Source organism: Oncorhynchus tshawytscha, linkage group LG25, assembly GCF_018296145.1.
Source record: "Oncorhynchus tshawytscha isolate Ot180627B linkage group LG25, Otsh_v2.0, whole genome shotgun sequence".
In the NCBI taxonomy this organism is placed as follows: domain Eukaryota; kingdom Metazoa; phylum Chordata; class Actinopteri; order Salmoniformes; family Salmonidae; genus Oncorhynchus; species Oncorhynchus tshawytscha.
The window spans coordinates 18,595,071-18,845,070 of record NC_056453.1 but is presented as its reverse complement, the minus strand read 5'-3'; the positions used below and the strand labels follow the sequence as shown (position 1 = coordinate 18,845,070).

Here is a 250,000-nt window from a genome sequence, read left to right as displayed (position 1 = left end):
ATGCTCTCTTGAAATGTGTGGAGAAGTCGGCACCACCACTGATTGATGGAACTGTTACAGGGTCTACCTAACAATCTAACAATTGTCTAAATTTAGATCTGATTCCGTATTGCTGTTCTCCCCCCTGTCGGTCTATGTGGCCCAGGACCCAGTTATTACATCAGTTTTAGCTGTTTTGAGTGAGTGCGCTCAAGGACTGGGCTGAGAACACAATGTCATCCAACCGTAACAGAAACTGTTGGTATGTTGAACCTGACCCAGCATGGGGTGTAATGACAAAACAAGCACGATTATTCACTTCCAGATATATTATACTCTACCCAGTGCAAACTGAAAACATGCTCATATTAGTGCCTGTCTCTTCACACATGGTGGTATGGAAGGACTGAGAGCCCAGAGATCTGGGTTGCCTCAAAGCCCCATTTAAAGTCCTAAAATCTTTATTAACAAATGATTATATACATTCCTATCACTCTGGATGAAAATCATTTTTTTGTGTACAGGTGGCATAGGTTGATTTCAGTAAAAAGATGAAAGTGTAAAATAATGGCATCTACTGACAAACTCCTATACAAAGTCTTTGGCTTGCTAAATGATCCATGGGGAATTGTCACATTCTGACCTTAGTTCTTTTGTTATGTCTTTGTTTTAGTATGGTCAGGGCGTGAGTTGGGTGGGTAGTATATGTTCTTTTTTCTATGTTGTAGTTTTGTCCTTGGCCCGGTATGGTTCTCAATCAGAGGCAGGTGTCGTTCGTTGTCTCTGATTGAGAATCATACTTAGGTAGCCTTTTCCCACCTGTGTGGTGTGTTTTGCTTCACCGTTCAGGACTGTTCATTTAGTCGTTTTATTGTTTTTGTTCAGTGTTCAGTATTCTTATTAAAACAATATGGACACTTACCACGCTGCGCATTGGTCCTCCTCTCCTTCTCACGACGAATATCACTACAGGAATCAAATTGTCAAACGTTTGAAAGTACCGTACTTCAGAAAACATTTTCATCTAAACACATAGTTACATTTATCTGTAATCTGATATACTTGATTAAATAAGGCTTTCAACAGCAACCAGCAATGGTGGCCAAATGTCTGTGTTCTCCAAGCCTGGATGCTTAGGTGAAAGCCCTTAGATGTGCATTGATCATACATGTCTTGGTGGGCTGCAAGTAGGTAAGCTGAACTATAGACGATTTGAGGAAAGGGAAAAGAGGTATTGCAAAGCATGCTATTCAATATATTATTAGAACCATTCAGAGGGACTCTGTGGGTTTGGAACCCTGTAAGTATCACTTTCCTCCAACTGTGACTGGACCACACTGCCTCCCACAGACTACAGGCCCAGTAACTACATACAGATGCTAGGATGTTGCTTCACTGAGTGGTGATACCTATCAGAGGGCTAAGACTATTCTAGAAATATTGGCACAAACAGTTGAGAAGATGCCGGAGAAGTCCCGTTCATTCCATATCAGCATGATAGACATCAAAGAATTTGAAGGGGGGCGGGCTAAATGATCTGTCCTGTTTGGTGCAGTCTTGTTTTCTGTGTCTGTCTCCCATTGAAATGCAATTGAACTTGTTACCCCCCTTAAGGAACAAGGCAATGGATCCAAAATGCTGCTATGATGGTCATTACTGAAGCTATATTAGGCCTGTATTGGATTACCCCAGTTAGAAACCACCTGACTCCCCCACAATGTGCATGTTTATAATGTGATGAAGGCACATAACAACTATCTTATGTCAGGGAGTAATGCATTCAAACTGTTCAATAGCAAATGCCTTTCATGCACACTGGATTTATGACTTGGTCGCACAGGCGGTTTATTTAATATATCAAAAGCGTGTATCAATGGTTTGGAAAGTGTTCACACGCCAAGCCACGAAATTAGATTTATGAACTTCATAATCAACATCCTTTCAACGTCTCTAGTTGTTAAACATGTACGCCATTGGTTCTGCTACACGTTACTGTTGTTTTTCCCCCCCACACAGTTCGTCAGTGCGGTGATTACCAGATTTCACACTGCAAATCGCATGTAGGAATACAACGTTAACATTTTTGCTGACATCATATTTATATATTGAACATATTTTTGTTCTATAATGTGTGTATGTTAGCTTTATTAGGGTGCATTGGTTTGGGAGGCTGAAAACAGATGGTTTCGGAGCAAAAGGGAATCATTTGAGAACTGTTGAACGGTACATTTTATAACAAACAGTTTTTCATAACTTTTAAACTTTTGCCGCAACTAACTTTGAAAGCCTTGATAGAGTGAGTCTAAGGCCATAACTTAACAGGCGTGTGTATACATGTATTTAAAAGCTTATGACAAACAGTGACAAATAAAATTGACATTTTTCTCTCTGCTTTCTCCCGGGGTGTCTAAACATCATGTAGCCAGTGACTTTAATATGTCAAAGGAGTATGAAACATATCCTTTCCTAGCCAACATAAACACACCACTGTTGTTTCTAAATCTACTGGGACATCTCCACACAGTCAAGCTAGGTTGCACAGCTTACAGAAGAATCAATTTATGATTTGTCTTCAGTCCGCTACAAAGGTCTTCACTTCAGTAGTTTCATAGCTGTTGGACCATGGAAACAATGCAGCAGGAATAATGGATGTCTCTCTAACACGATCCAGGGTTATAGGAGTTATAGGTTATAGGTTATAGGTTATAGGAGTTGTAACATAGCTAAGGCTTTTGACATTTGACATTGTGCTTGTTGGTGGAGTACGCATATAGAAGTTTACATTTTTAAAATTCACATTTTTCATACTTCTTTGAATAACATGTCTATTTTCTCAGACTTTTATGATATCATTTTACGATTAAGAGGAATACAATGTATTAGTCATACTAACAATACATTAATATTAGACTAAAATGTATTCTCGGTCACTTAACATGTTTAAATGATATACCATAACTCTTATCGAGCTATTTCTTCTCCATTTTAGATCATACAGACTTTATGACTGACTAAATATGTTTGATTGAGGGACTATTTGAGTCGATAGCCATAATGCGCATATACAGTACCTGCTGTATTGGTACTTAAAGGCCCAGTGTGGTCAAAATTCAGTTGATCTGTATTTTGTGTCATATTTGTACAACAGCTTATAAAACTAACATTGTAAAAGTGTGAACAAATGTGATCAGTGTTCTTTCCTGATAGTTGCTGGTTGAAAATACAATCGACACAGGAACTTCTAATCAGCAGGTTTTGCATAGGTGGAGTTATGGCCTGCCTAGTGACATCACCAGGCGATATGTTAATAGACCAATAACAATGAGCATTCCAAACCTCTCTGCCAATAACCGCTAGTCTTCAGGTTACATATCCCTCCCCTTAGGCCCCTCTAATTAAGTCCCTCACTCTGGGTGCTCCCAGACAGTCCTACAATGGTTCCTCCTTTAAAAGTTGCGATCTTGCACTGCGGGACGTAGAGGTACCAAGCGTCATATCGAGTGGTTCCAATGACGAATTTTAACGCGAGCCACCCTTGCCTTGTGGAGTTCTTCAACAAAGATGGCTGACAAAACATTACGGTGGAACCAGATGTATGTTGTTATAACGTCATAACGAGTCAAGCAAAACATGTACAATTGAGAGGAATATGTTTGTTATTGTAGAGACAAAAGTTTGTGTATATTTTTTGGTCATAAAGTTAATTTACAAAAATCGCTATTTAGCAAGTAATCTGACTAGCTAACATTAGCCAGCTAGCTAGTGTCAGGAGAATGAATTTGTAATTTGTGTTGTTTAATGTTTTAGGGACTCCTGAGAAAACAAACAAATGAGGCTGTCATCTTGGGAAACAATGGATGTAAAGAATTTTCTTTAAAAGTTATGTCATACTGCGTCACACCCTGCGTGCTGCTGCAGCATTCTGTGGCACGTCATTTAATTCTCAACCAGTTCTTCTGTTACTGCAAGTTATTGCTAGTTGGACCACCAGGAGGCATCTTTGAGAAGCATTTGATAGTATTCTGTATTGGCATTATCAGAGACTTTAAAACCTTTTTTGTAATAACATAGTATATGGGATTGATTTTAGAATTCTTTGTTGGGAAATTTTTGTTTCTTTTTGACAATTTTAATAGAATCCTTAAGATTATATTGATGCCCAAATGAATCAATCTAAGCAACATAAAAATAAAAAAAATATCAAAAGCTAGAGATTTCTGTGAATGTCGGCCTTCAACGTCAGCGGTAGAAGGTGGCACGAGCTTCAACCATGGTTGTCAAACCACAAAGACGTCTGTAGCGTCCGAATGGTTTGGCCTACAAACTATTATGACCACTCAATGGAAAGATGAGACTCTCACGAACATGATGGTGTTCTCTTCAGACGAGCCCCATGCAACTCGTCTGAAGTTGGTGCCGCTGATGTGCCAACTTCTGTCTGTAGTGTTCTGAACAGTTTGGGCTACAAATCCAATCAAATTTGAACTGTTACATGTTTTGTAAACAACAGGTGTAGACTAACAGTGAAATGGTTACATACGGGCCTTTCCTAACAGAATACAGAACAGAATACAATAAAAAATGTAATAATAATAATAATATATATATTTAAATTGTAACATGAGGAATAAATACATAATGAGCAATGATAGCTTGGCTATATACATATGGTATCAGTACCTAGTCGTTGTGCAAGGGTACAAGGAAATTGAGGTAGATATGTACATATAGGTACTGTAGGGGTAAAGTGACGAGGCAACAGGGTAGCTCATAGACAGTAGCAGCAGTGTATGTGATGAGTGTGGAAATGTGTGTGTGTGGCAAATGTGTGCCTGTGTGTACATGTTATGTGAGTGAGTGTGTGTACAGTATGTGTTGTAATGTCAGTGTAAGCATGTGTGAGTGTGTGGGTAGAATCCAGTGTGTGTGTGCATACAGTCAAAAAGAGTCAATGCAGATTGTCCGAGTAGCTCTTTAGCAGTCTTATGACTTGGGGGTACAAGCTGTTCAGGAGCCTTTTGGTCCCAGACTTAGGGCTCCGATACCATTTGCCGTGCGGTAGCAGAGAGAACAGTCTATGACTTGGGTGGCTGGAGTCTTTGACCATTTTTAGAGCCTTCCTCTGACACCATCTGATATGGAGTTCCTGGATGGCAAGGAGTTCAACCCCAGTGATGTACTGGGCTGTACGCACTACCCTCTGTAGCACCTTGCGGATGCTGAGCAGTTGCCATACCAAGCGGTGATGCAGCCAGTCAAGATGCTCTCAATGGTGCAGCTGTAGAACTTTTTGAGGATCTGAGGGCCCATGCCAACTCTTTTCACCCTCCTCAGGGGGAAGAGGCATTGTTGTGCCCTCTTCACGACTGTGTTGGTGTGTTTGGACCACGATAGGTCCTTAGCGATGTGGATACTTGAAGCTCTCGACCCACTCAACTACAGCCCCGTCAATGTGAATGGTGGCCCTCCATTTCCTGTGGTCCATAAGCTCCTTTGTATTGCCCATGTTAAGGGAGAGGTTGTTGTCCTGGCCTTCTCCCTATAGGCTGTCTCATCATTGTTGGTGATCAGGCCCACCACCGTCATGTCATCGACAAACTTGATGATTGTGTTTGAGTAGTGGGCTGCCACAAGTCGTGGGTGAACAGGGAGTACAGGAGGGGACAAAGCACGCATCCCCAAGGAACCCCGTGTTGAGGGTCAGCATAGCGGTTGTGATGTTGCACACCCTCACCACCTGGGGGTAGCCCGTCAGGAAGTCCAGGATTCAGTTGCTTAGGGAGGTGTTCAGTCCCAGCGACCTTAGCGTAGTGATGAGCTTGGAGGGCACTATGGTGTTGAATGCTGAGCTGCAGTCAATGAACAGCATTCTCAGGTAGGCGGTGTGGAGTGCAATAAAGGTGGTGTCATCTGTGGATCTGTTTGGGTGGTATGCAAATTGGAGTGGGTCCAGGGTTTCTGCGATCATGGTGTTGATATGAGCCATGACCAGCCTTTTTGTAGAATTTCATTGCTAAAGAAGTGAGTGCTTCGGCATGTTAGTCATTTGGACAGGCTACCTTGGCATTCTTGAGCACAGGGACAATGGTGGTCTGCTTGAAACATGTAGGTATTACAGACTGGGTCAGTGAGAGTTTGTAAAGTGAAGCCACTTGCCAGCTGGTCACCGCATGCTCTGAGTACGCGTCCTGGTAATTCGTCTGGCCCTACGTCCTTGTGAATGTTAAAATGTTTAAGTTCTTGCGTCGAGCCATCCCGGATCCGGGATCGTGAATACAGCCTCAAGCTCATTACCATAACGCAACGTTAACTATTCATGAAAATCGCAAATTAAATGAAATTAATATGCTAGCTCTCAAGCTTAGCCTTTTGTTAACAACACTGTCATCTCAGATTTTCAAAATATGCTTCTCAACCATAGCAAAACAAGCATTTGTGTAACAGCTAGCGCAGCTAGTATAGCATTTAGTGTAGCATTTAGCGTTAGCATCAGCAGGCAACATTTTCACAAAAAACAGAAAATCATTCAAATAAAATCATTACCTTTGAAGAACTTCAGATGTTTTCAATGAGGACACTCTCAGTTAGATAGCAAATGCTCAGTTTTTCCTGAAAGATTATTTGTTTAGGAGAAATTGCTCCGTTTGGTGCGTCACGTTTGGCTACCAGAAAAACCCGAAAATTCAGTCTTCAAAACGCCGAACTTTTTTCCAAATTAACTCCATAATATCGACTGAAACATCGTAAACGTTGTTTAGAATCGATCCTCAAGGTGTTTTTCACATATCTCTTCATGATATATCGTTCGTTGAAAGCCTCCTCTCTCCTCTCAATCACTGGATGACTGCGTGCAGCTTGTAGATTACGCACCAATTTAGACAAAGGACACCGGGCGGACCCCTGGTAAATGTAGTCTCTTATGGCCAATCTTCCAATGATATGCCTACAAATACGTCACAATGCTGCAGACACCTTGGAGAAACGATAGAAAGGGCAGGCTCATTCCCGGCGCATTCACAGCCATATAAGGAGACAATGGGAAACAGAGCTTCAAAAATTCTGCCCATTTCCTGGTTGAAGTTTCATCTTGGTTTCGCCTGTAGCATGAGTTCTGTGGCACTCACAGATAATATCTTTGCAGTTTTGGAAACCTTAGAGTGTTTTCTTTCCAAAGCTGCCAATTATATGCATAGTCGAGCATCTTTTCGTGACAAAATATTGCGCTTAAAACGGGCACGTTTTTTTTATCCATAAATTAAAAGAGCGCCCCCTATATCCAAGAAGTTAAAGGTCTTACTTACCTTACAAACGGAGATCGTGATCACACAGTTGTCCGGAACAGCTGGTGCTCTCACGCATGTTTCAGTGTTGCTTGCCTTGAAGCGAGTAAAAAAGGCATTTAGCATCATTGGGTAGCTCTCAGCTGGGTTTCCCTTTGTAATCCATGATAGTTTGCAAGCCATGCCACATCCGTCGAATGTCAGAACCGGTGTAGTAGGATTCAATCTTAGTCCTGTATTGACACTTTGCCTGTTTGATGGTTTGTCTGAGGATTTCTTATAAGCATCCAGATTACTGTCCTGCTCCTTGAAAGCGGCAGCTCTAGCCTTTAGCTCAGTGCAGATGGCTTCTGGTTGGGATATGTATGCACTGTCACTGTGGGCACGTCGTCAGCAATGCACTTATTAATTAGGCCGGTGACTGGTAAACTCCATAATGCCATCGGATGAATCCCGAAACATATTCCAGTCTGTGCTACTGAAACAGTCCTGTATTTTAGCATCCACTTCATGAGACAACTTCAGTACTGACTGCGTCACTGGTACTTCCTGTTTGAATTTTTGCTTGTAAGCCCAAATGATGAGAACAGTAATGGCCAGATTTGCCAAATGGAGGGCAAGGAAGAGCTTTATATGTGTCTCTGTGTGTGGAGTAAAAGTGATCTAGAATTTTTTTCCCTCTAGTTGCTCAGGTGACATGCTGGTAAAAATAAGGCAAAACGGATTTCAGTTTTCCTGCATTAAAATCACCTGCCACTAGGAGTGCTACCTTTGGATGAGTATTCTCATGTTTGCTTATGGCCCTATACAGCTCGTTGAGTGTGGTCTTAGTATGGTCATCATTTTGTGGTGCTAAATCCAGTAGACAGCTATATAGATGAAAACTCTCATGGTAAAGAATATAGACGCTGCTGTTCTGTCCTGCCAATGCATAGAAAACCCAGCTAACTATATATTATCCATGTCCTTGTTTAGATATGACTCTGAAAACAATAGTATATTACAGTTGTTAATGTCCCATTGAGAGGATCGTCTCGAACGGAGCTCGTCCAGTCTGTTCTCCAGCGATTGCACTTTCGTCAACAGAACAGAGGGTAGGGGCGGTTCCGAATGTCAGGGATTAGGGCCTGGTCCGAAGTAAGTAGTATGTCCTGTGGCGAAAACTCATTGAAGTCTTCTATGTCAATCGGCTGAATTGGGACTTTAAACATAACAGACATGTTTGAATCTGACATGTTTTCCATATTCCACACACATCCCACACACGTTTTCAGTGAGCAGAGAGAGAGAGAGAGAGAGAGAGAGATAAGGAGAGAGATAGAGAGAGAGAGATGGAGATGGAGAGAGAGAGAGAGAGAGAGAGAGAGATAAGGAGAGAGATAGAGAGAGAGAGATGGAGATGGAGAGAGAGAGAGAGAGAGAGAGAGAGAGAGAGATAAGGAGAGAGATAGAGAGAGAGAGATGGAGATGGAGAGAGAGGAAGATGGAGATGGAGAGAGAGGGAGAGGGAGATGTAGAGAGAGGAAGATGGAGATGGAGAGAGATAGAGAGAGAAGGGGTGAAGGAAATGATCCATCACCCGAGATAAACTGTAAACAACCTAATGACACGTGGCAATATAAAATGGAAAATTCAAATAAACACCAGTGGGCCTGTTTGGAGGCTGCCCTGGTACAATAGCCCAAACAATTGGGCATTTGAGTAATCATTACCAACCATAACTCAGAGCAGTGGCCATGTTAAATAAACAGTACACTTCTGGAAGGCATATACAACTAGGCCCACATTTACTTTAGGCGGATTACAGGAATCTGTGTGGTATGGGACACTGGACAGCCCTGGGGTCCTTGGCATCCCTGAAATGTCATATCAGTATCTTATGAGTTTTAACCAAAGGAAGACCCACTACCGTTACAAAATAGGCAAGAGAAACTTACGGCTAGTTGAAGACCGTCTACTGCATGCTAACCTGGTCCAGCTCTGTACGTGCTTTAGCCAACTCTGTCCATCATTATAGTGTATGAATACACATACTGTATTGCATACTCAATTTATACACACAAAAGTGGATACACACAGCACGTTTGCATAGCACAGCACTCGCACTTCCCATACGAACACCGCTGTATAAGTATAAGTCTGTTTCACCTTAAATCTGGACCTTGTTGTAGGCTAACTTGTGAGATGGTAAAAAGAGAGAATGCACCTCTCCCTCCCCCTTTCTCTCTCCTTTCTCTCCCTCTACCCCTCCCTTGCCTTTGCCTCCGCCTTTCAAGTCTGAAAGACTTTGTTATAGATCCAGAATTGATTTATAAAAGCGTAAACTGGTGTGTGTCCAGGAACATTCTCCACGCTGACCTCATGGGTGAATTCCTGAGCTCTAATTGACTCCTAATTGGGGCCTGATTACATGGCCATTAGACCGAGTTCAGCAGAAACAACATGGCCGACCCCTCGGCGGGCTTAACTCTAGCTCTCACTGCTGCCAATTACCTTTATACAGCCCAGGTAAGGTGTCATTGTGGGGCTAAAGCCCGCTGCTATCTCTAATGGTCAGTGGAGAGGAGGAATAACGGCACGTACCGTACTGGAGTATGGATGGAGAACATGTTGAAAGGTGTTGGTCGCTTTTAGAGGACTCCAATAATATCTCAGTTTGATGTTGGCCATGTGTTGCTGTTGGGCGAGTTTTGTGTAATGTAGTGTTTTTGTGACTGGCTGAAATTGAAAAATTGGAAAGTCATACATTGAATTTAAGACTTAATTCACTTTTTAGTCAACTCATTACCTCAACTATGTGTTTCAGTCTTCAGTAGCTGAACAACATGACAGATTTTTGAAAGGTGTTCTGTAGTCCATGGCCCTGGTTGTCAAACGAACTCTAACCCTCCCTAACTGGTTCCACTTTCATACTTCACAACATTTGAAATGAAAGCCATCACGGCCATCAGTGATTTTTCCCTAGATTTGAGTTGTATGCCACATGTCCATTCAAACAGCAGGTCAAAGCCAAGTCGTTGTCTGAAGATCATAGGCCTGTCTATTTAACAGCAGGGTCTAACACGCATAACAACTGGACTGGCCTCTATGAAGTTTCTGTGTACAATGTGTGAAAAAGGTTTCATATTGATGTTATTCTGCAGGTCCCCGGGCGGCCATTACTAACCCAATATTCTGTTGCAGAGTGAGAGAGCCTCCAGTCTGTTGCTCTTGGCCACTTACCAAAACATGAAAGCATGAAAATGATCCATCCAGTCATGGAGCCCCACAGCACCATCAGTGTTCCCTACTTACACAGACGTGTGTGTGTGTGTGTGTGTGTGTGTGTGTGTGTGTGTGTGTGTGTGTGTGTGTGTGTGTGTGTGTGTGTGTGTGTGTGTGTGTGTGTGTGTGTGTGTGTGTGTGTGTGTGTGTGTGTGTGTGTGGACATGGTTGAAACTAGCCCCCTCCCACACCCACCACCACCTCAACCATATTTCCCCAGAAAAGTGTAACAGGGCTATTTGCAGCTATTTGTAATGCCACATATTTGAATGACCACAAGGTCCAGCGTTTATAGCTGTGCGGAGAGCATAGATAAACAGTGTTGACTTCCTCTAGGCTTGTTATCAGCTTTCTCATACACTCACTGCCCTGCTCTGTAACCCTGCGGCTCTCAATGTGTCATATCCCACTGGAGCACTGGAGGATGGGGCCCAAAAATAGCCTATGTGTGTATGTGTGTATGTGTGTATGTGTGTGTGTGTGTGTGTGTGTGTGTGTGTGTGTGTGTGACAGCCATGGGAGAAGCCTTCGCACTGCTCTGATGACATGTTGACCTTAGCATTGTTGTCAATAAAACTACGTTGAAACCTTAACTTCCAAATGGTGTATCAAAGATGGCTGCCAATCCACCCACCAGGGAATTTAGGCTTGAATGGGAATGTGATGAGGAATTGAGATGGTATGTGAGGGGAATAAGGTTTGGGTTGAGGGCTGGGTTTAGGAGTGTAAGGGAACAAGGCTTGGATGAGAGCTGGGATGAAGAGTTGAAATCAAGCTTGAGTTGACCCTGCACTGTGGGGTCTGTGTGGTCTGTGGGTTTGTGTTGCATGTATGCTTCACAGAAACAGATGTTTGTGCTGATGGAGAGTGGCATGTCTTCAGCAACGCTAGACTTTGCGTCATGTTGCTCGATTACACAACTTTGCCAAGAATGGCTTGGAACTATACAAATGTGAATCACTATTTCGCTCACATATGTGTGCACGTTTTAGGTGTGCCATGTACACGTCTCAATGCCAGTGTAGCACAGCCAGTGAATTGAAGGAAAATTGATTCTAGCAGAAAATAAATCAAATGGAGAGAGAGAGAGAGAGCGAGAGCGAGAGAGAGCGAGAGCGAGAGCGAGAGAGAGCGAGAGAGAGAGTGAGAGAGAGCGAGAGAGAGAGAGAGAGAGTGAGAGCGAGAAAGAGCGAGAGAGAGAGAGAGAGAGAGAGAGAGAGTGAGAAAGAGCGAGAGAGAGAGAGAGTGAGAGAGAGTAAGAGCGAGAGAGAGCGAGAAAGAGCGAGAGAGAGAGTGAGAAAGAGCGCGAGAGAGAGAGTGAGAGAGAGTGAGAGCAAGAAAGAGCGAGAGAGAGAGAGAGCGAGAAAGAGCGCGAGAGAGAGAGATAGAGAGAGTGAGAGAGAAAGAGCGAGAGAAAGAGCGAGAGAGAGAGAGAGAGAGAGCTAAAGTTCTCAGTGAGTTATACTTGAACCCCCTCCTATGGTTACTCATAGTACTGATTGGGCAGGAAACTGTCTCTGTGTGTACCACTTCTGTGTACAGCCAACCATGGAAGAAGGAAAGAAATCATGCCAGAAACCTGTTGTGATGAGTATGTATGTTTGGTGATGTTGCTGACATTAAACATGACAGGCTTTTAGACAAATATTAAAGATGTAATTTACCTGTTGAGAAGCAGCAGACTGGGATGATTTATGTGAACATGGTCTCTACTGATTGATCTATTTAGAAACAAAAACCATTACACTATAAAAACACACTGTGGTTTCCTCAAAATGGTACCTGAATAAGGAAGCATGTCATGAGAAGGCTTGCCAGGTCACCTGATAAACAAACCTACATCCTTGGGGAAGGCCCTTTCCTGTTTCAGCATGACAATGCCTCTGTGCACAAAGCGAGCAAGGCCTAATCGCCCAACATCCGTGCCCTCACTAATACTCTTGTGGATGAATGGAAGCAAGTCCCTGCAGCAATGTTCCAACATCTAGTGGAAAGCCTTCCCAGAAGAGTGGAGGCTGTTATTGTCACGTTCTGACCATAGTTATTTTGTGTTTTCTTTGTTTTAGTGTTGGTCAGGACGTGAGCTGAGTGGGAATTCTATGTTTTGTGTTTCTATGTTGGGTTTGTTGTTTGGCCTGATATGGTTCTCAATCAGGCAGGTGTTTGTCATTGTCTCTGATTGGGAACCATATTTAGGTAGCCTGTTTTGTGTTGGGTTTGGTGGGTGGTTGTCTTCTGTCTATGCTCCAGATAGGACTGTTTCGGTTTTCACATTTGTTATTTTGTAGTGTTCTCATTTATCGTCTATATTAAACATGTTGAACACGGAAGAAAACCGTTATAGCAGCAAACGGGGGACCAACTTCATATTAATGGCTTTGGAATGAGATGTTCAACGAGCAGGTCATGTAGTGTACAGTACAACTGTTTCCCCGGGGAACCAGGGCTATCGCTCAATGCAAGCCATTTAGATCTATGGTGTTATTCCAGGCTGATGTACATGTACACTATAAACAGGGTCCAGAGTTTTCCTGGTCAGGCCATGCGATCAGGAAAACCTCAAAGGACCTTTCACCCAAAAGTCACTGTGAAGTCTTCAAGGACTGCACACCGATGGCTGACAATGGTGTATTCATGAATATAACAATATATACACTGGAGATTATACTGCTGATGAAGAACAGTGATATGACACACACAAATGTTACACAAATGATCGACAGCACAAGCACATACACATCCAACTGATTGTAATCAAACACTGTGCATAAAGAAAAACAATGTGCTTGTAATTTGGTCATTTAGTTTCTGTAGGTTTAATGAAACATTGGTGTTACAGGATACTGTTATTATTGTTTTCTATACTGAATAAAAATATAAACACAACATGTAAAGTGTTGGTCAAATGTTTCATAAGCTGAAATAAAAGATTGTAGAAATGTTCCATTTGGACAAAAAGCTTATTTCTCAAAAATGCTTGGCACAAATTTGCGAGCATTTCTCCTTTGCCAAGATAATCCATCCACCTGACAGGTGTGGCCTATCAAGATGCTGATTAAACAGCATGATCATTACACAGGTGCACCTTGTGCTGAGGACAATAAAAGGCCCCTCTAAAATGTGCAGTTTTGTCACAACACAATGCCACAGATCTCTCAAGTTTTGAGGGAGCGTGCAAATGGCATGCTGACTGCAGGAAAGTCCACCAAAGCGGTTGCCAGATAATTTAATGTTAATTTCTCTACCATAAGCCACCTCCAACGTCGTTTTAGAAAATTTGGCAGTGCGTCCAACCAGCCTCACAACCGACTACCATGTGTATGGCATCATGTGGGTGAGTGATTTGCTGATATCAATGTTTTGAACAGAGTGCCACATGGTGGAGGTGTGGTTATGGTATGAGCAGGCAGAAGCTACGGACAACGAACACGATTGCATGTTATCGACGGCAATTTGAATGCCCAAAAACACTGTGACAAGATCCTGAGGCCCATTGTGAGGCCCGTTTATTTTTAAAGGTATCTGTGACCAACAAATGTATATCTGTATTCCCAGTTGTGAAATCCATAGATTAGGGTCTAATGAATTTTTTTAAATTGACAGATTTTCCCATATAAACTGTAACTCTTTGAAATTGTTGCATCTTGCGTTTATATTCTTGTTCAGGATAGATTGTTGCACCTGCATGGGTGAGAACAATGAAGTGTGCATGAATGTTATACAATGTGTTAGAGTTGAAGACCACCCCTTCAAATACACAGGTGAGTTCATTTTGAGTGGTATAAAATCCCCTGGGACATATGTGACATGTTTTAGTGACTTTTTTTAGTTTTTAATGTTGCCAGAGCCCTCCAAAGATGGAAGAAATTACAACCTCAACGGGGGCTGTGCCTCAGCTGACACATGCCGCTTGTCTGCTAAACTCCCCTTTGCTACTAACTACAGCCGTTGTAAAGGGAGTCTGTGTAACAAAGTCATGGGGATGAGTCTGAGTTCTCTCCCTCTTCTGCTGGGTCTCCTCCTTAAGTACTACTTAAGTCATTTTTGGGGGGTATCTGTACTTGTAACGAACCTCGTCCTCCTCTTCTGAGGAGGAGTAGCGAGAAGGATCGGAGGACCAATCTGCAGCGTGGTAAGTGTCCATCATGTTTATTAGAATACATAAACTGAACACTACGACATACAAAACAATAAACGTGAAATGAACGAAACAGTCCCGTGTGGTACGAACACCCACAACCCAAAAGTGAAACCCAGGCTACCTAAGTATGATTCTCAATCAGGGACAACAATTGACAGCTGCCTCTGGTTGAGAACCATACTAGGCCGAACTCAAAAAGCAACATAGAAAAACAAACATAGACTGCCCACCCAACTCACGTCTTGACCATACTAAAACAAAGATAAAATAACAGAACTAAGGTCAGAACGTGACAGTACTTTACTTTACTATTCATATTCTGGACGAATAAAAGTATGTACTTTTTACTCCATACATTTTCCCTGACACCCAAAATACTTGTCATATTTTGAATGCTTAGCAGGACAGAAAAATGGTCAAATTCACACACTTATCAAGATAACATCCCTGGTCATCCCTACTGCCTCTGATCTGGCGGACTCACTAAACACAAATGCTTGGTTTGTAAATGATGTTTGACTGTGCCCCTGGCTATCCATAAATTTTAAAAACTAGAAAATCATGCTGTCTGGTTTGTTTAATACAAGGAATTTGAAATGATTTATACTTTTACTTTTGACACTTTTACTTTTGACCAAATATTTTCAGACTTTTACTCAAGTAGTATTTTACTGGGTGACTTTCACTTGTACTTTTTTTAATCTTTATTTTTTTATCTTTAATTTTATTCAAGTATGACACCTCGGTACTTTTTCCACCACTGGCCACAATAGATGATGTCACCATAGTCTAAGACCGGTGTCACGACTCCGACCGAAGGACACTCCCCTTCCCGTTCGGGTGGCGCTCGGCGGTCGTCGTCGCCGGCCTACTAGCTGCTACTGATTATTTTCCTCCCCCTCCTTATGTGTTGATTGAGTGCACCTGTTTTGAATTAGGTAGTAGGCTTTATTAAATTAGGTGTTCTGCTTGTGCCGATAGATTCTCCCTTTCCCGTGCACTCCCTAGATAGCCGGCCATTAGGGTCAGGGGTGGTCAGGGAGACCACGATCCCACTGGACATGGTAACGCAGGGGAATCATAGGGAGCGTATCAGTCTCTATATTATTGATTCGCCTGCGTTTCCAGTGGTGTTAGGGATTCCCTGGCTGGCCCGGCACAATCCAAAAATTTTGTGGAAACAGGGGGTTCTCCAGGGGTGGTCAGAGGAGTGTTCTGGAAGGTGCCTGGGAGTTTCCGTCGGTGCCACCTCGGTGGAAAGTCCAGACCAGGGTCCCACAGTGCATTCCCCGAGTATGCCGATTTGGCAATCGCTTTTAGTAAAAAGAAGGCGACTAAATTACCACCACATCGACCGGGAAGGGATTGTGCGATAGATCTCCAGGGTAACGCTGCGCTTCCCAAGAGTCACGTGTACCCATTGTCCCAAGAGGAGACGTTGGCTATGGAGACATAAATCACGGAGTCTCTGGGACAGGGGTACATTCGGTCCTCCATTTCACCCGTCTCCTCGAGTTTCTTTTTTGTGAAGAAGAAGGAGGGAGGATTGCGTCCGTGTATTGATTATAGAGGTCTAAATGCCATCACATTGGGGTTCAGCTACCCACTACCTCTCATTGCTACGGCAGTGGAATCCTTTCAGGGAGCGCAGTTCTTCACAAAATTGGATCTCAGGAGCGCGTATAGCCTGGTGCGTATTCGGAAGGGAGACGAGTGGAAAACCGCATTTAGTACCACATCGGGCCACTACGAGTACTGCGTCATGCCGTATGGGTTAAAAAATGCTCCAGCCATTTTTCAATCCTTTGTAGACGATATTCTCAGGGACCTGCACGGGCAGGGAGTGGTTGTTTATATCGATGACATTCTGATCTACTCAGCCACTCACGCCGCGCATGTGTCTCTGGTACGCAAGGTGCTTGGTAGACTGCTGGAGCATGACCTATACGTCAAGGCTGAGAGGTGTGTGATCTCCAAACGAGCCGTCTCCTTTCTGGGTTATCGCATTTCCACCTCAGGGGTGGAGATGGAGGGTGACCGCAGTAAGGCCGTGCGTAATTGGCCGACTCCAACCACGGTAAAGGAGGTGCAGCGGTTTTTGGGTTTTGCCAACTACTACCGGAGGTTTATCCGGGGTTTTGGCCAGGTAGCGGCTCCAATTACCTCACTGCTAAAGGGGGGCCCGGTGCGGTTGCGATGGTCAGCAGAGGCGGACAGAGCTTTCAATAGGTTGAGGGCGCTGTTCACGGATGCACCCGTGTTGGCGCATCCGGACCCCTCTCTAGCATTCATAGTGGAGGTGGACACGTCCGAGGCTGGGGTGGGTGCCGTGCTATCACAGCGCTCGGGTACGCCCCAAAACTCCGCCCTGCGCTTTCTTCTCGAGTAAGCTCAGCCCAGCGGAGCGTAACTATGATGTGGGGACCGGGAGTTGTTAGCGGTGGTCAGGGCTCTGAAGGTGTGGAGACACTGGCTTGAGGGGGCTAAGCACCCCTTTCTCATCTGGACCGACCACCAAAATCTGGAGTATATTCGGGCAGCTAGGAGACTGAACCCGCGGCAGGCAAGGTGGGCCATGTTTTTCACTCGATTCCGGTTCACTTTATCATATAGACCGGGCTCCCAGAACGTGAAGGCGGAGGCACTGTCCCGCCTTTACGACACAGAGGATAGGTCCGCCGAACCTACTCCCATCCTTCCGGCCTCAAAGCTGATGGCACCGGGCTGAACCCGCGCCTCCTCAGTGTCCTGTGGGGCGGAGGTATGTGCCGCTTGGTGTTCGGGACCAACTGATTCGGTGGGCTCACGTCCTACCCTCCTCGGGTCACCCTGGGGTGAGGAGGACAGTGGGGAGCCTTCGGGGGAGGTATTGGTGGCCTACCTTGGCTAGGGACGTTAAGGTTTATGTCTCCTCCTGTTCGGTATGCGCCCAGAGTAAGGCTCCTAGGCACCTTCCTAGAGGGAAGTTACAACCCCTCCCCGTTCCACAACGGCCATGGTCACATCTATCCGTAGATTTCCTGACCGACCTTCCCCCGTCTCAGGGCAACACCACGGTTCTGGTGATTGTGGATCGGTTCTCTAAGTCCTGCCGTCTCCTCCCGTTGCCCGGTATCCCAACGGCCCTACAGACTGCGGAGCCATTATTCACCCACATCTTCCGGCACTACGGGGTGCCGGAGGACCTCGTTTCTGATCGGGGCCCCCAGTTCACGTCCCGAGTATGGAGGGCGTTCATGAAGCGTCTGGGGGTCTCGGTCAGCCTGACCTCCGGTTATCACCCCGAAAGTAATGGGCAGGTGGAGAGAGTAAACCAGGAGGTGGGTAGGTTTCTGCGGTCGTACTGCCAGGACCGGCCAGGGGAGTGGGCGAGATACATCCCCTGGGCGGAAATGGCCCAGAACTCACTACGCCACTCCTCTACTAATGTGTCCCCCTTTCAGTGTGTGTTGGGGTACCAGCCGGTCCTGGCACCGTGGCATCCGAGCCAGACCGAGGCTCCTGCGGTGGAGGAATGGGTGCAGCGCTCCAAAGAGACCTGGAGGGCCGTCCAGGAATCCCTTCAACAGGCTAGTGGACGGCAGAAAAGGAGTGCTGACCGCCACCGCAGTGAGGCCCCCGTGTTTGTACCAGGGGACAGGGTCTGGCTCTCGACCCGAAACCTACCCCTCCGCGTGCCCTGCCGGAAGCTTGTGCCGCAGTGTGTAGGGCCGTTCAAAGTCCTGAGGAGAATAAACGAGGTGTGTTATCGATTACAACTCCCTTCCTATTATCGTATTAACCCCTTGTTTCATGTGTCTCTCCTCAGGCCGGTGGTAGCTGGTCCCCTACAGGACGGTGAGGTACTGGAGGTCCCTCCTCCCCCTCTGGACATCGAGGGGTCCCCGGCGTATACGATACGGGCCATTCTGGACTCGAGACGCCGGGTGAGGGGCCTGCAGTCCCTCGTGGACTGGGAGGGGTACGGTCTGGAGGAGAGGTGCTGGGTACCCACCAGGGACATTTTGGATCCGTCAATGTTGAGGGATTTCCATCGCCTCCATCCGGATCGCCCTGCGCCTCGTCCTCCGGGTCGACCTCGAGGCCGGTGTTGGCGCGCTGCGGGTGCCGCACGTCAGGGGGGGGGTACTGTCACGACTCCGACTGAAGGACACTCCCCTTCCCGTTCGGGTGGCACTCGGCGGTCGTCGTCGCCGGCCTACTAGCTGCTACTGATTATTTTCCTCCCCCTCCTTATGTGTTGATTGAGTGCACCTGTTTTGAATTAGGTAGTAGGCTTTATTAGTCAGTCGGCCCGCAGAGTTCCTTGTGCGGGATTAATTATTGTGACCATCTGTTTAGTGTACTTGTGTGCACGTCTATGGGTTTTGTGTTTTTCCCATTTTGAGGGTTTTCCCTGGACCGTTTTAAGTCCCCCTGTTTGGGGGCATTTGTTTGTTCATTACGCCCTGTGTGTTCGTGAGGGTTGGCTTATGTTCGCCGTTTGTCGGTGCATTAAAATAGCACTCACCTGAACTCTCTGCTTTCTGCGCTTGACTCCTCACCCACTACACTCAGATCGTTACAACCGGTAGGAACTTTGACAGAAGGATCTGCTTTCTACTATTAAGCAATAGTATTTCTACACAAGAAGCCCATTTGTATTATCAGCTTCTTAGGTAACTCATCGACTGAATGTGCTTTTCGTTAAAGACAACTTGTCGTCTATCCAAATTCAGAGATATTTATGAGCAGGGGTACGATCAATGTGGCCACCATCCAAGCTATAAGATGCCGAAACATTTGAGTCATTATGGTGCGCTCTCGAAAACAAATGAGGAAGCATGTTATGAGAGGGCTTGCCTGGTCGCACAAGAAACCTATCAGCACCCTTTAAAACTTTAAGTCACAATACTTGCCAACTATCTGATATGAGATTAAATTAAAAGATCATTGAATCTCATCAAATAGTTGAACACTGGCTTATTTACATGTGTTTTACTTGAAACTCAGGAATGGGAGTGCATTGCATAGGAAGATAGATGTAGGAATTGTACTGTATGTTCTTTGATTTATGATACATGTATTTTGACTTTGTAACCTTTACTGTGTATGACCTTTGAGTGTTGTTTAAAAACTGTTAGGAGGAGGGTGCAGAGATCGAGCTGCAAGATTTCATGCAAAAAGGAAGTCACGTTTCCTTTCTCTTGCTTGTTTAACAATAAGTGGACCTTTATCCCGTGAGGCCTGGAGTTTACATCAGTGAGAACAGTTTCACAAGGGTAAGCCTATAGTATTATAATGATTTGTAGTAGTTAATAAAAATATTTTATTAATATGGACGTAGGGTCTAAGGACTGTAAGATAGATGGTGGAAAGTGAGTACATTTTTGTTTGAATTTCATACAGTACTCTGCGTGTTTGTCACTCACTTCTACTCACATTTGAGTTCTTGAACAGAACCACTTCCATCTTCCAGTTATTTTTTTACTGCATAGCTATCCAAGATGAAGCTAATCCTGAAAATCTCCTTCACCTTCACACTGTTCTACACAGGTAACCTTTCAAATGGTGTTGTTTGGTTCCAATCTGTTATTGGAGCCAAAATGTCAATATGTTCACCTTATTTCCACATACGGTAGCAGTTGGTATACAAGTTTAGTCTGTTAATTGTTAGTTAGTGCGTTTGATCAATATTTAGATGTTTTGTGACTTTATTCCTGCGATCTGGTGTATTCTTCAGTAGCAGACACACTACAGTGCTACACTTGCGAGTCTGATGAGTGCAGCGAAGCAGCGTTGGAGATGTGTTCTGGGGGAGAGGTGTGTTCCACTAGGACAACTGTATTTGGTGGTTTAGGTAAGTCTGGTTTGGAGTTGAGTCTGTTCTTGTAATGAATGGTTGCAATAAATTCCAGGCTGGTGACATAAATATGGTCCTGATTTCCCCCCTGGACAGAAGAAACTCGGGGCCCTTTCACTTTAAAGTCACTGTGAAGTCATTTTTACACCCCGTCAGGCACCAGAGTCTCTAAGGATTGCACAACGAGAGAGGAAACCTGTGTATTCATGGACGCAACAACAAGAACATCAATCAGTGGTGGATACACACACACCTCCAACGCCGCGTACTGCTGCAGCACGGACGGCTGCAACAAGAATACTCTCCCAGGTAAGCTCATACATCATAACGTTTCTCATTTCTTCAATTCTCTCAGAATCACACTGGTGACATGGTTTCAGTATTTCATAGAAACACTACGGGCAACATTTTCTTAGTTTAACATTGTGCATAGTGAAAAACTTACCATGAACATCATTATAATCTAGCAGCCTGATTTAATTGGATTATTTTCTTCAACAATGCATTATAAAGAGATCACTAAACTCACCTCCTTATGACACACATTGAAGAAAGAAAAGTTTTAAGCAAGATCACACTGTGAGTATACAGTGTGGTTTATGGCTCTTTTGCATTAGGAAAATGTTTCCCCTATGCATTGTCAGTGCCTGATAAGTGGAGACTACTACTGATATAGAGCTGCAGGTAACCTAGGAGTGTTGGCAGGAAGTGGGCTGGCAACCGGAGGGTTGCTGGTATCAAATCCAAGCTCCACCACTGTGGCAGCCCCCCGCACCTCTCCAAAACATGTACGTGTATTTTCACTATGTGTTTCGGAGGGATTTGTTTATAAATGGACGTCACATGTCGGTTGGACCACTCGATTTGACCAATAAAGTCATCTTGTTTTAATAAAGGACAGAACAGTGACATGACATCTGAAGCATGTATAAGGCTACACATCTGAGAGACAACACAAGCACAGCCATTATGTCAAACACTCCAACTGATTGTAATCAAATAATTGATCAATCAAGTTCTTGATATTTAGTTTAAAATATGTAGGTTTAATTAAGGACTTGCTTTACAGGATACTGACATTTTTATTTTTCACCTGTGGTACAGTGCTCAGTGACAAGCCCAATAAACTACAATGTTACACCTGCAAGAGTAAAGAGGATCAAGTCTGCAACACAGTTGTACAATGTGTTGGAGTTGAAGACCACTGCTTCAAATATACAGGTAGTTAATTGTCAGTGGCATGAAATCCCTCAAAATATTTAACATTTGCTTTAATGATTTGTTTTTGTTTTTCATGTTGCCAGTGCCCGTTGGTGATGGAAGTAATGATGGACGACACCTGGGCTGTGCCTCTGCTGATGTATGCCGCTGGTCCGAGACATCCCCCTCTACGCCTAACTTCAACTGTTGTGAAGGGAGTCTCTGTAACAAAGCCACGGGGATTGGACAGAGCTCTCTCCCTCTTCTGCTGGGTCTCCTCCTCATCTCACTGGTCTAGTTAGTGGGAGGATTCATGGTAATCCCAACCGTTAAGAGTGATGTGTGTCCACAAGATCAGGAAACGTTGGAGGTTAATTTGTTAGTAGAAATTAGGAAGTTTGATGATTTGTATAAGGCTTTTAAAATAAATAGTAAAAAGTAGGCCGTTTTAATATCTTTAATTTGGCACTCTACTCTGTAGTGGGATATGATTTTAACATCACTGTATTTTATAAATGCTTATTATCACTATACCACTGCAGTGTATGTTACATAATGTATAGTACAAAGCTCAAGGTTGCACCCTTCCTCTCTCATAGGGTCCGATCAGGCCTTTCCTATGCACTTCTCAGTAGTTGGTATTCAGACTTACCTTATGAAGGTGCATAACGGGCCTTGCAGGTATGGTTTCCTTGTGCTCACAGAGTTTTCATTCAGTAGGGTTTTCAGTACATTTATCTTCAGCAATTCCGTTAAAACCACAATATGTAACTTTTTGGGTGACTCGACCAAATTCACATAGACATGTGAGTTATAGATCTTTCATTCCCATTGAAAGCAAGTCTAAGAAGCAGTAGATCTGTTCTATGTGTACTATTTCTATGCTTCCCATTCTGAAGTTCCATTTTTGCATAATTTATTTTTGGTTTTGTACACCACTTTCAAACAGCTGAATATGCAATATCTTTGGTTATGGAAAGTATATTTCACAGCGGTTTAGATTGTCCAATGATTATCTACACAATGACTGCTTGTTATGTCACATTAACTGAAATTCCGAGAACTATTTGATTTTTTGCAAACAGCAAATGGCGGAGTGATTTCTGCACAGGGTGTCTTTACGGTGTACCTTTAAGTAGAATTTTGTGGACAGACTAGAGTGCATTGAGAGAATGGGTTCAGAAAATAAGAATCAATGAGGGAAAGCCATCTAAATATATGCATATTCATTACTATTACAACACCAACTGGTAAATGTAAAAATACTCTGATCTTGTAGATTATGAATCATAACAAAACAGGTTTGGAGAGCCTTTATGCACAAAAGACACAATGTATAAAACATTAAGAACACCTGCTCTTTCCATGACATAGACTGACCAGGTGAATCCAGGGGGAAGCTATGATCCCTTATTGATGTCACCTGTTAAATCCACTTCAATCAGTGTAGATGAAGGGGAAGAGACAGGTTACAGAAGGATTTTTAAAACTTGAGACAATTGAGACATCGATTGCTTATGTGTGTCATTCAGAGGGTGAATGGGGAAGATAAAATATTTTCAGTGCCTTTGAATGAGGTATGGTAGTAGCTGCCAGGAGCACTGATTTGAGTGTGTCAAGAACTGCAACACTGCTGGATTTTTTATGCTCAACAGTGTGTATTTTTATTTTATTTAATCTTCATTTAACTAGGCAAGTCAGTTAAGAACAAATTCTTATTTTTTAATTTAACTAGGCAAGTCAGTTTAGAACAAATTCTTATTTTCAATGACAGCCTAGGAACAGTGGGTTAACTGCCTTGTTCAGAGGCAGAACGACACATTTTTACCTTGTCAGCTAAGGGGATTTGATCTTGCAACCTTTCGGTTACTAGTCCAACACTCTAACCACTAGAATACCTGCCACCCCTCACGGCCTACCCGGGCCAAACCCTAACCCGGATGACGCTGGGCCAATTGTGCGCCGCCCTATGGGACTCCCAATCACAGCCGGTTGTGATACAGCCTGGAATCGAACCAAGGTCTGTAGTGATGCCTTTAGGACTGAGATGCAGTGCCTTAGACCACTGCACCACTTGGGAGCCCAAGAATGATCCACCACTCAAAGGACATCCAGACAACTTGAGACAACTGTGGGAAGCATTGGAGTCAACATGGGCCAGCATCCTTATGGATTGCTTTCGACACCTTGTAGAATCCATGCCCAGACAAATTGAGACTGTTCTGAGGGCAAAGGGGGTGCAACTCAATATTAGGAAGGTGTTCCTATTGTTTTGTACACTCAGGGTATGTTGATGAATCAAAAATACAGTGGTTTGATTCATTTTGAAAATTGCCACATTCAAATCTTTAACCCATGGTAATGTTGGAAGATTAGTGTATATGCAATGATAGTAGGGAGAATAGTGTACAATAGTAGGCTATTGACTCGTCTATTGCCTGCACTAACCATGGAACTGTGTGATGACACAAACTGTTATGGCTTGGTCTGCACTCGGCTCCATAGCGATTCAATTAGACTACAAGTCCTTTTGGTAACACTTTACTTGACACCCAGTGTCATAACACGTTATAACCATGTCATAATATGTCATACCAGCTGACATTACGTGTCATAACCTGTCATAATATGGTTAGAACCCTGTCGTGACACATATATTTTGACTTGTTGTGACAAATTGCGTTATTTTATGGCTGGTTATGACACCTGCTTAAAGAGTGTCAAAACCTATAAAACCTCCCACACAAGGCGAAACATTCCATGATACCGTAGCCTACGTGTCAACAGTATGTTTATGTTATATAACATTTTCTGAAATGTATCATATTAAATTATCATTGTAATTGCGTACACATTGATGTCAGGCATGCACATACCCCAATGCTCTGTTGCTGACGACTGGGATGAATGCAGGAGCAGATTTTAGGATCAGGATAAAAACGCCCTCTTTTTGACTGATGGCTGACATAAGGGCATGTACGTGATAGGCCTATCGGGCTTATATGATTATGATGGTCATAATGCTTCATGGCAGTGTCATTAAGGGCATTTTCCACGTTATTTAAAATGTGATGGAAAAAAAAAACGACTGTAAAGATTTTATTACAACAACAGCAAAGGATTTTTAGAAACAAACTTTCAAACGAAAGGAAACTGAATAAATGTGGGTTTTGACACGCTTATGTAGGTGTTATAACCAGCCACAAAATAACACATATCACAACAGGTGTAAACATATGGGTCATGAGAGTGTTATGACCATATTATGGCAGGTTATGACACGTTAAATCAGCTGTTATGACATATTATGACATGGTTATGACTGTGTCATAAGATGTTATGACTCTGGGTGTCAAGTATAGGGTTACATGTCTTTTTTGAATATTATCAAATGTTACTAATGATCCTCAGCAACAACCACATGTCCGTGACGATGTTTCCAGAGGAAGCAAATGAAGGTAAATGAAACAATCCAATGAAATGAAATGATAATGTAGACTATACCAACTGAAGGGAACTAACAGTAAATTGTCAGTTGAATATATGTGGTTATTAGATATATATGTGGTTACACAGTTTCTGTACAGCACTTTGAGATATCAGCTGATGTACGAAGGGCTATATAAATAAATTTGATTTGATTTGATTAGGCCTACTGATGGTCGATACTGATAGTGGTATGTAAAATGATTAGAAATAGGGAACAGAGAAAGTCGGGGATAGCCTATAATTAAGACATTTAAGAGTGCCCATCCTTGCAAGTTAAAAGGCCGTACAATTTAAATTCTGCATAATGGGTCCGCATTTCATAAACTACTGTGGGATATGTTGATATGCTTCAGTGTGCTGCCATATGGCTGGTTTCAGCGATTATAAGGTCAAATACATCTATATCTAAAACACGTGTCATTTATATTTACAATTCCCTTATCCAAACTGATTACTCATTTAACTAGTTCTTATCAATAGCTCTTATCAAGTTGCAAATCACTGTGCATAGAAAACGGTATTACTTCTTTCGGAGAAAAATGAAGTAGATGTTTTTTTCTCACTTGGAACCGGCAGGTTTGCTACACCTTATTCATGGTTTCCTTGTGCATAAAGGTGGTGGAAATATTGGGAAATGAAGTCAAGGTCAGAATATGGCGTATCTGTAGACACCTCCGCCACACCTTCATTTATCTGATCTCCACCCCAAACGAATAGCGGGTGAATAGCACCCTATCCTCATGCTTAAGTTCAAAGTCAGAATACATACTGTATAGAGAGAAAAGTGCATACAAAGGGAATAGAGTTCCATTTACGCGCTTAACTCAGGTCGGAACTGGGACCATAGTGATGGGGGTAATCCACGTTATGTACATTTAATAACAATGTGGGATTCCAAAATATGAGTTTATGTTTGTTTGACATTTTCTGTACGTTTTCTACTTTTTAAAGTACTCTCGGCAGACTAGCCATTGGTGGGCTAAGAGAGGTCCTAATAATAAATAAACGATAAAAAAAAAATTTAAAACGGGTTTTATTCGTACCTGAATGAGGGAGTGTGTCCTGAGAGGGCTTGACTCCACAGGTGTGTCTGTCTGGAGTCTGGAGCAGCGTCCTGGGCAAACTGTACACTGAGTCTACAAAACATTACAAACACCTTCTCTTTCCGTGACATAGACTGACCAGGTGAATCCAGGGAAAGCTGTGCTCCTTTACTGATGTCACTTTGATGAAGAGGAGGAGACAGGTTTAAAGGGAGGATTTTTAAGCCTTGAGAAAATTGAGACATCGATTGTGTATGTGTGTCATTCAGCGGGTGAATGGGCAAGGCAAAATATTGAAGTGCTCTTGAACCTGGGTATGGTAGTAGTCACGTTCAATAGTTTTCCATGTGTATCAAGAATGGTCCACCACCCAAAGGACATCCAGCCAACTGGACACAACTGTGGGAAGAATTGGAGTCAACATGGGCCGGCATCCCTGTAGAATGCTTTCGACACCTTGTAGAGTCCATATCTGATGAATTTAGGCTTTTCTGAGGGAAAAAAGGGGTGCAACTTAATAATAGGAAGGTGTTCCTAATGTTTTGTACACTTAGTACACTCAGTGTGGATCAAGTAATTGACCATTATGAAAATAGAGTCTATATGAATGATAAAAAAACATGATTTGTTCCAGTTTGACCTTACTGTGAGCATGATTTGTTCCAGTTTGACCTTACTGTGAGCATGATTTGTTCCAGTTTGACCTTACTGTGAGCATGATTTGTTCCAGTTTGACCTTACCGTGAGCATGATTTGTTCCAGTTTGACCTTACTGTGAGCAATGATTTGTTCCAGTTGACCTTACTGTGAGCATGATTTGTTCCAGTTCGACCTTACTGTGAGCAATGATTTGTTCCAGTTTGACCTTACTGTGAGCATGATTTGTTCCAGTTTGACCTTACTGTGAGCATGATTTGTTCCAGTTTGACCTTACTGTGAGCATGATTTGTTCCAGTTTGACCTTACTGTGAGCACATAAAGGAATGCAAAGGTGACATTCACACAAAAAGGACGCAGTGTCAGCAGCAAATGTGTTGAGCAAATGTTGTATATTTTGTTTGGCAGACCTTTGTGTCTGCTATGATAAACCAACCACTCTACAGCCCTTGGAAATATGGAGATAAATGTCACATTTAACAATGCTGTACCTGATACATTTGGGGGATTTGGGAAATTAATGATTAACTTATGTGGATAAGAAACAGTTTGAATAGGCTGAACGATCAGTAAATGATGTGAAACGGTTGAAAGACAGCTGTATTTGTAAGGAGCTCAGTTCATTTGTACCTCGTAGCGGTCTATCTATCCACGATGAAGCTCATCCTGACAATCTCCTGCGCCTTCACACTGTTCTACACAGGTGACTTACTGAATCCATGTAGATTGGTTCTTACATACACCTTATTTTGACATACAGCCGTTATGTTTAATTTGATGTATAATAACACGATGACGATCGCAATTGATGAGTTTAGTTAATTGTTTGTTTAACGATGGACCACTATTGATATATACATGTTTCTTTTTTTCATAATCTTGGATGCTTTGGTTTCTAGCTGACATGCTCAATTGCTACACCTGTGAGCCTGAGGATGAAAAATGTCGGACAACAGTATTAAAGAACTGTGTGAAAGCAGTATGTTCCACCTTAACAAGCATAGAATATCCTTCAGGTAAGTATGGAGTTGAGTCTGTTCTTGTAATAATGGGTTGTAATACATTTCAGACTCATTACACATTGAAGTATTTTTCCCCCAATATGTTTCTATTTTATATTTCAAATGTACAATTGCACCATTGTTACAGTTTGCATTGTGAATGATTTTGAACCTTTCCTCTCTCCATCATATTCAGATTCCATCAGAGTATCTAAGGGTTGTACGTATGTAGCCAAAAACTGTTATTTCATGGATAAAGTAACAGAACTGTCAATGAACAACGGATACTCACAAGCCTCCCAATCCTCGTTTTGCTGCAACACGACAGGCTGCAACATAGACACCCTCCCTGGTAAGAACACCCATCTTGTCAAATTTACAAGCTCTCCATTGATGGTCTAGTTTGAGAAAAGCAACGCTTGATATTTATTAGTTTGCGTAGGTTGTTATTTAATGACATGGTTGTTAATCTGTGGTCTGGGCAGCCCTCAGTGACAAGCCCAATAAACTACAATGTCACACCTGGGTGAATGGTACTTATGAAGTTTTGCAATGCATTGGAATTGAAGACCACTGCTTCAAATATAAACGTGAGTTCATTTTCACTGGCATGAAACCCCATGAGACGTGACACGTTTGAATTATTTTAATACTTCATTTCTAGAGTTCCAAAGAGACATTGACAACAGAGATGTTTTACAGTCCTTTTTTTTTGTTTTGCATGTTGCCAGAGCTCACTCCTGATGGGGGCAAAGTCACCATTTATGGAGGCTGTGCCTCCAGTGACTCATGCCTCTGGTCTGAGATGCCCAACCAGACGAACCTCAACTGCTGCAAGGGGAGTCTGTGTAACAAAGCCATGGGGATGAGTCTGAGTTCTCTCCCTCTTCTGCTGGGTCTCCTCCTCATCTCACTGGTCTAGTTAGTGGGAGGATTCATGGTAATCCCAGCCGTTGGTGTGATATCCACAATAAATCTATGTGTCAATATATTGGTACATCTAAGAAATTTGAAACATAAGTAATATTATTGTGTTTGGATGTTCATTTATTCGCAAAAGAAATGGAAATTGTAGAATTATTTTAAAATCTGTAGTCACTCATGTCACTCTTTACTCTTTACTTGTACATTACGTTACTGTATATTATAAACTGGGTGGTACGAGTCCTGAATGCTGATTGGCTGACAGCCGTGGTATGTCAGACTGTATACCACGTGTATGACAAAACATGTATTTTTACTGCTCTAATTACTTTGGTAACCCGATTATATTATGCCTTTATATTATTAAGCAATAAGGCCCAAGGGGTTTGTGGTATATGACCAATATACCACGGATAAGGCCTGTAACCAGGCACTCTGTGTTGCATCGTGCTTAAGAACAGCCATTAGCCAATTTATATTGGCCATATACTACACCCCCGTGGGCCTTATTGCTTAAGTATATAATGGCATAATATCACCACAAAACTATGTTACATACGGTACAGTGCAAAGATCAAGGTTGCTCCCTCTCTCTCATCAACTTCAATTGTACTCTCTTCCTAAACAAAGGTCTTACACACATCTGAAAGCAGGAAAGGAAAAGGAAATAGAGAGAAGGACCACCAAACATCTGATGCTAAACCAAAGAATGTTAACGAGGCCATAAATATATTTTTATACCTTTTTACTATGTTTGATATGATGCCATTATCGGGTGAATGTAGCAGGGTAAAGTCAGGTCTGATGGGGCAGAGTAAACAGATTTAGGAGATGGGTTTATTCTCAGGTATAGGATCATACCCATATATTTTCACTTCTCTTAGTTTTTTTCTGTACTGCTTTTTAGTTGAGGCTTGTAGCTAGCTGAGGGTTGTAACATGGCAGTGTGTACCCATTTATATCAACAGTTATTATCAATCAGTTATTATATGCTTAATGTGCTTTGGGACTAATAAAATAAAAGTAAAGAATCCTATATGTGGATGCCTGTCATCTTTATTTGTTTATTTTGTGAAGATGAATAATCCCACAGTGGCTCAGACACAATGGCATCTGTGGTAGTGTACATAACCATGCGAACAGATAGCCACCCGGCTAGCTGTTAACAACAGCCCTCTTGTATCAGTGACGAAGACCCTCTTTGATTGTGGAATGGAAAGCCGGACCCTGGGCTGGTCTGGTTGTTGCCTTTGGTCTGTCATGCTAATCTTCAAAGAGGGAGACGAACTGAGACTCCTTGGTCGATGGGTTCCGGGCACTCACATACACTGGGTTCCCGGCACACAAACACATACACACACTCGCTCAGACACACTCACCCACACTTACGCAGACACACACACACAGACACACGGACATTCTCTCTCCCTCCCCCTTTCTCTCCTATGGAGGTCTACGCTGTTTACTCAGAGTTCACTTATCCCTTTGAAAGTGGACAAAAGAGGACAAAGACAAATATTTTATATTATGCTGCTGATAATGCCTTTATTTCATCCCCACATCAGAACCCTGAATGATAATAAACACTTTCTGTTTTCCTTTGCCAGATTTGACATATGTATCATCATGATGTTAGGATTGCTGATATTTACTGTACGTGACAGAAAGATGGAAAAACACAAACTGTTCATTGGTGGTTGGATCTTTTTAATCAGGAACAGAGAAAGTACATCTCAGATACTGTATAATGAATGAAGTAGTAGTGCAATATTTAGTGTTTATGGCCAATGCTTTTATGTCCCATTTGCTTTTAGATTTATCAGTCTTTTAAGCTTCAAAATGTTATGTTCATAGTATTTTCACAAGGAGATAGGATTGCTTGATGTGCTTTATATGTCAAAGTAAATAGAAACGTAAAACCTCAATAAAGTTCCCAAAAAAGGTCATGCTTTATTAGGGTCAGTTATTGGTTAGGACCAGCCCTTACCCTTAAATAGAGGTCACTGGAGTGGTTGGATGAGGTTGACTAGGGTAGCTGTTTGTACTGCACTGGTGCCACTTTGTGGCAGGTATTGGCAATTGCATGTTTCTGTATTTGGGATAAGATAAATGGTCCGTCTATGGCGTCTTGCTCAACATTATACGCAAAAATGTGGGATAGCCTAATACAAGGCCTACGATTTGAGACTGAAATTATTTTCCTTGAAATGGTGTGGTGGTAGGCTACCCTGCATGTTTCCTTTTGCGCACAACGTTTTACCAAAGCGTATCACCTGTTGTAGTGCTTCTCATGTAGACTAAAGTTAATATTCTCCTCTGTCTTGAGAAGTCGGCACACAAACTGAAAGCGCGACTAGTTACCTAGTTAACCTATCTGGAAGAATGACATGGGTCAGAGCCAGGGGGTAGCTTTTGTTCCCCAAGCAACGGATGGTTCATTAATGCAAACACAGCGTTACTATGGAGGCCAGGACACAATCACTTTATACACAAACCCCCTCACGCCACCGGGTCACTGTGGCAGTGGGCTGAAAAGCCGAGGAGGATAGTAGAACAGGGCAAGAATGGAAGATTCTCCGGCGGGGGACAGGAGATTCGAATTCATAGAGAAATACGTGTTAAAAACTCTAAAACTGAAGCAAGACCGGTGGCAAAAATGTATTTCCACCGATGACAACAAGCAAGTTATTCAAGAGTTCTTGGACAAACCCGACCAAATGACACTAGTCGTGTCTCTGAATGCAGCTGGCCACTTGCTGCCCACTGTCGGGTTTCCAGCGACCGTTAAAAACAAGGGTGTTTACTTCGTCAAAAGAAGCAAAACAGCTCTAACCCCTGACTCAATGAAAAGTCATTTGTTATATGGAGACTTGTCCTACGCGCCGCTTGACCAGTTTTCTGCACTAGTGGAGGAGGTAAGAATTAAAGCAATGCTCACTGCGCAGGACAGCTCACCTATAACAGGTGTGTGTGTCTGTATGTTACAAACTATTGAACTATAATCAACGACAATACTTTACATAGGCATCTCATATTATTTTTAGGTAATGAGTTGAGCAGTGGTGGAATAAGTACCCAATTGTCATACTTGAGTAAAGGTAAAGATAACTTCATAGAACATATCTCAAGTAAAAATGAAAGTCACCCAGAAAAATACTTACGTATGAAAAGTAAATGTAATTGCCAAAATATACTTATGTATCAAAAGTATAAATCATTTCAAATTGCTTATATATATTATAATAATCAAATCGTACAGCACAATTAACTTGTTTTTTATTATTATTTACCAGCGGATAGCCAGGGCACACTACAACACTCAGACATCATTTACAAACGAAGCATTTGTGTTTAGTGAGTCCTCCAGGTCAGAGGCAGTAGGGATGACCAGGGATGTTCTCTGAGTGAACTGGACCATTTTCTTGTCCTACTAAGCATTCAGAATGTAACGGGTGTCAGGGAAAATGTATGGAGTAAAAAGTACATTATTTTCTTTAGGAATGTAGTGAAGTAAAAGTAAAAGTAGTCCAACATATAAATAGTCAAGTAAAGTACAGATACCTAAAAAAACGACTTAAGTAGTACTTTAAAGTATTTTTACTTAAGTACTTTACACAACTGGAAATGAGTGAATAATAGCTATTATTATTATACATTATTTTGTAATACTCTTTACTGTGATAAAGTTGATGTTATACTTATTCTCCCCCTTATGCCTTTCAGGTTGTGGTCCCATTGCTGTCCAACGGTAGGAACCACAGTGAATGGCCTCAGGTGGTATCCCAGGACATTCAGCGCCATGTGCATTCCCTGAAGACCAATGTGTTTGTGGTGTCTGGCCAAGTGAAAGGCAAGACTCTGCTGCCTTTACCACCTGGGGCAGAGAGAGTAGAGCAGGCTGCCTTGGAGCGGGACAAGAGGTAACCTAAATGACCGGCTGTCTCATATTATAACAGGACATTACAACACAGTAGGGTTATGCATTATAACATGTAATAACATTAGTGTTCAAATACACTGCTCAAAAAAATAAAGGGAACACTTAAACAACACAATATAACTCCAAGTCAATCACACTTCTGTGAAATCAAACTGTCCACATAGGAAGCAACACTGATTGACAATACATTTCACATGCTGTTGTGCAAATGGAATAGACAACAGGTGAAAATTAAAGGCAATTAGCAAGACACCACCAATAAAGGAGTGGTTCTGCAGGTGGTAACCACAGACCACTTCTCAGTTCCTATGCTTCCTGGCTGATGTTTTGGTCACTTTTGTATGCTGGCGGTGCTTTCACTCTAGTGGTAGTATGAGACGGAGTCTACAACCCACACAAGTGGCTCAGGTAGTGCAGCTCATCCAGGATGGCACATCAATGTGAGCTGTAGCAAGAAGGTTTGCTGTGTCTGTCAGCGTAGTGTCCAGAGCATGGAGGCACTACCAGGAGACAGGTCAGTACATCAGGAGACGTGGAGGAGGCCGTAGGAGGGCAACAACCCAGCAGCAGGACTGCTACCCCCGCCTTTGTGCAAGGAGGAGCACTGCCAGAGCCCTGCAAAATGACCTCCAGCAGGCCACAAATGTGCATGTGTCTACTGAAATGGTCAGAAACAGACTCCATGAGGGTGGTATGAGGGCCCGACGTCCACAGGTGGGGGTTGTGCTTACAGCCCAACACCGTGCAGGACGTTTGGCATTTGCCAGAGAACACCAAGATTGGCAAATTTGCCACTGGCGCCCTGTGCTCTTCACAGATGAAATCAGGTTCACACTGAGCATGTGACAGACGTGACAGTCTGGAGACGCCGTGGAGAATGTTCTGCTGCCTGCAACATCCTCCAGCATGACCGGTTTGGCGGTGGGTCAGTCATGGTGTGGGGTGGCATTTCTTTGGGGGGCCGCACAGCCCTCCATGTGCTCGCCAGAGGTAGCCTGATCGCTATTAGGTACCGAGATGAGATCCTCAGACCCCTTGTGAAACCATATGCTGGTGCGGTTGGCCCCAGGTTCCTCCTAATGCAAGACAATGCTAGACCTCATGTGGCTGGAGTGTGTCAGCAGTTCCTGCAAGAGGAAGGCATTGATGCTATGGACTGGCCCGCCTGTTCCCCAGACCTGAATCCAATTGAGCACATCTGGGACATCATGTCTCGCTCCATCCACCAACGCCACGTTGCACCACAGACTGTCCAGGAGTTGGCGAATACTTTAGTCCAGGTCTGGGAGGAGATCCCCCAGGAGACCATCCGCCACCTCATCAGGAGCATGCCCAGGCGTTATAGGGAGGTCATACAGGCACGTGGAGGCCACACACACTACTGAGCCTCATTTTGACTTGTTTTAAGGACATTACATCAAAGTTGGATCAGCCTGTAGTGTGGTTTTCCACTTTAATTTTGACTGTGACTCCAAATCCAGACCTCCATGGGTTGATAAATTTGATTTCCATTGATAATTTTTGTGTGATTTTGTTGTCAGCACATTCAGCTATGTAAAGAAAAAAGTATTTAATAAGAATATTTCATTTATTCAGATCTAGGGTGTTTTATTTTAGTGTTCCCTTTATTTTTTTGAGCAGTGTATTTAGGCGTGTTATAACATATACACCTGTATTTCCCCAGACTTGATAGATATCAACATGTTTTATGATTCAGCTGGAGTCACCAGATCTTTAGGCTACCCTAACCCTAACCCAGACCTAACCCCTAACCCCAGTCTCAAACCCCTATCTAACCCATGTTATCGCCACCTACAGGGGAGATGTAGTGGACAAGAGCATCATCCATGCCATTGAGTCAGTGGTGATAGAATGGAGCCACCAGATTCGTGGGGTCCTGAAGAAGGACTCATCTGAGCCTCTGCTGGAGGGAAAGACTCCCACACCACACACTGAGATCAACTTCTGGAGGAGCAGGTCAGTACTGTAGTGGGCCTACACTATATGCCAGGGCCCTGCGTTGTGCTCAGTAGGCAGGAAACAGTAGCATGTTTTTTTTAAACAGTGACCCATATATAAACAAATGTTTGTTTTTTCTCGATATGTATGCATATAAAAACGAATGTATATGGCACTACTCCAATTAACTTCTCTGTGTAGATATGCAGACCTGGAGTGCATCCACTCTCAGTTCAAGTCCTCCAAGGTGACCAAGATGGCAGAGCTGCTGGATGCCATGGAGAGCAGCTACTACCCTGCCTTTAAAGACATGCTACAGGACGTTCTAGCAGGTAAACTAAAGCCCCGTTTTAACAAATTGGCGATAAAGTAAAACCGCACTGTGGGTTCAACTAATGTTAATGCTGTATCGGAGGTGTTGATTAGGTGCTACTAAAACTAAGACTCCATTGCAAGCTTTCTACTATCTTTGTGTCTGAAGGGACTGGGGACCCCGGATTGTCCTATTGTGTTAGAACGTAGTGAACTTGAACCTGTGTGTGTCTGATTCTGTATCTGCCTGTGTGTGTGTTTGTGTGTGTGCCCCAGCCCTAGAGGAAGCTAAGGACATTTGTATGTACCTTCGTCCGCTGCAGCGTCTCTTTGAGGACCTGGAGAATGTGGAGTTCCCTGAGGTCAAGGGTCAGATCGGGCCTCTGATGCACATTGTGTGTCTGGTGTGGTCCAACTCACGCTACTACAACACCCCAGCACGCCTTATCGTCCTGCTACAGGAGACATGCAATCTACTCATACAACAGGTACACGAATATACAGTCAATCATGTAATACTGGTGGTAGTAATAACTCTATGAAGTACTTTTCCTCCATTTTGCAGTAATGCAACATATTCTCCAGTTGCATTGAAAAACAATGTTTGTTTTTAAATGACGTTCATGTTTTGATGTGCTTTACTTACACGACTTACGGGACTGTGACCATGACCACATTCATACAGTCTCATGAATATACATGAATGTTGTGGATTTGTCTGCTAACTGCTGTTTTGATTGTTGTATATGTATAGGAAGGTGAATATATGTATATCTATGGATATGGGTCTTCATTTGACATCACATACTCTGATTTGTCCTCCACCTCAGGCGCGGGTGTATCTGAGCCCAGAGGAGGTGCTAAAGGGAGACGTGTCTGAGAGCCTGCGGAAGGTCCAGACCTCACTGGACATTCTAAACACCTTCAGACTGACCTATGAGGAGAAGAGGGCCAGCCTGGGCCAGTACCAGAGGAAGGGCAGGGAAATCCAACCGTGGGACTTCCACCCACTCATGGTCTTCTCTGGCCTCGACCGCTTCATCGACCGTGTCAAAACCATTGAGGTGAGGATCAATTAATAAAAACAGGGTTGACTTTTTAAAAATATATTTTTAAATTTCCTTTAGAAACATTTATGGAATATTGAAACACATTAACTTATTGAACACATCAAAAGTAGTGAAAATACACCCTACAGACATCAATATTGTACAGATATCAGGATTCATATCTATTCAGTCCAAACACACACTAATAAGCCAAACATACTGTGTACTAGGGTTGGGCTGTATTAAGAGTTTCATACCATCATACAGTTCCTGTACCATACCAGGATATACGGTATTACCGGCAGTGTACACAAGGGGCACTATTTCTTTCCAAATCCCCCAAAAATAGCAAAGAAAAGTATTGATCCAAGCTAGCCACTTAACTAGCAAGTTAGCAAACCAAATGCATAGCTGGAGCCCTGAGCTGGAGATAATTTATTAATCACATATTAGACCCCCCTCCCGGATTTTGAAAATCATACAGTGGTAATTTCAAAATACCCTGTTATACGGTATATACTGTATACTGCCCCAGCCTACTGTTTACCATAAACACCATAACCGCAGCCAATACACTACATTAAATGCTTGATGTTTAACAGGGTCTCCTCTGTGTTTGTCCCTCTCTGTCCCTGTCTGTAGGATGTCCTCCTGACAGCAGTGGACCTGTTAAAGCTGGAGAAGGTGGAGTTTGGAGGCATCCGAGGCAGAGCTCTAAGCCAGCAGGTCCTGTGGCTCCACCAGGAGTTCCTGGACACATATAAAGTCCTCACTGAGAAGCCCTACGACTGCCTCGACGTCAACAATACGGTACAGCAGGGTTCCTAAACTGGCAGCCCGCGGACCGAACTACGGCGCATGGATGATTTTATTTGGCCCCCGAAGTTTTCTGAGCAACAAAAAAAATAAAATATATATATCATATATGTCTTTTTTTGTGAATTGTTGGACATAAAAGACTGTAAAAATACCAGAAATAAATTTGTTCCAATTGATTGTTCCAAAGTATTCCCACGCAGAGATATATGTGATTGTATACAAGACTAAGCAAGGTTTGAAATGATGATGTTTTAGTCAAATATTATATCTGTTTGGGCTTCTTGCTGTCATTTTGCAAATGATTTGTTTTTATGTTCCGGCCCCCTGACCATCCACTGAGGAAGAAATCGGCCCGTGGCTGAATCTAGTTAATGATCCCTGCGTTACTCTATAATGAAGAAAGAATATGGGAACAAGGGGCAGTTGTATGGACCCAGATTAAGTTAATAATAATCTACTGTAACAGCAGATATGGTTAATTTTGGCCAAACACATTTGAAGTGAAGCAATTTATTTGTGGGCTGTCTAAAAGCGCTGTCAAAAAGGGCTTGAAAGGGCTGTCTAACTACCTGACTGTGTGTATGTGTCTCCATGTAGGAGTTTGAGGCAGACGTGTGTGAGTTCAGATGTAAGGTGGAGGATACAGACCGTCGTCTGGGAGCAGTTTTCTGTCAGGCCTTCGATGATGCCTCTGGACTGGAGCACGCATTCAAGGTAAGGAGAGGCACACCACACACACACACACACACACTGATACCCTACTGTCCTCCCTGCAGGTGCTGGATATGTTTGGCAGCCTGTTAGAGCGCCCCCTCGTGGCAGCGGATGCTCTGGACAGATATCCTCTCCTTATCAGCCTGTTTGACAGAGAGCTAGACTGCTGCAAACTGCTCTTCAACAAACACACACACACACAGGAGGAACTGGGTAAAATGCCTTGCTTTTAACTCACACCATTTTATATCATAATTTCGTACCAAAGTAATACATGTAAAGAAATCATCAACACTCTTGCTATGATGAACGTTTGACCGTTTACTAGTTTGCCTGCCACTGTTATCACTGCTGCCACATGATACTGTTTCTCCAGAACCTTTACCTCTCTAGTTCGTTCTTCAATCTGTGTGTTTCCATCACTCCAGGTTATACTCCTGTGAATAGGAACATGCCAGCTGTAGCAGGAGGTATGAGGTGGGCTCAGCAACTACAGGAGAGAATCCAGACCCCCTTCTCCATGTTCAGATACATCACCCACCCGTGAGTCTCCTCTCACCCCGCATCGCTACTTTACCCCTTAGATTTTGCTGCTGGTGGTTGTACCAGTGTTAGCTTAGCAGAAGTTCAGCCTTTGGGTGTGGTGGTTTCTTCTCAGGTGTCTGGAGTCTACAGCAGGAGAAAGAGCCGTACAGAAGTATGAGGAGATGATGCAGTTACTGGATAGGTATTTTAACTCAATTTTATCTATGTAACCCCCCGAGATCTTTTCTGCTACCACTTTCAGTCTGAACTTTCTGAACAACTCTATTGAAATGCGTTTAAAATGAAAATCCTGTAAGCTTTATAGAAATGCAGCATTTTTTTCTAGTGTAAATCAGTGTAGTGGATTACGTGTATGGAAGGCAGGGCCACAGCGTAATATAGCATGGAGGCATGGAGCTCCTGTCGTGATTTATGTTTCCATTGTGGCAGTGTGGTTCACGGAGCTCTCATAATCTCATATGCTCTGTCATCATACTAATACCCTGTGTACAATGGCCCTACACAACACGTCCAACATAGGAACCTGCAAGACAAAGCATTCTATTGTGTTTCAATGATGTTCTCTCTGTGTGTGTGTGTGTGTGTGTGTGTGTGTGCATATTATTGTTATTTTATTGTGTTGCTATTTTCTTTTTGTATCTATTTGTTCATTTCCTTACTTTTTAACGGCATTGTCGGGAAAGGGCTCGTAAGTACGCCTTTCACTGTAAAGTCAACACTTTTTGTATTCGCCGCATGTGACAAATACCATTTGATTTGATATACGCACGTACACACATAACCACTCACATTACCTGTAACGGTTTTCTAGTGGTGATGGAGAGTCGGACCAAACTGCAGCGTGTCGATTGCGATCCATGTTTAATACAACAAAGAAAACACGAACACTACACAAAACAATAAACGAAACCGAAACAGCCTATCTGGTGCAAACTAACAGAGCGTACACATAGGACACCCACGACAAACTCAAAGAATATGGCTGCCTAAATATGGTTCCCAATCAGAGACAACGATAAGCACCTGCCTCTGATTGAGAACCACTCCAGACAGCCATAGACCTTGCTAGACAACCCACTAAGCTACAATCCCAATACCACCACCAAAACCCCAAGACAAACACACCACAATTACAAAAACCCCATGCCACACCCTGGCCTGACCAAATACATAAAGATAAACACAAAATACTTTGACCAGGGCGTGACAGAACCCCCCCCCCTAAGGTGCGGACTCCCGAACGCACCTCAAAACAATAGGGAGGGTCCGGGTGGGCGTCTGTCCATGGTGGCGGCTTCGGCGCGGGACGTGGACCCCACTCCTTTAATGTCTTAGTCCCCTCTCCCTTCGTCCCTGGCTAGTCCACCCTCGCCGCCGACCATGGCCTAGTAGTCCTCACCCAGAACCCCACTGGACTGAGGAGCAGATCGGGACTGAAGGACAGCTCGGGACCGAGGCAGCTCGGGACTGAGGGGAAGCTCGGGAGTGAGAGAAAGCTCAGGAGTGAGAGAAAGCTCAGGAGTGAGAGAAAGCTCAGGAGTGAGAGAAAGCTCAGGAGTGAGAGGAAGCTCAGGAGTGAGAGGAAGCTCAGGAGTGAGAGAAAGCTCAGGAGTGAGAGGAAGCTCAGGAGTGAGAGGAAGCTCAGGAGTGAGAGGAAGCTCAGGCAGGTAGATATATCTACCAGCTCCTGGCTGGCTGGTGGTTTCAGCAGATCCTGGCTGACTGGCAGATCCTGGCTGACTGGCAGATCTGGAAGAGTCTGGCTGACTGGCAGATCTGGAAGAGTCTGGCTGACTGGCAGATCTGGAAGAGTCTGGCTGACTGGCAGATCTGGCGGCGCTGGGCAGACTGGCGGCGCTGGGCAGACTGGCGGCGCTGGGCAGACTGGCGGCGCTGGGCAGACTGGCGGCGCTGGGCAGACTGGCGACGCTGGGCAGACTGGCGACGCTGGGCAGACACGACGCTGGGCAGACTGGCGCTGGGCAGACTGGCGGCGCTGGGCAGACTGGCGGCGCTGGGCAGACTGACGACGCTGGGCAGACTGACGACGCTGGGCAGACTGATGACGCTGGGCAGACTGACGACGCTGGGCAGACTGGCGGTGCTGGGCAGACTGGCGGCGCTGGGCAGACTGGCAGCGCTGGGCAGACTGGCGGCACTAGCTGCTCCATATAGGCTGACAGCTCTGGCGGCTTCTTACAGACTGACCGCTCTGGCGGCTCCGTGCTGACTGGCAGCTCCTTGCAGACTGGCAGCTCCTCACAGACTGACAGCTCCGTGCAGACTGACAGCTCCGTGCAGACTGGCAGCTCCTTGCAGACTGGCAGCTCCATGCAGACTGGCAGCTCCATGCAGACTGGCTGCTCTATGCAGACTGACAGCTCTGGCTGCTTCATGCAGACTGACAGCTCTGGCTGCTCCATGTAGACTGGCTGCTTCATGCAGACTGGCCGCTCGGGCTGCTTCATGTAGACTGACAGCTCTGGCTGCTCCATGCGGACTGACAGCTCTGGCTGCTCCATGTAGACTGACTGCTTCATGCAGACTGGCAGCTCGGGCTGCTTCATGTAGACTGACAGCTCTGGCTGCTCCATGCAGACTGACAGCTCTGACTGCTCCATGCAGACTGACAGCTCTGGCTGCTTCATGCAGACTGGCAGCTCTGGCTGCTCCATGTAGACTGGCTGCTTCATGCAGACTGGCAGCTCGGGCTGCTTCATGTAGACTGACAGCTCTGGCTGCTCCATGCGGACTGACAGCTCTGGCTGCTCCATGCAGACTGACAGCTCTGGCTGCTCCATGTAGACTGGCTGCTTCATGCAGACTGGCAGCTCGGGCTGCTTCATGTAGACTGACAGCTCTGGCTGCTCCATGCAGACTGACATCTCTGGCTGCTCCATGCAGACTGACAGCTCTGACTGCTCCATGCAGACTGACAGCTCTGGCTGCGCTGAACAGGCGGGAGACTCCTGCAGCGCTGTGTCGGAGGAAGGCTCTGGCTGCGCTAAACAGGCGGGAGACTCCGGCAGCGCTGGAGAGGAGAAAGGCTCTGGCTGCGCTAAACAGGCGGGAGGCTCCGGCAGCGCTGTAGAGGAGGAAGGCTCTGGCTGCGCTGAACAGGCGGGAGGCTCCGGCAGCGCTGTAGAGGAGAAAGGCTCTGGCTGCGCTAAACAGGCGGGAGACTCCAGCAGCGCAGGAGAGGAGAAAAGCGCTGGCTGCGCTGAACAGGCGAGGCACACTGAAGGCCTGGTGCATGGTGCTGGAACTGGATCGAGGACACGCACAGGAAGCCTGGTGCGGGGAGCTGCTACCGGAGGGCTGGGGTGTGGAGGTGGTACTGGATAGACCGGACCGTGCAGGCGCACTGGAGCTCTTGAGCACCGAGCCTGCCCAACCTTACCTGGCTCGATGCCCACTCTAGCCCGGCCGATACGAGGAGCTGGAATATACCGAACCGGGCTGTGCACCCGCACTGGAGACACCGTGCGCTCCACAGCATAACACGGTGCCTGCCCGGTCTCTCCAGCCCCCCGGTAAGCACAGGGAGTTTGCGCAGGTCTCCTACCTGGCATAGCCATACTCCCTGTGAACCCCCCCCAAGACATTTTTGGGGCTGACTCTCGGGCTTCCATCCGCTCTGCCGTGCTAGCTCCTCATAATGCCGCCTCTCTGCTTTTGCTGCCTCCAGCTCGGCTTTGGGGCGACAATAATCTCCAGGCTCATTCCAGGGTCCTTTACCGTCCAATTCCTCCTCCCATGTCCATATCTCCAGGTGGTGCAACCTCTCCCACTGTAGCTGCTGCTGCTCCTGCTGCTGCTGCCTCTGTTGCCTCTTCTCCTGTTGCTCCTTTGGGCGGCTACACTCCCCTGGTTTAGCCCAGGGTCCTCTCCCGTCGAAGATCTCCTCCCATGACCAGAAATCCTTGTTGAGCATCTCCTTTTCGGCTGCTCCTGCCTGTTGACACGCCGCTTGGTCCGTTGGTGGTGGGTGATTCTGTAACGGTTTTCTAGTGGTGATGAAGGAGAGTCGGACCAAACTGCAGCGGGTCGATTGCGATCCATATTTATTAAACAAAACGTAAACACGACTAAACACTAAACACTACAAAACAATAAACGTAATGAAAACCGAAAACAGCCTATCTAGTGCAAACTAACAGAGAGTACAAGTAAGACACTAAGGACAATCACCCACGACAAACTCAAAGAATATGGCTGCCTAAATATGGTTCCCAATCAGAGACAACGATAAGCACCTGCCTCTGATTGAGAACCACTCCAGACAGCCATAGACCTTGCTAGACAACCCACTAAGCTACAATCCCAATACCACCACCAAAACCCCAAGACAAACACACCACAATTACAAAAACCCCATGCCACACCCTGGCCTGACCAAATACATAAAGATAAACACAAAATACTTTGACCAGGGCGTGACATTACCACTCACATAATCACACACATAACCACTCACATTACCACTCACATAATCACACACATAACCACTCACATTACCACTCACATAACCACTCACATTACCACTCACATAACCACTCACATAACCACTCACATAACCACTCACATTACCACTCACATAACCACTCACATAACCACTCACATTACCACTCACATAATCACTCACATTACCACTCACATAACCATTACCACTCACATAACCACTCACATTACCACTTAACCACTCACATAACCACTCACATTACCACTCACATAATCACTCACATTACCACTCACATAACCACTCACATTACCACCCGCATAACCACTAACATTACCACTCGCATTACCACTCGCATAACCACTCGCACAATACCACTCACATTAACCACTCACATAACCACTCACATTACCACTCACATTACCACTCACATTACCACTCGCATAACCACTCACATTACCACTCACATAACCACTCACATTACCACTCACATAACCACTCACCTTACCACTCACATTACCACTCACATAACCACTCACATAACCACTCACATAACCACACACATTACCACGCACATAACCACTCACATTACCACGCACATAACCACTCACATAACCACTCACATTACCACTCACATAACCACTCACCTTACCACTCACATTACCACCCACTCACATAACCACTCACATAACCACTCACATAACCACACACATTACCACGCACATAACCACTCACATTACCACGCACATAACCACTCACATAACCACTCACATAACCACTCACATTACCACTCACATAACCACTCACATAACCACACACATTACCACGCACATAACCACTCACATTACCACGCACATAACCACTCACATAACCACTCACATAACCACTCACATTACCACTCACATAACCACTCACATAACCACTCACATTACCACTCACATAACCGCTCACATTACCGCTCACATAACCGCTCACATTACCACTCACATAACCACTCACATTACCACTCACATAACCACTCACCTTACCACTCACATAACCACTCACATAACCACTCACATTACCGCTCACATAACCACACACATTACCACGCACATAACCACTCACATTACCACGCACATAACCACTCACATAACCACTCACATAACCACTCACATTACCACTCACATAACCACTCACATAACCACACACATTACCACGCACATAACCACTCACATTACCACGCACATAACCACTCACATAACCACTCACATAACCACTCACATTACCACTCACATAACCACTCACATAACCACTCACATAACCACTCACATAACCACTCACATTACCAATCACATAACCACTCACATTACCACTCACATTACCACTCACATAACCACTCACATAACCACTCACATTACCACTCACATAACCACTCACATTACCACTCACATAACCACTCACATTACCACTCACATAACCACTCACATTACCAATCACATAACCACTCACATTACCACTCACATAACCACTCACATAACCACTCACATTACCACTCACATTACCAATCACATTACCAATCACATAACCACTCACATTCCGTTGCATCAAATGTACAATATCACCCGTTCCATTGTTGTCCCTGCACCCAATCTAAAATACCACGATGAACAACATGTGTCCCCTGCACCCTGCTCACTCCAGTCAGACTTTAGGGACCTTGTTATACAGTTGTAATCAGCAGTGCTGCTTACATATTCCAGTCAGCTATTAAAGGCATTCAAACACACACACACACACGCATGCACACACACACACACACACACACACACACACACACACACAGGTCATTATGCTAACACTAAACACTTTGATTTATAGTTTTAGCCCAGGCGTTTGATTGCCTCAGCGTCTGCTGTGCCTAACTCGGGAGATGAACCATCAGCAGGAATCCAATAAGGACCTCAGTGCTCTGAAGCCCTCATCATAAACAGTCTCTTTACAGATTGGTACAGCCGTCCAGGAGCCTGACATATTGTCTGTTCTCTGTAGTGAATGAATCCGTTTAGTTGTCCCCTACTGTATGTTCCTCCTCCTTTACTAGACTCCCTGTGTAGGTGAGAGATTCAATAAATGAAATCAGCCACCCGAACCTGTTCACCCCGCTATGATCTACAAGGCGGAGACAGTACAGGTGCATCAAAGCCGGGACCGACAGACTGAGATACAGCTTTTTCCTCCAGGCCATCAGACTGTTAAATAGTCACCTCTAGCCTCATTCACTGTTCTCTCTACCCTGCACCTTAGAGACTGCTGCCCGATGTATATAGAGAACACTGGTCACTTTAATAGTGTTTACATACTTTTTTACTCACTTTATACTGTAGTCAAGTCATTGGACACTGGTCAATATAATACTGTTTACATACAAAACACACCATTATATGTCTAAATATATGCAGTACCAGTCATAAGTTTGGACACACCTACTCATTCAAGGGTTTTTCTTTATTTTTTACTATTTTCTACATTGTAGAATAATAGTGAAGACATCAAAACTATGAAATAACACATAAGGGATCATGTAGTAACCAAAAAAGGCTTAACAAATCAAAATATATTTTAGATTTTAGATTCTTCAAAGTATCCACCCTTTTCCTTGATGACAGCTTTGCACACTCTTGGTATTCTCTCAACCAACTTCATGAGGTAGTCACCTGGAATGCATTTTAATTAACAGGTGTGCCTTGTTAAAAGGTCATTTGTGGAATGGGTGGCTACTTTGAAGAATGTTGATTTGTTGATTTTTTTTTGGGTAACTACATGTGTTATTTCATAGTTTTGATTTCTTCACTACTATTCTACAATGTAAATGTAGTTAAAAAATAAAAAATAGTTAAAAAATAAAGAAAAACCCTTGAATGAGTAGGTGTGTCCAAACATTTGACTGGTACTGTATATTTAAGCAATAAGGCCCGAGGAGGTGTGTTATATTGTCCATATACCACAAACCCCAGAGGTCCCTTATTGCTATTATAAACTGGGTACCAGCAGTAAAAATAAATGTTTTGTCATACCCATGGTATATGGTCTGATATACCACGGCTGTCAGCCAATCAGCATTAAGGGCTTGAACCACCCAGTTTATAAATATATATATTCCGGTCTCTGACAATGCTCGTTCTGATATTTCTTATTTTTATTTTTTTTCTGGATAATGTGTATATTGTTTATTTTACTTTTTAAAAAATTGTTAGGTATTACTGTGCTGTTGGAGCTAAAAACACAAGCATTTTCGCTGCACCTGCGATAACATCTGCAAATTCATGTACGCGACCAATACATTTAGATTTGATATGTCTGTGTTGTTCTCACTCCTCACTTTGGTTTAGTCGCTTTCGCTGCATGTTTCTATTTGTTACTGAAGAGCATTCTTTTTTTTAATACAGTGGCTCATTAGAGAAACACATGTCTGTTATTACAGTTTATTGAAATCTGCAGTAGCTTGTTTAGCATTAACGGTGTAATAGGAATGTGTTACTTGTTCTGTTAATTGATCAACTAACTTACTCTCTAAACCAGTGTTTCCCAAGTCCGGTCCTTGAGTACTCCCAACAGTACACATTTTTTATTGTGGACAAGCACACCTGATTCTACTTGCCAACTAATCATCAAGCCCTTGACAAGTTGAATCAGGTGTTTTTGTCCAGGGCTACAATAACATGTATGCTGTTTGGGGTAGTCGAGGACCGGAGTTGGGAAACACTCTCAACCAACTAATTCTCTAAACCAGTTTTCTGTTCTACTTGATCATTCGTTGCCTTCACCCGGTGTCCCAGGTCTAAATCAGTCCCTGATTAGATGAGGAACAATGAAAAAAAAGCAGTGGGAACTGGTTTCGAGGTCCAGAGTTGAGTTAAACTAACTAGCTTTGATAACCAACTACCTCCCCCAGTTACTCCCGTCAGCTGTTTGATGTATGGACTGAGACAGTGGGAGAGAAGTCCCAGTACAATCTCAACCTCCCCCTCATCAGCCGAGATCCAGCTACCCGCCTCATCTCTGTCAATTTCAACCCACAGGTACTATAAACGTAACTCCGTCAGTTTCAACCCACAGGTACAACTAGGGGGAAATGATCTTGTATTCAACATTACTGTAAATTACATTGTTGCTACAGTGAACTTGTTATTTTTCATCTCCCCCTCCACCTCTCTCTCTTTCCCTTCCTCCTATCTCCTCCCCCTGAAACCCCACCTCGCCCCTCTCCCCTCCCCCCCCAGTTGGTCTCAGTCCTGAGAGAGGTGAAGTACCTGAAGGCCAGGCAGACAGAGTCCATCCCGGACACTGCAGAGCAGGTGTACACTAGCAGGGGTCAGCTGTGGCAGTACATAGCCAACCTGGAGCTCACTGTGAGGAGATACAACAAGGTTATGAGCACGGTTCTGGAGGTGGAGCACCCACTGGTCCAGGGTCAGCTCAGAGACATCGACACGCATCTCAGAGAGGCAGAGGAGGACATCAACTGGAACAGCCAAGGTCAGAGGTCAAAACTACAGGGGGAAGTGGGGCATTACGGGTGCCCTAATGTTTCAACTTGGGCAAAAACCATCCACAATTTCCTTCTCACTTGGGCTTGGCTACATTACTCTACTGTTCTACTGTAACTACTGTATATTCTCCTCACATGCCTATTTCATGATGTTCCCTCCACCTTTGTCAGTTCCGGGACAGGACTGACTGCGATGTCATGACATGAGACCCCAGGAGAGAAGATGTGTTTGGAACAGATGACTAAGCCACAGTTCTTCAATCATTGATTGATACAGTGTGATTCAATCAGTGTTGTTTGGGAGAGTTACTGTAGGTGCCTACTGTAGGACCCACAGCTTCCTGAAGGACAGGGTAGAGAAGCCTGTGTGGCTCAGTTGGTAGAGCATGGCACTTGCAACAGCAGGGAAGTTGGACGATTCCCACAGGAGACCAGTACAAAAAAGACGAACAAATATGTATCCACTCACTACTATAACTCGGTATGGATAAGAGCTTCTGCTAAATGACTAAAATGTTTAATACAGTACATACATACATTATGACTACAGTCTCAACGTCAACAGTGAAGAGGCGACTCAGGGATGCTGGCCTTCTAGGCAGAGTTGCAATAAAAGATTAAGATTGGCAAAAGAACACAGACACTGGAACTCTGCCTAGAAGGCCAGCATCCCAGAGTTGCCTCTTTACTGTTGATGTTGAGATTGGTGTTTTGCGGGTACTATTTAATAAAGCTGCCAGTTGAGGACTTGTGAGGCGTCTGTTTCTCAGATTATACACTCTAATGTACTTGTCCTCATGCTCAGTTGTGCACCAGAGCCTCCCACTCCTCTTTCTATTCTGGTTAGAGCCAGTTTGCGCTGTTCTGTGAAGGGAGTAGTACCCAGCATTGTGCGAGATCTTCAGTTTCTTGGCAATTTCTCGCATGGAGTAGCCTTCATTTCTCAGAACAAGAATAGACTGACGCGTTTCAGAAGAAAGTTATTTGTTTCTAGCTAGGAGAGATCAAAAAAGGACCTTATAGTTTAAGATTTTTTTTTGTCCCATTAAAGTACATTGAAATGACTTAGGAAGTGTTCACACTTTGGATAGGTGTGTGGCCAGATGGAGACAAAAACAATATGTTACTTCTGGTGCTGCTTACTGTGTTATGGAGAATAATTAAAGGGGACAAGGTGTTATATAGAGCCTGCTTTATGGTAGATGTATGTGGAGCCAGTTCCCTATCATTTCACTTTGAGGTTTTAGTAGAAGATGAAGGAGTTGGATAGCCTGGGTGCAAGTCTATTTAGCTAACTTTCCACTCCGTTTCATATGGTAAAGATTGTTTAGCATGGCAGGAGTGGAATGATAGCTAAACAGGCTGGTAACCAGACTAGGAGTTGGGTTGGCAGCACCGGATGCCTCAGTGCCCTGCTTAAGAATAGATCAGTGGAAACACTGTAACAACCTTGACCACCTTTCCTTAGAGGGACATTACACTTCAACATTTGTCAGACGTTTTTTCAGGGATTGAGGCGAGTAGCTGGATCCTACACAAGTTGTGGGACATGGTTTCATCTTCACTTTACTTTCAAGGTCTGAAAACTTTCTGACAAACATAGATTTGAAACTGTGATGGCCCTTTTAACACGTGTCCATTTCCTTCCCCTGTTTGTGACCAGGTATCTGGGAGTACATCCAGGAAGTGCGTGAGTGTGTGTGTGACCTGGAGAAGAGGCTCCAGAGAACCAAGGACCACGTGGAGGAGATCCAGGGCTGTATGAGGGCCTTGGCCAGCCCCCTCTATGAACGAAGGGAGGGCAAGAGAGACACCCTTCTCAGCCTGGACGACCGGGCTGACAGGCTGGAAAGGTGTTACGCCCAAATACGCTCTTCCGGAGAGAAGATACACTTCCTGCTGAAGGTGACTATACCAAATAACATGAAGGTCATAAACACTTCTGGCTTTGCAGGGAACTTTATTGACCATATTAGGAGTTATGTGTTAGTCATCATTGCAGAAGTTGCGAATTTGGCAACTTTTGCAAATGTTTTGTTGTCTGAGTGAGGAAAATGCTGTGAATTAAGAGGACTCAATTTATGTTGAAAGATGAGACGTTGTGGATTATAATAAATACGGCTTTGATGTCAGACAAGCAATCCAAACCCCCGCGAGTCCAAATGTGCACTTCACATTTCCATATCATAAAACCAGATCATGTCATATGCAGTGTCACCTTTTATGGTCATTATGTTTGATGTACAGTTACAAGATGACATGGGGTCATACCCTGGGTTGTTCTGAACAGAGTGAGCCTACGTCTGCCTATTGTGAAGAAAGATCCCAGCGGAACACGCACGTGTGTGCACCCTTGGCACCTTTCTCTGCTCACCAAAATTACCATCTGTTTCTCTGAATTGCCTTGTGAAAGCAGAGCACTGTAAGATCGTATTTTATAACTTAACCAGTCATATTGGCAATAGAACAGGCTTTCAAATGATGCCCACCTGACCCAGATAGTGATATATAATGGTCCGTTTCTGCGTAAACAACAACAGGGATGCAGAGTTGTGTTCCAAACAAAACAACTACAAGTGTGCTTGCTGTAGTTCCTCGTCGGCACAGCTAGGAGAGATCAAAAACGCACCGTATAGTTGAAGACTATTTTTTTGACCCATCGAAGTGCATTGAAATTGCTTAGGAACTGTGCACAATTTGGAGAGGTGTGTGTCCACTTGGAGACACCAGTCAGTCATCTCACTCAAACCCTTGTTGTTTTTTTTGTCTTATGGTGCACCTACCCTACATCTTCCAGGAATATTGTCATCGTGTTACTGAATGTTTCCAGAGTATTTTCAGATGTTGTTATCTGTGAAAATACTGTGAAAAGTACAGTAAATTTAAAATGCACAGAAAATCAAGTGTAATGTTTGGATTTAGTCTTGAGTCTGGTGAAATGTTTTTTTGTTCTCAACTTTGATCTAATGATATTCCCATAAACTCCACTCTATTCCCTTTCAATTGGTACTATGATTATGCTTTACATATATATGTCTTATGTCAGAAACATTTCAATGTAACCATATCCGTATAGGCCAATCCCCACGGATGTAAAGGGTTAAAAGGCATTATTCATTTCTTTATACAAATAAAAGGTGCATGTTCCGTGTACATGTTACTCTTTGATTTTGAGTGTGGGTGTCTTCGTTCTGTGACAGAGTAACCTGGAGTTGTTCAGAGCAGACCCAGGTTCTGAGGAGTGGAAAGCCTATGTGGAGTACATAGACGAGATGGTCATAGACGGCTTCTTCAACGGCATCGAATGCTCCCTCAAGTTTTTCCTCGACAACACCGGTGAGCAATGATCCGTTCCACTTGAATGATCAGTACATTTGTTTGTGTATCCACCTCAGGTTGGACTAACATGCTGGCGAGCCCTCCTGAGTGTAAGACGAGCACTTTGTACTAGACTCACACATTTTTGTGAAACAGCCCCCTTCTTCCCTCCCTCAGACCAGCGTGGTGGTGTGGCACCTCTGTTTGAGGCCCAGCTGGACCTGAGGGTTCCTGACATGGTGTTTAACCCTTCGCTGGAGTACGGAGTTGCTGATGGCTTCTATGACCTGGTGGAGAGCCTGGTCAATGACATCTACAGGACCTCTTCTCTGGTGGCACGCCTGGCCGCGCACAGCAGCGTCCCACACTACCAGGTACTACAACACTACCATGGTTGCAGAATGCAGATAACTTTCCCCCAAATTCCCCGGTTTTCCAGAAATCCCTGTTGAAAGGTTCCCGGAATCAGGATGACATAACCAGGATTTCTGGAAAACCTGGGAATTTGGGGGGAAGATGTTATATGTCAAGTTTGTCATATAATATATGTCAAGTTTGCCACCCTAAAAGGGATACTGTGAGATTCTGGCATTTTTTACCATGTTTATGTCTCTGCCTGCAGTATCAAGGAAGTTAGCGGTAGCTTCGCAAGCCAATGCTTACTAGCGTTAGCGCAGTTACTGTTAGTCTACAGGTATGCACACAGAGTCATAAAAATGGTATGCACGAGTTCATCTGACGCTTAATTGCCAGAATCTCCCAGTATCCCTTTCACCCATCATCTAGAATGTGTATTGTATCTATAATCTATCATCTATAAAATAATTCTAATCTGCCGACTATCAGGCTGTTATGGAAGACATGGCTGATTTGGCGGACATGCGCCAGCTGCTGATGGAACGTGTGCAGGGCGTCATGGCGACGTGTTGTGAGTTCCGTAACTCTTTGGAGCGCTATGCATACCTGTACGTTGACGACAGGAAGGAGTTTATGCGCCAGTTCCTGCTGTACGGCCACTTGCTGACCAGTCAGGAGATAGAGGCTCATGCAGAGGATGGAGTCCCAGAGAACCCACCTACACTGGAGCAGTTTAGAGAGCAGGTGGATGGGTAAGGGAGATAAATAGAGTGTGTTTTTGAGTGTGTGTGTGCAAGTGTGTATGTAATGATGACTCTGTGTGTGTGTGTGTGTGTGTGTGTGTGTGTGTGTGTGTGTGTGTGTGTGTGTGTGTGTGTGTGTGTGTGTGTGTGTGTGTGTGTGTGTGTGTGTGTGTGTGTGTGTGTGTGTGTGTGTGTGTAACCCCAGATACGAGCGTATCCATGAAGAGGTGCAGGGTCTGGAGCCAGTGTGTGTGTTCCAGGGGTGGATGAGGGTCGACGGACGGGCCTTTAAGAGTGCCCTGCTCAACATCGTCAGGAAGTGGAGTCTCATGTTCAAACAACACCTCATAGACCACGTCACGAACAGGTCGGCAGACTCTAACTCTACCAATATCCCACACAGGTTGTTAGGCAGATACCAGAGGATTCCGGGGAGAAAAAGAACTCTGTCAAAGTACCCTTCTACTTCATGTTGTCTCTCTTGTTTTTAAACTTTTAAACATTCTCTCTCTCCCTCTCCCTCTCTCTCTCTCTCTCTCTCTCTCTCTCTCTCTCTCTCTCTCTCTCCCTCTCTAGCCTGTTAGACCTGGAGGAGTTTATCAGTCTAGCAGAGCAGGGGCTGGGTCACAGGGTGGAGCAGGGCGACTATGGTGGCCTGGTGGGGGTCATGGGTCACCTGCTGGCCGTGAAGGAGAGGCAGGGTGTGACGGACGCCATGTTTGAGCCGCTCCAACACACCATTACCCTGCTCAAGACATATGAACAGGAGCTACCTGACGTGGTCTACAAACAGCTAGAGGTGACCCTTGTCCAAAGTCAATCGATCAATCTCCTACCTCTCTCTCCTTCCTCCTCCTCTCATTCCTCTGTCCCCTTCTGTGCTTCCTTTTGGCACTCATCACTCTGTTTTGTCCCACTCCCTCTTTGCTCCTTCTGGTGGTACTCATCCTCCTCCCGATACTCATCCCTCTCTTCCTCCTTTCTCTCTGTCCAGGAGCTATCAGAAAAGTTACTAATGTCTCTGTCCCTCCTTCCTCCTTAACACACATTGTCCCCCTCTCCCTCCTTCCTCTGCCTTACACTCGTCTATTTCTCCCTCCCCCTAGGAGCTTCCAGAGAAGTGGACCAACGTGAAGAAGCAGGCGGTGATGGTGAAACAGCAGGTGGCTCCTCTCCAGGCCAGCGAGGTGGCCGGACTACGCAGGAAGTGTGCCTCCTTCGACGTGGAGCAACACGCCTTCAGAGAGAGCTTCAGGAAGAATGGGCCCTTCAGGTGACGCGCGCTCCCACACACAGGCTGAATTACGTTGACGGAAAGTTGTCCTCTCCCTTGTGTCCTCATTCAATCCTCAGTCCTAAACAGTCCCTTAGCTCCTACCCCAGGACATGTGTCCTATTTGATCTAAAAGGGCTGGATACTGTAGGTGTAAGCAATGTGGTTATGGCTCCACATCCCCAACTAGAAGGCTAGGTAAAAACATTGCTTACACCGTTCTGCAAGCAAGACAGGCTTCTCTCTGTCATGGGCCACCATTGTTGTTCCCTCCTGTCACACCTCTACATCGACCAGTCTATAATTGTGCAGTGAACAGTTAACGACACAACGCTTACACATTAGGCAAGCATAATTTAATCTTTACATATGCTAATTACCCACACAGGTAGTGGTGCTCCATCATGCTGTCTAATTACTTAATTAATTATGCGCATAATCGTTCCTCTGTAGTGACATGATCTTCTCATTAATGTCATGGATGTCCGGGTTGATAATTGACTATGTGCCTATGGTCCTGGGTAGCCAACCTCCATTCAAACATGACTTGACAAAGTAGTCAGCTGAAACGGTGACAGACTGGTGCTCAGGCTGGTGTGATGTAGGTTTGTCAGTAAGACCCTCTACACGAGGGGCTTTCAAATCTATTTTCTCCCTGGTAGTTAATACATTTATAATGTCAGGTTAACTTAGTATCAATGTGAAACCATATCAGATGCTGAGAGAGTAACCTTGCTGTGTGGTTCCTCTGTGTGTTATTGTAGGTTTGACAGTGAGAACCCGTATGCCATGCTGAATGCATCCCACAAACAGATCCAGGAGAAGGAGGCTGTGATGGCTGGGCTGGTGGAGTCTGCCGGCCTGTTTGAGGTGACAGTCTCTGACTACAGACAACTACGACAGTGCAGGTGAGACAGGACTTTCCCCACAAGGTTTCTTCCTTCGAGAGAGTTTGTCCTTCTACGGTTTTCCCTTAGAAGATCCAGGCCGGGTTACTGTAAAGCACTCGTGTGTCAAATGTTTTTTTTGTGAAAAGTACTATATTAACACAATTGTTTGATTGATGTACTGTCTGACTGACTGACTTATTGTTATATCCTGTGGGTCCCCAGGCGTGAGGTGGGGCTGCTGAAGGAGCTGTGGGACATGATAGCTGTAGTAGACAGTACTATGTTTGCCTGGAGGACCACACCATGGAGAGACATCAACGTCGAGGACATGGAACTGGAGTGCAAACGCTTCAATAAAGACATCCGTGCATTGGATAAAGAGGTGAGAGGGAGAGATGAGGAGGTGGAGATGAGGAGGTGGAGGAGAAGGAAGTGCAGAGGGGAGAAGAGGAGAGGGAGAGAAAGTGAGATATTACATTGGCCACAATCAAAAAGGAAAAACCCATTTGTAAAAGAACGTGTACATTTCCAAATACATTTCTCACACCTTGCCTCTCCCTTACTTTCTCTTGACACTCACCAGTGTTTTTGGTGGTTAATGCTGAATTGTATCATAAAAACCCTTCTTCCCCCTAGGTGCGATCGTGGGAGGCGTTCTCAGGTCTGGACAGCAGGGTAAAGAACCTCCTGACCTCCCTCAGGGCCGTAGCAGAGCTCCAGAACCCTGCCATACGGGCCAGACACTGGCACCAGCTAATGGCTGCCACCGGGGTGCGCTTCACCATGGACCAGGAGACAACACTGGCAGACCTGCTGCAGCTCAACCTGCACAACTTTGAGGAGGAGGTGAGGGGCATCGTGGACAAGGCTGTCAAAGAGATGGGAATGGAGAAGGTGCTCTCTGAACTCAACTCTACATGGACCGGTACAGTACAGAATACCCTTAAACTGAACTTAATTAGGACTTTTATCAGATGCCTGTACTTTTCATGTTTAATCTGTGATTGGTTTGGTTGATTGACTGACTGATTGGTTTGGTTGACTGACTGACTGATTGGTTTGGTTGATTGACTGACTGACTGATTGGTTTGATTGATTGACTGACTGACTGGTTCGGGTTGATTGACTGACTGATTGGTTTGGTTCATTGACTGACTGATTGGTTTGGTTGATTGACTGACTTATTGGTTTGGTTGATTGACTGACTGATTGCTCCAGGTATGCAGTTCCAGTACGAGCCTCACCACCGTACCCAGGTGCCCTTGCTGCGCTCGGACGAGGACCTGATTGAAACCCTGGAGGACAATCAGGTCCAGCTGCAGAACCTCATGTCCTCCAAGTACATCGCCCACTTCCTGGAGGAGGTGTCACTGTGGCAACGGAAGTTATCAGTGGCGGACGGAGTGATATCCATCTGGTTCGAGGTGCAGCGTACCTGGACCCATCTGGAGAGCATCTTCATAGGCTCTGAGGACATCCGCTCACAGCTGCCCGAGGTCAGACACACACACACACACACACACTCGCATGCACACATGCACTCCCATTTCACAAGTTTGTTTTTATCCTTCATAAGGGCTCTGCCTATACCACTTTCATGCATGTTAATTAATAAATCGTTAGTTGTCTAAACACCAGCCTACTTTTGTAAATCAGAATTACACATTTCCTTAATTACCTTGATAGCGTTGCTGTTCCTCTGGTTCCAGTGGTAGTCTTAAAGCCAGATGTTTGTAGTTAATATCTCTCTGTGTGATTGTCCTCTGGGAACTCCTATCCCCTGGCCGGGCTCCCACAATGCAACTCTCCCCAGGACTCCAAACGCTTTGAAGGGATTGATGCCGATTTCAAAGAGCTGGCGAACGCAGCCCATAAAACGCCCAACGTGGTGGAGGCCACCAATAAAGCAGGCCTGTTCGGCAAACTGGAGGACATTCAGAGCAGGTGGGGGAAGGAGAGGGAGTCTGTGGTGGTGTGATGGGATTCTCTGTCTCACGGTGCACTGAAATTTGTGTTAGAGCAAAGAGAATGATTGTGTTATCGATAGAAAAAGGCAACACATACAAAATGTAAGAACTGACCCATGGATGTATTTATACACGTGCACATATTCACACAATTCACTGATAATGGGTGTGTGTAACCTTGTGTAGACTGTCTCTGTGTGAGAAGGCCTTGGCTGAGTATCTGGACACCAAGCGTCTGGCCTTCCCCAGATTCTACTTCATCTCCTCTGCTGACATGCTGGACATACTGTCCAATGGAACCAACCCACTCCAGGTAGGAACCTATACCCATTAGGTGGATCCACAAAGCCTCTCAGATTAGGCGTGCTTATTTAGGATCAGTTTAGCCTTTTAGATCATATTGAATACAATAATATTGACAGATTGAGACCTGATCCTAGATCAGTACTCTTACTCTGAGACAAGTTTTTTTGCTCATACCTGTAGGACTCTGAGTCTCCACAAGGGTGCAGTGTTGGTCATAGTTTGCCAGAGTCTTTACACCTCATCCTGGGAATAAAAAGTGCTAAATTATTATCTTCAATATTGTAGGATAGTTGAACAACGACTTTTGTTGAAACCTGCCAATAACGCGTGGTCCTGACTTTTCCTGACATTAGTCCCTACTCTTCCCGCTCTGTCCCTAGGTCCAGAGACATCTATCCAAGCTGTTTGACAACACAGCTAAGATGCAGTTTGAGACTGACACGGAGGGGAACCCTACTAAGACAGGTCTGGGCATGTTCAGTAGGGAGGAGGAGTATGTCCCCTTTAATCAGCCCTGCGACTGCACAGGACAGGTAACACTATGATGGGGGACAGGGATTGAAAGATGTTATAGCATTTGTCAGATGTTCTCTGTCCAATCTGTGAAATCTCAAAGCCTGTAAATCACATGTATTAGTTCCCTATTAGACACCTTCGTTTGAATGAAAAGCCAGTTGTGTTTATTCATGTTGTCTGATGCCCCTCAAATCTAAAATGACAAACACATTCATAGTATGGCTGTGTTCTATGTCATCATTATCTGTGTGGTTGTCTTCAGGTGGAGATGTGGTTGAATCGGGTTCTGGAAACCATGCGGTCAACAGTGCGTCATGAGATGACAGAGGCAGTGATGGCCTATGAGGACAAACCCAGAGAGCAGTGGCTGTTTGACTACCCCGCTCAGGTACATTAGAATTAGAAGGTGTGTTAGAGCAGGGCTGTCACAAAAGCCTGCACACCAAATAGCTCTCCAGGAGGAGGGTTGACCACTCCTGCCATGACCTGTGTCTTTTTATCGATCTGTGTAGTGCACTCAGCTCCCTAACTCAAACCTCTGTCTTCCTCTGACCTCTAACTTCTAATGTGTATATCGAACTCTAGGTGGCCCTGACGTGTACTCAGATCTGGTGGACGTCAGACGTGGGCATGGCCTTCTCCCGTCTGGAGGAGGGATATGAGAACGCCATGAAGGAATATAACAGGAAGCAGGTCGCCCAGCTCAACACACTAATCTCCATGCTGATTGGACAGCTGTCGCCGGGCGACCGCCAGAAGGTCATGACCATCTGCACCATAGACGTCCATGCGAGGGACGTGGTCGCTAAGATCATCGCTCAGAAGGTATCAGTTTCAGTTTGTTTTCAACCTTTTCTCAATTATGAAATTAACATAATGATAAAGGATTTTTTAAAGTTTTGCAACTTTAACGAAGACAGAAAGTGTTATGGATGTTTTTTTTTTTTACTCATCCCTGTTTTTCGTCTTCTTCCAATTCCCCCCTCTCTCTCTCTCTCCATTCCCTCATTCCCCCATCGCCAGGTGGAGAACTCTCAGGCATTCCTATGGTTGTCTCAGCTACGTCATCGCTGGGATGAGAAGGAGAGACACTGCTTCGCCAACATCTGTGATGCCCAGTTCCTCTATTCATACGAGTACCTGGGCAACACACCACGACTTGTCATAACCCCTCTGACTGACAGGTACACTGACCAATAAAAACAATGTTGGCACAGGGTATCACATTCTGATTGGTTTTCATCTCACTCACAGGTAAGTACCACTATGGTTGTTTACTTTTTTGATAGACAAGTTAGGGCGAGCCTAATCTCTCGTGAACAGATTCTGAGCGAAAACCAAATAATCTGTCAGGGCGTGATGGAATTGGTAGGATAACAAGCAGCAGTAGTTCTGGTGTTTGGATTTTCGTCACTGATTTATTGGATGTATCAGGATTGGGCGAAGGCAGTGCTTAAACTTTGACTGCTTTGCACATGTAGCCCTCAACTCGGCACATGGAATGGGGCGGGGGCGGTTGTGGGTCAGGTCGGCTGTGGGCAGGGTGGCTACTTTGATGAATCTAAAATCTAAAATAAGTTTTGATTTTGTTTAACACTTTTTTGGTTACTACATGATTCCATACGTGTTATTTCATAGTTTTGATGTCTTCACTATTATTCTACAATGTAGAAAATAGTCAAAATAAAAACTCTTGAATGAGTACAGTTGTGTCCAAACTTTTGACTGGTACTGTACATGTAAGAGATTAGCTAGCTAGCCACTCTAGCTAGCTAGTTAGCTGGCTAACATTATAGGTTTAGAGTCACGACTAACAATAATTGATTTTTGGGTTCATCATTTCTGTAAATACTTTTTATGCATGCTTATTTTTATTTTTAATCTTTATTTAACTAGGCAAGTCAGTTAAGAACAAATTCTTATTTTCAATGATGACCTAGGAAGAGTGGGGGGGGCAGAACAACAGATTTGTACCTTGTCAGCTCAGGGATTTGAACTTGCAACCTTTTGGTTACTAGTCCACCACTCTAACCACTAGAAGTATGCTCTCAATGCAGTTATGCAGTCTAATACACCTATAGTGGAATGCCAAACTTGTTTAGCATGATCTAGTCCAAATATGGCACGATTCCACTGTTTTTATCCATTAGCATCACTTTCAATGAGAAACTTTTATTTTGAAGGTGAACTGCAAATTCACTATTGTGGCTAATTGTTTTTTTAGGCAAGTCAGTTAAGAACAAATTCTTATTTACAATGATGACCTACCAAAAGGCAAAAGGACTCCTGCGGGGACGGGGGCCTGGGATTGTTATTGTGGTTAGCTTCTCATATGTAGGAATAAGCGGGTACCAGGGCCAGAGGACTGACACATTGGCCAACATTCCGATAGAAATGTATTATGCAGAACGAACACGCCTTTCTGATTCTAAGGAATCATGTCAGTTCTATTCATGCCATTTCTATCTGCAACGTATTCTCTTGGATTAATAAAACGAACCATAAGGAACATGTTTTGTTGTTTAGCACCTTTCATACAAGCAATTGCAGCTTGAACCGGGTTCCTACATTATTGTGGGAAATTATCACAGATAAAGTCTGAATATAAAAAGTGGATTTATGACCTGTTTCTGTAGTCCTCTGGCAAACTGTGCTGTGGCTGTGGAACTGACCATTAGCCTATTCCCTTTGAAGCCAGAACAAAGCACCACAAAGACAATGGTGTTTGAAGGCTGGATCACTGATCAGCGGCCATGTGCTCGTAGAGGCAGCATATGGCCAGAGACGGTGCTCTATCTCGTTATCTCTGCCTGTCAAACTTTTGACCACTGACCCTCTGTCATTCAGCCATACTGGAGTCAGGCAAAGTTTGATATAAAGTTGTCATTCATTCACAGGTGGCTACTGGCCAACTTAAACAGTTTGATTTCAGGTTTCAGATGTGTTTCGATTTCAATCACATAATTCTGGAAGCTGTGTTTTTAAGGATTATGATGGTAGACAAACAATGATGTAATCATACATACACAATACTTCTCAGTTAAAGTGTTTCAGCCCCTTCTGAGAACTGTGTTTAGGCATTCAGAACAAGCAGGTTTGTAGCCACCCAGACAGTTGATTGTGAGATATATGGCCATATTTCCAAAATGACTATTAAAAACGTTGGCAACAGTCTCTGGATGACACAAATTGGATCGTTTGTCTTCCGGTAGCTTGCATATCTCTTTAACACACACTCTCTCTCTCTCTCACAATATATTGTCTATTTAGCCTCTGCTTGCTGAAACGATTACCACATTGATTTCAGAGGCGAAACAACGCATTTACATTGATGATGAATTTCAGTTTTGATCGTCTCCATCAGTCCTCCTCAACACCTTAGTGTGCTATTGAAACATGCAGATTGTTGTTGCATTTCAATGCCTGCTTGTTATTTGACTTAAGTTAATCAGCCTATGAAGTGAAGTTGTTATTACTAAGAATGTGTGTGTGTTTCCCAGGTGCTACATCACTCTTACCCAGTCCCTCCACCTGACTATGAGTGGTGCTCCAGCAGGCCCAGCAGGCACTGGCAAGACAGAGACCACCAAGGATCTGGGCCGAGCCCTTGGCATCATGGTCTATGTATTCAACTGCTCCGAGCAGATGGACTACAAGGTGGGCTCCCACTCCTTCTGCAGACAGGCTATGAATCATCTAAGTCAGGGTTGGGCAACTTTTGATGGGGGTGGGGGACACAACAAAACAACTCATCATGAGGGCCCGCAGTTGCTCACGAGTCTGCGTACCCACATCATACCTCCCACGTTGTGGGCAAAACATCTTAGTGGCCCCACTCTTGACAGCAGAGAACATTTAAAACACTCTTTTAGATTTCATTTCGTGCAATTCTACACATTTTGCCACGGAGTGTAGAGCAAATGTTGCCATTTAAAGTAAGTTTGCTGCAATTCTACACACATTTTCCCATGAGGCGGTGAGGAAAACTGTCTGTCTTACAGCTAGTTTCCTGCAATTCTACACATCTTGCCATAGGGTGGAGAGAAATGTTTGCAGTTTTTAATACACTGCTCAAAGAAATAAAGGGAACACTAAAATAACACATCCTAGATCTGAATGAAATATTCTTATTAAATACTTTTTTCTTTACATAGTTGAATGTGCTGACAACAAAATCACGCAAAAATTATCAATGGAAATCAAATGTATCAACCCATGGAGGTCTGGATTTTTGAGTCACACTCAAAATTAAAAGTGGAAAACCACACTACAGGCTGATCCAACTTTGATGTAATGTCCTTAAAACAAGTCAAAATGAGGCTCAGTAGTGTGTGTGGCCTCCACGTGCCTGTATGACCTCCCTACAACGCCTGGGCATGCTCCTGATGAGGTGGCGGATGGTCTCCTGAGGGATCTCCTCCCAGACCTGGACTAAAGCATCCGCCAACTCCTGGACAGTCTGTGGTGCAACGTGGCGTTGGTGGATGGAGCGAGACATGATGTCCCAGATGTCCTCAATTGGATTCAGGTCTGGGGAATGGGCGGGCCAGTCCATAGCATCAATGCCTTCCTCTTGCAGGAACTGCTGACACACTCCAGCCACATGAGGTCTAGCATTGTTTTGCATTAGGAGGAACCCAGGGCCAACCGCACCAGCATATGGTCTCACAAGGGGTCTGAGGATCTCATCTCGGTACCTAATGGCAGTCAGGCTACCTCTGGCGAGCACATGGAGGGCTGTGCGGCCACCCAAAGAAATGCCACCCCGCACCATGACTGACCCACCGCCAAACCGGTCATGCTGGAGGATGTTGCAGGCAGCAGAACGTTCTCCACGGCGTCTCCAGACTCTGTCACGTCTGTCACGTGCTCAGTGTGAACCTGCTTTCATTTGTGAAGAGCACAGGGCGCCAGTGGCGAATTTGCCAATCTTGGTGTTCTCTGGCAAATGCCAAACGTCCTGCACGGTGTTGGGCTGTAAGCACAACCCCCACCTGTGGATGTCGGGCCCTCATACCACCCTCATGGAGTCTGTTTCTGACCGTTTGAGCAGACACATGCACATTTGTGGCCTGCTGGAGGTCCTTTTGCAGGGCTCTGGCAGTGCTCCTCCTTGCACAAAGGCGGAGGTAGCGGTCCTGCTGCTGGGTTGTTGCCCTCCTATGGCCTCCTCCACATCCCCTGATGTACTGACCTGTCTCCTGGTAGTGCCTCCATGCTCTGGAGACTACGCTGACAGACACAGCAAACCTTCTTGCCACAGCTCGCATTGATGTTCCATCCTGGATGAGCTGCACTACCTGAGCCTCTTGTGTGGGTTGTAGACTCCGTCTCATGCTACCACTAGAGTGAAAGCACCGACAGCATTCAAAAGTGACCAAAACATCAGCCAGGAAGCATAGGAACTGAAAAGTGGTATGTGGTTACCACCTGTAGAACCACTCCTTTATTGGGGGTGTCTTGCTAATTTCCTATAATTTCCACCTGTTGTCTATTCCCATTTGCACAACAGCATGTAAAATGTATTGTCAATCAGTGTTGCTTCTTAAGTGGACAGTTTGATTTCACAGAAGTGTGATTGACTTGGAATTACATTGGGTTGTTTAAGTGTTCCCTTTATTTTTTTGAGCAGTGTATATCTGAGTGAGACTGAATTACAAAATCAATGGGTGCCCCCTGGATAATTCGACCATGATAACAAGTTTGGATAGCTGGCCACTGAACTAATTTAGCAATCTAAAAAAAGTTAACTGACACGGTCTAATTGACTGACTATCAGTGACTGACATAACAAGAGTAAAACATCTGATGCACAACCTATTTTCGAAATTGCACCTTGTGTAGTCTACTATTCTAACTCGCAGTAAGTTGAGACCCAGACTGAGTTTTTTTGGGAGGGTGGGGTTGCAGGGGTGGATGGGGAGGGGGTTTAATCCGAGGGCCTTCAAAAGGGAGGGCGGGCCGCCTGTTACCCTGATCTAAGTCCTGCTTCTCCAAATCTACTCGGTGTGGATATCTGACACAGAGATGGAGGGGAGAGGAGGGTAAAGAGAGCTCCCTGTCGGTCTTCTCCTCTCTCTTTCGCTCTTTCCCTCTGTCCTTGAAGGAAGAGCATAACAGTTCAACCTGATGGATGCATTTATTTTGCTGTTAAGTGGTGTCAGACGCCCTTCTCAGTGTTCCTGCTTCAACACACACACACACACACACACACACACACACACACACACACACACACACACTGCATATAGAGTGGTCAATAGAGACGCAGGCACAATCTCTTCATACAGCTTGTTGCTGCCTGCCTAGACAGGAGAATTATTATTGCCCTTCCCACTCTACACACACACACACACACACACACACCACACTGTGTCAGAGAGAAGCGCTAATATGCACCAGGAGATGCAGCGATGGTGTAAAGTCATACAACCAAGCGGCACACACCTTCAGGCTTGGTTAGTATCAGGACTCTGCCCTATAATAGAGAGGAGAGACTTGGATCCTACCTCTCTCCTGTCTAGTGAATCTCCAGAGGCTGTTTCTGTGTCTGTGGAGAAAGCTGATGGTGTGAGTTGGCATTTAACCTTTTTCATATTGGGGTAGACAGACGGCAACAAAATGTCACCCGTTTAGGCAAGAAAGTTTAGGCCCTTGCCTTTGTGGTAAATCTCAAAAGTCTGTTGTCATTCTTACTTTCAATTTTACTCTGTATAGAACACATCTCCCTCTCTCTTCTCTCTCTCTGACCCTTCCTGCAGTCGTGTGGCAACATCTATAAAGGCCTGGCCCAGACAGGAGCGTGGGGCTGCTTTGATGAGTTTAACAGGATCTCTGTGGAGGTGCTGTCTGTGGTCGCTGTGCAGGTAAGCATGTCCCTGGGCTAATCATACAGTGTGCTCCAAAGGTATTGGCACAGTGACCATTTTTATTTAGTCTCTGTACTGTAAAGAATAATATCATATGTTACTATTAAATGAATCGTGAATAAGGATGAGCGAGAAGGTTAGACGCAAAAATATCATACCCCCATCCAAAAGCTAACCTCCCCTTTTCTTGTAATTGTGAGAGGTTAGCATGTCTTGGGGGTATGATATTTGTGTGTCTGTAATTCCCACTCATTATTCACGATTCATTCAGGACTATCCATAATCATAGTAGCATCCACATGAATGTAGATGTGTTTAGAAACATTTTACTCTTCCTTAAAAGTGACTCCCAAATTACATAATACATTATTTACCATTCATTTCTATTGGGCACAATACTTTTGGAACTCACTGTATACAGCACTAATAAGCAATAATTGCATTGAGTTAGCACAGTACCCATTCATATTTTGTCATCATTGTAATGTGTATTGTTGCAAAACTCATAACTAGCCTACGGATATTGTTGTACTCACTTTGTCTAGGTGTCCTAGGCCTAGTTACATGACCTGTAACCTAAATGAATGTATGCATTTATCTGACAAATCAGCATTTGAGGACGTGATGGATACATGCTTCCAGGGAGACAGCAATCTCACCTAGGTGGAGAAAAAAACCCTCTTAAAACCAACAAACCCCCAGTAGCATCACTGCAAACTGGGACACTCACCGACGATCACCTTAATTGGTAGCACCTGATGTGCTTATCAACCAGACTCAGCATTTGGAGAAGGTTGCTGCTGCCCCCTGGGGGATGGAGTATGAAAGTGTATCCCAGATAGTGTGTTTGTCTATGTCCTAACACTTACCTTAACCCATATCATAACATTATGTGCAGTAGATGATGCTGATAGGGTTTCATCATCAGACTGGTAGTATAGCACAGCACAGCCAGTTTCTCTGCCCTCTCCCCGGCAGCTAGCTATGAAAGGAAACATTCTCAATAAGTCAGTGAGAGAGAGAACTTTGAAATTGTAAAGTGGCAGAACGGAGCAATAGCTGGGCGTTAGCAGGCGTATTGAATAATAAATCAAGCTATGCTTGGAAAGGATGAAAGGAAGAAGACCTTGGATAAGACCGGGCAGAAAACAATCAAATGGTTCTGAAGGGCACTCTCCTACCCGCTCCAGTACCCTCTGTCACGCTCGTGAAAAAGGTCGGACCAAGGCACAGCGTGTGTCAGGTTCCACATATTTTATTTGGGTGAAACTTCTATACCAAAAAAAAAAAAATCAAGCAATGCCACATACGTGGTGCAACTTGCACACACAAACAATATCCCACAAAGCAGGTGGGGGAAAAGGGCTTCCTAAATATGATCCCCAATTAGAGGCAACGATTACCAGCTGCCTCTAATTGGGAACCATACAAAACCAGCAACATAGAAATACACATTCTAGAACACCCCCCTAGTCATACCCTGACCAAATCACTATAGAGAATCCAAGGGGTCTCAATGGTCAGGGCGTGACACTCTTCTCCTTCCTCTGCGCTTCACCCAGGTTGTGTTCATACAACGCTACAGAAAACATTTTAAACTGTTTTTCAACGGAACAACAAAATTAGCGTTTCTCATTGGACAAGTCCTGGTAGTGCCTCCCACCCTTTTTCTCAGTCTGTTTTTCTTCTGTTCTTTGCCTAATGAATACGACCCACCCGTCTTCTCCATAAGCGAATGTCAGAGGAAGGTGTACGATAATCCATTCTGTTTAAGGGGAGAGCAGGCGCCATAACGTAGCTGCAGTTTGTGAGTGCGTTCGCAGGTGGCAGGATCAATTCTCCATTAGGTAAAGGGCAGGGAAACAGAAGGCAGCACAGACACAGCTGAATGGAGACAAATTAGCTAAATTCAGCCCCTCTCTTATCCTCAACACAACTGTCTGTTGGTGAAATTGTCTGCAAAATACCAGACTGGATGATGAATAATGACTAATGGGTGTATAATTATCAGAGTGCTGTTTCATATACACAGAGTAAACACATCATTTTCTAAACTAATCTATTTTACCACACCCTGTACAGTCGAGATCTTGGGTTCAGCCAAGGACACGGAAAAGTTAATCTCATTCTTACTGTACACATCCTAGACACACACACACATAGATGTAGGATATGTGAAATGATGAGGATGAACTAGTGTTGCCGTTTCATCATTTCAGTAAACGCTAGCTTATAGCTTATAGCAAATAGCATTGCCTTGGCTATTTTTTAGAGTGTGAATACCTTTCCATTTTGTGTTTGTTGGTGATTGAATGCGAGTGGTAGTATCTTACAAGATCACCTACCTATGGGGATATCCGCAGAACCCTTTTGGAACCATTTTTTTCTAAACTCAGCAAAAAAATAAACATCCTCTTACTGTCAACTGCGTTTATTTTCAGCAAATAAATAAATATTTGTATGAACAACAACTGAAACATAAACTGAACAAGCTCCACAGACATGTGACTAACAGAAATGAAATAATGTGTCCCTGAACAAAGGGGGGGGGTCAAAATCAAAAGTGGTGTGGCCACCAGCTGCATTAAGAGCTGCAGTGCATCTCCTCATGGAATGCAGATTTGCCAGTCCTTGCTGTGAGATTTTACCCCACTCTTCCACCAAGGCACCTGCGAGTTCCCAGAGATTTCTGGGGGGAATGGCCCTAGCCCTCACCCTCCGATCCAATAGGTCCCAGACATGCTCAATGGGATTGAGATCCAGAGTCTTCGCTGCCCTTGGCAGAACACTGACATTCCTGTCTTGCAGGAAATCATGCACAGAACGAGCAGTATGGCTGGTGGCATTGTCATGCTGCAGGATCATGTCAGGATGAGCCTGCAGGAAGGCTACCACATGTGGGAGAAGGATGTCTTCCCTGTAACACACAGCATTGAGATTGCCTGCAATGACAACAAGCTCAGTCCGATGATGCTGTGACACACCTCCACCTCCGAATCGATCCCGCTCCAGAGTACAGGCCTCAGTGTCATTCCTTCGACGATGAACGTGAATCAGACGATCACCCCTGGTGAGACAAAACCGTGACTCGTCAGTGAAGAGCACTATTTGCCAGTCCTGTCTGGTTCAGCGACGGTGGGTTTGTGCCCATAGGCGACGTTGTTTCCAGTGATGTCTGGTGAGGACCTGCCTTACAACAGGCCTACAGGCCCTCAGTCTAGCCTCTCTCAGCCTATTGCGGACAGTCTGAGCAATGATGGAGGGATTGTGCGTTCCTGGTGTAACTCGGGCAGTTGCTGTTGTCATCCTGTACCTGTCCCGTAGGTGTGATATTTGTTTGTACCGATCCTGTGCAGGTGTTGTTCCACATGGTCTGCCACTGCGAGGACGATCAGCTGTCCGTCCTGTCTCCCTGTAGCACTGTCTTAGGCATCTCACAGTATGGACATTGCAATTTATTGCCCTGGCTACATCTGTAGTCCTCATGCCTCCTTGCAGCATGCCTAAGGCACATTCACGCAGATGAGCAGGGACCCCAGGCATCTTTCTTTTGGTGTTTTTCAGAGTCAGTAGAAAGGCCTCTTTAGTGTCCTAAGTTTTCATAACTCTGACCTTAATTGCCTACCATCTGTAAGCTGTTAGTGTTTTAATGACCGTTCCACAGGTGCATGTTCATTAATTGTTTATGGTTCATTGAACAAGCATGGGAAACAGTGTTTAAACCCTTTACAATGTGAAGTTATTTGGATTTTTATGAATTATCTTTGAAAGACAGGGTCCTGAAAAAGGGACGTTTCTTTTTTTGCTGAGTTTATTCCCTGACTGTCTTATATTTCTATATATCTCTGTATATCTATATATCTGTCCTGTCCAGGTGAAGAGCATCCAGGACGCCATCCGAGACAAGAAGCAGAGGTTTAACTTCATGGGCGAGGAGGTGAATCTTTTCCCCTCTGTAGGTATCTTCATCACCATGAACCCAGGCTACGCTGGCAGGACAGAACTACCTGAGAATCTCAAGGCCCTGTTTAGGTAACACACGGAACACGCACAAAAGTGTTTCCTTGTTTTTAAAATGCTATAATGTACGTTTTTTAACAGTGAAATGATGAGACTGATGGAAAAACAAAGATGAGTTACCTCTTTCAAGGCATTCACCGTGGGATGTTTATGATAATGTTGACAGAAGAAAAGCTGACAAATGACAATGAATATATTTCAGTCCCACAGTTACATGTAGTACTCTTGGTGAACTAAATGTCCCCGACGGGATTTGTACCAGGATTGACTAGAAGCCACATGACTGTGTCAGCCCTCTGAACTAAATCTTACTCTCTATTTCTCTCTCCTTCCTTCTCTCTTTCCCTCTCTACCTCCCTCCCTCTCTGTAGGCCTTGTGCCATGGTAGTACCAGACTTTGAATTGATCTGTGAGATCATGTTGGTGGCTGAAGGTTTCCTCGATGCCAGAGTCCTGGCAAGGAAGTTCATCACCCTCTACACACTCTGCAAAGAGCTGCTTTCCAAACAGGTACAGTATGCTTCAGATCCCTGATCTTATGAACTAGCTCCATTATAGCCTGGTCCCTTGTCTGTTTGTGCTGGCTTGGCAACTCACATGGTCATTGTGGCAAGACAATGACCATACAGTAGGATTTGGCAAGACAGCACAAACAGATCTGGGACTAGGCTAGGCTAGCTCCATTATGTCCATATTGGTTATTACACAAAAATAGCTCGATATAGAGAAGAACTGAGTCATGACCGCAGTAAAATTCAATGTGACTGCTGAGTCATGGTAATCTCCTGTTATGCACTCTGGACATGCATTAGTAGTACGATCATCAGGTAACTAATGGCCTGGTACTTAGGGCTCTATTTAAGCAATAAGGCATGGGGGGGGTGTGGTATATTGCCAATATACCACGGCTAAAGGATGTTATTTTGCATGACGCAATGGGGAGTGCCTGGATACAGCCCTTAGCTATGGCATATTAGTCATATACCACAAACCCCCGAGGTGCCTTATTGCTATTTTAAACTGGTTATCAATGTAATTGGAGCAGCACAAATACATGTTTTGTCATACCCGTGGTATACGGCTGTCAGCCAATCAGCATTCAGGGCTCGAACCACCCAGTTTATAATATGAAATAACTTGCTTTGTGCAAACTTGTTTGTAAAAAGATATATGTATAGATTAACGTGTTAGAATATCTTGTTTGGGCCTCCCGAGAGGCGCAGTGGTCTAAGGCATCACTACAGACCCTGGTTCGTTCCCAGGCTGTGTCGCAACCGGCCGTGACTGGGAGACCCATGAGGTGATGCACAATTGGCCCAGCGTCGTTTCGGGTTAGGGGACAGTCTGGCCGGCCTGGACGTCCTTGTTCCATTGCGCTCTAGCGACTCCTTGTGGCGGGCTGGGCGCATGCACACTGTATGGTGTTTCCTCCGACACATTGGTGCAGCTGGCTTCTGGGTTAAGCGAGCAGTGTGTCAAGTAGCAGTGCGGCTTGGCAGGGTCGTGTTTCGGAGGATTCATGGCTCTCGACCTTCACCTCTCCTGAGTCCGTACGAGAGTTGCAGCAATGGGACAAGATTGTAACTACCAATTGGATATCACGAAAAAGGGGTAAAAAATATGTTTAAAATATGTTTGACCATTTGTCCTTGTCTTACTTTCAAAATCTGTTCAGCTGAAACCAGAAAAAAGGACACAATCATGTTTGGCATTTCAAAACAACAAAGACTATGCTTTGTCTGTCTAGTAAACAAGCGCTTTCGGAAACTTTTGGTACATCCATTTCTATCCCTTCCATTACATTTCTATCCCTTCCATTACATTTCTATCCCTTCCATTACATTTCTATCCCTTCCATTACATTTCTATCCCTTCCATTACACATCTTTGTCATTCTTGGAAAAGGAAAATGTGCCTTAAATATTAATGTTCCGTCTCTCCCTGGTCTCCAGGACCACTATGACTGGGGGTTGAGGGCCATCAAGTCTGTCCTGGTGGTGGCTGGCTCCCTGAAGCGGGGTGACCCAGATCGGCCTGAGGACCAGGTCCTCATGCGGGCTCTGAGAGACTTCAACATCCCTAAGATCGTGACAGATGACATGCCAGTGTTCATGGGGCTTATCGGAGACCTGTTCCCTGCTCTGGACGTCCCCAGGAAGAGAGACCTGGAGTTTGAGAAGCATGTCAAGCAGTCTGTGCTGGACCTCAAATTACAGGCTGAGGATAACTTTGTACTGAAGGTGAGTTGTAATTACCGGTTGACCAGGGTGGGCTGTTTCAGCCTTTAGAGAGTGTTGGTTAAAAGTTATGTTTTCATGTTGATGAATGACTTAATGAATGAAACAATTCATATATAACAAGTGACCCAGGCCTAGAATCATCCAAAAATACATGAAAAGACACCGTTTTTTGACGGTAGTTGATAGCCCTGTAAGAGCACAGCCCATAATACTGTAATGTCCCTGACCTTCAATAACACTGCCAGGGAAAAAAAGCCACACTTCAATCTTGGTAATTAACAATAAAACAACAAATTCAGCTTTTGCGTTCCTCTGCTACTAGTTCCCTTTTCTCCAAAAGCCATGTACCTGGTGTTACACTGTACTGTATCAGTGGTAAGTACACATTAGTGTCAGAGCAGTCTGGGTTGTGGATGAATCGGCCAAATATACCCAACCCAAACCCTCCGGTTATACTGTAATAACGTCCCAGGTGGAAAGGTCCACCGTCCTTATTCTAGCCATTATGCTGCGTTCACACACACACACACACACGCACACATATACAATGTCAGAGACAGAGGAAAGCGGGGCCAGGGGAAATGAGTGCAATCTGCAGCAGGTCAAAGCGGTATGGTAGCAACGTAATGACACTCCATCACGCCGCTGTACCGCAAGAGCAGCTCTTAACCCTGCCACTGTCACAGACACCACACATGGATATAAACAGGGAGAGAACAGACTGATGAGACAACGGCAGGTCAATAATGATCCATTTGTATCGTCTGAACCTTACACTCTCCGTCTCTGTCGGACACTCTATTCCCTGAAGCCATGTTAAACTATATTATAGTGCACGACTTTTGGCCACATTCTGTTGGTCAGTAAGATTAGAGTGAAAGGAGGAAGTCCAGAGGGGAATGGGTTTATTTGACTTTAGTGTTAGCCTCTCATAATGTTAGCCTGTTGTAGTGTTAGCCTCTCATAATGTTAGCCTGTTGTGGTGTTAGCCTCTCATAATGTTAGCCTGTTGTAGTGTTAGCCTCTCATTTTTGCCTGTTGTAGTGTTAGCCTCTCATAATGTTAGCCTGTTGTAGTGTTAGCCTCTCATAATATTAGCCTGTTGTACTGTTAGCCTCTCATAATGTTAGCCTGTTGTAGTGTTAGCCGCTTGTAGCGCTAGCATTAGCACCTGTCAGCTGCCCACATCTCAAATCTAATATCAATGTGGGTCTTTCGGATGCTAACACTATGGTGAGGGTGAATAGCTTGAGTCAATTGCATTGATTGAGAATGCCGTCAGTGAGTTTCACTGTGAAAGGAAATATGATTTTCTCTTGCACTCTCGCTCTCTCTCGTTTTCTAACCGTTACAGAGACTTTGATATTTGCCATAATGTACTTTAATCTGTTATTTTCTCATGTTCCTGTCACATCCACAATTCAAGTTGTTCATATTTTGTGTATCAAAGTGTTGCTGATATTAATGAGGTGAATTTGATACTTTACATAACACAGATGAGTCTGTTTTAGAGGTAGCATAATTTGTTCTTTTCACACTGTTTGCTGTTTGCTTTATGCAGTAAATACTGCTCTTTCACAGAGCTGTAACGTGAGTGACACACTGTATGGTACTGATCTACTCTGCTGCATTGCAGTGTACCATACCATTCTGTATTGCAATACCATACTATTTGTCTCTACCTTTCTCTCCCTGGCTCTCGCTCTCTCCTTCCTTCCCCCAGGTGGTACAGTTGGAAGAGTTGCTGGCGGTGCGCCACTCTGTGTTTGTGGTGGGTAATGCAGGCACAGGGAAGAGCCAGGTGATGAGGTCTCTCCAACGGACTTACCAGAACATGAAGCGGAGGCCCGTGTGGGCGGACCTCAACCCCAAAGCTGTGACCAATGATGAGCTGTTTGGCATCATCAACCCTGCAACCAGGGAGTGGAGGGATGGTGAGGGGAGGGCATGATGATGATGGTCGTGATGGTGATGGTGATGATGATTGTCATGATGGTGATGATGATATGACCAACAAATAGACCTTTGATACATGTCTGTTTTCCAGGTCTGTTCTCTAACATCATGCGTGAGCTGGCTAACCTCAGCCACACTGGGCCTAAATGGATCGTACTGGATGGAGACATAGACCCCATGTGGATTGAGTCTCTCAACACTGTCATGGACGACAACAAGGTGTGTGTCTGTCTTCCTGTCTGTGGTTCTCTGTCCGTCTGTGTAATAACTCTCTGTACCTTTCCCTGCATTAGGTGTTAACCCTGGCGAGTAATGAACGTATCCCTCTCAACCCGACCATGAGGTTGGTGTTTGAGATCAGCCACCTCCGGACTGCTACTCCTGCTACTGTATCTAGAGCTGGTATGCTAGTCATTCGCCTCCTCCATTACCTCTTCTCCTCGTCTCCTTATCCTATCCCTGTCCCCCTGCTCTCCTCTTCTTTTGTTGTTATCCTAGACCACATATTTCACAGTTAGATCACATTTGACATGTATTTGTACGTACTGTGTAGTTACCTGTTTACATGTGACTACAGAGTAACAAGCTCTGCTTGTCCCTCCAGGCATTTTGTATATCAACCCAGCAGATCTGGGCTGGAACCCACCTGTATCCAGCTGGATTGACAGGAGGGAGGTCCAATCGGAGAAGGCCAACCTGACAATCCTGTTTGACAAGTACCTCCCCTCATGTCTAGACACCCTCAGGTCCAGGTAACACATCAGCTGTCAGTATGGAATGGTTCATAGTGATCTAGATGGTTCCTCTGGACTGAGGGGGAGAGACTGTAGACATGGAAGAAGGTGAGAGGGTGAGAGGGAGTAAGAAAGGTTAGAGAGAGAGAAGACAGAGAGGGCGAGTGACAGAGAACAATAGGCCTAAATAGTGTAAGACATAAAACAAATATATATACTGTATATTTATTTCACTGATGGTCTTACCCCTATGTCTGTAATGTGTGTGTGGTCAGGTTTAAGAAGATCATCCCAGTCCCGGAGCAGAGTATGGTCCAGATGCTGTGCCATCTGTTGGAGTGTCTGTTAACCCCAGAACACACCCCTCCAGACTGCCCTAAGGAACTCTACGAACTCTACTTTGTCTTCGGTGCTGTCTGGGCCTTCGGAGGTGCCATGTTCCAGGACCAGGTAGGATGGTTGAATGATTCCTATGATTGTGGTTGGTCCTCTGTAGCTCAGTGGGGCTTGCAACACCAGGATAGTGGGTTAGATTCCTAGGACCACCCGTACTTAAAATGTAAGTTGCTTTGGATAAAAGTGTCTCCTAAATGGCAAATATTATTATGAAGTATTTTTGTGAGACACATTCCTACGTAGTGGATAAGTGCTTTCCCTCAGAGTCAAAGAATAAAATAGATTGCTTCAGAAAAAGTGGTATACTTTTATCACGGGTGCAAACGCTTTAGTAAATCGTCATCTAATTCGCTCTCCAACTCCCCTCAAAGCTTCAGATGATGAGAATTGCTTCACATATATTTCAGTAAAGTATGGTGGCTTTCAATGCGAGGACTCCGTACTGTATTGCAGCTTCATCTTCAGAACTAAGTGTATTCCACTCACAGTCCTAAACACTATAGCCGGCTGAATTTTTAACCAGAGGCGAACAAAGTGACGAGCGGTTGCTAAGCAACCCAGACAGCTCCGTACAGTAACCATGTCCATTTATGTTACGGGATAAAACAGTCTCTCCTAGCATACCAATGTACTCCACTATATTTCCTTATCTACACTGCATTTATATGCTAAGTGGGTTTATTGACTGTAGAGCAGGGCCTGAACACAGTAGACAGCCTGGAGAGAGGGAAAGGAGAGAGGAGAGAGAGGAAATAACAGCTCAGGGATTTTAATTTTTTACTGATGGGTACCCACTGGCCACAGACGTCATTTCAACATCAAGTTCAACATCAACTCAACATTAAGGTTGAGTTGTTAACTAATGTGAATTCAACGTGAAATCAACAAAAATGTCCCCAAGTCATTGGATTTAGGTTCAAATTTACAATGATGACTTTTTTGAAAATCCAATCGCTTTTCCACGTTGAATCATCGTCATCACATTGACTTTTCTTGTTGAAATGACATGGAAACAATGTTAACCAGTTTCCACTAGTGGGTAGTTGTTCCACCGGTGGGTAGTTGGATAGGAGTGTCTTTGTTTCATTTGATTGTTTTTTAATGCAGACCGAAAGTGTGATCGCAACGCAATTAACCATGGCTTCCTCTCCCAGAAGTATCTCAAGACTATTGAGATTGACCCAATGTTTGTCTCTCCATGTGTGTGTGTGTGTGTGTGTGTGTGTGTGTGTGTGTGTGTAGTTGGTGGACTACCGTGTGGAGTTCAGTAAGTGGTGGGTGACAGAGTTTAAGACCATCAAGTTCCCCTCCCAGGGGACCGTGTTTGACTACTACATTGACACCGACACCAAGAAGTTTGAACCCTGGTCCAAGATGGTGCCCAGGTTCGAGATGGATGCTGATATTCCTCTACAGGTACGGTAAAGTCTTGTGTTACTGGTGTCACTTCATGTCACTTCTATAGTGACAATATACCATGCATTAGCTGCTTCAAAGCTCTTCTATGTAGTCATCGACGGTCTACAGTAAAATATCTTCTCATTACATATTCTTTACAATTTATCAGATGCTCTTTTACCAGATGCTCGTCTCCAGAGCAATTTACAATAAGTGAACATCAGTGGCGTAAATATTGCACAACATCCGGCTTGAAGGACCACAATAAGTAATGGTTTAGGTTGTAATTGGAGTTGAGTAATCTGATCCTAGATCTGTGGGGAAACACCAACCTGTAGAGTATCTACAGTCTATCTGAACTCTGTCCCCTATCACCCCTCTCCCAAGGCATGTCTGGTCCACACCACAGAGACTATCCGCGTCCGTTACTTCATGGACCGCCTCTTGGAACGCCGCCGGCCCGTCATGCTGGTCGGGAATGCCGGTACTGGGAAGTCTGTTCTGGTCGGAGACAAACTGGGATCACTGGACCAGGAGAAATACATGATCAAAAACGTCCCCTTCAATTATTACACCACCTCTGCCATGCTACAGGGTAGGGAATGGTCTGCTACTACTAGTGTACAACTGCAAATAAATATACTGTAGCCTAGCTGGTTCTCTCCATTCCCTCTTTCTACACTCATCCTCCATCCATCTCTTTCTACACTCATCCTCCATCCATCTCTTTCTACACTCATCCTCCATCCATCTTTCTACACTCATCCTGCATTGATCTTTCTACACTCATCCTCCATCCATCTTTCTACACTCATCCTGCATTGATCTTTCTACACTCATCCTGCATTGATCTTTCTACACATCCCCCATTGATCTTTCTACACTCATCCTCCATTGATCTTTCTACACTCATCCTCCTTCCATCTCTTTCTGCACTCATCCTCCATCCATCTCTTTCTGCACTCATCCTCCATTCATCTCTTTTTACATTCCCATTCCTCTCTCTTTCCACTCTCATCCTCTCCCTCTTCCCTCTCTCCTGCAGCGGTGTTGGAGAAGCCCCTGGAGAAGAAGGCAGGCCGTAACTATGGTCCTCCAGGCAGCAGGAGGCTGGTCTACTTCATAGACGATATGAACATGCCAGAGGTGGACGCCTACGGCACCGTGCAGCCACACACACTCATACGCCAACACCTGGACTACAACCACTGGTGAGAGGACGTGCACACACAGACCCTGCAGTCACACACACTCATACGCCAACACCTGGACTACAACCACTGGTGAGAGGACGTGCACACACAGACCCTGCAGTCACACACACTCATACGCCAATGTAACAGTGCTCTTGCGTCTGTTCTTGCGTTGTGTACAACCATCGACACAGACTCCAACTTGTAGCACCAATCATGGAGATTTATTCTGATAAATACAGCACAAAATTGCACATAATGAAATGCACGGCTCACCATCCAACAATGCACTCACGCACTGTACAAAATATATGAAACCCCCCCACTAGACACAGTAAGTTGCTAGCTAGTATTGGCGGGAATTCTTTACAACAAAATGCACAACAAATATGCACCGAAAACGCTGCATCTTATGTGTGATGTTCTAATAATATTTACAAACAAATTGATATAAATTGTACTTTAAAATCATCACTTGGGAGTATAAAAATCACTTTTCAACCAACAAATTACCGCTGGTTTGGTGCTTGTTCACTGGGACGATTCTAATTTAAACATCCGCCTTCGTAAGCAAGCCACGCAAACCAGCCAATAAGATGCCATGTTGAGTAGGTGAAGACAAGACAAAACTAAAAACAAAAGCCCATTGGCTTAACAATAAAGTGGCAATGTGAATCACCAATATAACCCTGTTACACCAAACACCTGGATTGTGAGGCACAGCTGAGTGAGCATAATCATTCGCTTTTTAAAAATTTTGCTGAACTGATGGTCTGCATCTGATGGTCAGTCTGAGGGGATGGAGAGTGCAGTGGTGAGGCTGCCTCTCACACGACTCACCATCCCTCTCTCCCTCCCTCCACTGAGAAAAGTGGACAGTCTTCAAGCTGATGGTGAAACTCAAGTCGCAGTGCATTGTTTCTGCCTCATGCACCAATTAATGTTGTTAATTCGATGTCCAGATAAAGTGAAATATGACTTGATATAAAAAAAAGAGTCAAGCCGCTAATAATAACAACGCAGGCTTACGGAAACACTTTGCTGTAGTCGTTCATTACAGCTGCAGTGCTGGTTGTAGCGCGAGTGGAAGTAGGGAGAACGTGCATTTTATGGCTTATAAAAGTTTTGAACAAAGTGTTGACATTGCTGAATAACTTAAACATGGATTTACTCATAAAAACAGCAGCGCTTTGCTGTATTCGTTGAATCTCTCACTAGTCATGCTTTTAAAAGTTTTGAAATCTCAGTTTCAGCTTTGCTGTGTGCTCAAGGCTTCTTTTTACAGTCTATGGCTCAAGGAGACTGCAGACGCTGTGATCTAAGCTATCTGATTTGCCAGCAGTAGGCCAATAGGTGCACTTGATTTGCTTTCTGGGTTCTACCTTCAGACACATGAAATGGTTTAAAATGGGAAACTTTGCCTTCCCAGCGCTAGGGCTTCTGAATCAAGTGCCCCTACTGCCAACAGCATGAAACAAATAACAAAAATAGGAACGCAAGGCTTTATCATATTTTTTTTAGCAGAAATGTTTGGTGATCGACTAGGAATGCTTTGGAGATCAACCAGTTGATCAACCGGTTGGTGACCACTGCAGTAGATGTATACCTTTTGTCCCATGTATTGTTATCACAGGTGACCGTGATGTGTTATGGAAAAGAACTATGTTCCACTTCATAATTTAAGAACCCCATAAATGTTGGACAATTACAGTAAAGGCACATTTATTCAGAGTTACTGTACTACAGCTCTTTTAAAGAGGGTACTGGCTGGTTAACCCTGCTATAGCAAACCTACTGCAGTGGGTTAGTCCAATAATTGATCTGTTATTCAGCTTACTACAGCAGAGCATGTCTTCAGTTTACTATTCAAAGGGACACTCACTGCAGTTGCTGTTACTAAAATATGCTACAACTTAAATGATGTCCAATGTGAGAGCTTGGGCATGTGATTTTCCTTAAAAGGATTGTGTAGTTGGGGCATCAGGCATAGTAAGCGTATTGTAGACACAGCCACAGTGTGTGTGTGTGTGTGTGTGTGTGTGTGTGTGTTTTACACACGGTCAGCCAGTAGAGTTATGGAGAGTATCTCAGGTATGAAATTGAGAGGGAAAAGGGTGTTACTAAACTATGCTGGCTTAAGGCAGAATTGAGGCGTGCATATTGACAGGAGCACATGAAGAGTGTGTTTCTGTATTTCATTGCAATGTGTATGTGCCTGTGGACGTGTTTAACTATACTTATGGGGACCAGAAGTCCCCACAAGAATAGTAAACGAACAAAACATTGACATTTTGTTAGTCCCCATACGGTCAAATGCTATATTGAACAAAAATATAGACGCAACATGTAAAGTGTTTCTTGAGCTGAAATAAAAGATCGTAGAAATGTTTCGTACACACACAAAAACGTATTGTGCACAAATTTGTTTACATCGCTGTTAGTGAGCATTTCTCATTTGCCAAGATAATCCATCCACCTGACAGGTGTGGAATATCAAGAAGCTGATTAAACAGTATCACGTTCTTTAAGGATCGTAGACAGGTGCAGGAATGCGTAATAGGGGGTTTTATGACTCCACCCAAAATACATGAACATGATACGGGGACGAAGCCCAAAACAAACAAGTATATAAAATACACACGGATGTAACCCAAACAAAAGAGTGAGGTTTAAACCTCTAAAGATTACACGGGGCGAGACCCGTAATAACACTACACAGGACGAGACCCGAAATGACAAGTGCACCAGCAGCGGGACGTAACCGGCCTCGGGGACGACCACAGGGGCACGGTGCACCAGCAGGGGGACGACACCGGCCTCGGAGACGACCACAGGGGCGCGGTGTGGGTCGGGCAGTGCACCAATGGTGAAAATCACTGCGGTGGCGGTCGGCCTGTTCCTTGTGCCGACGCACGGCCCACCAGTTCCTTGTGCCGACGCACGGCCCGCTGGTGACGAGTGTGCGCAGCGTTCCAGGTCTCCTCAGCGCACCCAAACCACTCGTCCACCGCAGGGGCCTCAGTCTGGCTCGAATGCCAAGGTGCCAAGGCCGGCTGATACCCCAACACGCACTGAAAAGGAGTGAGGTTAGTGGAGGAGTTGCGGAGGGAATTCTGCGAGTACCCCCCCAAGGTAGAAAATCCGTCCACTCCCCCGGCCGGTCCTGACAGTAACACCTTAGGTACCTGCCCACTTCCTGATTGACCCTCTCCACCTGCCCATTAGCTTGAGGATGGTACCTGGATGTGAGACTGACCGTGACCCCAAGGCATTCCATGAACGCTTTCCATACGCGTGAGGTGAACTAAGGACAATGATCTGACACAATGTCCTCTGGGATCCCGTAGTGCCGGAAGACGTGTGTAAAAAGAGCCTCCATGGTTTGCATGACCGACGGGAGCCCACGCAGAGGAATGAGGCGACAAGCTTTGGAAAACCAGTCCACAACGACAAGATCGGTGGTGTTCCCCTGGGAGGGGGGAAGGTCGATGACAAAGTCCACCGAGAGGTGAGACCAGGGAACCGGCAGGGGAAGGAGCTTTCCATAAGGGAGGTGTCTGAGTGTCTTTGACTGAGCCCAGATGGAGCAGGAAGAGACGTCCTAGCCAAGGTGGGCCACCAGTACTTCTCAGACAGGCAGGCGATGGTACGGCTTTTCCCAGGATGACCCGATACAGGCGCCATGTGTGCCAGTTAAGGAGGCAGTCCTGTACACCTGTGGGCATGTAGGCGCGGTTTTCTGGGCACTGTGCAGGTGCGGGTTCCGTGCGCAGGGCCTGCCGTATGTCGGCATCCACGTCCCACACCACTGGCACGATGATATGGAACGGAGGGATGATGGGGGTCTCCTCTCCCTGCTTCTCCTCTTTATCATAGAGGTGAGACAGGACGTCCACCTTCACGTTCTTCGAGCCTGGCCTATAGGAAAGCATGAATTGGATCCTGGCGAAGAGTAGAGCCCATCTGGCCTGTCTCGGGTTTAGCCTCTTCGCTGCCCTGATGTACTCCAGGTTGCGGTGGTCCGTCCACACCCGGAAAGGGTGTTTGGACCACTCCAGCCAGTGTCTCCATGCCTTCAGAGTCTTCTTGACCTTCTTAAGTCTTCCCGACTCCTACTTCAGAGGCTTCCAACTCAACGTGGAAGGGGAGTGATGGGTTGGGATGTGCCAGCACGGGAGCAATGGTGAAGCGTGCCTTCAGTGTCTCTGCCTCTGCCATCCAACGAAGCCGCTGGGAACCTGCTCTCAGCAGGGAGGTAAGAGGCGCGACCACCGTGCTGAAGACCCGGAAGCCCCGGATGAACCTCCGGAAATAGTTGGCGAACCCCAGGAATCGCTGGACTGCTTTCACAGAGTTGGGGATGGGCCATAACCTGACGCGTTGCTCCTCCATTTCCACTCCCTCCGTGGACATGAGGTAGTACAAAAATGACAACGACCGCTTCCCAGCACAGACTTGACTAACGAGACATGCTGGGCGCGGTCAGCAGAATAGATCAAATTGTTGTCTATATAAACCACCACGCCCCAAAACACTTTGTCCTGGAAGACTGAAGGAGTATTAGACAGACCAAAAGGCATTCTGAGATACTTGTAATGGCCCGTGGTCATGGAAAAGGCTGTCGCCTGCACGAATGCGCACCAGATTGTAGGCGCTCCTCAAGTCCAGTTTCGTGAAGCACTGCGCCCTGTGCATTTGTTCGATGATGGTTGGGATAAGGGGTAAAGAGTAGCTGAGCTTTACGGTGCCTTTATCCAGAGATAATCAATGCAGGGGCACCGTCCCCCATCTTTCTTTTTAACAAAAAAGAAGCTCGAGGAGGCTGGTGACGTAGAGGGGTGGATAAAACCCTGCTGGAGGCTCTCCTGCCCAGTCATGTGAAATCAATAGATTAGGGATTCATTTCATTGACTGATTTTCTTATATGAACTATAACTCAGTAAAATCATTGAAATGTTTGTTTAGTATATTTATTGGGTTTTAGGGTTAAGGTGGAATTAGTGTTATGGTTAGAATTAGGTTTGGGGTTAGGAGTTAGGTTTAGGGTTTGGGGTTAGGTTTTCGGGTTAAGTTAGGGATTTTGAATGGTTATAAATTGTGTCCCCCCACAAGGTTAGTTAAACAAGACTGTGTGTGTGTGTGTGTGTGTGTGTGTGTGTGTGTGTCCAGGTATGACAGGAGTAAGCTGCTGCTGAAAGAGGTCCACAGTGTGCAATACGTGTCCTGCATGAACCCTACAGCAGGCAGCTTCACTATTAACCCACGACTACAGGTACACACACAGACACGCTTACAAACAAGCACAGACAAACACGCATGCACTCACACACATGCATGCATATCTGATGATGTTCCGTTGTCTCTATTGCAACGTTTCATTAGCACAATTATGAACCCCTATACATATACACATCATTTTCTAATTTTGTCCATTTCTCTTTGTAGCGTCACTTCTCAGTGTTTGCCTTGTCCTTCCCTGGAGCGGAGGCTCTTAGCACCATCTACAGTTCCATCCTCTCTCAGCACCTCAGGGGAGAGGGCTTCAGTGCTGCCCTGCAGAAGAGCTGTCCTACCCTGGTCCAGCTAGCTCTGGCCCTCCATCAGAGACTCACCTCCACCTTCCTGCCCACCGCTGTCAAGTTCCACTACATCTTTAACCTCCGAGACCTCTCCAACATATTCCAGGTGATGAATGCAAATGAATGAATGGATTGACGGGTGCACACACACACACACACACACACACATTTACAATTTACTATCCCTGGTGACATTTTTTACATTGATGCAAATGTTCAGTTACTGAAGCTGGTACTGTACACTCAAAACTAAGACCTAGGGCATTTTCTCCTTCATTCATGAATTGTTCCATTAAAACAGCACTAGTTAAATGATTTGGCATGTGCACTCAAAACCCATCTCTTTAACTTTTTTAATATACTGTATCAAAGTTTGGATTGGTAGAGTTTTATTGCACCCCAGGCGGTAAAAGTTAAAGTACTGTAACTAATTTCTCATCTAAATGATTATTGATTTAGTAAGGTGTGCCTAGTGTAGAGAAATAAGGCTGAAATTTGCAGAAAAAGAGAGAAGAATGGATTTGCTCTCAGGGGTGTTTGTAACGATTTAATGTATTTAAATGAATATTATATTATACTGTAACCTCTAAAGCTGTCATGAGAGAGAAGCTTATGCGCAATATTTTTCTGTCACGATCCTCAGCGATTCCGGGGGGGGCAAAGACTCTCATTTAATACAAGCACCAATACATAATTAATACTCTAAGCCATTCAAGCATAGTACTTTAGTTTTCATAATTCCTTCCCTGAGACCTCCAAGCCTTGGAACTGTTTCGAGTCACACCCTTATCCTCTTATAAAATGTGCATACAGAACGTCAGAATGTACAGTAAGTCATACTTCAAAAGAACAGGTTCTCAGTTATTCATCATTATTAGCCTTAAATCTAAGAGTTCAGGTTTAGCAATTATAATGAGTTGAGGTTGAGCTATTATAATTATTCTAACCTCACCTTTAACGATGAGGGACCATAGATTCAACACTAGAGAGTTTATTATCTATAATTACAGACCATGGACTCCAGCCCTGCTGACCCCTTTGTGTTACCTTTTAGACCTTCAATCAACGTTGACGACAGTACAGCATTGATTTCAATAGCAGTGGCCTGATGGGGGTAGAGCTCATTAAACTTAGCTTTTGAACTTTGAAGAGTCTCAGTGCGGTGCGTTTTGGTGAATCCTGCGTTCTAAAGGGTCTGTGTAGTGTCACTGGTGTCAAGCGGGTAGAGGGTGTGGGAGAAAGGTGGGAGAAAGAGAGAGAGAGCGCAGGATGAATCCTTGTTGTTTTTTCAGCTGGGGTAATAAGGAGAAAGTGAGATGGGGCTCAGACACAGCCCATAGTTCTCTTTTGAACTTGTCTCTCCATATGTCTTCACTATTCAGCTGCTAACTAGCTCCAGGGCCTGAGGATAGCTAGCTACACAGGGTTGAAGAGACACAGCCTGCTCACACACTCTAGTCCACATTCCACCTTGTCTGCTTGTCCTCACTGTTTTTAAGAATGGAAAGTTCTTTCATTTACAAATAAAGCTCCTGAAAAGTTTACAAATCATCTTAGTGTCTTCAGACATTGTCTCTGCCCCAAACTTGTTCTTTGAAATAGCTAGTCAGGCGAAGTGAGGACTAGTAAGTATTTTGGCGCAATAGCCACGCAGGTCCTATTGTGTTGGTGCTTACCATTACGTCATAGTATTTCTGCTATCGCAATTTTGCTGTCCTCTTGTGTTCATTAAAGTTAGCGAAATGTGGATTATTTCTGAAGAGCTTTACCTAAGGAACATTAGTTTGGTGACTTTTAATGAAGCAGCAGTTAGTTTAGTTTCTTTGTAAACACTGGAACACTGGTACAATCAGCCCAAGGCGACTACTGCCTCATTATCATCAGCTCTAATGAGGGAAACCAAGCTGACGAACCTAACGGGGGAAAACACTTTGTTACAGCATTTCCAAGAGAAGTTTTCAGACAACATTCAAGGTAGTGTCTAAGCCTTTCTTCTCTTCAGCAGAAATCCTCAGATTTTCCAATAGTTACACTCCTCAAGGTGGTTGTCACAAGGTTGTATTGATGTCACAAGAAGTGATCAGTTCTTTTCTCCGGTATTCCTCTCTCCTCTTTCTGTCACTCTTTGGTTTTCCTCCGTCCCTTATTGATTGAAATACAACCACAAGGCTATCACTAAACACTTTTGTAGTGTTTGTCAAGTTTTCATAGTTACTTTACTGACAACAACTCAAAGCCAGATCCAGCTTAATATGATGACAGAAACACACCATCATCCTATGGGGACATGTTGATGTTTGATAGTTAACTAGATGCCAGTAGCCAAATCCCTGCTAATAGGACAAGAAAAACACTCTATGTTCCTATAGGGATGTGTTGTGAGAGAACTGCATTCCACAGCACCAGACCGTCAGGAACACTGTCTATCGTTTGTTTTTCTGCCGTACACGGCCAGCGGGCATAACAGGGATCTGTCTGGCGAACATCACCCTAAATGAGCTCTGGTAGAACAGAAGGAGAGTGGGAATGAGGGAAAGTGAGAACAAGGGAGAAGAAGAGCGATGGGTAGGGGAGGGAAGGATGGAAGAGAGCAGGAGAGATGAGAGAAAGTTATGTCAGCATGGTTAGGAGAGAGAACTCCATCTACTCTATTGTACTTAGGGTTGCAAAGGGTCAGAAACTTTCCAGGATATTTCCAGAATTTTTCCATCATTTTTAACTTGTTAACAATTTCTGCTAGTTAGTTTTTGCTGCCATGTGGGTTTTAGCTTGCCTGAGCCTCCTAACTGAGGAGTGTTAATTCACCTGTTTCCGTACATTTCATTTTAAAACGTTTATCTTACAAAGGAGTTGTTTAATCTAACTTTTCTAACCTTTACAGGAAAACGCCACAAAAAATCTGATGTGTGGAGACATTTTACTGCAGCTAATGTAGAAGGAAAAGCTGTGTACATTTGCAAATACTGTGCCAAATCATATGTGAAGAATGCAACAAAGATGCAGAATCATCTGGCCAAGTGCAAAAAGTTCCCTCAAGCTCACGACAAGCAACCTCTGACAAAAGTCCCTCTACTTCTATTCGAGGTGAAAATGTTGAATCAGACACCTTATCGATGGCAACAGCTCATGGTCCTCCTGGAATCAGACACCTTATCGATAGCAACAGCTCATGGTCCTCCTGGAATCAGACACCTTATCGATAGCAACAGCTCATGGTCCTCCTGGAATCAGACACCTTACCGATAGCAACAGCTCATGGTCCTCCTGGAATCAGACACCTTATCGATGGCAACAGCTCATGGTCCTCCTGGAATCAGAAGCCTTATCGATGGCAACAGCTCATGGTCCTCCTGGAATCAGACACCTTATCGATGGCAACAGCTCATGGTCCTCCTGGAATCAGACACCTTATTGATAGCAACAGCTCATGGTCCTCCTGGAATCAGACACCTTATCGATAGCAACAGCTCATGGTCCTCCTGGAATCATATGTTTGACTCAATGGAGGAACGTCAGATAAATGCTGATGAATGTCTTGCTCGAGCAGTGCATGCAACTGGTTCACCTCTGATGTTCACAGGCAATGCATATTGGAAGAGATTTCTGAATGTTCTTCTCCCAGCATACACCCCTCCAACCAGACATGCTTTATCTACTCATTTGCTGTATGCAGAGTTCAACAGAGTTCAAGTGAAGGTCAAGCAAATCATAGAGAAAGAAGACTGTATTGCAATCATCTCTGATGGGTGGGCGAATATTTGTGGGCAAGGAATAATTAACTACATAATCTCCACCCCTCAACCAGTATTCTACAAGAGCACAGACACAAGGGACAACAGACACACAGGTCTCTACATTGCAAATGACCTGAAGGCAGTCATCAATGACCTTAGACCACAGACAGTACTTGCACTGGTGACAGACAATGCTGCGAAACATGAATGCTGCTTGGTCTAAAGTGGAGGAGTCCTACCCCTCACATCACACCCATTGGCTGTGCTACTCATGCATTGAATCTGCTCCTCAAGGACATCATGGTACTGAAAACAATGGATACCCTCTAAAAAGGAGCTAAGGAAATGGTTAGGTATGTGAAGGGTCATCAAGTTATAGCAGCAATCTACCTCACCAAGCAAAGTGAGAAGAATAAGAGCACCACATTGAAGCTGCCCAGCAGCACTCGTTGGGGTGGTGTTGTCATCATGTTTGACAGTTTCCTGGAGTGGAAGGAGTCTCTTCAAGAAATGGCCATATCACAGTCAGCCGTATGAACAGCCCCATCAAGAGGATCCTCCTGAATTATGTATTGTGGGAGAGAGTGGTAAGCAGCCTGAAACTCTTTAAACCTGTTGCAGTAGCCATTGCGCGGATTGACGGCGACAATGCCATCCTGCCTGATGTTCAGACTCTGCTTGCAGATGTAAGAGAAGAAATCCGTACTGCCCTGCCCACTTCACTGTTGCTCCAAGCAGAGGAAACTGCTGTTCTGAAATACATCAAAAAGCGTGAAGACTTAAGCCTGAAGTCCATACACGCCGCAGCATACATGTTGGACTCCAAGTATCCTGGCAAGAGCATCCTGTCTGTCGCAGAGATCAACAAGGCCTATGGTTTCATCACTACCGGGTCTCGCCACCTTGGCCTGGATGAGGGAAAGGTTCTTGGCAATCCGGCAAAGTACACTTCCAAGCAAGGGCTTTGGGATGGAGATGCAATATGGCAGTCGTGCCAACATACTGTATCTCATCAGCCAGCTGGTGGAAGGGACTTTATGAATCTGAGGCTCTTTCCCCTGATGCCTCCATCATCCTCCAAATCCCAACAACATCAGCCGCCTCAGTGCGGAACTGGTCCTTGTTTGGGAACACACACACCAAAGCATGCAACAGGCTGACCAATACAAAGGTTGAAAAATTGGTGGCCATCCGGGCAAATTTGAGGCTTTTTGAGCCTGACAACCTCAACGTCCTCAACAAGATTGGAAAGTGACAGTGAAGATGAGGCCTCAGAGTCTGATGTTCAAGAGGTGGACATTGAGGAGGTCCAGGTCAAAGACATGGAAGCCTGAGAGGAGGAAGACAACCAAAGCTTTAGTTTCTAGACTATCATTGTACAGATATGTTGAAAACGTTTTTGGGAGATGCGAGGGATCCTTGGGGATCATTCAATATTCCCTTTCTTTTGTTGTTCAGTGAAATCATCCCATGTGAAGAGTCAACTCATTTAAATAGTTTTTTAACATTTCTATTGTCAGGATTTAATCATTTGCAATTATGTCTACTTATGATAAGGTAAAAGGTTTATGTTTCTGTCTCCATATGATATGGTAAATATATCCAATTCAAAAAACATCTACATTTAAATGGTATGAATATACATTTACATATATTTCCGTTAATTCCCATATATTCCTGTTAATTCCCACGGAAAGTTTCACCTCTGAATATTCCCCAATGTGCAACCCTAATTGTACTGTCTGTCTAACATAGAAAGCCCAGTCCGCTGAGCTGGGGATAGCTGTAGTAGTTAACCAGGGAGGAGGAGAGGTGTTGTTTGGAACCCAGAGCGACTGGTCGGCAGAGAGGAGTGGAAACAATCCTCAGACGAAATCAAATCAAATTGTATTTGTCACATGCTTTGTAAACAACAGTTGTAGACTAGCAGTGAAATGCTTACTTACGGGCCCTTCCCAATAATGCAGAGAGAAAATAATATATATATATATATATATAACTTGGCTATATAAACGGGGTACCAGTACCATGTCTTTGTGTAGGGGTACAAGGTAATTGAGGTTGACTAGGCAACAGGATAGATAATAAAACAGTAACATCAGCGCATTTGATTAATCAAAAGAGTGCAAGAAGGGTTAATGCAGATAGTCCAGGTAGCTATTGGTTAACTATTTAACTAACTGTTTAGCAGTCTTATGGCTTGGGGGTAGAGGCTGGTCCTAGACTTGGTGCATCGGTAGCAGAGAGAACAGTCTGAAGGCTCTGATTCATACCCATCCCTCTCTTCTGTGGACAATGATAGAGGGGGAAGAGGGGTGGGGTGGGGTGGGGGGGCTGCCAAAGGATGACTGGAGGAAAAGGAGAGGAAGATATTACACAGACATCTCCAACGCACTCCGTTACGACAGTCATCATCAGATCGGATTCAGTTGGCTGTAACACGCGAGGTGATGATGACAACGTTGATTTGCATACATTCTGCTGCCTGGAGCACACAGCATCTGTTAGTTTGTGTTTTTTCTCCCTCGGTGACGGGCCGCAGAAAGGGACAAACAGTGCCGGGGCTTCACCGGGCCTATTCCTCGTGCTAGGACAGCTGCTGGGAGAGGAGATGGGATTACACTGAGACATGGATGAGTTCTAGTCTTCCCCTGTGGGACAATGTTAGTGTTTAGCTCATCTGGAGCAAAGCATATCATCTTAGATTAGTTAGACATTCATCTGTTGGAAGGTATTATTTGATTGATCTGAAGTTTGCCATTCAGTTCATTTGGGAGTGTGTTGGAGATGCCAGGGTTTAGCTTCTGAAGAGAAAAGTATGATAAATGGTCTTACTTTTATGAAATATGTGTCTCTTAAATAAACAGTGATTGCTCAGAATACTGTATATACATGAAATCAAACCAAGAAGTCCCATTGATTTATTTTCTTACTTACATAAACCCCTGGTCTTACTTTCTCTCACTCCTTTTCTACCAGCATTTAGACCCAACAGTGATCGACTTACCCACATTTATCTTTCAGAACCTGATCCTTTTTTATGGTATAACTTGACTCTATCTGCCTCCTGTCCTGACCAGGGTATTCTGTTCTGTACCTGTGAGTGTCTGAGGGGTCCTGTGGATCTGGTGAAGATCTACCTCCATGAGTCCAACCGAGTCTACAGAGACAAGATGGTGGAGGACACAGACACACAGGCCTTTGATAAGCTGCAGGCAGACACTGTGAAAAAGTACTATGAGGTAAGGAGAGAGTTTTACCAAGTTACACCCAAAGAAATGGAGACACACACGCAGGCGAGCACGTGGACATACTCCCTTACACACACGCACAGGCACACACACGCAGGCGAGCACGTGGATGTACTCCCTTACACACACGCACAGGCACACACACGCAGGCGAGCACGTGGATGTACTCCCTTACACACACGCACAGGCACACACACGCAGGCGAGCACGTGGACGTACTCCCTTACACACACGCACAGGCACACACACGCAGGCGAGCACGTGGATGTACTCCCTTACACACACGCACAGGCACACACACGCAGGCGAGCACGTGGATGTACTCCCTTACACACACGCACAGGCACACACACGCAGGCGAGCACGTGGATGTACTCCCTTACACACACGCACAGGCACACACACGCAGGCGAGCACGTGGACGTACTCCCTTACACACACACGCACAGGCACACACACGCAGGCGAGCACGTGGATGTACTCCCTTACACACACGCACAGGCACACACACGCAGGCGAGCACGTGGATGTACTCCCTTACACACACGCACAGGCACACACACGCAGGCGAGCACGTGGATGTACTCCCTTACACACACGCACAGGCACACACACGCAGGCGAGCACGTGGACGTACTCCCTTACACACACGCAGGAACGCATATGGATGTACACCCACAGACATCAGAACGGGCACACACATTTCACACACACACTTCACACACAGGCATGCAAACACACGCTGACTCACACACACACACACACACACACTGTTGAGGAGAGAGTTTTACCAAGTTCAGCAGAGGAAGACGGAGCAAGAGGTGGAGGGGGGAAAATCATTAGACAGCCTGCTCAGAGTTGGAGGCCGGACATCAGTGACCAGCGCAGCGAGGAGAGGGAAGAGGAGGGGAATGGAGAGAATAGTAATCAGGAGACTGACTGTCAGGGCCTGGGCCACCAGCCCAGCAAATTGGAAAACATTTTAATGGTTTTCTGACCGCTGTGCCCTGACTCCCTACCCTCCTGACTTTATCACAAACACACTGTTCATGCTTACAGCCAGGGAACTGACACCTACACACAGGGGAATACACGCAGACACACACACACACACACAAGTTGATCACACACACACTTTTTTGCAGCGAGGGAACACACACACACACACACCACCAAAATATAAAGCTCCGGTTCCGGCATGTCAGCTCGTCGTTTTCAAGTGTTCTCTAATGAGAAAGAGACAGGAGAAAGGAGAACGTTATCACAGTTCCCCTCAGATGAGCTGCAGTCTTAGGGAATACACTGTAGGAATGTACATTTCCTCAAACAGAGGCCTGCGTTTAGAAACGTCCCGCTATCATAAATATTTGAAGTGTTAAACATAACTAGTAAAAGTGAACACAGAGTAGCCTACTCCAGGAAATGTTTTGTTTGCTGAATTCTGAGTTCCTCCCTGTCCAGACTGATTCCATTTAACCGTTCCACTGTAGCTAACTGAGGCTCTGTCCTAAATGGCGCACTATTCCTGATATAGTGCACTGCTTTTGAACCAGAGCCCAGGCCCTGGTCAAGAGTAGTGCGCTAAATAGGGAATAAGGGGCCATTTGGGATACATACAGAATGTGTCTCCCCTCAGGATATGGAGGAGACGCTGGAGCAGGCCAGGGAGATGAACATGTTCTGTCACTTCGCCTCGGGGGTGGGGGAGCCCCGGTACATGGCTGTCCAGTCCTGGAGCTCCCTCAACAAGACACTACTGGAGGTCCTGGACAGCTATAACGAAGTCAACGCTGTCCTCAACCTGGTTCTGTTTGAAGACGCTATGGCTCACATGTAGGAAGGAGAAACCTCTATTTGGCTTTTTAATGTACTTATTATAGATCCATTATAAGTCCCTCTTTTTGCTATGTCACTAATAAAAAATAAATGAACTGAGAAACACTTTTAATGACGTATCATCAGTAAATAATGGCGATAGGCTCTTAAAACCTCTGCTTTTGTCCCTCTCTCTCTTTCCCCTCTATCTCTTTATTCCCCTCCCTCTCTCTCTCCCCCCTCCTGTAGTTGCCGTATCAACCGTATCCTGGAGTCTCCACGTGGTAACGCTCTTTTGGTCGGCGTAGGCGGCAGCGGCAAGCAGAGCCTCACTCGATTGGCTGCCTTCATCTCCAACCTGGAAGTGTTCCAAATTACCCTCAGGAAAGGCTACGGCATCCCTGACCTCAAGGTACACGCACGCACGCACACCCGCACCTGCATGCACTGACCGAGACTATTACATATTGCATGACTTAAACTACAAATGTTCCCCATTCTGTTCTACTGGGAACTTATGTCTAGCAGCTGACCAGCTAAATGCTCCCTCTCTCTCTCTCTCCCTTCTCCACTCCCACCCTCCTTCCCTCCACACCTCTCTCTCTCTCTCTCTCTCTCTCTCTCTCTCTCTCTCTCTCTCTCTCTCTCTCTCTCTCTCTCTCTCTCTCTTTCTCCCGTCACCCCCATCAGACTGACCTGGCGTCCCTCTACATCAAAGCTGGCGTGAAGAATGTTGGCACGGTGCTGCTAATGACTGATGCCCAGGTGGCAGATGAGAAGTTCCTCGTTCTGGTCAACGATCTTTTGGCATCGGGTACGAATGGGACGGGGACATTGGGGAAGGGGGTTGGCATTGGGGTTGGCTGGGACATTGGGGAGGAGGGTTGGCATTGGGGTTGGCTGGGACATTGGGGAGGGAGGTTGGCATTGGGGTTGGCTGGGACATTGGGAAAGAAGGCTATGTGTCACTCTGTTGGCATTAGGTAAGGCAGGGGAAGCCAGAGCCATATACAAAGAGCTCCAATATACTGTATCTGGCCTTGCCAATAGATGCCCATGTAGATGAATGAGAGGAGAATTCTCTATTTCACAAAGAAGAACAGCCAGTTACCATGGCTTTGTGTGAGTGTGCTGAAACACTGCTACTGCATCACTGTTAGAGGTGATGCCAAACGCAAATGTCCACCTCCGGGTAGGCAAACAAGGCAGTTCTAAACTACAATTCTATTCCATTATTCAGATGGATGAGGAGGAGACATGGAAGTAAAAACCTAAAGAAACAGGATTTCTTTCTCCTCTCTGTCTTCCTGTGAGTCTGAGTTGCAGTACTGTAATAGTAATGCTCAGAGCTTCACCGTAAATCAGTGATGTGAGTCATCCAGTCACTAGGACCCTCGCCTGTCACTACCTCCTGTTTACACCCCTTCAGTGTTAGAGGAAACAGTGCCACTGTTCGCCCCAGCACATTCTGTTATTGTTTTGTTGATAAAGCATCCAGCATGGTAAAAAGACATTTGCAGGACCTATTCTGCTCTTCTATCCTGCATGAAGTGATGTGAAATTATACAAGGGGAAAAAACAGTGTTCGTTGTTTGAAGTAACTTCTTTGTTGTTGTAATATCGCAGGTTTATCCTCATCTGAATGTTCCATTGTAGATGAGCTCCCTATTGGTTTAGATCTGAATGTTCTATTGTAGATGAGCTCCCTATTGGTTTAGATCTGAATGTTCCATTGTAGATGAGCTCCCTATTGGTTTAGATCTGAATGTTCTATTGTAGATGAGCTCCCTATTGGTTTAGATCTGAATGTTCATTGTAGATGAGCTCCCTATTGGTTTAGATGAATGCTGAGCCCTATTGGTTTAGACCTGAATGTTCTATTGTAGATGAGCTCCTATTGGTTTAGATCTGAATGTTATATTGTAGAAGAGCTCCCTATTGGTTTAGACCTGAATGTTATATTGTAGATGAGCTCCCTATTGGTTTAGACCTGAATGTTATATTGTAGATGAGCTCCCTATTGGTTTAGACCTGAATGTTCTATTGTAGATGAGATCCCTATTGGTTTAGATCTGAATGTTCTATTGTAGATGAGCTCCCTATTGGTTTAGATCTGAATGTTCCATTGTAGATGAGCTCCCTATTGGTTTAGATCTGAATGTTATATTGTAGATGAGCTCCCTATTGGTTTAGATCTGAATGTTCCATTGTAGATGAGCTCCCTATTGGTTTAGATCTGAATGTTCTATTGTAGATGAGCTCCCTATTGGTTTAGATCTGAATGTTCCATTGTAGATGAGCTCCCTATTGGTTTAGATCTGAATGTTCTATTGTAGATGAGCTCCCTATTGGTTTAGACCTGAATGTTCTATTGTAGATGAGCTCCCTATTGGTTTAGATCTGAATGTTATATTGTAGAAGAGCTCCCTATTGGTTTAGACCTGAATGTTATATTGTAGATGAGCTCCCTATTGGTTTAGACCTGAATGTTCTATTGTAGATGAGCTCCCTATTGGTTTAGATCTGAATGTTATATTGTAGATGAGCTCCCTATTGGTTTAGACCTGAATGTTATATTGTAGATGAGCTCCCTATTGGTTTAGATCTGAATGTTCTATTGTAGAAGAGCTCCCTATTGGTTTAGATCTGAATGTTCTATTGTAGATTAGCTCCCTATTGGTTTAGATCTGAATGTTCTATTGTGGGTGAGCACCCTATTGGTTTAGACCTGAATGTTATATGATCGGTGAGATCCCCATTGGTTTAGATACTTCAACAACATGTTGGAGTGTTCCAATATATGACCCTATATGTGGGATGCACAGGTAGCATCTATGGCACTTGCGCTTAGAAATGTACATTTCTACGTAGTCGAATTGTGACAGGTTAGTAATGGTCTGGAACAGAAACCTGCATACACAGTAGCCCCCCCAGGACTGTACGTTACCCACCATGTCTCTGTGTGATGTGAATGTTCTATCCCAGGTGAGATTCCTGACCTGTTCCCAGATGACGAGGTTGAGAACATCATCGGGAGCGTCAGGAACGAGGTGCGAGGACTTGGAATGATGGACACCCGGGAAAACTGCTGGAAGTTCTTCATCGATCGAGTCCGCAAGCAGCTCAAGGTGACAAACTGTCTTGCTAAGGGACATGGAGCGTTTCTTTGAATTTCATACCTCTCTCGGGTGTAAGAAGTTGAGAAACATGAATAATAATAATTCAAATGAAACTGGTCTAGAAGTGGTTGTAAACAGGTTTCTGTAACCAGCTTTGCCTTCTGAGTTGTTACCACTTCCTGTATCAGACCATAGAGATTATACTATTCAGAGGTTCATGACATTTTTCAGATACATTTTTTGTTAGTAAGGTCTAGTCTTATTATATTGCTGTGAGAGCTGTAGTTTGGGTATGAACTGTAGGCCAGCATTTCTCTCTGTGTGACTACAGTCCTGATGAGATCGTGCCACCACTATACCCTGTTGTCTGAGGGAAAGTGTCAGGCCAGGGGTTAGCAGTATTATTATTATGATGAGGTTTGGAGCAGAATAAATGAGGGTAGTAGAGTCCCATGGGTCGGTGTTTAGAGAGGCTGGATCACACACATATACACAAACACACACACACACACAAGTACAAAGGTGGACACACATACACGCACATAAACACATACAGCTGGATTCCTCATCCCTGTGCTAGGTAGGTGGCTGTGTGTTTCTCCCCTGGGGGCAGTGGGCTGACGTGTGTGTGTGTGTGTGTGTGTGGTGTGTGTGTGTGTGTGTAGGTGGCCCTGTGCTTTTCTCCGGTGGGCAGTAAGTTGCGGGTGCGTAGCAGGAAGTTTCCAGCTGTGGTTAACTGTACAGCCATCGACTGGTTCCATGAGTGGCCACAGGAGGCGCTGGAGTCTGTCAGCCTCAAGTTCCTACAAGAGGTCGACAACATTGAGGTGAGATCTCTCCTTCTCTCTCTTTTTCTCTCACACTTTTCTTTCCCACTCTCTCTCTCATTCTCTCTCTCTCTCTGTTTCTCTCTTTCTCTCACACACTTTTCTTTCTCTCTCATTCTCTCTCCCTCTCTTTCGTAATCGTCATCCACAATAAAACCTCTAACACTCTGTACCTCTGTTGTCCTCCCAGCCGGAGCTGAAGGAGTCAGTGAGTAAGTTCATGGCCTACGTCCACGTCAGTGTGAACCACACCTCCAAGGAGTACCTGTCCAATGAGAGGCGCTATAACTACACCACGCCCAAGTCCTTCCTGGAGCAGATCAAGCTGTACCAAAGCCTGCTGGCCAATAAGAGCAGAGATCTCACCATGAAGATGGAACGCCTGGAGAACGGCCTACAGAAACTCAACAGCACCTCCGCTCAGGTCAGACCTTATCTTACTTTATTCTATCTTAACCTACAGTACCAGCCTCTTCCTCACCTTAACCACCAAGATGGAGAGGCTGAAGAATGGCCTGTAGAAACTCAACAGCTCCTCTGCTCAGGAGATTTTTAAGCCTTGAGACAATTGAGACATGGATTGTGCATATGTGCCATACAGAGGGTGAATGTGCAAGACAAAAGATTTAAGTGCCCTTGAACGGGGTATGGTAGTAGGTGCCAGGCACACCGGTTTGAGTGTGTCAAGAACTGCAATGCTGCTGGGTTTTTCAGCTCAACAGTTTCCCGTGTGTATCAAGAATAGCCCACCACCCAAAGGACATCCAGACAACTTGACACAACTGTGAGAGATATTGGAGTCAGCATAGGCCAGCATCCCTGTGGAACGCTTTTGACACCTTGTAGAGTCATCAACAAATTGAGGCTTTCCTGAGGGCAAATGGGGGTGCAACTCAATATTAGGTTAGGTGTTCCTAATGTTTTGTACACTCAGTGTATGTTCCCTGATTCAACACTTGAAGGGACATGAACACATCAGCAAGTCCCACACGCAGAAAAGTCTAATTATAGTGTTGGTGACACACACACCCTCCAAAGTTACTAGCATTAATGCATTACAATGTGTCACCAACCCCCTATAGGAATACCCAGCAGGTCACATACATACATTACAGCACATACTTACCCTGTAATTGTGTTGACTGTTCATTACAGTTACACCCCCTGACCCCTTTTACAACAGGCTTCATTAATGGTCGTTCTATATGTGTTCACGTCCCTATGACAAGCCTCTTGCAATAAATGTACTTGTTTTGTAACATCAACACTTAATTCAGAAAGTCAGAGGTTGGCTGTCTGGTAAACAACAATAAACAAGGTTGCAGGGGTTAAAGCGGGGAGATGAGGCTGAAAATGACTCATCGGCTCCCCAGAGAACATATTAAAGGGATTCCTGTGGGCTGTATTCAGCTCCTCTGGTCTGGATTTTGGTCTGTTTTTTTGCGGCAGCCATCTTGGATGATGAGTGTTAATAGTGTTTTAATGAGAGGAGAGAGAGTGGGTTGGAGCTGAGATGCGCTGATACCACAGGATGTATCTGGGAGCGGATCAGGGGAGCTGAGTTCTTGCGCTGCACACACATGCACGTGTGTGTGTGTGTGTGTGTGTGTGTGTGTGTGTGGCTCCTAGACTTGCCTCTATCAGTGTAGAGTTGCGTGGGCGAACAGTGCTCTTATACTCTTTATAATGAACCTACACACACAAACACACACACACACACCCACACACACACGCACACACACACACACACCTCCTCCTCTTCTTTTGTCTCTCTGACACTAATCGCTGTGGGAGGCTAATGTCTCATCTCCAGTCGTGTAAATGTGAGGGTTCTAACCTCCAATCTACCCTCATCCACAGATCCCTGACAGGGAGCCAGATAAAGGAAAAATAGGAGGTTATATATAAAAATGATTTAAAGGCCCAATGCAGCCGTTTTTATATATCAATATCAAATACTTTCTAGGTAACAATTAAGTTGTAGATTGTATTTTCAACCAGCAACTATCCAATTTTTTCACACTTGTACAGTGTTAGTGTCATTAGCTGTTGTAAAATATTATTGAAAACATAGGAAAAACTTCATTTCAACTGCACTGGGCCTTTAATGATTAAGGGAAAATAGTTCTGCTTCTTCAACCACATTTCTCTGTTCTGATAACATGATCTGATGAGTTCTAGTGTATCGGTCCCAGACTCCCAGTCTGATGAACTGGTTATGGTGCTGTAGGGGAAAATACCTGCTCTCCTGTAAATTAGATCTTGGAAATAACTTTAGGTTTGTTTAGATCCACCTGGACAGAATTTCATCTTCCATAGAGGGAGGGTGGTAAGGCAGTTATACGGATTTTAATTGATAAAGACAATGCACCCTGTCTAGAAGCTAGGGCATTATGTGTGGGTGTTAGATAGCCCCATACACAGTGGTACGTGTTTACATGTATATAGAGAGCTGTCCAGATGTAGAGCGATTTCACTGTTTATCTCACAGCCACGTCTCACAACAATTAGCTATCGCTCTCTCGCAATCCATCTCTTTCTCTCCCTCTCTCTCCCTCTCTCTCTCTCCCTCTCTCCTCTCTCTCTCTCTCTCTCTCTCTCTCTCTCTCATTCCCTCCATCTCCCCCTCCCACCCATCACTCTGATGGCTCACTCGGTGCTCGTCAGGTTCTGTCTGGGTTGATTTCATCAGGACCCAACAGAGACATCTTCTACACAACACCCTCAGCACTCTCACGTCATGTTTAGTTAATTATCTCGAAGAACAACAAATATCACTCTGTTTTATTTCCCCTGTGCAACATTTTGACGAAGTCAGATGGTAATATAGAAACATGCATGGATTCTGTGGAAATTGTGTGTGTTTCAGGTTTTCATTTGTGTGTGGTGTGTGTGGCATGAGTGGGTGTGTGTGGCATGAGTGTGTGTTTGTACCTGCATGTGTGTGTGTGTGTGTGTGTGTGTGTGTGTGTGTGTGTGTGTGTGTGTGTCTGTGTGTGTCTGATTACAGTTCTAGCGCTTAACGCTATTAAATTATCCAGTAGATACAGTTGAAGGCTGAAGTTTACATACACTTAGGTTGGAGTCATTAAAACTTGTTTTTCAACCAATCTACACATTTCTTGTTAACAAACTATAGTTTTGCCAAGTCTGTTAGGACATCTACTTTGTGCCTGACACAAGTAATTTTTCCAACAATTGTTTACAGACATATTATTTCACTTATAATTCACTGTGTCACAATTCCAGTGGGTCAGAAGTTTACATACGCTAAGTTTACTGTGCCTTTAAACAGCTTGAAAAATTCCAGAAAATGATGGCATGGCTTTAGAAGCTTCTGATAGGCTAATTGACATCATTTGAGTCAATTGGAGGTGTACCTGTGGATATATTTCAAGGCCTACCTCGAACTCAGTGCCTCTTTTGCTTGACATCATGGGAAAATCAAAAGAAATCAGCCAAGACCTCAAAAATTGTAGACCTCCACAAGTCTGGTTCATCATTGGGAGCAATTTCCAAACGCCTGAAGGTTTTTATTTTTTATTTTTTTATTTCACCTTTATTTATCCAGGCAGGCTAGTTGAGAACAAGTTCTCATTTGCAACTGCGACCTGGCCAAGATAAAGCAAAGCAGTTCAACACATACAACAACAGAGTTACACATGGAATAAACAAACATACAGTCAAAAAAAATAAAAAATACCGCATTCATCTGTACAAACAATATAAACACCATGGGATCACGCAGCCGTCATACTGCTCAGGAAGGAGACACATTCTGTCTCCTAGAGATGAACATACTTTGGTGCGAAAAGTGCAAATCAATCCCAGAACAACAGCAAAGGACCTTGTGAAGATGCTGGAGGAAACCGGTACAAAAGTATCTATATCCACAGTAAAACGTGTCCAATATCGACATGACCTGAAAGGCCGTTCAACAAGGAAGAAGCCACTGCACCAAAACCGCCATAAAAAAGCCAGTTTGAAACTGCACATGGGGACAAAGATCGTACTCTATGGAGAAATGTCCTCTGGTCTGATGAAACAAAAATATAACTGTTTGGCCATAAAGACCATCGTTATGTTTGGAGGAAAAAGGGGAAGATTTGCAAGGCGAAGAACACCATCTCAACCGTGAAGCACGGGGGTGGCAGCATCATGTTGTGGGGGTGCTTTGCTGCAGGAGGGACAGGTGCACTTAAAAAATAGATGGCATCGTGAGGGAGGAAAATTATATGGATATATTTAAGCAACATCTCAAGACATCTGTCAGGAAGTTAAAGCTTGGTCACAAATGGGTCTTCCAAATGGACAATGACCCCAAGCATACTTCCAAAGTTGTGGCAAAAAGGCTTAATAGGGACAACAAAGTCAAGGTCTTGGAGTGGCCGTCACAAAGCCCTGACCCTAATCCCAGAGAAAATTTGTGGTCAGAACTGAAAAAGCGTGTGCGAGCAAGAAGGCCTTCAAACCTGACTCAGTTACACCAGCTCTGTCAGGAGGAATGGGCCACAATTCACCCAACTTATTGTGGGAAGCTTGTGGAAGGTGTCCGTTTGACCCAAGTTAAACAATTCAAAGGCAATGCTACCGAATACTAATTGAGTGTATGTAAACTTCTGACCCACTGGGAATGTGATGAAAGAAATAAAATCTAAAATAAATAATTCTCTCTGCTATTATTCTGACATGTCGCATTCTTAAAATAAAGTGGTGATCCTAAGTGACCTAAAACAGGAAATTTTTTACAAGGATTAAATGTCAGGAATTGTGAAAAACTGAGTTTAAATGTATTTGGCTAAAGTGTATATAAACTTCCGACTTCAACTGTATACACTACCGTTCAAACGTTTGGGGTCACTTAGAAATGTTCTTGATTTTGAAAGAAAAGCACATTTTTTGTCCATTAAAATAACATCAAATTGATCAAAAATACAGTGTAGACATTGTTAATGTTGTAAATGACTATTGTAGCTGGAAACGGCAGATTTTTTATGGAATATCTACATAGGCATACAGAGGCCCATTATCAGCAACCACCACTCCTGTGTTCCAATGGCACGTTGTGTTAGCTAATCCAAGTTTATAATTTTTAAAAGGCTAATTGATCATTAGAAAACCCTTTTGCAATTATGTTAGCACAGCTGAAACTGTTGTCCTGATTAAAGAAGCAAGAAAACTAGCCTTCTTTAGGCCAGCAGCACGGCCAGGTGGACTGGGGACAGCAAGGAGTCATCAGGCCAGGTAGTCCTGAGGCATGGTCCTAGAGCTCAGGTCCTCCGAGAGAGAGAATGAAAGAAAGAAAGAAAGAAAGAAAGAAAGGGAGAAAAAGAGAAAGAAAGAGAGAGAGAGAATTAGAGAGAGATATTTAGAAACTAAAATTCACACAGGACACCGGATAAGACAGGAGAAATACTCCAGATATAACAGACTGACCATAGCCCCCCAACACATAAACTACTGCAGCATAAATACTGGAGGCTGAGACAGGAGGGGTCGGGAGACACTATTGCCCCATCCGACGATACCCTCGGACAGGGACAACCAGGTAGGATATAACCCAAAGTACAGCCCCCTATACCACTAGAGGGATATTTTCAACCACCAACTTACCATCCTGAGACAAGGCCGAGTATAGCCCACAAAGATCTCTGCCACGGCACAACTCAAGGGGGGGTGACAACCCGGACAGGAAGATCACGTCAGTGACTCAACCCACTCAAGTGACGTACCCCTCCTAGGGAAGGCATGGAAGAGCACCAGTAACTCAGCCCCTGTAATAGGGTTAGAGGCAAGGAATCCCAGTGGAGAGAGGGGAACCGGCCAGGCAGAGACAGCAAGGGTGGTTCGTTGCTCCAGTGCCTTTCCGTTCACCTTCACACTCCTGGGCAAGACTACACTCAATCATATGACCTACTGAAGAGATGAGTCTTGAATAAAGATTAAGGTTGAGACTGAGTCTGTGTCTCTCACATGGGTAGGCAGGACATTCCATAAAAATTGAGCTCTATAGGAGAAAGCCCTGCCTCCAGCTGTTTGCTTAGAAATTCTAGGGACAATTAGGAGGCCTGCTTCTTGTGACCATAGCGTACGTGTAGGTATGTACGGCAGGACCAAATCAGAAAGATAGGTAGGAACAGGCCCATGTAATGCTTTGTAGGTTAGCAGTAAAACCTTCAAATCAGCCCTTGCCTTAACAGGAAGCCAGTGTAGAGAGGCTGATCAATTTGATGTTATTTTTAATGGACAATTTTTTAAATTTTCTTTCAAAAACAAAGCGACCCCAAACTTTTGAATGGTAGTGTACATGTTATCTCTCCATTTGTGTCCCCTTTTTGTCCATTTCCCTGCTTTGAGAAAATCTGATTTTTTTTATGCAATAGATCAATATTATATGTATGATAGAATGATGTCTGTTCTGAGGGTTGGGTCTTAAAAATGTTTGGTCCTGTAAAAACACACATCAGAGATTCTATTCGTCGATAACAGATTCATATTGTGTGTGTAATATATGTGTTGATTTCTGCTTATAATACGTTATCATCGTGACAAAAATGATCAACCATACAGCCTCCCTGTCATCACAGATCTCATATAAGGCATGTGACACTGCTCTCCACCGGTCACTATTACAGGTAGAAGAATCAACCAAACCTCAACCATGACCTGCCCTCTCCTATTCTCTCCTGTGATAGGTGGACGACCTGAAGGCCAAGCTGGCCGCCCAGGAGGTGGAGCTCAAGCAGAAGAACGAAGATGCTGATAGGCTGATCCAGGTAGTCGGTGTGGAAACAGAGAAGGTGGGTGTGGCACTGTAAAACATTGTTGGTGGTGGGTGGGTCGAGTTCCCCTCATCATTCCCTAAACAATGTATTGTAAAGTGCTTTTAGCATCTGGATAATTGCAATCCACATTTTCTAAAGCATTATTGTGAATCACTTTGAGACTTTGTGAGAAGCATTGCTGCGTACTACGTCCTTTTTCTTTGATCTGTGACCAGGTGTCTAAGGAGAAGACTGTGGCGGATGAGGAGGAAGAGAAGGTGGCGGCCATAGCGGTGGTGGTCACAGGGAAACAGAGAGACTCTGAGAAGGATCTGGCCAGGGCTGAACCAGCCCTCATAGCAGCACAGGAGGCTCTTAACACTCTCAATAAGGTGCACACACAAACACACAAACACACACACACACACAAACACACACACACACACAAACACACACACACAAACACACACACAAACACACACACAAACACACTCACAAACACACACAAACACACACACAAACACACACACAAACACACTCACAAACACACACACAAACACACACAAACACACACACAAACACACACACAAACACACACACAAACACACACACAAACACACACACAAACACACACACAAACACACACACAAACACACACACAAACACACACACAAACACACACACAAACACACACACACAAACACACACACAAACACACACACAAACACACACACAAACACACACACAAAAACACACAAACACAAAAACACACACGCACACAAAAACACACACACACAAGAGCACACAAACAAACACACACAAACACACACACACACAAACACACACACAAACACACACACAAACAACACACACACAAACACACACACAAACACACACACAAACACACACACAAACACACACACACACACACACACACACACAAACACACACAAACACACACACACACAAACACACAAACACACTCACAGTTTGATACCTTATGGGTTTCATTTCCAGTATATCAGATTTGATATGGAATTATGGTATTTTCCACAAAATAATGTGCTAAAATATTCACGGCTCAATGTCCGGCGGTTTCTTACTATCTAGCCCTATAGCCGTTCTCTGTTGGTTTTATAGGCGAGAGCTGTGGGATTCACTAAGCACCTGAGTGGTTTAAGGTGTTCTGTGTTCACCCAACCAGAACTGACATCTCTTTTCCGGCTAGGCTACCCTCTCTAAAGACTCCAATTAGTATTCCCTGTTGTTTTCTTCTTCTTCTTCTTTTTCTTCTTCTTCTTTTTCTTCTTCTTCTTTTTCTTTTTCTTTTTCTTCTTCTTCTTTTTCTTCTTCTTCTTCTTCTTTTTCTTCTTCTTCTTCTTCTTCTTCTTCTTCTTCTTCTTCTTCTTCTTCTTTTTCTTCTTCTTCTTCTTCTTCTTTTCTTCTTCTTCTTCTTCTTTTTCTTCTTCTTCTTCTTCTTTTCTTCTTCTTCTTCTTCTTCTTCTTCTTCTTCTTCTTCTCAAAGTCAGCAAACTGTTCCGATTTTTATAAACCTACTTTTTTTCTAGAATTGAATTTTCTAGAACTGAACTGCTGATTAATTGCTGATAACTACTTTATTGAAAAGTGTATTTACTGTGATACAGTATGTTGGTTGTCGCCCCTATCTTAAGATGAATGCACTAACTGTAAGTCACTCTGGATAAGAGCATCTGCTAAATGACTAAAATATCATATAAATGTAACTGTAGTCCTTTGAATGAAATCTAGTTTTTCATATTTTTTTATTCATCCTTCCCTTGCACTGAATAACCTGGCAGAGTGGAAGTCCTTCAAGTGCATTCCAGTTTTTAATCTCTGTCATTGTCTCTATCCCTCCTTCTCATTTTTCATAATAGCCTGGTCAAGCTGATGCCCTCCAAATGCAATTTCAATCCATTCTTCCTTCCCTCCATCTCTCCCTCCAGAACAACCTGACTGAGCTGAAGTCGTTTGGTTCTCCTGTGGTGGCTGTGACCAACGTGACCGCTGCAGTCATGGTTCTGATGGCACCGGGTGGTCGGGTTCCTAAGGACCGTAGTTGGAAGGCTGCCAAGGTGATGATGGCCAAAGTAGATGCGTTCCTGGACTCCCTGGTCCATTTCAACAAGCAGAACATCCCAGAGCCCTGCCTCAAGGCCATACAGCCCTATCTACAGGTAGAGTACAGTCTTACCTATTGGTAGAGTACAGTCATACAGCCATACCTACTGGTAGAGTACATTAATGCTGCTTTACCTACTGGTACAGTCATACAGCCTTACCTACCGGTACAGCCATACAGCCTTACCTACTGGTACAGTCATACAGCCTTCTAGTACTGTCATATAGCCTTAACTACTGGTACAGTCACACAGCCGTACCTACAGTACTGGTACAGTCATACAGCCTTCTAGTACTGTCATATAGCCTTATCTATTGGTACAGTCATACAGCCTTCTAGTACAGTCATACAGTCTTACCCACTGGTAGAGTACAGTCATACAGCCTTACCTACTGGTAGAGTACATTCATACTGCCTTACCTACTGGTAAAGGACAGCCATACAGCCTTGCATACTGGTAGATTACAACCATACAGCTTTACCTACTGGTAGAGTACAGCCATACTTACTGGTAGAGTACAGTCATACAGCCTTACCTACTGGTACAGTGACACAGCCTTACCTACTGGTACAGTCACACAGCCGTACCTACAGTACTGGTACAGTCACACAGCCTTACCTACTGTTACAGTCACACAGCCTTACCCACTGTTACAGTCACACAGCCTTACCAGTCACACAGCCTTACCTACTGGTACAGTCACACTGCCATACCTACTGGTACAGTCACACAGCCTTACCTACTGGTAGAGTACAGTCACACAGCCTTACCTACTAGTAGAGTACAGTCACACAGCCTTACCTACTGGTACAGTCACACAGCCTTACCTACAGTACTGGTACAGTCACACAGCCTTACCTACTGGTACAGTCACACAGCCTTACCTACTGGTACAGTCACACAGCTGTACATACGGTACTGGTACAGTCACACAGCCTTACCTACTGTTACAGTCACACAGCCTTACCCACTGTTACAGTCACACAGCCTTACCAGTCACACAGCCATACCTACTGGTACAGTCACACTGCCATACCTACTGGTACAGTCACACAGCCTTACCTACTGGTACAGTCACACAGCCTTACCTACTGGTACAGTCACACTGCCATACCTACTGGTACAGTCACACAGCTGTACATACGGTACTGGTACAGTCACACAGCCTTACCTACTGTTACAGTCACATAGCCTTACCCACTGTTACAGTCACACAGCCTTACCAGTCACACAGCCTTACCTACTGGTACAGTCACACTGCCATACCTACTGGTACAGTCACACAGCCTTACCTACTGGTACAGTCATGCAGCCTTACCTACTAGTAGAGTACAGTGATACAGCCCTACCTACTAGTAGAATACAGCCATACAGCCTTACCTACTGGTACAGTTGCACTGCCGTACTTACTTGAACAGTCACACAGCTGTACATACGGTACTGGTACAGTCACACTGCCATACCCACTGGTACAGTCATGCAGCCTTACCTACTGGTACAGTCATGCAGCCTTACCTACTGGTACAGTCACACAGCCTTACCTACTGGTACAGTCATACAGCCTTACCTACTGGTACAGTCACACAGCCTTACCTACTGGTACAGTCGCACATCCTTCCCTACTGGTACAGTCATACAGCCTTACCTACTGGTACAGTCACACAGCCTTACCTACTGGTACAGTCACACAGCCTTCCATACTGGTACAGTCACACAGCCTTACCTACTGTTTTACTTTAGGGAATTTGTTTGAGAATAATTCAGTGATGATAGTGTCATATTATTGTGATACTTTATTAAACCGTCTTTTGAGGAAGGTGAGAGTGTTGGATCTGTTAGAGTACCCAAGAACTCAACATGCAAGACCAGTTGTACTTACCAGCTTGCATAACCTCCGACATGATGTCAAGCAGCACATTTTCATTGAACGTGTTAATCGTGTCCCTCCACCCCATGCCAACTCTGCAGGACCCAGAGTTCCAGCCCGACCTAGTGGCCTCTAAGTCCAACGCTGCGGCGGGCCTCTGCTCCTGGGTCCTAAACATCGTCAAGTTCTACCAGGTGTTCTGTGAGGTGGAGCCCAAGAGACAGGCTCTGAGCAAGGCCAACGCTGAGCTGGCTGCAGCCCAGGAAAAACTCACAGTCATCAAGACCAAGATCAACGTGAGTTAACCTAACACTGATCAGGTTGAATCTGATTTAGAAACAGTTCTTAAACTTGGTTTTATAGTCCACTATATCATGGTATCAGAAGTCACATTTTGAAAATGTAATTCATCTAATTACCTAATAATAAATTGTATGTTTCTTTAAGGGAGTATAAAATACATTCTATTCAGAGGCTGTTATAGGCATCAAGAAATACATCTCAAGATGACAATCCCAATAGCTGTAAATAATAGCTGTGAGTCAATGGCCTATTGTGTATTTGACATTCAGACCCTCATCCTTAGCAGCCTCTATGCAGTCCCTCTTTATGAAGTCAGACCATGTAGCAGCCCTGCCGTAGCAGCCGCCTTGCTGTCTGCCAACGTCCAACCCTGAAGGGTTTCTAGTTTAGACTCTAATAAGTTCCAAATCCACTTTTTTTTCCGCCTGTCGTTTGTTCAACTGTCAGCCAAAGCATTTGTGTAGAAAATGGCTTCTGAGCCAGGGGGAATTAGCAATCCTCAGTATCATATAATATGAACCTGTGTGTCTCCACCAATTAATTGTGTTTGTCCTTGTAATAACTGCCTCCGTATGCCTAATAAATCCTCCGTGGAGATTGATCACATTTCAGCAACTTTCAGAAAACTGAAAGTTTTGTTTCATCCGGAGTAGCTTGTCGTCGGGTAACAAGCGTTTAGATCATTTGAAGTTTTATCTGTCAATTTACCAAGCTCTGTCTCTCTCTCTCTCTCTCTCTCTCTCTCTCTCTCTCTCTCTGTGTCTCTCTCTGTCTCTCTCCTGTGTGTGTGTGTGTGTGTGTGTGTGTGTGTGTGTGTGTGTGTGTGTGTGTGTGTGTGTGTGTGTGTGTGTGTGTGTGTGTGTGTGTGTGTGTGTGTGTGTGTGTGAGACAGCACCTTAATGAGAACCTGGCCAAGCTGACAGCCAAGTTTGAGAAAGCCACGGCCGACAAGCTCAAATGCCAGCAGGAGGCTGAGTCCACCGCTCGCACCATCTCTCTTGCCAACCGCCTGGTGAGTTGGCCAGACTCACACACACACACACACTTACCTGGGGGCATACACATCGCCTGCTGATCAGTATTCAGTAAGGAGATGTGTTGTGTTGACAGTGTGAGGGTGGTAATCTCCACTTGATGAGAGACAGGCCAACAAAGGAATAGAAGGATCAGCATTTTCTAAAAGTGTCAAACAACATTGTAATCATTATTGCTAAGTTAAGCTTATTATTTCCAAACCAGCTGTGTTCTATAACTTTATCACACCTCTATTCATTGATGTTATTGTAATTAAGACAGGCTACTGACGGTATACTTTTTTAATGAGTCTACAGCTAGCAGGGTGCAGTGTGGGTAATCAGTGTCACTCAGGGCAGAATGCTAATTGTAAGAGCCTTAACTTTGACTTTTGTGTTAATCATGCCTTGGTATCAATATGAGATTTGCATGAAAATTCTAGATTTTTTTAATAATATTTTTTTTACTTAACCAGGCAAGTCCGTAAAGAACAAATTCTTATTTACAATGACAGCCTACCCCTGCCAAACCCAGACGACACGGGGCCAATTTTGCACCGCCCTATGGGACTCCCAATTACGTCCGGATGTGATGTACATCCTGGATTCGAACCAGGGACTGTAGTGACGCCTCTGGCAATGAGATGCAGTGCCTTAGACCGCTGCACCACTTGAATTGTGATATGGCCTGTCTCACTCCATGGTTATGTGTGGTGTTGTGTCCTGCCGCATCACATTGTGTTGTGGTCTGTAGGTAGGTGGTCTGGCGTCGGAGAACGTGCGTTGGGCGGAGGCAGTGGAGAGTTTCAGACGTCAGGAGAGGACTCTGTGTGGGGACGTCCTCCTCATCACAGCATTTGTCTCCTACCTGGGATACTTCACTAAGCGCTACCGACAGCAGCTCATGGACAACACCTGGAGACCATACCTCAGTCAGTTACAGGTGACAACACACACAGAGCCATATGCATACACACACAATAATCAACATTTCTGTTATCACATCATTGTAAAAGTGTTTGCCATTCATTTAATGAACGTCCTGATAAGCAGCTGATGAATAGAATCAGGGCTGGACCAAAAGCCCCCCCCATGAATCTCCAAGAGGAGGTTGTCCACCCCTGATCCATGCCATTTCGATGCCTGTGGCTTCTATGCTTGTTACTAACCACCGTCCCCCATCCCACCTCCCCTCTCTCCCAGGTGCCCATCCCAGTGACCTCTGACCTGGACCCTCTGACCATGCTGATGGACGACGCTGACATTGCGGCGTGGCAGAACGAGGGCCTGCCGGCCGATAGGATGTCCACGGAAAACGCCACCATCCTCACTTCTTGCCAGCGCTGGCCCCTCATGGTGGACCCCCAGCTACAGGGCGTCAAGTGGATCAAAAACAAATACGGAGAGGATCTACGCGTCATCCGCATCGGACAGAGAGGGTGAGTCACAAGATGGCAGCTGTTCTGGAGAGAGTTTTTGAAGAGGGTATATAATGGGCTCTCCTTGACAATCTTAATAGAGACCATAATTGCCTCTTTTATTGGGCAGAGTGGGTGAGAAAGACTTTACTCAGAATCACTTCCTGGTTTAATGAATTGCTATAACGATGTAGATTAAACATTTTCTTCAATGAAATTTCCACATCATTACCCATCACCGATAGTGCAGGAGACGGTTCAACAAACATAGTACAAAAAGTCTTTAAAATATTGGGTAAAACTGATTAAGGCTTAAGCTCTTTCTAGTGACAGTAAAACTCCTATTCACGGGTCTGTGTTGACTTCTGGGCATGTGTCTCTCAGGTATCTGGACTCCATAGAGAGAGCTCTGTCTGCTGGTGACGTGGTTCTGATCGAGAACCTAGAGGATACTGTAGACCCTGTTCTAGGGCCACTACTGGGGAGAGAAACCATCAAGAAGGGCAGGTGCGTGACTCTCTAAGTGATTTCCAAAGCATTTTCCGTCAAATCTGAAACCTGCTTTAAAATAAACTTTTCAGCCAGTTCCAGTAGGCTGAATCCTACCGACCTTGCACGGTCACTGTCAGAAATTGAAGCGAGAAGTTCATTGACACATTTGAAATGTGGATTTATCCTAGTACAGCACGACTTCAATCATCACACCTCCAACTACTCTCCTCTCCTCTCTCCATCCACCTCTCCTCAGGTACATAAAGATAGGAGACAAGGAGTGTGAGTACAACCCCAGCTTTAGACTGATTCTCCACACTAAGCTGGCCAGCCCACACTACCAGCCCGAGCTCCAAGCCCAGTGTACCCTGATGAACTTTACCGTGACCAGGGATGGTCTGGAGGACCAGCTACTGGCTGCTGTGGTCAGCATGGAGAGGCCTGACCTGGAGGAACTCAAGGTGGGGCACAGTTAGCGTTTCGTCTATGATGATGGTCGTTAGCTAGGTTTCCACCCCCACCCCCCAAAAATATTTTCAAGGGAATGATCAAATATTTGCATAGCAAATATATGCACGTTTTAACGGCGGAAGAGTGTTTCCTTCAAACTGACTGGATGGTTTTGTCACAAAAACTGTTGCGATAAACAGCGAACTTCCCCAATCTCGTCTTGGTGCATGCTGTCTAGACAACAGTTTGCTGATAACGTGGAGAGGGTAGGTTATATGATGTCATATGGATAAGAGCAAGATACATTTTATTTGATAATTGGCAGCCGATCATCATGTCACCAGCATACAAATAATACCCTAGATATCTATTGGAAATTTGCATCAAGCTCATCACCGTCCATCACTTAACCACCATGTGAAGTTCATAACTTGTTTCATTTGCCTATTAATCTCTTCATGCTTTTCCACGTGGTGGGAGGACAACACAACACATCATGGTGTGAACCCTTGTTTACTTCAATGTGATGGTTATTATATCAATATTGACAAGTAAAAGTGTTTCCACAGCAATTTTCCCGATCTATTTCACCACAAAAAAATCTATACATCTAGTGTATTTTGTATTGTCGACATTAGGACATTATACCAACAAATGTGCTGTTTCCATCAGGCCTGTCAGGAGTGTTTATATACGTCCGCATAACATGGTTGGATGGAACATGGTTATTCTGTGGTGAACGTTCTGGCACTAAATGGCCACTGTGGCTAACATGGAGAGAATCAAAAGGGATCTGAGATAGGAATTCTAGTACCGCTCCTTTACGTGCTTGAAGCTTCAGGCTTCCCTCTCATTCAACTGTTAATGTACACCACCGTTCAAAAGTTTGGAGTCACTTAGAAATGTCTTTGTTTTTGAAAGAAAATCACATTTGTTGTCCATTAAAATAACATCAAATTGATCAGAAATACAGTGTAGACATTGTTCATGTTGTAAATGACTATTGTAGCTGGTTAGAGTGTCTAGTTTGAGAAACAGAAGCATCACAAGTCCTCAACTGGCAGCTTCATTAAATAGTACCCACAAAACACCAGTCTCAACGTCAACAGTGAAGAGGCGACTCCGGGATGCTGGCCTTCTAGGCAGAGTTGCAAAGAAAAAGCCATATCTCAGACTGGCCAATAAAAAGAAAAGATTAAGATGGGCAAAAGAACAGAGGAACTCTGCCTAGAAGTCCAGCATCCTGGAGTCGCCTCTTCACAATTGACGTTAAGACTAGTGTTTTGTGGGTACTATTTAATAAAGCTGCCAGTTGAGGACTTGTGAGGTGTCTGTTTCTCAAACTAGACACTAATGTACTTGTCCTCTTGCTCAGTTGTTGCTTCTTTAATCAGGACAACAGTTTCAGCTGTGCTAACATAATTGCCAAAGGGTTTTCTAATGATCAATTAGCCTTTTAAAATGATAAACTTGGATTAGTTAACACAACGTGCTATTGGAACACAGGAGTGATGGTTGCTGATAATGGGCCTCTGTACGCCTATGTAGATGTTCCATTAAACATCAATAGTAATTTACAACATTAACAATGTCTACATTGTACTTCTGATCAATTTGATGTTGTTTTAATGGACAACAAATGTGCTTTTCTTTCAAAAACAAAGACATTTTTAAGCGACCCCAAACTTTTGAACGGTGGTGTGTGACGAGCATACATTACTGGAAGTGGGGAATCAACAGTGAGGATACTGTAGGAACATATGGTGTGACTCTCCCTCGGGTATCGAAACGAGCTCTAGACATTTACCAGTCAGACACTCAAACCAGTCCGGTTTCATTTAGTCTTTTCATCTTTCGTCTTCAGATACCATCTGAGAGTTAGACTGTCAAGAGTCGAGCAGGGTTTGATGTCTCTTCTCCTTAGGTGTAACTAACAACAGATTCATCAACACTGACTAGAGTCAGCGACTTTTTGCAGCCTCTCATCATTATCTCGCTCCTCTTCTTTTAACAAAGTTTTAACATCACAAGCGGCTGCGATAGAGCCCGCGGCGGCGAGCTCTTTGATTCCAAAAACAATCGTCAGACGCTTTGATTAGCGAGACGTTAACTGGAAGGGTGATAATTATTGGGCCCTGGGTCCATCACGTAGAGAATATTGTGTGTGTGTGTGCGCGCTCACACACGTCTGTCTGCCCTAGTCAATTAACTAGCCTCATCAACTGCATCTTGATGAGCAACTACTCAGCATTGTAATAATAATGTCGGTAAACTAGCCTGTCGCTTCAGTAACACCTCAGCATTACATCTCAAATGACACCCTATTCCCTATGCAAGTAGTTCACTATTTCTGACCAGAGTCAATGGGATGTCACCTTGAACTGTGTACCAAAATAGCACCCTATTTTGTAGACAGCGCATTCATTACATTTAAACTTCATCCTTTGGTTGAGAATACGGTGTCATTTGAGATGCTTGGCTTGCCTTCCAGTGTTGAAGGTAATGAGAGTGGAGGGTTGTTATGTAGGGAGAGAGAATGGCCGACATGTGCAGTATCTGAATGCAGGTAACTGGAAGAATGGTCTTGATCAAAGCCCAGGAACTTAATGATGCCACATGCTCACAGCATCGACGATAACCAGGATCGGCTTTGTGTCCACGGCTGTTGGATATGGATGTCCTGAAACCTTTAGACAGGACAGTCACTGAAACACTGCTACTATCAGCTCAGCATCCCTGTCCATCCCCCGCACTCAGTAATACACACACACATGCGCGCATACACACTCAAGCACCCATGCGCGCACACACACGCACACACACTCTTGTCTTAATCTCCCTATCTCTATTCCCCACTCCCCCCCCACCACCACATTAAACCAAATCAGAAAGCCCAACTTTACTCAGAAACACATTCGGCTGACGGCAGTGTTTTGGGAGAGATCAGGAACTCTGATAATTGTAAAACTCAGTCAGCGGGTCGGAGTAGTGCGGAGTGGAGATTTACTGTAGCAGTGATTCTATTTACATCCAGTGGATTTCATTCAGCTTGCTGCTTGTTGGCATTGGGCCTCTGTAGGGAGGGTTTAATCAGACCTGTAGGCTTTCATCTGAAGACAAATCATAATGTTTAATAACCTGAAAACACACATGCAGACACACACACACAGAGAGATGGGCACACACACACACAGATGTGCACATACACACACACAGAGAGATGGGCACACACACACAGAGAGATGGGCACACACACACAGAGAGATGGGCTCATACACACACACCGAGAGATGGGCTCATACACACACACCGATAGGCACACACACACACACAGACGAGCACACACACAGAGATGGGCACACACACACGGAGATGGGCACACACACAAACAGATGGGCACACACACACACAAAGATGGGCACACACACACACACAGACGGCACACAGAGACGAGCACACACACAGACGGGCACTTACAAACACACACACAGATGGGCACACGCACACAGAGATGGGCACAGACACACACAGAGATGGGCACACACACACACACACACACAGAGACGGCACACACACACACACACAGACGGGCACACACACAGACGGGCATTTACAAACACAAACACACTCACAGATGGGCACACGCACACAGAGATAGGCACAGACACACACACAGATGGGCACACACACACAGATGGGCACACACACAGATGGGCACACACACACACACAAACACAAACGCACACAAAACGGCAGTGTTATTTTAAGCCGCCTGTGTGTCCCCTCAGCAAAACGCAGCGGAGAAGTGAAATGTGATTTAATGAAGCTTGTTTAATTAGCATTTCATGGAGATGGGAGGAGAGGAAGAAGAAGATGAGGAAAAAGAGGGGAAGGAAAAGACGTGATGTGGAACTCTTATCTTTTTAATTAACGTTAAAAGTTAAGCGGGGTAAACGCGTGGCTAACTCCATGCACCTGCTATCCAAACAATTCCCAGTAGAATTTGTTTTTTTGGTTATAACCTGTTCTGTGTTCCCCAGTAAACAACACGTTTCCTCTCTACTGACTGATAACAATCACAGTACTGATAGGAGCCTGTAAATAGAGCCTGCCTGTAGACCTGTTTATTGTCTCTGAATCAACTTCATGCCATTATTCCTCTAATGAGTTTAGAGTTTAGCTACTGAGCTGAATAGGATAGTTTGGATGCTGATTGGTTGATAGGCATTAGTTATTCATGATAATCCACGGGTAATAATATAATATATGCCATTTAGCAGACACTTTTATCCATAACATTTTAGTCATGCAAGCATACATTTTACATTCGGGTGGTCATGGGAATTCGAACCCACTACCCTGGCGTTATAAGCGCCATGCTCTACCAACTAAACCACAAAGGACCGTAATTTGTGATAACAGTTACATTTGAAATATTCCCTGTCCCATAGTTCAGCCAGGCAATTCATAAACTTTATCTCCACTGGAATAAAGATGTTGCCAACATTAGATGTTGTATTCAAACAGCGGGGTTTCTATAAACCTTGCTGCGCTTTGCATTCACGTCGAGCCTAAGAACAGCCCTAAACTGTGTGTTACTCTCGATAATCCACGGGTTCTCTTGCCTTATTGCTTAATGAACTCATCCAAAGTCCAGTTAAGAAGTGTCAAATGTCAACACTCCATTTTCAGAGAGGGGAACACCCATAGAATCCCCCTAACAATTCTAATAACGGCCTCCCACTCGGGTGCAGTGCTTGTTGTGTGTGTGTGCGTACATGCGTGTGTGTCTGATGCAGCCTAGGAGAGTGGGAGAGAGGGAGAGAAAGAGAGGGAGAGAGATCCGTTTTCCATATTGCCTCACCAGGGCTGTTCACTGGCTCTCAGTAATCATCTGCCTGAAATGATAGATGTATTATCTCTTTTTAATCCCAATTAGGGATTTCTGCTATCTGGTTAATTGTTTGTTTTTCCCAGGCCGGGTAATTACGTGAACAATATGCCGACTGAGAACTAAACATTAATAACTGACTTGTTATTAAAAATTGGGGGGTGTTTTGATGTGGCGAGCTTTGCCCTCGTACAGTGGAAAGAGAGGGGAGACAGAAGAGAGAAGGTCAAGGTCGTGACGTGAACTCACAGGGCAAATTGCTTCACTTGAACCCCTCCTCCAATTATACATATACTTGTTTCTCCAATTATGTACCTCCAATTATATACAGTATGTCCTTGACACCATTCTTGTTACTGATTTGGAACACATTGGCATGTAATTGTTTTGGGACTAACTAGAATCAATCACCCAACCAGGTTACAGCTAAGAAGCAATCCGTAGAAGACCAGGAAGACTGCAGGAAAGTTTGGGGGGGGGTGAAACGGCAGGAGGTCAAGCAGAGCGAAGGACAACGAAACAAGGGTCCTGTCTATCTTTAAAAAGTGAAAGTTTTGTGGTACCCTGGCATTTTAAAAACAAAGGGTGTTAAAACCAAAGCATTGAGGCTTTCTCAGAAGGCCAGGTTCACCTCTCCATATGGTGTGCGATGATTAATACCCCTTAATCCAGGCCATGTGCAGGCATTCAGAAGTGTGTGTGTGTGTGTGTGTGTGTGTGTGTGTGTGTGTGTGAGATCCGTCCAGCGCCTGTCCGTGTGTTTGTGTTTGTTTGGTTTACCATCAAAGCCTGTGGATCCTGCAGCAGCATCGACTCTCTCATCAGACGGCAGCAGGGTGGTGGAAGTCTGTTGGCCGCTGCTTGATGTCCTCAGCCTTGAGAGGAAGACATTCTAATCCACCCCAGAGCCTCCTCTTCATCTATCCAGATAGCCCATGCAGAGACCATTGATTGCTTCTGCCTTTGAGGCATCCTTCAGTATGCCTGCGCTGAATTAAGCCCCCACCATCACCTTTAATGCGTGTTTATCTACCACCAGCAGTAATTAGTGTCCCGAATCAAGGATGGGCCACACGTAGTTCAACAGTGTTTCTAATCAAACATGACCATCGTCCAACCCTGAGCAACCCATCGCCCTTGGTGCCTTGTTTACCTCAAGGAACTTTCGAGGTTTGCCAAGGATAGAATAGAATAGACTAGAACTTTACTGTCCACCCTGAGAGTGACATTAGCATTTGGCTTCACCTCACGAGATAAAAGATAACCCCAGGTCAGCCGCTACGGAAGAGAGAGGATTTGTTTTAATGGCGGCCATTTTACGCCTCTCTCTGTTCTGTCATTTTGTGTTTCAGTTCTTTATTTGTGTTTCTTTGAGTTTGTTAAACTTACCTTTTTGACCCTTGTGTGTAGTGTCTGTGTATTTTACTGCAATGTTTTATTTCATCTGTTTTAGTCCAAATGGAAAATCTTTATTTTCCATTTGTTTATTTCTGTCTGTATGTTACTGTAGTGGAACCTGACGAAGGAGCAGAATGGTTTTAAGATCACGTTGAAGATCCTGGAGGACAACCTGCTGTCCCGTCTCTCCTCCGCCTCAGGGAACTTCCTGGGAGACACAGAGCTGGTGGAGAACTTGGAGATCACCAAACGCACTGCCGCAGAGATAGAGGAGAAGGTTCTCTCTCTTTTATTATCTCTATTTTTATCTCTGTCTGTTTCTGAGTCTCTGTCTCTCTCACTTTCTCTCTTTCTTAGCTTTCTTTCTCTCTCTCTCATCTCTGTGAAATAGCAGGAGAGGAGGAGATGGTTTTGGAGTTTAGGATAGTTTGAGTTAATATTGGAGCGGGTCTGGGTTGAAATATTTACGAGTATATAAGCCTGAGGTAGACTGCCATTAGGGTTTAGCTTGTGCCTAAACTGATTTGACGGGAGAGGGGAACCTATGCTCTCTGACATATACAGTTGAAGTCAGAAGTTTACATACACCTTAGCCAAATACATTTAAACTCAGTTTTTCACAATTTCTGACATTTAATCCTAGTAAAACTTCCCTGTTTTAGGTCAGTTAAGATCACCACTTTATTTTAAGAATGTGAAATGTCAGAATAATAGTAGAGAGAATGATTTATTTCAGCTTTTATTTCTTTCATCACATTCCCAGTTGTTCAGAAGTTTACATACACTCAATTAGTATTTGGCAACATTGCCTTTAAATTGTTTAACTTGGGTCAAACGTTTCGGGTAGCCTTTCACAATAAGTTGGGTGAATTTTGGCCCATTCCTCCTGACAGAGCTGTTGTAACTGAATCAGGTTTGTAGGCCTCCTGGCTCGCACACGCTTTTTCAGTTCTGCCCACAAATTTTCTCTGGCATTAAGGTCAGGGCTTTGTGATGGCCACTCCAATACCTTGACTTTGTTGTCCTTAAGCCATTTTGCCACAACTTTGGAAGTATGCTTGGGGTCATTGTCCATTTGGAAGACCCATTTGCGACCAAGCTTTAATTTCCTGACTAATGTCTTGCGATGTTGCTTCAATATATCCATATAATTTCCCTCCTCATAATGATACCTATTTTGTGAAGTCCACCATTCCCTCCTGCAGCAAAGAACCCCCACAACATGATGCTGCCACCCCCGTGCTTCACAGTTGGGATGGTGTTCTTCAGCTTGCAAGCTTTCCCCTTTTCCCTCCAAACATAACAATGGTCATCATGGCCAAACTGTTGTTTTGTTTCATCAGACCAGAGAACATTTCTCCAAAAAGTACGATCTTTGTCCCCGTGTGCAGTTGCAAACCATAGTCTGGCTTTTTTATGGCAGTTTTGGAGCAGTGGCTTCTTCCTTGCTGAGTGGCCTTTCAGGTTATGTTGATATAGGACTCGTTTTACTGTGGATATAGATACTTTTGTACCTGTTTCCTCCAGCATCTTCACAAGGTCCTTTGCTGTTGTTCCGGGATTAATTTGCACTTTTCGCACCAAAGTACGTTCATCTCTAGGAGACAGAACTCTCCTTCCTGAGCGGTATGACGACTGCGTGGTCCCATGGTGTTTATACTTGCATACTATTGTTTGTACAGATGAACGTGGTACCTTCGGGTGTTTGGAAATTGCTCCCAAGGACGAACCACACTTTTTTTCTGAGGTCTTGGCTGATTTCTTTTGATTTTGCCATGATGTCAAGCAAAGATGCACTGAGTCTGAAGGTAGGCCTTGAAATACATCCACAGGTACACCTCCAATTGACTCAAATGATGCCAATTAGCCTATCAGAAGCTTCTAAAGCCATGCCATCATTTTCTGGAATTTTCCAAGCTGTTTAAAGGCACAGTCAACATAGTGTATGTAAACTTCTGACCCATTGGAATTGTGTGGAGTGGTTGAAAAATGAGTTTTAATGACTCCAACTCAAGTGTATTTAAACGTCCGACTTCGCCTGTAGTATGCAAAGGTACAACAAAGCCAGACGTCTGCTCTCAATGCTACTGTAAACCCTAAGCAAGCGGGGACGTCGTAGCTCTGCACCTTTTTGGAAAGCTATTAGCAATGGTACTTTATGGACCTTTTACCGCAGTGGGCTAAATCAGGGTCACAGAGAGTGTTTCTTGGTAGTCTTAAACAAATCCACTTTGAAACAAAAGTATACACCTCACACGTGGTTGTAGGCTTAAAAAAATAAGAACCTGCACCATGTCAGATAAATAAATAAAACACTGACTTCTGAAAAATATGAATAACATTCCACCCATGAGGCCACTAGAGCGTGATTTGGTAATTTGACTGCAGGAAAGGGTCATCTCCACGTCTAGCTCTCCACCTCTAGAGACTATCCTACAGATGTTTTTGAATACACATTATATTGAGATGCTGATACAGAGCCTCCTGCTCACTGCTGACTGTACTCGCTTACTGTAGATCGAAGCGTTGGCACAGTCACAAATTGGGAAACTTGGCAAGTGAGCATTAGAAAAGCTCTTCATTAGGCTCAAGGACACTGCTTAGAGACTGAGATGTGAGAGTGGATTCCTTTACAAAGTGCCACTACTTTGTTAATACTGGCGCAGTATGTTCAGTGAATGTGTGGCAACATATTTTTCACCTTCTCTATAGGCATGTTGAATTGGATCATTAAATTGGAATGGCTGCTTTGTTCAGTGGGAGAGGATGTTATTGTACTCTCTGTTATAATTTGCTATAATTTCCCTGGCTGGTGAATGAATCCTATGTGTGTTTTACGTGCCTTTGTGTGTGTATTTACGCATGTGTGTGTGTGTATGTGTGTTTGCTGTGTGTGTATTGCAGGTTAAAGAAGCCAAGGTGACCGAGGCCAAAATCAACGAGGCGCGGGAGCACTATCGGCCTGCGGCAGCCCGAGCATCCTTATTGTACTTCATAATGAACGACCTCAATAAGATCCACCCAATGTACCAGTTCTCTCTCAAGGTACACCCACCTCTCTATTGACCTGACCTGTTATTGACACTCCCTAGTGAGCACACACACAGTTCAGAATTCTCTCTTTCTCTCCGTACATTCTCTAATAACCCACCATGTTTCTCCCGGCCTCAGAGCTCCCCAGTGAGCTACGTCTTTACCCACGTTTCTCTGTTTTCTGCCTTTTCCTCCATTAGTTTCCAGTGTTTTATGCTTTCTGCTCTTTGTGTTTGTCGCTTCCTAACGCTTTTATGCTTCACCTAATGTCCCTGCTATTGTCACCCTCCAAAGCACTGAGGAGTCACGGGGTGAGATATGGTTTGCAATCACACTGCTCTCTGCAGGTAGCTAGCCACCCTGGGCCAACTGTAGAGAGTTTAAAGGCCCAGTGCAGTCAAAAATGTGATGTTCCAATATTTGATATATATTTTCACACTATTGAGTTTGGAATAATGCTGTGGCATTTTGAAAATGATGATGATGCCCTTTTAGTGTACGAGCTGTTTGAAAAGACCGCCTGAAATTTCAGTCTGTTTTGGTGGGATGATGTTTTGGCCTGCCTGGTGACATCAAAATTAGTTCGCCAATAAAGAAAAAGAGTTACAAACCTCTCTTCCAATAACAGCAGATGTTCAGTTTTCCCCTCCCACTCAAACCACTCCCAGCAAAATTCTTGCTTGAGAAATTGCTCTTTGCTAAGAAGCTTTCTTTTACCCTGTTTTCTCCCCAATTTCGTGGTATCCAATTGGTATTTACAGTCTTGTCTCATCACTGCAACTCCCGTATGGACTCGGGAGAGGCGAAGGTCGAGAGTTGTGCGTCCTCTGAAACACAACCCAATCAAGCCGCGCACTGCTTCTTGACACAATGGCCACTTAACCCGGAAGCCAGCCATGTCAGCGTGCACTGCGCCCGGCCCACCACAGGAGTCGCTAGTGCGCGATAGGACAAGGACATCCCTGCCGGCCAAACCCTCCCCTAACCCGGACAACGCTGGGCCAAATTGTGCGCTGCCCCATGAGTCTCCCGGTCGCGGCCTGGACTCTAACCCAGAATCTCTAGTAGCACAGCTAGCACTGCGATGCCTTAGACCAATGCACAACTCGGGAGCCCCTCTTTTTGACAATTTTAATTGAAAACAATCACAGTAAGGTACTTAATTGTTACCCAGAAATGATTTGATATTGAGATAAAAACGGCTGCATTGGACCTTTCACAAGATGAAATGTCTCTGCTGTAGATAAAACGCACAGGGCAGACCCATATATTTTAAATGCAGTCAGTTGAACAATTGCCAGCCAGCTCGTACTTTGGATATGTTTCAGGAAATAAATGATTTGGGTTCTAGAAGTGTGTCTGCTATCCATTGTGTTTTTATGCTCCAGACGTCCATTGTGGCGTTCCAGAATGTTCTATCCATAGTGTCTGTTATCCTAGGCAGTACTGAGTCTGTTCTATCCATTGTGTTTCTATGCTACAGGCGTTTAGTGTAGTGTTCCAGAAAGCGGTACTGAAGGCCCAGGCAGACGAGGTGTTGAAACAGAGAGTGTCTAACCTGATAGACAGCATCACTGTCCAAGTGTTCCAGTATACCACCAGAGGCCTATTCGAGTGTGATAAACTCACATACATCGCACAGCTCGTCTTCCAGGTACACAGAAAGTCCGAGTTCAAAGTTCAATATAAGCTTTATTGTACATTTTTGGTCAAATAGAAATGTTTTTACATGTCATTACACAGTGACGAATATTAGGTCACTGCCCTTTAAAACTTCGGAGGTCTCCTTTTCTGTCTTTAAAAAAGAACAATATAGGAATTCATGTTATTTTGTCATTGTGAACCCAGATCCTCTTGATGAATAAGGAGATCAACCCTACAGAGTTAGATTTCCTGCTGAGGTATCCCGTCCAACCAGGAGTGACGTCTCCTGTCGACTTCCTGTCCAACCATTCCTGGGGCGGTATCAAGGTGAGGCAAACAGGAAGCGAAGATGTCAGACCTTCACAGTTGAGGTTGAAGACGCGTCTAACCACAGATCTAAGATCAGTTTACCCCACAAAAGCCAAACCTTCACCATCAGGGGACAACACACTACTTTAAATCAGTGTCTAGGGATAAATTCATCCTACTACATACTTTAGAACAAACCATCCACTGACTATCCTTGTCATTTACATATGACTGAACTCCTCTTTTCCCCTGTAGTTATTTTAGCACTTAGTCTGTTTCCACTCCATAACTCAGTACATCTGTGGAAGATAACAGAACATAATGGGTACAGTGAAGTCTACTTCCACTACAATAAAGCAACCTTGGTCCTCCAGTACCCCCAACAGTACAAATTTGTATTGGTACCCTGGACAAGCACACTTGATTCAAATTGTTAACTAATCATCAAGCCCTCGATCGAATCCGGTGTGTTTGTCCAGGGCTCCAACAAAAATTTGAACTGTTGGGGGTACTGGAGGACCGGAGTTGGGAAACTCCACTCTTGGTGGTAAGAGCATTACCGCTAAAACATGTATGAAATAAAAAGGCATGCCATTCTTTTTACAAAAATGTTCATTTGAGAAGTTGCTGCCTCTCAAGGGTTCACTACTCTCACATATCTATTAGGTGAAATACCACATTGTGCCACCACAGCGGCAAGATTTGTGACCTGTTGCCACAAGAAAAGGGCAACCAGTGGTGCACAAACACCATTGTAAGAGGGGGAGTGTGAGAGAGAGGGAGAGAGATCTTTCCGGAAAGGTGGGGGGCTACGACGTCCCCACTTGCTCAGGGTTTACAGTAGCGTTGAGAGCAGATGTCTGGCTACTGTACTCCAGAGAGCATAGTTCCCCCTCCCATCAAATCAGTTGATGTACAAGCTAAACCCTAATGGCAGTGTACCTCAGGCTTTCGTACTCATAAATATTTAAACCCGGACCCTCTCCACTATTAATGATCCTAAACTCCAAAACCATCTTCTCCTCTCCTGCTATTCCACAGAGATGTCAGTCTAGATACGATTAATTTAATTCCGTCACTCTGGTTCTTATCGCGGTTAGGAACATAATCAGTTGGAGAGGATGAGATCCTGTGATAGTGCCTGGTGGCCGTGGCCCTCTTAGATGATATTAGAAGGATGGGATGGAGAGGAAGCCATAGGGGGCTGTAGTATTCTCTCCTGACCTGAGAATCTGCCAACCCAGATACTGGTAATTAACTAAGTGGAGGGGTTGGAGTGACTTCATCTTAGCTCATTAAGGGCCGTGGTGGGTATTTCCGGGGAAGGAGTTGTGATGTTCTTCGATAGGACCTTGACTTGATTGACAGAGACTGAGAAGACAGGTGTTTGTGTGTGTGTGTCTGTGTGTGTGTCTGTGTCTGTGTCTGTGTCTGTGTCTGTGTCTGTGTGTGACATTCAGAGCACTCTGTGAGGCCACTGTTTTTCAGTGATCCAAAGCTGAGATAAGAACAAATGCTGTCAGATAAAAGTCGAGAGTATGTGCCAGGTTTGTGCTGCCGAAGCATATTCCCCTTTTCTACCCGCTGTTATAAACAGCCTAATGTCTACTCAGCACTATGGTTTGAATAAATACAATTCATATTGGCGTAAGAGAAGATAAGCACTCTGTCTTATTATGAGACTTTTCCAACCCAAACTTTTCTCCTTTGTGGCACTTATATGAGGTAAACAATAAGAGCAAATAACCATTTGTTCATCCTTAGAAAAGTTTCAGAGACGGTGGGAAAAAATGGTGTATATGAATTAACCCCTGCCTATATTTACATACAGTATCTACCTCAATTACCACATTAACCCCTGCCTATATGTACATACAGTATCTACCTCAATTACCACATTAACCCCTGCCTATATGTACATACAGTATCTACCTCAATTACCACATTTACCCCTGCCTATATGTACATACAGTATCTACCTCAATTACCACATTAACCCCTGCCTATATGTACATACAGTATCTACCTCAATTACCACATTAACCCCTGCCTATATGTACATACAGTATCTACCTCAATTACCACATTAACCCCTGCCTATATGTACATACAGTATCTACCTCAATTACCACATTAACCCCTGCCTATATGTACATACAGTATCTACCTCAATTACCACATTAACCCCTGCCTATATTTACATACAGTATCTACCTCAATTACCACATTAACCCCTGCCTATATTTACATACAGAATCTACCTCAATTACCACATTAACCCCTGCCTATATGTACATACAGTATCTATTACCACATTTGCCCACATTAACCCCTGCCTATATGTACATACAGTATCTACCTCAATTACCACATTAACCCCTGCCTATATGTACATACAGTATCTACCTCAATTACCACATTAACCCCTGCCTATATGTACTACAGTATCTACCTCAATTACCACATTAACCCCTGCCTATATGTACATACAGTATCTACCTCAATTACCACATTAACCCCTGCCTATATGTACATACAGTATCTACCTCAATTACCACATTAACCCCTGCCTATATGTACATACAGTATCTACCTCAATTACCACATTACCCCTGTATATGTACATACAGTATCTACCTCAATTACCACATTTACCCCTGCCTATATGTACATACAGTATCTACCTCAATTACCACATTAACCCCTGCCTATATGTACATACAGTATCTACCTCAATTACCACATTAACCCCTGCCTATATGTACATACAGTATCTACCTCAATTACCACATTAACCCCTGCCTATATGTACATACAGTATCTACCTCAATTACCACATTAACCCCTGCCTATATGTACATACAGTATCTACCTCAATTACCACATTAACCCCTGCCTATATATACATACAGTATCTACCTCAATTACCACATTAACCCCTGCCTATATGTACATACAGTATCTACCTCAATTACCACGTATCCCTGCACATTGATATTGTTATGGTACTCCTTGAATATAGCTTTATTCCTGTGTGTTTTATTTCTCATGTGTTTTTATAAATTCTTTATTAGTTAACTCTGTATCATTGGGGAAGAGCTTGTAAGTAAGCATTTCACTGTAATGTCTACACCTGTTGTATTCGCTGCATGTGACAAATATAATCTTATTTTATTTTATGAGAACAAGAAAATGCATTCCAGTTTTCAATACATGGTTACTTTGGATGAGGGACTGTATATCTATGAATTCATCTATATTCACCAGAGTTGTAGTTTCTGGCAAATGTTTCATGCATATTTTTCTGCGTCCGCTTTCCTCTTGTACATTCATCCCCCCCATCCCAGTCTCTGTGTTCCATGGACGAGTTCCGTAACCTGGACCGGGACATGGAGGGTTCGGCCAAGCGTTGGAAGAAGTTTGTGGAGTCGGAGTGTCCTGAGAGGGAGAAGTTTCCTCAGGAGTGGAAGAATAAGAGTTCCCTGCAGAGACTGTGTATGATGAGGGCCATGAGGCCTGACCGCATGACCTACGCTGTGAGGTGAAAGGTCAAATACCTTACCCTCTGACCTACTGTTAGAGGATATACAGTACAACTGTGGTTCTGTTTTTTTCGTGAGGATATCTTTTGAATTTCCCTGTCCCACCAATGAACAAACATAATATAATGTAAACAGCTAACATTCAACCCAGTGAGCTAACATTTAACCCAGTGGCCATTGCCCACAGCTACAGTATGTAATAGTTATTTAATAGAAAAGTAATAAATACTATGTTTGTATGAGTGCATTTTCAGCTTTTAAACTAACCACCATAAGCCATGAGCAGTGCTCTGCATTCCGAATGTGTATTTTGTACAGATAACTACAAAAATAAAGGAAACATTTGCTCAAGTGTTTCCTTTATTTGGGCAGTTACATGTACAGTACCAGTTAAGCGTTTAGACACACCTACTCATTCAAGGGTTTTTCCTTATTTTTACTATTTACTACATTGTAGAATAATAGTGAAGACATCAAAACTATGAAATAACACATATGGACACATACAGTATCCAAAAAAGTGTTAAAGAAATCAAAATATATTTGAGATTCTTCAAAGTAGCCACCCTTTGCTTTGATGACAGCTTTGCACACTCTTTGCATTCTCTCAACCAGCTTCATGAGGTAGTCACCTGGAATGCATTTCAATTAACAGGTGTGCTTCTTAATGCATTTGAGCCAGTCAGTTGTGTTGTGACAAGGTAGGGGTGGTATACAGACGATAGCCCTATTTGGTAAAGGACCAAGTCTATATTATGGCAAGAACAGCTCAAATAAGCAAAGACAAATGACAGTCCATCATTACTTTAAGACATGAAGGTCAGTCAATGCGGACAATTTCAAGAACTTTGAACGTTTCTTCAAGTGCAGTCGGAAAAACCATCAAGCGCAATGATTAAACTGGCTCTCATGAGGACTGCCACAGGAAAGAAAGACCCAGGGTTACCTCTGCTGCAGAGGATAAGTTAGTTATAGTTACCAGCCTCAGAAATTGCATCTAATAATCTAATAAATGCCTCACAGAATTCAGAACGTAATAGACATATCTCAACATCGACTGGTTGAATTGCTGTAAAGAAAATACTACTAAAGGAAACCAATAAAAAGAAGACTTGCTTGGGCCAAGAAACACAAGCAATGGACATTAATCCGGTGGAAATCTGTTCTTTAGTCTGATTAGTCCAAAGTGGACATTTTTGGTTCCAACCTTTGTCTTTGTGAGATGCAAAGTAGATGAACAGATCATCTCGGCATGTGTGGCTCCTCCGTGAAGCATGGTGGAGGAGGTGTGGGGGTGCTTTGCTGGTGACACTGTATGTGATTTATTTAGAATTCAAGGCACACTTAACCAGCATGGCTACCACAGCATTCTGCAGCGATATGCCATCCCATCTGGTTCGCGCTTAGGCTGTATAAGGGATAGCACCTCCAGTCTGTATAAGGGATATTTAACCACGAAGGAGAGTGATGGAATGCTACATCAGATGACCTGGCCTCCACAATCACCCGACCTCAACCCAATTGAGATGGTTTGGGATGAGTTGGACCGCAGAGTGAAGGAAAACAAGCCAAAAAGTGCTCAGCATATGTGGTAACTCCTTCAAGACTGTTGGAAAAGCATTCCAGGTGAAGCTGGTTGAGAGAATGCCAAGAGTGTGCAAAGCTGTCATCAAGGCAACGAGTGGTTACTTTGAAGAATCTAAAATATATTTTGATTTTTTTTTTTGGTTACTACATGATTCCATGTGTTATTTCATAGTTTTGATGTCTTCACTATTATTCTACAATGTAGAAAATATATAATTTTTTAAATAAAGAAAAGCCCTTGAATGAGTAGGTGTGTCCAAACCTTCGACTGGTACTGTTTTGTATTGAACATATATCATCATGTCTCCCCACACAGAGATTTTGTGGAGGAGAAGCTGGGGAGTCAGTATGTGGTTGGCAGGTCGCTTGACTTTGCTGTGTCCTTTGAAGAGTCTGGTCCCGCCACACCCATGTTCTTCATCCTCTCTCCTGGAGTAGACCCACTGAAGGACGTGGAGAAACATGGTAATGGGGTCCCCTACACTGTTAACACCAATATGCTGTCATTACTCAAAAATGTTGAGGAAACTCGTTGCACTTAATATCAAATCAAAATTGTATTCGTCACATGCGCCGAATACAACAAGTTCCATACACCTTACAGTGAAACGCTTACTTACGGGCCCCTAACCGACAGTGCAGTTTCAGAAATATATCTGAGTACAGTTATTTAAAATGTTTTTGTAGTCTGCTGTGACTTTGGGCTAATTCATATTTAAGATCATTTACTGATTAATTACTGGAATAATTCAGTGATTTGATTGATTTAATTTGGTTATTCTCTCCAAATGAATCATTAACCGTTATAGTGTTAATACTATCAACAATATCATTTTACTATCGTCGAGCTCTGGAACCTCAAGAATCCGATCACTCGCGAAATAAGTTTATGCCACAAATAGTTCATTCAATGTTTTATTTACTAGACCAAATAAGTTGGAACATGAGGTAGCTAAGAAAATACAATAACAAGGCAGGGTATAATGGGATTCAATTCAGTTATTGAGGTGAGAGTCACAGGTCCGTCCGTATAAATGAATTTCCGTATTCAACTCAGGCAAGTACAATAGTACATTCACAAGACTTTTGAGGATGATATGGTCTTATTAATTGAAAGAGAAAAAGTGATTGGGCTACGTCATTGACATAGGCTTTCACAACTGTGAAATTATAGAGAGCGTCTCCAACCACGAATAGACAATGGGCTAGGCTACCAGTTAGCCTCCGATGTGGACAATGCCTGGACAGCATTGAACATGGGCTTGTAAATTAGACCTGCCGTCTTGCAATTACTCAGTGACTTCCACTAAGTTTCACACACAACGCCACTTTATATAGATAATGTAACAGGGCAAATGACTTTTATGTCGTTGTTGCCTCTCAGTTGGGATTCTGTTATAATGGGATGAAAATGGGATTTGATGGTTGGCCAAGTCTCTTGCAACAGTAGTTGATGAGGCCAGTGGACTGAAAATAGCTCACAGCCAAAGGAGCGAGATCTCTCTCAGTTCTCAGTCCAGGAAAGTACATTATATTAGAGAACTTCCATACAGTGAATTCTTCCTTTGGTCCAGTCGGGATGGATTGCAAACACAGTCAGTTAGTCTCCAAGGCAAACAGTGCGTTTGCAGGATCCCCTCTGGGATGATTGCTTCCGTCTAAGTATGATGGGAGAAGTTGATCGGAGTTTGGTTTCCAAGGAGATGGGATCACTCATGGTGTGGCCGCCCCTTGAAGAAACTTGATCTCCTCATCTGTTTGCAAATCCTGTAATGCATAGGGATACTCATAGGGCTCTGATGACCTGACATGGCATCACGAGACCACCCCGTTGATTCTAGATATTGGGGCGGCAGGGTGGCCTAGTGGTTAGAGCGTTGGAACCGGAACGGTTGCAAGTTCAAACCCCTGAGCCGACAAGGTACAAATCTGTCGTTCTGCCCCTGAACAGGCAGTTAACCCACTGTTCCTAGGCCGTTATTGAAAATAAGAATTTGTTCTTAACTGACTTGCCTGGTTAAATAAAGGTAAACAATTTAAAAATATTCAGCATCTCTATTCTTATGGACAAACCAGAGATTTCTTCATAAGTGTCCACAGCATGTTTCTACTGCACAAAACAGTTTAACAATCTCTAGGATGAAGTACGTAGCCTGTAGGTACCAAACAGGATATTGGTAAAATGCATCCGTTCTTTGGTTCAGAAGAATACCTGTTATACCCATTTTAATGACATAGAAGAATCAGAAGAAAATTCTCACATTATGCTTCAAGTTATATCAACATGTATGAGTTTTTCAGTTTAATACATTGTTAAGGAAACGTGTTTAAATGTCCTTGCACCATTTTCCCTTTGTCACAAAGAGTGAAAGTTAATCTCCTCCCTTGCAATACACATCTCTTGGCACTCTAAAGCCTGAATGGCTGTTTACCCAGTAACACATGCAGATCACAAGGTGGTCTGCTGACTTGCTGAAGGCGACTGTTTTCTGCCTTCTGACCCCCCTCAGGGCCACTCACATTGTAAAAGGAGAAGAGGGAGAGGAGTTTATTTGTCTTGTGATAGCTTGTAAGAGGGCGACGCCGCCACGAACAGAACTGTAAATCCTGCCCTGGAATGTGGGACTTAGGCTCTCGTTACAACGACTCAAACATGTAGGGGGTCCAGATTTAAGTTGTATCAGCTTGAAATTTACTAAGCCACGTCTCCAATATAATTTTCCACTGTACCTTACCTTTTCGAGTGAATTGTAGAGTTACCAACCATGACTGTATTTGTTAGTATAAGAGACATGGTTGTGGAATTCGTTCATTTTCAGTCCTGTGGCTTTCACCAAGTGAGTTCCTAGGTGAATATTAACATTAGAATTTAACTCTTTATGACATTACATTTCTCATTAAGGCCATATTATGAGGCTTAGCTTTACCCTAATACAGTGGCCAGAAACTCGTGGTTTACAGGCCACATCAGGCCTGCAAGTAACTTTCCCAAAATATATATCCTGGTTGAACGATTTCCAGGAATCGTCCAAACGGGATATCTGGAAAACATTGGGAAATTTACTGGAATTTTGCAACCCTACCTGCAAGTCACATTATGTTGGCTTGCAAAGTGATGTGTAATTCCTATTGGAATCTAGCCAGAGTTAAGATATCCAACAGTTGGAATTTTTCATAATGACTGCCAGGGTTAGGAACAGTGTGGGGAGACTGCTAAGTGTCTTGCTGTGTCTGAATCCTGGCTTAGGAAGGCCACCAAAAATTCTGAGATTTCCATACCCAACTATAACATTTTCCATCAAGATAGAACTGCCAAGGGGGAGGAGTTGCAGTCTACTGCAGAGATAGCCTGCAAAGTAATGTCATATTTTCAGGTCCATACCCAAACAGTTCGAACTACTAATTTTAAAAATGACTCTCTCCAGAAATAAGTCTCTCACTGTTGCCGCCTGCTGCCGACCCCCCTCAGCTCCCAGCTATGCTCTGGACACCATTTGTGAATTGATCACCCCCCATCAAGCTTCAGAGTTTGTTCTGTTAGGTGACCTAAACTGGGATATGCTTAACACCCCGGCAGTCCTAAAATCTAAGCTAGATGCCCTCAATCTCACACAAATCATCAAGGAACCCACCAGGTATAACCCTAAATCTGTAAACAAGGGCACCCTCATAGACGTTATCCTGACCAACTGGCCTTCCAAATACACCTCCTCTGTCTTCAACCAGGATCTCAGCGATCACTGCCTCATTGCCTGTATCCGCTACGGGTCCGCAGTCAAACGACCACCCCTCATCACTGTCAAACGCTCCCTAAAACACTTCTGCGACCAGACCTTTCTAATCGACCTGGCCCGGGTATCCTGGAAGGATATTGACCTCATCCCGTCAGTTGAGGATGCCTGGTCATTCTTTAAAAGTAACTTCCTCACCATCTTAGATCAGCATGCTCCGTTCAAAAATGCAGAACTAAGAACAGCTATAGCCCTTGATTCACTCCAGACCTGACTGCCCTCGACCAGCACAAAAACATCCTGTTGGCGGACTGCAATAGCATCGAATAGTCCCCGCGATATGCAACTGTTCAGGGAAGTCAGGAACCAATACACGCAGTCAGTCAGGAAAGAAAAGGCCAGCTTTTTCAAACAGAAATTTGCATCCTGTAGCTCTAACCCCCAAAAGTTCTGGGACACTGTAAAGTCCATGGAGAACAAGAGCACCTCCTCCCAGCTGCCCACTGCACTGAGGCTAGGTAACACGGTCACCACCGATAAATCCATGATTATCAAACTTCAACAAGCATTTCTCAACGGCTGGCCATGCCTTCCTCCTGGCTACTCCAACTCCCTTCCCCAGCTACTCGCCCAAGCCTCCCCAGCTTCTCCTTTACCCAAATCCAGATAACAGATGTTCTGAAAGAGCTGCAAAACCTGGACCCATACAAATCAGCTGGGCTTGACAATCTGGACCCTCTATTTCTGAAACTATCCGCTGCCATTGTCGCAACCCCTATTACCAGCCTGTTCAAACTCTCTTTCATATCGTCTGAGATCTACAAGGATTGGAAAGCTGCCGCGGTCATCCCCCTCTTCAAAGGGGGAGACGCCCTGGACCCAAACTGTTACAGACCTATATCCATCCTGCCCTGCCTATCTAAGGTCTTCGAAAGCCAAGTCAACAAACAGATCACTGACCATCTCGAATCCCACCGTACCTTCTCCGCTGTGCAATCTGGTTTCCGAGCCGGTCACGGGTGAACCTCAGCCACACTCAAGGTACTAAACGATATCATAACTGCCATCGATAAAAGACAGTACTTGTGCAGCCGTCTTCATCGACCTGGACAAGGCTTTCGACTCTGTCAATCACCATATTCTTATCGGCAGACTCAGTAGCATCGGTTTTTCTAATGACTGCCTTGCCTGGATCACCAACTACTTTGCAGACAGAGTTCAGTGTGTCAAATCGGAGGGCATGTTGTCCGGTCCTCTGGCTGTCTCTATGAGGGTGCCACAGGGTTCAATTCTCGGGCCGACTCTTTTCTCTGTATATATCAATGATGTTGCTCTTGCTACGGGCGATTCCCTGTTTCACCTCTATGCAGACAACACCATTCTGTATACTTCTGGCCCTTCCTTGGACACTGTGCTATATAACGTCCAAACGAGCTTCAATGCCATACAATACTCCTTCAGTGGCCTCCAACTGCTCTTAAATGCTAGTAAAACCAAATGTATGCTTTTCAACCGTTCGCTGCCTGCACGGCTGGCCATGCAGCCTGACTAGCATCACCACCCTGGATGGTTTGGACCTAGAATATGTGGACATCTATAAGTACCTAGGTGTCTGGCTAGACTGTAAACTCTCCTTCCAGACTCATATCAAACATCTCCAATCTAAAATCAAATCTAGAGTCGGCTTTCTATTCCGCAACAAAGCCTCCTTCACTCACGCTGCCAAACTTACCCGAGTAAAACTGACTATCCTACCGATCCTCGACTTTGGCAATGTCATCTACAAAATAGCTTCCAATAATCTACTCAGCAAACTGGATGCAGTTTATCACAGTGCCATCCGTTTTGTTACTAAAGCACCTTATACCACCCACCACTGCGACCTGTATGCTCTAGTCGGCTGGCCCTCGCTACATATTCGTTGCCAGACCCACTGGCTCCAAGTCATCTACAAGTCCATGCTAGGTAAAGCGCCGCCTTATCTCAGTTCACTGGTCACGATGGCAACACCCACCCGTAGCACGCGCTCCAGCAGGTGTATCTCACTGATCATCCCTAAAGCCAACACCTAATTTGGCCGCCTTTCCTTCCAGTTCTCTGCTGCCTGACTGGAATGAATTGCAAAAATCGCTGAAGTTGGAGACTTATCTCCCTCACCGACTTTAAACATCTGCTATCTGAGCAGCTAACCGATCGCCGCAGCTCTACATAGTCCATCAGTAAATAGCCCACCCAATTTACCTACCTCATCCCCATACTGTTTTTATTTATTTACTTTTCTGCTCTTTTGCACACCAGTATCTCTACCTGCACATGACCATCTGATCATTTATCACTCCAGTGTTAATCTGCAAAATTGTAATTATTCGCCTACCTCCTCATGCCTTTTGCACACAATGTATATAAACTCTTTCTTTCTTTTTTCTACTGTGTTATTGACTTGTTTATTGTTTACTCCATGTGTAACTCTGTGTTGTTGTCTGTTCACACTGCTATGCTTTTATCTTGGCCAGGTCGCAGTTGTAAATGAGTACTTGTTCTCAACTAGCATACCTGGTTAAATAAAGGTGAAATAAAATAAATACAAATAAATAAGTAAGCAATTTCAAGTGGAACAAACATTTCAGTAACGGGTGCGAAAAATCTAACTAACTGATTGGATTAGTTTTGAAAATGTATTTATCTTTTCCAGCATAAGATGAATCAATTAAACACTCCATTTACAGTGCATTAGGAAAGTTTTCAGTCCCCTTAACTTTTCCACATTTTCTACGCTACAGCCTTATTCTAAAATGGATTAAATGACAAAGTGGAAACAGGTTTTTAGAAATTTTGGCAAAACAAATACTTTTAAAAATACAGAAATACCTTATTTACATATTCAGACCCTTTGCTATGAGTCTCAATTGAGCTCAGGTGCATCCAGTTTCCATTGATCATCCTTGTGTTGTTTCTAGGACTTGTGGGAACCTGTGGTAAATTCGATTGATTGGACATGATTCGGAAAGGCACACACGTGTCTATATGAAGGTCCCACAGTTGACAGTGCATGTCAGAGCAAAAACCATGCCATGAGGTCGAAGGAATTGTCCGTAGACCTCTGAGACCGGATTGTGAAGAGGCACAGATCTGGGCAAGGGTATCAAAAAAGATTGTGCAGCATTGAAGGTCCCCAAGAACACAGTGTCCTCAATCATTCTTAAATGGAAGAAGTTTGGAACCACCAAGACTCCTAGAGCTGGCCACCTGGCCAAACTGAGCAAATGGGAAGGAAGGGCCTTGGTTAGGGAGGTGACCAAAAACCCGATGGTCACTCTGAAAGAGCTCCAGCGATCCTCTGTGGAGATGGTTGTCCTTCTGGAAGGTTCTCCCATCTCTGCAACACTCCACCAATCAGGCCTTTATGGTAGAGTGGCCGGCCGGAAGCCACTACTCAGTCATTTTGGATTTTAGATTTTGCCAAGAGGCACCTAGAGGACTTTCAGACCATGAGAAACAAGATTATCTGTTCTGATGAAACCAACTCTTTGGCCTGAATACCAAGCGTCACGTCTAGAGGAAACCTGGCACCATCCCTACGGTGAAGCATGGTGGTGGCAGCATCATGCTGTGGGGATGTTTTTCAAAGGCAGGGCCTGGGAGACTACTCAGGATCGAAGGAAAGATGAACAGAGCAAAGTACAGAGAGATCCTTGATGAAAACCTGTTCCAGAGCGCTCAGGACCTCAGACTGGGGCAAAGCTTCAACTTCCAACAGGACAATGACCTTAAGCACACAGCCAAGACAATGCAGGAGTGGCTTAGGGACAAGTATCTGAATGTCCTTGAGTGGCCCAGCCAGAGCCCGGACTTGAACCCAATCAAACATCTCTGGAGAGACCTGAAAATAGCTTGCAGAGACGCTCCCCATTCAACCTGATAGAGCTTGAGAAGATCTGCAGAGAAGAATGTGAGAAACTCCTCAAATACAGGTGTGCCAAGCTTGTAGGGCTATAACCAAGAAGACTCAAGGCTGTAATCGCTGCCAAAGGTGCTTCAACAAAGTACTGAGTAAAGGGTCTGAATACTTATGTAGATGTGCCATTTCAGTTTTTACTTTTTTTTTTAATTTGCAAAACTGTTCAAAACTGTTCTTGATTTGTCATTATGGGATATTCGTGTGGATTGATGAGGGGGAAAAAACGATTTAAGCCATTTTAGAATAAGGCTGTAACATAACGGGGCCTAAGACACTGCCTCTAAGGCACTGCCTCACAAACCTATAGGCGTCAATACAGATCCGGGTTCGATCCCGTGCCTCGACCGGGAGACCCATGAGGCGGAGCGCAATTGTGTTGTCTGTGTTAGGGGAGGGTTTGGCTGGCCAGGATTTCCTTGTTCCATCACGTTCTAGTGACTTCTGCGGTGGGACGGGCGCATGCACACTGACACGGTCGCCAGTTGGACGTGTTTCCCCCGGCACATTGGTGTGGCTGGCTTCCGGATTAAGCGAGCAGTGTGTCAAGAAGCAGCTTGGCAGGGTCATGTTTTGGAGGACGCATGGCTCTTGACCTTTTCCTCTCGCGAGTCTGTACGGGAGTTGCAGCGATGGGACAAGACTCTAACTACCAATTGGCTATCGCGAAAAGGGGTGAAAGAAAGAACCACCCCCCCAAAAAAAAAAGGTCTGAACATTTTTCGAATGCACTGTACATGAATAAACACAGATAATAAACAATTCCAAAACAATCTACCTGCAGTAGAGCATGCAGTAGAGCATGCTGGGTAAAAAGTTAATTTGTTATCACACCAGTACGTTTAGGGTCAGGTACCAGGTCAGTAAAAACCAAAGCCTCACATTTCACACGTCCCGGTGTGATCCAATATTGCTAGTCTCGAAAACCCGACCCTAAACGTACTGGATTGTAGATAACATGTTTTGTAAATTTGTTTCTCCGTACCTTGGAAACACAGTAACCTAGTTTGATGTTTGAGTGAATAGTCTCCAAGTCTTTTTTATGGTCTGGCGTGAAATCAGCTATCCTCTCATCATGTGATATGAGATCATTCTCCCACTGAAGCTCAGATAATTGGTCAGACACACTCGTTCAAATGCACACACACACACACACACACACACACACACACACATATAATTGATGTCCACACCCTTCTGTGCGCACGCGTGTGTGTGTTTGCACACGTGTTTGCATGCATGTGTATGACTAATTATCCAAGCCCTCCCTGTATGCGTGACCAATCACATCAAAGCTAAAGCAGCTAACCAATCAGATAGGCCTGGTGTAGAGTGTGAAGAGAGGGCCAAAGGCAACACAGATCACACAGAATGAAGAACCTTGAATCTATACACTTTACTTTAGGAAAATAATGTGGGTCTTCGCAAAATTTCAGATGGCCAATTTTTCTTAGGCGATAGTGAATCTACACTGAGTTCACAAAATATTAAGAACACCTTCCTAATATTGAATATTTGCCCTCAGAACAGACTCAATTTGTCCGGGCATGGACAGTACAATGGGTCAAAAGCGTTACACAGGGATTCTGGCCCATGTTGACTCAAATGCTTCCAACAGTTGTCAAGTTGGCTGGATGTACTTTGAGTGGTGGACCATTCATGAAAAACCCAACAGCGTTGCAGTTCTTGACACACTCAAACCGGTGCGCCTGGCACCTACTACCATACCCTATTAAAATGCACTTAAATATTTTGCCTTGCCCATTCAGCCTCTGAATGGCACACATACACAATCCATGTCTCAATTTTGTCAAGGTTTAAAAATCCATCTTTAACCTGTCTCCTCCCCTTCATCTGCACTGATTTGAAGTGGATTTAACAAGTGACATCAACTGGATTCACCTGGTCAGAGCAGGTGTTCCTAACATTCTGTGCACTCAGTGTATAAATGAATCGCACTTTATAAAAAAGAGATTACTACTTTATTATTAAACTGTCGATCATTTCAATTTTCCCAAAACTGCTGTGGATTATATGAATCATTACTGTGTGATCTTTCTTTCAGGCAGGAAGCTGGGCTATACGTTTGACAGCGGTAACTTCCACAATGTGTCTCTGGGCCAGGGACAGGAGGTGGTGGCTGAACACGCTCTGGATCTGGCAGCTAATGAGGGACACTGGGTTATACTGCAGGTATTCAGATACACACATTTACTTGCAGACACACACACACACACACACTCAGAGGTACACACAGGCGCACGCATACATGCACACACACACACACTCACACACACATAGCCGACTGCCTAAACCAGCCGTTGCTAAGACAACACTGAGCTAATATACGGCTGGGATTCCAGAACAGGCCATGTCATGAAATGTCATTTTACTTTTGTGTAATTAAAAAAATCTATTCTTTCCCGTGTTTAAGGTCATATTGTTTCTCTAATCCATTGTGCTTTGCACATAGTGTTGGCTTTTTGCTCTCCTTTGTGGTTCAACTGCATATGAAATAGTATAATTTCCTGGAGAGAGAGAGAGGCCCGGTATTATTCAGTACAGTATCTGGTTCCTCAGTGTGTGTTCTCATATCTGGAGGGCAAGGCCAGTCAGCGTTTGCATTTTAAGCCAGCTCGTTTGTTGAATCCTAATGGGGAGTATCGACAGATATGAACGCCGGCACAGGGCACAGAGACAACTCTTGGAGAGAGAGTGTGTGTGTGTGTGTGTGTGTGTGTGTGTGTGTGTGTGAGGGGGGGGTCTCCTTTATTCACAGTGCTGGTAAAGCAGAGAATTTCTTGCTATCCCTTTCTTTCTCCTCTCTTTCTTCAGCTCTCTCTCACCCAGTCATCACAGAAACAAGCAGCATCTCTTTTTCAATCCATCTCTCCTTCTGTCTCTGTGTCTCTCTCTCTCCCAGCCACACACACAGCCAGCATCACAGAGACAAGCAGCGATTGAATTACCTTTGCATAAGACTCCTGATCGATACAACTTAAAAAAGCCTTGTCCCCGTGGCAACCAACCTCACCGCCCACTCACTCTATCATCGTCTGTCTGTCTGTCTGTCTGTCTGTCTGTCTGTCTGTCTGTCTGTCTGTCTGTCTGTCTGTCTGTCTGTCTGTCTGTCTGTCTGTCTGTCTGTCTGTCTGTCTGTCTGTCTGTCTGTCTGTCTGTCTGTCTGTCTGTCTGTCTGTCTGTCTGTCTGTCTGTCTGTCTGTCTGTCTGTCTGTCTGTCTGTCTGTCTGTCTGTCTGTCTGTCTGTCTGTCTGTCTGTCTGTCTGTCTGTCTGTCTGTCTGTCTGTCTGTCTGTCTGTCTGTCTGTCTGTCTGTCTGTCTGTCTGTCTGTCTGTCTGTCTGTCTGTCTGTCTGTCTGTCTGTCTGTCTGTCTGTCTGTCTGTCTGTCTGTCTGTCTGTCTGTCTGTCTGTCTGTCTGTCTGTCTGTCTGTCTGTCTGTCTGTCTGTCTGTCTGTCTGTCTGTCTGTCTGTCTGTCTGTCTGTCTGTCTGTCTGTCTGTCTGTCTGTCTGTCTGTCTGTCTGTCTGTCTGTCTGTCTGTCTGTCTGTCTGTCTGTCTGTCTGTCTGTCTGTCTGTCTGTCTGTCTGTCTGTCTGTCTGTCTGTCTGTCTGTCTGTCTGTCTGTCTGTCTGTCTGTCTGTCTGTCTGTCTGTCTGTCTGTCTGTCTGTCTGTCTGTCTGTCTGTCTGTCTGTCTGTCTGTCTGTCTGTCTGTCTGTCTGTCTGTCTGTCTGTCTGTCTGTCTGTCTGTCTGTCTGTCTGTCTGTCTGTCTGTCTGTCTGTCTGTACCACCCTCATAGAAGGAGGGAGAAAGAATGGAGGGAGGTCTGTCTCACCCTCATAGAAGGAGGGAGAAAGAATGGAAGAATAGAAGGAGGGAGAAAGAATGGAGGGAGGTCTGTCTCACCCTCATAGAAGGAGGGAGAAAGAATGGAGGGAGGTCTGTCTCACCCTCATAGAAGGAGGGAGAAAGAATGGAGGGAGGTCTGTCTCACCCTCATAGAAGGAGGGAGAAAGAATGGAGGGAGGTCTGTCTCTTTTCTATTTCAATCCCTCTTCTCATCCTCTGCCACTGTCTCCTGCTCTTTTCACACCCTGCCTCACATTTTCCAAAATGTCTCCTCTTCTGCCTCTCATTCCTCCCATCTTTCTAACCTCAGTCATCCCATCCCACTCTCGTATCCAGGCCTTGATCCCACAACAAACACAAACACACACCTTTTACCTCCCTCTCATCTCCCACTGGTCCCTCCATCCCAGCATCAGATCAGTAGCAGGCTGCAAAGCTGGGTTAATGGCAGGTTCTCCTTCACTGCAGGTAAATTACTCTGGCCCCTGTTCTCCTCTCTCTCCTATGTTTCTGACGGGAGCATTATCCCTATACCGCTGCACACCGGGCCCTGTCCTATCCTTACTCTTCACAGCCCAACCAGGACCACCCAAAGACACTTTGAGAGATGCAGAAACCTACCTAGAGAGAGAGGGAGAAAAGAGAAAAGGCAATCAATCTGGCAGATTGGAGCTGAATAGGCTATATCCCCCAGACCTAGGAATATATTTGAGCTGAAGAGCCCATATCCCCAGCAGTGGGATTCTATTGAGTGGACCTAAAATACCCAGGTCCTCCAGGCACTTACTCCTAAAGGCACAGGGACGCTCACAGTCTAGCAAAATAGATGGAAAGGAAATAGGGCGAGACGCTTTCGAGAAAAAGTTAGTTTCTCTCCCTCTTTTTCATCTTTCTTCACTTCACTCTGTAAGGAGCATGATAGCTTGGGTATTTGGGTAGTGTTGTAAAGTTGAATGCAAACCACTTTTTCTTCTTGTGCGTTTTCAGTGAGAGAATGATGTGAACGAGAGTTGAATTAATCAGAGTCGTCACTGTAAGGATCCTATTGCCATAGGCTACATGCCATTTTAAATCCTCATTTCATTCAGCCATACTTCTTCTTAGTCTTTCATTATTGTTATATCATATTTGCCTTGGCGCCCTAGCAGCAGCCTAAGCAGAAAGCTCCTGTAAATTATGAAATATTTTTTGTAATTAATAGATTTTTCTTTATCTACAAATCTTTTTAAGAAGTAAAAAATAATATAGCTAATTAATATAATTAATGAAATCCTCTACAAAGTCAAGACTGAAGTTGGCAAGTAATTTGTTTGTTTGGTAAACTAGCTAACGTTAGCTTGCTAGCTGTTTTGATTTGAATGCCAGCCAGTGTCCGGAGGTTGAGGATGGAGACAAGCCGAAAGCAAGAGGTGGGCAGCGATGAGGATCGTAGTGAGGACAAAGTTACAAGGCTGCTCTTTAATTATTATTGAAATGTGGTGTGCTTTCTGGCGCCACATGACTGCCGTAGCAACATCCAAGTGGATGCTCAATTTTGTTAGTAGTGAAGGACTAGCTAGCTAGCAATCTACTACGGAGTACTTGTCTTTTTTGTGTGTGCTTTGAAGCGCTTTGAGATTCTTTGAAAAGCGCTATATAAATTAACATAATAATACTAATATTTTTTTCATCTACAAAACTATTCCGGTGCTGAATATAGTGTGGATGTTTCTTCTGCAGAATAGCTATATTCTCAAACTCTACAGTCTGTTTGGATATCCTTAATGCCTATTCTGTCATTCTGCCCAAGTCTCTGCTACAGAGACATTGTTATAAAGACATAGTCAGAGGCCAGCTGTGGAGATGCCCTTAGGGCAGAGGGCCTTGATGACTGAGTGTGTGAGCAGAGGAAGCCGTGGAGAGAGTGAGGACTGAGTGTGTGAGCAGAGGAAGACGTGGAGAGAGTGAGGACTGAGTGTGTGAGCAGAGGAAGACGTGGAGAGAGTGAGGACTGGGTGTGTGAGCAGAGGAAGACGTGGGGAGAGTGAGGACTGAATGTGTGAGCAGAGGAAGATGTGGAGAGAGTGAGGACTGAGTGTGTGAGCAGAGGAAGACGTGGAGAGTGTGAGGACAGTGTGTGAGCAGAGGAAGACGTGGAGAGAGTGAGGACTGAGTGTGTGAGCAGATGAAGACGTGGAGAGACAGCCGGGTGGGCCTTGGTGTTGCCACAGGCCATGTTCACTATTGACATCATGTCATAGCAAAAAACAAAATTAGTCAGCGATGGTGACAACATCATTATAAGAACTGGAGGGTTGGAGGTACTTAACAGAGAACAAAGAAAATATCTCGAAGGTATTTTTCTTTCTCCTCTCTCTCCCTCTCTCTGAGCCTGGGTGGTTTCATTAAGGTGACAGGCTCTAAGGGAGGCCTCAGTCTGTCTGTCTGTCTGTTTAGGCTCTTTATTACACACTCGTTAGTTAGACGCCAACAGGAGAGCTTGTTCTTCAAGGCAATGAAAAAGCACTTCAATTTAAAGTTTTAATTTGTGTCTCGTTCAATATGCTGTAAGTTTATAGGCTCCTAACTTGGATCTATCTCAATATTACCCCCTCAGCTTCGGGCTATGTATTCTCCTCACTAAACACACAAGGAAACGTCTTATCGTTCTCTTTCGCTTTTATTTATTTATTTTGTCATCTAAAATTTGAGGTGATGTTGCTCCAGAGGATCTCCTGTCATTTGGAAAGAGGGTTAACTTGAACAATCAGAGGGATGATTAAATTTAGAGTGCCGTAGGAGATGAGGAGAAGGCAAAGCGGCTTATGAATTAATGACTGCAGTTATTAGTGGTGTAATTAGATTTGGGTAACACGCGGGCGGGCAGCGCTCTGGGCGGTGATGTGATGTGAGGGGCTTGGCTAACTCCTCATCACCATGAGGACTTCCTCTCTCAGGGTTAGGAGTTAGGACACACGGAATGGAAAATTGATCTCAGACAAGTTTATGTAGTGCTATCGCAATGTTATCCCTATACAGGGTGGAAATGTACATTCTGAGGGGAAGAGAAAAAGCTAAAAATGCACAGTCACACCTGCAACAAAACGTGTTGTGTAGGTAAATGTGGACTTGCTTCAGGCATGCTGCCTGTATTTATTGATATTACTGTAATATTTCTCCCTATAGAACATTCACCTGGTGGCGAGGTGGCTGGGTTCTCTAGAGAAGCATCTGGAGCAGCATGGAGAGAACAGTCACCAGGACTTCAGAGTCTTCATCAGTGCTGAGCCTTCAGGGACCCCAGAGGGCCACATCATACCACAGGGCATCCTGGAGAACTCCATCAAAATCACCAATGAACCACCCACTGGCATAAACGCCAACCTGCACAAGGCCCTGGACAACTTCAACCAGGTAACACACAAATAGGCATACAATGTATGATTTCTCTTTCTCTCTCTCCCTCTCTTCATTTTCATTTGCCCGTACAAGAAGCAGTCCAGACGTCCCATGTTTACGTGCCAGTTTCTCTGTGGTGTTGTCATCAAGTTGCCTATTTGGTGTGCATTAGCAGCTAACAGATTGAGTTTTTTTATTTTTTATTTCACCTTTATTTAACCAGGTTGGCTAGATGAGAACAAGTTCTCATTTGCAACTGCGACCTGGCCAAGATAAAGCATAGCAGTGTGAACAGACAACACAGAGTTACACATGGAGTAAACAATTAACAAGTCAATAACACAGTAGGAAAAAAAGAGAGTCTATATACATTGTGTGCAAAAGGCATGAGGAGGTAGGTGAATAATTACAATTTGGCAGATTAACACTGGAGTGATAAATGATCAGATGGTCATGTATAGGTAGAGATATTGGTGTGCAAAAGAGCAGAAAAGTAAATAAATATAAAGAGTATGGGGATGAGGTAGGTAAAATTGGGTGGGCTATTTACCGATAGACTATGTATAGCTGCAGCGATCGGTTAGCTGCTCAGATCGCAGATGTTTGAAGTTGGTGAGGGAGATAAAAGTCTCCAACTTCAGCGATTTTTGCAATTCGTTCCAGTCACAGGCAGCAGAGAACTGGAATGAAAGGCAGCCAAATGAGGTGTTGGCTTTAGGGATGATCAGTGAGATACACCTGCTGGAGCGCGTGCTACGGGTGGGTGTTGCCATCGTGACCAGTGAACTGAGATAAGGCGGAGCTTTACCTAGCATGGACTTGTAGATGACCTGGAGCCAGTGGGTCTGGCGACGAATATGTAGCGAGGGCCAGCCGACTAGAGCATACAGGTCGCAGTGGTGGGTGGTATAAGGTGCTTTAGTAACAAAGCGGATGGCACTGTGATAAACTGCATCCAGTTTGCTGAGTAGAGTATTGGAAGCTATTTTGTAGATGACATCGCCGAAGTCGAGGATCGGTAGGATAGTCGGTTTTACTGGGTTAAGTTTGGCGGCGTGAGTGAAGGAGGCTTTGTTGCGGAATAGAAAGCTGACTCTAGATTTTATTTTAGTTTGGAGATGTTTGATATGAGTCTGGAAGGAGAGTTTACAGTCTAGCCAGACACCTAGGTACTTATAGATGTCCACATATTCTAGGTCGGAACCATCCAGGGTGGTGATGCTAGTCGGGCGTGCGGGTGCAGGCAGCGAACGGTTGAAAAGCATGCATTTGGTTTTACTAGCATTTAAGAGCAGTTGGAGGCCACGAAAGGAGTGTTGTATGGCATTGAAGCTCGTTTGGAGGTTAGATAGCACAGTGTCCAAGGACGGGCCGGAAGTATACAGAATGGTGTCGTCTGCGTAGAGGTGGATCAGGGAATCGCCCGCAGCAAGAGCAACATCATTGATATATACAGAGAAAAGAGTCGGCCCGAGAATTGAACCCTGTGGCACCCCCATAGAGACTGCCAGAGGACCGGACAGCATGCCCTCCGATTTGACACACTGAACTCTGTCTGCAAAGTAGTTGGTGAACCAGGTAAGGCAGTCATCAGAAAAACCGTGGTTACTGAGTCTGCCGATAAGAATATGGTGATTGACAGAGTCGAAAGCCTTGGCAAGGTCGATGAAGACGGCTGCACAGTACTGTCTTTTATCGATGGCGGTTATGATATCGTTTAGTACCTTGAGCGTGGCTGAGGTGCACCCGTGACCGGCTCGGAAACCAGATAGCACAGCGGAGAAGGTACGGTGGGATTCGAGATGGTCAGTGACCTGCTTGTTGACTTGGCTTTCGAAGACCTTAGATAGGCAGGGCAGGGTGGATATAGGTCTGTAACAGTGTTACCTCTGTCAGTGACCTTAGAGTCGACTCTGACCTGTGGAGGACAGAGTCATCCACTGCACTAGAAACATGGCTCTCTATGGAGAGGAGGCAGATTTGGAAGGGATGTTCGGATGTTTATCGACAAGCCATCTTTCTGTGATCGAAATACAGTATGACATAATTATGTGTGCGTATGCCTTCATGCACATGCATTTATGCTCATTAGAATTCCACCTCTACCTCATCAGTGCACTTCTATCTACAGTAAAACAGCTGTTAGCCAGAAATGTAGCGTCTTATCAACAAGTTATCAATGCTTCTCCATCTGTAACCTACCATAACCTGCTGGGGTTCTGCCTCCATACCAATAATGCAATGCTTAGCTTCCACCCAACATGCCATTTTAAAGTGCTGATGCCTATCTCTCTGATAGTGCATGTTTGTGTGGTAGCTAACACACACACACACACACACACACACACACACACACACACAGGTCCCCTAAGGTACTGTAGAGAGCAGGGAGGGACAATATTCCAATCATGTACTGTACAGGGTGAAAGCTAATCAATGGTTTGTCTCTATACAGCCAGAACCCTTAGTAACCCACAGTAAGCCAGAGAGATGACAGTGTCTTTCTTCCTTCCTGACCTTTTCAACCAGCAGATACAAAAAGCTTTAGTGTCCATTCTCATCCCCTGGCTGTGTGTGTGACGGCCAGCAGAGGACAGGAGACATTAAAGGCCTCTGGAATGACAAGGTTAGGATTTTTTTGATGTAGTTACACAGTTCTCAAAGGGCTGGAAGACACGTCATTATAGATGTATTATCAGGTCTTGGTTTATGCTTCTTCTTTGCTGGTAGAGAATGTAATCAAGTGTGTGTGTCCTCTAACAGTGTATGGATAGGGAGGCAATGCTTCACTCTCAGCTGTGAGCAGCCAGAGAGGCACTGTGTGCAGAATATTAACTAACTTTCCGTGTGTGTGTTTGTGGCGTGTGTGTGCTCGTTTGTGTGTGCGCGCGTTTGCATACGTTCTAGGAGTCAGCTCCCTTGGGCTCGACAGGGGAAAAGCCAGAGGGCCTTCACCACAGTACTCAACCTGACACAGGCAGGAATATAAAAAGAGCATTTAAACCCACTGTTTTCATAGAGGTTATTGGCATACTTATTTCACCGTCCCTCCCCTAAGGCCTCGTGCCATCTTACATTCATTCCCCTTATCTGGGTATAATGAGCCAACGGGATGAGATCGCCTGACAAGTAGTAACAATTAAAAAAGAATCTCATCCTGACGTTTATTTCCATTCATTGTCTTCTTTCTGTACCGCGGAGCCCCTTCGTTGCTGGGGACTTCGGCACAGAGACACATCACAGAGAATCAGCCACAGCTTCTTACTTTCAACACAACGCTTTTGTATTGGAAAATCTTCAAAAATGCTACCCGTACTTTTCTGAGGCAGACAGCGAAAAGGTGAACTTGGTTGACATTCGTCAGGAAGAGTTTTGAATGTTTGTTTAGTTGTCTGGGCCTTTGTTTTCTTCTAGGACACTTTGGAGATGTGTGCCAGGGAGAATGAGTTTAAGAGCATCCTGTTTGCGCTGTGCTACTTCCACGCGGTGGTGGCTGAAAGGAGGAAGTTTGGACCTCAGGGCTGGAACAGATCTTACCCCTTCAACACAGGAGACCTCACTATCTCCATCAATGTACTCTACAACTACCTGGAGGCTAACTCGAAAGTAACCAGTCCACACACATGCTGTATCTTATGTGCCACCATAGTAATAAAGACAAAAAAGTTCCATGACAGTAACACCCTTTTCACACTATTGTGCCGACCCTAAACCAAATTATGGATATTTTATTTGGCAACTATGATGGATGTGTAAACCAGGCCAACTTAGTAGAACTCGGTTTTGCTCAGCTCTATTCGGTTCTGTAGTGTGAAAAGCATTTAAGATTCTAAGGTGCATTATAACTCATTTTCTCTCTGCGTCCCAGGTGCCATATGATGACCTGCGATACCTGTTTGGAGAGATCATGTATGGAGGTCACATCACTGATGACTGGGACAGACGACTCTGTAGGACCTACCTGGAGGAGTTCATCAAACCTGAGATGATGGAGGGAGAGCTGTACCTGGCTCCCAGCTTCCCCTTGCCTGGGAACATGGACTACAACACCTACCACCAGGTCAGTAAAGAACCACATCTACCATCAGACCCCCGGATTCTCCCTGCCTGGGAACATGGACTACAACAGCTCTCAGGTTACCTAATGATCTTACCTCACATGGCTTAAAGCTGCAATATGTCACTCGTTGTATTTTTTCAATGTTCAAAAGCTCCAATAAGTGGGTAGTGGTCATCCAATGTGATGCAACAGTAAGGATATTGCGCGTCTAGCCTGCCTGAGAACCGCTGTATTCATTGGTTTTCATTTCCCCGGGTCGGGTCAGATTTTCCCTCAAGATTTTGTGGTGCGCACAAGTGACAGCTCAGGGATATTCTAACGGGTAGCGTTATGACAGCTAGCTAGTTGAGCCCATGGCCAATGCTTGGCTAGCAGAGCTAACTAGCTTACAGACATGGCAGACGCATAAGTAAGTCATGTCAATTATTAAATAGCAACCTTGAGAATGTTGGGGGGGGAAGTTGGTTCCTTATCTGTAACTTATCTATAACTATATTGTATACTTGGTTGTTGTGTCAATTGCGGAAGTAAAAAAATATCATCCATCATTTATTAGATAGCAACCTTGACAGTCTAAGGTCTAAGTCTGTTGTGTCAATTCAAATCTACTTGTTTTCCCCGTTTTCGGCGTGCTGATATTTCTCTCCAACTCTGGAATCTGTTCTGTTTGCTTCTCTGTTATGACAGCAGGAACTTTGCTTCACCACAGCCCTCTTTTAAAGAAAAAAAATGACAACTGCCAAGATTTATATCAGTAACACTCTCTTGCTAAAATGTCTGCCAGCCCTCGCAACCTGTCCACATTCCTCCCACCAGCTCCCCAGGGAGAGGTTGTATTTAATTATCCCCAGCCCGGGTGTTGTTCGCTGGGCACGTCTAGGCTGACAGAGACACCTGGCATGGAGGTCTGGAGCGTTTTACACTTGGCCAGCAAACAGATAGAGAGGGAGCTGAGTGGCTGAGACTTAGCTGGAGCGCCTGGAACTGGAAAGGCTTGGTGGTCCCTGGGGGTCTGTTAGGCCATGTCCACTCCCTCATCCATCTGTACTGCCCATTGTACAGGAGAGAGATGGGGATGGAGGAGGGGAAAGGGAAGGAGGGCAGGCTATGGGATTATTTGAGATACTTCTCAAAGAGGTTTTGAGATGTTTTCAGAACATTTAGGGACCAGGACAGAGAGGAGCTTTGGCTGGGATAAGCCGGTTGAGTGGGGGGGTTGGAGGAGAGAGGGAGAGAAAACCAATACGAAGTAGTGATGAGAGACATGGATGGGTAGCAGGGGGATTCGTAGACAAACAGCATCTGGTGAAGATAAGGTCAAGCACATTGACTGCCTTGTGACTGGTAGGGGACTGGGAAAGTGTGAAGTCAAAGAGGAAAATTGTGGAAAGAAAGAGGTGGAAAGAAATGAATCGAAGGAAGGTGTTGGGAGGTTGAAATCTCAGAGTACGATTAGCGGTGACCATTGTCAGGAAGTGAACTTATCACGGCATCGATCTTATTAAGGAACTCTCCAAGGGCACCTGGTGGGCCATAGATGGCAATAATGTTAAGCTTGAGTGGACAAGTGACAGTGACAGCATGGAATTCAAATGAGGATATGGATCGGTGTGAAAGGGGAAACCTTTGAAAATCTCCAGAAGAAATGAGTCGCCCTTTGCCACCACAATGGCCAGATGTTCTAGAACTATAACATGTCTCATTCTTTCCTTTGCTTTAACAGAGCTTGGTAAAGTATATACTATATCTGGCATCCACCATATTTTCTTCACCAGTTTTTTTTCTTCAGATCAGTGCAGATGAAGGACGGGAATTCACTGTAGAACATTGAAATGCAAACTCCCACTAATTTGGTGTTCTAACGTGTAATTCCCTCTTCCTCCAGTACATAGATGACACACTTCCTGCAGAGTCTCCCTACCTGTACGGCCTCCACCCCAACGCTGAGATCGGCTTCCTAACGCAGACGTCTGAGAAGTTGTTCCGGACTGTGCTGGAGATGCAGCCCAGAGACGGAGGGGCCGGAGAGGGCAGTGGGACCACCAGAGATGAGAAGGTAGGGATGGACTAACTGTATGGAGGAGGAGCAATTACGACAGTCATATATGGTAAAACCAGTTTCCTGGACACAGGCTAACAGCCTACACCCATTGAGGTTCTCCATTGAGCATGGTTTTGGAGTCCAGGCTTCATCTGTGACCCAGAAACCGGCCCATAGAGTGTAGAGGAAGTTGGGCCAATGTTAGAGCGATTGCTGCCTCTGAGATTCTAAGTTCTGTGAACTGATTCATATTTTGAAAGTGTCAAACCTGAACCATACTGATTGTAAGGTTAAGAACAAGGTAGTCTTTGGTTTAAGGCTCCATCAGGTCATAGCTCTATAACACCCATCTGGCACTGACAGGAGTGACATAATACAGCACCACGTCACCTCTACCCCCTGACAACCTATATGGGTTACCTTAACTACACTCTCCCAATGTCTGGACAATCTTATTCCCTTGTTCCCAATCCCCATATGCCTTACCTTAAATACACTCCCATGTGTTACCTCAGAAAAACTAGTCCAATGTCTGAAACAAATATGATCATAGTGAATGAGCTCAATCCCCCCCTTACAATCTAAAGCACTCAGAAAAGTGTTATACTTAAGCAATAAGGCCAGAGGGGGTGTGGTATATGGCCAATATACCACGGCTAAGGACTGTTCTTACACACGACGCAAAGCAGAGTGCCTGGACACAGCCCTTAGCCATGGTATGTTGGCCATATACCACAAATCCTGAGCTGCCTTATTGCTATTATAAACTGGTTACCAACGTAACAATAAATGTTTTGTCATACCCGTGGTATACGGTCTGATATACCACGGCTGTCAGCCAATCAGTATTCAGGGCTCCAACCACCCAGTTTATAAATTCCAATACATTATGACCTCACTTTTCTAATATGCAAGCTAGCTTCCTGTTTAATGGGCGTTTGATAGATGTAGAGTAGTGACTTCTCCTTGTGTCCCTACACTATCTCACGCTTTAGTGCTGTCTGACTTTTCATGATATAGAAGTGTGTGTGTGCACATACATGTGGGTGCGTGTTTGTACGTGTGTGTGTGTGTTTGCCTGGGTGTATTATGACGGCTGACCTTTACAACTGAGAAACAGAGATAGTTATGTCTTAACAGATGACAACCAACCCTAGCGAACGATGTCCGTTTGAGCGCTTCCTGTTTGATATGCAGGCTGCCGCGGAGCTGAAGAAGACAGATTCAATATTTGAGCGGAGAATCCATAGTTATGATGACCTCCAATCCTTTGTTCAATGTTTAATCCGTGGATTGATCTCTAGTGCTGGAAAATGTGGACACAGACATAAGCTTTCATCACTTACCCAACGGAAATATGAGACGAGGATTGATTCTCTGGGGATTTGACTTTTATTAAAGACAAACGGCTGCTGTTGTTGCAAATAATTCTCATGAATATTTATACATTTTTTTCTTCCATAATTTTCTTCTCAAGGAGTCATTAGTGCTTGGAATTCTTATCATGTTTACTCGACGGATGTAATCTTTTTTTGATTCCCTACTTTTCAGCAACAAAATGTGACACCGGCACTGAGAAATTCTTGACAATGAACACAATCTATCGTTCCGTCATGAATACCGTCTTCACAATACATCCCCAAATTCAAGGTTAATATTTACCCCCTCTTTTGTGACTGTCTCATCACACACACCACACACACATACACACACCTTTACCCCAGGTACGGTCTGTGTTGGAGGAGATAATGGAGAAGTTACCAGAGGAGTTTAACATGGTAGAGCTGCTGGGGAAAGCTGAGGAGAGGACACCCTACCAGGTGGTGGCGCTGCAGGAGTGTGAAAGGATGAACACACTTACCCAGGAGATAAGGCGATCCCTACGCGAACTCAACCTTGGACTCAAGGTGAGTCAATCAATCAATCATTCTATCAAGGTCAGCCAATCACAAACAGTCTTCTTTGTCTACTTCTTCTACTCACTCCCCCACAGTTACTTTGAGTTAGCTTTGAAGTTCAGATAATTACTTGTTTTGGGGTAAACAATGCCAGTGTTCACCGGTGGTAGGTGGCTGGGCACTGCCAACCGATAGACCACTTCTAAGAAAAATAAACAATGGCATTGGAGTCAACTTCCCCTTTTAGGAATGAAAAATATATTTTTTTATCATTGGGGTAATGAGTCACGCTCTGTTGGTTAAGCCTGTATACAGTAGCTGTAGCAGTCTGGTCTGCTATGTTATTATTCCTGCATAACTTTGTGTCACTAGTATTCCTCTGAAACGCAGGCTGTCTTCTTAAGTAGTGGTGAGTCAGCCCTCTGGCCCCTAGTGTGTGTGCGTGTGCACGTATGCGTGTGTGTATGTGCATGTTTCATCTTAAGTGTTAGTCATAGTGAGGATTTGAGAAACAATGACCTTAAACACTGGAGAGAATGTATTTTTTTAAATACATAAAAGTAAAATGACATTTCATGACATGGCCTGTTCTGGAATCCCAGCTGTATATTAGCTCAGTGTTGTCTTAGCAACGACTGGTTTAGGGTTAAGGCAGGTGGCTATGTGCGTGTGTGAGTGCCTTTTCTAAGGAGTTATGAGCTTCGATGCCTCAACACATTGCCTCTGGTAAATCGCCTCAGTGAGTTAAAAGCTATGTACTTTATTTTACCAGTCAAATGTACTCATATTTCGACTTTACTGTGCAAATAAATTGGAACTATCAGAATCTCAACCTTGGCTGGAAGCATTTGGGGGGTGGGAGGGGGTGTCCTGACTTGTTGAGGGATCTGAGTGATTTGGGGGAGAGTTAAAAGGGTGACTGGTTCAGGGTTAACGCTCTGCAGTAGATGAGATACATCTGGGAACTCTTTATCGCCTCAGTAAAGAAGGGTTATGACGGCGAGACATGAATACATTCATCAGCTAGCTACGGTATCATTCAGTGGAGGACACACTGTGTGTCATAGCCATTTAACTTGTTAGCCTCCATCCATATAATTATTCTGTTTTCTCTTTGGATAGAAATTGAAGAAAGTGAGTGACTGCTTTTGTTTCCGCATGCTTCACCAGCTATGGGTTGCTGTTGCTAGTGGTTACAGGGTGGTATTGCTCAATGACACACAGGATTTACATTTTAGTGTGAAAAAGACAACTCCAATAACTGTGAGATTTCTCCTCAGTGTTCTTGCAGAAATCCACAGGAAAAAGTACATTATTAATTAAAAAGTTGTGTGAATAAAAAATGTGCCTTACTAATAAAACATTTGACACAAACTTATTCCATAATTGACTGCCAATAAACGTTCTCTGAATCTCATTCCCATCGCTTTTTCTGATTGGTTCCTCCCTCTCAGGGAGAGCTGACTATGACCAGTGACATGGAGAGTCTCCAGACGGCCATCTTCCTGGACCTGGTCCCAGAGTCGTGGACCAGACGGGCCTACCCGTCTATGTGTGGCCTGGTCCTGTGGTTCACTGACCTGCTGGGGAGGATCAAGGAGCTGGAGGCCTGGGCCACTGACTTCATCTTGCCCTCAGCCGTCTGGCTGGCCGGCTTCTTCAACCCTCAGTCCTTTCTCACAGCCATCATGCAGGCTATGGCTCGCAGGTAGGTTGGCATGATAATCGATATTACAGAAATATAGTCTGAAAAAGTGGATTCAATGATAGTGCTAACGCAGGCTCGGCACGATCACACATATTATCAGATAATGGAAACAAAACTGTTATTCGCTTTAAAATAATGTGAGAAGTACAGTTTTTCTAATTTCAAAACAGTTTTTTCTGTGAGAATAGAATTCGCCTTGTACCTAGAATTCCCACTGTCAATTATCACGATAAAAGCTGTTCTCACGATACTACTTTTTTAAATATATTTTTTAAATTTCACCTTTATTTAACCAGGTAGGCAAGTTGAGAACAAGTTCTCATTTACAATTGCGACCTGGCCAAGATAAAGCAAAGCAGTTCGACACATACAACGAGACAGAGTTACACATGGAGTAAAACAAACATGCAGTCAATAATACAGTAGAAACAAGTCTATATACGATGTGAGCAAATGAGGTGAGATAAGGGAGGTAAAGGCAGGTGATTGTGATACAACATTCCATGATGTTCCCATGATTCCTCCTGTCAGGAATGAGTGGCCTCTGGACAGGATGTGTCTGCAGTGTGACGTCACCAAGAAGAACAGAGAGGACTTCAGCACTCCTCCCAGGGAGGGGGCCTACGTACACGGACTGTACATGGAGGGAGCTCGCTGGGACACTCAGGTACAGAGAGGGGTTATATAGGGGACATATAGATGACACAAAGGTGACATAGCTAGTGAGACTTGGGTATGTATGTCAGAGGGGGGCCTACGGACATGGACTGTACATGGAAGGAGCTTGCTGGGACACACAGGTGGGGATGTCACCTCATTGAGGAGTCGTGTGGCTGACGTATCAGTGACTTAAGAGTGACATAGTCGTGTTGTGTGTGTGTGTGTGTACATAGGTTTCCCTCCTTCACTGCATGTGTGAAGAGGCTTACAGTCCATACATGGTTAGAGAGGGTAAAGTAGTTATTTAATCAAAGTTTATCTCAAGTTTACTTCAGTTAGTACTGTAGTATGGAATAGTGTGTGCGTGAGTGTGCCAGTCAGGCTTGCTTTTTATTATATGTATGCATCCAGCTCTCCTGCAGGGTCCCAGTGGACCTGTTCATTAGTGAATGTGTCGAGTATGCACTGGCACACTTTAATCACCCTTATGAGTGGCACTGCTGTGTTCTCTCTTTATTAAAAGCTGGAGACAGACAGACAGGGAGGGGTATAGGCAGACAGTCAGACTGAGAGACGAGCAGCGAGGGAGACAGGCGGGCAGTCCGGGAGGGAGGAAGGCAGGCAACGATGGAGACAGTCAGTGTCCTCTCCCGTCCTCTCCCCCTCTCCGCTCCGCTCCTCTCCTCTCTCCTCCTAACTTCTGTCTTGCACTCATATTGGCTCCTCTCATCTCCACTCCTCCTCTCAGCCCTGGGCCAGCACTGTGCCCGTGTAGTGTCAGGGTGTAACGGAGTGTGAACGGGAGTGTGTGCAGCATCCCTCCATCTGGAGCCCGGCTCTGGCACTGCAGCTGTACAAGTCAAAGATTTATGATAAACCAGCTCATCTGTATGAATGAGCCAAGCTACTTATTCAGGGGATGCGGACATCAAAGGCGGGGGAATACACAGTAGCACTCTATGTGTATATAATACAGATCTAGAGATGATAGTGGGGGGATGGGAAGGGTGTGTGTTTGGTACTGTAGCTTATTTGCTTTGTCATTTTTTTGTTGGGGGGGGTTGCAGGTACAATATTCAATTTACACAGTTTATACCACACGTACCTGTAGGCTGCCACTCAAAAGTAAAGAAAAAATAAATACATACAGAGAAATGATCAGAATGATCACACATGATTTAGTAATAATACAATTGGTATGTAAAGAAAAGAGAAACAAAAAGAGGTGGGCCTACACCCCCATCCCATTCCCCACAGCCCAACATGTCTCCGTCCAACCCTCCCCACCTCCCCCCCTCACTTTCCGCTCCTTCCCACCCCCCAGGCGGGGTGGGAAGGTCTCCACCACTTATTGGTTGTCTGTCTCCACCAGTTATCCCCTAAGCCCCCACCCACCCCCCACCAGTTATCCCCTAAGCCCCCACCACCCATCCCCTAAAACCCCACCCGCCCCCACCACTTATCCCCTATGCCCCCACCCGCCCCCACCACTTATCCCCTAAGCCCCCACCCTCACCCTGCCACTTATCCCCTAAGCCCCAACCCCCACTTATCCCCTAAGCCCCCACCCTGCCACTTATCCCATCTATTTGACTGTCAAAATTGCAATAATAAACCATGGGGAATTGTAGCCTCCTCGTCCTTCTGCAGCTTGCCTGCCAATGCATGCTCGTCCCAACCAAGGACCCAAGCTCACTGGCTAAAGTTGGCTAGCTTGCTAGCTAGCTACTTCCAGACACAAATGAGAGAACCCTCCCTCTGACCATTTTACTCACCATAGCAGAGCTGGTTAGGCTGTTTACATGTTATCTAGAGCGTTTTTTACTATAACTTTTTTTTGTCTATGTTTACTGACACCGGTCATATTCAGCAGGTGTTGCGTGTTTCTAAATTCATCAGTTGTTCTGCACTCTGGCACACTCATATGAGAGTGCTCTGAAATCGGAGTAGATAGCCAGAGTGAATTTGCAAACTCAAGACATATGCTAACTGGATAACTGTCGATAAAGTTATTGGTAGCTGTGTATAGTCACCGAAAACGATACGAGAGGAAACATTTTGTTACTCACCCAATCCTTCAATGGCATGACATGACATCCTCCTAGCAATCTAGCTAATGTTAGTCTCTGTGTTTTTAGCTTGCTACATAAATAGGTACGCTAGCCAATTAGCCATGTTATGACTGACTTGTGATCATTGCCCTTGCTTGTTTGATTGTATTGACATTCCCAGCCTTAGTTACATTCGTCAATTTTTGTCCAGAATATTGAGTCGTTGAAACTGAAACAGTGAATCCCAAATGGAGGCAGCAAACAATGTACCAGGCCAGCTGGGATTGACAACCTGATAGCAAATATTTTTTGGACTACCAAGAAATGTATTGGGGAATTATATTAATGCATTGAACTGCATCCATCTATTCTGCCAACAATGCCTTAGTGTACGTCGTGGAACGTCGAGTCCAATATAACCTATTTTTAAAACCTCTTATGGAGTTGATTTTGTAGCATAAACAGTGAATTAGATATTTTTGACTGATATTATGATTGTCTGTTTGTTTCATATCTGGAAAGGAGTTAAAACTCTGTCAGTTCCACTTTAAACATCCAGGTGACTGGATACTTTGTGTGTCAAACGTGACATGTTTTTTTTTTGTTGCAATGGGAAGTAATCGTTGTACATTTTGATTGGGAAATGATTAATGGTTGTGTTTTCTTATGATTGGGACCTACTGGCTTATTATGTCCAGGTGAATGGACTGCTTATTCTTTAACATCATGCTGTGTGTGAATGCTGTCTTTCCGTTGGCCCTATGCAGTGGTATAGTGGTTCCTGGAGAAGGGGGTATACTCAAATGTTACCAAAACGTTCCCAAATGGCCCGCCAGGCGAAGGAAAGGCACCCTGGGTGAAAAGGCCCATGTTTTCCTGTTTTTTGAATGAATTCCCCTATAGATTTTTCAGATATTCACTCTCAATCACTTTTTTTTAATAGAATATCGTATTTAAGTCCACAACAATGCTTAAACCACATCATTCTGACAGGCCCACCAGTGGGTGGGCCTCTGTCCTCCCAGGCCCATCCATGTCTACGCCCCTGTTGCAAACAGGGCATGATGACAATTGCACATCACAAATAGCCTACTAAACAGCACTTCAGACTAAACTTTTTCAGTACCTGGTTTGCATACCCATTGTTGTCTTAGTTAGCGTTTACTGGTAGATATCATAAGTTGAAATGTCTTTCCTACCCTACCGGCTACCGATGTCATTCTTCTGTGAGCTGCTCCATGCCACAACCAGCTGAGAGCTGCACACTCTTTCTGCCTGCGGATGATGTTCCTCTGAAACGAGGCTGTGTGTGCGGCGCGCATGTGAATATATTTCACGTGCTTTGCGTTTGTGTAAGCCGCTGATTGTGTAGGTATGATTTCTCTATTGTAGTACGTAATTGGTAAGTAGTATACCTCCACTACACTACTTTGATACGCATCAATAGGGATTAAGAAGTGATTATACGCAATGCCCACTGAATAAAAGTGTGTATACAGTTTATACCTACAAATAGCCTCCACTACACCACTGGCCCTTGTTTTTTTTTTAACAAAAAGTGCACTCCTACATGAGTATACTAGTATTACGGTTGCTGTCCTTTCAGAATCATGAACCTGGTACACACTGAAGGTCTATAGGTTCACCACTGTACTAACCTGTCACACACTGAAGGTCTATAGCTTCACCACTATACTAACCTGTCACACACTGAAGGTCTATAGGTTCACCACTGTACTAACCTGTCACACACTGAAGGTCTATAGGTTCACCACTGTACTAACCTGTCACACACTGAAGGTCTATAGCTTCACCACTATACTAACCTGTCACACACTGAAGGTCTATAGGTTCACCACTGTACTAACCTGTCACACACTGAAGGTCTATAGGTTCACCACTGTACTAACCTGTCACACACTGAAGGTCTATAGCTTCACCACTATACTAACCTGTCACACACTGAAGGTCTATAGGTTCACCACTGTACTAACCTGTCACACACTGAAGGTCTATAGGTTCACCACTGTACTAACCTGTCACACACTGAAGGTCTATAGCTTCACCACTGTACTAACCTGTCACACACTGAAGGTCTATAGGTTCACCACTGTACTAACCTGTCACACACTGAAGGTCTATAGGTTCACCACTGTACTAACCTGTCACACACTGAAGGTCTATAGGTTCACCACTGTACTAACCTGTCACACACTGAAGGTCTATAGGTTCACCACTGTACTAACCTGTCACACACTGAAGGTCTATAGGTTCACCACTGTACTAACCTGTCACACACTGAAGGTCCTATAGGTTCACCACTGTACTAACCTGTCACACACTGAAGGTCTATAGGTTCACCACTGTACTATCCTGTCACACACTGAAGGTCTATAGGTTCACCACTGTACTAACCTGTCACACACTGAAGGTCTATAGGTTCACCACTGTACTAACCTGTCACACACTGAAGGTCTATAGGTTCACCACTGTACTATCCTGTCACACACTGAAGGTCTATAGGTTCACCACTGTACTAACCTGTCACACACTGAAGGTCTATAGGTTCACCACTGTACTAACCTGTCACACACTGAAGGTCTATAGGTTCACCACTGTACTAACCTGTCACACACTGAAGGTCTATAGGTTCACCACTGTACTAACCTGTCACACACTGAAGGTCTATAGGTTCACCACTGTACTAACCTGTCACACACTGAAGGTCCTATAGGTTCACCACTGTACTAACCTGTCACACACTGAAGGTCTATAGGTTCACCACTGTACTATCCTGTCACTCACTGAAGGTCTATAGGTTCACCACTGTACTAACCTGTCACACACTGAAGGTCTATAGGTTCACCACTGTACTAACCTGTCACACACTGAAGGTCCTATAGGTTCACCACTGTACTAACCTGTCACACACTGAAGGTCTATAGGTTCACCACTGTACTATCCTGTCACACACTGAAGGTCTATAGGTTCACCACTGTACTAACCTGTCACACACTGAAGGTCTATAGGTTCACCACTGTACTAACCTGTCACACACTGAAGGTCCTATAGGTTCACCACTGTACTAACCTGTCACACACTGGAAGACCTATAGGTTCACCACTGTACTAACCTGTCACACACTGAAGATCTATAGGTTCACCACTGTACTAACCTGTCACACACTGAAGGTCCTACAGGTTCACACACTGAAGGCCTATAGGTTCACACACTGAAGGCCTATAGGTTCACACACTGAAGGCCTATAGGTTCACACACTGAAGGTCCTACAGGTTCACACACTGAAGTCCTACAGGTTCACACACTGAAGGTCCTACAGGTTCACACACTGAAGGCCTATAGGTTCACACACTGAAGGTCTATAGGTTCACCACTGCACAAACATGACTATAATAGATATAAAGGCTGTTAAGATACTGTATTCATGTTTCAAGAAAGGAGTGTATATATTTGGCTTGGCGAAGTGGTTTTAGGGCTGACTAAATGGAAGCTGATAATGAGTTTTTTACTTCGCTGGTCTCGGCTGATCTCGGGAAGAAATTATGAGTCCTCACTGTCCGAGATCGAGTCAAGACCTAGTACAAATGTATTCGACACCGAGACAAGACCGAGACACTCAATATGTGGTCTCGAGACCGTATTAGTACAACACTGGAAAATAGGTTTATATATTTTGTTTGTATGTACAGCACATGGCCAAAAGTATGTGGACACCCTTTCAAATTAGTGTATTCAGCTATTTCAGCCAGACCCGTTGCTGACCAGTGTATCTCCATAGACAAACATTGGCAGTAGAATGGCCCGTAGTGAAGAGCTCAGTCACTTTTAACGTGGCACCGTCATAGGACGCCACCTTTCCAACAAGTCAGTTTGTAAAATTTCTGCCCTGCTAACGCTGCCCCGGTCAACTGTAAGTGCTCTTATTGTGAAGTGGAAACGTCTAGGAGCAACAGCGGCTCAGCCGCTAAGTAGTAGGCCACACAAGCTCACAACACGGAACCGCCGAGTGCTGAAGCGCATAGCACATAAAAATTGTCTGTCCTCGGGTGCAACACCCACTACCGAGTCCCAAACTGCCTCTGGAAGCAATGTCAGCACAAGAACTGCTCGCCCGGAGCTTCATGAAATGGGTTTCCATGGCCGAGCAGCCACACACAAGCCTAAGATCACCATGCGCAATGCCAAGCGTCGACTGGAATGGTATAAAGCTCTTCGCCATTGGACCCTGGAGCAGTGGAAACACGTTCTCTGGAGTAATGAATCAGGAGGAATAATGGTCTGGGCTGTTTTTCATGGTTCGGGCTAGGCCCCTTAGTTCCAGTGAAGGGAAATCTTAACCATACAGCATACAATGACATTCTAAACGATTCTGTGCTTCCAACTTTGTGGCAACAGTTTGGGGAAGGCCCTTTCCTGTTTCATCAGGACAATGCTCTGTGTACAAAGCGAGGTCAATACATACATTTTTTGGGGGGATTGGTGTGGAAGAACTTGACTGCCCTGCACACAGCCCTGACCTCAACAACATCAAACACCTTTGGGATGAATTGGAACGCTGACTGCGAGCCAGGCCTAATCGGCTAACATCAGTGCCCGACCTCACTAATGCTCTAGTGGCTGAATGGAAGCAAGTCCCCGCAGCAATTTTCCAACATCTAGTGGAAAACCTTCCCAGAAAAGTGGAGGCTGTTGCAGCAGCAAAGGGGGGACCAACTCCATATTAATGCCCATGATTTTGGAAGGAGGTGTACGACGATCAGGTGTCCACATACTTTTGGCCATGTAGTTTAAGTGTTGGGCTTTATAGATTGTTTATATGTATGTGTTGGGCTTTACAGTCATGCACCTGAGCTGAATTTCGAGTCTGAATACTTATGTAAATAAGGTATTTCTGTTTTTTATTTTTAATACATTTGCAAACATTTTTAAAAACCTGTTTTTGCTTTGTCATTTGTCATCTAAAAATGCCAAGGTCATATTTGTCCATATTCTGTTCCAGTTAAAGGGTTGTTCAGATTCACTTAGATCTGTGGAAGTACAGTAGCTTATAAATAAGATACACTATAGCCAGTTTTGTCTTTGCAACAACTAAATATCTATTCTCTCCTAATGGTGACGGTTGCTGTTATCGTTTTATATTTCTATCAACCCCATACACCTTCAAGAAGATGATTGTAATGAATGTCAATGAGATGGGGCGGCGTCTTTTACGACCCTCATTATTCCTATTTACCTAAATACACATAAAGCTATCAATGTTTAAAAGAATGCAAACATTTTTTTACCGACTGCTGATGCAATTAGGGCTGTAATTCAGACGGACGTCATAAAGTGGCTTCGTCTCTTCGTCCTCCAAGCTTCTCCTCCAAAGTCATTAGGATTTACATTTGTTTCCTGGAGTCAGCTAGCTTCGTGGTAGAACTTCTGTCTCCTGGACACTAAGTGGAGAGAGGATTAATTAGTGAGATGGACCGCTCTGTTTCCTGTTTGAGCGTGTTTGGAAAGTCTGCTCTGAAAGGCAGGAGAAGACAGGATAACTTCAGACTTATAGTGACTTTCACACACTGTTCAAGGGTACCCCAAATATTGAGCCCCTAAATTGTCCTTCTGCCAACTCAGTTAGATTAATTTAATTACATTTGCTGTATTGTTTAAGAATGATTTAATTCAGTTTGACCAAATACAACCTTCAGGAAATAAAATAGCTTTAGTTATATGGTAATACTTAATTTTCACATTATTCCTGTTGTTTGTCTTAAGGGCACCTACACTGAAGAAAAGTGTATAGTTGAGATACTTTTTTCTCAAAGACCATGTCATTGTCCTCTCTCCCTCTCCCACCAGGCTGGTATGATGGTGGATGCCCGTCTGAAGGAACTGACCCCCACCATGCCCGTCATCTTCATCAGAGCCATCCCTGTGGACAAGCAGGAGGTGCGTAACGTCTACCAGTGTCCTGTCTACAAGACCAGACAGAGAGGACCCACCTATGTATGGACCTTCAACCTCAAGACCAAAGAGAACCCTTCCAAGTGGACCCTAGCTGGGGTGGCCCTGCTACTGCAGATCTAAATGCAAGTTGTATCTTGTTTTTGTAGATCCAAAGTTCTAAACATACTGTGACGTTTCGGTCAGAGACCTTCATCAGACATAATCTTGCCAGCCAACTTCAGAATGGAGTCGATTTGACTGACCTTTTCCTTTGCACATAAACATGAACCTAGCTAACTGTACAGCACACTTATCAGACCGTCTTTTAATAGTTGTTACTAGTTGAGTTCTAGATTGATCTCACTTGTCGAAAGGAGGAAATGTTCCTGTCAAAATGAGGAACGAAGTGAGAAGGTTCAAAAGAAAGATTTATTATATCTTAAAGAGAAGAGAAACCCTACACCAAATAGATAGGTTTGTCCTGTAATACTTAAATCAGTATAATCCAAAAATAATCTACTCTGGAGATCTCAAATAGTAGTTTCTTCTTTTTTAAAACACCAATTTTGTAGAATAAAGACTTTTATACTGAACCATCCAAGAGTGCAGTCAGGTGATTTGCGTTCACTGCGTTGTTCCTCTTTCCCCTCCATTTTCTCTCATCTACAGTCATTCTCTCTAACTTTCTCAAAGCAGTCTTCTCCACCAACCACCTCCTTCCTAAATAACCTTCCCAACTCTAAAGCTCATTCTGCAGTCTCACATATGTATACCCATCCATTGCACCCAGACATGTGCAGACTGCACACATACACACTCACTCACACGGACACCATAAAAGGATCACGAGGAGGGATTCATTTTATCGTGGTGGTGTATAAGTTATGATGCCTCAGCTATCTCTATTTCGCTCTCTTTCTCTCTCATCAGCTCCGTCTCCCTGGTGTCTCCTTTATCCAGTTATTGGAGGGCCTTAACAAAGCACCATGAGACAGAAAGGCATGAGGAGGAGGGATGGAAAGAGGGAGGAAAATGAAGAAAGCAATAATGCAATGGGAGGCAATCTATGTAGAACTTGCAAATTACACCTTCAGGTAGTGTTATGAAAATAGATTGTACCTTTGCCTATGTGGCGCATACCGGTATACACAGTACAGATGATGCATGGGACTCAGGAGAAATTATTACCCTCTTATAAGCTTAGAAGAAATAATTCAAAGTGCTTTTGAAGTGCTGCGTTTTTGTTGACTCTTTCTATTCTATGAGCTCTTTGGACCAAAGAGAAAGTTAGCACTTATCTGCCTTCAAACAATACTGTTGTGTCTCGTGGGTTTCATAACCACACCTTTATAAAAATGCAATAATGATGAGACGGGAGACAGGAATCAGTTCAACCATTTATCTGGAACGTGCTAGGTCTAGAACACATACAACACCATCATGCTTTGCGGCACACCCCCAATACACCACACCTTCTCCCCTTCGACTTAAATTGTAACCATTGTGAACAACAGTCCTGAAAAGTTGACCTTGAGCCCCCAGGTGAAAACAGAGTGTAACAGTTCTGGATGACTCACGACTGGTGTTTCTGTCAATGTAGCTTTACTCAACAGTAACTGATCTACGTGCCTTCTCCAGATGACATCCTCTGCAGTCTCGACAGTGTAGGACACAGGACCAGTCTGAGCAATGACTGTAGCAGGAACCCACTTTGTTCCGCTGAGGTAGTTCCTAGCTAAGAGTTTCTCCAGGATTAAAAGCTTGGTCCTTGTTTGCAGTTCATGATGTTTGACTTGGCTCTCCTGTTGACATTGCATTGTCTCCTTTGCTTTCGGAGGTTTGTGTAGGTTGATGCTTGTGCGTTGCTCTCTCTTCATGAGTAGCTATACAGACGAACCCTTGGTTGTTGCGTGAGGTGTGTTCCTGTAGGATAGCAGAAAGCTGTTCGAGCGTTGGTGCAGTGTTCCTTCCTAAGACGCTTTTAAGGCCTGTTTCATGGTCTGTACGAATTAACCTCTCCGCCAGCCCGTTGGTTGATGGATGTGACGGGTGGATCTGATGTGCTATATGCCTTTCACCTGTAGGAACGTGGCCAATACTTGGGACAGCTGCGGCCCGTTGTTGCTAACAAATTGGAGTGGCAATCCAAACCTACTAAACACTTCTCCAAGCTTCTCGATGGTCTTCTCAACAGTAGTAGACTTCATGATGGCAACCTCTGGCCACTACCTATCAGTATCCACAACCACAAGAAACATTCTGTCTTCGAATGGACCTGCGAAGTCTACATTTATGCATTGCCACACCTCTAGCCAATCCCACGGATGAAGAGGTAGAAGTTGAGGTACATTGCAAACCTTCTGACATGAGGAATATGCTTTCTCCTCAATGCTTCCATCCAATCCAGACCACCAGAAGTAGCTTTGTGCGATTTCCTTAATGTGAACCATTGCACAATGACCTGAGTGTAACTGTTTCCTCTGGTTTCCTCTGTGAAGGCGGAAGGATAACGCTCCTCTCTGCCTATTGGCTACTTGGCTTATTCAAGACCATCTCAAAATAAAACACTGCCCCTTTAAGACATAAAAAAACCTCTTAACCTGACTCTCTTTTCAAAGATGGTTAGAAATGCACACATCTTGTAGAAAACAACCACCTTGATTACTCTCCCTTTATTTAGCCCTCAGTAGCCTCAGTCATTATTTGTTTCGGTACGTTACATTGAAAGTGGCTAATATTGCATTGATTTAATCACAATTCCAACAGTAGAGTGAAAAATGGATAGTTTTAACTAATCTTGTGCTTCTCTGCCGGGCTGATATTTCTTGTACGCAGCAGTCCGAGGGGAGCTGTGTGCCCGAGCACGCGCTCAGCTTAGAGGAAACATTGGTTCCATATATAACCCTCTGACATGGGACACAACTGTTCCTACACCATATGGATTAGAATCACAAGCTAGTTGGCTGGGCAATGCAGCTTTGAATTGTGTCAGTGCCGCAGATTTCAGTAGTGTTTCCTTGGTTTTCACGAATGATTCTTAGCATTGTTCTGTCCATTTCCATTTTTTGTCCTGACAAAGAAACTGATGCCGTGGCTTCAGCTTCATTGCTGAGCTTGGGATAAAGCATCGGTAGCAATTCAGTAACTCCAGGAGGATATATGCTGATGTTGTCTTGGACATTCTAACGTTCTGAGGAGCTGGGATCTCCAAGATAGACTTGTCATTGGACGGAGCCTTGTGGAGGCCCGTAGATGCGATGACGGGTATGAGGTATTCAACCAATGATTGGAAGAATGCACATTTGTCCTGACAAACTCGCAGCCTGTAGTCCTTCAATCTCTGTAAGGTCACATTCGAGTTCTGTAGATGATCTTCTTCATCCTTTCCAGTAACGCGGATGTCATCCAGGTAGCATTATGCTCCTGGCAATCCACTCAAGATCGGGTCCATTGTCCTCTGGAACAGAGGTGGCGCACTTGTGATTCCAAATGGTAGATGACAGTACTTGAAGAGCCCCGTGTGTGTCACGATGGTCAGCAGCGCATTTAACTTTTCATCTACTCGATTTTGAGGAACTTTTGACCCCCAGCTATGCCCTTGAAAAGGTTGTCAATGTGTGGTAGCGGATACTGCTCAGCGGACAACACAGGGTTAACTGTGACTTTAAAGTCTCCACATATCCTGATTCCCTCCTTAAGGACTGATACAATGGGTGTTGCATATTCACTCATGCTGACTGGCTCCAGTACTTTGTTCTTGACTAACGTGCCCTCGACTTTTGGTCTGATAGCTATGGGTTGTGCTTTCAGAAACTTTGGGATCTTGTCTGGTTTAATGCTAAGCTTCACTGTAATGTCTTTCATGCAACCCAGCTCTCCATTAAAGACTCCTCCATGTTTTTTTCAAGACGGCGGGTAAGATATGTGTCTCCATGTATTATTGTAGACACTAATGGCCAGTCCAGTGTGATTGCCTCCACCCACGAATGTCCCGGTAGGGATGGATAGTCTCCTTTCACGAAGTAGAATGACAGCTTTTCAGTTTGTCAGTTTAATTGTCCGGTGACCTCAGTGATGCCTCTCACGGCAACAGATTCACTTGCGTAAGTCTGGTTGAAGTGGAAGGTGTTTGAGTTGAGTTTATTTTATTTTTACAGGGACAGTGCACATTAATCGACGTTTCAGTAAAAGTGACTGTTTTAGCCAGCCGGCTAATTTTCAACCGCAGTCCCTGGGCAGGTTATTAAAAACAATTACAATATAGACAATAGCAACATAGGACAAGCAAGACATAGCATACAGACAGAGCAACATAGAACAAAAAGCAGCAAGACAAGCAAGTTTCAGTGTCTTTTTGTAGACTGGGTCTGACACGAGATACAGCTGCCCCCGTGTCAATCTCCATTCACACTGGTTGCCTCTCTAGCAACTGAGAGACATGGTAGCCGTGCGGTCCCCCAGCAACAGTCAGTACATTCAGTGACTTCCTCGTCTGATGAGTAACTCACCTCGGTGTTCTCTTGCTCAACAGCGTGAACATGTCCCTTTTTCCTTCGTTGGAATGTCTCTTTCTTGTTTTCAGTCTTTAATGTTTTCTGTGAGCTCCTTTTGTTTCTGCAGGCTCGCTTGATGTGGCCCGTTTTACCACAGGCCCAGCAATCCATGTCCTTATACCAGCATGTAGATGCCTAATGTCCCGCCGTGCCACAGCGGAAGCATGTGCCTTGATTTCCCTGCCTCAGATTTTCAGTTGCAACTCTGTGCCCTCGTCCTGATGAACTCGACTGCCGGGCTTCGTGAAGCAGCTACTTGACATCATGAAGTGCAGCATAATAACGTTTGGTACCTCATGAATTATATAGCTTCTGAAATGGTACAGGAGGGATGGGTTTTCGGCAATAGCGAGTTACAACCCATGAGTCTTTAAAGGTCAAAAACAGCATGGCCATTCATATTTCATTATTTAGGGAGAGCTTCTGGCATGGAAGTGTGGGGCGAGAATGTTAGAATATTGGGGTTGGTTGGGAAAGATTCTTATCAAAAGGGGCTCCTGCTCAGAATGGCAAAGAAGGTAGCTTTAATCATCTTCTGAGCCACACGTCAGCCGGTTGCTAGGTTACAGGTCAGTTCTGAGAAACTGCTAATGTGAAAAGCTTGCAATGGTTTGCTGTATGTAACATGAAAGCAAGTGACATACTCATTTGAAGGAAATGGCTGCAGTTCTTCAGTTGCCTTCGGTAATGACAGGGATCATGCGATGCATTTTTCCCTTGCCCCAGGCCCCTTTGCAATCATTCATACATTATCTTCAGACATGCAAAACTAAATCAGGAGTCAAACGTTATCACCTCCAGCACTGCACAGTCACATTCAGATACTGTAGTAGCAGGTCATGAAAGAATGGAAGCTTAATATTGTACCCCAATAATACCCATAGAGTTTAACCCCCTTCCTCCTTTTTCAGTTTTCATAATATGTTTTTCTTCTTTTTAAAGCTAGACATTGATGTTCATTATAAAATGTCACTTGTTCTCTGAAATACTTTCTGTGAAAACAGCAGGGAAGGTGGCAGCCATGACGGCAAGCTTCTTCAATAACGAGCAAGTGCTACCTGGGGGGTTTCTGATTTGTTTTGTTTTTACCAAGCAAAAATGATTGGATGCCAACTTCAGTATTATATTTACTTGTATAACTTAAATAACCATTTATCAATAGTATTATCAGATATTAACAGCAGCAAAATGTTCCATCAGACTTTTATTTTGCTCTTTATCCTGAAGTAACAGGTTTGGTTATGTTTCCACTTGCCACTGCAGAAATATGTGTTCAATGTTTATGTATTTCTATTGGTTGGTTCAAGTCAATAAGTTGTTATGTCATTGGCTACGCTTGAAGACAGGGGGAGATTGCGAATGTCAATTCTTCCCAGTCTGATATTTACATGCAAGTGGTAAGTCACGTTCTGAAATCGTGCATTCTATTTACGTATTTACAATGTGTATGAGTTCACTATGTACTTTTCCTGATATATATATATATATATATATATATATATATATATATATATATATATATATATATATACATACACACACACACACACACACACACACACACACACACACACACACACACACACACACACACACACACACACACACACACACACACACACACACACACACACACACACACACACGTGCACAGTACCAGTCAAAAGTTTGGACACACGTACACATTCAAGGGTTTTCCTTTATTTTTACTATTTTTGAAATTGTAGAATAATAGTGAAGACATCAAAACTATGAAATAACACATAAGGAATCATGTACTAATCAAAAAAGGGTTTAGCAAATATAAATATGTTTGAGATTTGAGATTCTTCAAAGTATCCAACTTCTGCCTTGATGACATCTTTGCACGCTCTTGGCGTTCTCTCAACCAACTTCATGAGGTCGTCACCTGGGATGCATTTCAATTAACAGGTGTGCTTTGTAAAAAGTTAATTTGTGGAATTTCTTTAGTTCTCAATGCGTTTGAGACAGTTGTGTTGTGACAAGGTAGGGATGGTACACAGAAGATAGCTCTATTTGGTAAAATACCAAGTCCATATTATGGCTAGAACAGCTCAAGTAAGCAAAGAGAACTGACAGTCCATCATTCTTTTAAGACATGAATGTCAGTCAATCCGGAAAATGTCAAGAACTTTGACCGTTTCTTCAAGTGCAGTCGCAAAAACCATCGAGTGCTATGATGAAACTGGCTCTCATGAGGACCACCACAAGAGAGGAAGACCCAGAGTTACCTCTGTTGCAGAGGATAAGTTCATTAGAGTTACCAGACTCAGAAATAGCCCAAATAAATGCTTCAGAGTTCAAGTAACAGACACATATCAACATCAACTGGTCAGAGTAGACTGTGTGAATCAGGCCTTCATGGTCGAATTGCTGCAAATAAACCACTACTAAAGGACACCAATAATAAGAAGAGACTTGCTTGGGCCAAGAAACACGAGCAATGGACATTAGACCGGTGGAAATCTGTCCTTTGGTCTGATGAGTCCAAATGTGCGATTTTTGGTTCCAACTGTCGTGTCTTTGTGAGACGCAGAGTAGGTGAATGGATGATCTCCACATGTGTGGTTCCCACCGTGAATCATGGAGGAGGAGGTGTGATGGTGTGGGGGTGCTTTGCTTGTGACACTGTCTGGGATTTATTTAGAATTCAAGGCGCACTTAACCAGCATGGCTACCACATCATTCTGCAGCGATACGCCATCCCATCTGGTTTGTACTTAGTGGGATTAACATTTGTTTTTCAACAGGACAATGACCCAACACACCTCCTGGCTTCCACAATCACCTGACCTCAATCCAATTGAGATGGTTTGGGATGAGTTGGACTGCAGAGTGAAGGCAAAGCAGCCAACAAATGCTCAGCATATGTGGGAACTCCTTCAAGACTGTTGGAAAAGCTTTCCAGGTGATGCTGGTTGAGAGCATGCCAAGAGTGTGCAAAGCTGTCATCAAGGCAAAGGGTGGATACTTTGAAGAATCTCAAATATAAAATACAATTAGATTTGTTTAACACTTTTTTGTATACTTCATGATACCATATGTGTTATTTCATAGTTTTGAAGTCTTCACTATTATTCTACAATGTAGAAAATAGTAAACAAAGAAAAACCCTTGAATGAGTCAGTGTGTCAAGCTTTTGACTGGTACTGTATATACAGAACAAAAATATAAATGCAATGTGCAACAATTTCAAAGGTTTACAGATAAAGAAAATCAGTCAATTGAAATAAATCAATTAGGCCATAATGTATGGATTTCACATGACTGGGAATACAGATATACATCTGTTGGTCACAGACACCATATAGAAAAGGTAGGGACATGGATCAGAAAACCAGCCAGTATCTGGTGTGACCGCCATTTGTCTCATGCATCGCGACATATCTCCTTCAAAGAGAGTTGATCAGGCAGTTGAATGTGGCCTGTGGAATGTTGTCCCAGTCCTCTTTAATGGTTGTGGGAAGTTGCTGGATATTGGCGTGAACTGGAACACGCTGTCGTACACGTCGATCCAGAGCATCCCAAACACCCTCAATGGGTGACATGTCTGGTGAGTATGCAGGCCATTTTCAGCTTCCAGGAATTGTGCACAGATCCTTGCGACATTTGTCCTCAAGATCTTGTCACTGTATCTCTTTGCATTCTAATTGCCATCGATAAAATACAATTGTGATTGTTGTCCTTAACATATAGCTGCCCATACCATAAACCCGAAGCCACCATGGGTCACTCTGTTCACAACGTTGACAGCAAACCGCTCGCCCACACAACGTCATACATGTGGTCTGCGATTGTGAGGCCAATTTGGCGTACTGACAAATTCTCTAAAATGACGTTGGAGGCGGCTTATGGTAGAGAAATTAACATTCAAATATCTGGCAACAGGTCTGCTGGACATTCCTGCAGTTAGCATGCCAATTGCACGTACCCTCAAAACGTGAGACATCTGTGGCATAGTGCTGTGTGACAAAACTGCACATTTTAGAATAGCGTTTTATTGTCCCCAGCACAATGTGCACCTGTGTAATGATTATGCTGTTTAATCAGCTCCTTGATATACCGGATCCATCAGGTAGATGGATTATCTTAGCAAAGGAGAAATACTAACAGGGATGTAAACAAATGTGTGCACAAAATTTGAGAGAAATAAGCTTTTTGTGCATATGGACAATTTCTGGCATCTTTCATTTAAGTTCATGAAACATGGGACCAACACTTTACATGTTACGTTTAGATTTTTGTTCAGTGTGTATATATACAGTATATACAGTGCCTTCAGAAACTATTCACACCCCTTTACTTTTTCCACATTTTGATGTGTTACAGACAGAATATATAATTTATTAAATTGGGATATTTTGTCACTGGCCTACACACAATAACCTATAATGTCAAAGTGGAATTATGTTTTTTGCAAGTGTTCAACACCTTTGTCATGGCAAGCCTGAATATGTTCAGGAGTAAAAATGTGCTTAGCAAGTCACATGAGTTGCTTGGACTCATTGTGTGCAATAATGGTGTTTTACATGATTTTTGAATGACTACCTCATCTCTGTACCCCACACATACAATGATCTGTAAGGTCCCTCAGTCGAGCAGTGAATTTCAAGCACAGATTCAAACCAGGGAGGTTTCCCAATGCCTCCATAAGGGAACCTATTGGTGGACGGGTAAGAAAAGCAGACATTGAATATCCCTTTGAGCCTGGTGAAGTTATTAATGACAGTTTGGATGGTGTATCAATACCCCCATTACTACAAAGATACTGTGCATTTGGAAAGTATTCAGACCCCTTGACTTTTTGCACATTTTGTTACATTACAGCCTTTTTCTAAAATGAATGAAATATATTTTTCCTCAGCAATCTACACACAGTACCCCATAATGACAACGGAAAAACATGTTTTTATACATTTTAGCAAATTTATAAAGGAAACCCCCTGATATATCAGATTTACTTTCGTATTCAGACCCTTTACTCAGTACTTTGTTAAAGCACCTTTGGCAGTGATTACAGCCTCGAGTCCTCTTGGGTATGACGCTACAAGCTTGGCACACCTGTATTTGGCGAGTGTCTCCCATTCGTCAAGGATCTCTCTGTACTTTCTTCTTTCCCTCGATCCTGACTAGTCTCCCAGTTTCCCACATCCCATCAGCACGATGCTGCCACCACCATGCTTCACTGTAGGGATTATTTCAGGTTTCCTCCAGTCATAATGCTTGACATTCAATCTTGGTTTCATCAGACTAGAGAATCTTGTTTTTCATGGTCGGAGAGTCTTTAGGTGCCTTTTGGCAAACTCCAAGCAGGCAGTCATGTGCCTTTTACTGAGGAGTGGCTTCCATCTGGCCACTCTACCATAAAGGCCTGATTGGTGGAGTGCTATGGTTTTCCTTCTGGAAGGTTCTCCCATGTCCACAGACGAACTCTGAAGCTCTGTCAGAGTGACCATAAGGTTCTTGGTCATCTCCATGAGGCCCTTCTCCCCCAATTGCTCAGTTTGGCCGGGTGGCCAGCTCTAGGAAGAGTCTTGGTGGTTCGAAAATTCTTCCATTTAAGAATAATGGATGCCACTGTGTTCTTGGCGACCTTCAATGACTTCAATATCTGACCAAATTATGAAAGATGAGAATTGTACTTTTGAATTCCGAAAAGTCAGTGTGGAAGAGGTGAAAAAATGATTGTTGTCGGTCAACAATGACAAGCCACCGGGGTCTGACAGCTTTGATGGAAAATTACTGAGGATAATAGAGGACAATATTGCCACCCCTATTTGCCACATCTTCAATCTAAGCCTACTAGAAAGTGTGTTCCCTCAGGCCTGGAGGGAAGATAAAGTCATTCCTCTACCCAAGAATAGTAAAACCTCCCTTACCGGCTCAAATACCCGACTAATCAGCCTGTTACCAACCCTTAGTAAACTTCTGGAAAAAAATATGTTTGTCCAGATACAATGCTATTTCACAGTAAACAAATTGACAACATACTTTCGGCACACATATAGGAAAGGACACTCAACATGCACGGCACTTACACAAATGACTGATGATATGCTGAGAGAAATTGATGATCAAATTATTGTGGGGGCTGTGTTAGACTTCAGTGCAGCTTTTGACATTATCGATCATAGACTGACGCTGGAAAAATGTATGCGTTATGCCTTTACACCCCCTGCTATAATGTGTATAAGAGTTACTTGTCTAACAGAACACAGAGGTTGTTCTTTAGTGGAGGCCTCTCAAACATAATCCAGGTAGAAGCAGGAATTCCCCAGGGTAACTGCCAATTTTCAATCTTTACTAATGACATGCCACTGGCTTTGAGTAAGGCTAGTGTGTCTATGTATGCGGATTATTCAACGCTATATACGTCAGCTACTACAGCGACTGAAACGACTGCAACACTTAATAGCTGCAGTTAGTTTCGGAGTGGGTAGCAAGGAATAAGTTAATCCTAACTATTTCCAAAACTAAAAGCATTGTATTTGGGACAAATCAGTCACTAAACCCTAAACCTCAGCTACATCTCGTAATGAATAATGTGGAAATGGAGCAAGTTGAGGTGACTAAACTGCTTGGAGTTACCCTGGATTGTAAACTGTCATGGTCAAAACATATTGATACAACAGTAGCTAACATGGGGAGAAGTCTGTCCATAATAAAGCGCTGCTCTGCCTTCTTAACAGCACTATCAACAAGGAAGGTCCTACAGGCCCTAGTTTTGTTGCACCTGGACTACTGTTCAGTCGTGTGTTCAGGTGCCACAAAGAGGGACTTGAGAAAATTGCAGTTGGCTCAGAACAGGGCAGCACGGCTGGCCCTTAAAAGTACACGGAGAGCCAACATTAATGGCAAATAGTACGCAAGTATAAACACCATGGGACCGCGCAGCCGTCATACCGCTCAGGAAGGAGACGCGTTCTGTCTCCTAGAGATGAACGTACTTTGGTGCAAAAAGTGCAAATCAGGGCCCCCCGGGTGGCGCAGTGGTCTAAGGCCACCAGAGATCCTGGGTTCGAGCCCAGGCTCTGTCACAGCCGGCCGCGACCGGTAGGTCCATGGGGCAATGCACCATTGGCCTAGCACTGACCAGGTCTCTAGGGGCATGGTGTTTCCTCCGACACATTGGTGCGGCTGGCTTCCGGGTTGGATGCGCGCTGTGTTAAGAAGCAATGAGCTTCGTTGGGTTGTGTTTTGGAGGACGCATGACTCTCGACCTTCATTTCTCCCTAGCCCGTACGGGAGTTTGTAGCGATGAGACAAGATAGGAACTACTAAAAAAAAATGTATACTACGAAATTGGTGCGAAAAAAGGGGGTCAAATTTAAAATAAAATGTTTTAAAAGTGCAAATCAATACTAGAACAACAGAAAGGACCTTGTGAAGATGCTGGAGGAAATAGGTATAAAAGTATCTATATCCACAGTAAAAGATCGTACTATTTGAAGAATTGTCCTCTGGTATGATGAAACAAAAATATAACTATTTGGCCATAATGACCATCGTTATGTTTGGAGGAAAAATGGGGATGCTTGCAAGCTGAAGAACACCATCCCAACCGTGAAGCACGGGGCTGGCAGCATCATGTTGTGGGGGTGCTTTGCTGCAGGAGGGACTGGTGCACTTCACAAAATAGATGGCATCATGAGGGAGGGAAATTATGTGGAAATATTGAAGCAACATCTCTAGACATCAGTCAGGAAGTTAAAGCTTGGTTGCAAATTGGTCTTCCAAATGGACAATGACCCCAAGCATCCTTCCAAAGTTTTGACAAAATGGCTTAAGGACAACAAAGTCAAGGTATTGGAGTGGCCTTCACAAAGCCCTGACCTCATAGAGTCCCATAGAATATTTGTGAGCAGAACTGAAAAAGCATGTGCGAGCAAGGAGGCCTACAAACCTGATTCAGTTACACCAGCTCTGTCAGGAGGAATGGACCAAAAATCACCCAACTTATTGTGGGAAGCTTGTGGAAGGCTACCCAAGTTAAACAATTTAAAGGCAATGCTAGCAAATACTAATTGAGTGTATGTAAACTTCTGCTCCACTGGGAATGTGATGAAAGAAAAAATGCTGAAATCAATCATTCTCTCAACTATTATTCTGACATTTCACATTCTTAAAATAAAGTGGGGATCCTAACTGACCTAAGACAGGGAATTTTCACTCTGATTAAATGTCAGGAATTGGGAAATTTGAGTTAAAATGTATTTGGCTAAGGTGTATGTAAACTTCTGACTTCAACTGTAAATAAGGTATTTCTGTTTTTTAAAATCTGTTTTCGAATTGTCATTATGGGTTATTGCGTTGTAGATTGATGAGTGAAAAAAACGCAACTGTAATGTAACGTAATGTGGACAAAGGGAAGGGGTCTGAACACTCTCTGAATGCACTTCATATGGAGCATTGTGTGTAGGCCAGTGACAAAAATGTCTCATTTTAGCTCATTTAAAATTCAGGCTGTAACACAACAATTTGTGTGAAATGTCAAGGTGGTGTGAATACTTTCTGTCTGCAGTGAAAGAATGCCTGGATTAGTGATCTGAATTCCTAAACAGTGTCTAGGTTTCCTGGGTTTTAACTCTGTGAATCCTCTGCCTCTCTGGGTCCCAGTCAGTCCTTGTTGGGAGGACCAACCATCTGTGAGCAGTGTTAGCATGGTGCTAGCTGGGTTCTGGCTGGGCTCAGGCCTCTGTGAGCAGCTTTAACGTGGCACTAGCTGGGTTCTGGCTGGGCTCAGGCCTCTGTGAGCAGCTTTAACGTGGCACTAGCTGGGTTCTGGCTGGGCTCAGGCCTCTGTGAGCAGCTTTAACGTGGCACTAGCTGGGTTCTGGCTGGGCTCAGGCCTCTGTGAGCAGCTTTAACGTGGCACTAGCTGGGTTCTGGCTGGGCTCAGGCCTCTGTGAGCAGCTTTAACGTGGCACTAGCTGGGTTCTGGCTGGGCTCAGGCCTCTGTGAGCAGCTTTAACGTGGCACTAGCTGGGTTCTGGCTGGGCTCAGGCCTCTGTGAGCAGCTTTAACGTGGCACTAGCTGGGTTCTGGCTGGGCTCAGGCCTCTGTGAGCAGCTTTAACGTGGCACTAGCTGGGTTCTGGCTGGGCTCAGGCCTCTGTGAGCAGCTTTAACGTGGCACTAGCTGGGTTCTGGCTGGGCTCAGGCCTCTGTGAGCAGCTTTAACGTGGCACTAGCTGGGTTCTGGCTGGGCTCAGGCCTCTGTGAGCAGCTTTAACGTGGCACTAGCTGGGTTCTGGCTGGGCTCAGGCCTCTGTGAGCAGCTTTAACGTGGCACTAGCTGGGTTCTGGCTGGGCTCAGGCCTCTGTGAGCAGTGTTAGCATGGTGCTAGCTGGGTTCTGGCTGGGCTCAGGCCTTGGGTAATTAACTCTGACAGAGTTGATGAGCTGCTAATTAAATGTTTATCTGGATTTGGCATCTGTTGTTAAACAAAACGTCTGTTAGCTGTCTCTCCAATCTGAGGATTATCAAGAGTGAGAGCTATTGGGCCTGGATCCCTGTGCTAGCAGGAGATAAGGTTGGAATTATGGATTTGGCAACAACATTTTCACCATAGAAATGTTTTTTTACTCAGGTTTCTTTCAGCTGATTGTTTCCTGAATGAAGATGGACTAGTTCATTTGGACTGTTCACTGCCGCATGGACACTTCAAGACAGTTTATTGTAGAGAGTAGTTTCTTGTAGAGAAGTTTTAAATGTTGCTATTATCATCTTATTGCTGTGTATTAAGTTTTAAGATCCCCACTAAAATGTCAGATTATAGCCAAAATATCATCTTAATGTCTCTGAGTTCCAGCACCAGTCCTAATTGCAAGATTAACTAACCAACATCCCTCTCAGGGTGTAGAGTTCCCGCCAGCTCAACTCTTATTGACTTGTTTGCAGGTGGATTAGAGGCACAAACAGAAGAAATATCCTTCTGAACACACTATTACACAGATATCCATAACATAGATTAGCATAGGCCTGTGGGTCTTCAGAGGAGTGTGAAGGACAAATTATTTTTTTTACTTGGGAAAGGTGAAATATGGAGTTCTATATGTTCCTCACTCCTATCGTTCATTGGAAATGTGGCACATTGTCCTCTAGGTTATCCCATGTGCTGTGTGTATGGGTTGAGAAGAGGAAGGTCACAGTCTGTTGTAGGACATTTGAAGGTTTCCATGGATTGCGACGCGAACTGGCCAATGTTTCCTTCCTTCCCAATCAAAGATGACAATTCTCTCTGAGGGCAGAATTAGGAATGACAAAGGCACAGGGACAAATGGAACAGCAACGATAGCTAAAACCAAATATTTCCAGAACAAAAAAAGTCCTCAGTTCGCCCTCAACTTTGTCAGCATTAAAACTGGAGGAGTGATAGAATGAAGTCTAGTATTGTGGAACGAGACGCTGTTTTTCAAATGTGGAGACAGTTTGAAAGCTCCTGATTATGTTATGGAAAGCCCTGTTCTTGGCCTGATTCCCTTTTCTCACAGTGGATATGGCTTTAACTTCAGTCTCCATAACCGCCCGCCTGGGCATCTTAGGCCTACCTTTTACGCTCCAGCTGATTCCCCCATCCATAGATTTCTTTTGATTGGAGTGTCATATTTTCATCTAAATGCTGATCGGTTAGAGGATTGGGTGCAAATTGGAAACCGAAACTTATTCCGGCTTAGTTCCCTACTCTTTTGTATTTGTGGACCAATGTGATTGCGGGGGCCTCTTTTGTGTTCTGTGAGAATTCACGTTCGAAACCCACAGGAGTTCAATGAATTTTAAGAAGGTCTGAAATTGCAGTGGCTACCATACTAATTCAGATATCAGATGTAAAGTACTGCGGTAGCCTGCATCTGTGGCATATTTCTAACTATGGCAAGGCTGTCAAGTAAAACTGTCTGTCAACGTGACAGACTATATGAAGATGGTGCCGATAGACATGGCAGCTCTGCTTCTAGCTCCCAAGCATCTTCACACTATTTTGTTTTTGGATAATTAGCCCAGAACGTTTTTGGGTTATTACATACAGCCGGAAAGAACTTTTGAATATCAGAGCGGAGGTAACTCGCCTGCATTCCGACCAGGAATATGACTTTTCCGAATTGGATCCTTTGGCAATTGAACTTATCCCAGAGGCTGACCCAAGACACCACCGGCGGAGAAGAGGTATTCGGAGTGGACTTCTAGTCCAACTAAGGAGGCGTGCACACCATTCACCGCTTCCGAGTATATTACTCACTGATGTTTAGTCCCTGGACAATAAAGTAGACAAGCTCAGGGTGAGGATCTCCTTCGAGAGAGATATCAGGGACTGCAACATACTCTGTTTCATGGAATCATGTCTCTCTCTGAATATACTGTCGTTCATACAGCCAGCTGGGTTCTCAGTACATCACGCAGACAGGAATAGAGAATTCTCAGGGAAGAAGAAAGCCAGAGGTGTATGTTTCATGATTAACTACTCATGGTGAGATTGGGATAATGTACAGGAACTCAAGTCCTTTTGTTCACCTGACCTAGAATAGCTCACAATCAAATGTTGACCGTATTACCTCCCAAGATAATTATCTTTGTTTATAGACACAGCCGTATATATTCATCCTCAAGCCGATTCCACATCGCCCCCCAAGGAAGTACACTGGACTTTGCAGCCACCAACGTGGGCTGCTCACGAGGACTATGGGCTCTCCTTCTCCATGGCCGGTGTGAGTGAGACATTTTAGCATGTTTACCCTCGCAAGGCTGCCGGCCCAGAAGGCATTCCTAGCCTCGTCCTGAGAGCATGCGCAGACCAGCTGGCTGGAGTGTTTATGGACATATTTAATCTCTCCCTATCCCAGTCTGCTGTTCCCACTTGCTTCAAGATGTCCACCATTGAAAGTGAAGGTACTGTAACCGAACTAAAAGACTATCGCCCCCATAGCACTCACTTTTGTCATCAGAACATGGTTTGAAAGGCTAGTTAAGGATCATATCACCTACACCTTACCTGACACCCTGGACTCACTTCAATTTGCATACCGTCCCAATAGATCCACAGACCTACTGCACCTATTTATTCAAAGGTTTTTCTTTATTTTGACTATTTTCTAAATTCTAGAATAATAGTGAAGACATCAAAACTATGAAATAACACATATGGAATCCTGTAGTAACCAAAAAAGTGTTAAACAAATCAAAATATATTTTATATTTGAGATTCTTCAAAGTAGCCACCCTTTGACTTGATGACAGCTTTGCACACTCTTGGCATTCTCTCAACCAGCTTCCTGAGGTAGTCACCTGGATTGCATTTCAGTTAACAGGTGTGCCTTGTTAAAAGTTCATTTGTGGAATTTCTTTCCTTCTTAATGCGTTTGAGCCAATCAGTTGTGTTGTGTCATGGTAGGGGTGGTATACAGAAGATAGTCCCTTTTTGGTAAAATAAAAAGTCCATATTATGGCAAGAACAGCTCAAATAAGCAAAGAGAAATTACAGTCCATCATTACTTTAAGACATGAAGTTCAGTCAATGCGGAAAATGTCAAGAACTTTGAAAGTTTCTGCATACGCAGTCGCGAAAACCATCAGGCGCAATGATTAAACTGGCTCTCATGAGGACCGCAAAAGGAAAGGAAGACCCAGAGTTACCTCTGCTGCAGAGGATACGTTCATTAGAGTTACCAGCCTCAGAAATTGCAGCCCAAATAGATGTTTCACAGAGTTCAAGTAACAGACCCTTCTCAACATCAACTGTTCAGAGGAGACTGCGTGAATCAGGCCTTCATGGTTGAATTGCTGCTAAGAAACCACTACTAAAGGACACCAATAAGAATAAGAGACTTGCTTTGGCCAAGAAACACGAGCAATGGACATTAGACCGGTGGAAATCTGTCCTTTGGTCCAATGAGTCCAAATTTCATATTTTTGGTTCCAACCTCCGTTTCTTTGTGAGATGGAGAGTAGGTGAACGGATGATCTCTGCATGTGTGGCTCCCAACGTGAAGCGTGGAGGAGGAGGTGTGATTGTGTGGGGGTGCTTTGCTGGTGACACTGTCGGTGATTCATTTAGAATTCAAGGCACACTTAACCAGCATATCTACCACAGCAATCTGCAGTGATACGCCATCCCATCTGGTTTGCGCTTAGTGGGACTATCATTTGTTTTTCAACAGTACAATGACCCAAAACACCTCCAGGCTATGTAAGGGCTATTTGACCAAGAAGGAGAGTGATGGAGTGCTGCATCAGATGACCTGGCCTCCACAATCACCTGACATCAACCCAATTGAGATGGTTTTGGATGAGTTGGACTGCAGAGTGAAGGAAAAGCAGCCAACAAGTGCTCAGCATATGTGGGATCTCCTTCAAGACTGTTGGAAAAGCTTTCCAGGTGAAGCTAGTTGAGAGAATGCCAAGGGTAAAAAGTTAAAATAAGGAAATATACCTTGAATGAGTAGGTGTGTCCAAACTTTTGACTGGTTCTGTATATTTATACTCCGGACTCCGACGTTGATCGTCCTAATATTTATATATTTCTTAATTCCATTTGAAATTTGTGTGTTTGAGCTAAGAACTCAAGCATTTCGCGACACCCGCAATAACATCTGCTAAATAGGTGTTTGCGACCAATAACATTTGATTTGATTATGATAGGGATAGGTGTGACCACCCCTGAGAAAAACAAGATCACTGTGTCATGGGAAAAAATTAATCCCACCTCTAATTTGTGTTCTCTTTAACTAATGAGATGATGTATTTTCATGTATTTTCACATTTTGGTTATTCTATGAGATTATCAATTGCTTGAATATGTACAGGCAAAGGAAAGGCTACCGTTTTCTAAACGTTCACATGTGTAAGTGTACGAAAACCCCACCTTCAGCTCTCACTCAGCCCTTTCAAACCCCTGCAGGTATTGATTGGTCATGCTGGTCAGCTGTACCAACGTAAAATGATATGATGGACATATGCTCTTTTTTATACACATCAACAAACAGAGCACAAATATAGTCATTTCAGAAGAGTATTGTCTGTTTAAAAAAATATGGATGGTTTATTTGACCCTACTGCAACAAGCATATAATCCATCACCATGTTTTTCAACTTCTCATATTAGTCAATAGAATACAGTTTACATCCAAATATGAACAGTGGTATATTTTTTATTCAACACATTCATTCACTTCTCAATCTACAAACATAGTTGAAAAGACACACATTATAGTATTCATTTATCCTGTCAAATACTTGGTTAAGTGGGTTTTCTAGTCTGAACTGATCACGAAACGGTGGTGGTTTATAACTTGTTCAGAATCTACTGAAAACATTAGACAGTCTAATACAAAAGCCAACCAGTATGGACTGGTCCATAATACTGCCTCTAGAATTATAGCTTATTTACAATCATCTATGAGCTAGCCATCACCGAACAAATGTATGAAAGAAAGAACAGAAACAGAGTATCTCATTAATTGATTGTGCTTTTTAAACCCACTAAAACCAATTCTCCATTTTGTAAAAATGGAACACTTGTCTCAGACTGAGGCACCAATAAAAGTGCTAGTAACGTTAGTTTTGATTTATTTCAAGATCTCTCTACAGCTATGCGTAAGACTGGCGTTACAAACGGTAGTTTATATTTATATATTTATAAAGTTGTTACAGGGCTGTCCCGGTTTCATCACCCGTGGTTGTCTTGTCGTGTCTTTCAACAACACTTGTCTTGGAGACATCGATTGGATCAGTCCTTGTGTTTTACCATGCAAAGCCCTTTAGAGTTGCGGTAGAAGTTCAAAGAAGAAGAAATTTGTGTTGGACGGTTGGACAGAAAGGCTGCCTGAGCCTCGGTATTCTCATATAATCAATGTCCCCTCATATGGGGGAGCTGGTGCTTAGGGCATAACAGGAATAACAGTAGAGTAGTTTGCCAATTTCACAGCACACTACCACAGCTGAGCCATGTTTATCTGGAGTCAGTCTTTATGGAGTTTGTGTCTACAGAAGAACTCCAGTCTATTACAATACAGTACTTGGTTCTGGTGAAGTCCGGAAAGGCAAAGAGATGAGGGTATTATCTTTTGATTGACTTAGCAGGAAACTAAGCTACAGAGTGTCATGTCCCACCTTACAAACAGTCAGTCTCTTCCCATCCTTTTCCCCACACAAACATAATCCTTCCCATACTAGCGATTAGCTGTTAGCGAGTTAGCATTACCCATTGCGTCACTCCCAAGCTAGCCGTTAGCGTGCTAGCCAGCGTTAAACAGTCACTTCGGTCTTGCTGCCTGTGCGATAGTGCTGCTGCTGCTGTTGCTGTTGGTGGTGGTGTTGGGGGATGTAGTGGAGCTGCTCCACAGTGTGGGTCCTTCTAGAGGCAAACTGCTGCCTCTTATTTGTCGTGTGGTTCATGGCTAGAGTGTTGGAGTGTGCCCCTTGTCCTGGTCCTGGTCCTGCTCCGCCTGCCACTCCTGCGTTGTTCGAGGCACTGGGATGGGAGTGCATTTTGGTCATCTTGTAGCGGTCCATGAGTGGCGTCGTGGGCATGAACACGTCCGGGTGCGAGATGGCGTGCGACATCGACTTGTCGTTGTTTCCCCGGAAACCGCCGGACACGCTGCCAACTACACCACGCTTTAGCGACATCATCATTTTGTCCGGCGAGATCAGAGGATCCTGAGATAGCAGGCGGTCTTGGGAGTACAAGCGGTCTTGCGAGTAGAGGCGGTCTTGGGAGAAGTGGCGGTCTTTAGGGTACATGTGGTCTTGCGATTGTAACAGCCTGTCTTTGGAGTACATGCGGTCCTTGGAGTACAGCCGTTCCTGGGACATCAAGCGGTCCTGAGGAAGCAGGCGTTCCTGAGACCTCAGCCTCTCAGCAGACAGTAGCTGCTCATCAGACAGGATTCGTCCTCCATGCTCGGTCATCCCCATCCCGTAGGAGATGCTATAGTCTTCCTGGGGGCCTCGGTGTGGGGACAGAACCCGGTCCTGAGACATGGCCCTTTGGACTCGGGGAGGCCTCTGTCTCCTGGGGGCCTGCTGGGCCTGGGGCTGCTGGGGTGGGGCCTGGGTCACCTGGGGCTGGGGGAGCTGGCTCTGGAGCTGCTGCTGCTGCTGCTGTTGGAGGAATGGATGAAGATACAGGTAACTCTTGATATATTCAATGGCTTGGGACTTTTGTAAATGCATGCTCTGAACAGGCACCACTGCATAACAAAATGCAGATTTATACAAATATGTAGATGCAGTACTTGTTCCTGGTTCATTTTGATGACGTGTAAGGGCAGGGTGCTTCTGGCTGCCAGGTCAGGGAGGTGACGCTTGCGGGTGTAGTAGTCGTCGACGTCTTTATCCGCTGTGGAGAGACAGAGGGAGACAGAAGAGGTGGATTAGGAGAGAGAAAGAGGGAGGGAGAAGGTAGAGAGAGAGAGTAGGAGGGAAAGAGAGAAAAGGGTAGTAAAGGAGATTGAATAGCGGGTCTGAAGGGTGCTCCGAGAATACGACAATCCTGGCCCCATCTGTGATTTTACCGGCGTTTCTGGCTGTGGGCTTTCCAAAGGTTGCGTACAAGTCTGTTAACAAACAGTGTCATACTGCATACACCACACGAAAACGTCATACACAAAGGCTATTTGAAAAGACGCAGGATCACGTAACATGGATGAAAATTCATCTGCACGTTCATGTATTAACAAATCGAACATGGATATGGGTTGTGTCCAAGATCAGGTCTAGAGATATGTGCATGTCTCCAGATTGTCTTGGCAGGAAGTGTGATATCACACCCTCACACCTTGTATGTGTTATAAAGGAGACTCACTGGGAACCATGCATCAACCATTAGTCATACGTACAGATTTGACATATTCAGACACACAGAATCACGTGCGCCACACACACACATATACACACACACACACACACACACACACAGATGTACAGTACACACATGCTCACATACAAACATCCTGTCAAACTAAGATGTAAAGAATATATGTTTCATGGTCACATATACCGGATAGGTGCAGTGAAATGTGTTGTTTTACAGGGTCAGCCATAGTAGTACGTCACCCCTGGTGCAAATTAGGGTTAAATAACTTGCTCAAAAAAACATCGACAGATTCTTGACCTTGTCGGCTCCAGTATCCGAAAACAGAGACTTTACCGTTCCTATCCCAACGTTCTAACCACTAGACTACCTGCCGCCCATGACTAAGTAAAGCTGCGGCAGAGATGATATATATTTATATATATATATATATATAAAAATGGAAACCTTTGAAGTTCACACCCAAAAAGACAGCTGTCTTCCTCCGAGTCTGTTCTTTTTCACTTTGGCTTTGAACGTTTTACTGCTAAAGTGAGATGGAGATGAACTTTCATAACATGAATCCGTTAATAATATTCATTATTCATAAATTGAAAAATAAAACACCTCTCCAGAATCCAGAGAACAATAATACACCATTGTAGAATAGATCCACACAAGGCTTCTAATACACCACAGGCTGATCAGTCCTTTCACACAAACGTCAATTATGACAGGGCGCTATAAGGGGATTGGCTAAAGCGAATTACCAGATGAATAACAAAAATATACATATATATATATATATATATACACATATACACATATACATATATATATATATATATACACATATACACATATACACATATACATATATATATATACACATATACACATATACATATATATATATACACATATACACATATACATATATATATATACACATATACACATATACATATATATATATACACATATACACATATACATATATATATATACACATATACACATATACATATATATATATACACATATACACATATACACATATACATATATACACATATACATATACATATATACACATATACACATATACATATACATATATACACATATACACATATACACATATACATATATACACATATACACATATACATATATACACATATACATATACATATATACACATATACACATATACATATACATATATACACATATACACATATACACATATACATATATACACATATACATATACATATATACACATATACACATATACATATACATATATACACATATACACATATACACATATACACATATACACATATACACATATACATATATATATATACACATATACACATATACATATATATATATACACATATACACATATACACATATACATATATATATATACACATATACACATATACATATATATATATACACATATACACATATACATATATATATATATATATATATATATATATATACTGTATAGGCTTTTCATTGGCATGAAAATGATGTGTGTTATTAAATAAATTAGCCTAAATCAGTGAAATATAAATCTCCTTAATGAATAAAAGAGCAAATAAAAGTAAGATGTCATCATTCCTTCTAATAGATGAATAGAGAAGCATGTACTATGCATTTTAATTCCCTATGGGGAAGAAGGCAAGGCCAGTTCAGGCTGAAAAAAAATCATCTGAAAAAGGAATGAACGTGTGTGCAGAGACACACTGTACGCTTTACTTTCAATTTATACATCAATTTACATGTATTAGTAGATGCTGAGATTTGCCATTTCATTATTCCAATAAAGGAAATGCGTCTCTATCTCGCCTCTGGCTCTATCCTACATGATCTATCAGTAGAAAGATGCCTTTTGGCTATTTGCTGCTGCAAATGATTTGCTTTGGAAGTAGATAAAGACAGTCAGGCTGGGCTGGCACTGCCTGAGGACAGTGTTAGGTTTTTAACATGGCAACAACATTCACCATGCATTTTGTAACATTACTTATTAAGACAATTTCCCAAGCACTGACATTTCCCATGCAATGACATAGCATCTTCCAATCAATATGCAGTCCAATATCTATTAGACAATAACAAGCACAAGAGACACCTGAGACAGGCACATGTATAACGATTTTGACCCACTCTAGAGATAGCAAGCACTGATGGGATCAGATCCTTCACTTTGGAATACATTTTATGGATTTCAAGTCTCCCCATTAGACCCTGTAAACTCAATAGGTGCTTTTTTTGGTTGAATAGATCTCGTATTTGATTCAGTGTGTGTGCGTGTGTGTGTGCGTGTGTGTGCGTGTGTGTGCGTGTGTGTGCGCGCACAAGTACTCAAAGTAATCATTGTATGGAAGCTCATTGGGTATGGCGCTGTCCAGGGCCACGGCTGTCTCATAGGTCCAGCAGCGGGCCACGTTCCGGATGGTGTAGCCTCCACCACCCAGCATCAGCAAGGGCAGGTTGAAGCTCTTCATGTATTCCACACACTTAGCATGGCCTTTGATGGTGAGGTTAAAGCAGCCAAGCCTGTCTCCTGAGAGGGAGTCAGCTCCACACTGAATAACCACTGCACTAGGCTGGTACATCTCCATCACCTTAGCCATGATAGGTTTGAATATGGCTTCGTAAGACGCATGTGCGTGTGTGTGTGTGTGTGTGTGTAACAGCACCGACTTTAGACACACCGACTTTGAATTGTAGACTACAATAGATTCAGATCTCTCCCTTTAGTCCCATGTGGCTCAGTTGGTAGAGCATGGTGCTTGCACTGTTAAGGTTGTGGGTTCAATTCCCACGGGGGACTAGTGTTCAAATGTATGCACTCCCTACTGTAGGTCCCTCCAGACAAGAGCATCTGCTAAATTACTCAAATGTAAGTAGGACAGCCATGATGCAATTACACAAGCCTTAAGGAATATTTGTGTTCTGCTCAATATGACGAGATGAACCCCAGCGTAGTACACTGAATCAATACAGAGCTGCAACTAGAGCACAGCACAGAGCTTAATGTGGTTAAATGCTCACACTGAGAAATGGTGGCTGCTGCTTTTCTAAAGAGACATCTTTAAAGAGAGAGAGTGACTGTGTGGTGTATTGGAATGGAATACCAGTGAGGTGTGGTTTTGATGAAGTTATGGAGGGGCATGTTTGATGTGTGTATTTGTAATTGTCTGTCCCCTCTCATCCAGACACTCTGTTTATGCCTTCAAGAGTCAGCACTTTCTGGAAAGGTTGTGAATGCTGATACACTGAATATTAGGACCCTTTCAGAAAAAGAGAATGTAGCCTTTCATTTTGACGTATCCCATCACTACATTTTAAGGGGCGTGCGGTATAATCCTTCATAAACGTATGCCAGTTTAGTAACGAGTCGAATGCAGACTTTTTAACATGCCAGAGTAGGCATTAACTTATGCATTAGAGTTTTTAACATGCCAGAGTAGGCATTAACATAGGCATTAGAGTTTTTTAACATGCCAGAGTAGGCATTAACTTATGCATTAGAGTTTTTAACATGCCAGAGTAGGCATTAACTTATGCATTAGAGTTTTTAACATGCCAGAGTAGGCATTAACTTATGCATTAGAGTTTTTAACATGCCAGAGTAGGCATTAACTTGTGCATTAGAGTTTTTAACATGCCAGAGTAGGCATTAACTTAGGCATTAGAGTTTTTTAACATGCCAGAGTAGGCATTAACTTATGCATTAGAGTTTTTAACATGCCAGAGTAGGCATTAACTTAGGCATTAGAGTTTTTAACATGCCAGAGTAGGCATTAACTTAGGCATTAGAGTTTTTAACATGCCAGAGTAGGCATTAACTTAGGCATTAGAGTTTTTAACATGCCAGAGTAGGCATTAACTTATGCATTAGAGTTTTTAACATGCCAGAGTAGGCATTAACTTATGCATTAGAGTTTTTAACATGCCAGAGTAGGCATTAACTTATGCATTAGAGTTTTTAACATGCCAGAGTAGGCATTAACTTATGCATTAGAGTTTTTAACGTGCCAGAGTAGGCATTAACGTAGGCATTACAGTTTTTAACATGCAGGTCATTCAGCGAGGCAGTGGGAGCTCTTTCAGCTAACGCTGGACTATGCTGTGGCGAGGACCTACTCAGTCTCTTGAGGGAGGAGTATCTGTTGAGGTCGGCCTTGACGGCGGCCTCGTAGGTGGGCGGCAGGTGGGACAGGCTCTGGAAGGAGCGCGAGGAGGACAGGTCGTATGGCTCCGTCTGCGAGGTCAGGATGCCACTCATCCTAGTGTTCTCTGGGGAGACACAGCAAAACAAACAAGATGGGAAATGGGCAGGCTTCCTAAAACATACCCGGAGTCAGAACAAAGGCAACGCTGGTAGAGCACAGCTGCTGAGGAAGGGAGGTGTTCATCTGACAGGAACTTGTTCAGAGAGCGTTTGGTGGAGTCTGGGAGGTGGGGGGTGGGCTGAAAGGAGAGGGGGGTTAGGGGACGTGGGTTGAAGGAGGCGGTCACTAGGCACTGTGGGATTGTTTGGCACGGAGGAGATGACAACGGACCAATAACAACACCACATCAAACAACGGATGTCTGCTTCAGAGTGACCCTGATTGTGACAGTTTGTGTGCTGTGATCTGAGGAGGATGGGGAGTGGGGTGGGGTGGGGAGAGGGATGGGGAGAGGGTTAGGACAGGGCAGCAACCCGCTCATCAGCCTGATGCGATGTGATGCCAGAGCGAGAGAGTGGCATACTGGGACTCTGGCCCCTCTCTCCCTCGCTTTCTCTCTCTCTTTGCCCTTTTCGTCTCAAACTCCCCTCGCTCTATCTTGCTCCTCTCTCTCCTACTATCTCCTAGCTCCCGCTCTCTCTCCCTCTGACTACTCTCTTTTCCCTCCCTCTCTGCATCCCTCTCCCCATCTCTCTCTCCCCTTCTGGCTGTGAGTCTGTCACGCAGAGCAGTGGGCAGCAGGGTGCGGCTCAAGTCCTGGCTCCAGCGGCCAGATAAAAATAGAGGGATGGGTGACTGCTGCAGGAGAGAGTTGAAGAGGGGGGAGAGTTGAAGAGAAAGAAAGAGAAGTTTGAAAAGGACAGATGACAGCAGGGGTCCGGAGAGAACTGTGGGGGGTGAAATTTGGGAGGAGAGAGACCCAGCTGTGAAAGAAGTGTCTGCAATACACTCTCCACACAGGGAAAATAGACTCACACTGTGGCATGCTGTTAGCTACCTCCATAACCAGAAACACACGTCACTGCTAAATCACCACGCACAGTACAGCCACACCACGGACTATGTGGACAGGGGAAGGTACAAAGGCTAAGGGTTGGTGAGTGTGTGGAAGGGTGTGGCGGTGAATGGAAGGGTGTGTGTGTTAGTTAATTCATGTGGGTTTATGTGTGTGTGCGTGTGTGTGTGTGACTTACCCCGCCTCAATGATCGGTGAGCTACCCCACCCAAGTGGAAAACAAACAGTTCAGAAACATGTTGATGGTGTGAAACAGCATTCAGACCAACCCAACCAACACACACCTCATTCAATGCCATCAGTCCAGCAATTACCTCTGGAATAAGCCAATGACGTATATCATTTTTATGTATTCGGAACAGACCAAAATCTAATGTGCCTTTAGATATAGTAATAATGCACCTCATATGTACAAAGAGCAATTTTGTATACCCTCTTTAATTGACAGAAGGTCAGCAGTTGCTTCACACACAGAGGATAGCAGAGGTTGCACTAGCTACATAGACCAGCCTTATCGGAGCAACACAGAACACTGGCATACCAAGCCCTGTTTATGTGGCTTGTGATCAAAGCTTGTTCGTTCGATGTGTTGTCAGAATGGATTTCTCATGTTTCCCATAGAATTCAGGGTTATTTCATTCGTGGAACACTCGTCTGGTTTAGCAGTGTGTAATGGAACACGCATTGAGTTGACACACAGGAGCAGATGCGTTACGACTACAGAATCTCCTTAAAACGCAGCGGAAGCATTGGAGGGGAAGGCTTCTACACAGGGTTGAGCAGACACTGAACATCAGCCAGAGAGGCCAATCCAATGTTAAACAAACACAAAGAAATGGTATTTTCTCTCCTATTCATTCTTCTTTATCCTCGCCTCACCCTTTGTCCTTATGCAACCAGCACTCTTCCTCATATCTATTCATCAGCCTCTATCCCCCTTAAACCCAGCTCTTGTGAATGTATAGAGAACATTGGCAGAAGAAAATCTGTAAATGTAATGAAGCTGGGGGTGATTTCCTCACAGAGAGCAGGGGCTACAGTAATAGCACTCCATCTTCTAATGACAGAGGAGGAACGTGTACGATGGTCGAACGCTATAGCCGGGACACTGTGACCTTAAAAGGAGGTTCACTTGATGCCCAGCCAATCGCATTTCCTTTTAGTAAGGTGATGGACATTCATTCGTTTTTTATTCGCTCCGTTCAAAAGAATACATGGTCATGATGATGAAATGTGACACTTCTGTGATTCTATCGTTAATAAAAATATATATATTTTCAATAAGAGAATATTCATTTTCAATAAGAGAAATTGAAGAGTAGGTTGGCATCAGTGGTAGCATATATTTGTGTCAAAAGAGTGTTTCAAAGTTAATTCCCCAAATCTGGGTTACATTACTTCGAGAGAATTGCCTGGTTTGGGAAAAAATTGTGATTTAGTGACATTTGTCTTTCTACAAATAACTGTGTGGCTCTGATTCAGCATCCACACTAAGTAATGTACAGGGCATGAATTCTAAGTAGTAGCCTATGCTAGAGTGGGTATTGGAACATAACCCTGTATCTGGATGCTAGTGCTGTTAGCTGTCCTTACCATTCTGGGTGCGTGTCGGGCTACCTAGAACCACATGGTTGTAGTTTTGCTGATGGGTACCTGTGAAAACAGCAATGGAGAGGATCATTCAATGTGCATGAGATAAGCATATCAGATATCGTATCTGATCAAGAGTAATGACATGGTTAATACAAGCAGAGAGCTAGAATTGGCATCATTAAAGGGATGGTTCATCACGAAATAAAAGCTTGTCAGATGTTTTCACACTTCAAAAATGGTGGTTAAATCAATCTTAATAATATATATATTTTTAAACATCTGACAAACGTAGATTCAGACATAGAGAATCCCTTTAACAACTTCCAGCCAATGACATTGATATCATGGTGAAGCAAGATGGAGAGAATACAGTAAGGAGAGGAAGGGCAGGTAAAACAGGGGCGCAAGGGGATAAAACCCTGCGGGATGGAGAGGTGGTGACTCTGGGATCATTGAGGAGAATGTGCAGAAGAAGAGCAGCATGTACACTGAGCATGTGTTATTCACATACACACTGACATGGGACATGAGTGCCCTTGTTCTTTCAAAAAAATTGCATTACTGAAAATGAAAAAGACACCATAATAAAAATAGTAATATATCTGAACATCTCATTTGAGTTGGACCGTTCTTTGTGATATTATGATCCTTGGATTCAGACGTTTTGGGATGACAGTGAAGGTGAGAGCGCTTGGATGAACATGTTGTAGCATTGCACCCCTCGGCACAAGCCCCTGTCACTTAACCAACTGTCCATCCAGACCATGTGGACTGTTTTGGGCTGAAATGAGATGGCAGAGAGATGGTCCCTTTAAAGATCCCATTGTATTGAGTCAGGTGATGAATGGCAGCTATTGTGTGTTTGTGTGTGTGTCTGTCTGTCTGTCTGTCTGTCTGTCTGTCTGTCTGTAGTGGTGGAAAAAGCACTATTTCAGTAAAAGGAAAGATACCTTAATAGAAAATGAGTACATGAGTAAAAGTCTAAAAGTATTTGGTTTAAAAAAAAGACTTAAGTATCAAAAGTAAATGTAAAAGTATAAACCATATCAAAAGCCAGGGCCACACTCCAACACTCAAGACATCAAACAATGCATGGTTGTTTAGTGAGTCCGCCAGATCAGAGGCAGTAGGGATGACCAGGGATGAGTGCGTGAATTGGACAATTTTCCTGTCCTGCCAAGCAGGGAAAATGTATGGAGTGAAAACTACATTATTTTCTTTAAGAATGTCGTGAAGTAGAAGTAAAGGTTGTACAAAATATAAATAGTAAAGTACAGATACCCCAAAAAACGACTTAAGTAATAATTGAAAGTATTTATACTTAAGTACTTTATACCAGTGTGTGTGTGCGTGTGCAAGAGTGATCCAGGTGAAAAAGCAACGATACTGTAGATAGATGGAAGACACACCGCCGACCGAGTGCCGCCACCGTTGAGACACATTCATTTGGCTGTGTGCTGTTGTGCCTGTTTAATCATGCATTAGCAGTCACAGTGCTGAGAGGGGATAGATGACCCTCGTTCTCACATCATGGGTTTTAATATTTGTTATAGGAAGATGGAATGTGTCATCAGAGTAGGTGGGCGTGTATGTGCGTATTTTATTTCTATAATAGAGTTTGGTTTCTGGAGAGAGAGACTGTTTGCAGACAAAGTGAAGTCACAGACGTGAGGGCAGGGTTTGGTTTGTGGTGAGACTGTTTGCAGACAAAGTGAAGTCACAGACGTGAGGGCAGGGTTTGGTTAGTGGTGAGTCTGTTTGCAGACAAAGTGAAGTCACAGACGTGAGGGCAGGGTTTGGTTTGTGGAGAGAGAGAGACTGTTTGCAGACAAAGTGAAGTCACAGACGTGAGGGCAGGGTTTGGTTTGTGGTGAGACTGTTTGCAGACAAAGTGAAGTCACAGACGTGAGGGCAGGGTTTGGTTTGTGGTGAGAGAGACTGTTTGCAGACAAAGTGAAGTCACAGACGTGAGGGCAGGGTTTGGTTTGTGGTGAGAGAGACTGTTTGCAGACAAAGTGAAGTCACAGACGTGAGGGCAGGGTTTGGTTTGTGGTGAGAGAGTCTGTTTGCAGACAAAGTGAAGTCACAGACGTGAGGGCAGGGTTTGGTTTGTGGTGAGAGAGTCTGTTTGCAGACAAAGTGAAGTCACAGACGTGAGGGCAGGGTTTGGTTTGTGGTGAGAGACTGTTTGCAGACAAAGTGAAGTCACAGACGTGAGGGCAGGGTTTGGTTTGTGGAAAGAGAGACTGTTTGCAGACAAAGTGAAGTCACAGACGTGAGGGCAGGGTTTGGTGAATATATGAATGTATTTAATGTTCTTGGAAAGCATCAGACATAAAGAACACACACACGCACACACATGCACTGTGATCTCCATTTTAATTACATTGTGCCATAGCTGTAAAACCAAAACACTTTCCATTCACTTTTGTAGTTAATCCACACACAGTGCTGACACCCCAATCACACCTTTGAACTTCAGGCTTGGCCCCACACTGTCAGTGCCCAGATAGAGAAAGCACTGAGACCTCCATAGAGAAATAGAGAGAGCCAGTACTGCAGAGCTCCCCATAGAGAAAGCACTGAGACCTCCATAGAGAAATAGAGAGAGCCAGTACTGCAGAGCTCCCCATAGAGAAAGCACTGAGACCTCCATAGAGAAATAGATAGAGCCAGTACTGCGGAGCTCCCCATAGAGAAAGCACTGAGACCTCCATAGAGAAATAGAGAGAGCCAGTACTGCGGAGCTCCCCATAGAGAAAGCACTGAGACCTCCATAGAGAAATAGAGAGAGCCAGTACTGCAGAGCTCCCCATAGAGAAAGCACTGAGACCTCCATAGAGAAATAGAGAGAGCCAGTACTGCAGAGCTCCCCATAGAGAAAGCACTGAGACCTCCATAGAGAAATAGAGAGAGCCAGTACTGCAGAGCTCCCCATAGAGAAAGCACTGAGACCTCCATAGAGAAATAGAGAGAGCCAGTACTGCAGAGCTCCCCATAGAGAAAGCACTGAGACCTCCATAGAGAAATAGATAGAGCCAGTACTGCGGAGCTCCCCATAGAGAAAGCACTGAGACCTCCATAGAGAAATAGAGAGAGCCAGTACTGCGGAGCTCCCCATAGAGAAAGCACTGAGACCTCCATAGAGAAATAGAGAGAGCCAGTACTGCAGAGCTCCCCATAGAGAAAGCACTGAGACCTCCATAGAGAAATAGAGAGAGCCAGTACTGCAGAGCTCCCCATAGAGAAAGCACTGAGACCTCCATAGAGAAATAGAGAGAGCCAGTACTGCAGAGCTCCCCATAGAGAAAGCACTGAGACCTCCATAGAGAAATAGAGAGAGCCAGTACTGCGGAGCTCCCCATAGAGAAAGCACTGAGACCTCCATAGAGAAATAGATAGAGCCAGTACTGCAGAGCTCCCCATAGAGAAAGTGTAGACAGAGAGAAGTTTTGCTGAGTTAAGAGCCCCTGCACTGCACTGGGCCCTAATTAAGAAGGAAGAAGGACCAGTTCAATGATCCTGCTGTAATCGGGGGACCAATTAGTTGTGTTAAGAGAGAGGCAACACACACACACACCACAGCAAGCACATTGGTTCCTTGAAAGTTGTGGAAACGTATATTTTTTGGTTTCACATTGGTTGTGGGAACAAAGTCATACCAGTAAAATTGATTCTTTTTTTTTTTACATTCTGAGGACAGAAGTGAACATTTTGCCTGTTCTGGGAACACTTATTTTTAGGTGGCAGGGAGGTTCAGAGAACGTGTTTGTCTGGTTCCTTGAAAGTTTTCCTAGGAGGTTTTATAAAGGCTCTGAGAATGGAAATGATGTTCTTTTGAATAACTTCCTTCACTGAATGTTTCAATAGGACTTAATACCACTGCTAGCTTATTCCAAGCACAGATAGGAACCATGAAAATGTATTTCCTCAGGCATTAATCATGCAAACACATTTATGTTTTATTGTGACAAGGCATCTTTGGGATTCAAACCTATAATCTTCTGTTCTCTATCCATGGAATTAGTCCACTGCGCCACCAGGATGGAGCCAGCGCGCCATGTTTTTTTACACATACAAAGCTGTTCATTTGAGTATATTCAAACAGACCCCATTTCAAAGGAAACAAGCACTCATTAAGATTAGGTGGGGCCAATTAGTGGGCGCGGCCAACACACCTGAACACACTTAGGATAGAGAGGGTTTTGTTGATGCTGAGAACGGAATGTATATGTTTTTAAATTACATTATTACTAAAGTTTTCTTGTGGTTTTTATGGAAAGTGTTCTCATCATTCTAAGAAAGGAATGTTTGTTTTTAATAAGATTATTAGAATGTTCTCTGAATATTACTTACCCACGAACAGGACCAAGCCTGGAATGCAGAGGAGTGTCTGCGCCTCGATCTAGGTTGGGCAAAACTTAACATGGTGGTGTTTGCCTTAGCAATCTCACTGGAATAAAGACCTCCTCCATTCCTTTCATTATTGAAAGAGATTGTGATGTCTCACATCTCAAAATAGGGCTACTTAATGTTAGATCCCTCACTTCCAAGGCAGTTATAGTCAATGAACTAATCACTGATAATAATCTTGATGTGATTGGGCTGACTGAAACATGGCTTAAGCCCGGTGATTTTACTGTGCTAAATGAGGCCTCTCCTCCTGGTTACACTAGTGACCATATCCCCGCGCATCCCGCGGAGGTGTTACTAACATTTACGTTAGCATATTTCAATTTACAAAAAAAAAAAGATTGCATTTTGCCTTTTGAGCTTCTAGTCATGAAATCTATGTAGCCTACTCAATCACTTTTTATAGCTACTGTTTACAGGCCTCCTGGGCCGTATACAGCGTTCCTCACTGAGTTCCCTGAATTCCTATCAGACCAGATAATATTCAAATCTTTGGTGACTTTAATATTCACATGGAAAAGTCCACAGACCCACTCCAAAAGGCTTTCAGAGCATGCTTGTCCAACATGTTTACGGACCTACTAACTGCCACAGTCATACTCTGGACCTAGTTTTATCCAGTGGAATAAATATTGTGGATCTTAATCTTTTTCCTCATAATCCTGGACTATCGGACCACCATTTTATTACATCTGCAATCGCAACAAATAATCTGCTCAAACCCCAACCAAGGATTATCAAAAGCTGTGCTATAAATTCTCGGACAACCCACCTACCCAAGGACGTCAGAGTGCAAAAATCGGTTAACCACCTAACTGAGGAACTAAATTTAACCTTGCGTAATACCCTAGATGCAGTCGCACCCCTAAAAACAAAAAACATTTGACATATGAAACTAGCTCCCTGGTATACAGAAAATACCCAAGCCCTGAAGCAAGCTTCTAGAAAATTGGAACTGTTTTGGCGCCACACCAAACTGGAAGTATTTCGACTGTCTTGCTGTATCGAAGAACCCTCACTGCTGCTCGATCACACTATTTTTCCAACTTAATTGAGGAGAAAAAGAACAATCCAACATTTATTTTCGATACTGTCGCAAAGCTAACTAAAAAGCAGTATTCCCCAAGAGAGGATGGCTTTCACTTCAGCAGTGATAAAGTCATGAACCTCTTTGACGAGAAGGTCATGATAATTAGAATTACGTACTCCTCTTTAAATCTGCGTATTTCTCCAAAGCTCAGTTGTCCTGAGTCTGCACAACACTACCAGGATCTAGGATCAAGGGAGACACTCAAGTTGTTTAATACTATATCATATCTCTTGACACTGATGAAAATAGTCTTGGCCTCTAAACCTTCAAGCTGCATACTGCACCCTATCCCAACTAAACTACTGAAAGAGCTGCTTCCTGTGCTTGGCCCTCCTATGTTGAACATAATAAACGGCTCTCTATCCACCGGATGTGTACTAAACTCACTAAAAGGGGCAGTAATAAAGCCTCTCTTGAAAAAGCCAAACCTTGACCCAGAAACTATTTTTAAAACTGTCGGCATATATAAAATCTGACATTCCTCAAAAAAAAATTATAAGCTGTTGTGCAGCGACTCACTGCCTTCCTGAAGACAAACAATGTATACGAAACGCTTCCGTCTGGTTTTAGACCCCATCATAGCACCTAGACCGCACTCGTGAAGGTGGTAAATTACATTTAAATGGTGTCAGACCAAGGCTCTGCATCTGTCCTTGTGCACATTCTTTTGGAGAGATTTGAAACCCAAATTGGTCTACACGGACAAGTTCTTGCCTGGTTTAGATATTATCTGTCGGAAAGGTATCAGTTTATCTCTGTGGATGGTTTGTCCTCTGACAAATCAACTGTAAATGTCGGTGTTCCTCAAGGTTCCGTTTAAGGACCACTTGTTTTCACTATATATTTTACCTTTTGGTGATGTCATTCGGAAACATAATGTTAACTTTCACTGCTATTCTGACGATACACAGCTGTACATTTTGATGAAACACAAAACAGACTCAAAACAGAGATGCTAGTTCTAGGTCCCAAGAAACAAATGGATCTTCTGTTGGATATGACAATTAATCTTGATGGTTGTACAGTCATCTGAAATAAAACTGTGATGGATCTCGCGTTACTCTGGACCCTGATCTCTCTTTTGACAAACATATCAAGAATATTTCAAGGACAGATTTTTCCATCTTCGTAACATTGCAAAAATCAGAAACTTTCTGTCCAAAAATTATGTAGGAAAATTAATCCATGTTTTTGTCACTTCTCGATTAGGCTACTGCAATGCTCTACTTTCTGGCTACCCGGATAAAGCACTAAATAAACTTCCGTTAGTGCTTAACATGGTTGCTAGAATCTTGACTAGAACCAAAAAATGTGATCATATTACTCCAGTGCTAGCCTCTCTATACTGGCTTCCTGTTGATTTCAAGGTTTTACTGCTAACCTACAAAGCATTACTTGGGATTGCTCCTACTTATCTTTCCAATTTGGTCCTGCCGTACATACCTACGTCACAAGACGCAGGCCTCCTTACTGTCCCTAGAATTTCTAAGCAAACAGCTGGAGGCAGGGCTTTTTCCTAGAGAGCAACATTTTTATGGAATGGTCTGCCTATCCATGTGAGAGACGCAGACTCGGTCTCAACCTTTAAGGCTCTATTGAAGACTCATCTCTTCAGTAGGTCCTATGATTGAGTGTAGTCTGGCCCAGGGGTGTGAAGATGAATGGAAAGGCAACGAACCACACTTGCTGTCTCTGCCTGGCCGGTTCCCCTCTCTCCACTGGGATTCTCTGCCTCTAACCCTATTACAGGGTCTGAGTCACTGGCTTACTGGTGCTCTTCCATGCCGTCCCTAGGAGGGGTGCGTCATTTGAGTGGGTTGAGTCACTGACGTGATCTTTCTGTCCGTGTTGGCGTCTCCCCCACCCCCCGGGTTTGTGCAATGTGGGAGATCTTCGTGGGCTATACTCGGCCTTGTCTCCGGGTAGTAAGATATCTCTCTAGTGGTGTGGGGGCTGTGCTTTGGCAAAGTGGGTGGGGTTATATCCTGCCTGTTTGCACCCGTCTCAGGGTATCGCCAGACAGGACCACAGTGTCTCCTGACCCCAGTATTTATGCTGCAATAGTTTATGTGTTAGGGGGCTAGGTTCAGTCTGTTATATCTGGAGTATTTCTCCTGTCTTATCCGGTGTCCTGTGTGAATTTAAGTATGCTCCCTCTAATTCTCTCTCTTTCTCTCGGAGGACCTAATTCCTAGGACCATGCCTCAGGACTACCTGGCCTGATGACTCCTTGCTGTCCCAGTCCACCTGGTCCTGCTACTGCTCCAGTTTCAACTGTTCTGCCTGCTGCTATGGAACCCTGACCTGTTCACTGGATGTGATACCTTGTCCCGGACCTGCTGTTTTTGGACTCTCTCTACCGCACCTGCTGTTTCTAACTCTGAATGATCGGCTATGAAAAGCCAACCAACATTTACTCCTGAGGTGCTGACTTGTTGCACCCTCTACAACCACTGTGATTATTATTATCTGACCCTGCTGGTCATCTATGAACTTTTGAACATCTTGGCCATGTACTGTTATAATCTCTTCCACGAGTGTAAGACTGGCTGGACTGGCCACCAGTCCTACACTGGTGGCCAGTCCAGCCAGAAGAGGACTGGCCACCCCTCAGAGCCTGGTTCATCTCTAGGTTTCTTCCTAGAGAGGGAGTTTTTCCAAGCCACCGTGCTTCTACGTCTGCATTGCTTGCTGTTTGGGGATTTAGGTTGGGTTTCTGTTCAGCACTTTGTGACATCGACTGATGTAAAAAGGGCTTTATAAATACATTTGATTGATTGATTAATAAAGTGTTTTTTTATGGAAAGTTATAACATTCTCGGGAACAATTTTAGAACGACTTTAAATAGAACCATGAGGAAACCTGTAGGAAACTTTTCTGCTGAAATACTGAAATTACAACAGAAGAACGTTGTTTTTTTAGAACATTCCCAATGTCAAACCAGTTGGAGAATGTTCCTACAACTACCAAAATGTAAATGAAATGTAACCAAGCAATTTGTTTATGAATGTAGCTGGCTTGGGGTTAGGTAAAAGACCCAGTGTAGTCAAAAACATGACTTTTCTGGGTTTTAGATGATTTCCAAACTGTGAGGTAGGAATAATACTGTGAAATTGTGAACCTGTTGATAATGCCCTTTTAGTGTAAAGAGCTGTTTGAAAAGACCGCCTGAAATTTCAGCCTGTTTTAGTGGGAGTTTGGCCTGCCTGGTGACAATAATAGACCAGTAAGAAAGAGAGTTCCAAACCTCTCTGTCAGTAACAGCCAGTTTCCAGTTTTCCTCTCTCCACTCCCAGACAGTCCTAGCAAAACCCTTGCTTGAGAAATTGCTCTTGCTAAGAAGCTTCAATTCTACCAATTGAAAACAATCACAGTAAGGTACTTCATTGTTACCCAGAAATGTTTTGATATTGAGATAAAAATGGCTGCATTGGCCCCTTTAAAGGAGGGACGGGCAAAATATTGTTGGATTTGAGTCATTTTAAAGACGCCTGCCTATTAGCTGTATCAGTTATTGGTTCTGCCAGCTGAATGAGAAGGGGAGAAGGAGATAAGCACAGGGACTGAGCATATAATTACACTGTATATTGATTATTCCTGATTGAGAGGTTAACCAGGTCTCCAATCTAAATTGATAAAATGGGTATTTTGTCTGTCTGCAACTTGATGACGCAGCTGTGCACTTTGTCTGTTGCCAGTCAAACAAAATGAGATGATAAACCCAGATTTATGCCGGCTTGTGTGGTTCCGTGAGGTATTTGACATCATCTCTCTTCCTGTAGGCACATATTGCATCATATTAATATTAATCAGTATTTTCACACCTGATACAGCACATGTGAGCCTGCATATTAACACCCAGATGGCTCAACACTGACTCACTATCCTGACATAACTTATCCTATCCTATCACACAAATCATGACATCCAGGAATGTGGTGGTGATAAAACGGTGGGTAACGTCAGTGGAGATAAGTGGTAAGTTAACACCTTAACACTAATGCTAACCGCACTAATATGGCACAATTGGTGCATAAACACCTAGTAATGTATAGCCCACCAATAAATATCTTAGCATGACTCTCCTTGAAACTGGATGCGGCAATCTGAGCACATTGTTAAAGCTCAGGGCTTAAGAATCCTTCTAAACTTCCCATTAATGTTAATGACATCCTGTGAGAACACTCCAACCCCCAGTAATGGGGACACGCCAACCCTCAGTAATGACGACACTCCAACCCCCAGTAATGAGGACACGCCAACCTTCAGTAATGAGGACACGCCAACCTTCAGTAATGAGGACACGCCAACCTTCAGTAATGAGAACACTCCAACCCTCAGTAATGAGGACACGCCAACCTTCAGTAATGAGAACACTCCAACCCTCAGTAATGAGAACACTCCAACCCTCAGTAATGAGGACTCGCCAACCTTCAGTAATGAGGACACGCCAACCTTCAGTAATGAGAACACTCCAACCCTCAGTAATGAGAACACTCCAACCCTCAGTAATGAGGACTCGCCAACCTTCAGTAATGAGGACACGCCAACCTTCAGTAATGAGAACACTCCAACCTTCAGTAATGAGAACACTCCAACCCTCAGTTATGAGAACACTCCAACCCTCAGTAATGAGGACACGCCAACCCTCAGTAATGAGAGCACTCCAACCCTCAGTAATGAGGACACTCCAAACCTCAGTAATGAGAACACTCCAACCCTCAGTAATGAGGACACTCCAACCCTCAGTAATGAGAACACTCCAACCCTCAGTAATGAGAGCACTCCAACCCTCAGTAATGAGAGCACTCCAACCCTCAGTAATGAGAGCACTCCAACCCTCAGTAATGGGGACACTCCAACCCTCAGTAATGAGAGCACTCCAACCCTCAGTAATGAGGACACTCCAACCCTCAGTAATGAGGACACTCCAAACCTCAGTAATGAGAACACTCCAAACCTCAGTAATGAGAACACTCCAAACCTCAGTAATGAGAACACTCCAAACCTCAGTAATGAGAACACTCCAAACCTCAGTAATGAGAACACTCCAACCCTCAGTAATGAGGACACTCCAACTCTCAGTAATGGGAACACTCCAACCCTCAGTAATGAGAGCACTCCAACCCTCAGTAATGAGGGCACTCCAAACCTCAGTAATGAGAACACTCCAACCCTCAGTAATGAGGACTCGCCAACCTTCAGTAATGAGGACACGCCAACCTTCAGTAATGAGGACACGCCAACCTTCAGTAATGAGGACACGCCAACCTTCAGTAATGAGAACACTCCAACCCTCAGTAATGAGGACACTCCAACCCTCAGTAATGAGAACACTCCAACCCTCAGTAATGAGGACACTCCAACCCTCAGTAATGAGGACACTCCAACCCTCAGTCATCAGTGTTCCCTTTGAAAAGAGAAAAACAGAAAACAAACAAGGTCATCAGTGAGCAGAGGGTGAGCAGCTGTGTATCTATCCCCTATCCCCTCTCTCTCCTCCACCCAACTCAGAGATGGGTCCCTAACATCCCCTCCAGAGCCCCTCGGGGTGTAGCAGAGTTGGTGTACGCAAACTCTTCTCCTTTCCTCCCAATACAAAAGACCGTTGGGAAACACAGTCATGCAACAACTTCACATTCTCAGGCAATTTGAACCCTTGCACGTACACATGTGAGTTTTGGGATGATTTTGGGTATGATCATAAGGGTGTCATAATTGCCTGACTGTCTGACTATACAATTTCACTTAATACGAGTGAAAATTATAGGATGACATTTGGTGTAATTGCTCAACCCCTGCCTGATCTTATCGTTCTAAATAATGTGCACTGACATTTTCACAGATGCATCTTCCATTTATTTTTCAGTATTTGAATAAACACGTGTGTATGTACTTGCGCCTGTGCGAGAGGGTGTCAGACCAGGGGTCTCTCTATCCTATTGGCTTTGTTGACATCGAAACACTGCCAACACATCTACCCTGCCCTTCTCGCCCCCTCTCCTCCCTCTCTTTTCCACCTCGCCGCGCCATGGGGCTGAGAGCCACTGTGGACTTGGCATTTAACAACTGACAAAGAGTGTTAACATTTAATCGCTAAATGTTAACTGCCAGCTTGACTCAGTACGGCGGGGAGACTTTATTTTACCAATGGGTGGAACTTCCTTCCGCTCATCCCAACTGTGGAAACAGCTTATTTCTGACCCAATTGTGGCACCAGTGATACTGGTTAGGAAGTTATATCTAATGCTGCTGCCTCCAAATTTAAACCTATAGAACTCATTTTAGACTCAGTGTGCCTAAGTCTCTGGGTGTTAGACTTAAGTACAGCCAGACTTTTATAGACTATAGGCTAATCATTTAGAACCTGACCTAGATTAACTGGTAGAAGACTATGCCAGTTGATGGGATAATTAAAGTCAGTGGGGCAAACATATTTTGTTTATAAGAGGTAATCATATACAGTAGCCTACAGGATATAGAAGGGCTAGTAGTATTAGCCTGTTCTAGAATGCCAGTAAGACATGACAGAATAACAGTAAGAAGTGCCCGTTGTCATGTAAAAATCTTCCCAGCGTGAAATAGTTCCCAATCGTTCTGATTGTGATTGTGATGTCATGCTGTAAAACTTCTCCCAGCGTGAAAATGTTTCCAGTTCAATAATTGCACGCGCATCTCTTTATGTGGATGGCTGAGCTTGTGCGGATGTTTCTCTCACACCCTCCCGTAGTGCCAACGTCTTTGTAATCGCAAAAGATCTCTCCTCACATCAACCCTCGGGACATTGACGCGCGAGTCTGGGTGTTTATATGCTGACCTCACGCCTCAACAAGCTTCAATACTCCTGGCCACCATTGATTGGCAGATGTGTGAAACAAATGTGCGTGCCCACAGAGCAGTTTTTCAAGGTCGAGGAAGGGTGTGAGAGAAACATCCGGGCTGCGTTTCAAACTCATTCAAGATACACCCTCGTCCACATACCCTCATTCCCTTGGGGGAATCTCCGCAGCCATATTTGTCGTCGGTCCAAATGATTAGGCAAGCAAGGGAAGTTTACAACGTAAGCCCCTCAGCCCTCGTTTTTAATGGAGTTTGCGAGTGTACAATTGTGTTCACTTCGGGGCCTGAAACACCACATAATTCAATTCACGATGATTGTACATCCGCTAAGAAAAGTCTGCCAAAACATAAAACCTCAACGTCAAGATGGAGTCAGCATACAAGTGTAAGTAAAAAACAAATGTAAATCAGTTAGAAATGGTGCTACTAATGCACAAACACGTCTCGTAAAAGTAATTATGCTTTTGTTTGGTTAGCTTCGGAAATTGTAGAAATAAAACATTTTCCTTCTTCAGAAGTTCCAGCTAGGCCGGCTAATGTTATTTAGCTAAAAAATTTGCTAGCTATCATACAGTAGGTGTATATTTAAGCAATAAGGCCCGAGAGGGTGTGGTATATAGCCAGTATACCACAGCTAAGGACTGTTCTTATGCATGACGCAATGCGGAGTACCTGGATATAGCCCTTAGCTGTGGTATATTGGCCATATACCACAATCCCCTAAGGTACCTTATTGCTTTTATAAACTGCTTACAAATGTAATTAAAGCAGTAAAAATAAATGTTTTGTCATACCCATGGAATACGGTCTGATATCAATCAACATTCAGGGCTCAAACCACCCAGTTTATAACAATATATTATATATTTAATGTAAGTAGACATGCAATCATAATTGGACTGTAGCACATATAAAGCACCCACAAGCTACCAGTGGCTGAAAACACAATCATCGCAGGATGAACGAGTGACGAATTTACGGGCATAGGCTGTCCATTTAAAAAATCCTTCCTTCCTCCCTCGCCTCTTGCCCTACAAGTGTATACTCATCATACATCATGATACGTCATCAGAAGCATCCACTTAATTTAAGGGCTGAGGGAAGAGGGTGTGTCTGCAACATTGAAGGTCCCCAAGAACAGTGGCCTCCATCATTCTTAAATGAAAGATGTTTGGATCCACCAAGACTCTTCCTAGAGCTTCCCAAACTGAGCAATCGGAGGAGAAGGGCCTTGGTCAGGGAGGTGACCAAGAACCCGATGGTAAAATGTTCACGCTGGGAGAAATTTTACAGCATGACGTTACAGTCAGAATGATTGGTGACTATTTAAGGCTGGGAAGATGTTTACATGACAGGTGGCAGGTAGCCTAGCGGTTAAGAGCTTTGGGCAAGTAACTGAAAGGTTGCCGGTTCGAATCCCCCGACCGACTAGGTAAAAAATATGCAAATTACTGAACCTTAATTGCTCCTGTAAGTCGCTCTGGTTAAGAGCATCTGCTAATTAACTGAAATGTACGCGCCAGTTTTAGAATGGTAGCGAGCATTCCATTGTCAGTGTCTCATCTCTCTCAATAACCCAAAGGCATTTAAGGCTCACTTGCTGCTATAAATGCCAATCTTTGGTGACAAATGTGTGTTCATTTAGCAATATGATGGACGCTGAACAATCATCTACCAGAGTGACCCTGTGTTGTCACATTATAATACTTTTTTTATTTTTGATCTTGTATTCAAGACCTCCGAGGCCAGAGTTTCGCTGACATTTACAGAGACCTTGAGAGACCTCACAGTCTCTCTAGACAACGCAGAAGATAATGATGTTCACCACTCTGTCTTGGCCTCCTCAAATCACATGGGACCAAGAAGAATAGACAATATGTCAGGATTCAGTAAATGGAAAAAAATACCTCATCCCCATATTTTCACACCACAACTGTTACGTTAGAACTATACTGATCAGAAAATATAAACGCAACATGCGTCCGAAGTTACTGAGTTGCAGTTCATATCATTGAATGTATTAGACCTTAATCAATGGATTTCACATGACTGGGCAGGGGCGCAGCATAGGGTGCCACTCACTTGGGAGCCAGGCCCAGCTAATCAGAATGGGTTTATCCCCACAAAAGGGCTTTTGACAGAAATAGCCCTCGGTTTCATCAGCTGTCTGGGTGGCTGTTCTGGTGGACATTCCTGCAGTCAGCATGCCAATTGCAAGCTCCCTCAAAACTTGAGACATCTGTGGCATTGTGTTGTGTGACAAAATTGCACATTTTAGAGTAGCCTTTTATTGTCCCCCAGCACAAGGTCCACCTGTGTAATGATCATGCTGTTTAATCAGCTTCTTGATATGCCACACCTGTCAGGTGGATGGATTATCTTGGCAAAGGAGAAATGCGCACAAACAGGGATATTTTTGTGCGTATGGAACATTTCTGGGATCTTTTATTTCAGCTCATGAAACAAGGACCAACACTTTACATGTTGCATTTATATTTTTGTTCAGTATAATAAAGTAATATCTCTCTCTGTGTAAATTATTTTTTACATACCAGCTCCCTCGTAGTCCTTCAGACTGTTGGTTGTGAGGACAGGAGAAGAGTTGTAGTGTCGCTAGCAAGGATAAGCACAGATTTATCTGATGTCTTCTTTAAGTAATAAGAAGTAACATCATTCAAAGCTGCCTTTATCCGTACCTCTAGAGAACTCCTCTTGGTATGTTGAGGACTGAAAGAGTCCAGGAGCATAGCATAGCACAAACAAACAAACAAACATACATACATACATACATACACACATACATACACACATACACACACACACACACATACATACATACATACATACATACATACATACATACATACATACATGGTATAGTACAGTAGCTAGGACCTGGGTATAAATAGTATTTTTATCCCTTCAAACACTTAAGCTGCGCTTGGTTTAGTGGAACCAATTAGATAGTCCCAAAAGTGCCAACAATACCAATCCAGTGCGCTGGGTGAGCTAAACCAAGCACACTTAATGCATTTGAGAGAAAACACTGTTTTGACACAGGCCTGATGGTACAGTAGGTTAGGAAAAGACGGACAGTATGGGACAGCTTGGGCTTATTAAGGCACAACACGATGGAATAGAAAACCACTTTACTTGTCAGGTCAACTGCAATGAAAATCATCAAGAGATTTTCTCATTTCCATTTCCACTAAGATCATCTTATAGCCTACTAATAGTACTTAAAAAAAAAAAATCTTTTGATTGCCACTTTGTGGTCAGGGGTCACTGAAAGTGCCACTATGGGTTAGTTGTGCTTGAGATTTTCTCTTTGGTTGATAGACCTTGCAAATCCACTGTGGGTGAATTTAATTAAGGAATTAGCTTTTTCAAAAGTTTCACAATGTGTTTGAGATATTTCAATAAGACAGGCTAAACTCCTCATCTTTGCAATTGACTCGACACTGATCTAGATGGCCTGCAGCGAATGTACACAAACAGATGTCACACATGATCCACCACACACAGTGACAGGAGCTAGAGGTCAAAGGTTAAAGGTCAGACAGAGGTCAAGGAGAGACACAGAACACTCAAGGTAAAAGTCACCGCTCACCACAGATATAGGATCAGATTACCTTAGCCCCAATCCTAGCCTAACTATTAGGAAGTTGATATAAGCTCTGACCGTGTATCAGTGGTTAGGAGCAACCTTTACCTATTCCACACACAACGGCCATTCCTACCATGGTGGCTTTGGGAGCGGACGGGCCAATGCTTTTCACCTAGAATACAGAAGGAACCAGGCACAGTAAGTAGTAGAGAGGACAGAGAGTTTACAACATATCAAACCAAGAGAGGAGAGCCAGATAGAGCAACAGAATACAGCTGAAACATCAGAACATATTATATATTTTCTTTCAAATGTCACATTTGCCAATCAAATAAAGACATGGTATTGTACAGATCACTTCATATGATCACATAAGTAGAAATGAATGTGGGACATTTGATCAGCCCTTACTAAAGGTTATGCCACACACTCCAAGTAAAATACAGCTAACACCGGATTGAACACTACGCTACTAGATTAGGTAAAAGGAGGTAAAGATCGAAGGTTATATGCGTATAAACGAGATGAAATGTGAGGCAGAATGAAGGTTGGAGGAATTACGAGAGAAGAAGGGCTGCAAGGTTAAAAGGATGGCAAAGAAGGTAGAGATCCAATACTAGAGGAGTAGAAAGGGGGGAGATGAAAGAGACGAGGAGATGTAGAAGTCAGCTGTGTTCTATACACCATGTTACCACCGAGGCGTGTGCACACACGCACACCCACCCACGCATGCATGCACACGCGCATGCATGCACACACATTGTTGGGTGTGAGGGTCCCGCCATGCGAAACTTTGATCCATCATTATAGATGATGGATCAGCTCCTCATACAGGCTGCCTCCCACACAGCAACAGATACTGATATTTAAAAAAAATGGTTACAACCTTATTCTAAAATGTAATAAATAGTTGTTTTTCCTCATCAATCTACACAAAAAAAACATAATGACAAAGCAAAAACAGGTTTTTAGAAATTTTACTAATTTATAAAAAATGATAAACTGAAATATCTCATTTACATAAGTATTCAGACTCTTTACTCAGTCCTTTGTTGAAACACCTTTGCAGGCAATTACAGCCTCGAATCATCTGGGGTATGACGGTACAACTATCCTACCGATCCTCGACTTCGGCGATGTCATCTACAAAATTGCTTCCAACACTCTACTCAGCAAACTGGATGCAGTTTATCACAGTGCCATCCGTTTTGTCACTAAAGCACCTTATACCACCCACCACTGCAACTTGTATGCTCTAGTCGGCTGGCCCTCGCTACATATTCGTCGTCAGACCCACTGGCTCCAGGTCATCTACAAGTCCATGCTAGGTAAAGCTCCGCCTTATCTCAGTTCACTGGTCACGATGGCAACACCCATCCGTAGCACGCGCTCCAGCAAGTGTATCTCACTGATCATCCCTAAAGCCAACACCTCATTTGGCCGCCTTTCGTTCCAGTTCTCTGCTGCCTGTGACTGGAACGAATTGCAAAAATCGCTGAAGTTGGAGACTTTTATCTCCCTCACCAACTTCAAACATCTGCTGTCTGAGCAGTTAACCGATCGCTGCAGCTGTACATAGTCTATCGGTAAATAGCCCACCCATTTTTACCTACCTCATCCCCATACTGTTTTTATTATTTACTTTTCTGCTCTTTTGCACACCAATATCTCTACCTGTACATGACCATCTGATTATTCATCACTCCAGTGTTATTAATCTGCAAAATTGTAATTATTCGCCTACCTCCTCATGCCTTTTGCACACAATGTATATAGACTCCCCTTTTTTTCTACTGTGTTATTGACTTGTTAATTGTTTACTCCATGTGTAACTCTGTGTTGTCTGTTCACACTGCTATGCTTTATCTTGGCCAGGTCGCAGTTGCAAATGAGAACTTGTTCTCAACTTTTTTTTTATTTTTAAAAACAAGCTTGGCACACCAGTATTTTGGTAGTTTCTCCCATTCTTCTCTGCAGATCCTCTCAAGCTGTGTCAGGTTGGATGGGGAGCGTTGCTGCACAGCTATTTTCAGGTCTCTTCAGAGATGTTCGATTGGGTTCAAGTCCGGGTTCTGGCTGGGCCACTCAAGGATATTCAGAGACTTGTCCCGAAGCCACTCCTGCGATGTCTTGGCTGTGTGCTTAGGGTCGTTGTCCTGTTAGAAGGTGAACCTTGCCCCAGTCTGAGGTCCTGAGCGCTCTGGAGCAGGTTTTCATCAAGGATGTCTCTGTACTTTGCTTCGTTCCTCTTTGCCTCGATCCTGCCGGTCCCTGCCACTGAAAAACACCTCTGCAGCATGATGCTGCAACCACCGTGCTTCACTGTAGGGATGGTGTCAGGTTTTCTCCAGATGTGACACTTGGCATTCAGGCCAAAGAGTTAAATCTTGGTTTCATCAGACCAGTTTTGGCAAACTCCAAGCGGGCTGTCATGTGCCTTTTACTGAGGAGTTGCTTCCGTCTGACCACTCTATCAAGGCCTGATTGGTGGAATGCTGCAGAGATAGTTGTCATTGTGGAAGGTTCTCCCATCTCCACAGAGGAACTCTGGAGCTCTGTCAGAGTGACCATCGGGTTCTTGGTCACCTCCCTGACCAAAGCCCTTCTCCCCCGTTTGCTCAGTTTGGGAAGCTCTAGGAGGAGTCTTGGTGGATCCAAACTTCTTTCATTTAAGAATGATGGAGGCCACTGTTCTTGGGGACCTTCAATGTTGCAGAAATTTTTTGGTAACATTCCCCAGATCTGTGCCTCGAAACAATTCTGTCTCAGAGCTCTACGGACAATTCCTTTGACTTCATGGCTTGATTTTTGCTCTAACATGCACTATCAATTGTGGGACCTTATATAGACAGGAGTGTACCTTTCCAAATCATGTCCAATCAATTGAATTTCCCACAGGTGGACTCCAATCAAGTTTTAGAAACAGCTCAAGGTTGATCAAATGGAAACAGGATGCACCTGAGCTCAATTTCGAGTCGCATAGCAAAGGGTCTGAATACTTATGTAAATAAGGTATTTAATAAGGTATTGTTTTTATAAATTTGCAAAAATGTGTGATTATGGGCTATTGTGTGTAGATTGCTGAGGATATTTTTTATTTAATCAATTGTAGAATAAGGCTGTAACGTAGGAAAATGTGGAAAAAGTCAAGGGGTCTGAATACTTTCCGAATGCTCTGTGGGCCTACGTTCCCCACCTCTAAATGCCTAGCAACACACACACACACACACACTGATTTGTTAAGTAGTTAAGTAGTAGTATGAATAAGTTACAACCCAACACAGCCCTGACCTCACTATGACCAGATACAGCCCAGAACAGGTCAGCTAGTGTGTTGCTGTGCATACATGTGTGTTGAGGTGGGAAGGCACATTAATAATACAGACATACAAACGCTTTAAGTGACTTGAAGCCTTGACCTAAAGAGCTAATGGAATGCTATGGCCCGATGTCTAACACACTGAAATCAGTTTGAGCTGTGGAAAGCCAAAGAGAGATACAGATATCCAGCATGGTACCCTATTTCCTATTGTGCACTACTTTTCACCAGAACCTTATTGGTATGGATCTACAGTACATGTAAGACATTGGGTTGTGTCCCAAATAGCACTTTATTCTCTATGTAGTGACCTGGTTAAAAGTAGTGCACAACATACAGTAGGCATTACATTTGGTTTGCAGATTTGGACTTATATGTACTTCCATATCTATATTTATTACATTAGAGACATTCTGTTCAAAACTAAATGGAATGTATTGATTATTCCATGTCTATTCGTGGCTAACTTCTGTTCATTGACAGTTTAGAAGAATGAGGTCACATTGTTTAACAATCAGTATCCTTTGTTTCACCTATATCTACTGCTGACAGGTAGGGAGAGATGATGTCATTCACAAGTCAATGGTCAATGGGTTCATTCCGATTGGCAGCTTTGGCTGAGTCTTTAGTCTTGGGTTTTTGGCCGTGTGTACACTTCAGTACAGGGAGTCTATAGCTGCACCACAACGAACCAAACAAACCCACTGGGGGGGGGGGCGGACTGATTGCAGGGGCGTCATTCACCCCAGAGATCTGAGGGGACAAAAAGTATGTGAGGATGGCTGTGGGGTGGTCCGGAGGGAAGCTAGACCCCCTCGACCGTAAGTTGGAGAATTTTGCATTTTTCAAACACGTGAAACAGCTTTTTCCTTCAATCTAGAGCCATAAGCATTATGCTTAATACTATGAACTCTTGAGCTGTATCCTGGTGGTTGTTTATTTAAAGTATCTGGATATGCTTCTCTGCTTCTGCTTCTGATAAAATCTTGGTGAAAGATTGAAAGGAATGTGAGACATATGTACTTGCTTTTCTAAAGTCTACCAAACTTGCCAGCAGCCATGCCAGCTAAGATAGTTAGACTAGCTAGATACTCTAAATTCATTGATACCCTGAAATGGCTTCTTGGTAGCTAGTTATGAGAGTGGGACATTGGGAACAACAACAACAAAAACTATTTTAAACAGGACAAATCTGAGGAGGCACATAGTCCTGTTCCTCCGTAGGGCATGAGGCCTCTGACTGGTTGAATCAACGCGGTTTCAACATCATTTCAATAAAGCAATTCAATGTGATGACGTTGAATCAACATGGAAAACTGATTGGATTTGCAAATAGTCATCAACGTCAGGGAGACATTTCAAAATGATTTTATTTTATTTTTAATTCACACTAGTTGACAACTCAACCAAATGTAAATCAACGCTAGACGCTAAAATGACGCCTGTGCCAATGGGACTGCAGTGAATGCTATCGTGACTAAAGCAACAGAGATGTCACCGCCAAGAGGGAGACCCTCAAATGGCCAGCCTAGCTTGTCTACCGTCAGCGAGAGCTTTTCATTTAGATTTGTGCTCAGGGTAAATACTTCTACAATGGCCCTGGTGTGTTACTCCAGCCTGTTACTCCGGCCTCCGCGGCAACATGCCTACAAGTCTGATGAAATCAATGAGCTGGAGTTAGCCTGCCTGGAGGTCGTTTCAAGAACAAATGTGTGGCATTTTGCAAAACACACACAGATAAAGGACGATTGGAGAGCTAGAATAACATTCAAAAAATGCTTCTCTCCCTCCACTTCGCTTCTCCCTTTCCCTTCTACCTTTCCTCCTCCCCTTCCCAACCTTGCTATTTTCATTCCTCTCATCTCTCTCTTTTCTTCCTTTCTCTCCTCTGCCTCTCTCTCCTCCCCTCTCTCTTTCATTTATCACTCTTCAAAGTTCAGTCAGTTTGTTCTGTGTGAGCAACACTCGAGAGTCATTCAGCATATAGCATAATCAATTGGCACGGTGTTTCTTCTCTCCATCTCTCTCTGTCTCTCTCGCTCTCTCTCTGGTATAACAGAAAACAGGCTGGGACTGGGTGTGATGTCATGTACTGCATGTGTGAGTGAGTGTTTGTGTTTCTGCTTCCCTGCTGAGTGCGTTGGGCTGTTATCGCTCCCTCTGATATCTCATTACATTACATAACAAATCTGCCTGATAGCTAGCATTATCATCCTCCTACAGCACCAGAAGCCATGCGAGATGATTACATTCTTAATAGCGTCATATGTCTTTGATTTTTTTTAAACACCACATATGCAGGTGTGTTGGTAGGACTCACATCACACCTGGGATTTGAGTCTCCTGTGGCACAGGTGAAAGCACGCATTGAACCAATACGGAAGAACAGCAGTAGAAACGGATGTATTTGGATGGGCTTGAAGGTTTCAGTGAAAGTGTTTAAGCAAAAGATTTAGCTGCTCGGAGCTCCCATAAAGAACAAATACCAGCCACTGATCCCTACTGTGTAGCTTATGCAAATCATACAAAGATACAGTCGATTTACAGAGGTTTAGAAGTGTGGTGCTAAATATGCATGTTAAACTGATACAGTGGTTTGGGATCAGTCAGGCATCAAAGCAGATTGTGTTGGTGATAATTAACAGCAGCACAGAGCAAATGTGTTGTCAGAGTTTACCAGTCTGCTCTGAAACAAGCTTTCTTCATTAACTCTCCATCTAGCAGCAATCCCCCAAGCACAAATAGAAGACAGAGAGCAAGAGAGAGAGAGAGAGAGCGAGAGAGAGAGAGAGAGACAGAGAGAGAGAGAGAGAGAGAGGAGTGGGGATAGAGAGAGAGAAAAAATATATAAAGGTAAGTAGAGAGGGAGAGCGAGATTCGCAAAAAATGTATGTAGGGTGATCAAAGTGAAAAATGCTGTTTTAATTCCTGGAATCATATCGTCCTGTCGACAAGCTCATTACAGAGAAACACTGCTGCAGGAGAGAGATGGGGAGGGAGAGCGAGAAATAGAGACAAGTAGAGCGCAAGAGAAAAACAAGCAACTGAAACCCACAGATGAGGCCGACAATACAGATGCTGTAAAATGGCAGGACTATAATGCTCTCTCAAATGGAAGGACTATAATGCTCTCTCAAGCATCAATCTGTGGGAAGACTCTCTTTGGCCAGTTGAGGAAGTTTCATCTGAGGGGCTTTGACCTCTGATCTGTTCAGATATGCAGTACAAACATCTCGTACCGTTTACAGTACGTACAGTTTTAACGTATCCTGCTGTGCTGCTAAGACCTGAATGATACAACATTTGAGATGATGATGATACACATCTCTCTCTCTCTCTCTTTCATTCTCTCATTCTCTCTCTGTGTGTGATCTCTGATGTGATCTCTGATGTGTTATGGACAAATAACTTCTCACACCATGGCAGAGAGCCAGCCACCTCTGGGAATATTCCCATTTCACGTCATGCTTGACATGCTTTACATTTCAATGTAATTGGAGATCACATCCGGATTCAAACCACAGTAGTTTCCTTAAATGACCCCCCTGCTCACTGCAATCACAACAGTGTTGTCAGGCAAAGTAATAGGCCACTGTTTTGACATGTTATGTAATGCTTTCGTTTTCGCATTGGCTAAACAAGTCACACAAACACACTGGTTTGTTTCCTTTGTTTCCCATTCTCTCCTTCCACTGTACAATCAAACCCAGCAGGAGTCTCAGTATCCAGTCTCCTGCCAATACACAGAGCTAATTCCAAATGCATTAATGATCAGACTAGGACAATACTGTTAACAAAGGCAAACGGTGTGGGTGTGCTGTCTGTGTCAGGGAGAAAACACGCGCTTTTCAGTTGACTGTCAGTCGTTTGCTAAGATAAAGGCTTCTTTAAGCCTGACAGGGTATGGAAGACCCTGGTTGCAATTGAATTATGATTTGTCAAGAGTGGTACAAAAGAGACATGAGAATTCAGTGTCATGCCTTGTGGGAGGATTGGTGAGTTAATAAAACAAATAGTTTCCACAAAAGAGTGTTGAATTAGAATCTGGATGTATTCATCAAGAGTTGTCCTCTGGCCTATGGGTGAGTGAGGGAGGAAAAACAAAAGAGCTTGTTGAATATTTCTCCAGGTGCTTCTTTGTGTTGTTCGTACCACTGATCTGGGTATTGGGGAGAAAAGCCCCTAACCTTCCACGACCTCCAGATGTCCCTCTGGCATTGCTATTTTCATTCACTTTTGTTTTGCTTCTTGACAAATTTGGGATTTTCACAAGTTCAAAAGGGTGACCTGACTATGAAATTACAAATAACACTCAAAGTCACATTACTTTTGATGAGCAGAATGTCCCCTTAAGAGCCTTGCCCTCTTGGCTCTACGCATCACCGAACATTCAAAAGCTATAACCATACCCGACAATTTGCCATGGGTACTTTGGGTGTTGGGCGAGACAAATTTGAATAATGATTAAGGGCATTTAATCTACCTCGGCCCCAATTGATATGCCAATCACACTGGTGAATCTAGTAAACCATGTCAGTCAGTCAGCCTCCAGCGGGAGGGGAGAGGAGGGGAGAGGAGGGGAGGGGAGGGGAGAGGAGGCCCAAGGACAGAGCTCCTTTCAGTATCCCTTTAATTACTGCTGGCAGCGGCAGCCATAATGACCCAGAGTCATTGAGAATCAGTGAGCAGCCCAGGGCTACGGACCAGAACAGTAGCATTTCAAACCGTTACAACTTTATCAACATTTCAGAAGAGTGCCACAAGCTAAAGCGCCAGCCTTGATCAGAGCATAGTAGATTAGCATCAGTGTCAATGGTTCATGAGATGAACTTTATGAGGAGCACATCATGAGCAGATCCTAATGTTGCGCTGTGAGTCACCATCTGTTTACTCATAGGGGAGAACACATGCAGACACACACACCACAGGGGAACTGTAGTGGTGATGTTAATCCTGATGTTATATTGCCATCAGTGGAGGGATGAAAATTAATTAAAGCATCTTAATCAATGCCATGTTTGCCTCCTTCAGTCTCTGATGATGATCCACTCTAAACTACCTCCCGGTGCTGACAGACTGAATTAACCTTCTGTACCTTAAAAAACATCCTGTAAGTACCAAAACGCATGACTCACTTTGTCAAAAATATAGTTCGGAGAGGGTAACGTTTTGAAGTTCTGGCTAGATAATTGGTTCTAACCTCTACGAGCAATCAATATATAGTGTGTAGTGAGAGGCTGAGGGGCTGAGGTGAGGGGTGTCACCATGGGGGGCCAGGGAAATGCCTGCCAGATTCTCACTACCATCCAATTTACTGCAGTAATATCCCTGTAGAATTAATTTCCCAAAAAATAGAGCCAATTTGTTCTGAAATGAGTAATCTACACGGCGAATGCAAGGAATCATAAATCGTGCGTTAAATTTGTTTTAGCATAAGACCTCCAGTTCCATGATTTTATAGAACTCTAGTTTTGTCTTTCTTGCGTTATTTGTATCTAGAAGTGTCGTACAAAATGGATGTGCCTAGGCCTGTCTTCGTGTCTTTTGTGTGTTCTTACAACTCTCATTCTGAATGCACTCTTCCAAATAGACTAGACGTTGATTTTTCTCCTATTAAATGGGAAATACACATACTACTGCCCTTGAAATATCAACAATGGAACAATACCTGTTGAAACCATTCAAAATCACTCAATTAGCCAAGACGAGTGATTGTCAAACGTGAAGAAATCGTTCAAGAAGAAGGAATATATCAATCGGAAACCAGCCATCTTTCTCTGTCTTTTTCTTTAGCCTCTCTCTTTTTCTTTATCCCCTCTCTTGCCAAGAGGAAGAAAATAACCCTGTGGCTTAAATAAAATGAAGTACATATTCTCTTCACACCGAAATCCCACTGAGATAACACAAACATTTACTCAGCCAGAGCCATGACATAAACAACTTCACAATATTTGTAAACAATGAGACAATCTTATTCCGGCTCCCCTCGGTCGTGATAATGCTACTCTTCAAGACAAGGGTTAGTCAAGGACGCCTGTTACAGTAGTGTTTATTTCAACCAAACATTTTTTACTGAAAATGTATTCTGACAGTTTTCTTTGAAGAGTTTGATTTTCTGTTGATGCAAGTGAAATATTTGTTATTGCTTTATGGAATACACTGTCTGCAAATAAATATTGTAACTTAACTTTGATCTGTGTATCTGATTTAACAAGAAGAGTCCTTTCCCAGTGAGAACCAGAAATGTCCACATACTGTAGGTTTCCCTTAAGACAAACACAAATCCTTCCAACAAACCCCAGTCAGATCTGTCAAAAACACGAGCTACAATGGGCCTCTGTGAGTATATATAATTATTATGTTCAGTAGAAACTCCTTTCTCTCTCTCTCTCTCTCTCTCTCTCTCTCTCTCTCTCTCTCTCTCTCTCCCTCCCTCCCTCCCTCCCTCCCTCCCCTGGGGCGTCATATTTCACATTGGCATGCATTCAGTCAAATGAAGGGAAGGCAGTTTGATATATGGAGGGGCTCCAGAGATGAAGCATGTCCCCCGTGATTGCTCCCACAGCCATTACTCACATAGCCTGGTGATTACAGTGACTACATCCCAAATGGCACCCTATTCCCTATATAGTGCACGACTCTTGACCAGGGCATAGAGCTCTGGTCAAAAGTAGTGCACTATGTAGGGAATAGGGTGACATTTTGGATGCACCTAAGTCTGTGGCTTGACTGCAGGCTGACTGTAGGAGTTGACGGCCATGCCCAGCCTCATGAGGGAGCAGTCTCCATGGAGAGAGACCCAACAACAGCGGTTTGCTGGTAATCTTTGACTGCCAGTCTCAATCAATGGGGAGTTATAATGGATAATGTACAAAGCTATCAATCACCTTGTAGAGGGGAAGGCATGGAGGGATCTATGCAGAGCAGCATTGAGAGGTGTTCCTCCAAGACAATATACTGTAGCAGTAAACAAATGGGATGTTTAAAGTGCAGAGGAAATGTATTTGTATGAACCAGTATCCTGATGAGACTCGCAGCCTTCCCTTACAGCAATAGAACGACCTGTTGGGGGAGGGAAGTGGTTTTGTGTATTACTTTTCATAAGCACTTTGACATGTCAAGTGATCTTTTGGTATTTGACATTGCAGCTACAGCAGCACAACAACAACGTTACTGGCATCATGACATGTCAGCCTATTTCTCTTTGAAAAGGTTAAGTTGTTCCCCACACATTCCTACCGCTAGTTAAACAGTCCATTAAGCAAGCATTAGCGACACAGCATTTTGTTACTGGTCAAAAAACCAGAGTACATTACACAATAATATATGCAGCAGTCTGCTTTCAAGTACCCATTTGGTAGAATCTCTATTGCACAATTTACAAATGAGACAAGTTCGTTTTGTGCCTGCAAATAATATATAGCAAACGGACAGTAAATTCCTTGTAACCATGGGCAGGAAAAGCTGCAGTAATAATTTGGTAAATGAATTACTACACTGATTTACCTGTCTGAGAACACAACTCCTGCATATAGAATGATAATAGTACTCATAAAAAAGCCGACTAGATTTCACCCCGTCTACATGGTAGGATTAGGTACATACAGTATTGGTTTAAGAAAAGAGGTACTTTGTGAATGCTTACATGCTGACCAGAACGGACACGTCGCGTGCGCGAGCGTCGCAAAATAAATGTCAAAATCCATGTTATTCAATTATTGCACCCACAATGCTCGGGCGCGCCAACGAGCGTCTGCGACGCCAAGGGCTATTTCTGACGCAGATCACGTTGAAAGTCATCTCCTCATTGGTTTATAGAAGCAGGTACCCATGTGCCATCTCCTCATTGGTTATACCCACATGGGTGATTGAAAGATGAACTTTGTTGCCGGTTGTCGTGGTAATACAATGAAAGTTTAGATGCCGATCACCATATAAGTTCAAAGAAGAAAAAGCCTGGAAGGAGGAGAGATGACTAGAAACGATTCGGTTGGCCGTTTTATGTGTGGATTAATTGTCGGAGTAGAGGACCTTGTGCATTTCAGGTAAAATAACAACTCAATGTTTATATCCCAGGACAAATTAGCTAGCAACAGCAAGCTAGCTAAATAGGACAAATTAACGCTAGCTAGCAAGTGCAAGCTAACTAGCTAAATTGCCATACATGTTTAATGCTTTTCGACCTGTCTCCAAATTAATGTCATTGGTTCAGAGTTTGTTTTGATATTTTAACCTGCGTGTCGTGATCACATTTGGTGTGGGGCGGGCAAAATAAATGTATGCACAATAGCGCACGGTGGCGCACCCGGTTTGGGTTTCGTGTTATGCTGCAGCCTCCTAGCAGGACAGTCTCTATTCAGTGAGGAATGGGTTGCTACACTACTACTGTACTGTATGGCCTCATCAGTCCCAGTCAAACTGCACGGTCAAATTCAATTAGAGCAAATTAGACAACATTAGTTATGCCCTATTAAATTATTAGGGGAAAGTCATATCAAAGAACGGTTACATAATCATTTTTTTTCTCATATTCTTTCCCTTTTTTCTTTACAATGACATCTTGAACCACATCTGGCCAACCTTAAATGTGGGTGAACACAATCCTATATATGTCAGGAAATGCCCATAATTGGATTAAATGTTCAAAATGCAGAATCATAGATGGCCACCTCAGGTGGACGATGATTAAAACTTCCAATGTTCCCTAATGAGTGGAGATAACTAAAGCTTGTTGAGCCCTTTCAGAAATAGGCCATGACCTTGGTTAGTCCCCCTTGCCTGACAGAATGCCCAAATGAATACAACTCTTATTGGAGGGATTATGCATTATGTAAGCTCTTTGAGAGGATACTAATTGTCTGTTAATAACAGTTCACTACCACAATATGTCAGAATGATGCGCGTCATGGACTTTGAGATAATCTTTTCAGGGGCAGTAATTTATACAGTAGCTAGATAGCGTAGCATCTCCGATGCTCCGTGGCGAGCCCACCGTGAGCCTCTGGAAACAGCTCTAGCTAGCGGGCTCATGAACGAGCTAACAGGCCAGCAGTTAATGAGCCCCAAGCATTCCAAACATCATCACTCCAGACATCATCCCCCAGAAACACTTTACATTTTTGTGACTACATTTCCCAGGGGGCAGCTGCATGACTGATTCTTCCCAGTTTAATTTAATGCTCTCTTGCTTCCCTAGATTGCTTTATCTGCCAGACAAAACCAGCCAGGCTATGGAGACACTCAAACTCAATCCTCAGATGAAGCCTGTTTTATTTTCTCTCTCCCATGAGCTGACTAAGAAACGATGCTCCACGAGACAGCGGGACAAGATTTTCACTTCCAGCTGTTAATAATAAAACATTTTTAAAAAGTCTGGAGAGAAAAACATTTTTCTAAACTTTGAAGCAGAATTGCAGCATCAACTTTTCTCTGTTAAAGCTAAACTTTAACCAGCACTTAGAAATAGCTGAATTTCAGACACTAAAAAAAGATAGAATACTAATTAACTATGGTGTATTACTAATTTATGCCACCTGTGCATACCAATTGAACTAAATGTGAGGTCCTGAATAATGCAAAACCTGCTTTTGTAGGCAGAGAGAGAGTTGCCAACTTTACACTATTCCCGCCCTCGACGTCCCTGTCTTTGTCTCTTAGCTATAAGGCTAAAGCACAGAACCACACTTCTTAAAACGATTCCCTAATCCAAAGACTTTGGAGAAATTATAATTATAGGCTATAGGGAAAGTTCACAGAGTCTGTGACTCACCTATGGAATGAAGGTCAGGCTATACGTGTTTTCGTCGAATCACAGATCTAGGGTCAGATTACCTTAGCCCCATTAGTGGGGTAGAAAAATATCTCTCTCTGAATCCGTGTTTAGGCCGTTAGAGGCCATTTCTTCTACCAGCTCCCTGTTTCCCATTACATTACATCTCTGTAAGTGAGACACGTAACAGGCCAGGGCTGAGAATGAGTCTGATGTGATATTGATAGTGTTGCTCCAGTCAGCTTGGCCGGTCGATGCTTTCAGGAGAGATCAATGGCTGTGTCCGTGAGATGAAAAGTATAGGAGAGGAATAATGTAGCAAGTCCTCCAGCCGGCCGACACAGCAAATTTCACCTTCCACTGTTCTGTGTTGTGTACCATGTGTGGAGCTAGGCTTGGCTGATACAGTATCTGTCCATTAGCAGCCCTTCTCCTTTGCTTCTCCTCTCCCCCTCCTTTCCTCCTCCTTCTCCTCTCCTCTCCGGGCTGAAACATGCATTGTCAGGACTTCCTCCTACAACTACAACTACAACAACAACAGCCTACACTGATGCTGACCAGAGGTGATTTTGTACTGCACATCCAGTCCCGCGTCTGGTTGTTTATGTGGACAAGTGTGTCGTGTAAACATCACAACATCTAACATCACAGACATGCCTCTGCTGGCTCCCAAGCATGTTAATGGTGCGTTGGAGGCAACCGGAGGACTAATATTGTCAGACCGACAAAAAGAGAAAAGCCAAGAAGAGAAAAGCTCACAGAGTTGACAGACATTTGTGTTTACGTTACTGGAATAGGGAGAGCGCAGGCCTACAGTTTCACTGGTGTGATGCTAGCCTTTAAGGGTATTCCCTCTGGATTTCTGACTGAGCTCTCCACTGAGGGCTTCACTGCCAGAGTCATGCTTTTAGACATCCAACCAGCACACCGAGAATCTGGAAAAGCGCCTGGAACCATTGGAGTTGGTGGAAAGATATGTCAATCCCATCACTGCCTTTTCTCAGAATGTAAAACACACACAGTGACTGAGCAAACAAACGTATCTCCATCTGCGGAGTCAGTCAGTCAGCCAGTACAGTGTACAAAGTGCCATTTTAGTCCCAGTATATAAAGCGCTGAAGGATCACCATCTCGACACAGACCCCATCAGCATTCACCAAGGGCAGGGCTTTGGACTGTGACCCTCGACAGACCTCTGATAGACATTACAGCCAATCACAAGAAAGAGGAAGACGGAGAGAGAGCGAGTGAGAGAGGGGGAGAGAGAGAGAGGGTGAGCAAGCAAAAAGGTAGAAAAAGACATAAGGCTGAGGAAAAGAGGAATATGTCAAACTAAGCCTCTGAACCGTCTCTCTGTACAGCCCCAGGATATGGAGCCTCCCACAATGTCCTGACTGCCTTCAGGGGGTTCTCCCTTGAGCGATCCCCCCTCTTTCTCATCCTCTTCCTCTTCTTCTCCTCTGGGAGTTGTTCCCTTGTTCCTGTCATCCTAAGCATGTTTGCTGAGGGCCTTGTTCTGCTCTGTCCTCCCATACGTAGCTGCCGTCAGTCTCTTTTCAGTCCCACACGCCCACCAGTGCACGCCCCCAACATGCACGCGCCCAACATGCACGCGCCCACCAGTGGGGGCTGCTGAGGGGAGGACGGCTCATAATAATGGCTGCAACAGAGCGAATGGAATGACATTAACCACATGTTTGATGTATTTGATACCATTCCACTCATTCAGCTCCAGCCATTACTACGAGCCCTTCCGACCTCCTGTGGTGTGCGGACACACACACGCACACACGCACACACCGTCTCTGTGCTCTTCCTGTGTCCCACAGGCTCAGGACTACAGTACACTACTGCGACCACGCCAACTGTAGTACAATTAAGATAAGGAACTCGAACTCCCTTACAACAACACAGAACACACAGTTGGGAAGTGGATTAAAATACCAATATGCTGAGGTGACAGTCAGGTGGTAAGATAAGTAGTGGGGTACGTGGTACCAGTAAAACATGAGCCTATCATAAGAATTAAAATAAAATGTTAAGAAAACTGTAAGTTGCTACATCACTATTTATCATTAGGCTACTGCATGTCAAAGGCATAAAAAAACGATTGAATATGGGTGGTGAATCTTATGCTCCAAAATGCGATGTGGCTCGACTAGAACACTGAAATTTAGCCAAGGCAGAGATGAATGACTGATGCCGGTGCACTTCACAAAATAGATGCATCACGAGGGAGGAAAATTACGTGGATATATTGAAGCAACAGCTCAAGACGTCAGTCAGGAAGTTAAAGCTTTGGTCATAAATGGGTCTTCCAAATGGACAATGACCCCAAGCATACTTCCAAAGTTCAGGCAAAATGGCTTAAGGACAACAAAGTCAAGGTTTTGGAGTGGCCATAACAAAGCCCTGACCTCAATCCTATAGAACATTTGTGGGCAGAACTGAAAAAGTGTGTGTGAGCAAGGATGCCTACAAACCTGACTCAGTTACACCAGCTCTGTCAGGAGGAATGGGCAAAAATTCACCCAATTCATTGTGGGAAGCTTGTGGAAGGTGACATGAGACGCTTGACCCAAGTTAAACAATTTAAAGGCAATGCTACCAAATACTAATTGAGTGTATGTAAACTTCTGACCCACTGGGAACATGATGAAAGAAATAAAAGCTGAAAGAAATAATTCTCTCCACTATTATTCTGACATTTCTCATTCTTAAAATAAAGTGATGATCCTAACTGACCTAAAACAGGGCATTTTTACGAGGATTAAAAGTCAGGAATTGTGGAAAAACTGAGTTAAAATGTAGTTGGCTAAGGTGTATGTAAACTTCCGACTTCACCTGTACATGACAAATCTTTACGACTAGGCCCACAGAGATACGATTGAGTTAATAGGGATTCTGTATGTAATTCTATAAATAATCGCATTGCACTCATAAAGGTCCAGTACCCGGGAAGAAATGAAATCTACTTTCACCCTTTGCCCATACACTGTATGTCACACCTTGTTTTCTTCTACACACTTCACGTTCTTCAATGTGTATTTGATTTCAATTCACTTTACAGTGTGTGCGTGCTATGCAAGCCATGTGACACCAATATGATGATACAGGAAAGTCTACAGAACATAAAAGAGAATTTCTTCATAGTAAATGCCCTTTCGTGCATCACTCAGCATATCAGCATTGCTTAACACCGTGTTCCAGTCTGTTCATAATGGACCAGTGTGTCTGTAACCCCTCCTCTCTCTCTCTCCCTCCCCAGTATCATGTTCTTTTCATTCCCTACATCCCTCCACTCAGTGAAATGTTAACAGAGCCGGTTATATATGTAGGATCTCCCTCTTCCTCCTTCCTTTCTCCACTTCCTCCCCCTCCTCCCTCTGCTCCACCACTAATAGCCCCTAGGGAAACTTCATTATTTATCACTATTGAAGTGGGGCTTTTGATTATAATACCTAACCCTCCCCCCCTGTCTATTACCCCATAGGTCTGGGGCTGCGGAGGGAGAGAGGAGGGGGATTGATTACCTGTAGCCTCTACCAGACATGATTCAAGTGGGCTGTGAGTGAGGGAAGTTCCCTGGATCAACGACAATGACGGTAACGTTTAGGCAATTTCGAATCAGATCCAATCTAATTTTATTTGTCACATGCTTCGCAAACGACAGGTGTGGACTAACAGTAAAATGCTTACTTACGGGCCCTTCGCAACAATGCAGAGAGAAATAAAATAAAGAAATAATAGAAAAGTAATAATAAATACACAATGAGTAACGATAACTTGGCTATATACACAAGGTACCAGTACTGAGTCAATGTGCAGGGGTACGAGGTAATTGAGGTAGTTAAGAACATATACTGTAGGTAGGGATAAAGTGACTAGGCAACGGATAGATAATAAACAGTAGCAGCAGCAAACAGTATGTGATGAGTCAGAAAAAAGTTTGTGCAAAAAGGGTCAATGCAGATAGTTTGGATTTCTTATTGGTTAACTATTTAACAGTTGTATGGCTTGGTGATAGAAGCTGTTCAGGGTCCTGTTGGTTCCAGACTTGATGCATCGGTACCGCATACCATGCGGTCGCAGAGCGAACAGGCTATGACTTGGTTGGCTGGAGTCTTTGTACATTTTTAGGGCCTTCCTCTGACACCGCCTGGTCCTGGATGGCAGGGAGCTCGGCCCCAGTGATGTACTGAGCCACACGCACTACCCTCTGTAGCACCTTTTGGTCGGATGCAGAGCAGTTGCCATACCAAGCGGTGATGCAACCAGTCAAGATGCTCTCAATGGTGCAGCTGTAAAACTTTTTGAGGATCTGAGGGCCCATGACAAATATTTTCGGCCTCCTGAGGGTGAAGAGGCATTGTCGTGCCCTCTTCACAACTGTGTTGGTGTGTGTGGACCAAGATAGATCCTTAGTAATGTGGAGACCGAGGAACTTGAAGCTCTCCACCAGCTCCACTACAGCCCCGTCGATGTGAATGGGGGCGTGGCTCGGCCCTCCGTTTCCTGCAGTCCACAATAAGCTCCTTCGTCTTGCTGACGTTGAGGAAGAGGTCTCTGACCTCCTCCTTATAGACTGTCTCATCGTCATTGGTGATCAGGCCTACCAACATCGTGTCGTCAGCAAATTTAAGGATGGTGTTGGAGTTGTGGGTGAACAGGGAATACATCCCTGGTTAGGATGGAGGTAGACCGGCATGCCGTATTATTCATGTAGTACAGTGAATAGGATTTAATGATGTCTGAGAGATAGAAAACGAGAAAGAGGAGATTTTACTCTGTAACACTGGACAGGGACGAGAGAGTGTATTTGTAAAATGGTGCACAGTGTTCCTCTCAAGATGTTCGCTTCACACATTGATTTCAAAATGGCATCCGGTGTCAGATCTAATGAGGTGATTATGGTGTCTTCAACCTGGCTCCTGCTGCAGGAAGAAGGGCAGTGTCAAAGAGACAGGAGAACACACTACCTGTCTTTAAGAGAGGCATTGTCACAATGAAGTGAAATGGGGGAAGTTTAAAAGAACACAACTACATAGTAAACCATGTTTAAAAGAAGGGACAACCTTTACACGATGTGATAAACACACTACAGGTAGGATCTTCATTTCATCATTCCTGGGGATGCAACTCAATATTAGGAAGGTGTTCTTAATGGTTTGTACACTCAGTGTAGTTCATCATGCCATTGATCAGAGTATTATTCAAGCTGTGTGTTTGTGTGTACAATATTTACTGCAGAGAGATACATTAGATGACGTAACAAAGACTTGATACCACACCATCCGAGACCAGCACCTCAGGCTCAAGATCAATACTCTAATAAACTCAACTCAAAACCTGACATCTCTCCAAAATGAACTAGAACATAAATAATGGACGATAAAACAAACACTTCCCTTTCCCCCCTTGTCATTATTGCCCTTTTAATGTTTTCATCTTCAGGAAATAGATTTGGAGATGGATCACAACTGAAGCTGATGAAGTTTAATTTAATCTCTTCTCATGTATCATTATTTTAATACCATCAGCGTTTCAGAGAGAGCTTGTGCACTCGGAATGGCAAGTCCGGTTTCCAATTCCGCAAAAGGCAATCATTCCATTTGTGTTCGCACATAATGGAAGCAAGGAAAATAGAAATGAAGGAGGGATGGAGGGAAGAGGAGGGGAAGAAGGGGAGAGAGAGAGAGAGAGAGAGAGAGAGAGAGAGAGAGATTTTTTAAAAGTTATATCTCTTCCCCTGTCTTCATCGCTCTGGCTCCTCTCTCTGAATAATAGATTAGAGATGAGAAGTGTAGTTTTCCTTGCAGGGGGGACAGCCAAGCAGCATACTGATGTAGCTATGAGGTCAGCTCAGTACCGTCAAGATCAGCCTACATGTTTAAAGGCACTTCAGCAAGCATCCTCAAATGATTTATTTTTTAAATGATTAGTATAAATATTTTCATTGGCGTTATATTAGTAGCTGAACCGTTGCTGAAGGTCACCGGCTGCTCAGTCAGTATTCAATGACTTACTCTACAGTATGATAAACAGCTAGCTATATATAGTGCAGTCAAGTGTATTTTTATTAGGTATCTTTGTACCCCAGCAGTTTTTTGTGCACTGAACCCTTCCAACCCAACTGTCAAAGTCCAGTCACATCCAGAACAAAATGTCATAAGGTTAACAAGGTGGGTTGAATAGTGCTACCCAACTCACCTGATCAAATCCAATGTTATTGGTCACATACACATATTTAGCAGATGTTATTGTGAGTATAGAGAAATGCTTGTGTCCCTAGCTACAACGCTGCAGTAGTATCTAACAAGTCACAACAATACATACACATCTAAAAGTAAAATAATGCAATTAAGAAATATATAAATATTATGACGAGCAATGTCGGAGTGGCATTGACTAAAATACAGTAGAATAGAATACAGTATATACATATGAGATGAGTAAAGCAGTATGTGAAAATTATTAAAGTGACTAGTGTTCTATATTATTAAAGTGGGCAGTAATTCCATGTCTATGTACAGTACCAGTCAAATTTTTGGACAGACCCACTCATTCAAGGGTTTTTCTTCATTTTCACTATTTTCTACATTGCAGAATAATAGTGAAGACATCAAAACTATAAAATTACACATATGGAATCATGTAGTAACCAAAAAAGTGTTCAACAAATCCAAATGTATTTTATATTTGAGATTTTTCAAATCGATGATGACAGCTTTGCACACTCTTGGCATTCTCTCAACCATCTTCAACCAGCTAAATATAAAGAAAAACCCCTGACTGAGTAGGTGTGTCCAAACATTTGACCGGTACTGTATATAGGGCAGCAAATGAGGAATAATGATAGGCTACATTTTCCACCTAAAACGGGGTTGGTGGTGTGGATGTGGGGGAAAAAAAGCTCAGACTGGCTCAAAGAGGAGACGATGTCCTTTTTGCTGGGGATTCCAAGTTGTCAGATCACCAAACGCCTCTAGTGAGAAAGACTGTTCGCTGCTCACGTTCCGTCATAAAAAAATCAATTAAGACTAAACATGGTATTCTACTCCCTCCACTCGTGCTCTGAGCCCCTGGTGTTTAAAAAAATATATATTGGACCCAATCCGTATGTTTGACACCTCTGTTCTAATGCATTCACATGGGAGCTAGCTCTCAGTAAGCTAAAAGAGGCCTATTCCGGGATCATTATTTTTATTTCACAGACGGGTTGTGGCATTTGGAGAAAGCTTATCAGGTCAAGAGGAGGTCAAGAGGAGCCATGAACATGTGTCTTGAAATGTTCCCCATCAAGGCCTCCCGAGGAGCGCAAGGGTCTAAGGCACTGCATTACAGTGCTAGAGGCGTCACTACAGACCCGGGTTCGATCCCGGGCTGCATCACAACCGCCCGTGATCAGGAGTCCCATAAGGCGGCGCACAATTGGCCCAGCGTCGTCCGGGATAGGGGAGGGTTTGGATGGGGGGGGCTTTACTTGGCTCATCTCGCTCTAGCGACTCCTTGTGGCGGGCCGGATGCCTGCAGGCTGACCTTGGTTGTCAGGTGAACAGTATTTCCTCAGAGGGCAGGTGGGTGTTAAGAAGCGCGGCTTAGCAGGTTATGTTTCGGAGGACACGTGACTCAACCTTCACCTCCTGAGCCCATTGGGGAGTTGCAGCAGTGAGACAAGATCGGGGCTTCTGTCCCCTGGGGGATAGAGGGAGAGGAAGGCAGAGCCTGGCACTATTTCCAGAAACTGGCAGTCTCTATCAAAAGGATGAGACTAAATATGAATAATAAGAGAGAGAGAGAGAGAGATACTATATTATATTCGGAAAACATTGATGAGAGAGATGAGTTACACCATGCCAATCCTTAATTCTGCTAACAGTCTCTTATGGGAAGGCTTGTCACATAACTATAGGAGGATGCTTCAGTATTAGATTGTGTTCTATTTCCAACATAAGTGGATAAGCAAAATTCCAGAGGCTGCTAAATAGTGTCAGCAGCACTATTTCAGCACTGAAAACAACATAGATCAGCTGTGTATTGCTTCTTCTCCTGCGCATTTTGCTCAAAGAAGTTGAATAACAAATCTAAAGGAGGGAAATTAGCATGAAAAACTCCTCTCATTTCAATCGATGCATAAAATATCTGCACTTACTTTAATGAGCAGCAATAAAAGTTGCCACGCAGCGCGGCAGAGAGAAGACGAGATGAGAAGAGAGCATCCTGATTGATGTTGCACATTAGAGAGTGGTAGCCTCCTTAACCGAGCAAACATCACAGCCTCCTCATTGTCCTCTCTTCCCTTCCTTCCTGTCCTCTCTTTTTTTTTCCTCTCGGTCCTTTCCTCCGGCTCTCAATTTTTTTCTCTCTGTCTGTCTGTCTGACTCTCTCTCCCTCTCTCTCAGAACTCCCTCTCCCTTCTCCTCTCCTCTAATCTCCTCTCCTCTAATCTCCTCTCCATCCCTGAAGAGCTTTCGCTCTCTGAGAATATCTCTCCTCTCCTGACCTGGAGTGGGTGATAAAGCTCTGAAGTAAACCCTGACATATGTTTACTTATGATAAATTAAAAAAATAACATGCCCGCTCAAACACAGGTACCAGTTAGCTAGCTCTGCAGCTCTACAATTAACATTCCCCATTTCTCACCATCACACGTTTTTCCCTAAATTACAACACCATATCACCTCCGCTCCATATTCAGCAGAGAATGCACCACCTGAGAGCAACGAAAATGGAGATGTCTAACATTCTCCTCTCTGCAATTGTGTGAGAGGAATCTTGCCCTCATTAAGTCCTAGCTGCTAATGAATGCTCTGGCCCCATCACTCTCTGAAGGAACCATATTAGCAGGCCACTCATTGGATATTCTGCACAGCACTCATCTGGCAGGTCAGTGACACCACCACCCAGCACCTGACCTCGAATGTGTGAGGGGGGTTCACAGATGACCCAGCTTTCAATCAAATGCCTGTTTCAGGTAGTAGTGCTTGTGTAATGAGTCACCTTTCCCGAGATCTTAAAGTGGAACTGACAGCGTTTTGACTACTTTGCAGATATGAAACAAACAGAAAATCAGAATATCAGTTAAAATGATCCAAATGCCAGTTTATGCTAGAGGTTGTAAAAATAGGTTCCATTTGACAATTCTATGACGTACAGTAAGACATTGTTGGCAGAATATATGGATGCAGTTCAATATAATTCACCAATATGTCTTGGTAGTCCCAAAAATATTGCTATCAGGTTATAAATCACAGCTGGCCATTGTTTGCTGTCTCCACCCATTCGGATGCACAGTGGACAAAAACGGGTGAACGTAACTAAGGCTGGGAATGTCAATACAATCAAACTAGCAATACAATCAGACTATCTATTTATGTAGCAAGCGAAAAACACGGAGCTCTCACATTAGCTAGCTCCCTGCTGGGAGGATTTCATGTCATTGGAGGAGAGTGAGTGACCAACTTTTTCCCCTCATATTGTTTTTTTCAGGGGCTACAGCTAGATGCAGGTGTCATTTGGTTAGCTAGCAATAAATATGAATCGCTTTGCTAGCTAACTTAAACGACTGTTATCCAGTTAGCATATTGCTTGCGTGTATGAATTCACTCTGGCTATCTACTCCAATTTCAAAGCACAGAATAACTGATGAATTTAAGAATGGGCAACACCCGCTGAATATGACCGGTGTCAGTAGCTAAACGTATATGCAAAAGAGCGTAACAGCAAGCTACGAACGCTCTAGATAACATGTAAACAGCCTAACCAGCTCTGCTATGGTGAGTAAAATGGTCAGAGGGAGCATATAGTATGCTTACTTGTTCTCTCATTTGTGTCTGGAAGTAGCTAGCTAGCAAGCTAGCCAACATTAGCAAGTTAGCTTGTGTACTTGACTACCGTTGTGAGGAATGCACTGATCAACCCTACTCCTTAGCCAGTGCATCCAGTGTCAATCGGGCAGTGTACGCTCAGAGAGCGGAAAGCTCTGAATTTACAAATGAGCACACTGACACTGGAGGCAATTTATGAACACACCCGTAGCTAGTTGTCAATCAGATGTACTTGGCAATTATCAAATCGGCGAGCAGGCAAGTTCCCATTCAGTTGTCAAAACGTGGGTTGGGACAAGCATGCATTGGCAGGCAAGATACAGCAGCAGGCTACTATTCCCCATCATTTATCAGTGCAATTTTGACAGCCAACTAGCTGAACTAGTTTGAGAGGGTTTATCCCTCGTTAGAGTTTACCTCATCTCTCTCTGGCTAGCTTTAGTTGTTGATCTTGTTGTTGTTGATGTGCATAACTGAGGGAGAGAGAGAATACCTTTTCACGGTTGTTTGATCAATAGGACTGTAAAGTTCCCAAATGCAAAAATCCATTCCGGTGTATTTTGTGGCTTTTGGCAAATGTGTTCTAATGATCTAAAGTCCCACTGTTGCTACTAACTATAAACACAGTCCAGTTCAAAGTGAATGATGGCAGGCCAGTGTGGCAAATGGCATATTCGCATAAAGGTCTACTGTACTTCTGATTGGCTGTGACGCACCGGTCTGCGTATTAGGTTTTATGTACCGCAATGTCCATTAATTGCCCAAACGCACGGCCGCTTTCCCACTCTACATTGCTGAGGAATTTTCACAAATGCCTAACTATACGTCATTCCCAAACATTCTAATAATTTATGAAAATGACCATATCTAAGTGCTCGCTTGTCAGGAAATATAAAACAAATGTGTAATTCTTCCTGGGGGTGTATATGAACAGATTTGAGTCAGATTTCATGTTGCTAAAAGGCTGTCTGTTCCACTTTTAAGACTGGTGTTATAGCTGCCAGAGCTATATGTCTCAGCTCAGTGGGCTAACACAAACAGGTCACATGCACAAACAGATTATGTCCTTTATTAGCATCATTGGAGGCTCTATACCATGTATTGAGGCAGAGGAGGAGGAGGAAGGTGACTGATTGGGTTGACGCTTGTGTGTCATAGAAATGAATAAAGAAAGATAGGATCTGTTGTGTGTGTGTGTGTGTGTTGACATCGTAGGAGGCTCTTCCTGTTTGTTGTTTATGTCTTTGTCTCCGTGACGACGCTAACGAAGCTTCTAAGATTCTTGGGGGAGGATGTTTTGGTCAGGCGTCATGCAGCCCCAATTTTTTTATCATGAGGTCTGATGGTACAGTATGTTGTTGTTCTATCAAATTTGATTCATTCCAAGTCTGATTCATCTGCATCTTGGAGATGAGTGTTTTAACAGCAGTGGGAGTTTTTGGCAGTGAGGGACTCATCATAATTCTCAGAATAAAAAGTAAGAGCTATTTAGAAGAAAACATCTGTCAGTATGACAACACAACTAAATGAAAGTAGAAAATGTCCTTTGGCAGTAAACCTCTCACTCCCACCTCTACCCCTCTGATCGCTCTGAAAAGGTATTTTCCCACCTTTTAAACAATTTCTCTGTTGTAACTCATGATATTCGAAACTCCACAGCTAGTCTGGGTAAAAGGAGTATAGGAAATGTACACATATACGTTGTAGATCATATGTGCTGAGAATTAACAGTAAACACAACAATATCATTTAAAACTGTCTGCTACTATACTGATTGATATCATTATATCAATCATTATCATATTATCACATCATATTTACAAAAACAATCCTCCAATGCCATGAAAACACATTTAAGGTCATCACCAACTGGAATTAACTCGGGGCTTGGTGAGGTAATGAGGATAGAAATAAAAGATTTGGGATTTCGTCTTTGTCTAAAGCAATTACTTCTATTCAGGACTGTTCCGGCCGTGGCTGAATGTCGAATCATCCTCACTGACTGACATACGGATGCGGGAAATTAAAATGCCTGTCTTCAACCAATCAAAGCCTCTAAGTTGAATTGGAATGCTTTATGGAATTTGCATGCATAGCTGGCTGTCAATCTATCTGCTCTCTGGGCTGTAGCGGAACATTTCAATCAATCAAGGTGGAATTATAGTATCTCCTCATAAGTGACAGGGATTTTCAATCCGGCTATACAGAGTGCTGAGCTGTATCATTCTCTATGGACTTCCTAGCTTGGCTAAATATGTGTGACACATCTCAAAGACTCTGGTATAATGTGACAGGGATGTACTGTACGGACTTCTCTTCGGGACACTAGCTGAATAAGAAAAAGGCTAGTCAATAAATACAGTAGTTGTGACAGGCCTTGTATTATTTTCTACTTTAGATCACAGAATACAGTTTATTTTTTATGGGAGGCTTGTAAGTGTATGACGTCACCAACAGGCTCTTGAACAGCTTCTATCCCCAAGCAATACGATAAATAGGTAACAAAATAGCTACAACGGAACGAGTTTTCCTTGTATCTTTACTGACCGTTTATGTCAGTATTTGCAGGATTCCCTATGCACACTCACTGGGCCCTACACACTCACTGGGCCCTACACACTCACTAGGCCCTACACACTCACAGGGCCCTACACACTCACTGGGCCCAACACACTCACTGGGCCCTACACACTCACTGGGCCCTACACACTCACTGGGCCCTACACACTCACTGGGCCCTACACACTCACTGGGCCCTACACACTCACTGGGCCCTACACACTCACACACGCTGTCACTCCAACACACACACTCACTCTGTCATTTGCTCACTCACACATGATATGCACATACATTTATACTGACTCTACACACCCGCACAACCACTCACATGCAAGCTGCTGCTACTCTGTTTATCTTACATCCTCTTGCCCTATACATATCTACCTCCATCTCTCCAGTATCCCTGTACATGTAAATATGGTATTGGATCTGATTTTTAAATATTTCCTGTATATAGTATAGTATAGTATAGTATAGTATATATAGTATAGTATGCTTGCTTACTTATTTATATTATTAATTCTTCTTATCTTGTTTCTCATGTTTTTTTACTTCTAGTAATACATTTTTTTTAAATGATTGCATTGTTAGGTATTGAGTTTGCAAGAAAGGACTTTCACTGTACTTGTGCATGAGACATTAACACGTGAAACGGAAACCTGAAACTGTAGGGAGCAGAAAGACAAGAGCAGCTCTGATATGCTCTGATTTCTGGAGATATGTTCCAAAACAAACTCTATTCGAACTACAGCGTTTACACATACGCCATTTAGAAGACGCTCTCATCCAGAGTGTCAGCGTACGTTTTCATCCGTTTTTTTTATACTGATCCCCTGTGGGAATCCAACCCACAACTGTGGAGCTGCAAGCGCCGTGCTCTACCGACTGAGTTACACAGGACCACTAAAGATGGAGACTGAAGATCAGTGACAAACTGAATTTTTGATGTATACCTACTTTGATGTATTGCATATCATAGTAGCTACATCAACAGAAAAGATCTACTGCCATAGCATGGCTGAATGTCACCATTACCATTCACAGAACACAAACAGACTTTTACAATTCTATTTGATTAAAAAAAGGCTGACTATACAGGGAATAAGGTGCCCTTTCGGAGACAGTCTAGGACAAAACAACAAGAGCAAAGGAATTGAAAGAGGCATCTTGGTCGTCCAGACAGATGGCAGAGGAGACAGGAGTGTCTGTCTCTCAGAACGATAAAGTCCAGATAGAGAGAGAGAGAGAAGCCCAGTAGGAGTCAGAGCCAGCACAGATAACACTGACTACTGAACAGATGGCTACTCACCCCTCCGAATACACCTGTCCTGTCCTGTCCTCCTCACACAGATACAGGAAGTGGAAGGCTTTTAAGGTGTCACGCAACGCAAGGCATAAAAATGGATGGGCACCAACATAAATGTCTGTCGACCGGCTGGCAGGTTGCCAGGGACACTGCAGGTTGGACAAGGTCCTTGAAGGTTAAATACTGACTGGATGTGAATGGGTGTGATTTGGTGTTCTACAGGAGTAAATTCAAGATTGGTATAGCGGCGAAGTATGTAAATCCAATCCATTAGTATGTGTGTGAATGTTGTTGCTATTGAGTGACTCGGTGGACCCATGAAATAGAAATGAGTGGGAGTTGACACATGAAGCCAATAGTTGAAGACAACTCGGGATACGACGCAATGAGAAAAGACGTGTGTGTGTGTGTGTGTGCGCACGTGTATGTGATGCCTCAAATCAGTATTTAAAAAGAGCCTCAGTATCTCTGAGAAAAGATGTCATACAGCTCTCTCTCTCTCTCTCTCACTCACTCACTCACTCACTCACTCACTCACACACACACACACACACACACACACACACACACACACACACACACACACACACACACACTCTGTACAGGGATAAGACAGAGTTAGCCTATATATAATTTAGTCTTTGTGCTCTGGGTAAAGGCTATGCTTGAACTCCTTTGAGGTGGACCCAGTGTTGTGGTAAACCCTAACAGACAGATGTGAAGCTTCCAGCCCCTTTGACCTCTGCTATATAGTCCCCAGGGAAACAACAACACACAAACCCACACACTGCCCGTAATTAACGACTAAACACACACACAACACACACACTGTAATTAACTAGCTGAACAGACGCCTGCTTATTCAACATCAGCCCTGAAAACTAAATCAGGACTCAAAAATAACCTTTTTCCTCCGATTTTGGTCCAAAGCTTTTACCCACGACGAGAAGAAATCAACTGAGAGGCAGGGCCCATTCCTTACTGTACATTAGCAGGTGATATCGAATGAGAACATTCTCCAAACCGAAGTCAAAGACAAGCAGGGGATTGATCTTGATATTCTACCCTGCTGCTATGTGAATATCATGTGCCTCGCTGCAAATGGATAAGCTCCATAGAAATGAGACACAGTGTAATAAAGACAGACAGAGGGGGAGAGAGAGGGGGGGAGAGAGAGAGAATTAACAAGACAGAGGAGGAGAGGGACTGCATGACAAAAAGAGAGCTAAACTGAGACAGAAACACAACTACACCATAGAACTACTGTAGCTGTAACAAGACCTAGTTTGCTTGTGTATATTTTTCGCAAGCTAGCCCAGGAGATCTGTTATATTCTAAGTGCTAAGATTCCAATCTGGAAATGTGTATGTTCGCCGAAAAAAAATGTGACTACCCATTGTTACAAAACTCTGGGTTTTACTAAACCATACCCCATGATGCCTCACAAATATACAACTAGCGATGGAAGCAGAGGAAGCATCATCTGTGATGTTGGTAGAGAGAATCTAAAAACAAAAAAAGAATACCAGATATATAATGTAGCAGCGATTCACATTACTCATGTTTCGTGAGAGAGAGAGAGAGAGAGAGAGAGAGAGACTGTAGCCATTCTGGATGAATACCATTGTATATAGTCCGACCCCCGGGGACCATAACACACTGAGAGACAAAAAAGGAGCAAAGACAGAAACTGCAAATTTTATGTAAACAATAAATCATCATTCTCTCATTAAAACAACAGAGGCAAAGCAGAGAATATTCACAGATGGAACAGAATAGGTTGAAAAATACATTTTAATCCCTCTCTTCATTCCTCGTGAGGACGAGAGATATTGATTTATTGGAGTATCACCCAATGCAGTTCTGGTCCAGCTCCAACCCTCCCTTCAGCCCCACAGAGTACAGGGTTTATGGGCAGGCAACAGACCAGATGTCAGCCAAACCCAGGGACAAATGTGTCCTGTGTAAATCTGCAGAGCCGCAATTACATGTTCCTCATCGGATATGATGAACATGGATTCAAGAAGTATTGACTCTGTGGAAACAGATGATATACATCTCCTAATGTACAATCATTTATATAGCTTTTCCCATCCACTCTTCTACTGTACTGCTACCCCCCAAAAGGGACCAGAAGTCATGACGACGGAACAAGACTTGGCTGTTGGCTGACTTCGTGCAGTAAAAGCTTCTAATATAACAGATGCAAAGTATATGAACAAACTAAGAAAAGAGGGTTCCTCAAGGGTTCTTTGGGAAGGGTAATGGTTCTAAGTGGAACCGTAATGATTTTGAGGCCTTCAATGGTTCTTTGCAGTTCAGAAAAAGTTAGTGATAGTGATTAGTGATAACTAAAATGTAGGTGGCAGAGGCTCATTTGAATATTTTTGTATTTTTTTTGTGCTACCGTGAGTTCCAGTGTCATTCCAGTTGATGTTGTGTCATTATGGCCAGTGATGGTGTCTTGTGAAAGACTTGTGTTTCATTTAGAACCATGGCAGGGGTACAGTGTGCGCAGTATGGGTGAGGCTGGGTAGTTCCAATAGAATGCATGGCCTTTTGGGTTAGAGAGATGAGGTGTGTCTGAACTTTTGACTGGTCTGTACGTAAATTTGATATTTCCATTATAATGGAAATATATATATATATATATATATATATGAGAGAGAGAGAGAGAGAGAGAGAGAGAGAGAGAGAGAGAGAGAGAGATGGTTTGTTAGAAATCATTTACATAAGTATTCAGATCCTTTACTCAGTACATTGTTGAAGCACCTTTGGCAGCAATTACAGCATCAACTCATCTCAAGCTCTGTCAGACTGGATGGGGAAAGTTTCTGCCCAGCTATTTTCAGGACTCTCCAGAGATGTTCGATCGGGTTCAAGTTTGAGCTCTGGCTGGGCTCCAGGAGGTCCTGAGCGCTCTGGAGCAGGTTTTCATCAAGGATCTCTCTGTACTTTGCTCCTTTCATCTTTGCCTCAATCCTGACTAGTCTCCTGGTCCCTGCCGCTAAACAAATTCCCCACATCTTGATGCTGCCACCACCATGCTTCACCATAGGGTTGTTGCCAGGTTTCCTCCAGACGTGCCACTTGGCATTCAGGACAAAGAGTTCGATCTTGGTTTCATCAGACCACAGAATCTTGTTACTCATGATCTGAGATTCTTTATGTGGCTTTTGGCAAACTCCAAGCGAGCTGTCATGTGTCTTTTACTGAGGAGTGGCTTCCGTCTGGCCACTCTACCATAAAGGCCTGATTGGTGGAGTGTTACAGAGATAGTTGTCCTTCTGGAAGGTTCTCCCATCTCCACAGAGGAACTCTGGAGCTCTGTCAGAGTGACCACCGGGTTCTTGGTCACCTCCCTGACTATGGCCCTTCTCCCCCGATTGCTCAGTTTGGCCGTGCTTCCAAACTTCTTCCATTTAAGTATTATGGAGGACACTGTGTTCTTGGGGACCTTCAATGCTGCAGACAGTTTTTGGTACACTTCCCCAGATCTGTGCCTCGACACAATCCTGTCTCGGAGCTCTACAGACAATTCTGAATAATTATGTAAATAAGGTATTTCTGTTTTTTGGGGGGTTTTTGCAAAAATGTCTTACATCTTGTTTTCACTTTGTCAATATGGGGTATTGTGTGTAGATTGCTGAGCTTTTTACATTTTTAAAAATACATTTTCGAATAAGGCTGTAACTAAACAAAATGTGGAAAAAGTCAAGGGGTCTGAATCCATTCCGAAGGCACTGTACAGTGCCTTGCGAAAGTATTCGGCCCCCTTGAACTTTGCAACCTTTTGCCACATTTCAGGCTTCAAACATAAAGATATAAAACTGTCTTTTTTTGTGAAGAATCAACAACAAGTGGGACACAATCATGAAGTGGAACGACATTTATTGGATATTTCTAACTTATTTAACAAATCAAAAACGGAAAAATTGGGCGTGCAAAATTATTCAGCCCCCTTAGGTTGATACTTTGTAGCGCCACCTTTTGCTGCGATTACAGCTGTAAGTCCCTTGGGGTATGTCTCTATCAGTTTTGCACATCGAGAGACTGAAATTTTTTCCCATTCCTCCTTGCAAAACAGCTCGAGCTCAGTGAGGTTGGATGGAGAGCATTTGTGAACAGCAGTTTTCAGTTCTTTCCACAGATTCTCAATTGGATTCAGGTCTGGACTTTGACTTGGCCATTCTAACACCTGGATATGTTTATTTTTGAACCATTCCATTGTAGATTTTGCTTTATGTTTTGGATCATTGTCTTGTTGGAAGACAAATCTCCGTCCCAGTCTCAGGTCTTTTGCAGACTCCATCAGGTTTTCTTCCAGAATGGTCCTGTATTTGGCTCCATCCATCTTCCCATCAATTTTAACCATCTTCCCTGTCCCTGCTGAAGAAAAGCAGGCCCAAACCATGATGCTGCCACCACCATGTTTGACAGTGGGGATGGTCTGTTCAGGGTGATGAGCTGTGTTGCTTTTACGCCAAACATAACGTTTTGCATTGTTGCCAAAAAGTTCAATTTTGGTTTCATCTGACCAGAGCACCTTCTTCCACATGTTTGGTGTGTCTCCCAGGTGGCTTGTGGCAAACTTTAAACAACACTTTTTATGGATATCTTTAAGAAATGGCTTTCTTCTTGCCACTCTTCCATAAAGGCCAGATTTGTGCAATATACGACTGATTGTTGTCCTATGGACAGAGTCTCCCACCTCAGCTGTAGATCTCTGCAGTTCATCCAGAGTGATCATGGGCCTCTTGGCTGCATCTCTGATCAGTCTTCTCCTTGTATGAGCTGAAAGTTTAGAGGGACGGCCAGGTCTTGGTAGATTTGCAGTGGTCTGATACTCCTTCCATTTCAATATTATCGCTTGCACAGTGCTCCTTGGGATGTTTAAAGCTTGGGAAATCTTTTTGTATCCAAATCCGGCTTTAAACTTCTTCACAACAGTATCTGGGACCTGCCTGGTGTGTTCCTTGTTCTTCATGATGCTCTCTGCGCTTTTAACGGACCTCTGAGACTATCACAGTGCAGGTGCATTTATACGGAGACTTGATTACACACAGGTGGATTGTATTTATCATCATTAGTCATTTAGGTCAACATTGGATCATTCAGAGATCCTCACTGAACTTCTGGAGAGAATTTGCTGCACTGAAAGTAAAGGGGCTGAATAATTTTGCATGCCCAATTTTTCAGTTTTTGAATTTGTTAAAAAAGTTTGAAATATCCAATAAATGTCGTTCCACTTCATGATTGTGTCCCACTTGTTGTTGATTCTTCACAAAAAAATACAGTTTTATATCTTTATGTTTGAAGCCTGAAATGCGGCAAAAGGTCGCAAAGTTCAAGGGGGCCGAATACTTTCGCAAGGCACTGTATATAGAAATATGTGTGTATCAGCTACAGTATACATTTAGCAAGACAAAAGAGTGGGAGGAGATGGACACACAATATATATATATATATATATATATATATATATACAACTCTTATTTTCTATTTTTGTATTTGATTTAATGTCATATCTGATGTTGTTGTTGCCTATTAATGTTTTATATGTGGACCCCGGGAAGAGTAGCTGCTGCATGTGCAGTAGCTAATGGGGATCCTAATCAACTAAACTAAACACTCAGCCGCGCGCACATACCCACTCTCTCTCACACACACACACACACACACACACACACACACATTGCAACTTCTAGAAGTGACATATCCCTAGTGTGTGTTAAATGGAAGGTAAATGGAGGAGAATGAATCACAACAGGACAGTCTACAGTGATGCATACTAATCAGTATTTAACCCACGGGGAAACACAAGGCCTAGCTAATAACATCCATCTTGAGGAGGTGTGTGTGTGTGTGTGTGTGTGTGTGTGTGTGTGTGTGTGTGTGTGTGTGAGTGTCCTCCGTGGGTGTATGTAGATGGCTGGGTCATGATTTTGCACCCCACGCTCTAAGCCAGGTAGACGGCAACATCGCTGTTTTTCTGTGCATTTTCTATTTCCTTTACCCCAATTTTCTTGACACCAAACAAAGATGTACACCGATAATAATGTATATAACTTGGCAGAGGTACAGTGTGCGCAGTATGGGGGAGGCTGGGTAGTTCCAATAGAACGCAAGGCCTTTTGGGTTAGAGAGAGAAACTGTCCGGGGTGAAGAGAGAGAGAAAGAGAGTCAAATCAAAATCAAATCAGCGTTTATTGGTCACATACACAGTTTCGCGGATGTTACAGCGAGTGCAGCAAAATGCTTGTGTTACTGTGTGTGTGTGCGCGTGTGTGTGTGCGTGAGCACATGTGCGCGTGCGTGTGTGTGTGAGAGGAGAGAGGGACCGTACTTGCGTTCTAAACCGTAAGCATTTTGGGTACGTGAAAATAGAAAGCTTTATAGCATGTGAAATTTCAAAAAAATGTTGCATACTTTCAATGCCATTAGTACACAGCATGTAGTACTAGGCAGGGCAGATATCGGCCACGGCCACAGGGAGAAAAAGAGGTAAAGAGGGAATGAGGAAGGAAAGCAGAGGAGATGTATGTATCATTGTTGACTCAGCAGAAGGAGTCTGGTCAGTGTATGGAGGGATGGTGATTGGTGGATAAGGGGTTGGATAGAGGTATATGGATACGCTTTATAAGGGTCCGAGGTTAGATAGAGTTGGATCGATAAGATTAAGGGTTATATTGATATAGATAGTGTTGATATAGAAAGTGTTGTACTGTACCTTTGGGCTGGCCGCGACCCAATGTGACGAACCCGGAAGAGATGAAAGTATGAAGGTCGTGACCCCCACTGCTGCGGATGCTCTCCTTCCCGTATTGGAGACCTGCAAGAGCCAATCACAGAGTCAGAAACCTGGTGTAAATCTATAGGGACATCGAGGAGGAGTCTGCCAAAGACTGCTTACTTGCAAAGTTTCTCTTTTTGATCACCTAAGAACAGCAGACACTTCCGATTACTTTGATTCTCACTATCACTGTTGCTATCAGAACCCCTTGATCATTCTCTTTTTAAACTAGAAAATGGAAGAAAACTAGTCTAAATAAATAAATAAATAAACATGCTAATAAAAATCCATAGGAAAGACCACTGTGAACCCAATCATGCTTCACTTACCAGAGGTTGCCATAGCTGCAGATATCATGTCTTAGGCTTACTGTACGTCTCGCCTGTATTATCCTCCCATTCTATTACCATGGTAATTGTGTTGTGAGCAGTCTCACACACACACACACACACACACAATATCATACCCAATCCTTCCTGTCTAACCTTTATCATGGCTGGGCCATGTTTCTGACCCTAGATGACAACCTGTGAATCCAAAGGACCTATTCAAAGCCAATCCCAATCCCCTTCTCCTGATTCTTTTCCCAACGTATTAAGGTGAGATAGCGTGAAGCACCGCCACGGAAAAGGCTATGCATTACGAATGGATTGTCCTTGATAAAAGGATACGTGACTTTCACCTCCAATGAGCACCTATGCACCTATGCACCTATGCACCTATGCATGTGACAGATGTAGGAGATAGAGAGGTACCTTTGACACGTGATAACTTTTTTTGTACCTTCTCGAGTTCCCGGCTCTATATAGCAGAAGAATGTTAATAATCAGATAATTTCATTGAGGAATGAGAGGGAGAGATGTGGTGTTGTGTAGTTCGGAGAGACTGGCAAGGTTATTCAACTCCAAGGGCGATTAAGCTTTACCACAGTGAGACAGGCGGGGGTAATTGACATGGTGTAGTGGTTTTACAGCGTTGTCAGTTCCCTATCTACTGTGTAGGGGACATGGTGGCATGCACGTCATCTGTATCGTGTACTGTATGTACTTCTCTCTCTCTCTCAACCTCCCATGCACTGTAAGCGCTCAGCCTTTGTAACAACCAATCTACCAATGCTGTACTGTGCAATACTTATTCTTCATGTCAGAATTGTTGCTTCTAATTAACAAGAAGTAACTGTACGATGCTACACTTAAAGGTCTTCATAAAAGGAATTACACCCTCGCACCTGCCCCGCCACCCACATACCTCTCACATACACACACGACCACACACGCACGCACGACCACACGCACACACACACACACATGCGCATGAGCACATGCAAGCTCTGACACACAACACGGGTGCACACAGGAGGTGGTTTATACAACCCATGTTGACACAGTCAGCATAGAAATACCCCTCTTTAAATGGAGGAGATGATTACCAAGCCCACAGGGAGGGAGGTCAGTGAGGAGATGATTACCAAGCCCACAGGGAGGGAGGTCAGTGAGGAGATGATTACCAAGCCCACAGGGAGGGAGGTCAGTGAGGAGATGATTACCAAGCCCACAGGGAGGGAGAGCGGGAGGGAGGTCAGTGAGGAGATGTAATAGCCGTGCAGTTCTGGGATTAATTGTTGGAAGATTAGAAAAACAAAATGTCGAGAGAAAAAAAGTGCAGACTGAATCTGATTATGAAAAGTGCCAATCGGCGAACTATATCTTAATTAAACTAATGAAATCATAGTTTAGTAATCCAGGCAAAACTCATACATGCTGTGCTGCCAATCTCTCCGAGGCAATAGACACACACAAACACACACATACGCAGAGAGTGAGACTAACACCCATACTCGTGCAGAAATACACACACAGTCTCACAAATACCCAAATACACACACACAAACGCGCACACACACACACACACACACAGCACTAAAGGGCTGTGGGAAATGTCCAAAAGTCATATCAAAACAAGGTTACGTAAAAAGCGAGAAGATGAAATGGTTGTCATTTGTATATAGTCACCATTAGCTGTTTGTGCATCAGAGTCATCGTTGGACTTTGAATGTCAGAGAAACTGTGGTTGTTGAGTCAAAAATAGGACGTTAGGATATGGATCCTGGAGTATAAACAGATATTCTGCACACTACAATAAACATAACTTCCTCTATTCATTATGGACTTAATTCACCTTTTTTATAGCAACAACCAACATACAGTTACAAAATCTGTGTTTGCAGTGTAATGTAAATGTTTTTCCCCCATGAGAGCTATATGGGTCCAAAAATAATTATTCATGCATTTTCTCTCGCTTAGTTTCTTTACTTCAAACCCAGAAGTACGTTTAACGTCAAATCCACTCAAGCCCTCTAAACTGAACAACTGTCAAGGACTTTTCCTTGTTGTGGCTGCAGGGTGTGTGATGTTAACTCTCAGACCTAAAAACAGGTTTCCAAGCTTACAACTCAAGCAGAGTGGATGACAATATAAATAGCATGGTATCCCCTTCTGCTGTCTGCACAGTTTGCTCCAGGATCTGTTTTTAAAAATGCCCGAACGGCGGGACAGGGTTTCTAGCAATTTACCAAGGATACCTGTCACATACCCGGCCTGCATTTTTAGGAATGCATAGAAAGCTATGCTAAGAAAATCATCTGTTTTTTTTTTGGCAAAGTGGGTTTTCTTGTTGTGATAAGGAAAACCACGGCATTCCATTTTAGGATCAGAGGGGATGTCATTTCATCTCTTGGCTCAGTTGGAGAGGGTCCTCTTAGGCTTCTCCAGACCTTAGGCTTTAGCTATACCTGGTTACCGAGGACTCTGGGACATTCTGATTTAAGAGACCTGAGGGGCTCGTCTTGGAAGCCTGCGACGTGTGTGCAGGGTTTCTTTAATTTATTCATTTATTTGTGTCTTTCTTTCATTCGGTTTCTTTCTTTCTCTCCGTTCTCCATGTTCTGTCTATCTAACTGTGTCGTCCTCAGCGGGGACATCTCTCATAGAAAGAAATCCTCTAGTCAGGAGCACAACAGTACGGTATTATACTGGAGTCGCATTTTGCCACACATGAATATGCAATTTCACTGCGAGTGAGTGGTTTCTATCTCTCTCTCTCCCTGCGCTGCTGTACCACCGATCCTGATCCCGTTAGAATGGCAACTCCCAATTTATACCCACACATTACCCATGTCATCTCTTCTGCCTGTCACTGCCTTTCATGTCCAAGACCACAGGACTGCCTGGTCCACAGTGTAGGGCGTGCTGGGCTGGGATGGGATAAGCTAGCCTACATGATGAGCTATGTTCACTTGCTAACACTAACAACGATTGTGTGCAGGAAGGCAGGCAGACAGAGACACAACCCGACAGGCAGAAAGAAATGCACAGAGAGAACGAGATGCTTGACCTCCGCTGAGTATGACTTCCCACAAGGTCATCCAGTTGGGTGGGTGCTTTCCCCCTGTGCCTTGCACGGCTCGGTGGGCCACAGCATTAGGACCAGATTGATACAGTGAGTCAGGGGGACAGACAGGGCCGCTGCCTGGGAGCAGACTGGGGTCGACAGACCGGCGGGGTCGACAGACCGGCGGGGTTGACAGACCGGGGACGACATGGCCCGCCATGCTCTGCAACCTAAATGAGCTGGTCCGAAACCTGACACACGTGTTTGTCTAGCCTGCACATCTGTTTGTCTGTCCTGCTGTGTGTCTCTGCGTGTCTTTTGTCCATGCGAGTGGATTTTTAGGTCTGTCTGTCTGTCTGTCTGTCTTTCTGTCCTCCCTTTCTCTTGTTGTGTTGAGGTACAGAAGTATGGGTTTTCGGATACGGCCACAGTCTCTTCCTCTCTGCACTCGTTTTCTGTCTTACTGTGTATCTCTCAAACACCTTTCTCTTTTAGTCTTTCTCTCCCTCTCGCTCAACTCAGACCTGCCTCACACTCACAGTAAACATGAGACCTGTTTGTGGTTGCAGGACTGTATGTCTTCAGAGACCCCAGAACCGAGATGTCAGTGTTGTTCTGTTCCCACTTCCCATGCGTGTGGTTGAATCCCATTCCCATGCGTGTGGTTGAATCCCATTCCCATGCGTGCCGACGCGGTCACGGTCTCGCTGCGGTCTGTGTTTCAGGGTGTCATCCTTGGCTGACTCACCCGCTGAACCACTCAGCGTCCACCGTTTCCACCCTGCCACAGACGGCCCGGCCCTGTTCCCTCACCAGCCACAATGATCTACACTAACAGGGCCTCTGTCTGTCTTTCTTCCTCTCTCTACTGTCTATATCCCTCTCTTCCTCTCTCTACTGTCTCTATCCCTCTCTTCCTCTTACTGTCTCTATCCCTCTCTTCCTCTCTCTACTGTCTCTATCCTCTCTTCCTCTGTCTACTGTCTCTATCCTCTCTTTCTCCCTCTACTGTCTCTATCCCTCTCTTCCTCTCTCTACTGTCTCTCTCCCTCTCTTTCTCTCTCTCCCTCTTGTTCCCACTCTTGCACAAATCGGATGATTATGGGATGTTAACACAGGAGATTACACCATTGACAGGGAGCGCAGCATGCCGTAGACACACAATGTGTGCACTCGTACACAAAGAATGAGAGTCCACTGACACATATAAGTTCAGTAACAGTCTCATGCAGATGATTAAGCAGGTCAAAGTCATGAAGGATAATGATGATGCACCAACACATTCACACACTTCACACAGTATTCTCATACCACTTCACCAAATTTGTCTTTGATGATATGTACCCAAAACAGTAGAATATATGTACCATACTATAAAGGTAACGTACCGTGGTTGGACTTGGACTGGTGGACAGGGGTGTAGTGGTTCTTGGAGGAGGTTTGTTGAGGAGTGTTGTCTTTGGGAGAGCCGTTCATCGCTGCAAAGTTCTCACAGTCGTATTGAGATATGGGAATGGGCCCCTGCTGCCTCAGGATGTCTGCAAGGGCCCTGGGGACACACAGAGAGAGAACTTTGAATATTTTGGGCACCAACTGTTACTGTTACTACTATTTAGCTAACTTCTCCAAGCAGCTACACTAAACTCCAAGGTGAGTGAGTGTTCTTGGCACTGGAAGGTTACAGAGGACCCTTAATAAAACAGTAGAAACAGACACAGAGTTGTGTTTATGAGAAGCCGTTCTAATTAGGTTGAACGGTAGTGTTTTTCAGGCCGACGCCAGGTGCGTATGGAGGTATGGTACCCTCGGGGACGAGGAGGAGAGGGAAGAGAGGGAATAGAAAAACTCAACAGCCTCATGAAAGAAAATAACAACAATATTCAATTTTTTTTCTGGCAGCACTTCGGAAGAGGAGGAAATCAAATGATGTTTGCATTGCTGCGGTTGCTCCAAGCCTTGTGCGTGACAAATATCTCTACAGCATAACCTTTGCTGCTCTATAAATATTGTTCCTGTTTTTTAGTTATTTCACACCTGTGTTTTTCAGTTAGGTACTTTAACATTGGATGTGCTGTTGTGCAGATGTGTTAAGCAATTATTATTATTATTTTTAAATTGAACCTTTACTTAACTTGGCAAGTCAGTTAAGAAAAAAATTATTAGTTACAATGACGGCCTACCCCAGCCGACGCTGGGCCGATTGTGTGCCGCCCTATGGGACTCCCAATCACAGCCGGATGTGGTGCAGCCTGGATTCAAACCAGGGACTGCAGTGACGCCTCTTGCACTGAGATGCAGTGCGTCAGACCGCTGCGCCACTCGGGAGCCCATTATAATGATAACTTTGACCTTAACGTGATACATTATTCACTGTCTCGAGCTTAGTCCTGGGTTGAGTCATGCATGTATGGAAGGACCATGCGTCATAGAGGGAGAGTACAATGTTTGTCAGCGGTCACTCATCGATGTCTTCTCTCCAACATGTGTTGTCCACTCGTCTGTGGTAACTGTAATGTGGCAAAGCCCAAAGGGAGCCGGGAAACAGCTGAGAAGACACACGGAAGCTTACACACATAACTACAAACAGCTACTTGGTGGAAATCTCCAACATAATGCTGATTAACCCTTGTCAGTTCACCACTGCAGGCTATGAATCCACACACCACCACCACCACCACTGAGAAAGTTTTGGTATGATAGGTGGTATGGAAGTGGGTGGGGGGTGGGGGGGGCTTGAATAGAAATTATATTTAAAATGTTATTGTCTATAACAGTCATCTGATAACAAACTGGTTTGACTTGACAAAGGCCTTGACATTTTCATTTATTTATTACATTTTACCTCTTTTTCTCCCCAATTTCATGGTATCCAATTGTTTTAATAGCTACTATCTTGTCTCATCGCTACAACTTCCATACGGGCTCAGGAGAGACGAAGTTTAGAAGTCATGCGTCCTCCGATACACAACCCAACCAAGCCGCACTGCTTCTTAACACAGCGCGCATCCAACCCGGAAGCCAGCCGCACCAATGTATCAGAGAAAACACTGTGCACCTGGCAACCTTGGTTAGCGTGCGCTGTGCCTGGCCCGCCACAGGAGTCGCTGGTGCGCGATGAGACAAGGATATCCCTACCGGCCAAACCCTACCTAACCCGGACGACGCTAGGCCAAGTGTGCGTCGCCCCACGGACCTCCCGGTCGCAGCCGGTTGCGACAGAGCCTCGGCGTGAACCCAGGGTCACTGGTGGCACAGCCTGCGCTGCAGTACAGCGCCCTTAACCACTGCGACACCCGGGAGGCCCGGCCTTGACATTTTACGAGTATTTTTACGAGGGAAATGTGCATAGACATTGCTGTGTGTCTGGATTTATCCGTTTCCATTTTAAGGGATGATGCATCATCAGTGCTCTCCGTATTATTACATCGGGTTTATGATGCAGAAACCAGATTCATCACAACACCTGCAATGAAACATGCTCAAAAGAGACATCAAATATGCATCAGTAGGATCAGTAGGATCATTCCCTCACCCACACACCTGATTTGCCAGCCAACAAGTCTGCCTATCCAAATCATGTAGATGTTTCGCTTTGAACACCTCTGCAAAAAAAATGTAGCTACTAAAATAATTGGATACCATGAAGGGTAGCCTAGTGGTTAGAGCGTTGGACTAGTAACCGAAAGGTTGCAAGTTCGAATCCCTGAGCCGACAAGGTACAAATCTGTCGTTCTGCCCCTGAACAGGCAGTTAACCCACTGTTCCTAGGCCGTCATTGAAAATAATAATTTTTTCTTAACTGACTTGCCTAGTAAAATAAAGGTAAAATAAAAAAATAAAAAAATGTGGCTTTCATGTGTACACTACTGTATTAATGGCATTCCGGCATTTAACCTCAATTCTGTATAATCCAATAGAATATAATTTGGGAGAAAATATGCACTATTTGAACTATGAGTGGGTGATAGGGTCATTTTTATAAGCAGTGTCAGACTGTATTGGCAGGACATATGTCTACCTGGTTAAAAGATGTTTTTTCATATAAAAGAGTTTCATTCCAAAATGCAATATATCCATTTTCAGAAATGTTGGTAAATTGACATGAATTAAAAAACACATCTTGTGAAAGAGAGAGAGCTACTCTTTTTTTCATCTGACCAAATCCACCCCTAACATCCAAACTCCAATAGAAAAGTACCCCTATTGGGTTTTAAAAAAAGCTACATATAATGAAGTATCAATATATAAATAGATAACTTTCAACCACATTGTGCCAATATCACATAGCAGATTTATTGTATCCAGAAGGTTAACAGTGTATGCAATGTGTGTCTTCTTTTGGTAATTTAAGCAACTTTTGCAACAATCGCAAATCATTTGCTGTTCAATTATGGATTGGTTGAATGCTTATTGCCTGAGTGACAAAGCTCACTGTTTACAGCCTCTGTAGGTTTGCAGTGTTTCCCATGGCTGGGGTTCAGATCAAAGAACCCTACAAAGGAGTTCTTTATAGAACGTTTAGGGGTGCCACATATGGAGCAAGCAGAACCAGAGCCATATATAGTGGGGTCTGAAATGATTGACTCTATTGACTCTACAAACATGAGCAATGACTGTTTAAAACAAATATTCAAATACTGAGCTATATTGTGTGCTCAAAAAAAATGGGATATTTTAATATTTTATGCCAATACAATCCCCCGGAGAAACAGATTTGTTTTTTCTTAAAAAGGTATGGGTCAAAATAAAGAAAGTAGTCCAAAATGTAGTATTTGGTCCCATATTCCTAGTATGCAATGACTACATCAAGCTTGTGACTCTACAAAATGTGTTTCCTGTTCATTTGGGTTGTGTTTCAAATTCTTTAGTGCCCAATAGAAATTAATGGCAATTATTATAAAGGAATTGTAATTAAGTATTATCCGTTATCATAGTAGCATCCACATGAATGTAGAAGTGTTTAGAAACATATTATATTCTTATTTACAATAAAAGTGACTCCAAAATGACACAATACATAATTTACCATTAATTTCTATTGGGCACAAATCTAATCTTAAGCACATCTAAATCACATCTAAAGTTAACGTTTGAAAAGTATGAGAACAGACACAATTCATACACAGAATGGAACCCATTCATGTCAGATATAACAACTGACACGTGACACCTCACAGTAGGCTGAACTATGACCTCTGACCCTTAATTGCCATGGAGTAATATAGTCAGTCTACTGTACAACTGTTCCAGGTGCGGCTAGTGTTCTTAGTTCAAGGGTTAGACCTCTTGGTATACTGGCTTAGACAACTGGGGGTTGTGGATACGCCCCATATTAGCTCGGCCATGTTATACGGAAAATTGAAGATTTCAATTGACAGATTGATAATCCATAATATATTTTATGCTGCATGCGAACATGATTTCATTACAGAATAATATGTTTAACGACATTGACATTTTTGTCTCAAGACATACGAGCGGGCTTTGCACCCAAGTAGGCGTTCATTTATTCAGTCATTCTGACTTACCTATGGATATTCATTTCCTGAGGAGGCTCTGTGGCTTTGTCGTAGGCAACTTTAGCCGAAACTCCCACCACTAAAATAAATGCTATGATCCCACAGGTGATGTACACCGCAGTGTTCGTCTGGTCCATGCTCGGGTCAAAAGGCTGTCCCGTCGAGGCTGGCGACGGGGGGGGCGTTTTCACCCAGTCCGGCGTGTTGTAGTTTTTACAACTTGACTGATCCACTCGTTTTTCTTTTTCCTGGCAGCAGAACCGCAGGAAGCAGGACCCGCAGCAGTAGCGGTGAACCGTGTTGTTACACGCAAACTCTCTATCAAATTGTCCGCTCACGTCGTAGTAACCCGTGCACATATCGTAGTCCTTGGTCGTGTTCTTCTGCGGCGCAGCGGTGGGGACCGCCGCGGTGATGTTGGCTTCTTTTGCCTTGGGAGTCCTCTTGGTCTCCGTCTTCACTTTCTTGCCTCCCGTGGCGGCGCAAAAAACGCTCAGGGGATCCAGGTATATGAGGAGCAGCAAAAGGTGCCGTATCCCCATGGTGTGTCTAACCTGTCAATTCACTTCTGACGCGACGCTTGTGTTCTTTTCTGACTTGGTACTTATATTGAATGTGATAGGGCTCTTAGTCTGTCAAGGCTGTCGCAACCCTGGCATCCGCCACTCGCGTTGGTCCCCTCAGTATCGATACTGTTACCATACTGGGTAGAAGAGTGAGTTAAGTTTATCATTAATAGCAGAGCTTCTGCAACCCATTGCGCTCTGATAGGAGAGTCGAGAAACGGGGACTCTGTGCTTTCCGCCGGGTTGGAGGTTCTGAAATCGGCCGGGTGTCGCTGTCCAATGTCCTGATTTCTATGGCGCGCCTTAGGTCGAGCTGTCTTTAAACAGTAGGGTTTGTGCGCACATCTTGCTGTGGTGAAAGTTGCGCTGTAGAGGAAACAAGCAAAACGCTTAATTAGCCATTATCCGCACGTCAAGGGTGGCGCATTAAGTCTACCAACTATTCAGCCACGCGATGGAAAACACTCATTTATTCCGATAAACGTTTTTTTTTGTCACAACCTTTCGTGAAGTATTTGACATTCAGGGCTTCTGGGCTTATCATATTGGCTGCATGCAGTCAATACGTGCTTGTTTAAATCTCTTTCAATGCGCAGACGTTGCAACTGGAAATATCCAAATGCATACAATTCTAACAGAGTAGAACCAATATGTACAAAACTGTTTTAATTGCAGCCAAATATTTGTTTTTACTCAGTAAAATATCGCCAACGAATAGCCTATTTCAATATATTAGACTGCTTAAAAGTAAGGTATTTCATTTTACCTTACAGGAAAAAGCACAACACTACGCAATGTAATGTAGATATCTGCATATGAAGCTGAGGCACAAGCAATAGGTCAAAGTTAAAGTTTTGGTGATAAAACCTACCTCTATCAAGATTGCCGTTGACTTGCTTGCTCTCTGTCTGGCGCGGAGAGAGTGAAGAGAATATCAGAGCTCAGCAAGAGACCACTTTCCACTTCTCCCCTCCCTTCCCGTCTCTCTTTTTTTCTCCTCCCTCCCTTCCTTCGTCTCCCTCTCAAGGCGTCCACATCCATAGGTTCGGTTTGCTTCTAGCAGAACTCAGCTAGGCGAAGCAACCATCTGTGCTCTCATACTCCCTAAAGACCTTTGCTTGAAAAACGAGAAATAAGCGGCAATATTACTGTGACTAGCTACCATAGTCACAACATAGCCAGAAACACGGGATAAATATTTTAATTTAGATGTCAGCGTTATTTGATTCTAATTCATTTTGGAGTAGAATTTCTTTTTAATAAGTCACCAGAACTGACCTTCTCACAGTCATTCATTATAGATTCTGTGAGTTTTGCCTATTAGTGACACACTGAGAAAACACGTAAGACTGTGTGTGTGTGTGTGTGTGTGTGTGTGTGTGTGTGTGTGTGTGTATGTGTGTGTGTCAGAGAGAGATCCTCACATGCCTGCAACAGTTGACTGATCACAAAGCCAGGAAGCAGTTGCTTAGTAACCACTTTTTACTATTGCCATCCATCCTTGTTGTGATGAAAAATGTAAACCTCCCGATAGTAAAGAGCTCCTCTGGACTAGAGGGATGGATGTGCTCTGAGACATATGCACGGTCTCCGATGCAAACTGCACTGTACTGTATATCTATTTTATACATATAGTAAACAGCACAGACTGCTGCTAGAGCACAATGAGGTAATGGAATAGGCAAGCAGCTTATAACACCCCTCTGAAAGCACATGTTTCATGAATGCGCTATGTTTTCTCATTTCTTATTAATTAGCTTTTATTTTACCAGGTAAGTTGACTAAGACCGAACACATTCTCATTTACAACAAAGATCTGGGGAAGATTTGTAGGGAACTGGAGAGGTTTGTCAAATGAGCCACTTGGAAACTGGTGAGAATGAAAAGCACAACTAAACCACATGTAAAGATAAGAAGTTCAATCAAATCTGAATTGGCGTCAGTGCTCATGTAGTTTGAGGGGTGAATATGGCACATAGGGATGTGTGAAACTTACTTCTGACCTGCCATTTACACTATAAAAGTGGCACTTGTTTAGCCACGCTTGCCTTGCCCTCATGTGGGTGCTAACAAGCTAGCAAGCAAGCTTATAAAGTGAATGGCTTCCGATGTTTCAATGTCGCTTCCTAGTGTAAATGGCCTGTCAGCCTGAAGTATCGTGCACCAGCGAAAAGCTAGTAAGATGCTTCAGGAGGGTGGTCAAGTGTGCTAGCAAGGCAGAGGTCCTGAGTTCGAGCCTTGGTGTGAACCGAATCAGGAGGAAGTGGTACTTGCTAAGCAAGCAGTGTCATGTTCTTTACACTCACATCTGTGTGCTGCTTTAAAGATCTGTTTTCTAAAGATTACAGTGAAATGCACCTCTCCCAGCTAGCACATTTGGTTCCTTGGAAGTTGTGGGAATGTACGTTTTTGGTTTCCATTTGGTCCGGGAACGAAGCCTAAATGTTTCCAAACCCCCCAAAAAGTTTTTTTTTTATACAGTCTGAAAATGGAAATGAACATTCACCTGTTCTGGGAATGTACATTTTTAGGTTGCAGGGAGGTTCTGAGAACGTTTTACTATGGTTCCCTGACATGTTATTTTCAATCATACAAAGCTGTTAATTTTAGTCTATTTAAACAGACCACATTTCAATGGAAACAATCACTCATTAAGATCAGTTGTTGCCAATTAGTGGGCGTGACCAACACACCTGAACATACTTAACAAGAGAGAAAATTTTGTTGATGCTGCAACAAAAACAATCAATAACATTCTTAGAAAAATCTTTCAACTTTACAAATGTTTCCTTGTGTTTTTATGGAAAGTTTTCCTGAGAACATTGCTTTAAATAGAACCATGAGGAAAACTGTAGGAAATCTTATGCTAAAGTACTGAAATTTCTCCCTAAGAAACATACGGTCCTCAGAACGTTATGGGCTAGCTGGTTATCCTGCACAATTCCCAGAATGTTGTGGGGAAGTTGTTTGCAAAATACCGATAGGACAACCGACACACTCAACCAGCTCTAAGAAACATAAGGTTCTCAGAACCTTATATGCTAGCTGGGCTTTCAGTTGTATCTTATCAGTTCTTGCAATACATTTGATTGAGGGACCCAGTTTCAACTGGTTTGGCTTAAATGTAACAGCAACTTTCCATGTGGGTGGTAACAGATGGATTGATAGCGGTGGGTTTTTGGTAAAGTTTTAGTCATTTGTCATCCTCTTTTGTGTCAGTTTATTCCCTGAGCAGAACATTCAGAGATCACCTCTTCTATTCTATTATATTCTATTCTCACAATCATCCTCTCAATGCTCTCACTTTCAGAGGACTGTACAATCCAACCCAATCCATTTCCAAACGGCTTTTAAATATATCCCAGAAACACAATCCTCATCTCTCCCCACTCTGAGGCAATGGAGAATACATTACTAGTAAATACAGACATATCTGTGAGTGAGGCTTCATCTTCTGCTCAGATATGTTTTCCCTGTACAAGTCTGCAGTTACAGTGCTGACAAAGCAATGAAGCGCAGCCCCATCTGAGATCCAGAGAACCCCCCCCTTCCATTCCTACTGTTCCATGTAGAGCAATCCTTTATGCATGCCATCACTCTCCTGCCATTACTACAACCCATTTTCTTTTGAAAACGCTGGTTCCCAAATTACGGTAAGAGCCCAGGCTGGTACAACTGAGGGCTTTTAAGAGGAACTGTCTGCTTGAATGTGGCTGTGTGTGTAACCACCGCGTCCTGCTGGAGAAAGTGCTTTGTCAAGGGCTTCAGATAATGCTCCAGTTGTGCCCTCTGGGCGCTAGGCAGAGAAAGGAACTGTTGGGGCTATGGGGTCGGAGAGTGGTTGCTTGGACCGAGTATTAAAACACACACAAAATGGTATATCTATGCAAGACTCCTTCTTTATTCTCACATAAAGCAGGAGACCTGCGTTTCTACAGTGATTGTGATTTTATTGTATCGGCAGTTTAATGACGTTGGCAAACGTACAATTAAACTGCTTGTCAAGCCGTTAGCTTTGATTTTCAGTACAATAGAATGTGATGATATAATACCCAGCTAGCACATAATGTTCTGAGAACCAAATGTTTATTTAAGCTTGGTGAGAGAATGGTTGTCCTACAGTTACTTTGCATACAACCTTCCCACAACATTCTAGGAATGGTTCAGGATACCCAGCTAGCGCATAACGTTCTGACAACCATATGTTTCTTAGGTGGTAAATTCAGTACTTGGTTCACAGTTCTATTTAAAGTGATGTTGTCAGAACATTTAGAAAACTTTCCATAAAAACCACAAGAAAACATTAGTAACTTTCAAAGAATGATCTAACAATGTTATTTAAAAACATATACATTCTGTTCTCATCATCAACAAAACTCTCTCTATCCTCTATCGTGTGTTCAGGTGAGTTGGCCGCGCCCACTAATTGGCCACACCTGATCTTAATGAGTGCTTGTTTCCTTAGAAATGGGGTCTGGTTGAAAAGACTAAAATAAACAGCTTAAAAAAAACTGCAAGCTCAATCCTGGGGGGCAGTAAAATATTATAGGTTCCAATCTCACTGATCCCGTGCAACAATAAAATGTGTTTGCATGATTAATGCCTCGGGAAATGAATTGCCACGTGACCTATCTGTGCTTGGTGTTCAAAACAGTTAACCCAAACTAAGCTAACAGTGTTATTAAACGTCTTCTTGAAACGTTTTCTTAGAACGTTATTTACCTTAAAATAACCGGTCATTTCCGTTCTCGGAACGCTAATAAAACCTCCCAGGAAAACTTTCAGAAAACCATAGTAAAACTTTCTCAGAACCTCTCTGGAACCTAAAAATGTACCTTCCCAGAACAGGCTACATTTTCACTTCTGTTCTCAGAACATTTTTAAAAAATCATCTGTTTTCCCAGTCAGGAAACATATGGCTTCGTTCCCACAACTTCCAAGGAACCAAACGTGCTAGCT

At 43.9% G+C, this 250,000-nt stretch overlaps 4 protein-coding genes across 11 annotated transcripts; 3 read left to right on the top strand and 1 right to left on the bottom strand.

Moving 5' to 3' along the window:
• Window positions 1-19,766: 19,766 nt before the first annotated feature.
• Window positions 19,767-22,147, top strand: LOC112233671 (urokinase plasminogen activator surface receptor-like). 7 transcript variants are annotated; one of them, XM_024401445.2, is made up of 6 exons: window positions 19,767-19,925; window positions 20,104-20,199; window positions 20,390-20,503; window positions 20,663-20,815; window positions 21,611-21,727; window positions 21,811-22,147. In XM_024401445.2, the coding sequence occupies exons 2-6, from the start codon at window positions 20,151-20,153 to the stop codon at window positions 22,002-22,004; spliced, it is 627 nt and encodes a 208-aa protein (XP_024257213.1). In that variant the 5' UTR covers window positions 19,767-19,925; window positions 20,104-20,150; the 3' UTR covers window positions 22,005-22,147. The 7 variants fall into 7 exon arrangements, with proteins under 7 accessions (XP_024257213.1, XP_024257209.1, XP_024257215.1 ...); XM_024401441.2 differs by having other exon boundaries at window positions 20,387-20,503; XM_024401447.2 differs by having other exon boundaries at window positions 19,788-19,925; window positions 20,142-20,199.
• A 4,945-nt stretch (window positions 22,148-27,092) lies between these two features.
• LOC112233673 (urokinase plasminogen activator surface receptor-like) lies at window positions 27,093-29,259 on the top strand. The gene is made up of 5 exons (XM_024401448.2): window positions 27,093-27,598; window positions 27,795-27,911; window positions 28,093-28,248; window positions 28,382-28,486; window positions 28,628-29,259. The coding sequence occupies exons 1-5, from the start codon at window positions 27,550-27,552 to the stop codon at window positions 28,816-28,818; spliced, it is 618 nt and encodes a 205-aa protein (XP_024257216.1). The 5' UTR covers window positions 27,093-27,549; the 3' UTR covers window positions 28,819-29,259.
• Window positions 29,260-31,204: 1,945 nt separating this feature from the next.
• dnah9 (dynein, axonemal, heavy chain 9) lies at window positions 31,205-158,393 on the top strand. The gene is made up of 76 exons (XM_042306070.1): window positions 31,205-31,735; window positions 32,544-32,740; window positions 34,579-34,737; window positions 34,921-35,051; window positions 35,308-35,519; window positions 35,862-36,095; window positions 36,723-36,890; window positions 37,497-37,613; window positions 37,676-37,826; window positions 38,042-38,156; window positions 38,272-38,340; window positions 46,553-46,679; window positions 46,881-47,136; window positions 48,813-49,054; window positions 50,350-50,485; window positions 50,645-50,841; window positions 51,314-51,576; window positions 51,773-51,934; window positions 52,144-52,366; window positions 52,674-52,840; window positions 53,605-53,748; window positions 53,953-54,112; window positions 54,367-54,655; window positions 54,949-55,226; window positions 55,544-55,674; window positions 55,884-56,010; window positions 56,384-56,536; window positions 56,782-56,907; window positions 57,105-57,344; window positions 57,543-57,703; window positions 60,020-60,176; window positions 63,281-63,385; window positions 67,263-67,420; window positions 67,780-67,918; window positions 69,361-69,648; window positions 71,372-71,582; window positions 71,696-71,823; window positions 71,898-72,006; window positions 72,209-72,356; window positions 72,614-72,788; window positions 73,977-74,150; window positions 74,520-74,727; window positions 75,178-75,343; window positions 80,495-80,597; window positions 80,771-81,010; window positions 87,719-87,880; window positions 89,526-89,722; window positions 89,954-90,116; window positions 90,395-90,518; window positions 92,690-92,832; window positions 93,489-93,650; window positions 93,841-94,074; window positions 100,346-100,450; window positions 100,651-100,806; window positions 102,382-102,612; window positions 104,527-104,721; window positions 105,621-105,740; window positions 106,496-106,684; window positions 106,945-107,180; window positions 107,544-107,666; window positions 107,908-108,112; window positions 114,503-114,667; window positions 117,295-117,435; window positions 118,907-119,077; window positions 119,272-119,394; window positions 122,724-122,917; window positions 124,822-124,970; window positions 134,257-134,384; window positions 139,224-139,451; window positions 142,851-143,042; window positions 143,305-143,496; window positions 145,382-145,552; window positions 147,262-147,444; window positions 148,890-149,143; window positions 149,675-149,810; window positions 157,720-158,393. The coding sequence occupies exons 1-76, from the start codon at window positions 31,385-31,387 to the stop codon at window positions 157,945-157,947; spliced, it is 13,395 nt and encodes a 4,464-aa protein (XP_042162004.1). The 5' UTR covers window positions 31,205-31,384; the 3' UTR covers window positions 157,948-158,393.
• A 17,995-nt stretch (window positions 158,394-176,388) lies between these two features.
• Window positions 176,389-245,958, bottom strand: LOC112233670 (protein shisa-6-like). Of its 2 annotated transcripts, XM_024401439.2 has the most exons (10): window positions 245,913-245,958; window positions 244,485-245,407; window positions 240,345-240,505; window positions 235,504-235,605; window positions 202,124-202,162; window positions 186,040-186,099; window positions 184,625-184,645; window positions 183,343-183,495; window positions 178,610-178,713; window positions 176,389-178,475 (listed from the first exon to the last, which is right to left on the bottom strand). In XM_024401439.2, the coding sequence occupies exons 2-10, from the start codon at window positions 245,015-245,017 to the stop codon at window positions 177,618-177,620; spliced, it is 2,031 nt and encodes a 676-aa protein (XP_024257207.1). In that variant the 5' UTR covers window positions 245,018-245,407; window positions 245,913-245,958; the 3' UTR covers window positions 176,389-177,617. The 2 variants fall into 2 exon arrangements, with proteins under 2 accessions (XP_024257207.1, XP_024257208.1); XM_024401440.2 differs by lacking the exon at window positions 184,625-184,645.
• Window positions 245,959-250,000: the final 4,042 nt, after the last annotated feature.

Coding starts and splice junctions, on each gene's coding strand:
- LOC112233671 (XM_024401441.2), top strand. CDS start 20,151: ATGAAGCTAATCCTGAAAATCTCCTTCACCTTCACACTGTTCTACACA. Junction 20,200..20,386: donor CTTCACACTGTTCTACACAG/GTAACCTTTCAA, acceptor TGTATTCTTCAG/TAGCAGACACACTACAGTGC. Junction 20,504..20,662: donor AACTGTATTTGGTGGTTTAG/GTAAGTCTGGTT, acceptor ACACCCCGTCAG/GCACCAGAGTCTCTAAGGAT.
- LOC112233673 (XM_024401448.2), top strand. CDS start 27,550: ATGAAGCTCATCCTGACAATCTCCTGCGCCTTCACACTGTTCTACACA. Junction 28,249..28,381: donor CAACATAGACACCCTCCCTG/GTAAGAACACCC, acceptor TGGTCTGGGCAG/CCCTCAGTGACAAGCCCAAT. Junction 28,487..28,627: donor CCACTGCTTCAAATATAAAC/GTGAGTTCATTT, acceptor GCATGTTGCCAG/AGCTCACTCCTGATGGGGGC.
- dnah9 (XM_042306070.1), top strand. CDS start 31,385: ATGGAAGATTCTCCGGCGGGGGACAGGAGATTCGAATTCATAGAGAAA. Junction 60,177..63,280: donor CCGAGCAGATGGACTACAAG/GTGGGCTCCCAC, acceptor CCCTTCCTGCAG/TCGTGTGGCAACATCTATAA. Junction 93,651..93,840: donor AAGAGGTCGACAACATTGAG/GTGAGATCTCTC, acceptor TTGTCCTCCCAG/CCGGAGCTGAAGGAGTCAGT.
- LOC112233670 (XM_024401439.2), bottom strand. CDS start 245,017: ATGGGGATACGGCACCTTTTGCTGCTCCTCATATACCTGGATCCCCTG. Junction 240,506..244,484: donor CAGGAAATGAATATCCATAG/GTAAGTCAGAAT, acceptor GTGTGTCCCCAG/GGCCCTTGCAGACATCCTGA. Junction 184,646..186,039: donor CCCGACACGCACCCAGAATG/GTAAGGACAGCT, acceptor TGGGTGGGGTAG/CTCACCGATCATTGAGGCGG.